General features: G+C 44.5%; 5 protein-coding genes across 6 annotated transcripts; 2 read left to right on the top strand and 3 right to left on the bottom strand.

Annotated features, from left to right (window-relative positions):
• Window positions 1-102530: 102530 nt before the first annotated feature.
• Window positions 102531-110012, bottom strand: TEX36 (testis expressed 36). Its single transcript, XM_065894795.1, has 3 exons — window positions 109962-110012; window positions 103981-104112; window positions 102531-102722 (listed from the first exon to the last, which is right to left on the bottom strand). Exons 1-3 carry the CDS (start codon window positions 110010-110012, stop codon window positions 102531-102533), a joined length of 375 nt encoding a protein of 124 aa, XP_065750867.1.
• Window positions 110013-148648: 38636 nt separating this feature from the next.
• Window positions 148649-187858, top strand: EDRF1 (erythroid differentiation regulatory factor 1). The gene is made up of 25 exons (XM_065894793.1): window positions 148649-148756; window positions 149741-149949; window positions 151948-152014; window positions 152667-152792; window positions 153899-154023; window positions 154264-154420; window positions 157290-157391; window positions 157656-157777; window positions 158482-158593; window positions 160113-160260; window positions 160353-160461; window positions 160777-160888; window positions 162498-162755; window positions 164489-164560; window positions 164861-165011; window positions 167197-167385; window positions 167652-167852; window positions 169482-169700; window positions 171355-171578; window positions 172944-173102; window positions 173277-173426; window positions 174882-175035; window positions 176393-176508; window positions 177932-178080; window positions 187687-187858. Exons 1-25 carry the CDS (start codon window positions 148649-148651, stop codon window positions 187856-187858), a joined length of 3711 nt encoding a protein of 1236 aa, XP_065750865.1.
• Window positions 187859-200883: 13025 nt separating this feature from the next.
• UROS (uroporphyrinogen III synthase) lies at window positions 200884-219491 on the bottom strand. Of its 2 annotated transcripts, XM_065894335.1 has the most exons (9): window positions 219411-219491; window positions 219148-219231; window positions 217440-217536; window positions 214518-214592; window positions 212794-212868; window positions 208019-208099; window positions 207113-207198; window positions 206091-206189; window positions 200884-201018 (listed from the first exon to the last, which is right to left on the bottom strand). In XM_065894335.1, the coding sequence occupies exons 1-9, from the start codon at window positions 219471-219473 to the stop codon at window positions 200884-200886; spliced, it is 795 nt and encodes a 264-aa protein (XP_065750407.1). In that variant the 5' UTR covers window positions 219474-219491. The 2 variants fall into 2 exon arrangements, with proteins under 2 accessions (XP_065750407.1, XP_065750408.1); XM_065894336.1 differs by lacking the exon at window positions 208019-208099 and having other exon boundaries at window positions 219411-219473.
• A 15224-nt stretch (window positions 219492-234715) lies between these two features.
• Window positions 234716-247306, top strand: BCCIP (BRCA2 and CDKN1A interacting protein). The gene is made up of 7 exons (XM_065893767.1): window positions 234716-234877; window positions 238015-238089; window positions 239218-239298; window positions 243034-243123; window positions 243886-244073; window positions 245523-245697; window positions 246868-247306. Exons 1-7 carry the CDS (start codon window positions 234731-234733, stop codon window positions 247036-247038), a joined length of 927 nt encoding a protein of 308 aa, XP_065749839.1. The 5' UTR covers window positions 234716-234730; the 3' UTR covers window positions 247039-247306.
• On the bottom strand, window positions 247107-287606 carry DHX32 (DEAH-box helicase 32 (putative)). The gene is made up of 11 exons (XM_065893766.1): window positions 287095-287606; window positions 277783-277976; window positions 271726-272098; window positions 266235-266480; window positions 264679-264778; window positions 264428-264586; window positions 252401-252592; window positions 251595-251744; window positions 249726-249913; window positions 248652-248833; window positions 247107-247632 (listed from the first exon to the last, which is right to left on the bottom strand). Exons 1-11 carry the CDS (start codon window positions 287377-287379, stop codon window positions 247461-247463), a joined length of 2241 nt encoding a protein of 746 aa, XP_065749838.1. The 5' UTR covers window positions 287380-287606; the 3' UTR covers window positions 247107-247460.
• Window positions 287607-288358: the final 752 nt, after the last annotated feature.

The raw sequence follows: 288358 nt of genomic DNA, 5'->3' as shown, positions 1-288358 counted from the left end.
TAATTTTCTTAGCTATTCTAGGGGCACTTATTCTTTCATTTAAGCTTTTTTTTTTTTTTTTTTTTTTTGTGGTACGTGGGCCTCTTACTGTTGTGGCCTCTCCCATTGCGGAGTATAGGCTCTGGACGCGCAGGCTCAGCGGCCATGGCTCAGGGGCCCGGCTACTCCACAGTATGTGGGATCTTCCCGGACCGGGGCACGAACCCATGTCCCCTGCATCGGCAGGCGGACTCTCAACCACTGTGCCACCCTAGAATTGACGTTTTATGGTATAAGTCTTCCAATCCAAAAAGAATATTTGTTCAGATCTTGTTTTATATCATCCAATACGAGTCTTTGGTTTTCTCCTTTTAGAGACTGCATTTTTTTCATTAAATTCATTTCTAAGTATTTGTGGCTTTTGTTACCATTGTGAATGAAATATATTTTCTAGTTTCTATTTCTAGGTGCTTGCGGCAGTTCCTGGACAGAAACACATGGTATACTGAAGTGAGGTAGTGAAATTTAAAAAGAAAGTGTTTATAAAGGTGTGGGCATAAGTAAGAGAAGTCAATGAGTGAGTGGAGAAGCATGCCAGGGTGAGGCAAAACAGAGTTGGAAGGGAGTTGGAAGGGAGTTATGTACAGAACTTGGAAGGAAAGCTACAGTTTCAGGGGAGGACAGCTGGAGAGGAGCCTTTGGTAGAGGAGCAGCCATTGCCCATCCACAGACCAGCAGAAAGGAAGATACCCTGTCTCCCCCTCCTGCCACCCTGCCACCTCTGGCCAGTGGCTCCCATTGGCTGAACCCTGCTGGAAGCCAGAGGGCAAGGAAGTCCATGCAGATGAGCAGAGCCAGGCAAGAAAGGAGGACAGAGGATCAGGAAGGCAAATGGAGAGTATCCAGCACAATGCTCAAATTTAGAAGAAAGGAAAGCTGTTGAATTTTGTGACTTCATCTTGTATGGGGCCACCTTACACATTACCTTATTAATTATAGTAACTTAAAGAAAAAAATCAGCTCTCTTGTACTGTTGGTGGGAATGTAAATTGTTAGAGCCACTATGGAAAACAGTATGGAGGTTCCTTAAAAAACTAAAAATAGAACTATTATACGACCCAGCAATCCCACTACTGGGCATATACCCTGAGAAAACCATAATTCAGAAAGAGTCATGTACCACAATGTTACTTGCAGCTCTATTTACAATAGCCAGGACATGGAAACAACCTAAGTGTCCATCCACAGATGAATGGATAAAGAAGATTGGCACGTATATGCAATGGAATATTACTCAGTCATAAAAAGAAATGAAATTGAGTTATTTGTAGGGAAGTGGATGGACATAGAGTCTGTCATACAGAGTGAAGTAAGTCAGAAACAGAAAGACAAATACCGTACGCTACCACATATATATATATTCTAAGAGTTATTTCTTTTCATTTAAGTCTAGAATAATCAGAAATTTTGTAGGCTGTCTTGATGTCTCCTGAAATGATCACTAGATATTTTCCTGATCTTTCTTTTTTCTTTTTCTTTCTGATCTTTCAATGTAATGATTTACATTAATAGATTTCTTAATAGTGAATTGTCTTTGCATCCTTAATTTATTTTACACCCTGTGGTAATTGATTTGCTAAAATTTTCCTTTGGATTTTTGCATTTTTGTTTAAAAGTGAATGACTTATAGTTTTTCTATCTTGAGCTGCCCTTGTCTGATTTTGATATCAGGGACACATTAGCCATTTAAAATGTGTCTGAAAGGCATTCCAAATGTGTTTTTGCAAAAAATATGAACTATATTCTAATTCTATTGAAAAGTGTCAGTCATGCTAATAAATTCTTGAAAAGAAAGGATTCCATGGTCCAGCAGTTCTGGGAAGTGTATCCCTCTGTTGGAGATTCACAATACACCATGTATGAAGGCTCTGAAAATTCCTGCTGGGAAGAAGCTTATTTTTTCAACCCAGCCTTTACCAAACTGATTTGAGCACAGAATACTTGTTTTAAAGTTTATCTATTAAAACATCCTACAGGACATCTCTAAAGACATACCAGTTTTAGAAATGCCATTTTAAGCACAAAGACGTTTCTTATAAATTATTTACAATAAAAAGATTAGGAAACAACCTAAACAATAGGGGAATGTGTAGGTAAGTTATAGTGGAACAGAACATTATGCAGTCATAAGCTGCTGCGTGCAAAACTTTTATAAAGGCATGAAAATGCATTTGTTTTAATGTTAAGTGAAAAATCAGGATAAAAATATACTATGTGATCACATATATATTAAAAACAAACAAAGAAATGAAAACAGAGAAAATGATTAGGAATAAGTTCACCAAGATTCAAGTAGTCACCTTGGATGGTGGTTGTTTTGTTTTAATTTTCTTCTTTCTGTTTCTATAAGCATGTATTGTTTCCATATTTGGGGGGAAACGGTAATACCAAGATAATAGAAGCCTCCAAGTTTTACCCGAAGGGAGCATGGAGGTGGGAGTTTGTTGGCAGAGGGAGGAATGTCAGCAGAAGATGTTGGGTGCCAGGGCCTCTGCCTAGGGTTCTTTCTTGCCTCCTGCCAGTGGAAGGGCTTCCTAGGGCTGGCCATGTCCCTGGTATGGATGTAAGTGTGAGCAGCCTCTCCTACACTGCAATGCCAGGTTCTAACTTAGCAAGACAGGCTGCTGAGCACATATTCCACCCCTCTCCCACTCCCTTTCCATCTCACTTTTGTACTAACTGTATAAGACTCTCTTTCCCTTTTGACCACAGCTTCTCCAAGTTTAAGGACAGTGTCTGATGGACCTCTGAGTCTTTCTGGCAATTAACACAGGGTTTTATGAAGGACAGAGGTGGGCACTTATTTGTTCATATTCTAAAGTAATGTAAGTGGCGTCATCCTCTTTAGACGCCCCGCCCCCCGCCGCCAAGCCCTGCTCAGCAGAGTCTAGAAGGAAGCGAAAGGATTCTACAACTCCAGGAAGAACAAGTGTTAGAGGCACGAGGAGCTCTATGGGGTCACTGAGGCCATTGCAGACTCTCTCCCTTCTAATCCAGTTTCTCCATTCCTGCACACTGGATCCCCCACCCTCGAAGCAGAGATTTTCTACGTTATGGAATTTTAATTGATTACACGTGACTATTACCCAATTTCAGATTAACAGTGAAATGCTGTATATTGGATAATCACCCAGCAATGGACTTTTTTCATTACAGAGAGAATGGGGATATCTAGTAACAGCTCCAACTCCTGCTATAATTATTAATGGGATTCTGATTCTGACTAATTACACAAAGGTTTACGTAATTCTTGACCTTTTCTAACACAGAGAGCATTCCACTAGGCAATTTTTGAAGGCTAAATATACAGAATCTCCTATAAGGGCTGAGGCCACACACACACAAAAAGATCAAGAGCTAATTTTTCAAAGAGTGATCTCCTTCCTGCTTTCAAAATTCAGACGTGCAATCCAGAATCTATTCGACCACTACCTCACTCTGTACTATTTTTATTGTCTCTGTCAGATTAAGACAGAGCCTGGTTTTCCTAAGATTTTAACATAGTTTTCACAGACGACGACTTAATCCCGAGAACAGGATGATCTTAGTGGTTTCCACAGACTGAGTTCTTCCTTGGGGCCACGCACCAAGCGAGTGATCCCTCGTTTCATCCTCAGAACCCCTGGGTGGTGGGTTCTGCTATTACAGGTGAGCAAACCAAGGCTCAGGGGGGTTAAGTCGCTACACAAGATGGCACAGCTAGTGAGTATGCACTAGATCAGGGGTTCAGGCACAGGTCTGACGTTCTTCAAAGCCAGACCATTTGTTTGTAACTGCTACATGGGAAAATTGGAATTAGCATATGAATTAAACAATACTCGTGCAGTGTGGCAATAATAGGAGGAAAACTCCAACTGTTTATCCCCTGAGCAGCACCAGGCACTGGTCTAAGCACTTGTCGGAGATGAATTCATTACCTTCTCAAAATAAACCTAGGAGGAGGGGACCATTACTGTCTCTGGTTTACAGGGGAAACAGTGGTAAGTCAGACAACTCACCCAAGGCCATGCCTCTGGTGGCAGCCGGGCAGGGCTTGGATCCCCAGGATTCTGGCTCTAGATCTGGGGAAGCAGCAGCTACTCTCCGCTGCATGAGAGCAACAGAAGCCCTGGGACTCTCTTCCTGGCTGTTGGTCATCTCCATTAAAACTGGTTAATCTAACTCTTGCTCTGCCATCCTCAGCTTGAAGAGATTTTTGGATTATCTTCGGAAATTGGCAAGACATGTTTGTTCTGGGCTAGTCAAGCTACCCCAGACTCCTTTCAACTGAACGTGTATCTTCAAGCACCCTTAGGGGTAAAAAGCGGTGGGAAAAATCTGGCTCTTGACTCAGTATTTGTAAAATCTGCATGTCACCAATTTATACCAATTTATATTTGGTTTAATCAAGCATCTATACCCGTGTGTGTGTGTGTGTGTGTGTGTGTGTGTGTGTGTGTGCGTGTGTGTGTTAAAGGACTTTCCTTCAGATTTTTTTGAATCCAGCAAATAATATGGTTAAGGAGGAAAAGGAAGGTTCTGTGCTTCAGAACTTCACATTTGGGGCACCAGCTGCCTTACAACCATATTCGTGATGCTTGTGAAGTGCTGCTTTTCTAAGAGATTACTATCATCAGAAGAGCACCTCAAGTTAACATTTTCCAAGAGTTTCCCATCCCCTTAGCATTTATTATTTGGCTTTAAATTACCTCAGTCAGTAAAACTACGATTGTTGGTTCGCACCTTTCAGAAATTTTGTGCGTATTAAACACTTTGGCAATATTTATTTATTCTGCCATCTGTCTCACTATCTACACATGCTCAACAGTCTGGCCTAGAAAGCACCCAAAATCACCTGAGCATCATAAAATTTGTCCATGGCTGTCAGAGTAACGCATGGAGAACACAGCTGCTGTCCTGCTGCCTGATTTAATGAGGTTCCCAAAGTATGTGGACAAGGATCCTGTCCCTTGGTTACCATGGAAACAGGACAGGCACTCAGAGCAGGTGTCGGCAGCATGGAAATCAAGATGAATCAGCTGATGGCTCAGTCATCTGGGGGGAGGCGATGACCAAGCCGAGGGGGTTCCAGTGTGCGCATAATCTCACCCTCCTGTTCCTTCCTTCAGACAAACTCCAGGACAGAGACCCAGACTCCACCCGGCCTTTTTTCTGGGCATACCGTGTTGCCACACTCTGAGTCTAAAAGGACTTACACTTCGAGAATTTCAAAATTAGAAATGCCTGGAGTACTTCTGTTCTTTCAGATCCTAATTAATTGGTGATCTGTTGTTTTATCTGAAAAGGCATAAACAATTATACAATCCACCCCAGCACTTCCCTTCCTCCAACGTGGGTTTATTTGATTTCATTCAGAGTCAAACTCACCTCAGGAGGAAACTTTGTTTTAATGAATAGAATAGGATATCCAGTGCTTCTGGCTAAATTCACCATTTCTAGGGTCAAACGCTTTTTACACAAAGCTGGTCTTCATCCTAAATTATGTTGTCACCAGTGAAGCAGCATAATTTATAAATTTTAGTGTTAGCTCCGTGAGTCACTAAAGTTTATAAAGTATTCTCTATATCACTTGTAAAGAACAGAAAATTGAATGTAAAATAATCCTCTACAATTCATTCTATATTTATGGAAGCTTTCAGGTGAGAAGGTATGAATGGAGAATGCAGCTAACTGAGCTGAAATATTACGGGAGAACTAAGAAAAGGCTTGAAGACCATTCTTCAGAAAGTTCCAATTTGGCACCAGAAACTTGAAGCAGAATAACCTTTCGTAAATATAGATCTCTTCCAACTTTTGCAGAGAAGGAATCTTTAACTTCTTGGCTTCATCTTCTTAAGATTTTTCTCCCTCTTTGTACAGGGTCAAATAGAATTCATCAGCCAATTAGCTCAGAGAAAATAAGGCAGCATATATGCTATTTCATGTAGAAAAAGAGCAAAGTGTTCAATTTTTCTGCTTTTCGGCTGAACTGACAGATATTCTTTGTTCTCTAGGAATGTGATGATTTAGGCTAAAATTCTGCTTCCTGAATAATTCAGATAATTGCCTCAACCCCACAGTTTGCTGGAGCTGGAGAGACTTGAGTTCAAAAGGCAGGTGATCAAATTAAAATCACGTTTTGATGGACCTCATCTGAGCTTATTTTGAAAGAAAAAAGATAGATATTCACTGCTTAATTAAACATTTCTGTGTGTTTTGAAAACATAGATGAACCATATTGAATGTTATTAGTCTAAGGTTAAGTGGTGAGCAGTGAAGTCTCTTTTGAAATGGAGTGGAGGGTGTGTTTGACATACTAGACTTTGTTCCATAAGAATCATCCAATCAGACGTTTTTTGTCGAGCAGATGTTACAGTTTAGATGTTGGAGGAGACAAAGCTTTCATCCTGGCCCTTAGGAGTTGTGTGCACAAAGTCATGCTTGTTACGCAGCTCTGTAGCTGCCAGTCTGTGTCACGCCACTTAGTGCCATTTCCTGAAGAGTCTGAGGGCTAGAGTTATACCAAGCATTTCTTGGGTGTTATTGACATAGGAGCATCTAATTGCACATGAAAAGAAATTTAAAAGATTTAATTTAAGGAAATGGTATCACTGTCAAACTTGCCTCCTGTGATAGAATAAGAGCTTCATTTTGGTATCATGATGTGATTGTTTACTCACTTTGTGGACATATTCTCAAGCCCTTGGATAATGCACCTAACTCAGAACTGTGGTTTGAGCACAGGCGTCGTTTGCCCGGAGGATACATGATTCAACCTGCGCCATCTGCACACCTTGTTGCGAGTGACCCAAGTGCGGGTTTGCTGCCTGGGGAGAGTGCACACTTGTAGCTGCAGAGCAGAACGAAGCCAGAGATGGTGGAAGCAAAGGGACTCATCTGTCCGTGGTGCCTGCTGCACAGGCCCCACCTTGGACGGACCCAACTCTTTGCCAGCTCCCTGCCAGGCCCTGGGCTGCTCCTTGGTGATGTCATACCTGGGGCAGGTTGGAGCTTGGACTTGGCGCACCTAACCTCAGCTGGGCTTCAACACTGCCCCTGAAGCCCACAGCCTTTGAGGGGATGACTCCCTCTCCAGCGCTCAGTGAAGATCACTTTGAATCTTGGCCCCCTCCTCAAATGTCTGCCCAACTCTGCCAGGGTGGCCCCTCCTCTCAGCAGGTGACCTTGCCCCCCAGTTGACAAAGAAAACAGAAGCCCTCAGGCAGGAACATGACCAGCCCTACAGACCAACCTGACTTCATCCACCCTCTCCTCTTGTTCCCCTGTTTTAATGATAACAGCAACAACAGATAATGCTAGTGAAGTCTCTACATGTGTTACCTGACCCTCATGATAACCTGATGATGTAGGTGCTCGAGTCATCCCCACATCACAGGCAAAGACCTGAGGGGCACAGAGGTTGAGACCCTTGCCCAGGGCCACACTCACAGTGTGTGGCAGAACCGAAGTGTGAGCACTGCTTAGCCACTATGCTAAGACGCAGATCCGCTTTTACTCTCAGGCCAGTTCCTCCCCCAGGCCCTGGATCCTAACCCATCCCCCCTTCTGAGGGACTCTCTCCGAGGACTATTTCTACCTGGATCATCAGCCTCTCCTTTCCTATTGGTCCCTTCCCATCAACAGTTAAATACACTCAAGTCCTCCATCCTTCAACCCATGTTTGAAAAATTCTGGATCCCTCTTCTGTCTATTGTCTTCCCATCCTTCCCTTCCCTTCCTTTCCCTTCCTTCTCCTCCCCTCCCCTCCCTTCCCCTCCCCTTTTCTCTCTCTCTCTCTCTCTCTCTCTCTCTCTCTCTCTCATTTTCTCCTACCCTCCTCTCCACAACCAACCTTCATACAAAAGTCCCCAGCACTCATGGGGCCCATTTCCTCACCTCCTCTTATTCAGCAAACTGGCCTGTGCTCCCATTGCCCTATAGAATGTCCCTCAGGTTGCCAGTGACCTCCATTAGGTTGTTTCAGTCTTTTTCTTGGCATGTAATTGGTTTTAAATGTTTATGTAAACTAAATGAAGAAATGGATAAACAAATAAGTGAATATACAAAATCTTGTAAGAAAACCTCAGCTGACTTCTCCCCACTCTGTTCCCCATCCCTCTAACCAGCTCAGTTCTGGAGACCCCCCAAATCGGCACACCCCCACATCACAGTTTCTTAACCTGAGGACCTGGGACCACCTGCATGGGAATTTCATGCTCGCCCCTGCCCCCCAAGACCTGCTAAGTAAGGTTCTGTGGGTGGGGTGTATATGTGCACTGTGAACAGACCCTGCAGGTGGGACTCAGGCACATGACGGTTGGAGGGCCAGTGCTCCCATGTCTGCCCTTCTGTTAATCTTTATGATTCAGTGTTCTCCTTATAAACAAAAGAGTTAAGACTATAAGAAGGGATTATGCCTTTGGAAATATTCACAGATACAAAGGAAAAATAAGTGTTATCTCTGGCATGCAATAATGCTCGTGGAACTTCATCAGTCCCTGCCGTTTGCTTATGACACTTACCCTTTTCATCAAGGCTGTTATTAAAGGCCGCCACAACAGAACAATAGCAGGGGTAATCAAGACTTCAGACGTGCGCTCTATTCAGCTTCTGCCTGGGAGCTGACATCTTGGAGACTGATGATCTATTTTCTCTGCTCCCACTTTTTGGAAAAAGAAAGTCTTATTTAGAAGGCAGAATTGCTTCCCAGACAAATGCAGATCAGGGAATACTTTCCCCTTATGTGAAATGCTCAGTGTTTTGCGCTCTGTGTAATTAATAACTCTGCTCTTCCCGCTTGTATGTTTGCCATTTACACCACACACTGTGTACTTTATCATATTTGACTCTGATGACAATACAGAGAAGTGGGCAGGGCCTTTGAGGCACCGTTCCTTCCACAGAGAGATGCCTGACAGGTGCCTGCTATGTGCCCAGCCCCAGCCTTGGTACCATGGCAACAGGGAGGAGGGTCTGACTTGGATGCTTCTGCTGTCAGACACCTTGCAGGCTAACGGATGAGAGAAGCCATGGGTGCAGCATCTGGTACAATCTAGAAGGTGCTGGGGCCTTGAGACTAGATTGTAAAAGTCCTGAAGGTAAGAGCCGGCTCCACAATTTGGACCTCAGTGCCGAGCACAGCGTCTGGCAGGCGACAACGCTCACTAAACAGGGTTAAATGAATAAGACGGATCAAGTGCTTTGGAAATTCAGAATCAGGTTGGGATTGGGGAGTGGATCATGTCCTACTTGGGGTGGGCCAGTGGATTGGGGCTTCCTGAAGAAGGGGATGTATGCACCCGGCAGCTCTTGCTATCCCATAGGACTTCACTGGATCTCTTTGCTCAAACCTTTACAGATTAAGTGTAAATTCATGGTATCCTTGGAAAGACAGTGTCTTTCTTCAAATGTCAACCTGCATATCTTACAGCTTGTATTCGGGTGAAAGTCTTTCTCCACCCCAGTGCACACCCAACATTCAGGAGTCTCTTGGTATTAATTTCAAAGGCTTTTCTCCTCCTTTTTTTGTTTTTGTTTGTTTTTACTTTATTTTCTCATAAGAAAAAAGTAAAGCAGTCTCACTATAAACAATCTGGGAAGTAGAGAAACGTTGGAAAAATTAGGGGGGGAAATTAACCATAATCCCATTACCTAGAGGCAACTATGATTATTATTTTTGGCATATTTCTTTACAGCATTCATGTATGTACGTATTTTTAACATTGTCAAGCACTATTAAAAACAATTTAGAGTCCTTTCCACTGTCATTAAAAACGCTTTTTAAAACACCACAGAATGTGACATTGTTTGATTATGCAATAACTTAAATTTCCATCACGTTTGATATTTGGATTGTTCAATTTTATGTTAATATAAATAAAGCTGAAATGAAATCTTTATAAAGTATTGCCCACACTTTGAATTATTTGCTCAGAACAGATTCCTCAATCTATTGGAATGGTGGAATCTAATGGAATCAGTGGAAACAAATACCTTAAAATCCTAATTAGGTACACATTACCAAATTGCTTTCTAAAATGTTTTCCTCAGTGTTTCCTGCTCCCACAGGGTTTGAGAGTGCTTTCAACACTCCAGTTCACCAGCTTTTCCAGTTATATACCACTCCAGAACAAACCATCCCCAAAGTAAGCAATTAAAGTTATAGGCATTTTATTCTCTGACAATGGTCAGGAATTCAGTCAGGGCTCAGCCAGCCAGTTCTTCTGCCCTGCATGGGCTCCTCTAAGGACTGCCATTTCTGAGAGGCCCTTGGAAATCTTTATGTCTAAGTGATTGTACAAGATCAGCAATAATGAATATATAATCTCAAAAGATAAATAAAACATTCTTAAAAGGGGAGAAACTCCAGTATTTTGGACTGGGGTTTCTTGGAGGTGTTAAGCTGGCAGCTGGTCTTGTCTGGAAGTTTAGGGTTAGGGTTAGGCTTCCCCACGTGTCCCACACGCTTACAGGCGTGGCTGGAAGGCTGGGCTCTGTCAGATCCTTCCCCATCTCTGTGTGGTCCCAGGGCAGTCAGACCTCTTACAGGGTAGCTCAGGGTGCCACAGGGGAGCCAGGGTTCCCAGAGACAGGAAGTGGAAGCTGCCAGTGTTTTAAGACACAGCAACACTTCTGTCATATTCTGTAGTCAAAACAGAGCCCACCCAGGTTCAAGGAGAGGGTTCCAAGACATCATTTCTCAGTGGGAGGAATGTCAAAGAATCTGTGGCTACCTCTAATTCACTACATCAGCATTGAGTATTATTATAAGAAATATTTATTTGCTTGCTAATTTGACAGATAAGATATGGTAAACCAGTGTTGCTTTCATTTTAACTTATTCCAATCTTCAACTTTTTCATATATTTATTGCCACTTGAATTTTCCTACCTGTGAATTGTTTGGTCCTGCCCTTGGGTCTCTGCTAGCTCTGTCACTTACAACTTGGAGATGTTGGACAGGTTATTTAAACTCTATGAGCCTCCACTTCTTCATCTGTAGAATGGGGGTAATAACATTATCTATCTGAAAACCTGAGAAAGTTGCTGTGAAGCTTAAGTGAGAGAAAGAATCTCAAGTGTTTAACCCATGCCTGACACATAATAAATACTCAGTACACACTGGTGACTATTGCTTGTTCAGAATCTTGTTGTAATACTCAGGTGCCAGCCTGGGAAAGTGCACATGGAGAGGATGCAGGGGTCCTGGGTTGCTGGGGGCACCAAGTAACTTCAGGAAAAGGAAAAGCCAAGCATCCTCTGTGTTCTGCTCGATGCCAGTTTACAGCCCCAATTCCCTGGCACCTCTGCCCAAGGGCAGGGAGCTGATGGCTTGTGAGTGGGCACAGTGCCATTCTACGAGATGGGAATGAGAACAAGCAGCCAGGGGAACGTGTAAGTGTCCTGCCGTGTTTGTTAAACAAACCATTCTCAGCTGGGGAGCACTCAAACAGCTGTCAATCCTCGTCTTACAAACCCTGGTAACAGGAGGCATGCAATCATTAATCCAGTTCTGGGAAGAATTACCTTTCAAACAGTTTTTTTTTTAAAGAAACAGTATAGTACACCCAGCAAATACAGAGAAGTTGATTTATACCTCATCCATCAAACTGAAGTAAATGTTATTCCACGGAAACGAGACCAACACTTTGAGACTGGAGGTAGGAAATTCATTTGCTGAGCCCTACTGAGGGGTATTCACATTTGTTACCTTTCCCTCTTGTCTGAAGGGGACACTCTGCACCCTGCCACCAGCAGTACAAGTTCTTTTAGTGGCTTTTCCTTCCTATGAGTGATAACGTAACGGGCCAGGCACACACTCCTTTTCTGTTTTGAGTCCGGTGGTGCCCGGCCACAGCTGGTAGCCCCTTTGGGTGACATTTTGGACCACAAGTAGACCAAACGTCAGCCTTGAAAGCCTTTGTCAACTCAGGATGTTTTAGGCAGGTGATGGGCCTGGACAGAGCAGACAGGTGCTGGATGCAACAGGGAGGGAGAATCAGGCCATGAGGACTCAGAAGACAAGGGCTCCTCTATCATCTATCAATCGTGGAACTTCCTGAGCCTCAGTTTCTACACCTGCTAAATGGGGACACAAATGCCTGCCCCGCCTACTTCACAGGAATGTGAAACTACACAAAGCAAACACCTTATTACCGTGAGACGTAACTGTAACCAAAGCAAACATTCTGTATTCTTCCTGTACTGTCCTTTTATGTAGACTTTCACGTCTAGTATATATTTTATTCTTTAATACTGTATGAGACGTAATCATAACCGAAGCAAACATTCCGTATTCTTCCTGTATTGTTCTTTTATGTAGACTTTCACGTCTAGTATATATTTTATTCTTTAACAGCTTTGGAAGGGTTTAATAAATATTATTTTTCCATTTTACAAAGTAGAAAGCTGAGGTTCATTGAGTTTGACTCCCCAGGGTCATAAAGTGGAGCCCAGTTCTCCTGGTTCTCAGCAATTCCCACTGGACCACACTGTCTCCAAATGGCACAAGGATGCTGGGGCCTGTACATCCTTCCAAGGCCTTGCTTTTATGCTCTTATAGGTCAGGTCCAGCCAGGCCTCAGGGAGCTGGGACTCAACTTGTAGGACTGCAGGTTTCTCACCTGGAGGAACTCCTAGGACCTCATCTTTCTCAGTCCACAGAACTCTGCAGCACATGGACGACTGGCTTGTTCAGAGAGGCTCAGACTGGCAGGATGGCACGAGGCTTGGACAGGCCAGTGCCCTGCTGTAAAGAGGTCAGATTTGTCAAGCAAGTAGAACTGGGTTTTAATCTCTCCACTTACTGGTTGAGTAAGTTACTCAACCTCTCTGAGTCTCAGTTTCCTCAAAAACTAGGGGTAGTTGGGCTTCCCTGGTGGCGCAGTGGTTGAGAGTCCGCCTGCCGATGCCGGGGACACGGGTTCGTGCCCCGGTCTGGGAAGATCCCACATGCCGCAGAGCGGCTGGGCCCGTGAGCCATGGCCGCTGAGTCTGCGCTTCCAGAGCCTGTGCTCCGCAACGGGAGAGGCCACAACAGTGAGAGGCCCGCGTACCGCAAAAAAAAAAAACCAAAAAAAAAAACCAAAACTAGGGGTAGTAAATCATGAGTGTGTCGTTATTGGAGGATTAAAGAGCATTCAGTGTGCGAAGTATCAGACCTAGTGCCTGGCTCAGGGCAGGTGGACAATGTTGTCTTCCTTCTTTTCTTCTTATCTTGCCTTCTTTCTTTCCTTTCTTTCACTTTTTCTTCCTTCTCTAGGGGTCTTGAAAATATCTCAGATATGTACCAGACATAACGTGAACTTGGGGATTTCTTGAGCAGGTATGTTCACATTCATGTTCCACAGATACACAAAGGCAGCACCAATGGTCAAGTAGATAAAATGGAGAGAGTCTGTTCCACAGCCTCCGGAGGAACCAGACTGGCCTCCGAGGACAGAGACAAAGCAAGAGGGAGCTGGTTGTTCATACAATTCAACTCACATTCAAGTATTTCTTCATTGGTCCACAGCTCCTCACATGCAGGGTAGCAAAACAACCTCAGTAGCCCTGGAAGCTGCTCCAACTGTTGCAAGACAACCGTGGATAACCTGAGTAAATCCTGCGGCCTCACACCGTCTACTCTCAGATACTGTCATGTTAGAAACTGTCAAGCAGCAACAAACGATCACAAATAACTCCGATCTCCTCTGCAGGAATATCGGAGGAAATCCAAATTACAGTATCTAGAAACACTTCTGAAAACCCCCTTTTTCTTCCTCCCCTTTTTCTCCAGTTTTTACACAGTCCCTGCAGGGGCTCTCAGACTATAAACACTTCGCTCTCAAAATTCTGCTTCCAAGTGTCCCAGATCCTTAACCCACGTGGCTTTTGAGTCTACTCCTGCTTCCGAGTCCCTCTTCCCTCTCACCACTGCAGCCTGGGTCTCTCTATCCAGCACGTGGGGAAAGGCAGAACTCTCCCTGGAGGACAGAGGAAGAAGAGAAGAGGAGCAAGGGATGTAAGGGGGAGGCGGAGGGTGTGGATTGTGGCAGGTGACAGGGTGGAAGCATCGCACATGGATATCTTGTTTCCATTGCACATGCCTGTGGACCAGTAGAGCTCCCCAGCAGGAGTGGACACAAGACATGGTGAGCCGGTGCCCCTGGACTCTCTCCTCTGTGGCCGGTGTGGAAATGGCACACAAGGGTCCTGTGTGCATAAAGGGGCTGCAGTGAGATCCCCAGGACTGTACAGACAGATCAGAATTCTTCTAATCTCTTCTTTTTGAATAGAGGTACTGGATAATTTTTAAACTACCTGTGTAACCAGGAATTCGTTTCGTAAATTTCACCAAGACTTAAGATATCTGGTTTCTAACCCAACCAAAGACATTTTCATAACTCCCTGAATGTAATAAAGTTAAATCAAAGCTTATCCTATTCTGGCTGTAAAAGTCTTTCCTCTGCTGGGTGACTTAGTCATTGCACCCGTTTCAGGCCTTGAGCTCGCTGCTCGCTGCCGCTCCCGACTTCTGCCTCCAGCTCGATTTTGCTGCCTTGAAATGTTGCGCTTCTCGCTGCTGAGCTTAGGTTCGAGAACACAGGCTCATGAACTCCCTGCCCTTCCACTGACCTCAATGGTCAGAGAGGCTAGGTAGGGGCAACCCTATCTGAAAGGATGGAGGGTATTATGGGGACCACTGGATATTTTTAGAATGGGGATTTTTTTTGGGGGCTGGGGAGAATGTAGCCTTTTTGATACTAAATATGCCACATAAGTAACGTAGTGTATTGAGTGTTCGTGTGGTGTGAATGTTTGTGTGTGTGTGGTGGGGGGGAGGGTTCAGTAGGCTAGGAGAACAAGCCGGGGGGTCGGGCCCGTTAAGCTCACAAACGGCTCTGTTATTACCATTGCAGTCACTACTACTGTTATCTTCCATTGCTAGGGCACTTTATTTTAGAAGTATTTGACCTGCATTATCTCATTTGGTTTCCTCAAAAGCCCTCAGGTCTTTCCGCTGATATTCTCTTTTGCAGAAAGTTAAGCCGTTTAAAGTGGTCAGCCTTGGGAAGAGGAAGGCTGTACCTCATGTTCTAGGCAGATGTGTCCCCCCAGACGTGGCCCCAAACCATCACGTGGTCCCTTGGTTTCCTCCCTGAGAAATGAGGGGTTCAAACTGGATCCTGTAATGTTAGCGCCAGAAGTGAATTTAAAGCTTACTTAATCTAAAGACTGAGAGGCCACATGAATTGCCCAAGGTCACACTGAGGGCCGGTGACAGGGCTGGGACCAGAGCCCTGCTCTCCTGTTTCCCACTGCCCTGCGCGTCTTCACGGCCTAAACACACAGTAGGCACCTTTTCAAAGGAACTCATAATTACACCTCCGGAGATGTAGACACTCACCCCAATTCTAACCACTTCTGCATCTGGGACATCATGCTTTCTAAAAATGCAGCGCTTTCGTTTTTAGCTCTGACCCTGTAGTGTTTTTTTATCCTCTCCTGCTCCCAACCTGCTGAACGGTTTCTATGTTCCCACTTCTCCCCACCCTAATCTGCAACCCAGAGGCTCCACGTGCTTGGTCGGGTGTGTGCTGCTTTCTCTTCTGCCCCCGGGGCTCGGAATCGCCCCACTGCTCTAATTTCTTAGGACAGACTGGGCCTGCATCTCACAGCCTGCTGCTTCCTCTGGGTACAACTCTGTCCCTCATCCATCTTCACCCAGCTGTGGCCAACTCGGAGTCAGCTCCCCAGGAAGACTCTGCGACCACCCTCATCCCACCCAACCCCGCATGGTCCAGGAGGGGCGCCCCTCCTTTGTCGGCTCCTCCCGATGTGAGGGCCCTGGGCCTGGCAGGCAGATGCAAAGATGAGCAAGACACAGCTTCCGCCTTCAGCAAGCAGTGAGGTGGGTAAGACGGGCCGTGCCGTGCTCGCAGCGCTTCCTCCCCCTTCAAGTCACGCTGGCTACTTGTCTGTCTCCCCACACTGTGCACCCCTGGAGCCCTGGGAGTGGGTCTGAACCTGTCTGTGTCCCTACACCAAGGACAGGTCCAGGCGTATACGGTCCTGTGCCCTCAGCACATGCACGAACCACTGAATGAGTGAGCAAACAGAGTCAGCCATGAAGGTACGTGCAGGTGTGTAAGGTGCCGTACAACCCTTGGTGCTACCTGCAGATGGACTGTCATGTTAGAGGCTGATAGCCTGTAGGGCATATGTGCTGATGGAGAAATTCATGCTTTGGAGTTCCCTGAGCAAACACTCTGCTCAAAAATAAAGGGGTCTCCCTTCCCAAGAGATTCCTGCCGAAATACTCACTTCCTGCAAACATGCACTTTTCTTACAAACCGGAGTTATAGGTTAGGTTCGTCCAGGATAAGAATTCGTGTGAGTGATATACGAAAGGAGTGCTCCTGGGGACCCAGGTGGCAGTGGGACAATTTCAGGGACAATCCCAGCCCCAGCCCAGTCCTGCAGGGAGTTCTGGAACGCGCATACATCTGTGATAGCTTATTTTGTGTGTGCGCATTTGGCTGGGCTAAGGGGGCCCAGATAGCTGGTAAAACACGATTTCTGGGTGAGTCTGCGAGGGTGTCTCCAGAAGAGATTAATGTTTGAATTGGCAGACAGAATAAAGAAAAGCACCCCTCCCAATGCAGATGGGCATCATCCCATCTGTTTAGGGCCCAAATAAAACAAAAAGACAGAGGAGGGGCAAATTCTCTCTCTGCATGAGCTGGGACATCCATCTTCTCCTGCCCTTGGACACTGGCTCTCCTATTTCTTGAGCCTTCAGACTTGGACCAGAGCTCACACCATCAGCCCCCCGGGTTCTCAGATCTTTGGACTCAGACAGAATTATACCACCAGCTTTCCTGGTTCTTCAGCTTGTAGACAGCAAATCTTGGGCCTCAGCCTCCATAATCATGTGAACAATTTCTGTAATAAATCTCCTCATACCTATATCTGTATCTTTATCTGTATCTATACCTATACCTATCTATCTATCTTATTGGTTCTGTTTCTCTGGAGAACCTGACTAATGCACCTCAAAGCTGACTCCAGGGGAACACGACCTCAAAAGCCCTTTGGACCCCAGTAGCTGGCAGACAGGCTTCTATAGGAGGCTGGGGCAGGAGAGGCAAAGGCCAGGAAGCTGGGGGTCTGTGAGGAACATCTACACTTTGTGGGGACAAGATTGCTCGAGAGCTCTGGGGTGGGGGACCCCTTGCTTCTATTTTTACTTCAGAGCCTGTTTGACAAACGCCGACAGCCACACTCGGTCTCCTACATGCTGAACACCCTGTACACGTCCTGCAATCACACCATCTGGTTGGACAGCGAAGGTTGACGCCACAGGCATGGGCTGAACCCAAACTTGTGCTCCCTTGTCTGGTTCTAAGAGGAATGTCAACTGTGCCCTCAAGTCCTCTGCTAAGGACTTTACCACACTGGGTCAGAGTAGGCGGGGTGGCTTGGGTAATCCGAGAAGGCAGAGAAAGGTCTTCCTGAAGATCAAAGCAAGTCTCTGAGATACCTGGTAAACTGCCAGAGATGATGAGCCGGGAAGGTCGCCACAGAAGCCCTGAGGGCTAAGCGCAGAGAGCTCCGAGCTCTTTCCTTCCTTGTGAGCTTATTTCTAGAAAACATTACTGTTTAAAAAATCATGAAAAGCTATATCCATGGAATGCCGTGGCCAAAACATTTTAGTAGGTTATACCGTTCACCTCACTCCCTGCTGTCTCCGGGTCCCAGGAATGAAAGCGTTTTTCTCCAGAAAAATGAAGGCTAATGTAAGAAAGAAGTGCTTGGGGAATTACACCACTTAACTAATTTCCTAAGTGTTTACAGCAAACACAGCCTCAGTGGAAACTTGGAGAGGAAGAGGAAGCCTTTCAAAGCCTTCATAAAAGGTAGCAGCACCCCCTCTGACACTGGGTAGAAGGCAGGCATCACGAATAAAAGTGCATCTCAAAATTCAAAAGAAGGAAAGGATAGCTGGAGGGGGTGAGGGGAGGCAGAGAACACATGGAAAAGACATCATTCCCACTTTGCTGATTACAGAGCTCAACCAAATCCTCCCACGCTGGAAAGAACAAAGTACCCTTTTCTAGCAACCCCAGAGCAGAAGAAGGGGATATTGGCAGAATCCCTTCTTATTAAGGAGCAATTAAGTTATTAGGAGATTTCAGAGAAGTTCCAAGGGAACAGAGCCATTTTGTACATGACAAACTACTTCTGAGCCCTTCACAAAATCACAAGATACAACACTGTTGTGTTACTTCTTATTTTTTGGCTGTTATGTTCATGCGTTCACTCAACAAACGCTTATCAAGTGACTTCTAGGTACAGGCCATGGACAATGATTTTAAGGACCCACCAAAATGCTGTAGAAGAGAGAATCCGATCTGGAGTTAGAAACCTAGATTCAAGTCCCCACTTTGCTGGGTGCATGCTTTTTCACAGGCATTTAAAACTCTAGGGTTTCAGATTTCTCACCTGTAAAGTAGTAACTCTGATAATGCTTCTCAGAGCAGGTGAAATGGCTCTGTAAACCATAAAGTCCTTTACAAAGGTTAGTTATCATTATTTTTGTAAAGCTCCCTGACCGGGTGGGGTGGGGCAACCACATACACTGGTTTGCCCAGAAAAGTCCCAGTTTACAGCTGTTTTCCCAGCCCCTTTTCACTCTTACAGGTGTCCCAGTTTGGCAGATAAATTATACGATCCCCTACTGGTAGGATCATCTGTGCAAGAGAAAAGCGTGAGAGAAGGGCCAGGGTTCCAATGTGATGTTCTGTCGCAGGAAATTTCCACATCTCACTAGCTATTGACAGAGGCTCCTCTCTGCCTGCCAATACCGGCTCTTTCTGAAGTTGCAACCAGCTCAGGTGTGACAACTCAACGCGCACAGAAATGAGTAATCTGCTGGACACCTGCATGAAGCTTTCCAAAAAGAAAAGAGGGAAAAAGTGATTTGTGGAACACCCATCATGAATGCAGAATCTGGGCATAGGGAAACGTTCTCATGCACAAAGGCATTCTTGAGTTCATAAACCGAAATCTTGTATTTCAAGGCAACAGTGCTGCTGGTCTGGACAATAAGCACAGAGCACTAGCTGAGTCTGGCTGCAGCTGAAACCCAGGAGATCTGGGGCTTACCAAGTGGAATTAGGCTGCTGAGTTGTGGTCGGGTGGGAGACACTGCGGAGGTTGGGTCTTGGATTTCAGTTCGCGGCTCTCCTGCCCTTGGCTGTGTTTCTCAATCCCACTTGCTTCTGTTTCCTGACTTGGGGAGCGGGTATGGCTAGTACCTACCTCTTAGTGCTGTTTTGAGGGTTAGGAGGGCTGGTGCATGTAGAGTGTTTACACAGCCCTTGACACAAGGCAGATTGTCTGTCAGTTGTAGAAAGGCTTGTCATTCTCGGTTCTGCTACTCCCAACAGAGTGGTCTGCAGGGGTCAACGAGCATTTTCACGGGTAACAAATACATGGCAGAAGTAAGGGGCCAGCCCCTGCTATACTTCCTCTCCTTTGGCCTTGATTCCAAACACCTGTGAGTGTTGTCCGGAACAAAGCCTTTCAAACGTGGTCAGTGGATTTGGATCCTGTATGCATCAGTTAGCCATTATCCCAATAATGCTGTGTAACAAAGTACCCCAAACCTCAGTGGCTTAAGACAACAATGATTTATCCTCACCAACGTGTAGGTGAACTGGTGTCGACTAATCTAGGCTGAGCTCTGCTTCCGACCGCTCTGGTTGCGGGAGATTTCAAGGTAGCTCTGCAAGGACCTGTCTCTCCTCCTCCTCCTGCAATCTGGGGCTGATCTAGAGGATACTCCTCCGATGACAATCGCAGGGGCTAGAGGGCCTGTGGAAACACCCCAGGTCTCCCAAGGTCTAGGCTCAAAACCAGTCACTGTCACTTCTGCCCACATGTCACTGAGGAGAGCAAGTCACAAGGCCAAGCCCAAAGTCAGCACTCCCCCAAAAGGGCCATGACAAGAATGTGGTGGGAGAGGGGAGTAAAGAACTGGGGCCAATTCACAACATCTCATCGTTTGCAGAAAAGGATGGAGCAAGCAAATTCTGATCACCACTCATGGGCTAGGACTCGGTTCAGCTTCAAGAAACCCTATGAAGTAAGTAATTTCTCTCTGCTTTACAGACGAAGAGACTGAGGGCTAGGACCGAATCAATTAGCTTTTGCTACATAACAAAGCCTCTCAAACTTAGTGTCTAAATGGCACCGTGTATTCAGCTCACAATGCTGCCTGTCAGCAATCTGGGCTGGGCTAGATGGACTCTTGTGAGCTGATCTCAGCTGAGACCGCTAGGCACCCATGGTCAGCTCGCAGGTCAGCTGGAGGCTGGCCAGTCTGAAATAGGCTCGCCCACCTGTGTGGTGGTTGGCTGGCCATCGCTGGGCAATAGAGATGCCTGAGCCATGTGTCTCCTCACCCAGCAGACAAGCTGGGGTTTGTTTACATATGGATATCCTGGTTCCAAAGGCAGAAAAAGAGCAGTCCCCAATGTGCAGGCGCTCTTTCCGCCTTCACTGACTTGTTTTCTGATGTCCCAGTAGCCAAAGGAAGACATGAGGCCAGCCTAGAGCCAGCGTGGGAGGGGACGATCCACGGTGGTAGATGGAGGAAGTCAAGTAACTGTTGGCCGTTTTGGTAATCTACATAAGTACCTTGCTTGGGGCACAAAATAAACGCATGGCAGGCTTCCTTCTTCGGTGCTTTGGGCTAACAGGCATGTGGTAAGCACAGTCTGCAAGTCGTCTGTGTCCCTGATGTGTTCCAGACATGCATCACCTCCCACAGGGCCACATAAACTGCCCGGTCCTCACTGGACTCATACACGGCCCAAGAGGCTCACGTCGCAGGAGTTAAATAAAAATTAGACAATAAATGTATTTTCATGACCCTTAAAAAAGCAGTGTGAATGTCTTAGGGGCAAAATTTACTTTCAGAAAAAGAAATCTTGCATATGTGATTCCAGATTAATTCTCAAAAGGCATTTTTATAAACAGAAGTAGGGGATTCTGTAGGTCTCTGCCCTCACGCCCCAACAGGGCACCAACTTGTCAAGCTATTGCTGGGCCTGGTTTCTAGAGGAGTGCCTAGGATTGGCTAAAGGTGCCCAGGTCTTAGCATCTGAGCTTTTACTATGTAAATATGTTCAAATGCACTCACCCGTTTTGCATCATATATCTGGAAAAGGGCAACATCAGTTTCCAAATTGGAGGGAACATGGAGTGTGGGAAATGTGTTCAGTGTTATTGCAATTAGTCATGCTTTGGAATATCCTGGGGAAAGTCTACTCTTGAGTTATTATTGACATGGTGAAGTGGAGGAGGTTAAAAAGAAGTCTGCAGGCACCATTAATTAACCTCTCCATTATTTTTATTTCCCCATGCATTTTTCTGACGGATGGGAGATCACGGGGTCAAACCCTGTTAGAGCTGCAGGCATCCCAGCATTCTCCTGCTTTCCAGAGACGGAAGGAATTGAGGGCAATCTTCACAATCACAGCGGGCTACAAGGTGGGCACAGATTCTGGCCCCATATTGTTTGTAACGTGGTTCCTCCTCCAAATCCTACAAGTCCTCCAAAGGCTGCTTATATGCTACTTCTCCAGGAAGCCTTCCTGGAATGGAGTTCTCCTTCTGTAACTCTTTGTGCCTCCTTGCAGTGGATACTGGGGTATTCTGCCCAGTTCCACTCTTTAGGACGAAAGCATTCATCCCCCAGCTGCTCACAGCAGCAGCCTTCACTGGCAATTGTCTTTGGCCACAGAGAACAGACTTGCTCAAGGTCACATGCCTCAAGCGAGCCTGCTGCCAGTGACAGGCTGAGGCTGGGAGACCAAGTTCAGCCTATTTCCCTTGATTTGGGCAGATTCTGGCTTCAGAGCTCCTGTAGGATCGTCTGGGGCCTGTGCTACACCTGCATGGTGGGCCCACTTCTGCCCCATCCCTACTTTCTGAGATCCAGCTCCCAATGACACTCTCCAGGACATGTCTGCATGCAACCCTCCCTCTCAGAGTCTGTTTCCAGGGAGTTTGACCTGGGACACTCCTTCATGGCACCTGATGTTTATGTTTGCTAACTGGGTGCTCTGGGGCTGAACTCACACTGTTGTTTATTTTTCTGAAAACTTGATGGCTAAAAATGAGGAAAACTGCAATTTTAAAGTGGCCCCCAGTTTCCTCCTTAGCTACAAGTGGAGGCTGACCTTGTCCCTGGGAAGAGATTGTGTGTCTGTTTGGGAGCGGGAAGGACATGTCCGTGTCCTTGTGGTCTTGCAACGTGGAGCCCCAAGGCTGCTCGGGGCTGGAGAGGCTGAGGCCATAACACAATTAAACACCGTGTGCTGATGTTCCAGAATGTCTCTGCCAGGCTCGGAGCTGCATCTTGTCAGTGAAACCAGTCAGGGGTCTGGGTTTTTTTCCTCCTCTGGGCTGAGAGGAAGCGCACAGCCTTGAATCAATTCTTATTAAAGGAAGATGATCAAAATCATCCCCTCACTCCTGGGAGGAGCCAGCTGGCTCTGCTAAGTGTGGCCGTCTGTGATGGACACCTAAGGAGAGAGAGAGCCAAAAGGGGGCCCCTGCCAAGGGCATGACCAATGGACTCTAGGAGATGTTAGTTCTGGGATCTATTTAAACGTTTTCTTCCTTCACACTGTGGCCCTGATGTTTCCCCCAAGCCTCCACGGCCATGTAGACATAAGGGAGGAGCCTGTGTCCACAGCTGGGTGTAGAAGGAGTGCTCCAGCAGGCTGGACAACAAGAGTGACATAGGGAGTGACTGCACCCAGCCGAGGTGGTAAACTGTAATTCAGTCAGATTCGTGGGAGCAGAGGCTGGATGAAAACAGGACTTGTTGGCTGAGTGTTGTTGGAGAACTCGGTCTGTGGACTCTGGCTGGTGACCTGTATCCCTACTCAAGGTCATAAGCTCCTTGAGAGCAGGCGGCATGCCTCATTCCTTCCTTGGGTCACCTTCACTGCCTCGTAGGGTGTTTGTACACGGTAGGACCTTAAAAGACATTCATATTTGGATTCGAAGGCAGTTATCCACCACAGAGAGCACAGTGGTGCCACCTGCCTAGGGTCCCAGAGTGAGTGAGTGGCAGAGCCTGGGTTAGAACCTGGATCTCCAGATCCCTGGGTCTGTGCTCTTTCCATTTGGCCATCCTTTACTGCTTGGGAACTATGAGTGGCCTGAGTAGAACTAGGTTCAGCTTCAGCCTTCTGGGAGAAAACAGTTAACGGGTTCTCTCGAACCAAGCGTGCACCGCTAAGCACCCAAGGGCCAGCAGTCCCAGCCCATGGTCTGTGGTGGGCAGAATTCTAAGCTGACCCTCATTCACATGTAATCCCTGCCTGTGTATATGACGAGCTATCACTACTGTGATCATGGTGTGTGATGTGGCAGAGGGATTTTGCAGCTCTAATTAAGGTTACTAATCAGTTGACCTTATGATAGGGGGAGTATCCAGGCGGGCCTAACATAATCTAAGACTTTCCTCTGGCTGGTGACAGATAGAGAAATCAGAAAGGTTCAAAGCACAAAAAGGCTTCAGTGCATTGTTGTTGACTGAAGGTAGAGAAGGCCACATGCGAGGACTGGAGAGTAGCTTGGAGGAGCCAAAAGCAACACTGGCCAACAGTCAGCAAGGGCATGGGGACCTCAGTCCTACAACCACAAGAAACTGAATTCTGCCAACAACCTGAATGAGCAGATTCTTCCTTAGATAAGAGCCCAGCCAGCTGACACCTTGGTTTCAGTCTTGTGAGACCCTAAGCCGAGACCAGCTGAGCCCAGTGGACTTCTACTTATGGAACTGTGAGATAATGGGTGTTTTTCTAAGTCACTAGATTTGTGAAGGCTTGTTATAGAGCAAAAGAAGACTGATACAGTCTTCTTTGAAAGCTCTTTGCGGTAGGTTTTGGAGCATGATAAACTATGGATGAATTCCTGTTATTCTCATCAGCTGTACAACCTCTGAGCCTCAGGTTCCTCACCTAAAAGTGACAGATATAACTCCTACCTTTCAAGGTGGCCCCATTTACTAGAGTCTGAGGTAGGTGGCTGCTCTTGGGAGAGTCCTTAACCATTCCACACCTCAGCTGTCTCCTAGTAAAATAGGGCACAATTAATACTCACCTTACCATTGTTCTAAAGATCATATCACATGAGACAATGGAGGGCGCAACACCTATGTTTTTTATTTACACCACCAGCCTCAGCACAAACCACGGACATCACACACCCAGAAACAGGCCATAAAGGACCATTTCTTGCAAGCATATCATCAAGCACCAACATTTTTGTATAGTTTAGGCCCCTCTAATTAAGAAATTTATTGAATGTTCAAGAAAAAAATTCCTAAATATCACATAATCCTCTTGAGTAGCCAAATATCTCAATGCAATATTTCATTTGCATCAAAAAAATAAGACATCATGAAAGTTCAGAGGAGGTCCTAGGCTTTGAGACTCTCTCAGCAGGGAGCACGACTGGCTTCGTTATTTTATCAGGAAAGAATCTTCGCCAAAGAAGCCCCATCACCAAAGAGTTTTTGCCGTAAGAAGTCATCAACTCAGAAACTATGTTGGCATCCATCTTTTCATTCAGATCCCATCCGCCACTGTCCCACAGGGAAGCCTCCTAACTAATACACAGGTGGGCAATAAATTAGGAGAAGCCGCTGACACGTCAGCGTGAAGAAACCACACGGCTGGCGGAATGAGCTGCTCCGGATGTAACTGTTTGCTACTCGCCGTGCCGTATCTGAGTGCCCGTGATTCATGGGTGCCCCCATCACAGGCCCCATGTTATCTGATAGATTTCTGAAGTTTTCCACCAAGCATTTTACTTTAAATGACAGTTATTTCTATTAATGGGTGGGCCCTGTCAGTTTCCTGACCCTGGTAGGGAAGGGCGTCTTTCTGTTCAAACGGCAGTCATCATTGCTGTGAAGTGATACATGCCAAGGAGACAGCCAGTGCAAGGCACCTCGCGCGGGGCTGTCACTCACGTTGACATCTCCATGTCGGCGCATTTTCTTGAAGTTTTCTCCATGTGACCTGAAAGTTAAAGATCAGGGGGCCCCCTTCATCTAAGCCATCCATGTGCCAATCATCCTTACCTAAAAGTGAAAGTTACAAATAAGCCAGAGCGACTATTTATCCTCTTCTGTCTGGCCCATCTTCTTCCTGTCAATCTTACTCCTTCATTATGGATACATGGGGCCTCTTCTCCCATGCTAGATCACAGCCCAGCTGCTCCCGTTCTTCTGCTATTTGTCTTCCCTCACCTTCTGTGATGATTTATAAAATAATCATGTCCTACCGGCCTTAATAGGAGAGGAGGAAATTTTCCTCTCCTTCTCTTCCTTCCTTTCTTCTCTCTTCCCTCCCTCCCATGTTTGCTCCCTCTCTCCTCCTTTCTTCTTCTTTCCTTCCCTTCTCCCATGTCCTCTTCTTTCTCTTTCCTCTCCATTCCTTCTTATTTCTCTTTCTTCTTCTTGTCCCTCCTTCTTTATTCCCTCCCTGTCCTGATGCCTTCATACACAGGAAGTTAAGGTTTGGCCCTGCTCTGCCCAGCTCCTTTTTCTTCTCTTTTCTTTTTTTTAAAGATTTATTTATTTATGTATTTTTTTGGCTGCGTTGGGTCTTTGTTGCTGTGCACGGGCTTCCTCTAGCTGCGGCGAGCGGGGGCTACTCTTCATCGTGGTGCGCGGGCTTCTCATTGCGGTGGCTTCTCTTGTTGTGGAGCCCGGGCTCTAGGTGTGCGGGCTTCAGTAGCTGTGGCGTGTGGGCTCAGTAGTTGTGGCACAGGCTTAGTTGCTCCGCAGTATGTGGGACCTTCCCAGGCCAGGTCTGGAACCCATGTCCCCTGCATTGGCAGGCAGATTCTTAACCACTGTGCCACCAGGGAAGCCCCCCCCCCGCCCCCGCCAGTTCCTTTCTTTACAAACCTGCCCACTGCCACCCTGCATGCGCCTGCCCCGGGGCCTCTTCCGCCTGGTAGTCTGAACCCCTGGCCCACCTGATGTCTTCCTCTTGTCCTGCCTGAGCCACCCACTTGTGACTGACTCCCTTCCAGGATAAGGATTTGCCTTTTCCCTTGGACCAGCCTCACCTCTCGACCCCGGGCCTCTGCTTCCCTTCACAGCCACCACAGAGGGTCTTTCTTAGCTCCCCCAGTAAAAATGGTCTTCTGCTCATTCATTCAACAGACACCAAGCCCACATCTGCCAACATGTGCTCATCACATGGTGACATGTGTCACAAAGGAAGAGTCTGCCATCCATCCCACACGCGTGCCCGCTCCGTCAGGGTCACCAAAGGTGCTGCTCCTTGAAAACCACATTCTGCTTTTAAGAACCTCCCATCCCTGAGGATGGAAGGAGGGGCCATCCTCACGGGTGGACGATGGTCTTCCACTGTTCTTGGACTTCTACAGGATGCTGAGCTGAATGCCAGAGGCTGGAATGGGGAAAATAACTGCTCTGTGGTCCTTCCCTCGGGAGGGAGCTCATCCTGTCGCCACCCCCAAGTGCTCTGTGGGACTCAAGTGTGTTCTCAAGTGCTTTGTGAACACGGCCCATCTTCCCAGCCCTCTTTCCCACTCCAACCGCTGCCTCCCAGCCTTTGCCATTTGCCTTCACTGGGGCAAAGCTTGACCATGAATTTGAGGACACAAGTGTGAACACAGCAGCTATGACAGTCCCAATTTCCTTGCTATCATAGAACGAAGAAAAAAAGTGAGAGTCTTTAAAAGCCTAAAAATAGTGAAGAACGGGAAGAAAATCACTAGCACCGTCAGCCCGTTTCCCGCGTGTGACATGGGATGGTGACAGCACAAGAGACATTTCCAAAGCACTACGCACATTGTTTGCCCCCTAAAATGTCGACCCCCTTTCCCTGATACGTGCGATTTCAAGGTCCCAATTGAGAACCTTATGCTAACTTGAGGGGGACGGGCTCTGGAGGCGCCACCAGCTGGGAAACGCGCACAGATCTCAGCACCTGAACAACGCTGGGAGGGAGAAGACGGTGTGCACATGCGTGGTACCCTTTTTCTAGTCATCCTCCCTTGTGGGTGATCACTTGGAAGGAGGTAAACTGAGGGACGTGGACCTGGCAGACTGTGGGAAATGAGGTGTGTGCTTCTGCACACTAGGCTTGATGTCTTCTACACAGATACTGGCAACGTGAGATTCGCGACAATTTCATGAACTTTCCATGACGCGAGTCTCCTTGCAATTCAGAAATTCATGTATGTGCAAAACTGCAAGGAGGCCAACGTTGCTGACCTCATTGACCAGGTGTCATTGGGAAACCGAATGCTTTACCTGGATGACCGGCTTGAGGACGCCAGGAGTTAAAACAACAAAACAGCACTACTCTTAACTTTTAAACTAAAATAGCAACCCGAAGTCAGACAGTTAAACAGGGAAACCTTGCGCAAATGTCATACACAGAGGAGGAGATCAAAGCAAACGGCGATCTCTGATAAAGATCAAGAGGGACAACTCAGATTTTTATGGCATCTGCTGACAAATGGCTGAAGTGGAAAGAAATACCCAGTAACTTGACTTCTCAGTATGCTGCAGAGATCAAAGGCTGACCTCAGGAGCGAAATACCACACAAAATTGCATACCCTTTGTTTTTATTATTATTTTGGGGAGGCAATTTGTATTTCAGACCCATAACTCAAGGGCTGGAAATTCATGAGCCAGTGTCAAGAGAGCTCAGTCAGCTGGCTGAACGGCGAGGAATATTGCACTTAGAAATGCTTTTCATGCCTCTCATCCTACCCCCTCCCCAGTAAAGAAGGCGATACAAGACCACTGTAAACTATATGGGATCCCAAATAAACCCTCCGTGTCCGAGAATGCTGCCTTTTCTAAGTTCGACACTACGTGCCTGTATGTGTATATGTCAAATATCCCATCATTATTACTTTCTGGAATATCATCCTCTCATAATATATCCGTATCCCCTGGACTTGTCTCCCTGTAACTTTCTCTTCAGCATCATCTTTATCATCTTCTAAGTGTGGTCTTCTTTGAATCGCCTATGGTTACATCTGTGTCCGCAGCACTGAAAATGATCCATCTCTCTGTGATCTGTCCAAATGTATAGACATTTGGACAGCAGGTAAGTAAAACAGCCAGATGTGCACTCGGCTTCCATTTGCATCCGGAAATTTGGCATAATGTAGAGATACTTTGGATGAGAGCTAGCCTATCCTTTCAATCTTCCACGTTTGGTTAACATTATAGCGTTATTTATTGTTCTTTTTATATAATTTACCAGCTCACCAAGGTAGCCATCAACGGGCATAATAATGTGGTTAATATCTTACACAAATAATCATCCTTCAAATGTAAGTTACTAAATGGATTACGAATGAATCCAAGAACATTTTGGCAAATATCCCCGGGAAGCTGCACTGGGACTAAAGCCATGGTAACAAAGCAACGTATTCAGGCTGGGGATCAATGGTGTGTTTGGAAAGCTTAATAAAACATCAAGACTGTTGATATTGCTGATTCCAGGAAGGTAGGCAGAAACTTTTAATCAGGTAAATAAAATAAATCAGAAATACATGTCCTATAATCAGTTTATTTGCGTCTCTCCAATAGAGAATTACAGAGTTAGGATAATGCGCAGATTACTGTCGGGTATTAGAGGAACCTGAGAAGTAAAAATGGGCTGCCTACTGTTGCTGACTAGGTTCCTAGCAGGTGTGGTCCAAGGTCTGATGGGCAGCACCGAACTCTCTCCGTGGCCGAAGGTGACCCACGTGCAAACCAGTGTTGCAGCCCAGGCTCACACATTCTCAACCCCTTTGGACGTTTCAGAAATCCAGATCCTCAGTGGATCCTCAGAAATCCAGATTTCTCAGTTACTTTTTTTACAGAAAATTCAAGCACTCTAAAATTGAGACAGCAGCCTCATGAACCTCCGTGAGCCTCCTCCCATCACTAAGCTTCAACAATTAGCAATCTTGTACAATCTTACAGCTGATTTCCTTTTGTTTTTTTTTTTTTTTAAAGAAGATGTTGGCGGTAGGAATTTATTAATTAATTTATTTATTTTTGCTGTGTTGGGTTTTCGTTTCTGTGCAAGGGCTTTCTCTAGTTGTGGCAAGCGGGGGCCACTCTTCATTGCGGTGTGCGGGCCTCTCACTATCGCGGCCTCTCTTGTTGACAGAGCACAGGCTCCAGACGCGCAGGCTCAGTAGTTGTGGCTCACGGGCCTAGTTGCTCTGTGGCATGTGGGATCCTCCCAGACCAGGGCTCGAACCCGTGTCCCCCGCATTAGCAGGCACTGAGCCACCAGGGAAGCCCCTGATTTCCTTTTTTTATTCGGTAAAAAATTCATAACATAAAATTTACCTTCTTAACCATTTTTAAGTGTACAGCTCAGTAGTCTTAATTATATTCACATTGTCGTAAAAGAGATCTCCAGAACTTTTTCACCTTGTGAATCTCTATATTCATTAAACAACATCCCTCTTCTCCTGTCCCAGTCCCTGGAAACCATCATTCTGCTTTCTGTTTCTATGAATTCTGCTACTTTAGGAACCTCATGTAAATGGAATCATACGGTATTTGTCTTTTTGTGACCAGCTTATTTCACTTAGCAGATTGTCCTCAAGGTTTATCTCACGTTGTAGCATGTTACAGGTTTTCCCTCCTCTTTAAGGCTGAATAATATTCCATTGTATGAGTATACCACATTTTGTTTATCCATCTGTAGGTGGACACTTGGGTTGCTTCCACCTTTTGGCTATTGTGAATAGTGCTGCTATGAACATGGTACTCAAATATCTCTTCAAGACCCTGCTTTCAATTATTTTGGGTATATACCCAGAAGTGGGATTGCTAGATCATTTAGTAGTTCATTTTTTTTTTTTTTTTTTTTTTTTGAGGAGCCTCCATACTGTTTTCCATAGGGGTTGCACCATTTTACAATCACACCAGCAGGGCACAAGAGTTCCAATATCTTTACATCCTTGCCAATACTTGTTATTTTCTGGCTTTTTGATAGTAGCCATTGTGATGGATGAGAGGTGATACCTCACTGTGGTTTTGATTTGCATTTTCCTGATGATTAGTGACGTTGAGCATCTTTTTATATGCTTGTTAATCATTTGTATATTGTCTTTGAAGAAATGTCTAGTCAAGCACTTTGCCCGTTTTTTAATTGGGTTACTTGAATGTTTTATTGTTGAGTTGTGATTTCTTCTTTTTTAAAAATTTATCTTATTTATTTTATTTTTGGCTGTGTTGGGTTCTCTGCACGTGGGCTTTCTCTAGTTGTGGTGAGCTGGGGCTACGCTTCGTTGTGGCGTGCGGGCTTCTTATTCCAGTGGCTTCTCTTGTTGTGGAGCACGGGCTCTAGGCGTATGGGCTTCAGTAGTTGTGGTATTCAAGCTCAGTAGTTGTGGCTCACAGGCTCTAGAGCGCGGGCTTGGCAATTATGGCGCACGGGTTTAGTTGCTCCGCGACATGTGGGATCTTCCCAGACCAGGGCTCGAACCCGTGTCCCCTGTGTTGGCCGGAGGATTCTTAACCACTGTGCCACCAGGGAAGCCCGTGATTTCTTCTTAAGTAGAGACGTAAAATGGTTTCTGTTTTGTTTTTAACCATAAAAAATTGTAAGAGAAAGAAAATGACTAGAATCCTGTCATGGAGATCCAGATAATTATACAGAGGTGGTTTCCAACATAAGCCAGAGGGAATTAGTAGGTGAATTTGAACTATCCATATGGCTAATGTGAATCAGCATTCAGTCCTCAAACATTTACTGGCACCCTGCCGAGCCAGCCCTCCTAAAGGCGCTGGGATACTAGTGTGTTCAAAGAGCTTACAACAATTGAGAAGAAAGGGTTTTTTCTCTGATTTTTTTAACAGCTTTACTGAGATACACCTCTCATAACGATATAATTTACCCATTTAAAATATATAATTAAATGGGTTTTTGTATATTAAATTTTGAGGTTATGATAAAACATATATATAACATAAAAGTTGCCATTTAAACCAGTTTTGAGTGCACGTCAGGGCACAAGATTTGGGGGTATATACTCCATAGGCTGGCCAGCAACCTTCTGTGTGACTGGGGGTTCTTCCTGCTACCTCAGGCTCGATGGTCAAATTTTCCTCTTGAGTTGCTTGGGAGAGAAGGCAAATGCATTAGCCCTTATTTCTGCCTTAACTGTTCCCTTCAGCCAAGGAACAAATACTAGACAGAAGCTGGTGGGGTATCTAAAGATGCCCCTCCTTTGTTTAGTCACTAATCACCAATGACTTGGTATGGAGGTTTTTAAATTAAATAATTGTTTGTTTTTTGCGGGTTTTTTTGCTAAATTATTCATTCATATGGTTCAAATGTTAAGAAATCCCAAGGATGCCAATTCCTCATCTCTCCCAACAGGGGACAGGCATTCTTAGATTTGTTTTTTGTTTCTTTCTCCGTCCAGAGATTTTTAAGGCATTTACAATCCAATGCAGATATATATTCTTCTCCACCTACTTACGTCATAAATGGCAGCGTATCATGTACCTTGTTCTGCAGCTTGTATCTTTCACTTAACAATAAACTTGGAGTGCTTTCATGATGAGTTTTGATTTTTTAACATCTTTATTGGGGTATAATAGCTTTACAATGGTGTGTTAGTTTCTGCTTTGTAACAAAGTGAATCAGTTATACGTATACATATGTTCCCATATCTCTTCCCTCTTGCATCTTCCTCCCTCCCACCCTCCCTATCCCACCCCTCCAGGCGGTCACAAAGCACCGAGCTGATCTCCCTGTGCTACGCGGCTGCTTCCGCTAGCTATCTATTTTACGTTTGGTAGTGTATATATGTCCACGCCACTCTCTCACTTTGTCCCAACTTACCCTTCCCCCTCCCCGTACATGATGAGTTTTTGATCATCATAAATAGTAAGAAATCAAGACGTCTGATGGGAGCAATTTTTTTCAAAGTATTTAGTTATTACTGGATGACTAATGTGTGAGTCATTTATAATCAGTGTCTACCAGAGCACACCAAAGTTCATAGCCTAAATTACCTGGATCATTTAGGTGGAAAGAGACTGCATTTCTACCTGAATTAACCAGGCAATTGTGGTTGATTAGAGTGGATCTAAAAATACACGGCCCTTTTTCCCTTTCCCATCAGGGACATACTGCTTCGTATTTTGATCCCAACTTATTTTCAAAATCAGCATCGCTGTGGCTTGAATTGCTTCACAGACGCTACAGAAGTGAGGCAATGGGTCAGAAAGATGAGAAATGGCTGAATGGGGAGAACTGTGTATTCTAGAACACTAACAGAACTCTCTGAAGAGTAAATGAAGAGCACCCTAAAGGTGAAAAACATTCACTTGGAACGTGAGCTCCTGAATTCCTGATCCTGAATCAGTAGATCAGTTCCCCCAAGCAAAACGGCATCATTAATCAAAAGGGAAAGAAATCCCCTTGCAAGAGTGATATGCACTGTGGGAAACTGAACTCAACTTGAAAATTCACTTCCCCACTGCAGGTGGGCTATTCCTGAGGAGAGCTTCTGAGGATTATCAGCTGGAGAGCTCAGGACACACCAAGAAGGTGAATGGAATTAACTGCATCAAAGGAAACAGTGGGGTACAGAGAGAGGTTACTGAGTATGAAAAGGGACTAAATGTGTTAGATCTCAACTGATGGAACTTTCCTCTTGACCTTATGTGGGGAAATGAAATAAGAAACTTGGAAAGTATCATTTTTGGCTAAAATATTCCATCTATGAGCCTCGGTGATAACACTCCCCATCACCCATTAAGTTATCCTCTCCTTGTTAAATTATCATATGAGCCAGACCACCAGCTATCTCATCCCGCCCCCCTTCATTCATTCATTGCATCTCAGCCCCCAATCCTTTTGAGACAGATACATCCAGAATGATCCATCTCCCTTTAGCTCTAATGAACTGGACAGGCTTCCTACAGGTGTGCATGTCCTAACCCAGCATGGACCCCAATCCCGAGGTTCTGTTTCCATCTCAGATTAATGGAGCCAGCTGCCTTGTTCGTCGGTCCTACACGCCTCTCATTCCAGTCTTCCTCTGGCATGCTCAAGAATTCGCAGAATTTTAATAGCTTCCTCCATATGTCCCACAACTGTGCCAATTCAATGTTTTAAAAATAATCTATATTTTATTTCCTTAATTCCATTAACAGATTTATGATTTAACATTTCATCAATAGCACGAACTTGTGGGTTTTTTAACCAGAGAAAGCGCGTTTAATAACTAGAAATTGTTGCAACATATTCTTAAATCTCTAGCGGGAGGAGCTGGTTGGAGGTGCGGTGCCTGCCTGGGGATGAATCCGTTTGTGCACCTGCCCCAGAGCTACAGCACAGCTTGAGTGAGGAGAACACTGGGGTTTGTGAGCACATTGTTTTGGAGAAAGATAACGTGGCAGGAGGTTGTTATTTAATAACCAGTTGCCTTCTGAGCTGGAGAGTTAATCACTACCATTAAGTAGTGATCGCTCCAGGTGAGATGATGAGAGCTGCTTCACGTCTGAGAAAGTTTGGAAGACGAACAGCTAATGGGCTGATGCCGTGGAAGCTTGACAAGAATGCTGTTTTCAGTTCCAATTGTGCTGGAGCTCCAGCGCCTTCACAATTGAGTTCTTTTATTTAAATGGAAATTAAAATAAAACAACTTGATACTGGGGACTGCCCCTTTCTGGGTTTTACCTGTCCATCACGTTTGAAAGTTTTTACCATCAGCCTGTATAATTTTTGTAATTAGAAAAAGCAACTGACATTCTTTAACACAAAGGAACCCAATTTGTTTTTTCATTCTTGCTTTTTGTCTAGCTCAGTCTTCTGTGGAGAGCAGTAGCAGCTCAGGGTTCAAGGATGTTTACCCAACTGTGGTAAACAACAGCAGATTTTTGCTTTTGCTTTCTGACTCTGTGAGACAAGCAAAATCACAAACAACAAGGAAGATGGAGATAAAATGGTCATGATTTCTATCCTATTGGCGTCTGTCTTCAGCTTGTCTTTCAGTTCCCCAAAGCCATTCCATGCAAGCTGCCGGGCATCAGCTCTGACGTTAGAAGCCAGAGAACTTAATGTACAGGGATGGGAGTGGTGTGGTCATGGAAGGGTAATCCGCTGATTCTGGCGCAGAGACGCGGCCACTCAACCTCACCTGCGGTTTTAACCACCTCGGGAGCTTTACAAGACACTGATATCCAGGCCCGCCCCCAACGATTCGGATGCGATTGCTCTGGATGCAGGCCAAGTGACTCCACTGTGCACCTGAAGCCAAGAACCTTTACTCTTCTCCTCCCATCTGCACCTCCTGCTGTGGTGAAAGCCCTCCCGTTTAGTGCGGTCCATGGACCGCCAGCATCAGCAACAGCTGGGAGCATGACAGAAATGCCGAATCTCAGGCCCCATCCCAGTCCTTCTGAATCAGAACCTGCATTTTTACAAGATCCCCAGATGTGCCACGTACAAGTTAAACTTTAAGAAGCACTGATCTAAGTCTCAGAATCTCTTGCCCGAACTCATCCACAGTGTCCTAGGGGGTCTTCTAGATTTCTCTGTTCTCTCCCATTTTAAGGCAATCTCCACAGTGTTGAAGGGGTTCAGAAAAAGCCACTGTAAAATTATTTTGAGCTGAGACATCTGAGTTCCTAAAATCTCCCATCTGACTAAAAGCAAAGCCTCCCACAAGAACTCAGGGGTCATCAATCCCCTCTCCCAGAGCAACTCTAATCTTCCCTTCTCCGACCCAAACAGACATTGCCACAAGACTATAATATCTCCCATCTATTCTCCTAAGGGCCCATTTATCTTTCCAAAAAGTCATTTGCTTTTCCATAAGTGCCCTTTTCCCCCCTCTTCTAAGGAGTCATTTGTTCTCCCAGAAGTATCCCTCTGCCCCATCCCATTCCCCCAGTAAGATGGTATATAAGCCACAAATTCTAACCATCTCCTTGAATCATATTTCTTTGTGACCTCTCCTGTATGTATCTAATTAAATCTGTTTTCTCTTTTGCTAATCTGGCTTTTGTGAGTTTAATTTGCGTGATCCCCATCACTGAACCTAAGAGGGTAGAGGAAAAGATTTTCCTCCCCAACACTATGATCATGTCATGCTGGTGCCTGTAAGGGTAAAGTACAAACTCCTTCACCTGGCAACAAGGCCATTCAAAAATAGGCTCCAGCATACCTCTCTAGATGTATTGTGTTCCTGGCTCCCTGGGATACTGCCCTCCAGCCTTGTTCAAACCTAGACATCAAAGTCCTTCCATGAATCTGTACATTTGCACAAACGGTTCACTCTAGTCTTTCTCCCTCTTCTCTCCCTGGGTATCTTTCACTCCCAAAAACATCTCTGATGTTGCCCCACCCATACAGCCTTCCCTATTTTCTCCCAAAAAAGGGTTCTCAATGCCCCAACCTCCAGCACCTAGCAGAGTACCTGGTACACAGGAGGTACTCAAAAAGTAGGGTTTTTTTGAGTAAATGATTGGAAGAAAAGATGGATGGATTGATGGATGGAGAGACTAAGTTTCTCCATCCATAAAAGTATTTAAAGTTCAGTACCACCCTTAGCTTCAGGCAAGAGGGGCCTCTGTCCTGGATTCTGAACTTCTGAGGGCTCTGCATATCACAAACACACACACACACACACACACACACACACACACACACACACACACACACAATGTTTTAAAGAACACATGGGTGCCTCTGTCACTGGAGATCTGACAGGTGATGCTGGTATTGTGCCACCAGCAACTCTAAACATCCGCTCAGGTGAATAACGTGGCTCAGGCCCTAGGGAAACACTTCTTTACACCTCTTGCTCTACGTCCTTGAAACAAAAAGTACCAGAGCTCAAATGCCATGAAGGTCTGGGGTTGTACCTGTAGATGTCAGAAATAGACACAGCTTCAGAACAGGGGAGGCTTTGGGCAGCAGAAATGCTTAGGTAAGATAAACAACTAATTAATTACCTTGTCAAATGCATTCTCCTAGATAGGACAAACGAGAGAGGTTCCTGCATAATGAAGCATTCTTTGTGATGCTGAGGGTCCATTTCCCTGTTTCTCTTCATATTCCAATTTGTGACCCAGACGTACTGAAAAACATTTTGCAATAGTTAAATAATTCATATTACTCTTAAATTTGCATATATATATGGATCTAGATATAACATGCGTGAAGTGTGGCATCAACTCCTGTGCTTGCAGCTAACCGGACACTGAACACTAGAACGGAAAGTAATCCTGTATTTGTAAACTAGTTAATATGAGTAGCTAAATTTTCAAAGTTAAATAAAAATTCAACTTTAAAAAATACTTTCACTTTTTACACTCGTTTATGATAGTTTCCATTTTCCCTTTTAATTGTAATAGATATTTTTACTATTTTAAAAGAAAGTAACTTAAAAACATATGAAAAATGTTGATTTTTTGCCACATTTGCTTTCGTTTCCTTTTTGATATAAATATATTTAAATTATATTTACTTTAAGTACAACTACACTCTATTTTTAATCTTTAAATCACTGAGAATATATATAAGGCAAGATCATGACAGGAATAAAAAATAGAAAGGGGAGCTCAGAAAAATACTGAAAAGAAAAAATAAACAGAATACCTTCAAATAAGTGGTCTAAATTTTTTAGAGCTAAGAACAATAAAAGTGAGAATTCTGTCAGGCAGGACCCATCTAAAATTTGCTAGTAAGATATTTTAAATTCTATATTTAATAAAGTTTTAACTACTGATCAAAACAATGAAAATGAACAAGAAAATTAGTCAAATAAAATTCACAGCTTCAACAGCTTAGATGAAATCCCTGGAACCTCATATTCTTTATTACATGAAGATTTAATTACTGATCAAAGCAATGAGAATGAAAAAGAGGATTGTTCATAACGAATCCACAACTCAGAAGCAGCCAGTGCAGTTCTGGCCCATCCATTGGAAGATGTAGAAAAATCCATTCATGACATTAGCAAATTGGATGAGACAGATGAACTCTCTGGAGTGTCACTCATTTATTGTAGGACAGTCCTAATACTGGTGTCAAACCCTCTTTGACAGCATGGAAATGTTTCTAGCAAAACACAATCCAATTCAAATCAGCTAATATGATTTTTCATTGGATGAGTATGGCAGAAAACTCAAGAGTTTTAATTTTATGGCAAAATTCTTTCAAATGGAAAAATAACCTCTAAAAGCAGGTTTTCATATTCCAAGGAGAAAGACAAAGTGTATTGTTACATAATGTGTTACATAATTCACAACCAATTTTCAAGATCAACTTTGGCCAAAGAAGTTACCTGTGACCAGAAACATTTGGATATTTTATTAAAATAATAAAAAATGTCACTTGCACACATTGGAAAAAGTACACATGCAAGCACCAGAAATTTAAAAATAGGCTGAATAAATAGCAAACCACCAATCATGGTCAACAATGACAAGTAAATGCCAGTTTAGAACTCTGATGTGATGTTCTGAAAAAATATTGTTTTGGGTCCAATATTTATCCAAGAGTTATGGTACTTTTTACTGTAGTAACAGAACAATATTTATAGAAGGCAATACAATTTTTCTAGGTTTAATAGAAATAATTCCAATTTTTATGTTAGCATGGGCAAAATTTTTTATTTATGTTAGGATGGGTAAAAGTAATAAAACAAGCAATCACTATCTAGGATGAATAATTTTAAATGAAATTACCAATGTAGCAGGAAACAAAGTGAAAAAATCAATCATATGTAACATAAAAACATAAGTAAACATTACTCAATGCAACTAGCTGTCAGTGCAACCACTGACAAAAGTCATACTGAACAACAAACATTTGCTATATGTGTTGTTGAAGAAGAAAACAAGAACATATTGCATTGTTTTCACACCTAGAAGTACAGTTTTTGATTTAAGTAAAGAACTGGAAAAAGAACTTTCAATTTTAGGCATTGATTTGAAAGATTGTTAAGAGTAAGTCTATGAAAATGGCACATAGTTGGTAAGGAAAAAGGTGTATGAGCCAGAATTTTGTCAACAATTCAGAAACATCCCACATGCAACTCACAGTTTGGATTTGTTACTGACACATGATCTCAAGTTGGTCCCTAGTGATGTGTCCTTCAGAATAATTAAGCAAGTATAGAAAGTATTTTCTGGATCTTCCCCAAACGGGAAGAGCTTGATCAAACATACGTCAAATTTGACCTTACAACCTCTCTCAGGCATACAACGGGAATGCCAACTAATTGCTGTTCAGTTTAAACAAAATATGAGAAAAGTTAAGCAAAACAACAAAAGCTCCACCTAAAAAACAAACGGGTAGAAAATGAAATAATCTTGAATTTGCATTATCCGCTGTAGCTTGGTATATATTATTTCTTGCTCTCAATAATATTATCAAAAGCTTCAAAAAGAAAAGAATAGTTTGTGTAGCTACTTCATTTTTTAATTATTAAAAAAATAAAAAGAAAATACATGTGAAATATGTGGCATTCCATTAAAATATAAAGAAATTAACACAAGGAAAAAATAATTGGGTAACTATGAAGATCTACATAAAAGTAATTCCCAAATTAGTTTCTATAGAGAGTATTTTCTGGTTATCATCGAATAAGGAATAGTCTCAGTTGAGTAGAGATGTGAAAAAGTTGAGCCATTTACTGATATTTTCAGTTTTCTTTATAATAGCCCAGCACTGAAAGACTTGAAAGAAGGAATTAAGAAATATTGAATAAATCTAGACACTGCTTTAAGAGATGGCTAGAATTGCTAAATAGATGATAGTAATTTATATGACAAAATTATATTTTCTGCAATCATTTATCATATTTGATGCCATTATAATATGTGAACGTGACATGTACAGTTCATGATCATTTTGGACTCTGTTGCTTGAGGTGTATTGATGACTCTGGTAGTTACCACTTCACAAAGTTTCTCCAATTTGAAATTAATAAAAATCTAAGAACTATGGTTAATTTGAGAAATGTCTAATATGGCATTATTCCATACAATATGTAAGTTATATGAAAATCTCTATAATGACAATAGAATTAATAATTTTGCTGAAATAAAAAATATAAACTTTATGTTGTAAGTAATCTATGAATTATGCATCTCTATTTTATTACTTACCATCCATTACTGACCCATCAGCAAAATGTGTACACATACACAATAATTAAATTTGGTCATCTTTGATATTTTGCTAACTTTCTGTCATGTAAAAACTATAGTCAAACATATTTTTAACATATTATATCATATTTATTTTAATGGGTTAATATTTAACATATATCTAAAATTTTAACATATTTAAAATTTTTTCTTATGACGGTGCAGCTCTCAAGTGAGGAGGTTAATAGCTTGTTAGATTGATGGTATTCTGAATGATGATCATGGACATGTGGTATGAGGGCTTCCACTTGTGCTCTTGTCCCAGGAAGAGAACTTCTCTGATCCAACGACAGAGACATTTATCCCCAGTTCATTCAGTGACATTCCTGGAACTCCAACAATCCTTTCTTTTCTCCTCACCTTGACTGGTTTTATTTAACTCAGTGTCTGTGAGGTGGAAATGGGGGCTGGAGGAGCACCCAGCATTGGCCTGTCCCCAGACCCCTGGGACTCAAGCTGCCCGGAAGGAGTACTCAGCATGAGCCCCCGGACCCTTCAGCTGACCTCCTGTCTGCTGATGGCTCCCATACAGCAGAGCTCCTTCGCCCCAGGTGCCCTATTCCTGCAGGACATGGTTGAGAAGATGGCCCACTTGTGTCACCCCAGAGCGACTGGCTCTCTCTAGCTTCAGTTCATTAATCCCAGGGCCCACTGTGTATCCCTAGAACTAAAACTGTGTGCTTGGAGCACCATCGCTGACAGGTCCCCCTGAATATGGTAGCTGCAATGGGGAAGCCGGGGCTCCCCCAAATCCCCCCCAAGGTGGGGTCTGCAGCCAGCTTGCTGCTCTGCCTTTGCATCCTGACAAAGCCCAGGCTCCCCACACTTAGAGGTGGGCTCTCTCCTTCTGTATGAGTTTCCTGCTGCTGCTGCAACAAATGACCACACACTTAATGGCTTAAAACCATACAATTTGGAAGTCAGGAGTCTAAAATGGGTCTCACTGGGCTAAAGTCGAGGTATTGGCAGAGCTGCTTCCTTCTGGAGGCTTGAGGGTGAGTCCATTTTCTTGCCTTTTCAGGCTTCTGGAAGCTGCCTGCCTTTCTTGTTCTGCAGCCCCTTCCATCTTCAAAGCCAGCAACGGCATACTGAGTCTTTCTTACACTGCATCACTCCGACCCTCTTTCCGGTCTTCCTCTTTGACTCACTGTGACCAGAGGACGTACTGTGTGTGACCTGGCTTGATTCCTATGCCCGTGCCTGAACTGGGCTCAGGGAACCGGGTGGCATTACTAGGCTCAATGTGAGTCATGTACGTGTCCGTCCTTCCAGCCAGATAGGTAGGATGCAGTAATGGGCGGCCCTCAGCAGGAGCACAGGGTTGAAGCAAGGGAAGAATTTTCTGAAAGGTCTCAAATGCTCTTTCTGAATGAACAAAACAATATATATCTACTACAAATATTCATTATTTAAATCATGGGAAAATATTAAAAATTCAGAGTAAAAATAATCCTTTCATTCCAAAACAACTGTGGTTAACACTATGGAATGTTTCCTGCAAGTCTTTTTTTTTTTTTCCTAGGCACACGTGCATGTTGAGTAGAGTCTTACCAGACTGTATTGGCAATTTCGCATCCTGCTCTTTTTACTTGAAATTATAACAGAAGGATTTTCTCATGTTTCCTTTGACTCTGTGCCCTGCACAATCACCTCCTTTCCCACTCAGCTCTTTGGCAGCAGAATTTGTAGACTGCACAAATAACGGGAAGGAGTAGGGGCTTTTTTTGATCTGGGGGAATTTGAGCATAGACAGAGAATGAGGGAATAAAAGGACAAAGCCTCTCTGACCTCACAGAGCTGCTAAGATGAACAAATGACATATTATGTGTGAGAGTGCCTTGGAAATGGCTTATATATCAGAGGTATAGTCATTAATCACCAAATGCTTTTTTCCCAATTTTAAAAGTAATTGTGCCCACCGGAGAGTCCTGAATGCCAACGGGAAGCTGCGCTCCCCCAGCACAGAGTCCTGCAGGGAAAGGAGTGATTTCCCAGAGAATCCATGGATGGCTGTGCGTGGTGGAGGGAGGGGGAAGCGGGGAGGTGGTAATAGGGTTTTCCAAAAGCACTTTCAGCTTCAGGTGAGGAGAGGATGCAACTCTGAGAGCTGCTGATAGTACATGCATCCAAACCCACAGGCTTTGAAGCTGTTTAATTGAAACTCACATCAAAACCTAATTCTGGCGTAACTCAACTTGACTACTATGAAAGATGAAAATAAATCCCTGGGTCACTCAAGGATAGTGCTTGAGTAAAACTTGTTTGCTGGCACAGAGACAACATTTCAACTGGAATTAAACCGTCTTCATTTAACAGCACTAAATTTTCTGTCATTCTCTGACTTGGATTTTCTTTTTTCTCAAGATAACGTGGACAGGACCCAGCTATTGTCAGTGCCTCAGAGAAGATAGTTCATAATGCAGCCAAATGTGGCTACAGGCTTACCCGGTACCCAGTGGTCTGTGCTTTCTTTGAAGCAGAGCCAAGGGAAGCCATCCTCCTCCCATTCCTCACCCTGTCCATCCCACCCATTAACAAGTGCTGCCACTTCTATCTCTGGATTCTCCTCTGCTACCACCCACAGCAGACCAGACCAGTAGCTGGGCCACGCTCATCCCAGCTGCACTCCTGCAGGTTAGCCTCACAAGAGCAAGAATGACCTTTCACAACCAAGACCACATGTGCCATTCCCCTGCTCACAGCCCTCCAATAGCTTCCTGTTGCACTGAGATCAAAATCCCCACTCCACCACGGCCCTGATCCTGTGATGGAATGCCTTTCTGACCACCCCCATCGCCCTTTTCCCACATACCACACCGCAGACACTAGTGCTTCCTCTTCAGTTCCTGAGCAGCCCATACTGCTCCCCGCCTCAGGGCCCTGGCACTTGGCTTGTGCCTTGCCTGAGCTGCTTCTCCCCAACTCATCACACCAAAGACTCAGATGTGACTCAAAGTCCAGATCATCCTTAGTGAGACTTCCTTGAACACTTCCTGTTTTATTGCATTTCTTGTTTTTTCGTTCATGCATGCTTACCTTCTGTCTCCCCAACTCAACGTAAGCTCCTTGAAAGCAGGAATGTTATTGATCTGTCAACACAATTTATTAAGAACCTGCTGGATACTTACTAAATATTAGTTGAAGGAAAGAATGAAAGAACGTCCAATTCTGAGAAGACACATTGTTTATTAGACATGGAAAATGATATTCTGGAGAACCAGTTTCACTCCAGTCAATGTCCCCTTGGTTTTTACCACTAGTTTTCTGCATATTGTCCTTGTCTCTGAGCTATGAAAGGATCCCCTTAACATTCACTAGGTCAGTCAAGTGAAAGTCTTATTTCCAGTAAGGGAAGAGAAAGCATGAATCTAACTAACTAAAATGTCAATTGCCCTAAAGGTGTGAAAAATATTTTTAAATTCTCCATTCATTCTTTTGTGGTAGTATCCTTTGTCAAAATCTTTTCTCCGAATTTTGTTCATGCCTGATAAATGCAAGAAGAGCGTTTCCCCAGAACACCATGACACCTACCCAACGAGATGGACTTTATGAGTTTTAAGCACCTTCTTAGCTTGCAGTCCTTGGTCAGTTGGAAGTAAAAGTGGAGACGGGGGAGAAAGGGTTAATTTAAATTTCGTGTCCAGAGGCCTTCTGAGAGGGAAGGGATCAAGGCCCCAAACTCTCCTTACCAAAGTTCAAAATGTCTGAAGCCTGCCAGGTGGGCTGTGTGGTCCTGGCCAACATGTAATGGGGAAGGAAAGTGCCCAAAAGCTCCTTCTGGCCTCACATTCCCACTTCTGGGAACATTCCCCATCCCTCTGGCCAGGCGTGGGGAAGTGACCTAACCTGGGCCAATTATAATCCTCCATCACCTGGACTGCCCAGGGATGGTCACACGATCCTACCAGGCCAATCAGAGTCCTTCCCTGGGACTTTGATGGCTGGAGCCAAAAAAGTCCTCTGTGATGGACATCAGCCCAGAGGGGCTCGAGATCAAATTCCCTGAAGAAAGCCCTCTTGCTGTCAGAAGGAGCAACACAACCAGAGGCAGACAGACAGACAGACAAGAGACAGAGAGTCCCTAGGGCACCTGGGCCCAGAGCATGAGCCTGTACCCACTCCAAAACCTCTGGCCCACCTGGGTTCTCCAGCAGCAGCAGCATTTCCCACCTCGAGTCCTGGCCACTCTCTTCTTCTCTGTCTGGGCTTTCCCCAACAGACAACCCCAAGGTACAGGGAAGCTTAGGTTCCCAGGGGCAGCCCTCAATCAGAGGGAAAGACAGTTTGTGGATAACTGCCCCAGCCTCCCCAGCCTGCACTGGAAGAGTTTGGCTTCTCCAGGGTCCCTGCCAGAGAGCCCAGTTGTCCGAGGCGGTAACTCAACACTCACGTGCGTCCTCATGGCTATTCTTGCTTCCCTGTTTTACTTTCCCCTACATCCTCACTTGGGCTTTCTGGAAACACCTTCTAAATAAATGACCTGCAGCCAAGTCCTTGTCTCAGGCTCATCTTTTGGGGAACTCTAACCAGAAGTGGCCTGGCTATGGTCATCCCCGAAGCCAGTCTGTCTATGCCCTTCTGGGGGCTGTACTGCCTGAACCTAAAAATTCCCTTTTGGACTAAACTTGTGGAATTGAATTTGGCTTCTATCACTCTCAGGGAACCCTGAAAAAAACAAAAACAAAAACAGATGGGCAAGTCACTGCAGAGAATGGGCTTTGAGGGAAGTGGTCATTTGCTAGAGGAGGGGACTGGCGAACTTCTGACCCTATCCAGTCTCACGCATCCCCTTCTGTGGAAGTTAAGTGGGTCTGAAAAGCAGCAGCCCTGGGAGCATGACCAGCTGGACACAGCCTTGTGTGGGGAGGGGACTGTCCGTCCTCCCACCAGGAGGAGCCTGTGGCCACAGTGCAGCAGGGAGAATAGGAGCCTGAGCACCACTTGCGAGGCTTCAGTGGCACGTTCCACAGGGCCGGCAGGGCTCTCCCCAGACTGTGGCTCCAGACATTGGGGTCAGAGATGGAGTGGCACGCCTCCCGAGTCAGCCAGCTGGAGCTGGTGGGTCTGAGTGCCCTCCAATGGCAGAGGCAACTGAGTCAGGAAGCAAAGGGACACGTGGCCCCTCGGGCCTGACAGCTCATGTCCAGGGAGGTGGGCAGGCAGGGGTGGGGTGGTACCTGCCGGGTCACTGCTGGGCCTGTAGCTTACATCCTAAGTGCTATGTCAGCCATAGGAAGAGCCATGGCTTTCAGCTCTGGGATGTCTAGCAATAAGGCATTTTCATACCCATTATCCAACTCTGTGTTCTCAACCTAGAACCTAGAACACAGACTTCAGGCACATTTCACAGTGGAGGAAGCTAAGGCTCTGGGAGGCGAGGTGGCTGCCAGCACCCCATGGCTAAGGTGCATCCCTAAAAAGAGAAAAGAGAAAGAAGCTTCCCCAGACTCCAGAGCTTGGGCAAGTCTTTCAAGTACAGATGAGTAATTTCACGGTCAGTTCTCCCATTCAACCGAGTGCATACTTAGAGATTGGAATTGGTGACCAAATGTACTACATTTTACTGTTTATTTGTGTGAACTTGGCTATTTAATTAGCTGCTTAAAAGTTTAGAGAGTGACTCAGCTGCTAATATACCTCTAGGCACAAATCTACCATTTGTTCATTCAGATAATCCACAAATAAGCCCCAGGAATTTACTTGGATTAAGAGCCCAAAGTCTTCTTGAGATGTCATTTTTCGGTGCTTATTTCACTTTGGGTTGCTAGGAGATAAACTGGTTTTTTAAAAAAGCAATTTGCATAAAGACCAGGAAAGCATTTTAATAATGTCAATATATAGCCAAATGGACTAAAGTGCTAAAGTAACTATTTTTCACTGGATAATTAAGCCTCCAAATTTAAATGTTATAAAAAGAGATATACTTGTATTCCATGGAGGTCTACCCACTTAGGTAGCTAATTATTTCTCAAGAACAACACTGAGTCATGTTAGACATCTTCTTGCTAATCTAATAACATTAAGTTATGGGGAGATGGCTCCTATCCTATCACGTAATCAGGAATGGAAAGTGGGTAGGGTTTTCACTGCAGATTTGTGAGAAATTCATTTTTCTAATCACTAGCACAAATCTGACAATCTGTCTGGCAGCCAGGAACTAAATTAAAGAAGTTTTCTTTCCCTGATACATATGCTGTAAATCTCACTAATTCAAACTGATGGAGAGGAACAGCCAATCTATTCTGGTGAAAAATATTCACCGTAGGACTTGCTTAATACTTTAAAAAAACTTTTTTCTTTCAAGTCCAAACACAATCTTGAGTCTGGTACAAAATAATCAATACAAAAGTGTTAACCATTATTATTGTCTCAATGTAGGTACACAGACTAGAAGAAACTTTTAGAAGAAGAATCCCTTAAAATGGTATGGTAGATTGCTTGCACATGTTTACCAAGAGAACCTGATCATTCTTTCCATCCCTGGACACTAGCCTCTTCACACCATGACTTTACCACTTCTCTCAGCCAGAGGAGGAGGCTGTTTCCCCACCCCTGAATCTGGGCAGGCCTTGTGACTTGCTTTGCCCAATAGATTGGGGCGGAAGGGACATTGGGTGACCTCAGAGCCTAGGCCTTAAGAGGCCTTGCAGCTTCTAGCTCTACCCTCTTGGAATGCTGCTGCTGCCCTTTAATCAAGCCCCAGCCGGCACTTTGGAGATGAAAGAGCACTTGGAGAGAGAGGCCTAGCAAACGGTCGATACCCACCACCACACATGTTAGGCTACCTTGGACCAGACAGCCCCAGGAAAGCGCTAGACCGCTGGAGCCACATGAATGACTCAGGCAGACCAACAGAACCACCCAGCTGAGCCCAGCCCAAACTGCACACCTACAGAATCACGAACACTAAGTTTTGGGGTAGTTTGTAATACAGCAATAGATGATTGGTACAAATTGGTTTTGTTTTTTTTTCTATTTTTTTTAGCCACATCATGCAGCACGTGGGATCTTAGTTTCCTGACCAGGGATCAAACTCATGCCCCCTGCAGTGGAAGTGTGGTGTCTTAACCCCTGGACTGCCAGCGAAGTCCCAAATGGTTTGTGTTTTTTTTTTAAATAAATGTAAAAAATTCCGAAATAAAAAAAGCACAAAAAAGAAAAATACCCTCCCCACAATCTTAGCTCCAATGTTAATTACCATTAATATGTCAGTATTTTTCTTCCAAATTTTTTCTTTTGTGTTTATTTTTTACATGAATGGAAACGTATTAATGTTGCTTTATAAATGTGATTCGTGGATAAAATGTAAATGTTTTTCTGGGTCATAAAAGTCTTTGTTCGGAGTTCTTTTATGTGATGGTCAGTTGGGTACAGTCCCAAGAGAAGCTGCAGGAGAGACCCAGGAAAACAAAGTTATTACACTCACAGGTCTTAGACGCAGGAGGCATCCCACACCACACCGGGCCACATGGGGAAGCACCAGGGTGGTCAGGAGGTAGAGGGGCAGGAGCCAAGGGAGAGCAGAGGCCACAGGAAGAGGAAGGCAGGGCAGGTAAGCAGCCTAGGTAGGGTTGGCAAATCTGAAAAATTTTGGCAGGCTTTGGGCTATGCGGGTGGTCTCCAGTTGTCTGGTACCTGGCCCTGGGAGGAGTAGGGCCGAAGAATACTGCTTCCTGGGGTCTGCAGGCTAAGTCTGTATGTCAAACGTATACTCCCAGCTGAGCCCTTTGCTATCTCTAACAACTGGCTAGTCTCAGGAGGGGCAGCCTCTCCCCAGCCGGAAACACGTTCTTAAGATGTCAAAACATCACAATATATAGAAGATAAGAAACATTCATAAACAATACAGTCTTAACATCACTTCAAATAATGGCTTATTGTAATGTCTTCACGTGGGTCCTCTAGAAAACACAGCCTTAGGCAAGGATTAAAATGATGATGGTTTATTTGTGAGGTACAGGCCCAGGGCCCAGACGATGAAAAGAAAAAAAGAAAAGAAAAGAAAAAAACACAAGGTAATGCCCTATAATGAGTCACCATACGCTCCACGATCTCAGGACAAGCTGCAGACCGATGCAATAGGTCCCTCAACAGACACATTCCCTGGGCATTCAAGCTTCCCAGAAGGGCTGCAAGGAGAAAGCTCACCATGGGGTAGTTCCTGAAGGGGAGAAAGAGGATGGGATGTATCTACCCTATTCCCTCCTGTTTCTCATCTCCAATAAGTCTAAGGTCACCTCCACAGGGAGCCAGTTCTCCCACACTACCTAGTGGTGTTTGCTCAGGAAGTTCTAGTTTCTAGTTCTTCATTAGTAGTGAAATGATATTGATTGACAGTTTCAGGAAGACACTCTTTACCATTTTAAAGGAGTGTCCTATTTCCTAGTTACTGAGAAACTATTAGTAATGTTTTTTAAATGTAATCAATATTGGACATTAAATTTTATTAACTATCTTTTCAGAATATATTCAGATAATCTTTTTTTTGTCTTATGACAAATTATATTAATAGATTTCCTAAACCTGAACTATCTTTGCATTCCTGGAATGGTGCTTTTAATAGCTTTTAATATAGTATAAGACCCAATTGCCTAATATTTTATTTAGGATTTCTGCATCTCATATATATCCATATGAGAAGTTACTGTACGGTTTTCCTTTTGGTAGTACCTGTAAAGTCTGGGTATCACAATCTCTTAGATTGTTCTTGAGCAATCTTCAACTTTGAGCCTATTTTGCTTTTTCAAATATGCATAATTTAGTCTCAGGTCTCTTTTTTCACAATCCCCATCACCTGTCTGCAGAGTGTCAGCAGACATTATTAGCATTGTAATGACTTCAGGCAAGTTCCTAATCTCTCTCAGCCTCATTCTCCTCTTTTATTTAAAAAAAAGGGAATGGGGTTAATAATAAATACTACCTCATGGTGACAGGACTTTGTGAGGATTAAAGGAAATAATGTTTCTGAAAGCCTTTAGCACCATGTCACAGAGTAAGTGCTCAAAATGTAGCATATATTATTATCATTAGGCTAAAGGTTTTTCTTGATAACCACTCCCATCTGATGGAAGTTCATGTCAGTAATGTGCTAAGTGGCTGCTGAATGCTCAAATAAGATGTTCGTGAAAATACACTGGAAACGAAAGCACTGTACTGACGTCAGCTACCATCAATGATACTGTCTGGTGGAGGTTCACATTACGCTGATCTTCTGAACAATGTGGTTTATAGGAACACACCGCGACACCACACAGAGATTCATTACATGTAACTGTTAAGCCATCGCGGGCACAAAAGTGCCAAAAGTTCTCCTATTGCACGGTTTCAACGTGTCTCTGCAGTTTCGTCCCATTAGTTTTTTAAAAATTAATTAATTATTTGGCTGAGTTGGGTCTTCCTTGCTGCACGCGGGCTTTCTCTAGTTGTGAAGAGCAGGGGCTACTCTTCATTGCGATGCGTGGGCTTCTCATTGCAGTGGCTTCTCTTGTTGTGGAGCATGGGCTCTAGGTGCGTGGGCTTCAGTAGTTGCGGTACGTGGGCTCAGTAGTTGTGGCGCACGGGCTTAGTTGCTCCACGGCATGTGGAATCTTCCCAGACCATGGCTCAAAGCCATGTCCCCTGCATTGGCAGGCGGATTCTTAACCACTGCGCCACCAGGGAAGCCCCTCCCATTAGTAATTTTAATGGAATATGTTTTTCCCGAACATATGGCCCAGAGCTAAGTAGTCTCAACAACAGAATTGGCCTGGACCTCACTACACTTAAGGGACAGTACAGCTCAGCAATTAGGAGCATGAATTCTGGGACTGGGGTTCAGTTGCAGGGGGGTGTCTTGTTTCCTTACCTGTAAACTGTGAATGATGACGATAGAAACCACATCACTTGCAGTTGTGAGAACTGAACATTTTACTGAAGGTAAAGTGTTTAAAATAGTGCCTGGCCGATGGGACATGCTCGATGAGTGTCTGATGTCATTCATTTTCTTCCTGTTACTGCACTGCACTCTTGATTATTAACAGGAAGAAAGATGCAGGGGGTGGGGTGGGTGGTGGAAGTTTGGGAAATTGTATATAACCGGCTTTCATCTGGGATCCCAGTCCCCAAATCCCCAAAAGGCTGGCCACTTAGTTCTACCTGTAGTAACTGGGAGGCAACAGGGTCCAGACCCAGAGGTGAGGGGCTCCAGGCTACATGGATTCGGCGGTAAGATCTCTCCCACAAGGGGCAGTCGATGGCTGCCTGGATGCCTTCACTCTGTGTGCAGAAACACGCTGGGAAACCCCCGACAGAAGCCCTGTGTCCCCACAGTTCTCCCTACACTCTGATTTACTTAAGTCCATAGAAAATTAGTATCCCTGTCTCAAAGCAGATCTCAGTTTTAACACTGAAAGTGTATGTACCTGGAGCTGCCACATGAAAGAGGAAAACCCCTCAAACTCAGAGGATCAAAGAATCAGCAGGTGCATTCACTGTGGTCTGGCTTCCTCTGCTGTTGTCAAGACTGTTCTTTGTTTAAATCAACCTCCCCCCACCTTCATGACAGTCTTTAGTGCCCAACGAGGGAAGGTGGACCTTCACATTTCACAAGTCAGCGAGCTTTCATTTCCCAGCAGGGTTTTCACGTAGTGACAGCTATAATCAATTTCTAACAAATGACCAACCTACACAAAAGAACTGCAAATAAAACTCTAGATGTTGAAAACGCTTATTGTCCTTTCTTGTTTGCAAACATGTATCCAGTGAGGTCTTGATTATTTCAGAGTCTGGAAAAACAAAATTGTCTTCCAGCCTGTTTGTGCACTAGTTGATTTTTCTGGCTCCTGGAGAAATGCCTTTTCGGAAGAGCTTGTACGTCCTAAACCCACCCCCTGGTAAAGACGGTGGGCCTGAAGAGCGTGAAGCTGCAGGCGGCAGGTGGAGACCGTCGACATGAAGACAAGATACTCACGTGGCACCTCTGGCCCATGTCTGGCCCTCCACCAGTGGGTTCTGACCCTACGTAACAAGTCTGCCCTAACCACATGCTCATAAATTCAGCATGACTCTTCCTATGCTTGCGCAAAATGTAATTACTTGAACTTTATGTTTAGATTCCAAAGCAAAGGAATCATTCCCAACTTCTGAGAAGTTGCCAGACTCTAGAGAAGATGATAGAATCTGAAGACCTGGGCTTCTTATCCTGGTTTGGTCACTTGTTGTGTGACTTTACACAACATAGCTAGCTTCTCTAGACTTCGGTCTCACTAAGGTAATAAGGTCTGCTGTGCTCGCCTTGAAGTGCCGTTACGATACTCAAACAGGCTAATACGTTAGAAAATTCTTAGAAGGTACAAAGTATCACACAAACGTAAGATATTTTATAATGACCTCGTGTGAGGTTAGCTCCTATGAAATGCTTTGATGATGAAACATAAAATAAAATTTAGAAAATAAGCAGATGCACGGAGGACTATTATATTATTCCAACCATATGAGGTACCTAGAATAGGCAAATGCATAGAGACAGAAGCAGAATAGGGGTTACTGGGGGTGGGGGAGGGGGAATGGAGAGATAGTGTTTAATGGGGACAGAGTTTCTGTTGGGATGATGAAAAAGTTCTGGAGATGGATGCTGGTGGTGGTGGTTATATAACATTGTGAATGTTCTTAATGCCACTGAATTGTACACTTAAAATGCCGAATTTTATGTTATATACATTTCACCACAATGCAAATAAATAAACAAACAGATGGCTCTGGAGACACAGGATTATTTACAAACAAGGAATTTAACTTACATGTAATCAGAAATGGTTGTGTCCATGTTGGGCATGTTCTCTTTCTGTGGTCAAAGCATGTAAGAAGCCAAATCATCATCAGAAGACATTTATTCTTTTGCCTTTCGACTGGTAATATTCATGTTCATTGATGACCATCCCTGCCCTTACTTCCTCACCAAGAATGGCCTGGCTGTTGGCCTGGTCCATTAGCCAGGACAACCTCTCCTTCCTTAGATGGACATGAACAAACACCACCACCGTTTGCTCACTCTCTCCTTTATTTCGTGTCCAGGCCTGACCACGTCTCCGGCACAGAAGAGTCTCTTTCCTTAGACTGGTTGTAATTGAATCAGGGAATGCACAAACTCCCTAGTTATAGATGACCTTATAATTTATCCTCCAAAACAGGGTGTTTTCAAGAAAGGGGGAACACAGCCATAAGCCGGAACTGTCTCAGGAAAACCATGATGTACGATCATTCTGTATCTCTCCCAACCCATCGATGCTGCTCTTACAGATAAAATCCTGGCCATTTCTTTCCCTCTTACCTCGCTATGTCCTCTCTCCAAGGAGGGGATCCAGGGAGAGAACTGACTTATTCAGACGAATTTTGATAAACACCTGGGAATGGAAGCTGAAACCCAGGAAGATGCCTTGATGTGAGTGGGAATGTGGCCGGTGAGGTGAAGAGTATGTTTGTTCTCCAGGGAAATGGAGAAAGAAGAGGGGTATGTGGGGTGAAGCCCACAGAAAGGCAGAAGGCCGCCTGCCCGGTGGTTAGAACACCCCAAGCCCAAGCACACACACCAAACGCTGAGTGAAGCTCCCAGAGGCAGGAAGTGCCATGCGTCTATCTGGGTGTTTGGGGAAATCAGTGAAGATGGGGGTCTTTACGAGCTACAACACAGGTGAACCTCAAAAATATGATGATGCTAAGTGCATCCTATGACATTATTCCATTTATATGAAACACTCCGAACAGGTGAATCCATAGAGTCAGAGTGTAGATCAGTGTCTGCCAAGGGATAGGAGGGGAAAGGGTGAGTGACTAGTTAATGACATGGGTTTTATTTCAGGGTGATGAAAACATTTTGGAGCTAGATAGAGGAGGTGGCTGCACAACACTGTGAATGTAATTAAATGCCACGGAATTGTTTGCTTTAAAATGGTTAATTTTCGGTTATGTGAATTTCACCTGAATTGAAAAAAAAAAAAAAAAAAGACGTGGTCTCCCTAGCGGAGGCGGTACAGGAGTGTGTTGACAGAGGAGCACAGAGCACAGGCCAGCAGGGCTGGACTGGGAGCCGAGGGTCCCACACGACCAGACTTCCAAGAAGCGGGAGGCCCAGCTGCCATCTGGGTTAGGCTGCAGGGAGAGGGGCTCATCTCACTTTAGCCCACAAGAACTTAAATGTTAAACTTCTGGTTTCCCGCACATAGTAGCTTGCTGTCTTCTCAAATACATAGAGCAATAGACTATTTGCTGGGTACACATTTAAACAAGAAAAGGTTGAATGTAAAGGTATGAAAAAAAGATGTCCCAGCTAAGCGAGCACAAAAAGAAAGCAGATGCAGTAAAATTAATACCAGACAAGATTGAAAATCATTAAAGGAGGCAACAGAGATGTTTTACGCTGATGAGGAGTTTAAGCCCGAGCTTTTATATACTTGACAACATAGCTTCAAAACTGTGAAGCACTTAGAAAGATCAGAAGGGATTGATAAGCCTGCATTATAGTTTAATACGCCTCCCTCAGAAATTGATCAAGTAGACCAAAAGTTCTTCCCCCCAAAAGAACACCCAAACCCACATTTTTAGAAATTTTAAAACACAATTCAACACAAAATATCAAAATCTCTGTGTTTTGCTAATGTTTCACCTAGAGGGAAAGTCACAGTTTTAAGTACATATATATTAGAAAAAAGAAAGATTAAAAATGGATAAACTGGCTTAACAAGTGAGAAAAAGAACAGCAGCATAATCACAAAAAAAGCAGAAGGAAATTATAAAGCTGGCAAGAAATACACAGAATAACAGAGAGAATCCACAAAACCAATATCTGTTTTTCAAGAGCTCAATTTAAATAGATAAACTTATGGCAAGTTTGGGTGAAGAAGAGATAGAAGGAGATAAAGAAAAGGCACAATACAAACTGTCAGGCATGAAAGGGGGAATATAATTATAATCGTAATTAAGATTTTAAACATCAGAAGAATACGTTGATGTAAAAAAGTATTCTTTACAGCACAGTTTGAAAGCTTAAGTGAAAATGACTAATTTGCTAGAAATACGTATTACAAATAGTAAATTTAGAAAAAAACAGAAATCGGAACGGATCTATTAAATAAATTGAATCACAGTCAAAACTCTTCTCACACAAAAGGCCTCTGATCCAGCATGTTGACAGGTTAAGTTTTACCAAACCTTCGAATAATAAGTAGACTAACTCTCACTGCTGTAAACTATTCCCCCTCCAAAATACATAAATAAGTAAATAGAGGAAAAGTTGCCCCAAATCATTTTACAAAGCTAGCATCATGTTAACATCAAAAGCAGGCAAGAACATTTAGAAAAGGAAAAGTATTGGCCGATTTTATGCAGCAGCTTCCCGGCTAAAACTCCTGCTATTCTTGTCCCCTGAGTTTACTCTACTTGAAGGCCAGCATGATGCATTTAAAGCATATCAGATTATGGCACCACCTATATACTCTGGCCCCCGGCCACCTCTCTGTCCTGTCCTCTACCTAGCTCTCTTGCTGCTCGTCATGCTCAGCAAGAGTACTCCTGCTCCAGGGCCTTTGCACTGGCTGTCCCTCTGCCAGGAACACTCTTCTCCCCACATTCACATGGCTCTCTCCTCACCTTCATTCAGCCTCTGTTCAAATGTCCTCTGCTCAGAGGCCTCCCTGACCACTTTGTCTAAGATGGCAGTCATCCCCCACCTCTCTCACCCTTTGTAGAAAGTATGGACTTTCTACATCGTCCATAGCATTGTCTATTGTTATGGTCTGAATTGTGTCTCCTCCCCCTCCCTCCACAAATTCATATTGAAGTCCTAACCCCCAGTGTGATGATATTTGGAGATGGGGCCTTTGGGAGGTCATTAGGTTTAGGTGAAGTCATGGGGGTGGGGCCCTCACAATGGGAGTATAACTGCATCTTGACCAGGTAGTATTTATCTCAGGAATGCAAGAATAATTTAACATGAGAAAATTTGCTGATGTAACTGCTATGTGCTGACTAATGCCCACCACCTCTACTAAAGATATCCATGTCCTAATCTCTGGAACCTATGAATATGCTACCTTCTGTGGCAAAAGAAATGCTGCAGGTGTGATTAAGTTAAAATGTGGAGCTTGGAAACCTATCCTGGATAATCCAGGTGGGCCCAAGGTAGTCACAAGGATCCTTATGAGAAAAGACAGGAGGGTCAGAGAAGGAGACGTGAGGACAGAAATAAAGATGCGAGAGAGAAAGAAAGGGGTGGGGAGAGGTGTTGAGATTTGAAGATGCTAAACTGTGGGCTTTGAAGACGGAGGAAGGGGCCATGAGCCAAGGAATGCGGGCAGCCTGTAGAAGATGAGAAGAAAACAGATTCTCCCCTAGAGCCTCCAGAAGGAAGGGAGCCGGGCTGACACCTTAATTTTAAGGCTTTTGACCTTCAGAATTATAAGGTAATAAATGTGCTGTTTTAAGCCACTAAACTTGTGGTGATTAGTTAGAGCAGCACTAGGAAACTAACACAGTAACTTACATTAACAGATTAAAGGGAAAAAATCATCTCCACAGATGCGGAGAGAGCATTCAGCACCTGTCTATGACGTGGGTAGGGCAGGCCCTTGGTGCTACGGGCAAGGCCAAGGCTAGCCATTCGTTACGGAGCACTGTTCCCAGTGCAACTGACCTGAGACTCTTGATTCTGACATTTCTGGATAGGAATCTTGGCTCACAATGCAGAGTGTAAATTTGGACAAGTGACATTAATTTCTTGCATTACTTTTCTCATGTGTAAAGAATCAACCTACATCGAAAGCCATCATGGGGTTACATGAGGTGGACCACGCAACACTCCTGGAATGCAGCCCATACTCAGTAAGTGCTCAAAACCGGTTAGCTCCTGTAGGCTGCCTGCCCTGGGATGGTGCCCTGCGGGTTTAGGGGAGTGACCCCATCACACTGTTGGCTTCACCGTCCATCACCCAGATCTGCCAAGTGCCGCACCGCCCAGCTTCCGATTCCATCCAGTGCAGGTGGGCTCTGGACCTCAGGCTTGGACTGACCTTGCTTCCCTCTGCAGGTAAAGTCAGTGCACTGTCCCACTGGATGAGGTCCCTCCAGAGCCCAAGCACCTCCTCAGGCTTCAGGCCACCTGCAAATTTGATTCCAGCCTCTTGTCCAGCATTCGCAGGACACATGGATTTCCTACCCCTCCCCCATATGGCTGTTTGCCATATTCTCCAGACTGCCTTTGAAGATCCCAGTGCCAATAACAATCTAACAATGACAATAATAACGTGCGTTAGTTGGGTCACAGCCCAGGGCAGGCCCTGCCCATCTGTTATTTGTTAGCTCACAGCAACCCTGCAGTAGAGCAACAGTGGAGGAAACCAGGTCACCTGGGTGACACCCAGGCCAGTGCTCTTTCTGCCTTCATTCCCCACCCCTTGGTCGGGGTTTGCACAGCTCAGCAGCCAGTTCACTTTGACCGGTAAAAAGCGGGACCTTAAGAAAGTCTGTGCTTGGGACCCATGACAAGGCCAACTCTCTCCAAACCCACAGAGCCCAGATGATAAACATCTATCGCTCAATGGGCCTAATTTTTGTGCTCAGAAAAATAAACCCAGAAAGTGCATTCCTGCCATTCTCAACATTTAACTCCATACTTCACTAATCAGTAGATTTCACTGATTTTTCACTTGGAGGTTTTTAGAAACCCAGTGGATTGATTACAGGAAATCAAATCCACTCAGAGAGAACAGCCGAGCCCGGTTTCATCACTGGCCAGGCTCAGAACTGTTTCAACAATAACTGACTTTACCTCAGTTAAACTGCGCGTTTTCTGTAGGAAAAAAAATGACTAACACTAAATAGTCTTGAAATTTCCATACCATTGTTGGAACTCCGAATCCACAATTATTTCTTTGGTCCCACTGACCAGCCCATTAACAATAACTTGGAGCTAAAGGTGAAGCTGACACTATCAACCATGTGCTTCTGAAAGCGGAAACTCTCTCTGGAGTCTTACCTCTCTAAACCGTCACCTTGCTACCCTTCTCGCGTACTCTCTGTCACCTGAAAAATCACTCACTTAATGGCTGAAAGGTGTACTCATCTGGGATTTTTCTTCTTAAAAAAATAAAACCAGGAAAAAAACACTCTTTCATTATGAAGTGTAACCACATTAAAGAAAATTTGGAAACTGGAAAAAAAGAAAATAAACACCCATAATCCCAGCAAAATGAGCCAGCTAATGGTTTATGGTGAATGTCCACATGGTGGTCCTTGCAGATGTCCACCTGAGGCCCACCGCGTGGTGACAGGCCCCGCTGCTTCCCGGCAGGGGATGCTTCCTATCTGGGGTGTGCACACGTACACACGTGCATTCTTGTTGTTGATGCTCTCCTACTCATGTTTCATTTTGGGTCTTGTTCTTCTGCCTCTCTTTCCAGGCAAAGTTCTCTAAGAGGTGACTCTCTCATTAACGTGCTCTCAAATTCCACACATGCAGGAGGAAATGAACAAAGAGCAGACGGAACCTGCCCCTCTGCCTGCAGGAAGAGGGCCCATGTGTGCACAGGGTTCACCACCGCCAGGGGCCACACGACTCCCTGGAATTAGTAACATCTCACTGCTTCCAACAACTTGATGAGAAATCCTGCAGTGAAACCTCTCCTGAGTTTGTGCAAATACAGCAGGGTAGCCCAGTATTTCAGGGTGAGCACTGGTCAGAAGCCCCCAAAATGTGAATCAGAGACCTGACTGTGACCTTTCACAAGTGGCTCACTGCTCAGAGCCACCTGTAAATGTGAGCATCAGTTTCCCCATCTGTAAATGTGAGGAGTCGCTAAGGACCCCTGGGGGGTCTTTCCCAGGCTCCCTGGCCGCCGCAGCTCTCTTGTGGGAGCTGTGACTGAGACACCCACCATATGCTGGGCCCTGCCCTAGACTCCAGGACCCATGCTGGCCTGAAGACGAATGAAGCTTCAGCTCCTCGTTCCAGGATGTGCCATGTGTCCAGCCCTGACATCCCTACCCCAGGTCAGGAAACTGGGCTCAGGTCTGATTTATTTAGGCAGCAAACACAATTGAGCTTCTGCTCAGAGCTGGGCACTGTGCCAGGATGCACAGAGAAGTGGTCCTCATCCTACTCAGAGCAGCTGGGGTCGGGGGGAGGGGGCGGTGGGCAGACAGGACAGCACAACACTGTCCTAAGGCCTGCCTCTCTCTACCTGTGTCCCTGGGCCCAGCCCACGAGGGGATCTGCCTGGTGCCCTGGCCTGTACCCATGACCCACTTAGCAGCCACCCCCCACTCCCACTCCCACTCCCACCTTTGACTGTGACCTTCCTCCTGGGAGACTCAGACTTCGGCCCTGAGGCCAGGATTTCTAAGAACTCACTCCTCCCAGCTTCCCTGACTCTGAGCTGCCCTCTCTCGATGAGACCCCAGCACTGAGGGTTAGGCATCCTGAGCTCCTCGCAGCCTGGGAATGAACAGCCCCACACTGTGGGGCATCTGCTTGGACCCTCTTCTCTCTGAACTGTCCCTCCCACCCCAGGGGCAGTGCTCCCAGCAGCCACCGCACCCTGGCCCTCTGGCCATCTGACCAGCCTAAGAGGGAACATGTGGCCTAGGTTAGGATTGCCAGAGAAACACTGGATGCCCAGTTAAGTTTAAATTTCATACAAACAATGGGTCATTTTTAGTATAACTATGCCACTATGTAGTATTTAGGCATCCTTTATTTTTATTGGCTAAATCTGATCACTCCACCCAAGCTAGACCAATCAAATTCTCTCAGGCAGGATTTTGAATCTAGAGTTCAGCAAGACTATAAGGTAATATCTTGCAGTGAGAGTGGGGCAGGTAGATTCCACCAGGCAGGAAGAGAAGAGAGCAGTTAGATCTGCAGAGAGAGAGAATGAAGCTGAAGGAGGCAAGAGGCAGCCACTTTCTTCTGTGTCATGATGGGGACATTTCCTAAGAACTGGCCCATTCCTGGCTTCAGTGCCCTAGGATGCCCTGGTGTCCTTATAATTAATACTCTCTTCAGGTGAGGGGTCTCGCCCAGCAGTTTTAGGTATAACCCGTCCCTTGGAATCTGGACAGACTAGCTGGTGTGAATGGTGCTTTGTTTGCTGCTTTCCACCCCAAACACCAAGATGGTCCCCTCCAAGTCCAGGCATCACTCTAGACTCCTTTCTCCCCTCACCACACCCTGCATCCAAGTCCTGTCTACCCCATCTCCCAAGTCTAGGTCAGCTCTGTCTTCTCTCCACCTCAATGCCTACCACCACCCCGCTTCTGGCCACCAGCATTTCTTGCCTGGATTAATACAATGGCTTCTCATTTTTCTCACCTCCAGTACTCCCTACCCTCCAGCCAAAGCAATCGTCCAAAGACGTAAATCTGACTTGCTCCCCAAACCCTCCACTTGAAACCCTTCAGTGGTTTGCCCTCCAGAGGCACAGAGGCTCCTCCGTGACCTAGCTTCTGGTGAGCCGTCCAGGGTCACCTCTTACCTTGTTGTCCCCACACCCCATTCCAGGCTCTGGCCACACAGATCAGCTTTCACATCCTCCTCCAGACTCTCCCTCACCTCAGGGCCTTTACACCTGCTGCCCTTCCCACCCCTCTTCGCTTGGCTCTCCCCCACTTTGGGGGACCCAGTCTGGGGTCATCACCTGCCTTGACTCTGTTCGCCCTCTTCCTAACGAGTGCTTCCCCTGCATCGTGCTTAGTGTGTCCCCTGTGGTGCCCGGATTAGCAGCAGCCGCAAAAGCAGCAGCACCTGGGAACGTGTCAGAAATGCAAATTCTCAAGAGCCCCCCAACCCAGACTTCCTGAATCAGAAACTCTGGGGTGGGGTCCAGCAAGCAGTGTTTCAACTAGCCCTCCAGGTGGGTCTGACGCTCACCAATGTTTGAGAACCACTACTATACTGTAATTGTATAATTATTTGTTTGAAATAAATAGTTTGGAAGCCTTGAGAGGATTAGAAAGGCCATAGCATCTTCACGAGCAAATACTGTAACTGGCACGTGATAGATTCTTTGTAAATGTTTGTGGATGGAAGGAAACGGAAGAAAGAGGGAAACTAGAAGGAAGGACAGGAGGAAGACAGGCAGGCAGCCACAATCCTGCCAACAGCACACTTGGTCTTTCTGACCCTCCAAGTGTTTCTAGACACAGCCAACCCCATTCTGACATTTCCCTGGATCTCCCCTCTGCTTGCCGTAAGGCTGGGCATAGAGACAGTGCAGGCTTTGGGCTCTGGGCACCTGCCATCTCTAGTTCAGAAGGGGCAGCAGGGCTTGCCCAGCTACCAGTGGGCCCCACAGTTCTTGCATGGAGTTGGGTGCTTGAGGAGGCCCAATGAGCTCTGCATTTGCACGAATGGCTGGAGATGGTGTTGGAGCTTGTCAGCAGAAGAGTCTAGGGCCCTGTTGCCCCTTCCCCCCAAGGCTACTTCAGACCGTGTGCTCTGGCACGTCTTCCATCTCTCCCACCTGAGGCAGGAAGAGGGCCTCTGAGATGAGCATCCACTCTTTTTGTTCTTGGTGGCACGCACTGACCATGGTCCCTGACTGGGCAGTCCACGGAATCCCTGATGTCCTGTTTCCAGTCTCCACTCCCCAGGCCTGCTTCTGAGTCAACAAATCTCTAGTTGCCAGGCCTGAGCTGTTACCAGCATAGCTAAAGGGAGTGGGCAGAGGTCAGCAGGAAAACTCAAGAAGTGAGTCATCCACAGGGGAGGGAGAGGGCTGGCCTCTGGTGCAGAAGCTTCTGGAAGGGATTTCCCGACTGGCTGCCACGAGCACCCCTCCGTCACACAATGAGAAGGTCCTATCAGGACAGGCTCAGGCCCACTTTCCCAAAGAGAGGAGCTGGGAGGACATGGGGGAAATCATTTGCTATTGAGTGGCAGCAAATGGACTCTTCTTCAGAGGAAACAGCAGCCGTCTTCAAACTGGCAGTAGACGATCTGGTCCAGTTACAACCACAGCCCCCGCCCCTGTGGCAAAATCAGACCCCCCACTGCAGAACTCCAACCCCGGGTGGGGCTCCTCCAAAAGGAAGAGGTTCCCTTCCACTTTCCCCTGAGTGTTAATGATAAACTCACACTTGAAAAGCTCTTCACCAATTTCAAAGCCTGTATCTCACCTAATCCTCGCCAAAATCCTGAGAAGATGCAAGATTTCAATACATCCTGTAATAGACGAGAAAACTGAGGCTCAGAGAGAGTAGGGCCCTGGGCGAGGAAGGAAAGGAGCAGAGAAGGGAACTTCTCTTCGGATGCACAGGCCAATTCTCATTCCCCTGCCCAGGCCCCTCACTCAGACAAGGGCAAAACTAACAACACAAAGAAACAATCAAAAAAGCCTGTATACAGAAAGCACTGATGGAGCTGGTCCAAGTAGAGAGAAGGCTACAGAGGTTTTCTTAAGTGTCAACACCCTCTCAGCATGTGGGAAGGAGGTGGGAATTGGAGGATATAAAGGCAGGACTGGTCTTTGGGTATTTTCTGGGTGGGTTTCACGCTGCTCGCCCACCCAAAAGCTTGTGGAGGGAAGTGCATCCTCCTCTCTCCACCCCAGGCCACAGCTGACCACTCCCCCCTCTCCCCCCAACCCCGGGCAGGCAACTGATCCAAGGGGAGCCCTCTACAGGCTGGTTTGTAACTTAGGACCTATGTCCTTCGTTTGATAAGACAAGCTGGGCCAATCTGACTCCTTTCTCAAAAAGTCAGCATGAGAAAACTAAGAGATTGGGACAGTTGACTGCAGGGATTTATCATGAGTTTGCGTAGGGGGGCCGGGGAGATTGTGATGGGTCCCGTGTGGCTGGTGACGGAGTGGAGACTGGGAACCCACGGAAGAGCGAGATCTGGGCAGATGCAAAGTGAGATGGAGGGGGGTCTCAGGAAAGACCACATGGCTGTCCCACCGCTGTCCCTACTCCTGTGAGAACCATTCTACGTGGAAACCCGAATTCCTGAGCCTTCCTGGCTGAACTTACAACAGCCCTTCCTCTGCTGAAGCTACTGTGGGTGAATTTTTTAAAATCAGAGAAAAGGAAGCGCTCAGTTCCAACCTACTTTCAACATCTGTGGAAACCAAGGACCACAACTAATCAAGGAGCTTGAACCCAGGCTGCCCAGTGATACCCTAGGGTCCCAATCACAGCCCTCACGGTGATGGCCTTAGAATTACACAGCTCAAGAGGGCAAGATACACGCTTCCATTTTGAAACTAAACACAAATCAGTCTGTTTCTAAATACAACCCCATGGGAAGACTTGAAAATCTCTTGGCATCTCATTAGTATTTCAAGGAAGCATGACATGAAGCATTGTCTATGAAAAAGTAAGAAGACTTGATTTTGTAAATGGGAGATGCTGAATACCACCTGGCCATTTCTATTTGGGTCTTACCTGAAACGCATGAATAACAAAGGCCCAGCTGGTGACCTTAGCCTACAGGAGTGACTGCTGAAGAATACAATGTATTTGCCAAGTCTGAAAGCGGTTTTGTTTTAGCTTTCTTGCTTGGACACAGGAGCTGGCATGTGTTAAGTGTTGATTCAATTTGGCTCTCTTGTTAAAACACAGGACTTGGGAAAATTAAACATATTTGTGAAATCTAAGCATGCTTCTATCTATTAATGTTCACATCCTAATATTTCTGGATTAATTTTCAGTTAATAATAATAGCTGACATTTATTATGTGCTTAGTATGTGCAAGGAGCTTTTAACTAATAATCATATTCAATCCTCACAGTAACCCTATGGAACAAGTATACTATTGCAGATATGAAAATAATTATTACAGGGGTACCCTCCCAGGAACCTGCCCAAGATGCACGACCAGGAAGCGGCAATGCCAGGCCTCCACCTCGGAGGCCCAGTCCCTTTCAACCTTTCAGCCATCTCACCCCAGGGGAGGTTAGCTAAGGAAACAGATGATTGCTTGTTTGTTTGAGGTACAGACAGGGAAGATAATTCAGGAATTTGTAATTGCTCATCCCTGCTGGGGGATATTAGCCAGACATTAGCCGTGACACGTGAATCATGACACTTGTTTCCGGCTGAGTTATTACCTATGCACAATGCTGCTCACCAGCTTGCCCGCTTGCTTTAGAAAATGCTGGAAAAAGATGGTCCTTGATGCTTCCAGCTGCTCCCCAATGCCGACGGCTCAAGCAGGAATCCAGGAACGCCCCCCGCCCCCGCCCCAACCACCACCCTACATTGTTAATGGGCAATCCCTGGCTTCACTTCTACATCTGCAGGGTGAGTTGCGGCCCTGGTGCATCTTTTAGGGATGTTGTGAGATACCTTCTGGGAACACTGACTGCAGATCTTTGGGAGCAACAGCAGATGCTCAGCAACCCCTGATGGAATGCATCCTCAGGGTCCTCAGAGTCCCCTCGCCTTTGCTCTGGACAGGGTCCAGCGGCAGGAACGGACCTCTGCGAGCCTCCTTTGTCCCTACTCTTGATGCTCTGTGGGAGACCTGGGCCACACATCCAGGGGCCGCCCTGGCTGCCCCCGAGAGGGAACTGGACAGATTCTTAGTGAGATCCAGTGGGGAAAGGCCTGCCCAGGTGCTGCCCCTCCTGCTGGGCAAGTCACTACCCCTCTTCTGTGCTTCAGCTTCCTTATCTGTCCAAAAGAAGGGGTGGCAGTGGCCTGGGGGAGGGGGAAGGGTTCAGCTGTGACTCAGCGAGGCAGAGACACTGTCCTGCTTACTCCTGGGATGCAGGGCAAGCCCAGGGCCCATCTCCTAGCAGATCCTCCACCAATATTTCCACCCCATTTCTGGGGATACACTAGGCCTTCCCTTTCATCATAAAATCTGGAGTGAAAATTGTCATTCGTGTGCTTTAAGATATAGGAGGGGAAGCACTTTTCATCTATTAAAAAAAAACTCAGCTCCCAATACATCCCGCCTGGTGCTTCCCTGCCCCTTCTCATTCTGCCCCTCCTCCCTACGCGTTAGAAGTCAGCCTGAAGCCCCCTGTGAAGCTCCCACCTCTGGAAGCCTCTCTACCTGGAATTCAGGCATCCCCCTGTGTGCCCCCCGCAGGGCACTGTATTACTCTGGCTTGTATTTGAACCATTCAGTCATTCATCAAACACACCCTGAGTGCTTCTTCTCTGCCCAAGAGATGCTCAACAGAGGCCAGAGAAGCCACGTGGCATCCAAGGCAGGTACAGGGCACAGGTGGAAACATAACTGAATAAGCCTACATATCCCCAAACTCTCTCCATCCAGTTTATATTCTTGTATTTCTAAGCTATATAGAATTTCACTCCTTTTTTAAAAAAAATTAACACTGTTGTTCTTTCCATGGAATAGGTTTCAAAGTATACCACCCGAATGCAGCACAAATGAGGCCTTCCAGTGGAGTGTGATTATTAAAGGGCACCTGGAGATTTCCTTCTCCCTGTATCTGCAGTTCCTGGGCCCAGGCCTTCCTGGTGCCCCACCGTACAGGAAAGGTATGAACGGCTCCCCTGGGCAGAAAAGGGGCAGAGAGAGATTAGGACAACTTCTCAAATGTGAGTACTGCCTGGGGTAAGGCCGAGTGGTCTTCCTGTCACTAAAATGATTTAAATACAAGTACCACCACTCCTCACCTCTCCCCTCTAGAAACTACAGGAACAGATGGTTTCCACTTAGATTTCTCCGACATCCAAGGACCAGATCCTCCCATCCCCACACCAGAAACCTGGGGCTGCGGTTCATAGGAAAGCCCTTGTCCCCCATTACTCCCCCTCTGTCTCCCGCATCTTCCGCCCCTTCATGCACCATCCCCCAGCCATCCAGCATTTTCCTCCTTTAACACGACCCCCAACCATACTGATTAACACTGAAACTTCACAGCCTACCGGAATAAGGCTGTGGGATGATTTTTACTTCTAAGAGGTTGGCGGGGGGTGATGGCAGTCGGGGACCCGCTAAGCCGTGGCCTGGCCGGAACTCAGCAGCGGCGGAGGGGGTCCCAGGTTGGGGGTGCACGGCCAGTGCGGGGACCTCGTGTCTGGGGGGGCAGCGGGGCAGGCCCCCGTCTCCTCTTTCCCCTGAAGGACAGAGCGCCCACGGTTCCCCACCGCAATCCTAGTACTGAAGATGACTGCCCGCCCTCCGGCTGCCAAGCCTAAGCTGCTCCTGCCCCAGCTGAGAGCACATGAGAGTGGGGCCTCGGGGGTGCCCTGTGCCTGCGAGCAAAGGGGGCGCTGATGGGGCACAGAGGGCGGGGCGTCGGGGGGAAGAGGCTGCTCCTGGCCCATCTCTGGTTCAGCCCAGGCCTCTCCCAGGACCCACTAGGGACGTGAAAAGCACCTGCGTAAGGAAAAGAGGCACGATTTCCCCAGGGAGAGGGGAGGAGGGTGCTGTGCGGCAGCCAGGCGCTAGCCCCAGGCCAAGGCACCACGCTCCCTTGCTGTCCTCTTTCCCCTCCCATGACCTCCTCTCACTTTACTTTTCTTCCCAGACAGACTGTACATTGTGAGGTCAGGACCATGCCCTCCCAGTTCATCTCAGTATCCAGCATAGTGCAGTGATGTGTAAGTTCTTACTAAAAATTTTTTTTGAATGAAAAAAAAAAGGGTACAAAGGAATGAATGAAGGAAACTCCTTGAATCCAAGATTAGCTTATGTTTAGATTCTAGTTACAGAGAATATTCTCCTTATTTATCAAAACCAACTTTGTGGGTTAAAAAAAAACAACGATGCATTTAATTCATTCATCTACCAATGAATCACCTACTATATGATTTTTGTATTTGGGAGTTTATTGGCCCTGAGGGATCTTTGTATCTGAGAACATTCTTAGACTCTCCTGTTGCCCTAAAACTCAACTCCTGGAATCCCAACAGTCATATATCTACGAGTAGGAAAGAGACAGTCCTTTTAACTGAGCATCCTTGCAGGATTTTTTTCCCCCTATAATGAAATATATTCAAGAATGACAAGATGTCAGTAGATTCCTGTTTGCAAACATCTCTCCGAAAATCCAAACCCTGGGCCACATCTCCCTGTCTGTCTAAACAGGTAATTATAGTTTGTGTATTGAAGTCTTATATCTCTGACTTATCCAGTGCACGAAAAACAGTTTAACCTTTAAACCAAGTCATGTACACCATTTTACTGCTGGAAAGATGAATTTATGTTACCTCGTCAAATCAGTATCAACCTGACCTTTAAACACATCAGTGTTTCTTGGAAAAATATTATGGCTGGGATGCCTACCGAGGTAAATAACATTAGCTGCTCCTACCCAGCGCTGAGCCACGCTGCGCAGAGGCCTATCAGAATAAGGGGCGGAAGGCAGCAGGGCTCAGAGCTCTTCTGACAAACTCCGCAGGATACGAAGAACAATGTAAATGCACCAGACTTGGCAGATATATTTCTACATTATTGTTCCAGAGATAACAGCTAAGGTGAATCATTGCCCACCACCTACCATTCCAAATTATTTCAAATTCTGAAGGGACCCTATTTATTTCATTGGTAGCTAGCAATTTACTTAGCTGAAGATCATTATGTTTATGTGTCTGTGAAATCCTCACAATAATTACACGTTTGAGCTGTCTCGGATGTGCTATACGTAGTCTCATTAGTCATATACTTGGAAGGATATTATCACATTTTGTAGCAACCTTAGCAACGTACGTCTAAAGCATCCAACTGGATGTGAACTTTGATTCTCGTGCTTTTCTTACATATCTGATTTATCAAACAGCAGGACAGCCTGCATCCACAAGCAAATGCTTACACAACGCTGGGAAATTGTCTTAATTTCTCTTTTCTCTAGATCCCTTCTATGCAGCAGCCCGGAAAGATATTGTATTGGGCAGCAGGGAGAACAAAACTAGCTGAGATCTAAAATTACTTGAGGAGCTCACCAGAAAGTTCCATAATGGGAAATATTTATAAGACACTATGCTTCTCCCCTGACCGTAAAGTCACTGAAGTGTAGGGGGGAGGCAGTTGAAATTTCCAGTGTTCTCAGGCAAGTGTCCCCAGGTTGAATTCTCAGGACAACTCCTATGAGGCTGCTGGGTTTATCTGAAAGGTCTATTTTGTCATTTTAAAGCCAGAGACTATTAGACGGAGGCAACCGCCTGCTGGTTTTGCCCATTTTCTGCCTTCCACACATTGATTTCAGAAGAATCCACTATTATTATAAACAGGGTGATTCTCAGAACATCTCTAACCTTGATAGCAAATAACCATGAGAGAAGACAATTCCCCTCCTGGGCAACGATTCTAACATGGCAATTCATGCTCCAGAGAACATTACAGAACCATTTAGTTCAGGACTCGGGGGCTTCTATGGCACGTACCATCGTTTACCAGGGCACGTGATCTGTGATCATTGCATTAACGTGTGATCCCCCAAGTAGATGGTGAACTCCATGAGCACATGGACTACATCTGCTTATGTTCCCCTTCACATCCTCAACACCTAGTACACACTAGGTGCTCGATAAATATTTATTAGAAATTGAGATACAGGGCTTCCCTGGTGGCGCTGTGGTTGAGAGTCCGCCTGCCAATGCAGGGGACACGGGTTCGTGCCCCGCTCCGGGAGGATCCCACATGCCGGCAAGCAGCTGGGTCCGTGAGTCATGGCCGCTGAGCCTGCGCATCCGGAGCCTGTGCTCCGCAACGGGAGAGGCCACAACAGTGAGAGGCCCGCGTACCGCAAAAAAAAAAAAAGAAAAAAAAGACATTGAGATATAACTGAGGGAGTTATCTGGACCGGCTCTGTGCCTTTCGCCTTTAGCTGGGTAGTATGACTATCTGATATTCAAATGGCATGAGGCTGAGACGTCACGTCACTTTCTCACGCATGACTGAAGCCGGAGTCTCCAGACCATCAAGCTCCTTCACATTCCATTTACTAAACAAAGATTTAATGAGCACCTGCTATGTGCCAGGAACTATGTTAGGAACAACTATGCAGCCCACACAGAGCTTCTTCTGGTCTAATGGGAAAACAGACCTTTAGCAAGAGCTCCCAAGAGAGGAGATTCCCAGAGCAGGAAAAGCAGTCATCAACTGAGGACATAACAGAGCCAAGAGAATGTGCTCCCTGTTACTACTGCTGTGTGACAAAGTATCCAAAGCTTAGTGGCTTAGGAGGGGACTTTGAGGGATGATGGAAATGTTCTATATATCGGTTGTGATGATGGTTTCATGACTACACATTTTTCAAAACTCACCAAACCATACACCTAAAATTTAAGGCTGAATTTTACTTAATGTATGTTATACCTTAATAAACTGACTTTAAAAATGAAAACAAAAACAACTTCAGAGGCTGTAAACAACAGCCACTGATTATACTCGTGGATACTCTGGATTGGAATCTGGGCTGACATAGCAGGGAGGCTTATCCTGCGGCTTCAGCTGGGAAGAGCTACAGGCTGGATGTGTCTAAAATGGCTGAGGGCTGAGTCACTAGGAGGCCCCCCACTCTCACATGTTAGGTGCCTGGGTTCCAGGCTGGGGTGACTGGAAGAATGTCACCTGGCGCACCTCCACTCAGCATATCCTTGCTGAGCGCCTGCTGTATGCCAGACATTGCTGTGGACACTGAGACTATAGCAATCACCGTAATAGACAAATAACCTTGCCCTGCTGGAGTTGACAGTCAGATGGAAGACAGACAATAAATAAAAAACATTATAAGTAAGTAAACTGATGGCATGTTGGGGGTAATACGTGCATAGAATAAAAACTTAAACCAGGTGAGGGGGATGGAGAGGCGGAGGAGAGACTATTCTATGTGCATGGTGCCTCCTCCAGTCCTGATACTTTGCTCTGCCAGTGCCGTGGTGTAAAATGATGTCTTGTGGTTTTAACTGCATTTTCCTGATTACTGGAGAGCTGAGCATCTCTTCAGATGTGTGGCAGACTGCTAGCTGGTCACCAAACGAGGTTCCTCTTTTTCCCGGGTCCAGCTGGATTACGCTTCCCAGCCTCCCGTGCCGTTGGCTGTGGCCTCAGAGTTCCAACCGGTAAAAGGCGAGCAGTAGCGTCCTCACCATTTCCGGGTCCGGCCCATAAAAACCTCTTTTCTTCTTCCAGCTGTCCAATTCCTGGGGCAGCTTTGCAAGTCCCACAGTGAAGATGGCAGGGCTTCCAGCAGCCTGGGCTCCTGGGGGCTGTGAGGGGAGAGCCCCGCCGCTGCCCCTCACCTGCCTAGAATATGTGCCCCGTTTACATGAGCAAGAAATAAACTTCTATAGCGGGGCCTCGATGTGACAGCAGAAGCCCATCCCAACTAAGACGCTTTAATTGCTCATTGGGTTTGTCTTGTGAGTTCTGCCTGCTCAGACCCTCTGCCAGACGTAGGATGGGCTTATTTCTTCTTTCTTAGTCACCTGTAGGCGTCCTTTATATCCTTGCTACTCAAAAGGTGGTCTGTGGACCGGCAGCATAAACTTCACCTGGGACCTGTTAAAGATGCAGACTCTCAGGCCCCACCCACACCCGCTCAACCAGCCCTGCATTTTCAAAAGATCTCCTGGTGATTCCCGTGCACAGTAAAGTTTTGTCACCTGCAAAGCCCGTTAACGATTCCTGGGAAATAAAAATAGAATCTGGGTAATAAAATAAAGTCTCACCTTTTTTCTTTCGTTTGTGCTTAGTCTGGTGTCACTTGCTCACAGGGGGCCGCGTGAAGATGCTGCGAACTCGGCTCTTCAGAACAGAGTTCCTGGTGCAAAACGGCCGTGCAGAGGCCTCACCCCGCGGGTCCTGAGCAGAAGCGCTGTGCACGCCACCACAATTCAAGATGGCGGCGGCGGGCCGTGTGCAGAGAGGCTGCGCCCGCCCAGCGCACTGGATCTGGAGCGTGAGCGGCGCACCTGCCCCGCCTCGCGAGAACCCCGCCCTGCAAAAACCCCGCCCCCTCCCCTCCCGGCTGACAACACCCTTGTAGGGCAGCCCCGCCCAGGGCCTGCTTGCAGACCGCGTGCTCCAGAGCGCAGCTGGCGCACCTCTCCGTTCCATGATCAAAGAATAAAGGTCTCCTTTGCTTCTGAACCAAACTCGATCTCATTCTATTGACTTAGCTGACACAGAGCAGAAGGACCTATGCTGGGGATTGACTCAGGACAGTCGGTACCAGTTTGAGCAGCACTGCTTCACACATTCTGCAGTAATTCATCTTTTACGTGCATTGAATATATTGTCTTCCAGTCTGTCGCTATCTTTCCGTTTTTTGGCTCTATTGTCTCATGTACAGATTTTTTTTTTAATGTTTAACATTGTAGTATTTACCAAAATTTTATTTTATGGTTTGTATGTCCTCTGTTTTTTAAGAAATTCTTCTCTTCCTGAGATCATACAGACATCATGCTATATTATCTTCTAAAATTTTAAAGTTTCTTTTCACAGATTGTCCTTCCACCTGGAATTTGTTTGTCTGTGGTGTGCCATAACGCTCTCATTTTATTTTTTCACATGGATATTACCCCAGAGCCGCTCATTGAGTTATCCATCTATTCCCTACGGGTTTGTAATGCCACCCGGCCATAGGTCATATATCAAGTTTCCATACACGTGTGGTTCATGTCTCTGGTCTCCCTACTCAAATTCTTCTGTTGTGTAACCTGCTTTTTTCTCAGGTAACCAAATATTGCAACACATTTTGTCCCCATAATGAGGTTCTTTTACAATGTAAATTTCAGTGGCTGCCTAGTAGTCTGCCATCCTTCATTTTGTTAGACTGTTAACGTTTTTTCAGTTTTGCTCTGTTGTAAATAACATTGGGGGTGAATATCCTTCACACAATCTTTGCTCAAACGCATATTGATTTAAGGTAAATTCTCTGAGTGAAATTAGCAAGTAGGCATATTTTTAAAGCATTGGATAGATTTTGCCAAATTGCCCTCCAGAAAAATTGTACCAATTTATATTCCCACCTGTTCCCTGCCACCTTCCTAACATTTTAATTCCTCAGCATTTAAATCCCTGCCAATATCATGGGCAAAAACAAATAAAGACATACTGTTGTAATTCATGTGCCTTTTATGACAACTGACGATGAACATTTTTTATGTTTATTGCCCTTTTTATTTACTTATTTTAACATATATGTGTGAGACTGTCCTGTTTGAAGCCTATTTATGTGTAGGTGCATGTGTCTTTTTCTTGTTTATGGATAAACCTCTTTATATATGAAAAAATGACAATTCTTGCTTATGTAGATTGCAAATTGTTTTTGCAATTTGCACTTTACTTTTTACTTTTGTGGTAGTTTCTCAACATGAAGAAGCTTTAAGTGTTAATATGGTCAAGTCTAGCAATGTTTTCCTTTAATATTATACTAAGAGAAAAAAGAAAGTCCTACCCAAAATCATTCCTTGATGTTTTCTTTCAGTTCTTTTAGATTTTGTTTTTCATTGTTTAATTCACTTGTTAGTTACACTCACTCTGCAGGTGGCAACTGTGTCTTTCCTGACTTCTCCGCGTGGTGAAATCCCCTTACCATATGCTTGCAGAACCCTGGGTACCTCTCTTACCACTTTCTCCATGGTTATGTTTCATGGTGTGTGATTCTTTGACTAATGTCTATGTCCTTCCATGGCATGCAAGTCCCATGAAGGCAGGATCTCTGTCTCACTTCCACTTTTGTGTCCCCAGCACCCATCAAAGTGCCAGGCACCTGCATCCACTCACGTTACCATTCTAGCTTTGTTTAGGACACCTGATAATTTCCACTTATTCCTACCGGCCCTTACCTATATCTATTTAGCTTAACTAATATGCATGTATACACACACACACACACACATATATATATATATACATATCTATGTTTATAGTTTTATAGTTATACAGTTGTATCCTACCCATCCTTCTTATGAGTCTGCAGCCAGACAAGGGGCTGCCTAGGCTCATTTGACAGTGTCATTCTCTTCTCTGCAATAGTTCTCTAGGTAGTGCCCCTGGGCTTTATAAGCAAGCAAACACAATATCTAAAAATAATTTAGTTTGTCTTATTTCTACCAGTCATAATTCACATTTTTCGTTTGTTTATTGCATTGGCTAAAACTTCCAGAACTTGTGGTTCTTTTAAAAACAAGAAAAAAAAAAACTATATAAAACCAAAATAGAAGATGGCTATATTGTATTTAGGTTGCAATCTCTTTCAATTTTAAATTTCAAAAGATATCTAGATGGTCTCCTGATGTGCACACAAAGATAATTTTCATCATTCTCATACCAGTACTAAAAGCAGCCACCGCCTACCCCCACGTTCCCAGCAGCCTGCCCTGGTCTCCTTTTGCACCACTGCAGTGAGTCCAGTGTTCCAGTGGAAAAGGAGGGTCATGCCCCTCCAGCAGCACCAGGGTGCACACCACCTGGGTGTCAGGAAAACTAGGACCGAGTCCCAGCTCTGACCCTGAGCTGGCATCCTGTCTGGGACAAGTCACTGTCCCACTATGGGTGTTTCCCCACTTTCCAATCAAGGCACCTGCCTCCCAGCTCTGCAGCCTGGGACTCCAGGCTTGTGTTGGAATGGCCCTTCAGGCAATGTGGGACCTGCCACCTCCTAGACCCCGCTCTCTGAGCAAAGTGATCCTTGCCAGGGTGGATGCAAGCCAAGTGATGCCTTAAATAAGCACTGACTTGAAAGCCTGCTGCAGCCATGGTATTAAGGAGATAAACCTTGGAGAATATCCTGTGTTGGCTGAGTTGAGTCTACGTAGATCACAGAGGGAATAAACCCTAAAGCACTGTCAACCCACCGTAAGAACAGAGTGCCCAAGACGAGCGATATCAGGGAAGGAGAGGCAGCGGGAAGCACTACCAAGCCCAGTGGAAGCAGAGACAAAGGTTCAAATCTTTCACGGCTGCCCAAGCACCGCCCCTCTGCAGAGACTTCCCTCGCCCTGTCCAATCACCCACACACCAACGCTCCTAGCATCATGGTGGAGGTCTCCCCACCCTGCTGTCTGCTGCTTGAGGACAGGGAACGTGCCTCGTCATTTTTGCCTTCCCTGAGCCCTTTTAGATGCTTAGATGGTGACATAATTTGTGTGGTTTTCAAATCATATTTCTTAGTTAGAAAATATCAAATGCTTATTTTAGAATATTTAGGTGATATAGAAAGGTACAGGAAAATCAATACTAGTCACCTCATCTAGAAATCAAGCATTACATTTTGATGTATTATATTTCCTCTCTGTTTTCGATGTGTTTTTGTTTTTTTTTTACAAAACCGGTCTTATTACATGCATAATCTATATGTATATATCACTGTAACAATTTCTTACATCATTCAATATTTTCCTAAGATATGATTTTTAGTAACTACAAAATTTTTCATCTCGTACCCAGGAGTTTTCCATTTGCCAGATATTTAGCTCTGGTCTTTGAGCTATTATAAATGACTCTGTAATAAGCATCTTTGCCCCTAAATCTTTGTCTAAGTATCTTATCAATTCCTTAGGATATGTTTTTAGATAGGGGATTATTGGGTCAAATGATACGAATTTTTATAAGAGCTGTTCATATGTACCACTACATTTCTTATAGAAATGTACCAATTCTGTCCGAAGTTATCCATCTCAGCAAATCCTTGCTAGCATTAAGTATTTAAATTATAATAATAAAAATCTTTGCTCATTTCATGGTGAGAAATGGAAACTCGTTGCTTTAATGGGCTTTTCTTTGATTACTAGTGAAGCTGAAACTTTTCTCATTTGGTTACTGTCCATTTGTAATTTATCTTTTGTGGATTTTCTATTCATCCCTTTTTCCCTTCCTCCCTCCCTCTCTCCCTCTTTTCCTCAGACATTCAGTGAAAGAGTGCTGATCACCTATTTGCCAGACCCTGTCCAGGGACCATGGTGGGCATGGGTCAGGAAGATACAGTCAAGGACTCAACACACCTGGGTGACACACACTTGAGCAGGACACTCCTGGATGGTCAATGACAGTTACAGTGGGGTGGCAACCACATGTAATTTTTTAAAAATTAAGGTAAAATACACATAACATGAAACATACCGTCTTAACTGTTTCTAAGTATTCAGTTGAGTTTTGTTAAGTGTATTCACGTTGTCGTGCAACCCATCTACGCAACTTTTCATCTTGCAAAACTGAAACTCTGTCCCCATTTAACAACAACTCCCCATTTTCCCAGCCCTGGCAACCATGCTTCTCCTTTCTGTCTCTAGGATTTTGGCTGCTCTAGGGGTCTCATATAAGTGGAATCATCCAGTATTTGTTCTTTTGTGACTGGCTTATATCACTTATTGTAATGTCCTCAAGGTTCATGCATGGTGCAGCATGTGATAGGATTTCCTTCCTTCTTAAGGCTGAACAATATTCCATTGTGTATATAATATAGATATAGATATATTTCACATTTTCTTTGTTCATTCATCCACTGATGGGCACTTCGGTTGCTTCCCCTTTTGACTATTGTGAATAGTGCTGCTATGAACTTGGGTGTACAAATGTCTCTTCAAGACTCTGTTTTCAATTCTTCAGGATATATACCCAGAAGTGGGATTGCTGGATCATAAGGTAATTCTATTTTTAATTGTTTGAGGACCCACCATACTGTTTTCCACAGCAGCTGCACCATTTTGCGTTCCCATTAACAGTGCACATGGATTCCCATTTCTCCACATCCTCACCAACACTTGCTATCTTCTATTTTTTTGATAGTAGTAATCTTGATGGGTGTGAGGTGAGATCTCATGGTGGTTTTGATTTGCATTTCCCTGATGATTAGCGATGTTGAACATCTTTTCCGGTGCTTGTTGGTCATTTTTATTTCTTTACAATAGGTGATTTTTTTTTTTTTTTTTTGCGCTACGCGAGCCTCTCACTGCTGTGGCCTCTCCCATTGCGGAGCGCAGGCTCCGGACGCGCAGGCTCAGCGGCCATGGCTCACGGGCCCAGCCGCTCCGCGGCATGTGGGATCTTCCTGGACCGGGGCACGAACCCGCGTCCCCTGCATCGGCAGGCGGACTCTCAACCACTGCGCCACCAGGGAAGCCCAATAGGTGATTTTTGACATCGCATTTGCCGTCATTGTATGTAGCATTAACAATGTTGGGAGGAATTGTCTTTCTGCATTAGCTCATTCTTTTTTTGTAACATCTTTAATATGAAGCTGACTTGAAATCACCCCTATGATTGGCCAATTTCAAAATGAGAGAGGAAGCTAGCGTCAGTCCCCGATCAACCAAATCCTCCACAGGCCCTGAAACATCAAGGTGTGAGGCTCTATAGAGAGCTGATAGGTAGGTTTGAAGTGACCCTGTAGGTGTGTGAAAAGTACTTTAGGTTCATTCCAGCTCTTTGCAGCCTCGCTATGACTGTTAAATCGGCAAATATGTACCCAGGGATTTAAAAACACATTAAAGAAAAGATTTGAGGTCAATTACTTTCAATGGCAGTCTACGCAGTTTGAATTTACAAATAGTCAGTCGCCTCCTTGCTCCGGCTCTGGAGACGGGGCTCTGGAGGGGACAGAGAATCAGCTGGGTTGACGTGTGTGGACAGGCTGGAAGGCTTTGTATGGCAATGATTATTTTCCCTCTTGGTATCATCAATTCTTAAGTCTCAGCCTTTCAGAATTATCTGCAGTGACTTTTTTTATTCTAAGCTGGACAAATGTTGTAGTCCTGGATCTCTTTTCCCAGCTGTGAATTGCGGCAGGCTCAAGAAAAGCAAATGAATTCCAGGGTTTGTGGAAACAAAACACACTCTGGCTGCTGAGTTTCCTAATCTCCCAAGACTCCCTGCTGCCCAGTATTACTCTGAGAACTTCCCAAACGATAGTGAAAGGATACGGGGACAACGCCTGATGCTCCAAAGATCGTTGGCGGGACGCTCCTTCCCCTGGAGCTGGGAGCAACGCTGTGGGAGTGTTGGGAGAGGGCAGACAACAAAGTGAAAAGCCCAAAAATGTCACCAGCGTGTGTCCTGTGGTTTTGAGGCTGTTTGGGGTCTGAACGGAAACAAAAGATCTGGTTCTTTACACTTTGCAGAGAAAAGGGATCAGTGGGGCTGAAGGAAGAGGTGGGTGGGTCCTTTGCTGGTCAGGCTCAGTCTGAAGGTGTCACTCAGGCCCTCAGGTCCCCCAGGCTCCCATGCCCACCTTGGTATTGTGGGCTAATCTTAAATGGAAGTTTAAGAGGACTGAGATGAGGAAGGAACCTTCCACAAGGTGAGATGTACAGTTCTGCCGTTTAAAAAAAGAGACCAGAGAACAGTAGCTGACGTTGTATGAGTTTAATGGAGCACCGAGCAGGGAACTTGGAGACACTGCAGTGAGGGTTTTGTGAGAGGAGGCTCGGGTGCAGAGGATTCCAGGGGAAGCCACTGGCCCTCCAACAGCAAGTCCGGGGATCTGAGAGCAAGCGCCTTTTTGCACAGGAAGATAAGGAAGGGCGTACAAAGGCAAGAGTACAAACGCACAGGGGCATCATAGGAGCCATCACCGTGGAGTGGCCAGGGTGATCTGGAGTTTGGAGAACAAACACAAGCAAAATGGGGTTTCCAGGAGACAAGCCAGACCATTTAGATCACAATTTCTCCAAACTGGCAAGGGAGAACTCATTCCAGAAAATCCCTGCTGATCCTTGTCTCCCCTCAACACATGCACCCAGCTCAGCCACCACATAGCTGGCACGTGTGCATGGAAGCTCCCATGTGCCCCTTGTGGGCAGGGACTGGGCCTCATTCACCCTTGTTTCCAAGCCCAGAGCCAGAGCAGTGGCTGGCAGAGTAGAGGCACAGTGAAAGTTTGGTGAAAAAAACTAAAAATAGTTGCAATCCCAACTCCCCACAAAAAAAGTTTTAATTTTTTCTTTTGAGTGAGATGGGAGGCTGTTAAAGGTTTGAGTAGGGAATGGAGAGGTGTCCAAATGTAAAGTGAAATTCAGCTTTTGTTCCAAAGATTATTTTGATGTTCTGGCTCAGTTCATAGTTTAGTTTTAAAGTGTTTGTTTCCATCTTGGGGTTGGCAGAATTGTGCGTCACAAAACCTCCATGATGTTTTCTCTTTTAAAAGGAGAAACAGGAGGCAGACTGGAAGATTGAACATGACACATTTCTTGCAAACTTTTAAAATAATTTGAAGAGCACTACTGAGATGTAGTTTACATAACGTATATAGGAAAGTCAGTGTCATAAGTGCACCACTTGATGTAACCCCACACTCAGAGCAAGAGACAGAACGTTCCAGCACCCCAGACGCCTAGCCTTGGACTTTTGAGGGTCCCAGCACCTGGCCTAGTACAGAGCCACTTTAGCAGCAAAGACCTGCCCCCCCCCATGTATACACCAGGGTGTGTTTTTCAAGCTCAAGGTGGCCTCCACTGTGGGTGAAGGATTCACCAAGCCCAGCTTCCTCAGCTCCAAGTATGCTCCCTCGGGTCATGGATTCCATAAGAGCGGGTGTAGTAGACTCTGTAGTGCTGCCAGACATACCCCCCGCCGGACACACCTTTGGGGATCGAAGGGCTGCCTGGCCCAAGGTCATGCCCCTTCCTGGGCGACCCACATCCACTGTCTGATCAGTGCAGGGGATAAAGGTCAGGCCATCTTGACCCAAGTCAGAACAATTCTGAAGGGCCATCCTAGCTCAGGTCTCCCCATGGGGACAGCCAAGGCTGTCATCGGGCCATTAGCATCACAGCCCAACTTCTCCCTCTGCCAGTCCCACTTCCCTCTCCTCCCTCCCAGAGGTCTGGTCCCAAAAGCTCTCCCGAGCGAACATCTGCACACTGGACGGCACCTGAGTTTCTGCTTCCTGGGGCCCAGCCTGCCGCCATGGGCTCCCTTCAGCCTTCCAGACTTCATTTCCAAAGGTGGTGCTGAGCTCCTGCTCCGTCCCGGGCAAGGCCCTGGCAGTGGCGGATGTAAAGAGAATAGTCACCGACGTTCATGTGCTTCGCCTAGTGCTTTGCTGTTTACAAAGCACTTCCGTGCACACTCTCTCCTTTGGTTTTTGCTCATTCATTCACTTTTCCAGCCAGCGAAGGGCCTGCTCTGCACCAAGATTAAAGATATGAAGAAGAAAGTGAACTTTCCCTCCCTCCGAGAGCTCACAGGCTAGAGCAGAAGGCTGATGCCAAAATGGAGAATTCTCCCTGGCTCTGAAGGCCACACTAGGAGAGGCCATGAAGTGGGGCAAAGGACGGTGACCAGAGAGCGGAGATTTCCCAGGGGATGAGCTACCCAGCTGAGCCAGGAGCTGCAAGGCAGCATCAGTGAGATCACTAAACCCAGTACCAACACTTGCAGTCAGGCCCTGACACTGATATATCTACGTACAGACTGAGCCGCCCCGAGGTCTCCACGGGCTTACCCCAGGATGGCAGAGTCTGCGGAGCCCAGGGACCTCCCCCTTCCCCCTGTGTGACCTCCCAGGGGTCTTCTTTCCCGCTTGGCACAGGTGGTTGGGACCCCAGGCAGCTAGATGGGAAGAAAGAAGAGAGGAGAGTAAGAAGGGAAGGAGGGAGCTTCCTGGCAGTGGGTGGTGGATGGTAGGATTCCAAACAAAAGAATAACATGATCTTGGCAAGCTGCCCCGGGTCCCACTTCAAGCACTGGATTAACTTAAATCCATCTTTGTTACTTTCCAGAGTCAACAGGATTTGTTTAATTTTGTGTCTCCAGTAGGGGAAGAATCTTGAGAGAACAAGGTTAAAAAAATACACGTAAGTGAGATGTTTTCACTAATCTGAATTTGGGGCATATTGACACTTGGAAAAAATTTCGATTGCTTAATTGGGGGGTCAGACCCTTCTTTAGAACGTCTCTGCATAGAAGAACAATGAACATCAGATTATGCTTTTAGATGTTACAAAGATGAAAATATATCTTGGAGATTTATCAAATTAATCACCCTATAATCTAAAGACAAATGGGATTCCTAGGGCAGTACTCAGCCAGTAATTTAATACCTAAGTTTTCTGATCAATAAACCATTGGCCTGTTAGAATATTTAAGTCATGCTTAGAGTCATTCAGAAAGAAAAAAATCTATTAACTTAAGTTCTTTGAAAGCATGACTTTAATTTAAAATGTCCTTTTCTATTTAAGCATTGCATTTTACATTATTATGAAACAACACCAAACTTAACTGGAATAAAAGTATTTTAAAAAGTTTTGAATCAGAAATACGTTATAATTTATTAAATGTCTTATTCAACAAGTATTTGAGTGCTAATAAGATGGGCCACCATATGGTACAACTCCAGGGGGCACCATTCATGTTGTGATCTTGGGAGATGGTCCAGGTCTGTGTGAGGCTCTTGGGATACTGTTGTGGACTGCATGTTTGTGTCCCCGCCAGATTTCATGTGCTGAAATCTTAACCACCAGTGTGATGGTATTCGAAGGTGAGGCCCTTGGGAGGTCATGCAGGTGGAGCCCCCATGATGTGGTTGGCACCATTATAAGAAGAGTAAGAGACCAGAGCACTCGCTCTCTCTTTCTCTCTCTCTGTCTTTCTGACATGTGAGGTTACAAGAAGAAGACAGCTGTCTGCAAACCAGGAAGAGAGCTTTCACTAGAACCCAACCGGGCTGGCTTCCCAGCCTCCAGAACAATGAGTAATAAATGTTTGCTGGGCTTCCCTCATGGTGCAGTGGTTAAGAATCTGCCCGCCAATGCAGGGGACATGGGTTCAGTCCGTGGTCCGGGAAGATCCCACACGCCGCGGAGCAACTAAGCCCGTGCGCCACAACTACTGAGCCTGCGCTCTAGAGCCGGTGAGCCACTGAGCCCACGTGCCACAGCTACTGAAGCCCACGCACCTAGAGCCCATGCTCTGCAACAAGGGAAGCCACTGCAATGAGAAGCCTGCGCACTGCAACAAAGAGTAGCCCCCACTCGCTGCTACTAGAGAAAGCCCGCGCGCAGCAACGAAGACCCAATGCAGCCAAAATAAATAAATAAAATAAAATCAATACAATCTATCTTTAAAAAAAAAAAGAGTCCCAATTTTAAAATAAATAAATAAACGTTTGCTGTTTCAGACATACCAGTCTATGATATCTTGTTACAGCTGCCTGAACTATGGCAGATGCTACAGTGGTAAGACACAGTCCCTGTGCTCGAGGAACACACTGTGGAATGGGAGACTAACCAGTGAGGAGAGCCTCAGGGTCAGAGGAGCAGCGCCCAACAGAAGTGAGCCCAGGGCACCCTGGAGCCCAGAGGAGGGCATCAACCCCGCCCAGCGTGGGATTTGGGAAGTGCCCAGTGTGACTCTGGGAATGTTAAAGCCACAAAAGTCTCTTAAAAGATTCTCCAGCTGAGAGGTTAAGAGATTTGTCCAGGCTAACCCAAGTGGATTTAAGACTAGAGTCACAGTTTACTGCCTGTCCAAATTTAGCAGGTTTACACTCACAGGTTAAAGGTTATGCAAGTTACTGGTGCTTTAAAAAAAAAAAAAAAACTCATAGTAAAATATATTTGGGACCATGAAATGATAAGAAGCATTTGGCATGTTGAAGGGGAAAAAATGCAGCTGTTGTAGACTTCTCCTGTATAAAAACATCTGACTTTGTGTGCTGGCCTGGAAGGGAGCATAGCCTTAAAGAACTCCATTTGGAGTCACTGCATAAGCCAGGTCTGCTTAATGCAAGCAGTGCATGTTCTGTCGTAAATGATTCCCACCTCAGCACCTCGGACATGGAAACACAGCTAATGTCCCTCTACAGCTAATTTGTTATTGTGGCCTCTGATGTGGGTTTGTGGCAGTTGTGTGAAATCTTCCTAGAATCTCTTTGCAGCAAACCTTCAGAGGGGAAACGAGTAGATGGGCTGCTTTGGAAGTCGCTGCCTTTTGTAATAGATCAGTGTGTCCGTCTCCACCATCACCGACCAGGAAAATGGGACTCAAGCCTTCATTGATCTGGGAGTTTTTCCAGTGGTAATAGTTGTATCTTCAGATGCAGCATGGAAGCATGGAAAGGAACACCGGTTCTGGAGGAATCTTCTAGAAGACTGTAGAGAGGGCATGCATTTGTACACAGCTAGTAATGGAGATGCAACACTTGTTAGCATCTTCACTTTCGAAATCATTTTTAAAGATGTTTATAGAACAAAAAGCAGGGCAGTAATCATAGCTAACTGTCTGCCAAGTGCTGCTATGTCCCAGGTAATGTAGTAGATGCCCCACAGGTGGTGTGTGGTCACAGGAGAGGCATAGCTGGGGTGGGGGGAGGTAGAACAGCCCGCCATATGCCAGGCACAAGGTCAAGTGCTTTACATCCGTATCTCATGCCATCCTCACAATATCCTCTTGAGAAAAACAGAAGTAGAGCTCCATTTTACAGATGAGACAGCTGAGGTTCAGAGCAGCTACTGAGTTGTCCAAGGTCACAGGACTCCTAACACCAACACTCTACCACTAAGCTCCAGGGCCTGCACTCGGCAGCTCTGGGTTGGTGAGTGACCCATTAAAGCCTTCAGCGTTTCAGCGCTGTTGGTACCATAAGTGCAATTAAACTGTGCACTGACCAGCCACAAAAAAATACTGAATGGGGCTTCCCCGGTGGTGCAGTGGTTGAGAGTCCGCCTGCCGATGCAGGGGACATGGGTTCGTGCCCCGGTCCAGGAGGATCCCACATGCCGCGGAGCGGCTGGGCCCGTGAGCCATGGCCGCTGAACCTGTGCGTCCGGAGCCTGTGCTCCGCAACGGGAGAGGCCACAACAGTGAGAGGCCCGCGTACCGCAAAAAAAAAACCAAAAAACAAAAACGTACTGAATGCGTAGTGTGTAAGAAGCACTCCATGAGCGAGGCTGTCTGGAGTTTACAAGAAACATTTTGAGTAAAACATTTGTAATCAGTGAAACCCCAGGGTCTGAGAAGCCTATTTCTTCATCTTTCTGGAGAAATTGAGGTGACTTTAAATTACCCAGCAAATTAGTTCATTTTAATGCCAGAATGCATTGAGGGAGGGGGGTTCTGAGGTGAAAGAAAAATAAGTGTAATTGCTTCTTTTTTCAAAATCACATATTACTTTGCTCATTATGAAATAATGAAGCATTATTTAATCCCATTATGAAATAAATGAGATTGAGTAAATAGCACATCTGCATTCATGCAGTGATATAAAGTCAGGAAATGTTTATCCCACTGACATTTAAAAATAGCAGCTCAGTTTTTCTTAGTAATGAAATTGTAGGTGTTTTCATTACAAAAATATGTTTTATAAGAAATACAAATATGGCTTTGTTAAATAAACTGTTAGGGGACCTTTCCTACTGAAGTCTTTCCTAGATGGTTGCGTTTTGAAATGTAGATTCACTTCTTCAAAATGAAGCCCATCTGTAGGCAGTGATCAATATCTAACAAAATCATCAGTGAAATGCAAAAAAAAAAAAAAAGTCAACATGAGAGACTAGGGTTAAGTCCATGAAAGCCCTATTTCCATATGTACACCTGCCCTCTTGTGGTATTCATCTGTATGGTCGCCTACCATGCATTTTTAAGACCTTGAACATGGGTATCTTAACCAGTATCCTACGTAGCTGTCTGTCTATACATCTAACTACAGAGCCTCGTCCGTGAATAGTTATTCTTTCCAACAGGCATTTATCAGACATCTCTGCTCGACCTTAGAGCCTGTGAGGCATGCTCACACTTGGTGATCACAATACTGGGGAAAACTTCTAATTACTGGCTTTTCACTATCTTGGTCCAGCTGCTGAGGCTGCATAAAAAACTACCTCAAACATAATGGTGCAGAACAACCACTCGCTGAGTCAGGAATTCAGGAAGGGGATGGTTCCTCTGGGGTCTTGTGTGGAGACTTAAAAACCGAGGGCTGGAAACATCTGAAGGCTTCCCTACTCGGATCTGGTGGTGGAGGCTGGCTGTAGGCTGGGGGCCTCAGTTTCGTCAGCACAGGGCTCTTCATGAGGGCCGGTTTGGGCTTCTTCAGAGCCTAGCGAGTGTCCTAAGAGACCGAGAGAGAGAATGCCAGGCAGAAGCTCTATCCATTTTTATGACCTAGCCTCAGAAGTCAGTATGATCACCTCCACCATTTCTGTTGGTCACAAGAAACCAGCCCCGATTCAATCTGGGAGGGGACTACACAGGGCATGAATACGGCGAGGCATGCATCTTTGGGGACAGTCTTGAAGACTGACTGCAAACATTTCAATAATGAACCTACGTAGTATTTTATTTTTATGTGAGGCATGACTGTCATCATCTTCTGCCCATAGTCCTAACATGCTCTCCAGCCAACTGTGGGTCAGCATTTAGGATTGAAGGCCCCTATCCTTCCTGATCAAGTGTCTCTAGAAGAAGGACCAAGGGAGAAGTCCCAATGAGAGTAAATCGTCCCAAGGAAGAAGGGAAATTGTATAGGATTTTGTTCTTGAAGGAAAAAAGGGAGTGCAGGGGAGGGGCTCTAGCACAGATGGGTGGGAGGTGGTCAGGCTCCAGGAAGGGAGGGAATGGGAACTTCTCTCTACTCTCCTCTTCTGAGAAGTCTCCCCCCATGCGGCCCCTGCCCCCACTCCCTACTCCCACCTCCACCTGCATTTTAAGAGGATTTCATCAAGGACTCTGGGAGAAATACGAATTACTAATACACATTAAAACACACACACCTCAATTTCATTAGTAACCCTGGAAACAGACATTGGAGCAACAATCAGATACCCTGAAAGTTATTTTTTAGGAGGGAAAGGTGTGGTCAGAATGCTTTCTCAATGAGTGCAACCTCATTTAATCTGCAAATTTACGGCTGCCTATGATTATCTGAGTATATCTTGAGTCTTAATTCAGATTTTTTTTTATTTTAAAAAATATGAGTATTTTTTAATCTTAAAAAATTTCCTAGTACTCAGAAATACCAAGGCCTGGTATTGTGATGCCTACCCACAAGCTTTGCCGGGGACGATTATGTAGCTGGAAGCTCCCTTGGTGTAGCTAGAAGATCTCTTGGAGATCTCACTCCTGATGGTGAATACTTTCTGTGTTTTTATCGGAAAGGAGACACCCTAGGGGCAGGACTGGGAAGTGAGAGGATCCTGAGAAGATGGCACTGTACTTGGGACCCGAACAACAGACGAACAGGATTTTCCCCAGGATTGCTCCTTCCGGTAGGATGTGGGGGACGCGGTCTAGGTAGACAGAACAGCGTGCACCAAGGCTCAGTGGCGTCAGTGAGCACCACGTGCTTGGGAAGCGACAGGCACTCAAGGCCCAGAGGTGGCGTAGGAAGTGCGTGTTTAGAGGCTGCACGTGGAGGTTGACAGTAGTGGCTGAGGACCACGGCAGGGAAGTGAACTTGATTCACTGCCTGGAGCCTTGAATGTTTTTCAGTCAAGGGCACCATGCAGTTAGGTGTGTTTTAGAGTAATTACTCTGAGCCTGGCGGCCATGGAGGGGCAAGAGCATATGACGAAAGGTGACGACAGGTGAGGGATGGCTGTGCCCCAGTTGCGGTGGGAACGGAAAGAAGGAAATTATTAAAGAGACGTTCCTAGGGCAGAAAGACAGGATGCTGGGGGTGAGAGAAGGGAGGGACGCATCTAGGTCTGGGCTTTGGGGACTAGATAGATGGTGGTGTCTTTAACCAAAATGTGGGACACATTTTGTGGGGAGGGGAGCTTGAGCTAACATTTGGACTTGCTGAGGTACGTGCTTCTGGGACATGTAAGGAGCCAGCCCAAGCCAGGCCCTGCTTTGGGGCATGTATCTGGTTAAAGTTAAATCATTTCTGCTGGTCTGCATGTTTCCTCCCCACGGGAATGTGCCCCCCCAGAGGGAAGCCACTCTCCTTTTTCTTGAAGCTCCTGTGCCCCTGGAGAGGGTGCAGCCAGTTTTGCTGAATAAATGGTTGTCTACCTAAGTAATTGACCAACAGAATGCATGCAAGTGAGAGGAAGGAGGGGAAGGGAGAGGGCAAAGGGCGGAACTCTAAGGACCACCATTTGAGAAATGGTTGGAAAAAAGGGAAGCCAGTGAAGGTGATGGGGAAAAGCAGAAAGGAGGAGGCAAGAGAGCCAGCCCAGCAGATGTCTCGTCTCCAGCTCTTCCATGTCAGCTGACACAGCAGCAGCCCAGCAGTGAGTCCCTTGGACACAGTCCCTGGATGGAAAGCTGGCACTGACCTGCTCAGCCTGACAGTGTGGGCTGCAATAAGTCAGTGCATGTTCTGTCCACTTTCATGCAGTGTCTGCTCCCTGTAAACAGTCCATGTGACCAATCCAGCTAGTCTCCCCCGAGCCGTTTTCTAAACAGTGGGAAATGATGAGAGATAGGAATTATACACCCGGTTCATTGCCTCATCTTTCCATATCAAAGTGAGGGAGAAAAAGTTTCCTAAATATTATTAATGACCTGATAGAATTCAATAAGTGGAGAGACGTGATGAAGGATTATTTTCTATTAATGGAGTTACTATGGACATCTGTAAAAATCAACTGTCCTCCAGATGAAAGCTAAGACGCTCAGTCCTCCAATACTTAATTGAATTTCTTGGTTTTTAGTTGATTCGCTTAACGTTGGAAGCCTCATGTGATGCTCTTTGTTCTGAGGAGTAAGATCTGCTAAACAATTAACTAAACGTTTTACCGATCGATGTCTAATTTTTTGTTGCTGTTGTGAAACGAAAATAGCAGCAGAAAATTTAGGAAACAGGGAAAACAGTCTCCCCAAATCCTGCCCCCATCACGTCTCATAGCAATTGTACATTTCCAGTCTTTTGCCCTAAGCATATAGTTTTGTAGTTGTAAACACAGGGGACGTGGTACCCTGCTGTTTTTTCACTTAACATAATCTGATTCTCTTTTATGAGCAATGAAATTTGATACGAGGTGCTGCTCACACGGTTTTTTAAAAGACTCATTGCAAGGATTGGTGAGTATTTTCTAAGCCCCATCGACTTCAGGGAATCAGGAAATTAAACTTTTTATTTATTGGTCTTTGACTTTCCCATAAATGGACACAGTTCTACCTTGTTTGACTGCATTGTAAAAGCAGGCACTGGCTGAACAAAGGCCATACCGATGAGTAATTAGGCATCAGGCAGAGGCAGGGCAGTGCTTTATGGGGCCATCAGTACTTGCCCAGCTGCTTTCAAGTTTCCAGTTTGCTCCTTGGGCATTAGGTACCTTTAGTTTCTTTGGTTTAAAAAAAATTACCTACGTGGGTTTTTTGTTGTTGTTGTTTTTGTCCGAATGTTTAAGAACAATGAACTGATCTTTGTAGTCATTTAAGGGAAAGGGTAAAGGGAGTTTGTTGCATATGTGATTTTTTAAAAGCCACGTTCTGAATCTGATTAATCTTGTGTACACTTGAGTGCTTGGGGACTTAAAATATAGATGGAGTGATTCATTCTGCAGAGCCCAGGAAGGCAGTTTCCAGCTTTCTGGTGTGTCTCTTTCATGCGGAATGGAGGAGGTGGTCTGACCTCAGCACGTTTTTGTGACATCCCTGAGAGACTACGTTGTTTTGACATGTTCCTCTGAGAGCCCACTGGGGCTGTTCATCTTAACCAGAGTTCCGGGGGGAAAGCGGTTTTTGCTTTGGACACTTTTTCTCGTGAAATGTATCTCTTCATATATATTTACTCTAGAGCAAAAATTGTTATCTTCTCTACCTGTGATCACAGCTATTAAATAAATAACTAAAGGGAATCTATTTTCAGAGGAGAAAAATTGGAGAGTTCTTTTCCACCAATATGACCTCAGTAAAACGTTGTCATCTTTGTAGACCCATCTTTACTTTGCAAAGCAGCTGCGGCAGCTTTGTAAAGCAAAATGATCATTGCCACTTCTAGAATGGAAAATGTCCATTTTGTTAAAATTAAGAAGGTTAAAAAATGCCCAGATCTGCATATACTTGTTTTAGTGGTTGATGTTTTGAAACACTCCCTCGTTCATTAGTGCAATAAATCGGTGGTGAAGATCAGACAGAGAACTAAGTGCTGTGACAAGGTAAAGGTGAAAGGGATGGATGTGAGCCTGTCCCTAAGGCCCTGCAGCCTAGGAGGAAAATGAAGCAGATACTTAACAAAGCAGTGAGCTCAGGGCTGTGAGGGAGCTCAGAGGAGAAAAGAGAAACGTTACCTCCAGCTGGGGGTCGGGGTGGAATGGCCAGGTCTTCCTTTAGCAAGGCAGGATGAGGGGTCAAGATCACATAAGACCCAACACCTACCGCGTTCCTCAGTTCTCTAGGAACTAATGCAATCTACTCTTGGTGCAAGAGAATTTAACTAGGGACCCGATTTTGTGAAGATTTAATGGCAAAGAGTCTTGATAACAAGTGGGCACCGCCCCACAGCTCCATGCATCCAGAAGGGACCCAGAAGGGTCACCCTGCCAGCCTCACCGACTGGCCATTGGAACCTCCCAGGTAGCCAGAGTGCCTACCCGCAGAACCCTCACCCTGCACCTGACACTGTGAAAAACACTTTGCATGCATCCTCTCATGTAATCCTTAATCCTAGGAGGTGAGTTTTATAAGTAGCCCCAATATAAGAATGTGAAAACCATACTTAGGAGTAACTTGCCAGATTCCACAAAGATAATAAATAACCGAACTGTGTACCGAAGCTGCGCTAACCCAGTAAGCAAAGACCAGCCTTCATAACTGTCCACTGCAAAGACATTCTGGACGCGCTTTTGGTAGTCCCTTTCCATAATGCCTGTATGCTGGGCGGGTGTGGTGTCTTGGGGTCTGGGGGTACAGCAGAGAGGGGGAAGTGCATGGTCTTCTTCTGTCCCCAAATGTTGCCATCATCCAGGCCTGAGAACCTCATCATGTCCTGGTGTCATCTCATGCCCCAGCACCCCGCCTACTTTCTCACATTTCCTCCTGTTTTCCTTGCACACCAGCCAACGCTCCTTCTCTGAGTCATGAATGAGTTTCGGAGCTGGGAGTTCCTTTGCAGCACAGACTGGACCCCAGTTTCCAGGACTCTTTAAATCTCTCTCCTTAGTGATGGGCAGCCTGAACTTCTAGGACACTCAAATATTTACTCCTCATGTTTGCTCAAATATTTTATAAAGGTGATTTGTTAAATGAATAGTCAAATGAGATTCAGTTTTGATATCTTTCTAAAAGATCCAAATACACTCACAAATACACTTTTCTCAATCCTGCGCTCCAGTTCTATAAATCTCCTCAACGTGCTGAGCCCCCATCATACCACTGCTTGTGTGCACACACGCGTGTGTACACATGCCCACCACTCACTCCTGTGCGTGCTCAGGTGAGCTCCTCTCATTTCCTCCCATCTTCCATGACACCCTCAGTCCCCTTCTAGCTTCTCCAAAAGTTCTGGTGTGTTGACTGTGCATTTCCTCGTGTCCCACCAGCAGTTCTCAGCTCTGACTGGCCCTGGAATCACCTGGGGAGCTTTTAAAATATACCAAAGCTGGCTCCCACCCCAGACACCTGACTTAACTGATCTGGGTGGGACCACAGCCCTGGCACTGCCGAAGCCTCCCCAGGCGACTAACTGGGCGGCCAGCCTCAGGAAGCTTGCCCCCGGCCTTCTCGTGGTTCCATCTCCTCACTTTTGCCTTCAGGAGTGATTTTCAGTCCCCTCCCATCATTTTCTCCCGTCTCACTCCAGATCTGCTGAACCCTGTTAGGAAACCCCAAAGCAGGATCACGGACCCTCTCTAAATCCAGACCACCTCCCAACTCCGGGGCCTCCTCCAGCTGGTGGCCCCGCCCACCTTCTCCAAGGTCCCACCTGAGGCACCTTCTTCTCAGATGAAGACCCACCCTCCACCTCGGTATGAGGAAGCAGTCACTCCGGAGACACTCAAGTCCTCCCTCTTCCCCTGAAGGTTTCTCTCATCTCCTCCCCCCCCCACTCACGCCATGTGCCCCTCACCGAGAAGTGGGTCCCCCTTCCAGGAGCACACCCCACCCAATATGCACCAGCCTCAGCTACTCCACCTTCATCCTTAGGCAGCCTAGTGTGGCCACTTCCATTCTCTCCTTTGCCTTGGTCTGTAAGCGCCACTCTTCACTATGTTTAAAAAAAATCCTAAAAAAGAAAAATAGGGGGGTTGGAGGGGGAATCTGAATACAGAACCAGGGAGATGGTCGTGTGGGAAAGACTCAGACCAACACTGCTGGCCTTGAGGTAGGAGGAAGAGGCCACAAACCAAGGTTCCAGAAGCTGGAAAGGGAAAGGAAACAGGTTTTCCCCTAGGGCCTCCAGGAAGGAGTACAGCCCTGCCTCCACCTTGAGTTTTTCCCCTTGAGACCCATTTTGGACTCTGACCTCCAAAACTGTAAGATAATAAATTTGTGTTGTTCTAAGCCAAAAAAATTCCTTCCGCTGAACCTTCCTCCATCAAGCTATCATCCCATCTCCTCCCTCATATCCGGTCCCCATCCTGAGCTGACCCTCCCTGCCCAGCTGTCTGCTGGAGGGCTCTCCCTGGCTCCCCCAGGCACCTTAAATGGAGCCCAGCTGCAACCACACTCATCACCTTCTCCCCCAGCTGGAGCCTTTTTCCATTCCTGAATAGCTCGATTTATTTGAACAGGGGCTAAAGCTGCATGACTTTACCCAAGAGCAACCACTGTGACTTCACATTCCCAACTACAAGGTGGGAAAACAGCAGACCTCATTCCATCTGCCAAATAAACCCTCACTAGTACACTATTAACTCTTAATTTCACCTATCATTATGCTTTCAGTAAGCAAAGGAATGAAACGCAAATAACTGCTTATATCCATAAGTAATCAAAATGTATTTAGTGCCTTAGTAGTTTGTTTTTCTAACTCTCCTTTTTAAAAATTTTTATGATTATTATTATTTTATTTATTTCATCATTTATTTGGTTGCACCGGGTCTTAGTTGTGACTTGCAGGCTCTTTAGTTGCAGCACTTGGTCTCCTTAGTTGCAGCCATGGGCTCCTTAGTTGTGGCATGCGAGCTGTTAGTTGCAGCATGCATGTGGGATCTAGTTCCCTGACCAGGGATCGAACCCAGAACCCCTGCATTGAGAGCACAGAGTCTTAACCACTGCATCACCAAGGGAGTCCCTCTAATTCTCCTTTAATTAGCAGAGAAAGAATTAAAATCAATTCCTCACCCAGTAGATTAAAAAAAAAAATAGACTCGGCTTTTGCCCTTAAACATATCCAAATTTGAATGTACACAAGATACACAAATTCATAATTTTTCTATAACGTAACCAATATAAAACACATTTCTATGACATTTATCTCCCTGATCACAGCTTAATAAAATTATAATTATGACCTTTCAAAGCATTATTATCACCTGATCGACATTTAATTGGCATTCTTAGCTTGAAATCTTGGCTGTTGCAAGGGGTTGCAGCATTTTGTCCTCTGACAGATAGTCTAGGTTGCATACATTTTGAGCAAGGATGAGTCTGTTGCTGCTCACCCTCGTAGTCCAACACCCAAAGCAGGGGCTTGAAAAATAGTCATTGAACGATAAGTAAATACATGGGGTGTTCGGGCATGTCTTAACATGTATTCACAATGGTACCCATGAGAACGTGGCCCAAAAGGAGTGGGGCAATTGAGAGAGTGTTTGGGGCAGGGGTGGGGGCAGGGCCATATTAGGAATGAGCTGGAAATCAGCCCTGATTCTGTTGGCCAACATTTGTGCTTTAACCAGAACTATTCTGATTGACTGAAGATGCTGGAGTCTCAGGCGGCTGTGCACCAGCAGAGCCAAATCCTTTCTTTAAAGCTCTAGAATGTCACAGATATTAGGCATTGGTTTCGATACAAAATATGCTTTGGAGGAACAATAAGATTTCTCCCGTGGGATTATGTTGAGAGTTTCCCATCCTCTTTTGGAACCGCAATGACATTTGTCGGAGAAGGATTGGGTATACCACTCACGGCTGGTAACAGTCACAGAAGCTTAGACGAAGGTTATAAACAGCGGGAGAATATTTAAGGCAGGTGCAGCGTTTCTCTTTCAGGCCTAAGGAATAGATAGCAATGTGTTCTCGGGCAGAGAAGGCTGTATTCCGCTATGGTCATTTATAACCCTGTGAACAACTGGATGGCACATGCGTAATGGGCGGAGTTGTTCTTCTGGGAACTAGGATGGTCCACTACAAACGATGCAGCCCGACCGGTGCTCAGGTGGCGTGGAAATAATGGTCCTTGCGTCTGAACATTCCGGTGCTAGCTCCTATTTGGGCAGGAGGAGGGGTAGAAGAGAAGAAAATGTGATTTGCGCTCCTGTGCCTGTATTACCCGATTTGGGAACTTGCAGATCTGTTTGATTTCAATTGGGAGAGAGAATAAAGCATTTGAAGTTATTTTGGTAACTGTGTGCAGAAATCACACGCTACACCTAACAGATTCAACAATTTCATAGAGCCGTAGTCAAACGCATGAGTTACAATTTTATTCATTCCATTTATTCAGTGAGTCAGGCTCTGACAGGGGGTTGATTTGTTGTTTAATATTTGGGAGGATTATTTTGGTGTAGCCGTAATGTGTTTACTTAAATACTGTGTGTTAAATGAGATGTTTTCATTTGTTTTGATAGGTACTTATAAAGGCAATGTACAGCATTTCACACTTACACAGCCCTTCCGAGTCCGCGCGGCACCAGGATTCCCACAAAAAGTACCCTGTGTGTTTGGGAAGTGCCAGCCTCGTTTCACCCAGAGAAAAGCAAGGATTGAGCAGTGCTGTCAAATCCCAAAGCCCAGAGCCGAACTGAAGGGGGTCTTCCCCTATCGCTGGCTCAAGACACCACACTAGGACCAAGGATTGTGGGTGGCAGCAAAGAGCTCAGATGAGGAAATTTATTCTTCTTGCTTGTTTTATGGTTCTTAGGGTGTTACCATAACAGCATGGATTCTTCCCTGAACTCAACAGAACATATGGGAAACCTATACTTAGCTTATCATTTCAAACTCTTCCTCCCCCACACCTATCTCCCCCCTCAGAGGCCTCAATATGGTACCAATTCTGTAGGTAAAAAAAAAAAAAAAATGTTGAATTGAGTGAAATGTCTGTTCCCCTTGACCCATGGGCCAGCAGTGATGTGTCCTGAGCTTTGACCGGAGTTACAATTGACCACTAACCTGAAGAGAGGAAATTGTTCACACGATGGTTGTCGTATCAGCCGTGGAAGGGGAAACACAGCCACCACATCTGACTCAAGTGTGGAGCCATCAGAACAGAGATGGCCGTGGCCAAAGACAGCCACAAAACATGCAAAACAAAGAGAGGGCACAGAGCAATCTTTAAAATTAGTCATAAAAGTCAAAACAGGCCAAATGAGAGTGTGCTTCTCTGCCTAAAACAGAGTTTAAGAGTTGGTCTCATACAGGAAATCATCACTCTGCTCTTTAAACTATCGTGCCTCAGGGTCTTTAGATCTGATTTTTGCAAGTATAGACTAGAAAGAAAAATAGCTATGCACATGCCTAAAACACGCACAGTAATTAACTGAAGCTTCCTGGTTTGGGTCTAGAATGGATACAAGGCAGCATCACTCCAAAATGTTATTGCTAAGCCATCAGCCATTCTTTTAGTGTCTAAGTCATTTCTAGGATGGCACAAGGCCAAGTCTAATTCATTAAAACAGAAGAAATCTATAAACACCTGCATGTAACTGATTAGTAAGTTGGGGTTTCTTTAACTGGCTGTTTATTCCTCTGTTTAAAAAACACACTAAAACAAAGAACCAACGAGGCAAGTCATTGACATTTTGCCAAGTTTCTTCCTTTTTTTTTTTGAACATCTTTATTGGAGTATAATTGCTTTACAATGGTGTGTTACTTTCTGCTGTATAACAAAGTGAATCCCCTATACATATACATATGTTCCCATATCCCCTCCCTCTTGCGTCTCCCTCCCACCCTCCCTATCCCACCCCTCTAGGTGGTCACAAAGCACGGAGCTGATCTCCCTGTGCTATGCAGCTGCTTCCCACTAGCTATCTATTTTACATTTGGTAGTGTATATATGTCCATGCCTCTCTCTCACTTCACCCCAGCTTCCCCTTCCCCTTCCCTGTGTCCTCAAGTCCATTCTCTGACATTTTGCCAAGCTATCAAAGACTTATTTTTGCAAAGTGGGTTATTGTATTTGGGGCATCAACCCCGGAGCCCCTCAGACCAACCTCTTCCTTAAAGTGCTGTATCCTTTTGTTCTTGGTTCACTGGACCGAGGCCTGTGAGGTCATTGGAAGGTGTCATTTATTTTTTTACGTAGAAAACAATTAAGTGGAAAAAGACTAGTTCTAAGGGCAAATTATCTAACTTGTGTTTCTAGAGACAGTAAATCTACTCTTTGATCCCAAAGAGTAGAGACTGATCTACCCCATCCTCACTTCCCTGCTTCACATAATCGCAGACTTGGTTCTATATACCTTTTTGGTAATTTCTTAAATTTCATCTCCAGTACGTTGAATTTGGAGTCACTCTTGTTGGAGATTGTTGGTATTTGAGCAGAGAAAGGTGAGCCAAGACAGGGGTTCAGTCAGTGAAGGTTTGTGAGGAGACCCTGGGAAAAGAAAAGGAAATAGAAATGTACCTGGTGAAGAACAGCAGTCCTGAATGTCAGGGAGTCAGACTGTGACCAGCAGAGAACTTAGACAAAGCTAACGTCATATAACCCTGTGTGTGGGGATGTGGACTTGAGAGTCAGGTACAGTGCAACTCCTCCCAAATTTTCAAGCATTCAATTATTTCGACCATCTGGATCAGGGATCCAAGAAGCAGCGCTGGACATCAGAAGCGGCTCAGGTATCATAAAATCTGCCTGTGAATAGAATCTGGCATTCTATTAAACCAAACCAAAACAAAAGCAAAGCATCTCTCTGAAACTGGGGACAACAGGGATCACCCACACTTTTCCTCAAAAAAGGAACAGTAAATGGAAACGCCCGTGATTTAAGATGTATAATGCGTCGCTGGGTAGTCTCTTTATTTTAGTGTGTCATTAAAAATTTTTTATTTAGTGAATATAAAAACACTTTGTAAAGGCTGTGACAGGGTTGACTATGGTTCCACTGTCTCATTTCTATTTTTCTCCTAAGATTGGAAGTTCTTCCACAGTGAATTCTACCAGAGGTGATGCCGAGGTGAGCCCAGCCCTCCTTCTTAGATGGGAAGTCACCACTGTAACTTCAAAGTCAACACAGTCTAAAATATTTGGTTTGCTAAACATTATGTAGTTTTCAGGGTAAAAAACTGTTATCCACTCGATTGTCCAGACGTGAAATCATATATTACAGAAAAGAAACCAACGTTTAAGGGTTTAAAAATTACTCCCTGCAAATTGTGATTAACATCCACTGAGCCTGCCTTGCATGTGTCACCTGTATGCCACAAGGATGCGGGTGCCCTGAAATGTAACTGAGAGCAGTGAGCACCCTCAAGGGGAGGGACATGACCGGTATGGACAGAGACCTGGTCTTTCAGTGTCAGAAGGCAACTTTGAGGATATCCACTCCCAACCCTTCCCTGAAGTGTAGGAGACACTTTTAGCTGGCTGACTGATGCAGCATACAATAATATTGGCTTACATATTAAGAAATTTTTTTCTTTTTCTATTCCATTCTAAACCTTCTGTTTGAGCTGGGGAGAAAGCCCTGGGTTTGCTGATGGCGTGTCTAAACCTCTTAACACTTACTAACATCTCTTTTCAAAAATCCATGGGCAGGCCTCAGACAAGAAGTTTTGAGGAAGCAATGATGTTTGGGTGGAATTCAATCACTTTGGATTAGGTTTTTTTTTTCCCTCACTGCATTTACTTTTAGGTTACTTTCTATTTATGAGGAGTGATCTTGATTTTCTATGAGATGGAAGGGAGGAGTGAAGTGTGCACGTCAGGGATGCTCCAGACTTGGTAACTGCTCCAAGGGTACTAGTGTGGTGGTAGTGGATTTGGGAAGAGGCAGCATCCAGGGCACTTGGTGTGGTTACTTATAGAGATTATCTGTCAGAGCTGGTCCTCATCACATTCTCTGTACCAAGCAAGCTGTGAGTTGGATCTGAGTCTGTGCCAAAGCAAAAGGATTGAGAGTGCATGGTTACCTGGGCTGGGGGTCAGGGCAGTGCGCTAGGAAGAGGGCAATAGATGAACTGGTAACCCTCTCCCAGAAGCAGAGCTGGTGGCCACACCCCAGGCAGTGTGTCCTATCTCTCACCCATCCTCAAGCCAACAGTGTGGGAAGAACATACACACTGTTCACATAAAACCAAAAATCACTAAATGTTTGCACCACACTAGAAAGGCAAACAGACATAGCAATACCCGAGGCAACAAAATGGAGAAAAATAAGATATTAGAATAAGTAAAATTATTATCAGACAGAAGTAAACATTGCATCCATAAGTAAGAGCCAAATAGAGACCTTGAAGATTAAACTGTTGTTTGGTTATAGGACAATCTTAGTACACTGGCTAAACAGCAGAATGGGTCACTGAAGAGCCAATTAGTAAACTGGAAGACAAAGTTTAGAGGCTCTTCCAGAATTCAGTGCAAACAGACAAGCAGATAGAAAATAAAAAGGAATACTGGAGAGTCAAGGAAGAGAGATCCAGATATTTCAATATCCGTCTAAGGAGCATTCTAGAATAAAAAGGAGAAAACGGAAGTAAGAAAATAAAGAAATAATTGAAGAAAAATTTCTATAACAAAAAAACCGCCCTCAAAATCATAAAATTAAAAATAAAAACCTGAGGATCCTAAAAGTGAAATATCCCACCCATGTAAATGTTAGACTTGATTAGCCAATCAACAAGCTAAGTATAATCTATATATAATTTTGTAGCCAGAAAAGGAGGCTACACACATACAAATATAAACACACACACACACACACACACACACACACACACACGCACACGCATGTAAAGCTGGTAAAATTTGAATAAGGTCTATGGATTGTACCAACATCAATCTCCTGGTTGTGATATGTGTGGTAGGTAGGATTCTAAGATGACCCTGTTGACCCTCATTTTTGTGTAATCCCCTGGCTGTGAGTGTGGGCAGAACCTGTGAGTATAATGCAATATAATTCCCATACTTAAGTTATATAGAAAAAGGGATTTTCCATATATAATTAAGGCCCCAAGTCCATTGACCTTAAGGCATGGAGTTTGCATTTCTGCCACATGAGGTTACAGAGAGCACAAACAGTCATCAAACACTGAACCTGCCCCGCCGTGATCTTGGACTTCCCAACCTCCAGAACTGTGAGAAATAAATGTTTATTGTTAATAAGCAAACAAACAAAAAAACATACGGAGACTATCCTGGGTGGGTCAGATCTAGTCATGTGATCCCTTAAAAACAGACTGGACGCTTCCTGGTGAGAGAGGTCACAAAATGTGAGAGGCATTTGAACTCCATCACTGGCTTTGGAGCTGGAGGAGGCCACGTAGCAAGGAAAGCAGCAACTTCTAGGAGCTAAGAATGACCACTGGCTGATAGCTAGCAAGTGAGCAGGGATCTCAGTCTTACAACCACAAGGAACTGAATTCTGCCACAACCACGTAGGTTGAATTAGGACCCTGGAGCACAGGTGAAAGTGCAGTACAGTCAACCCTTGGTTTTAGCTTGTGAGACTGAGCAGAGAACCCAGCCACAAGTGCCCAGACTTCTGATCTACAGAACGGGGAACTAGTAAATGGGTGTTGTTTTAAGCCACTAAGTTTATGGTAATTGGCTGCACAGCAATAGAAAATTAATACAGCCATTTACTATACTTATGCCAGATGTTATCATCAGGGAAAAGTGGGTGAAAGAGACACAGAATGTCTCTATACTATTTTTTTTTATAATTTTCTATGAATCTATAATTATTTCAAATAAAAAAGGTTTTAAAATGGAAGATTGCACATTCTTTTCAAATACATGTAGAACGGTTACAAAAATTGACCATGTGTTAAGCCACAAGAACATTTAAAATTTTTCAGTAAGCAGAAATCATACAGGTCTTAATCAGTGACCACAATGCAAAAATTAATCAATTAATAAAATATGGGCAATGAAAAGTAACAAGAAAAAATAAATTAGAAAACACACTGCTTAATAATTCCTGGATTAAAAAAGAAAACAATTACAAGCTACTTAAACAATCATGAGAGGCCCATGCTATAGCTACACAGTGGCATTTGAAAGAAATAGCCTTACCTGCATTTACAAGAAAACAGGAAAGTCTGCAAAGAACTGAGTTATGCTTTCACCTTGAGAAGCTAGAAAAAAATCAAAGTAAGCCCAAGAACAGAATTAGTAAACATGAAAGCATAAATTATCAAGATCAAAAGCGAACAGCAGCAACAAAAATGTAGTTTTGGTGAAAAGAGCAAAGATATGTGAGCAACATTCAGCATGTCAAAGGACAGGATGTAACTTTAAAGCATTAAGATGACTTTCTCAAAAACTAAAAATGTCCAAAATTAGGGAAAAATGAAATAGAAACACCATACAGACCAGTCTTCATGAAGTATTTTGAAAATATTTTCAAAGATCCACACCTGGGGCTTCCCTGGTGGCGCAGTGGTTAAGAATCCACCTGCCAAGGCAGGGGATGTGGGTTCGAGCCCTGGTCCAGGAAGATGCCACATGCCGCGGAGCAACTAAGCCTGTGCACCACAACTACTGAGCCTGCGCTCTAGAGACCGTGTGCCACAACTATGGAGCCCGCGTGCCACAACTACTGAAGCCCATGCGCCTAGAGCCCGCGCTCCACAACAAGAGAAGCCAGTGCAATGAGAAGCCCGTGCACCGCAACAAAGAGTAGCCCCTGTTTGCTACAACTAGAGAAAGCCCACATGCAGCAAGGAAGACCCGACACAGCCAAAAATAAAATAAATAAAATAAAATACATTAAAAAAAAAAGATCCGCACCTGTAAACAACAACAGGTCCAAGACACTTCATGGCAATGGCAAATTCTACGGACATTTGCAATTTATATAAGCAGTGTCAGAGCATAGTAAAAATACATTTTAAAATCCTAAATAAAATATTTGCATATGAAGTCCTGAATTTATCAAAAGAACATTACGTCGTAAGCAACTAGAGTTTGTCTTAAGAATGCTAAAAAGGCTCAACCTTAGAAAATCCATTAATATATGTTATTACATTAACAGATTAATATAGAAAATTTATGTGATCATCTCAATAAATGCCAAAATACCATTTGCTATAATGTCACCTGTTACATGAACAATAAGAACTACAATAAAACTCTTCAAATTATTTAATAATCTCAAAAAAAGGGAGTCCTAAGTAAGACATGACATCCAGAAGCCATTAAGTAGGAGACTCATACATTTTACTACATTACAATATATGCTGGGCTAAAATATGGCGTACACCACACCACTGCAAGATGTTAATAACAGGAGAAACTGTGGGCAGTGAGAATGTGAGGAGAGTGGGTATATGAGAACCGTCTGCTTTCTGTTCAATTTTTTATAAACCTAAAAGTGTTCTAAGAAGTAACGTCTATTAACATAAAATAGATATGTATATGTATGTATAGGTACATATATCAACAAAGAGGAACAAACAACAACAAACTACAGAAAACACTTGTAACGCATCTATCTCATATTTTGTTAGTGAAATTGTAAGCTGAAGCACGGCCTCTTTTAGAAACTTTGAATTAAAATTAAAAATCCACATGCTCTTTAGTTGAACACGTTTATTTTTATGAGTTTAACATATAGAAATACTCATAGATGAATACAAATGTTTACCTATAAGTGTGTTTATTCCAGATTGTTTATAGTAGGAAGAGACTGAAAACTGCCTAAATGGCCATCAGAAGATTCTAGGGACTATGACATATCCATGAAATGAAATACCAGGCAGTCATGTTTTTGAAAAAGAAGTAGATTTATAAGCACTGATATGGAATGACATACTCAAAAGTGTAGTTGGTAGTGCTGTGACAGAAAGCAACAGTGGCACGGAACAACTGGTGTTTGTTAAGGGTGTGTGTGTGAGAGAGAGACAGAGACAGAGAGAATCCATGCAGAGCCTACCTAGAGAAGGATGCACATAAAAAAATGTCAACAGGCAGATGAATGGATAAAGAAGATGTGGTTCATATATACAATGGAATATTACTCAACATAAAAAAGAATGAAATAATGTCATTTGCAGCAACACAGATGGACCTAGAGATTATCATACTAAATTAAGTAAGTCAGGCAAAGACAAATACCATATAATATCACTAATATGTGGAATCTAAAAAAAATGATACAAATGGACTTATTTACAAAACAGAAACATAGACATGGAAAACAAACTTATGGTTATCAAAGTGGGGGAGGGATAAATTAGGAGTTTAAGATTAGCAGGTACAAACTACCATATATAAAAAGCTAAATGACGGGGGCTTCCCTGGTGGCGCAGTGGTTGAGAGTGTGCTTGCCGATGCAGGGAACACGGGTTCGTGCCCCGGTCCGGGAAGATCCCACATGCCGCGGAGCGGCTGGGCCCGTGAGCCATGGCCGCTGAGCCTGCGCATCCGGAGCCTGTGCTCCGCAGCGGGAGAGGCCACAGCGGTGAGAGGCCCGCGTACCGCAAAAAAAAAATAAAAATAAAAAATAAAAAGCTAAATGACAAGGTCCTACTGTATAGCACAGGGAAATATATTCAATATCTTGTAATAAACTATAATAGAACAGAATATGAAAAAGAATATACATATAAATTTACATATGACTGAATCACTTTGCTGTACACCAGAAACTAACACAACACTGTAAATCAACTATACTTCAATTTAAAAAAATAATAACTTAAAAAAAAAGGTGACAGAACTGGTGCTAGGAGAGAAAATGGGGACTGAAAGTCAGGGATGTGAGGGAAATTATTTTTCACTGTTTATTTTTATTTTCTTTGAAGTTTTCCCATGTACATATGCTTAAAAATATATATCTTAGGGGGGAAAAAACCAGGAAACTATGAATATAAGAGAATATTCTTAATTAGATAAAGGTTATCTGTCTCAAACCCACAACAACAGTCAGACATCAGAGTGACACATTAGAATCAGTCCCATTAAATTCAGACATAAAATAAGGATATGTACTATTTGTGCTAATATTCAAATTGTACCTGGTGCAATAAGATGAGGGGGAGGTAGAAATGTATCACTTTCACAAATGGTATAATTATCCACATAGAAAATCCAAAAGAATCAATTGAAAAATTATTCGAACTTTTTAATTTTATTAGAATATTTTTTATGTATTGTAAGAAGTTATCCAGGTAGTCAAATAAATATAAGATTCACATACAGAAATCAGTAGCTTTTTTATGCATCAGACAAAACCAACCTAAAAGTGTAACTTAAAGACACATACACACACACACACACACACACACGCATTCAAGATAGACACATTTCAAAATATACAGGAATAAACACAGAAAAGAAACATACCATACTTATGTAAAAAGAGTTATAAAGCTTTACCAAAGAATAAGATTTGAATAAATGGGGAGATACACCACGGTATAAAGATGTCGATTCTCCTATAAATTAATATCTAAATTCAGGAAAGTTCCTATCAAATTGCCAGTGGATTTACTTGACAAACTTATTCTAAAATTCATCTATAAGAAAAATATTTAAATAGAAACAAGAAAATTTTGATATAGAATGATGGTGACATTGCTCATTTAAAGGGCAATATAAATGGCCCCTGAGTGGGAAAAGATGGCCAACTTCACTAATAATCAGAGAAATGCAAAATAAGAAAATAACAAGATACCATTTTTTTGTCCTTAAATATCCTGAAATATCTAAAAGATAATTTGAGGGGGGAGAGAAACAGAAGCTCACAGATACTGTAGATGGAAGTTTAATTGTTCCAGTCTGTTCTGAAGGTGGTTTGGCGGTGTTTATTAATACTCTGTGCCTATGGGCCAACTTGGCACTAAGAAGGTAACTTTCAGAGATGACTCCAGAGCACATTTAAACATGCACCCAAAGAGCCCGATAAAGCATGTTCATGTAGCACCACGTCTGACAGTCAAAAATTAGACACAATTCAAAGGCTCATTAGTAAGATAGTTTTTTAAAACATGGTACATCCATATTAGGGGATACAGTGCAGTAGTTTATTCATACTGACACTGCAAGAACTTCAAGATCAGTTATGTACTTCAAGAACATATGTACTGTGTAACACAGTTTATGTTCAAAATTTCAATGTATTAATAGTTATGCACATGCATGTGATTGTAAAAGCACAGAATAAAAACAAATGGTTAGGGACTTCCCTGGTGGCACGGTGGTTAAGAATCTGCCTGCCAATGCAGGGGACACGGGTTCGAGCCCTGGTCCGGGAAGATCCCACATGCCACGGAGCAGCTAAGCCTGTGCGCCACAACTACTGAGCCTGCGTGCCACAACTATTGAAACCTGCATGTCTAGAGCCCGTGCTCCGCAACAAGAGAAGCCACCACAGTGAGAAGCCCGTGCACTGGAAGGAAGAGTAGCCCCCACTCGCCACAACTAGGAGAAAGTCTGTGTGCAGCAACGAAGACCCAACACAGCCAAAAATAAATAAACTTTTAAAAAAATGATTAGCTTACTTCTGGGGACAGGACAAGGATTAGAGATGTGGTGAAATCAAAGGGGACTCCTGCTTTCTCTGTTTGTTTGAAATTTCAAGATAAAAATGTAAGCCTATATTAATTATGTAATTTAAAACCTCTCCCAAAAGTTAATGTGGCAATTTCAAAATTTAAGCACATTTTTGTTTAAAACACATTCATTTAAAATGTGTATGTCATCACATATCTTTATTTTATAAGGACCTGAATATTTTTCAACCTTATTAAAACCATAAAAATACTTTAAAGGTGGGGGAGTGGCAACATTACCTGTTGCCTTTCTGGTTTCCCTATATAAGGACTTTATGTTTCTTTATGTTATCACTGCAAGAAAACTTCACCTCAGCATTGAGGCACATACAGTCTATATTCTCTAATCCTAAACAAATCTTATGTCAAACCTCAGTGCTGGATCAGAAAATACATACTTTTAGAATGTGTGATGAAATAACAATATTGCAAAACTCATCAGGAATCTTCTGGAAGGGTTAGGGCTCCAGTGGAGAACCGGCCTTTTTGTTAATCACGAACCTTACTTTTGGATTCTTTTTCAAATACTCTGTATAGCTTTGCTGGGGAATAAATTTAAAAGCGTTCCATAACTCATTATAATGTCTTGGAAAGCGTCTGAAAATTGGGACCACCACAGCTTCCTGACAGACGTATGATATTTGGTTATTTGAAAAGCCATCGAGACAAGATGGAACATAGTCACATGCCCAAAGATTGAAATTTCTTGAAATGTGTTGCCTTTTTTCTGAGGAGATCTTCTTACGTCCCAGGCCCTGGAGAAGAATCACAAGAAGGTTAGGAGAAAAATATTCAGGGTCACACAGTTCGGATGTCTTTAGTAAAACCACCTTCATGACATCCTATCTCTAAATGCACAGTATGACCACCCTTACAAGAAACATCCTTTATCAACCTGTTGAAGGCTATAAATTGACACTCACAACATCCTGGTTCTCAGAGCCTTCCACTCCCACCAAGAGGACTGGACTTCTAGAGACATGGAGGGCAGAACCGGAGAGACCACAGCCTGGACTCCCTGGGACCCCAAGTAGGTTCTCTGCACCCAGGTGGCTCCTCAGCATATCCACCCCAGGCTGCATCTCCAGCACTCAGTGGGATGGTTCTTACACCGAGAGATCCAAAGATTCTTTCCTATCCCAGAGGATTCCCAATATCCCAGCACCTTTGGGTCTCTGATCACAGGCTTCCTCATCAACTCTTACTAGTGTGGCCATTAGAAAATTTTAAATTACATATGCGCTCGCAATCTCTTTTCGTTGCCCAGTGCTTTGTTAACCACCACTAACCAGTGCTATCAGACTTTATTTTCTTCAGTGATGGGGAAACACCACCTCCAGAGAAAAGACAACTGCAGTTACTAGGAAGTCCTTCTTTATATCATGTAAGCTCCCCATCCATTCCTTTGACTCCTCATGGATCCTGGCTCTGCCATCCAGAGACACACACAGGCAATCCGTCCTTCCCATGACAGATCTTCACAAGAAATCTCACAAATGAGACAGTTGATGGGAAAGCACCTTGATGAGCATGAAATTCACAGAAACCTAGGCGGAAGGAAGGCTGGTGCAGATTTTGAAAGCTACGTGGGACTCTGAGAATTTTATGCTTTCCCCCCCCCCCCCCCCCCGGTAACCTGTTATGAGGCTTTAATCTTGTTCCAATTTTGAGGTCAGTCCTCTATCTTCAACACGTCTCAGAAAATCAAAAGCCCTAATGTCGCTTCTCATTTTATTAGCAACTTGGAGAGAAATACTCACAGAGTCGAGGTAGAATCCAGAGTTCTGACAGCTGTGACGATTGTCGTGTACAGAGAAGGGGAAGTTGTTATTCACTGCTTGCTGGAAAAGAGCAAGGGAAGAGATAAAAAGGCATACATCAGAACCCCAGTATGCTTCCAGAACACACCTACAGGGGCATGGAAGGAAGATGGAGGAGGCAAAGTGACCTCTAAGTAAGAATTAAACCCATCAGGGCTTCCCTGATGGCGCAGTGCTTAAGAATCCACCTGCCAATGCAGGGGACACGGGTTCAAGCCCTGGTCCGGGAAGATCCCACACGCCTCAGAGCAACTAAGCCCATGCCCCACAACTACTGAGCCCACGCACCACAGCTATTGAAGCCCGTGTGCCTAGAGCCCGTGCTCCGCAGCAAGAGAAGCCACTGCAATGAGAAACCCGTGCACCACATCGAAGAGCAGCCCCGCTTGCCACAGCTAGAGAAAGCCCTCGCGCAGCAACGAAGATACAAAGCAGCCAAAAATAAACAAAATAAATACATTTATTTAAAAAAAGAAGAAGTAAATTCATCGACAGCGATGGCGCACACGGCACAGGGTGAGGTCTTGGGTGTGTGCATCAGATCAAGGCTTTGAAACTCAACCTTATTGCCAGATTGCTGAAAATCATAAAAAATCCTCTTTAAAACATTTTATTGAGATACAAGGAAGGGAAAGTCTGTAGGCATGGAATTGAAAGCTGGAAAAGAATTTTGAGGCCATCTTCTTCTTCTGCCCAATATGGATTCTAGTAGACCAGAGCTCTCTGGTCCAGGGCGGCTAAATGTGAAGTTAACCCTGTTTCTCCCTCCAGCCACTTCATGCCCCTAAAGTTGCTCATGAACTGGCCAGCAAGGAAGAACGTGCATGTTGAGAACTCTGTCCATAGGGACGTCCCTGGCGGTCCAGTGGTTAAGACTTCGCCTTCCAATGCAGGGGGTACAAGTTCAGTCCCTGGTCAGAGAGCTAAGATCCCACATGGCTCACGGCCAAAAAACCCCGAAAACATAAAACAGAAGCAATATTGTAACAAATTCAATAAAGACTTTAAAAATGGTCTACATCCAAAAAAAATCTTCACAAAGAAAAGAAAAGAACTCTGTCCATAGAGGAGCCTAAGTTTATTGTCTGGACCAGAGGTATTTCCTTTTAAAGGCTATCTGAGGTATCGTACTGACCAGTGTATGAGGTAGGATGCTACCAGAATTTAGGGGTCCAGGGAGGGCAAGTGAGCAGTTCCTTCTGAGAAAGAGCTGTCTGGTGCCAGTGGTGCCACCCCCTTGAAGAGCCAGGGGGGCACACGGCCAGCTCTCAGGACTCACCTTCTCCCGCACTTTGTAGATCGCCGGTAGCTTCTCCTCCACTTGCCGAGATAAACGTGGACTACTGGACTCTTTTAACATGGTACGTGTGATGGATTCTGGTGTCTTTTGCATTAGTCCAATGTGAGGGAACTGGAAAAACAGCACACGCCTTGATTAAAACCAGACACATCTGAATCTCTAAGCCAAGTATCAGGGCTTCCTCTGTAAAGGGATTAAAATGCAATTTGGGTGCTTCTGGCATGCGATGGAAATGGCATAATTTTTGTAATTTTCAAGTATTCTTTCCAAGACAAAAAATATTGTCATGGCCCGAGGCCACCACTGCCGGTTGTTTCAAGTTACAGGGGCCACCCTGCCGCTCGGGGCCTGGAAATGTTTCCGAGGCCTGGTGAGGAGGGTGTGGCCCCATGAGAGGGAGTTGATGTGCTCTGAGGAGACAGAATGCATTATTTGAGATCTTCCTTGTGGTAAGGGAGCTCTCTGCACTTGGGGCCAAGGATTCAGCCCATGTTCACAGGGGTGAGCTTACCTCCTGCAGGTATGAAGTGGACCTCAGGACACGGGGAAGGGGAGGAGAGAAGGGTCATGTTGAGTCTCCATGGAGAATGGAGAATGGTAGAGGGTGGGAAGATTATTTGGATGGCTGGGGGTGGGCTTTAGCATCTCTCTATGAACAGAAGGAAAGGAAGCAGGACTGGGCCTAGGGAGGCAGAGTCCCAACAAAGGCCTGGACCAACCCCACAGGGAGCTCTAGACATGGATGCCTTCTCAGAGTCAGCCTGATGGAGTGAGGGGACTGGGCCCTTGTGAGCCTTTGTCAATCAGTCACTGGGTAGAAGAGGATGGTGGGGACCCAGGAGGTGACCTTGGGGCAGCAGCTCTTTTCAGCCAAGGAATATCTAGGGGTGGACCTCCCAGGCCACACTTTCAGCAGCTGCGCAAGTAGTCCATTCCCGAATTCCCCCTGAAGAGGGATGCGAGTGGTACTTGACAGCCACTGTAGCTCACCCCAATTTTATATAAACAGTGCCTCTTAAAAGCCACCCCAACAAAGTGGACTTTGAAGCAGGGATCTCAAGGAGAGGAATATGAATGGAAACTACAATACAAACAGAAGGCAAGACCCTGACTCTTAGTGAAAATTCCTGAAAAGGGAGGAAGCATAACGTGGTGGGTCACAAACAGTAGATTCAAACGCCCTGAGACCAATCCCAGCTCTCTCTCCCGTGAGGTCAGCCTTCCGCAAGAGACTTAATTTTTCCAGGCCCCAGTTTCTTTATCTGTAAAATGGAAATAACAATACTTATTTGATAAGGTAGATGTGATTAAGGGAGAAAATGCACGCACCCAGCACCCAGCGAGTGTTCAATAGCTGTTGGCAGGTTCTATTTTTGCTCACAGCTGTCCCCTCCCTTGTCACCAAACCCATTGTCACACCCAAAGCCAGTCCTTCCTTCTCTTTGGGATTATAATGATATTAGCTAACACTGCCACTCTCTCCCACTCCTTCTCAAGTCATGATATAACTGCACATCTAAGTATGGCTTTTGTTTAATTTCTGCACAGGAGTGTGTTTAGTATACTACTATTTATGTCAAAAGGTAGAGAGATTATGTCATCTATGTGGTATACTTGGTGGGGCATTGTTGGCAGAGCAAAGGAGAACCAATTGTCCAGATGACACATAGCCTCAGAGAGATCTTGTAAACTCAGTGCTGAGTGGAAAGAAGAAACAAAATGAGATCTATAACCCAACACCATTTATGTAAATAAATAATCCATGCTCACAAAACAACAATACATAATTTACAAGAACCCATCTCAGTAAAAGAACTCCCATTATACACGTGTGAATAGCTCCCTGTGGGGTGAGCAGAGTAGGAACAGGGATCAAGGGCAAGGAGACAACCACACAAATCAACACACCATCATGTGGACGGGCTCTTCCATGGCCAAGCGACAGGGTTACCTTGGAGGAGGGCACCAGGGAAGGAAGAAGACTTTTTTGCCATCGTTTATATGTTTCTTAATGAAGTGCATCTATTAATTGCCTCGTTTTCCCAACGAAAATAATTGTATTTGTTTCTGATTAGAGTTATAATACATGCTTATGGTTTTTAAAAGTTCAAACAATAAAGAAAAACATAAGGAAGGAAGTAGAATTCCCCGGAAATCCCATCACTCTTTTCCCTTAACTCTTTTTTTTCTTTTTTTTAGCTGTGTTGGATCTTCCTTGCAGTGCGCGGGCTTCTCATTATGGTGGCTTCCCTTGCTGCAGAGCACGGGCTCCAGGCACGCAGGCTTCAGCAGTTGTAGCACACGGGCTCAGTAGCTGTGGCACATGGGCTCTAGAGTGCAGGCTCAGTAGTTGTGGTGCATGGGCTTAGTTGCTCCACGGCATGTGGGCTCTTCCTGGACCAGGGCTCAAACCCGTGTCCCCTGCATTGGCAGGCGGATTCTTAACCACTGCGCCACCAGGGAAGTCCTCCCCTTAACTCTTTGGTGACCAACTTCGTCATGCATCCTTGTGCAACTGTACACCCATATATATGCATAATTTGCACATATAGGATTGTATTATCAATGTGGCTTCAAAAATTATAAATTTATAAAATTATAAATGTGACCTTTTTATTTATTTTTCTGATCTCTGTTTTACTTTTTTATTTGAATTTTATCTATTTTTTATACAGCAGGTTCTTATTAGTTACCTATTTTATACGTATTAGTGTGTATATGTCAATCCCAATTCATCCCCCCACCCCCACCCACCCTGGTTTCCTTCCTTGGTGTCCATACGTTTGTTCTCTACATCTGTGTCTCAACTTCTGCCCTGCCAACCGGTCCATCTGTACCATTTTTCTAGATTCCACATATATGCGTTAATATATATTTGTTTCTCTCTTTCTGACTTACTTCACTCTGTATGACAGTCTCTAGGTCCATCCACGTCTCTACAAATGACCCAATTTCGTTTCTTTTTACGGCTGAGTAATATTCCATTGTATGTATGTGCCACATCTTCTTTATCCATTCATCTTTCGATGGACGTTTAGGTTGCTTCCATGTCCTGGCTATTGTAAATGGTGCAGCAATGAACATTGGGGTGCATATGCCTTTTTGAATCATGGTTTTCTCAGGGTATATGCCCAGTAGTGGGATTGCTGGGTCATATGGTAGTTCTATTTTTAGATTTTTAAGGAACCTCCATAGTGGCTGCACTAATTTACATTCCCACCAACAGTGCAGGAGGGTTCCCTTTTCTCCACACCCTCTCCAGCATTTGTTGTTTGTAGATTTTCTGATGATGCCCATTCTGACTGGTGGGAGGTGATCCCTCATTGTGGTTTTGATTTACAATAAATGCTTTTTTATAATTTAATGGTAACTTTTGGTTTCTGTTTCCTTCCCCTTCTTGTCACCCCCACCAACACCCCAGATAACAGTGAGAACAATAGTAATGACGATAGCTCTCGTATGATCCTTTACAAACACCCGTACCTACAAAATGGACTTACACTGCTTTATAAAAATTGGACCATATGATACACACTATTTTATACCTTGCTTTTCTCACTTAACAATATACCCCAGAAAATTTTCAAAAGCAACCTACACATTTCTAATTCATATATATTTTTCTAATTCATTATATATTTTTTAATGCTTTTAAACAATTTTTAAGTAAATATAAATAATACGGAGGGCCTCCAGACTCAGAACCTTTCCCTTTTCCCCTCCTCCAATCTGATTTTCCAAGTTATGGAAAATCAGGCCAAGGTGGGGAGTTTTTCTACATCACGAAGGATCCCTGTCACCAGCTAAATGACAACTGACTTGAGTTCATTTGTATTCTGCAAGTCCGTGGACTAAATCACTGTAAAAAAAAAAATGGCTCTAGCATTTTAATTTCACTCTTTTAAAATATATACTTAATGGCTATAACATGATAGCTGTGAAATAAACCCTTCTGTTAGATATTGTAACCGTGAAATACAGCTTTTTAACTAGTTGGCAGTGAAATTTTTGCTGCATTCAATCACTCAATGACTGAAATATTAAATAGGAAAGTGAAAGTGTGTGCAGAGAGCCTTTTCTACCTAGTAACAGCCAGATTACCACCAGCAAGGTCAACTGCGAAATGACTGTCACCTCCAGTGTGGCAATTCGTCTCCCAAATGGGCTGCTGCTGATGCAAAGCCAACAATTTCTTTAATTTTCCCAACAATTTACTTTGGGAAACTTCACGTCAGCACTATCCTTTTTATGCTCTTAGGAGCCGGCAGCAGAAAGGACCCACACCAAAGGCTCCCCACTTAAACTGGGCCCAGGTACATTCCTGGGACACCAATAGGAGATGCAACGTTCTTTCTCTATTTCTGCCTTATAACAGAACCCTGACTTTGTTTGGGGTGGCAACGTGGTTGGTTAAAAAATACCCCCCCAAACTCCCTTGCAGCTAAATTGGCCATGTGACCAGTTGAAACGAAAGCAGAAGTCTGTGGGTGGGGCTCGTGGGAAAGAGATTGTTTCCCCTAGAAAATGGGGCAAACTTAGCTGACAGCTGCCTTCCATCTATTTATCCGTTGACTTTCCTCTTTCCGGTAAATCCGTTGATTTACCTGCCTGAGTTGACACACTGCACTAAGGATAACAGGACAGGAGGCTGAAAAGAACCTGGGCCTTTGACAACGCCCTAGGGCATCTGTACCAGCCCTGAACTGCCTCCCTCTGCACTGATTGTTACTAGAGAAACACAGACCCCTGTCTGGATAAGGCACCGTAGTCAGCTTTTTATAATATTCAGTCAAACACAGCCCTAACTGATACTGTAGGTGATAAAAAGAGGCCAAGCTATTTAGTCTGAGAAGCTTACGTTGTCTCTTCCTAACCAATTAGTGTATGTAGTTCACGTTATTTCCCATTTTACTTTGGCTGCCATGAAACTCAGAGTCAAATGTTATATCCAAATAGCTACTGTTTAGGCCATATGGCCTGCATGTCTATGTGACATATTTTCCCAGTCTCAGCCTCTTAAATTATATTTAAACTGGTTCTGAATTCTTATTTTTATATACTTTACTACTTTATTGTGAATATTTTCCATTCATTACTTTAAATCTGTGAAATGGAGCAGGGTATACAAGAAAGAATATCAGTATAAATATATATCCCTTGGGATCTGTGGGGGATTGGTTCCCCCCATCCCACCTTGTGGGTATCAAAATCCAAGGATGCTCAGGTCCCTTAGTTGCCCTTCAGTACCCGTGGGTTCTGCATGGTGGACATATATACATATATATATTACATATCTACATATGTTATATATTATCTATATAATAGCAAGTATTGAGTGGTTACTATGTTTCCATTGCATTATACTAAGCACCTTTGTATGAATTATCTCATTAATCCCCACCATGGCCTCTAACCTTAGTCTATTATGCTCCCATTTAACAGACAAAGACTGAGATTTAGAAAGACTAAGTTGCTTAGGGTTTTTAAAGCCTTCAGGCCCAAATTTTCCAAGATGTTTTCCATTTTTCTTTTTCCTTTTAAACAAACAAATTAAAAAAAAATTTTCTATGTATTACTGCCCTGGAAGAGGCTAGTACCGCTATTTTCTGTGATACAACCAGTGGGGAAAAGAAAAGACAAAGATAACCAGCCTCATGGAGTTTATATAATAAATTATATAGTGTGTCAGAAGATAGATATTATAGAAAAGAGAAAACGCAGAGCGCACACCAGTTACTGCTTAGTGAACAGTCACAAGTTGCCAGCCTGCTGAGCGCTTTACACTCAGATTAATTTCATTTGATCCTCCCAAGGATACTATGAGATTCCCATTTCACAGATGAAGGAACTGAGGCTGGGTGAAGTGATTTGTCAGACGTCATACTATGGTAAGTAGCAGAAGTGTCCTGACCACACCCACGTGGCCTGAGAAAGATGAGAGAGGGCATCATCCTTCTTACCCATCTTCCATCCTTGTCTAAAGGTGGGTTGAAGCGTCTCCCTTTGGGCATTTTCTGCAGGAAGCTGAAGGGGGCTGAGGTTGGCTCTCTTATCCCTCCATCGCCTCATGAGTTCTATACCTGGGAAGCCACTCCTCCTTGCTCCTGACCTTTAATTCTCAGCCTCTACCAGGAGGGGAAGTCCGGGAGTGGTCCCTGTTGTCATAGCATCAGAGCCCACCCATCACAATGGGGGAGGAGAGCGGGTGTTCCAAGCCTCCCAAGGGCTCCTGCCTCGGGTCACTTGCAGCTGCCGCTCCCCAGTGTGTAAGCCTCCAGGTCCCAGGTGAGAAAGCCATACACACAGGTCGCACAGGTGTGGACCAGACAGTCTTGAGATAATGGCGAACTCTGTACCCTCCAAATCCTCTGATGACTTCTGAGTTGAATATCCTCACGGTAACCATCTATTCCAACCTCTTAGTTTTCAGAGAAGTGAGTTGACTCTGCCTTGTCTACACCCAGCCAGGACTCAGGCCTCCCCACGTGCTCCTTTCCCGGCTGCCTGCACGTCCCATCTCACCCACTGTGACTCCCCTACTGCTCACTGCTGAGGCCATGAGGCCATGAGGAAGCAGCAGTCATGAGTAGTTAGTAAAGAGAGCTGACCTTCCTCTTGGGGCCCGGACACTCAAGTCCTACCTCACTTCTACTCAGTTACGTGATTTCTGCTTTTCTTTCCCCTCCCTCCCTCCCTTCCTTCATTTCTTTCCTTCTTTCCTTTTTTTTTTTGCGGTACGCGGGCCTCTCACTGTTGTGGCCTCTCCCGTTGCGGAGCACAGGCTCCGGATGCGCAGGCTCAGCGGCCATGGCTCACGGGCCCAGCCGCTCCGCGCGGCATGTGGGATCTTCCCAGACCGGGGCACGAACCCGTGTCCCCTGCATCGGCAGGCGGACTCTCAACCACTGCGCCACCAGGGAAGCCCCTTCCTTCCTTTTTTAAATTCTGTGTCTTGACAATTCTCTTGGCTACTCCATGTGAAAATAAGAGTAAACATCAATGGGAGAATTTGTCCAACTCTCTGTTTTTTGCTAAGAAATTGTGTCCTCAAGACCCTCTTCCCCTAATCATCGACGAGGGTGTCCTAACAAGAGTTGCCGTGTTAGTGATATGGGACCTCTCCTCTGGCCAGCACCGACGGCCCAGAGAGCTGTGTTCCTGGCTGAGATGCCTGAGGTGGAACACAGACTGAAACTGAGCAGGTGTTAGTAACCATCTCCGCTTACAGATGAGGAAAGGGAGTCTCAGAGAGGTGCAGGGACGCACCCATAGTCACACAGCTCATTTGTAGCAAAGTCCAAACTAGAACCCAGATGTACTGAGGCCGATTTCAATGCCAGCATCAAACAGGATTCGTTTCACTGCACTTCCCTGACCACATTAAATTACTGGGCAGTGAATTTTCTAGGATTGCTTTTAACTCCCTTTCTTTAATCTGCATGAAACTGGGCCTCTTAGCCATGATCCCTCCTCACTGTGAGCTCTGGCAGGCCAGGGGTCAAATGACTGCCATCATGTGCTCCTCCGGTGGGATGGCCCTCCCTCCCCAGTGGATGTCATGCCAGGGAGCTCTGCACAAATGGAGGGGAAGGATGAGTGCCGAATGCTGCTTCTCCCACATCAAGAGACTGGGAGTAAAGCAATAAGGAGGGAGGGAGCTGAGGACTGACACTAAAGACCTAGCAACGGTGCCACTTCCAAACCCTAGTATTTCACAGACATTCCCTTTGTCTCCACCGATGGAGCAGAAAATCCTTTAGATCTAAAATCCCGTTTCTAAATATATTCATCTCCTCTGTATTTAGTCTTATGTTCTATTAAACAAGGTATACAATCACTGGTTAAGGTGTATTCCAATTTTCCCCTGTTGAACGATTGTTTAAAATTCTAAAAGATTTGTCCAAGAAAATCAAAAGCAAATAAAGAAAACCTGGCCAGGAAAAATGAAATTCCAGTTTTTTCCAGCTAGGGTTTCCTAGCTGCAGATCGGGGTGGGGTTGTTCATTGTTGATGTTATTCTTTTCGGAGGTTTGAATTACTGAGCTGAACTTGGAGACCCACTCTGAAAACAAGTCCTGTAGCACTCAGGGCACTAAGATCACTGGGGCCGGGAACACCGGAGGGTGGAGCTCCATCCTGCTTCGGGTCTTTGCACGAGCTGGGCCCTGCTCAGAATGCAGTGACGCAACACCGCCTGTTAAAGGTAGCTGTGAAGGCAGTGCTGAGACATGGGCACGTTCATTCAACAAATACTGACGGGAAGACCCACTGTGTGCCAGCACTGTGTTCAAACAGTGGTAAGACAATCACCAAAATCAACTTTTCATAAGTAGTAAATCATGGATTTGCCAATACATCAGATGACTAGGACCCCCAATTATTGATTAACCAAAAATTATTTTCAGTGCGTTATCTACAACATTTGTATCTAATTGTTCCACCCAATGTATTTTTTGAAATGACAGCTGTTGTGTACTTTGACTTTCAGATCTTTTACATCCAAAGTGTCAGGGACCTTATGAAAAGCAGCTGTGCCTATCTCTTCCACGTGTTTTCAGGGCACAGTGCCATTCCTCGTTTTAATTAGCAAGTTGCTGTCTTTGGTGGGAAAGTGGTGGAACCACGGGTGTGTTTTCACACACGCATCGGCCACGTGCCCAGGTGTGCTGCCCACACAACTCTCACACCTGCACACACGGGCACGCTGCAGTTCATCATGCCACCAAAAGTTTTACCTCCACCTTCACGTCCACAAATCCCAGACGACTTAACTTGCATATGGGAAAAGCCGAGCCATCTGCATGTAAAATGTTGAGCATCTGAGAAATTCTCAGGCATCTGAATGATAAAACACATTTTCTTTTCACCCTGCGAGGTAAACTATCTGGATACTTTCTGCAAATAGCAACAGAATTGAGGTGACTCAATTGTACGTTTTTCTTATGGTTCATGATTCGTACAGAACTCATGGAAATTACAATGGATGCACAACCCATTTGCACATCATCTTGAAAAGTACTCAGGCACCTGTCACGTGAAGCACATTTTTTGTTTGCTTGTTTTACCCTATGTTGCAAACTATCTGGAAAATCAACTGCATCTCTCTCCCTTCCACTCAAGAAAACAATTCCTGGATCAAGACAAGTAAGACGAATTGAAAGACAAGAAGGAGAACTTGACCAACCTGGAAGTTTGTGCAGTTGAAAGGTAGAAACAGTAACATTTATAAAAACGCTTGACTCTGCTGACACGCGTGAGTCGGTAAGGATGTGAGACATTGCCCAGGTAATGACAATTTTTGATAACCTTGCTGAGACGTGAATCGCTCTAAACTTTTCAAATCGCGTCTAGAGAAGCTTTTGGTTCATTGGTAACTTGGAGAATTGGTCACTCAAAACATTGCTGCCATCTAGCAAATTGTACTGGACACAGTTAAGGTCACAGTAAGTACTGTCGCTGTCCTCACGACGCTGGCTCTCTTGTGGGGAGACAGACATTACCACACAGATAATTGGTTATAGTTATGAGAGGTACTGGGTGCTCAAGACCATGTGACAGTGGGACCTGCACGAATCTGAAGGGGGACCAGGAAGGTGATGAAGAAATGAAGAATGACTTCAATGAACTGAGGGGAGCACGGCCAGGTGGAGGGAGAGCCCGTCAGAGGCCCTGATATTGGGTGGAGCTTGACTCACCCAGGAACCAAAAGGAGGTCAGAGGACCACGCAGGGTGGAGACGATTGAGGAAAAAGCAGAAGGCGGGCCACTCAGGGCCTCCAGGCCATCCAAGAGCTGTGGACCGGCACCTTGCCCTTTGTGACCCTGACCAGCTGGCCAATGTCGGTAACAGACAGAGACGTGAGGAACAGGTAACAACACGCCAGTTGAGAACTTTTGCTTTTTTAGAAAAATCACCTTAGAAATAAGACTCACCCTCAGGATGCAGCAGGCGTGCCGAGTTTCTTCTTTCTCCAAATTCTGAAAAAGACAGGTGGAAATATTTAGTTTGATTTCCATTTCTCCACTGGATGCGTTTGTTATTCCTATTTTCACTTCTGTGTTTCCGTGTTTGTTGAGGTTTACGTGAAGACTCGATGCTATCGTTTCCACCCCCTGGAAAGACAGCAGCTTTTGCCCTCTCGCACTTTGAACGGGACAGTCCTCCGAAGACACAGAATAAAAGACAGCAGTAATTACAAGTGTGGTTCAGAACAGAGAGCACTGGAATGGAAAATGCCGGCCTCCACGATCATAAAGCAAAACAGTCAAATAAATATATATTTTTCAGCTGAAGAGGAAATGAAGAGTGTCTCGGAACGTGACGGTCAGTTCATCTCCATCCCACGCGGGGAGGAGAGAGAGGAGGTGAGGTCCCTCAACGAAGAAGAGATCTGTAGGTCTTTTAAGATCCCCTCTCTCCTCTTACCGTGTACCATAAAACATAACGGCGATTTCATCACCTTGGCAGCAAACTGTGAGCTAATAAAAGAGCCTTGTTACAAAGATAATAAGACAAAGTCATAAATGACAGACGTGGGCTGAGTCCTGACGTTACACCCCAACTTCTCCAGCTCGACCGGGACCCGAGGCTCGTCCATTCAGTAAATTGCGTGGATGGCCACCAATCTGTCCTTGCCTCCTTGCTCTTTCTTCACATTCCAGGCTATTTCTGTCACCGGGGGTGCCTTGAAAAGGCAGATAGGAAACGTACACAGCATCAAGCCTTGCGACGTTGCCTTCGCGAGGTCTTTTTTCCCCTACTTCCTTCTAAGTTGGCTGTGAGGTAAGGAACCTTCCCACCACCAAGGCCTCACTGCTCCAGGTGTGGTCCTTGGACCAGCAACCCAAGCACCACTTGGGAGTTTATTAGAAATGCAGAGTCTCAGGTCCATGCCCAGACCTACTGCATTTTAACAAGACGCCCGGGTGATCTGTGTGCACATGGAGTTTGAGAAGCACCACCCTGGAGAATCTCAAGGCCCTGGTCAGTGCTTGAGACTTTCTCGGTCTTTCTGTGAAAAGACAGAGGATTCAGGGCACCCGTGGGCCCATTTGACCTTGTACCTACAGAGAAGAATTGCAGCCTAATTCCTGGGCAAGGATCACTGTCCTTTTAGACTTGTAAAGATTTGGAAACTCAAGTAGGAGGCTAAAAGAGTTTATATCCTATTTTCCTAGGAGGTCTTCCCTTCGGCGCTTAAAACCGTTCTAGAAGGCATAACACCGACCTCAGCGTGCCTGATACGGAAGTAGGGAAGTAGAGGTTTTCCCCCAGAGGACCCTGAGACACATGCTGTTTCTTTGCACAGTTATATAAACAGGCTGCCGTGTGGTTGTCTTAACGTTTCATTTAGATTCCTACCCCATTGGTTCAACGGTGGCAAATGATAGTAAACCAAATTCATGGTTCCGCCATGCCATGGTCCAGTCGTTTTGACGGTGGCAGAACGACCCCATCGGGGCTGTGCGCCTAATTAAGTACCTAGTCAATAACCCGCTCCCTCGGGACCAAGCCATTTGCTTTCTCCATCGTGGGAACAGGATCAAACTGGGCAGTGAATGTGGGCAGTTCCTGCAGGAAGAACTCATATGAGGTGAGGACGGATTGATTGGAATTAGTTATTTCAGAACCAGCACTGGAGACGGCAGAGAGAAAGCGCTTTCCTTCCTCAGGTGATTCCAATAATCCTTCACAAAGGCGAGACAAGGACCACGTCCAGCTCGCCAGGGGCACACGCACGTGGACCATTTAGAGCAAGCATCCCAATGTGCGGGCGTGTGTGTCTCCAGGGAGGGCTCAGAAATTGGGGAACAGACCATCGTTGGTATGTTGGCATGCACACAGCTCACGGCTGCACGAGGTCTCTAATTGTTTTGCAGTGAGATAAGAGCTCTCCGTTTTATCCGGAGTCTCAGGACAGCTTACTGACTGCACTGTCTGGCTGTACAGCACATAATAGCATTGTTAGGGGAAATGTCAGCACAGGCACTGAAGGGTGGAAAAACATGAAATCAGATTTCTCACATGACGAGGGCTTGGACAGTAGCTGGGCTTTTTTGCTCCCACTGAATGGGGCCGAGGATTCTTTTCAGGCTGATTCGATCAGACACCGCATAGTGTTTGTCCAGCCAACCCAGCGTGCAGTGAACACATTTTAACAAGTCACCTCCTCTTCCTCCTCCCAGAAAGAGGTCTGGGGCGGGCAGACACTTTACCAGTCGCTTCACAGAGAAATCGTTTTCATAACATCCCGAGCCTCTTAAGACTTCACGTTGTATTCTTACATCAGCCATCTGCTAGGGTAGATGCATCCATACGACATCTTCCGCTGGCACAATTAAAAGAGATTCTCTCCGTTCGAACCTTGTGTTACATTTACATTCAAAGTTACGTTGCTCTCTCTTTGCCCTTGCCCTCAAGGAATTGTGGGAATTCAAGTTAATAGGCTTTTAATGGTTCTGTGATAACTGTGATTATAAACTGTGAATCAGATTGCGGGAGCATCGAAGTTCAGCTGCATCTCATGCAAAGACATCACCGTTGCTTTTGATCCTCGGTTGAAATTTGGTTTCCAGTGTTCAGACACCACCACTGTAAAAAAATAAAAAATAAAAGCCACCTCATTTGCTTTACAATTGCTTTGATAACAATTTTAAAGCCTTTAAACACACATTTTCCTTTTGATATATTAGCAGTATTTAGAAACACATCCTGTTGCTAAAAATTAAATTTCAAAGTCTACAATTGTATTTCCTGCTTCCTTTTAGACGCTGGGTTTATTTAAAACACATGCAACATGTTAGACACGTGTGCACACACACACACACTCATACGTACTCATGCGCTGCCTTCAACATTTCACTGCCAAATATTTAGAAATAAATTTTTACTGAGTTCTCTGAACATGTAATTACTGCTTTGAGGCTAGTTAATGAAAATATACTTTTCTTTGAAACATGTTGGCTCTACTAAATAAGCCTTTCCTTGTGAGTCCATAGATGAATCGATGGTGAGCCTCCTTGAAAAAAAGAGGCATTCTGATCATTGTTGCCAGATGTCTCAAGCAAGCCTGCCAAGCTGGGGCCAGAAACACAGCCTTAAAATAGTAGGCACGGAACTGCACCATCAGCCAATTAGGGCCCTTAGAGCAAATTAGCTCTCATTTCCCATTGGCCACAGCAACTGTGACTTGTGCACGGACAGCCCGGGAACATTCCAGTGAGCATCTCCTACTGTGGCCAACTGTTGCTGGCATCCGAAAAGGCCGCAGAGAACAGTCAGACCCCAGTTTTAAAAAACTGCCGTGCTGAAACACCTCAACTCACTTCCCAGGAAGATCCCCACGGCCAATCCTGGAGAGCAGGGCATTGTCTAAGGCAAAATAATCCCTGTGGGTAGAATGGTTCCACATGGCAAAGCCCTCACAAAGTTGGCCTCTAGAGAGAAGGTTGTACTCTCAGGTAAGAGAGCCCTTACCTACAGGCCATCCTTAAGGAGAAATCAATGAGGTTGGTTCAGTGGGAAATCCACAAGAATGGAAGCTGAGTGATTGAGCAACAGACAGTACATGATCTCCAGTTGGAGGTTGCATTCAACATCAATTTTAAAAGAGACATTTGAACAAAAAGCCACGGGAAGCATCGAACCCTTAAAGACCAGTTCATCTGTAAGGAACAAAGGACCACTGAAGCAGAAAGTCGCATCTACAAAGGTCACCTCTTGGTAACACATACCCCACTGGGCAGTCGGGAGCACTTTAGACCCTGTCCAGTGGTGCTGCCAGCACTGACAGCAAAGAGTGATTTTGTTGCAACAGCTCTCCAAAAGCCTTAAAAACATCCATGCTTATGATCCAGTCATTTTACTTCTGAAAATGTACCACAAGAAAATACCCACATGTTTGCACGAAGATGTAGCCCGAAGTACACTCATTATACTATTTGTTAGAGAAAAAAAAAATTGAAACATAGAGTCGAACCCAATGCAGTCATGAAAAACATAGAAGAATGACAACAGAAAAGTGTTTACATTGCATTGTACAGTCAAAAAGAAAGGTAAATACTTCTACAGGATGATCCTCTTTTGTAAAAATGTACATACATATTCATGGAAAGTGGAAAGTTACACTAAAATTTTAGAATTAATTGAATTTCTTTTTTTCCTTCATTGAGCTTTTCCAAATTTCCATGATGAGCATGTATTGTTATTGTGGTAGGAAATAAAGCTAAAAGAATTTAAAAAGAAGGTATAGCAAAGCAAGTAATGCATGATCAATGTCTTGCAGTTCAGGCCTGGACAAGGAGAAGGGCATGTAAATTAAGCTATAAAGTATACAGAATCCGTGATGTCTGCTTAGAGCAGAGAGGGCTAGACTGACTATGGTCAAATCATGAATTTACACGTGTTCCAGGAAAGTGTTTTACAGGCAATCCTCCACATTGCGTTAGGTGCTGAAGGTACCATGGTCAATTATCAGTGGTTCATACTCTAGAGGGCCCACGGCCTGAATGAGGAATGCGTCCACACTTCCAAAGAAGCATTTCATTCCACCCTGGTGGCAGGCAAAGTTCCCCCGTCAGCTCTAGTGGAATCCACCTTAATAAGCTTTGCATTATGGAAAGTAAAATCATATAAAGCTTAAAGTCAGCAGCAGCCTGACCCTTGTCCTTAACCCAGACTTTTAAGAGTAAGGCCTTGAAGTCAAACAGTGAGGAATAATGCAGTTCCAAGTTCCAGCAGTAGCTCTGGAAGCTCTCTAGCTGCTGAGGTCTTTAAGCAGGAATGCTAAGACATGCTCAAACGTCTTCACGGGCTCTTCTGAATACAATCTGGAACTGTCAGTGCTTCATCTCCTCAGGAATCAGACCCCAAAACGGTAGATCAGGCCAATTTGGGATACCCCTCCTCTCCACTACTGAAAAGCTTTTGCCATGATTTCTCTGATACAAGTGTTAATTTTTATGGTTAATAGATCACCTGACAGACTTCCACCTGACAGGGGGTTAAGGCAGGCCCCAAGGGCACTGGCCAAGTGATCAAGGCCAAGGCTCAGTCCTAAGGACCAGAGTTGATAACTTCCATATTTAATTCATTCCATTATTAATCAATATCATTTAAAGTAACATACTTCTCTGTTAAACAAAATAGGCATTTTCATCCTGCATCTTTGTTGACCATGTTTTCTGGATTTTAGTGCAGTTGGACTCTTCGGTCTGAAAAAATTGCCAACCTCTGTTCTAACCCAATCCAGTGGAGGAAACCAGAGTTTTTAAAAGTGTATCTTGAATTATCTGTTGTGTGTTCTCTAAGTTGTACAGTGAAGTAAAAGCCACCTGAATGCTAGTACCTCAATATTTCTCAATATTCTCAATATTTCTCTGCAGGACAAAACTTCCAACATTTAGAAATGTATAAGCAGTGGCAAAAACCCTGGGGAATCCCACGCAGGGATGGCGTCTGGAGGCAGTGCTGGCCGGTGGGTGAGAACGCAGCATGGGACGCTTGCAGCCCAGCACCGCCACTTGGTGTGCGACCTTGAGCGAGTTACTTAATCTCTTTGTGCATCAGTTTTACCACCTGTAACATAGTACCTACCGCTTTGGGTTATTGTAAGGATTGAAGCTGTTGATACGGGTCACATGCACACAAAAAAGTGCCTGACACACAGTTAGGTGGAAATAAATGTTAGCTCTTTTGACTATATGTTACTGGTCCCCCAAAGTGCATGAATTTTGTCAAGAGGCCCATGGGAACTCAGTGGTGGTGAGGGCAGAAGGAGGAGGGGGCCTAGGAAATCAGAGATGGGCAGGACCAGAGCTAAGGACCCGTTCTGAGGCTCTGGAGGCCTCTCCATAGAGTCGGGGCTTTGGGATGTAAAGGAGGCTGTGGCAGAGGTAGATGCTCTCCGGGCCAACCAGAAAAGTCCACCAAGAAGACATCCTAATTCTCAAAGATGGCTTCTCCAGGATTCTCCCAGGCCCTGACCTTGGATTCTGCCTCTCATTCTCTTCCTGGTTCAGACATGAGACCCCCTGCAGCTGGCATCTGTTCTTCTTATGACTTGGAGGTAGTGGGGTGCAGCCAGGTGGCATGTGAGTGGGTTGAGGGCGAGGAGCAGTGCTGTGCAGAAGGGGCCCCCCAAGCACCACACGGGGAGCCTGTAAGTCTCAAAGGCAAATATGGATTCTGTACAGCTTTGCTAATGGAAAGGCTTGCTTCAGTCTGAATTGAGGTCTTCCAAGCAAAATCACCAGCAGTGACAGGCTCTTCAATATGGGATCTAGCCACAGGCCAAAGATCAAGCTTCACTGAACCAGAGAGAGGGAAAAAATGACAGTCAGACATCTTCTTTTTCCGCACACAGACTGTAATCTGCTCTCCACAAGGTCATCCTGGAACTCCAAGGACAGTCCAGACCCTCCTGGCTCTCCTCAGTAATGGACGGAGGCAATGGTGCAGATAATCCAGCCAAATGGTGGGTAGTCCAAAAGCCATTTCCATTTGGCCTTGGGAGAAGTTTCCGTGCTCATTCTGAGTGTGGGTGTATGCGAGCCTCCCTGCCAGATCTGGGGCGCACGTTGAGGTCTGGGCAGGTCCCAAGCTGAGGTTACCCTCAGAGGGAGGCATCTCCCAGCAGCAGCTGTGTGGACTGTGGCCACTGCAGAGCACGGGCGGCTTTGCTGGCAGTTCAGGATGGGATGTGGGTAGGGGTTCTCCACCTGCCCCCTTCCCTGGTCCATTCTCCATCCTTGTCTGACTTGTCCAGAGGGCTGACCCTGCCAACAGCATCACCTGGGCTCCTTTGCCTTCTGGCTTTCTGGCAGGTTTGAGTGATAGGACGCGGGAGAAGAGAAAGGTGGGAAAACCTGGGATATCTCTTCCCTACTTCCTTCCTGTTCTGGCATAATTTCCCTGGTAACCTCTATTTTCCTTCCACCTCTGCCCTGGTTCCAGTCTTCACTGAGCTCCAGAACACCACTCCCTCCTTTATGCCTTTGGTCCCCTGGTGGTAGGGATGAAGGCTTGTAGTCCCACGTGGGTTCATGAGTGATGCCTTCATTAATACATTTTCACTAAACCGTCTGGAGCGAGCTCTGTTTCCCACTGAACCCTGGCGGACAGAAGGTGGTACAGGATGGGGCTGAAGTTGGAGCTGGAGCTGAGAGCCTGGGAGGGCTGAAGCAGAGAGGCATCTCAATACCTGCTCAGAGCACAGCCCCTCCCTGCATCTGACTGAAGCCCACTGCCCCTCTTTGTGTAGAGGCCGCTTGGCTCTGCCTAGCCTGCCCCCCCCCCATTCCAGACAAGTGGCATCAGGTACAACCCACCTGAATAATTCAGTGTTGGAGGCCAAGCCATCTCTTCCTTGTGGCCATCCGGGATGACCAACTTCCCTCGGAAATGGAGACATCACATTTTAAAAGGAGAGACTTACATGTGGAATCTAGAAAAATGGTACAGATGAACCTATTTTCAGAGCAGGAATAGAGACGCAGATGTAGAGAACGGATGTGTGGACACAGGGCAGAGGAGAAAGGAGGGTGGGATGAATTGGGAAATTGGGATTGACATATATACACTGCCGTGTGTAAAACAAATAGCTAGCGGGAACCTGCTGTATAGCACAGGGAGCTCAGCTGGGTGCTCTGTGATAACCTAGATGAGTGAGATGGGGGGAGGGGGGGAGGCAGGTCCAAGGGGGAGGGGATATATGTATACATATAGCTGATTCACTTCATTGTACAGCAGAAACTAACACAACATTGTAAAGCGACTCTACCCCAATCAAAAAAAATAAAAAGATAAAAGGAGCGACTTACCCAACATCCTTGAATTTTCCTTCTGAGCCCCCTTCTCTAATCCTGTCCTCTAAAAACTGGGATTGGGATTGGTTGAGAGGCTCTTTCATTGATCACCAGTTCTTTGACATTGACCCTGACCCTATCTTCTATAATCACCACCCGCGTTCTTTCTCCTTAGTCTGCTCAACTTTCTGGCTTCCCGTTGGTTGAAGCCATAGCTGCTCCAACTCTGCCTCTGTGACAATCCATTTGCTTGTTCTATTGCTGGACAATTCAGTTGTTTCTGATAGATCTAACACCTAGTTGTATTGCAGAGCTTCTGGCCTCTGTGAATGGCACCACCATCCATCCAGTTCCACACACCAAAGGCTTGGGTGTCATCCTCGTACCGTCCTTTCTTCCACTCCCCAAATCCAAGCCATCCCCGAGTCTCGGCATATGTCTCTAATCCACCCACCTCTCTTGAACTCTGCTTCCAACACCCTGGTTTAAGTCACACTACTTCTCAACTGGGTGGCTGCCTCCCTCCAGGAATCCCCACATCCACACCGCCCTCCTCACCAAGCCATCCTGCACCCCGTGGGCTTTGAAAATGTAAATCAAACCATGTCAACTCTTAAAGCCCCTTCAGAGGTCTCCACTACACTGAGCACAAAGACAGTCTTTCCTGGATCCAGAGACCCCTGGCCGCTCTGGCCCCTGCCCTTGCCTCTGGCTGCATCTCACACCATCTTCCCCTCCCTTTCTGCATTCCCTCCACAGACCTCCACCTGCTCCCATTGACCTTAGTACACTGCTCTGCCCCATGCCCACCTTTACCCCTTCATCTCCCTGACTCCTATTCATCCTTCAGATCTTAAACATCACGTCCTCTAGACCAAGTCGGTTTGCCCAGGTAAGTGTAGAAACCTGAACCTTCCTTCAAAGCTCCCATCACAGTTTGTAATATGTCATGTGTTCTACTAGCTTCATAAACCCAGGAATTACCTTTGGTTTTGCTCTCACCCCCACATCCTGGTACACGGCAGGTGCTTAATACTCCTGAATAAATGACAGGTTTTTTCTACTAAAAATATGCTACAGACAAATTTCTGGGTCAACATGGCCAATTTACCACATGCTTCTATTTCCTCTCCTTCTGGAATCCCTCCAATAAAGGAATTTTTCAAAGGTGTAGACCCACAAGAGCGAAGAGCACTAAAGAAGAGACAATAAGGAAAGAAGGATTCAGCAGATTTTTTTTGGAATATACAAAGCAGGTGGAGAAACAGTAGCGGATGCAGCAAAGAGCAGCAGCTACATCTCAGGTGCCACTAGGAAGTTAGCCAGGTGACACACACAGAACTGGGAGACACAAATAGTGTGGAAAGTGGGGGCAGGGCAAGTCAGGGGCTGAAAACAGAGGATTGGTTGAAAATTTGTAGACAGAAGGGTTAAACCCTCACTCCTTTCCCACCCTCTGTAGCCAAGCAACTATTCCTCCCATCTCCACTCTGACATCACCAGCAGGCGAGCAGAGGCTTATCCTCCAGATAAAATGAACCTGAGAGCCTTCACAGGTGAGACATGAGACACGGAGGTGAAGGAGCACAGGACTAAAAATGGGCAATTCAGTGAAAGGCTAATAATCACAGTTAATCTGGAGAAAAGCCCTTAGGCACAGGGACGCAGCTTCTGGCAGCCACAAGTTGGCCGGAGCACACTGAATGGTCTCCAGACAGGGGCGGGGCACAGATAGAGTCCATTACAATGAACACGTGTGATGTGACAGCCGCAATTTTATCCTGGATCAGCAAAAGAAGAAAGGCAGCTATAAAGGATGACATGAGACCATTGGGGAATTCAAATACAGACTCTATATTGGATTTTATTTTATGATAATAATATTATGCAAACATAGGTGAATGTCCTTGTTCTGAGAAGAGCTATGCTGAAGTATTTAGGATGGAGGCATCACAATACCTGTACCTTCCAAATATTCAACAAAGGAAATTATACTCACATAGATATATATGTGAATATATGCATAGAGAGAGAGAAATATAAGTGGATGGATGGATGATAGACCAACTGACCAGGAGAGAAAAAGACAAAATCAGAGGAAGCTGATGTGGCAAAATGTTAATAATAATGAGGCTAGGTGTGGAGTATTCAGGTGTTTGTTGTTCTGTTCTTTAGGTTTTTTTAATAGTAGGCTTGAAATTTTTCAAAATAAAACAGAAAAAAAAAAAAAAAGGAATCCAAGTAGCATAACCACTTCTCAGCAGCAGCACTGAAAGCTAAAACCAATAACAAGGGTGCCTTATTCTGAATGACTTTTCAATTCAGGTTTCTATTCCCAGCCAAACTATCTTCCCAAATAGTAAGGGTAAAACAAATATATTTTTACCACATGCAAGAACTCAACACTTTTATATCCCATGTAAATTTTCTCAGGAAACTATTGAAATATGTGCTTCGAACTACACAGATGGGATGCGGGAAATAGCAGGAGAAAGAAGGGAAGACACAAGATGCAGTGGTGCAAAGAAACATCCACTCCAGACTGGAGCAGGAGGATATTGGGCTTCTGCAAAAAGAAGAAAAACAAAACAAAACCAAAAAGAACCTTATGCCTGCCCCAGTGGAGCTTGTTATCAGTAAACACGTAGCAGGGCATTAAGGAAAATGTAGTGATGATAGTACATAGAAAACTGAGCAAATGTAAAGTTGATGTCACTGTTAACTCCGAAAAAAAAAAAAAAGTATTCCGGAAAATAGACAAGGGACTAGAACACGTCTGGCTCAGCAGCTGACAACATTTGTAAAGTTACAACAGACAAACACTGGCTGTTTATTTAACCAAAACTATGCGAGGGTGGGGGTGGGGAGTGTGTAGAAAAGTAGGGAGTTGTTGTAATTAAGTCCTCACATGTCTGATTTAACATGTCTGGAAATTAAAAGATGTTAAAAAATGATTAATCAAGAAAGAGCCATCCAGGGCTTCCCTGGTGGTGCAGTGGTTGGGAGTCTGCCTGCCGATGCAGGGGACACGGGTTCATGCCCCGGTCCGGGAAGATCCCACATGCCGCAGAGCGGCTGGGCCCGTGAGCCATGGCCGCTGAGCCTGCGCTGGAGCCTGTGCTCCGCAATGGGAGAGGCCACAGCAATGAGAGGCCCGCGTACCGCAAAAAAAAAAAAAAAGAAAGAAAAGAAAAAGCCATCCCAAACAACGGAGCAGAGGCTCAGACAGATATTTGGATATCCATGTTCATAGCAGCATTTGCAGCAGCCCAAAGGTGGAAACAACCTAAATTCACAGGCAGATGAATGCATAAACAAAATGTGGCATATACGTACAATGGAATATTACTCAACCTTAAGAAGGAAGGAAGCTCTGACACCTGCTGCAACATGGATGAGTTCTGAAGACTTTATGCTCGGTGAGATAAGCCGGTCACAAAAGGACAAATATTGTGGTTCCACTTCTATGAGATACCTAGAATAGGCAAATTCATAGAGACAGAAAATAGAGGTTATGAGGGGCTGAGGGGATGGGGGAGTGGAGAGCTATTGTTTAATGGGCACAGAGTTTCTGTTTGGGAAGGTAAAAAAGCTGTGGAGTTGGATGGTGGTGATGGTCCCACAACATTGTGGATGTGCTTAACGCCGCGGAACTGCACACTTAAAAATGGATTAAATGGATTAAAAGAAATATTTGTGTAAGAATAATATTTGGAGTTACAGTGGTAACCAACACAAGCAACAGCTGGGAGTTGTGAGCACTTACCTGGAAGCGATATGGGGAGACGGGAGGAACGTGGCCAGAGACTGCTCCTTTTTATTACAGCCCTTTTTGCACTGTTTGACTTTAAAAGGTACAGTGTTCACATTCCTACAGGCCTGCTTTAAATACTTTCTGTACATGCTCATTTAATTCTCATACCACCACAAGGTAGGTGACTGTTCCACATTTTGAAAGGAAGAAAACAGATCGAGGGAGGTGGAGAGGGCTCCAGCCCAGGCAGGCTGACTCCAGAATCCCTGCTCTTAATCATTCTACTTTGCTGCCTTTAATGCATGTGTATTACCGTGACACAAGTAAAAAATTACTTTTAAAAATATGCTTGTATACATATTTTATGTGCTAGTGTGAGAATATCAGATTCCTGGGAGTGGAACACCCCCAATTTCTACAAAAGATGAAATATGGCATTCAGTTCATCATGTGGGCATAAAAGCTACTGCAATAACACTGATACTGACATTATGCTCATTTTATTATGGAACTGAAGCACAGAAGCAAATGACTTGTCTTTGTATTATAATTTTTTAAAACATCTTTATTGGAGTATAATTGCTTTACAATGGTGTGTTAGTTTCTGCTTTATAACAAAGTGAATCAGCTATACATATACATATATCCCCATATCTCCTCACTCTTGCGTCTCCCTGCCACCCTCCCTATCCCATCCCTCTAGGTGGTCACAAGGCACCAAGCTGATCTCCCTGCGCTATGTGGCTGCTTCCCACTAGCTATCTACTTTATATTTGGTAGTATATATATGTCCATGCCACTTTCTCACTTTGTCCCAGCTTACCCTTCCCCATCCCTGTGTCCTCAAGTCCACTCTCTATGTCTGCATCTTTATTCCTGTCCTGCACCTAGGTTCTTCAGAACCATTATTTTTTTAGATTCCATATATATGTGGTAGCATACGGTATTTGTTTTTCTCTTTCTGACTTACTTCACTCTGTATGACAGACTCTAGCTCCATTCACCTCACTACAAATAACTCAATTTCGTTTCTTTTTATGGCTGGGTAATATTCCATTGTATATATGTGCCACATCTTCTTTATCCATTCATCTGTCGATTGACACTTAGGTTGCTTCCATGTCCTGGCTATTGTAATTAGAGCTGCAAGGAACAATGTGGTACACAACTCGTTTTGAATAATGGTTTTCTCAGGGTATATGCTCAGTAGTGGGATTGCTGGGTCGTATGGTAGTTCTATTTTTAGTTTTTTAAGGAACCTCCATACTGTTGTTCTCCATAGGGGCTGTATCAATATACATTCCCACCAACAGTGCAAGAGGGTTCCCCTTTCTCAACACCCTCTCCAGCATTTATTCTTTGTAGATTTTTTGATGATGGCCATTCTGACTGGTGTGAAGTGATACCTCATTGTACTTTTCATTTGCATTTCTCTAATGATTAGTGATGTTGAGCATCCTCTCACGTGTTTGTTGACAATCTGTATATCTTCTTTGGAGAAATGTCTATTTAGGTCTTCTGCCCATTTTTGGATTGGGTTGTTTGTTTTTTTGATATTGAGCTGCATGAGCTGCTTGTAAATTTTGGAGATTAATCCTTTGTCAGTTGCTTCATTTGCAAATATTTTCTCCCATACTGAGGGTTGTCTTTTCGTCTTGTTTATGGTTTCCTTTGCTATGCAATACCTTTTAAGTTTCATTAGGTCCCATTTGTTTATTTTTGTTTTTATTTCCATTTCTCTAGGAGGTAGGTCAAAAAGGATCTTGCTGCAATTTATGTGATAGAGTGTTCTGCCTATGTTTTCCTCTAAGAGTTTTATAGTGTCTGGTCTTACATTTAGGTCTTTAATCCATTTTGAGTTTATTTTTGTTTATGGTGTTAGGGAGTGTTCTAATTTCATTCTTTTATATGTAGCTGTCCAGTTTTCCCAGCACCACTTATTGAAGAGGCTGTCTTTTCTCCATTGTATATTCTTGCCTCCTTTATCAAAGATAAGGTGACCATATGTGCGTGGGTTTATCTCTGGGCTTTCTATCCTGTTCCACTGATCGATATTTCTGTTTTTGTGCCAGTACCATACTGTCTTGATTACTGTAGCTCTGTAGTATAGTCTGAAGTCGGGAAGCCTGATTCCTCCAGCTCCGTTTTTCTTTCTCAAGACTGCTTTGGCTATTTGGGGTCTTCTGTGTTTCCATATGAATTGTAAATTTTTTTGTTCTAATTCTGTGAAAACTGCCATTGGTAGTTTGATAGGGATTGCATTGAACCTGCAGATTGCTTTGGGTAGTATAGTCACTTTCACAATGTTAATTCTTCCAATCCAAGAATGTGGTATATCTCTCCATCTGTTTGTATCATCTTTAATTTCTTTCATCAGTGTTTTATAGTTTTCTAGGTCTTTTGTCTCCTTAGGTAGGTTTATTCCTAGGTATTTTATTCTTTCTGTTGCCGTGGTAAACAGGAGTGTTTCCCAAATTTCTCTTGTATTATAATTTTTAACAGGTCTCCCTGGTTTTTGCAGCTCCCCCCACAATTTTCCCTCTCAGCTCCCCTGTCACAGTGATCATCACCATAATGGTACCTGTGGAATAAAACACAAGAAAAATGAGCACGGAGACAGTAACTCAAGCTTCCTTTAGAAATAGAGGAAAACAATTTTTCAGTTAGAAAACATGTTGAAATATTATTTTTACAGTGAAAATAGTTACATCACAATTTTAAATTACATTTCCATTTGAAATGGAGTCGATTTGCACCACCTACTGGATAATACAGATCTATATATTCAGAGGTTTCAAAATTATAATACCACTTTTAAATTTTAGAGTTACATGTCTAGTTATCTTCAAGAGACCAGCCCCTTTGACACGCTGGAAATACCAAATGCTAATTTACTTCAGGGACCATTTTCTAAAACAAACTTTCTTTAAAAGCCAAATTTAATCATCTAGCTAAATTAACAAATTGTACAGCTGCTTATAAAAATGAAATGATTAAGCCAAATACATCAACCAAAGAGATAAAAATGTAAATTAGAAGCAAAACTGAAATCAGTACACATTATCAGTTGCTAACTCACTATTAAAAAAGAGGATTCAAACAGACAAATGGAAAATGGCAGGAAACATAAGCAAACAGGATAATAAACAGAACATAACTCAACATTAATTTAAAAAGAACTCACCCAATGAAAATTTGATAGTGTTTATATCCAAAGTAATAATCATTGTCATGGCTTAAATACAGCCAAACATCAACACACAAAGTATTTGTATTTAGGTTTTTTGACATTTTAAAGGAAATATCGACAGAAAATTTCATGTTTCATTACAAAGTACTCCAAGCCATAAATTTCTCAGACAGAATTTCAAGATGGCAGAGGAGATGTAGAGATCACCTTCCTCCCCACAAATACATCAGAAATACATCTACATGTGGAACAACTCCTAAAGAACACCTACTGAATGCTGGCAGAAGACCTCAGACTTCCCAAAAGACAAGAAACTCCCCATGTACCTGGATAGGGCAAAAGAAAAAAGAAAGAGACAAAAGAATAGGGACGGGACCTGCACCTCTGGGAGGGAACCATGAAGGAGGAAAAGTTTCCACACGCTAGGAATCCCCTTCACTGGCAGAGATGGGGGGTGGCAGCGGGGAAGCATTGGAGCCAGAGGACAGCGCAGCAACAGGGGTGCAGAGGGCAAAGTGGAGAGATTCCCGCACAGAGTATTCGTGCCAACCAGCACTCAACAGCCTGAGAGGCTTGTCTGTTCCCCCGTCGGGGCAGGCAGGGGCTGGGAGCTGAGGCTCAGGCTTCGGAGGTCGGATCCCAGGGAGAGGACTGGGGTTGGCGGCGTGAACACAGCCTGAAGGAGGCTAGTGCACCACAGCTGGCTGGGAGGGAGTCCAGGAAAAAGTCTGGACCTGCCTAAGAGGCAAGAGACCATTGTTTCAGGGTACGCGAGGAGAGGGTAGCAGAGCACCACCTAAACAGGCTCCAGAGAGGGGTGCAAACTGTGGCTATCAGCGCGGACCCCAGAGACGGACACAAAATGCTAAGGCTGCTGCTGCTGCAGCCACCAAGAAGCTTGTGTGCAAGCACAGGGCACTATCCACACCTCCCCTCCGGGGAGCCTGTGCAGCCCGCCACTGCCAGGGTCCCATTACCCAGGGGCAACTTCCCCAGGAGAACATACAGCACGTCTCAGGCTGGTGCAACATCATGCCAGCCTCTGCTGCTGCAGGCTCTCCCTACATTCCATACCCCTCCCTCCCCGCGGCCTGAGTAAGCCAGAGCCCCTGAATCAGGTGCTACTCTAACCCCGTCCTGTCTGAGCGAAGAACAGATGCCCTCAGGCGACCTACACACAGAGGCAGGTCCAAATCCAAAGCTGAACCCCAGGAGCTGTGCGAACAAAGAAAAGAAAGGGAAATCTCTCCTAGCAGCCTCAGGAGGAGTGGATTAAATCTCCACAATCAACTTGATGTACGCTGTATCTGTGGAATACCTGAATAGACAACAAATCATCCCAAACTCGAGGCGGTGGACTTTGGGAGCAACTGTAGACTTGGGGTTTGCTTTCTGCATCTAATTTGTTTCTGGTTTTATGTCTATCTTAGTTTAGTATTTAGAGTTTATTATCATTGGTAGATTTGTTTACTGATTTGGTTGCTCTCTTCCTTTTTTTATATATATAGATATATTTTTTTTTCCTTTTTCTCTTTTTGTGAGTGTGTATGTGTATGCTTCTTTGTGTTATTCTGTCTGTATAGGTTTGCTTATACCATTTGTCCTAGGGTTTTGTCTGTCCGTTTTTTTGTTTGTTTGTTTTTGGTTTTTTTACTATAGTTTTTAGCGCGTGTTATCATTAGTGGATCTGTTTTTTGGTTTGGTTGCTCTCTTCTTTCTTTCTTTTTCTCTTTTAAATTACTTTTAATTTTTTTTATTTTCAATAATTAAAAAAATTTTTTATTTTAGTAACTTAATTTTATTCTTTCTTTCTCTTTCTTTCTTCCTTCCTTCCTTTCTCTCTCTCTCTCTCTCTCTCTCTCTCTCTCTCTCTTTCTGCTTTCTTTCTTCTTTTTTCTTATCTCCCTTTTCTTCTGAGCCATGTGGCTGAAAGGGTCTTGCTGCTCCGGCTAGGAGTCAGGCCTGTGTCTCTCAGGTGGGAGACCTGAGTTCAGGACATTGGTCCACTAGAGACCTCCTGGCTCCACATAATATCAAACAGCAAAAGCTCTTCCAGAGATCTCCATCTCAATGCTAAGACCCAGCTCCACTCAACGACCAGCAATCTATAATGCTGGACACCCTATGACAAACAACTAGAAAGACAGGAATACAACCCCACCCATTAGCAGAGAGGCTGCCTAAAATCATAAGGTCACAGACACCCCAAAACACACCACCAGATGCAGTCCTTCCCACCACAAAGACAAGATCCAGCCTCATCCACCAGAACACAGGCACCAGTCCCCTCCACCAGGAAGCCCTACACAACCCACTGAACCAACCTTAGCCACAGGGGGCAGACACCAAAAACAACAGGAGCTACAAACTTGCAGCCTGGGAAAAGGAGACGCCAAACACAGTAAGTTAAGCAAAATGAGAAAACAGAGAAACACACAGCAGATGAAGGAGCAAGGCAAAAACTCACCAGACCAAACAAATGAAGAGGAAATAGGCAGTCTACCTGAAAAAGAATTCACAGTAATGATAGTAAACATGATCCAAAATCTTGGAAGTAGAATGGAGAAAATACAAGAAACGTTTAACAAGTACCTAGAAGAACTAAAGAGCAAATAAACAATGATGAACAACACAATAAATGAAAATAAAAATTATCTAGAAGGAATCAACAGCAGAATAACTGAGGCAGAAGAACAGATAAGTGATCTGGAAGATAAAATAGTGGAAACAACTACCACAGAACAGAATAAAGAGAAAAGAATGAAAAGAATTGAGGACAGTCTCAGAGACCTCTGGGACAACATTAAATGCACCAGCATTTGAATTATAGGGGTTCCAGAAGAGGAGAAAAAGAAAGGGTCTGAGAAAATATCTGAAGAGATTATAGTTGAAAACTTCCCTAATATGGGAAAGGAAATAGTCAGTCAAGTCCAGGAAGCATAGACAGTCCCATACAGGATAAATACAAGGAGAAACACACCAAGATACATATTAATCAAATTATCAAAAATTAAATACAAAGAAAAAATATTAAAAGCAGCAAGGGAAAAACAACAAATAACATACAAGGGAATCCCCATAAGGTTAACAGCTGACCTTTCAGCAGAAACTCTGCAAGCCAGAAGGGAGTGGCAGGACATATTTAAAGTGATGAAAGGGAAAAACCTACAACCAAGATTACTCTACCCATTAAGGATCTCATTCAGATTTGACAGAGGAATGAAAACCTTTACAGATAAGCAAAAGCTAAGAGAATTCAGCACCACCAAACCAGCTCTACAACAAATGCTAAAGGAACCTCTCTAGACAGGAAACACAAGAGAAGGAAAAGACCTACAATAACCAACCCAAAACAATTAAGAAAATGGGAATAGGAACATACATATCGATAACTACCTTAAATGTAAATGGATTAAATGCTCCAACCAAAAGACATAGACTGGCTGAATGGAAACAAAAACAAGACCCGTATATATGCTGTCTACAAGAGACCCACTTCACACCTAGGGACACATACAGACTGAAAGTGAGGGGATGTAAAAAGATAGTCCATGCAAACGGAAATCAAAAGAAAGCTGGAGTAGCAATTCTCATATAAGACAAAATAGACTTTAAAATAAAAACTCTTACAAGAGACAAAGAAGGAAACTACCTAATGATCAAGGGATCAATCCAAGAAGAAGATATAACAATTGTAAGTAATTATGCACCCAACACAGGAGCACCTCAATACATAAGGCAAATGCTAACAGCCATAAAAGGGGAAATTGACAGTAACACAATCATAGTAGGGGACTTTAACATCCCACTTTCACCAATGGACAGATCATTCAAAATGAAAATAAATAAGGAAACACAAGCTTTAAATGATGCATTAAATAAGACGGACTTAATTAATATTTATAGGACGTTTCATCCAAAAACAACAGAATACACTTTTTTCTCAAGTGCTCATGGAACATTCTCCAGGATAGATTATATCTTGGGTCACAAATCAAGCCTTGGTAAATTTAAGAAAATTGAAATTGTATCAAGTATCTTTTCTGACCACAATGCTATGAGACTAGATATCAATTACAGGAAAAAATCTGTATAAAATACAAACACATGCAGGCTAAACAATACACTACTAAATAACCAAGAGATCAGTGAAGAAATCAAAGAGGAAATCAAAAAACGCCAAGAAACAAATGACAATGAAAACATGATGATGCAAGACCTATGGGATGTAGCAAAAGCATTTGTAAGAGGGAAGTTTATAGCAATACAATCCTACCTCAAGAAACAAGAAACATCCTAAATAAACAACCTAACCTTACACCTAAAGCAATTAGAGAAAGAAGAACAAAGAAACCCCAAAGTTAGCAGAAGGAAAGAAATCATAAAGATCAGATCAGAAATAAATGAAAAAGAAATGAGGGAAACAAAAGCAAAGATCAATAAAACTAAAAGCGTTTTTTTGAGAAGATAAACAAAATTGATAAACTGTTAGCCAGATTCATCAAGAAAAAAAGGGAGAAGACTCAAATCAATAGAATTAGAGATGAAAAAGGAGAAGTAACAACTGACACTGCAGAAATACAAAGGATCATGAGAGATTGCTACAAGCAACTATATGCCAATAAAATGGACAACTGGAAGAAATGGACAAATTCTTAGAAAAGCACAACCTCTGAGACTGAACCAGGAAGAAATAGAAAATATAAACAGACCAATCACAAGTAATGAAATTGAGACTATGATTAAAAATCTTCCAACAAACAAAAGCCCAGAACCAGATGGCTTCACAGGCGAATTCTATCAAACATTTAGAGAAGAGCTAACACCTATCCTTCTCAAACTCTTCCTAAATATAGCAGAGGGAGGAACACTCCCAAACACTTTCTACGAGGCCACCATCACCCTGACACCAAAACCAGACAAAGATGTCACAAAGAAATAAAACTACAGGCCGATATCACTGATGAAAATAGATGCAAAAGTCCTCAACAAAATACTAGCAAACAGATTCCAACAGCACATTAAAAGGATCATACACCATGATCAAGCGGGGTTTATCCCAGGAATGCAAGGATTCTTCAATATATGCAAATCAATCAATGTGATACACCATATTAACAAACTGAAGGAGAGAAACCACATGATAATCTCAATAGATGCAGAAAAAGCTTTCAACATAATTCAACACCCACTTACGATAAAAACCCTCCAGAAAGTAGGCATAGAGGGAACTTACCTCAACATAATAAAGGCCATATGTGAGAAACCCACAGCCAATGTCATTCTCAATGGTGAAAAACTGAAACCATTTCCCCTAAGATGAGGAACAAGACAAGGTTGTCCACTCTCACCACTATTATTCAACATAGTTTTGGAAATTTTAGCCATAGCAATCAGAGAAGAAAAAGAAATAAAAAGAATCCAAATCGGAAAAGAAGATGTAAAGCTGTTGCTGTTTGCAGATGACATAATATTATACATAGAGAATCCTAAAGATGCCATCAGAAAACTACTAGAGCTAATAAATGAATTTGGTAAAGTAGCAAGATACAAAATTAATGCACAGAAATCTCTTGCATTCCTATACACTAATGATGAAAAATCTGGAAGAGAAATTAAGGAAACACTCCCATTTACCACTGCAACAAAAGAATAAAATACCTAGGAATAAACCTACCTAAGGAGACAAAAGACCTGTATGCACAAAACTATAAGACACTGATGAAAGAAATTAAAGATGATACCAACAGATGGAGAGATATACCATGTTCTTGGAATGGAAGAATCAACATTGTGAAAATGACTATACTACCCAAGGCGATCTACAGATTCAATGCAATCCCTATCAAACTACCAATGGCATTTTTCACAGAACTGGAACAAAATATTTCACAATTTGTATGGAAACACAAAAGACCCCGAATAGCCAAAGCAATCTTGAGAAAGAAAAACATAGCTGGAGGAATCAGACTCCCTGACTTCATACTATACTACAAAGCTACAGTAATCAAGCCAGTACGGTACTGGCAAAAAAACAGAAACATCGATCAATGGAACAGGATAGAAAGCCCAGAGATAAACCCATGCACATATGGTCACCTTATTTTTGATAAAGGAGGCAAGAATATACAATGGAGAAAAGACAGCCTCTTCAATAAGTGGTGCTGGGAAAACTGGACAGCTACATATAAAAGAATGAAATTAGAACACTCCCTAGCACCATACACAGAAATAAACTCAAAATGGATTAAAGACCTAAATGTAAGGCCAGACACTATAAAACTCTTAGAGGAAAACATAGGCAGAACACTCTATCACATAAATCACAGCAAGATCCTTTTTGACCCACCTCCTAGAGAAATGGAAATAAAAACAAAAATAAACAAATGGGACCTAATGAAACTTAAAAGGTATTGCACAGCAAAGGAAACCATAAACAAGATGAAAAGACAACCCTCAGAATGGTAGAAAATATTTGCAAATGAAGCAACTGACAAAGGATTAATCTCCAAAATTTACAAGCAGCTCATGCAGCTCAATATCAAAAAAAGACACAACCCAATCCAAAAATGGGCAGAAGACCAAAACAGAAATTTCTCCAAAGAAGAGATACAGATTACCAACAAACACATGAAAGGATGCTCAACATCACTAATCATTAGAGAAATGCAAATCAAAACTACAATGAGATATCACTTCACACCAGTCAGAATGGCCATCATCAAAAAATCTACAAACAGGGCTTCCCTGGTGGCGCTCTGGTTGGGAGTCCGCCTGCCAATGCAGGGGACACGGGTTCGTGCCCCGGTCCGGGAAGATCCCACATGCTGCGGAGCGGCTGGGCCCATGAGCCATAGCTGCTGGCCTGCACGTCCGGAGCCTGTGCTCTGCAGCGGGAGAGGCCACAACAGTGAGAGGCCCACATACTGCAAAAAAAAAAAAAAAATACTCTACAAACAATAAATGCTGGAGAGGGTGTGGAGAAAAGGGAACCCTCTTGCACTGTTGGTGGGAATGTATATTGATACAGCCACTATGGAGAACAGTATGCATGTTCCTCAAAAATGTAAAAATAGAGCTACCGTATGAACCAGCAATCCCACTACTGGTCATATACCCTGAGAAAACCACAATTCAAAAAGAGTCAAGTACCACAGTGTTCATCACAGCTTTATTTACAATAGCCGGGACATGGAAGCAACCTAAGTGTCGATCGACAGATGAATGGATGAAGAAGACATGGCACATATATACAGTGGAAAATTACTCAGCCATAAAAAGAAATGAAGTTGAGTTATTTGTAGTGAGGTGGATGGAGCTAGAGTCTGTCATACAGAGTGAAGTAAGTCAGAAAGAGAAATACAAATACCATATGCTACCACATATATATGGAATCTAAAAAAAAAAAAAGTGGTTCTGAAGAACCTCAGGGCAGGACAGGAATAAAGACGCAGATGCAGAGAATGGACTTGAGGACACCGGGATGGGGAAGGTTAAGCTGGGACGAAGTGAGAGAGTGGCATGGACTTAACATACACTACCAAATGTAAAATAGATAGCTAGTGGGAAGCAGCTGTATAGCACAGGGAGATCAGCTCAGTGTTTTGTGACCACCTAGAAGGGAGGGATAGGGAAGGTGGGAGGGAGACCCAAGAGGGAGGAGATATGGGGATATATGTATACATATAGCTGATTCACTTTGTTATACAGCAGAAACTACCACAACATTGTAAAGCAATTATACTCCAATAAAGATGTTAAAAAAATAAATTTCTGGGTATATAGTAGCCACATTTATTATTGTATAATTGACAGAGGTTCAGGAAAAAATTACATCTACAATATCTATCATTCTAGATGAAATTGCTTTAGAACAGAAGCCTAAATATATTACATTTAAATTTCTTGAAACCTATTATAGCATTCCACTTATTTTATGGGTATTTTGTCTGAAAATTGATTTTATTTTTATATGTCAACTAAATTAGATGTCAACTAAATTAACTGAAGCATAAAATATGCCAGCAAGATATATTTACAAATACACATGGCAAAATGATGTGCAAGTAACAGGAATCTGATTTAAACTCACAAGCACAAAAAGTCCCCATGCAACAGTGACCAACTCATCCCTAATCCTCTTTGTTGTTGCAGGTGATTTGTGCATGACAAGCCTGTTTACAGTGACCAATGTCATGAGCAAGGCTGCTAGAAGGTTTTTGTCATTTTAGTTCACAGTTGGTGTGACTGCACTCTTAAGGTTCTCATCTGCATCAGAAAGCTCGGGTTGTTTAATTTCTATCAGGTGAGTGGACAGTCTCTCCCCAGACATCACATCCGTGGACCCTAATCCTAACCCTAAGGTTAAGGTTGGCTCACCACCTCTGTGGAGATGACTCGCACACCTAAGTCTGCAGCCTTGACCTCCTTTTACTGCTCAAGCGGTATATCCTCCTGCCTGCTGAGGACCGTCCTAGGTGCCCCAAAGCTACCTCAAACCTGTATGTCCCAAAGCCAACTCATGACCTACCCCTCCAACCTCACCTCCTTTCAGTGTTCCCAGATCGTCCACCCCATTTATTTGACCAATTTCCCCTGATATGTATTTCCCACTTGCCCCTAATCCAATCCCCCCGAAGTCCTGGCCATTATACTTTCCAAATCTCCCTGGAGCCTGTCTGCCATTCTCCATCTCCATCACTATCCCACTAGTCCAAAGAACCATTATGTCTAGCCAGGATCAATTCAAGATGGTGTAGCCTTGTTTACCCTGATCCTGTGACCCTTTGCTCAAAGCCTTTCACTGAGGATCCTGAGAAATTCCTTAACAAGGTCACGGAGACCTCCCCTGGTCAGTGCGCACCTGCCTCTCCAGCCCCGCCTCCCATCTCAAGCTCCTGTGGCTCCCATCCCAGCCTTACCACCGTGTTCCCCTGCCTCACAATGGCTGTGCCTCTCTCCGCTGATACCTGGACTTCACCTATGTTTTCCCTCGGCCTGGAATTCTCTTCTCTGCCCTTCTTGCCTAGTTACCTCCTCCCTGACTTTACTGCCTGGGTCAAGTCATAGTTGCAAGTTCACATTTGAGAGGGGGAACTTCCTTGACAGCTTCTGCATATGCCCCCACTAAACTGTTTGCACTCACCTTTGTGTTCCCAGCACCCAGCATACCACCTGTACATGGAAACATGGAATAATTCACTCAAATCAGAGTCAGAGGGGCACCTGCTCTGGCTTTCCTCTGGCCACCCCTGCCCTAACCCCCCTGCAACACACAGGGACACAGGCCCACCTGGAGCTGCTGAGAGCCTGCCCTAATGGCTCCAAGCCTGCTTCGGGGCCCACACAGTGTGCTTCCTAGGCCTGACGCCCAGAGGACCTGGTGTTTGTACCCCTATGCCCAAAGGGTGGCCAGGGGCCACCTGTTAGAAGGGTCAGAGGACAGAACATTTTAATAGTCTCCAAGGGGTGGCTGTGATGAAGGTGTACTAGCCAAGGAAGGAGGATAGGACATGTTTTATTTAATAATTTGTTGGCTTAATATATAACTTATTTAGCCATATGCTCTGCAGACTCCATTTACAGTCTTTCCCAGGCCCTGCAAAAAAAAACCAAACCAAACAAACGAAAAACAAAACAAAAATCAAAAAACAAGCACAGGGCTGGTTTCATGCATATCTGAGAATAAACTTTCTCTCTCATTCAATATCGAGATGATCCCCTGTATTCCATCTGCAATCTGAGCTCAAAGGAGGATTGACTCTTAAAGTCAACAGAGATAGAAATATTAATGCCAACACTCGATAAGCACAATGAATGGGGTGGGGAGGGGGGCGGGGTGAATTACCGAAGTCATTCAGTATCAAAAACATGTTCCCAAATCGGCAGATGACACAAAAACATTAAAAATTATGTTCTTTGGATAGTGGGACGATACATTTTCTTGCCTTTTTGCATTTTGCTACATTTGAATTTTCCAACATAAACGGGCCCACATTTGTAATGAAAACCTTATTCTTTTGAAAAATCAAGTTACTGTTCTGTTTCATTTACAAAACACGAACGTTTTGCCAAAGCTCACCATCTTCTTTGCCCTCCCTTACATGGAAGCAATGCTAGGAATTTTCTGTCCATGTATTTATTTCACTGGCAGAGACAAAAAACCCCATATTTTCTCAGAACTCAGCAGCAAAAAAAAGACTAGTTATACTTACATTTTATGTAGTGGGGAATCACAATAAGCCTCATTTATATGTTTAAAAAATGCATCGCCTGGCTAGTGGAAGCTGGGTCCACTTTATTTCAGGCAGCTACCTGAGTTTTCTTATACCACCCCTGCTGCCTAACTTCCATTAAGCTCACCTTGATTTCTTCCGGTTTCCTAAGTGTGGTCTGCAGTATGTTTTTCATAGCCATGCCCTAAAAATCCAGTTTTGGTTTTCCTTACTTAGAAATAAGTATTATCTAGTTCTTAACCTAGGAAGAACCAATTGCCCTCCTCCCCCCACCACCCCTCCTTCCCCCATTCCTCCCACCAAGCCCCTTGCACCTTGTGTTCCAGCCAACTGGGGCACTCCCACAGCTCCCTCAGCTATTCCCACCTCCACGTTTTGGCAAGTGTTTTTCCTTCACTGTCCCACCCCACACTCAACCCTCCAAGTCCCTCCTCAACACCTCAGGCTCCATGGCCCTTGCTGACCTCCCTGAACCCTCACCCCTCCCAGCCCAGTGTGTCTATCTCAAGCTGGAAGGTCCCCCACACCTGGTCTTTTCCCTTCCTCAGTGGTGACATCCGCCTCCTATTGCTGACTACTTGCTACAGCCCTTGTCCTCTTCCCAGAACTAGATCATATGCCCTTGAGGTTAGGAACCCTGTTCTGCCGACATCCTTAACCCAGCACTGTGCCTAGGACTAGACGCGTGTCTGTCGGGTGGAACTGAATTAAGCCTACGTCGTTTGGCCAGTCTCAACATTTCTCCCTTGAGAAATGTGTCTGCTTAGGGCTCCCTTGAGAAAGGTGTCTTTTCATAGCCAATCCAGGAGACTGACTTAAGACAGTGATTGACAGAAGAAAATGGCCAGAAAAATGCAACAGGGGGCATTAAATTAAAAATAATTAAGGAGGGCTTCCCTGGTGGCCCAGTGGTTAAGACTCTGCCTGCCAATGCAGGGGACACGGGTTCCAGCCCTGGTCGGGGAAGATCCCACATGCCATGGAGCAACTAGGCCTGTGCGCCACGACTACTGAGCCTGTGCTCTAGAGACCACGAGCCACAACTAATGAGCCCACGTGCCACAACTACTGAAGCCTGTGCACCTAGCGCCCATGCTCTGCAACGAGAAGCCACTGCAATGAGAAGTCTGCACACCGCAACGAAGAACAGCTCCGGCTCACCGCAACTAGAGAAATCCCGTGCACGGTAACGAAGACCCAACGTAGCCAAAAATAAACAAATAAATTTATTTTTTAAAAAAAAGTATGAGCTAATTTCAATAATCATCTGAGGAAGGGGAGGGTGTGTGGAAGGAGACTGGATGGTGCTGGTCATTTTTCAAGGTGGATAATGGTGATGGGTACATGGGGGTTCATTTTACTGTTCTCTCTGCTTAGGTATATATTTGAAATTTTTGTGATGAAAAGATTTGAAGAAGGCAAAGGAGGAGGAGAAGCAGCAGCTGATTTGCAGATTCAGAAGGGACCCTGGGCAGAGGAAAAAGAGAAGGGCTTGGCATATGGGTCTCTCCCTTTGGGAACCATCTCTCCTGGTAGCAGCACTCCTACTCTCCAAGCACCTCTCCCGCATCTACACACACCAACCCACCACTCATTTATATGGCCCCCCACGCTCAGACCTTTGACCTGAGTAACATCATCCCAGGCTCTGTCTCTTGGGTAATGCCCCATGTTCTAGAACATTCCCAGAGGGGCATGGGAGCCCCTCCAAGCCAGGCTCTACTTTAACTAATACAGTTGGCAAACCCTCATCCATGTGTGTGATGTCACACACTGAGATCTTCTGGGGCAGAAAGTCCTTGATGCTTCTTAAATCATACCAAGCAGGGACCCTACAAGAAAGGATCTGCCACGGGTCAAAGGAGCCATCATGGTGGAAACTTCTCCACTCCGGAAGCTAGTAGAGAACTGACCACGGTCTGTCCAGAATGGCTCCATTCTAAATGACCCCTCAGAAGCTCTTCCCTATGGCTGTGATTCTCCCATGAGTCACTGAAGTCAGGTAATACACATTCATTGCAGCCAAGATGCACAAAGCACCGTACTGAGTTCATACTCAGGTCTTTCCAAAATAATTCATGACATCCACAGCGACCATGTCCAACCAGTTTTAGGGATAAACAAGTGGGAGACCCTCCAACATGAGAGCTCACTCTTATGCAGTCCCTTTCCTACTTCCAAACCATTAAAGGAGAGATATTTGTAATGTAGATGAGGCCAGTCCTTTTGCACAATGTTGACAGACACGAGGAAGATTCCAGAGAGAAATGCCACAGCAGCAAATGAATATAAATGATGCTTTTTCACTCTGTGCTTATAAAATGCCTTTGTACCTGAATCTCAAAGCGCTCCAGGAAGCATGTCTTTGGCACTTCCACTCAGGGTAACTGTGAATGGTCAGATCTTCTCAAGTCATTTGTGATAAGAAAGAACAAAAGTCCGGACACTTTTAAAATGCAATATTCTTGCCTTCTGGGTAGTAAACAAAAGCGTGCAGATGGATAATGACATCTGTGGATTCTGGCTTCATTTCCTGGAGAGAACAAAATGTAAATAAATATGTAAAAAATTGTCATATGTGGATAACACTCATGGTCCATCCAGTAGTTACCATTCTGTCCAACATGCTCCTGCAGTGGATTCCATTCCTGGGTGCAGCCTTGTGACTGCATTACACTGACAAGGTAAAATAGATCTCTTCAATGCCCACAGGAAGACAAATATAGAAATGTTTAGTAAAAAGGTCCAGTTCTGACACCGGACGCTTTTGCACTAAGTGATGCCTTCATTTTGTTCTCTCCACTGGAAACTTCCTTGGAAATGTTTAATGGCTAAATGATTCATTAGGTTCTGCAAAGGCCAAGCCCTTAACTGGAAAGGCAGAGGCCTGCCTGAGGGATTGATTTGAAGGTTCATTTGAGAATTCTTTCCTTCTCACCCTCAGCCTAAGGTGTGTGCCCAGCATGAATCACCACTAGTGCTCCAGCCACCACTGAGGTGCCTGGACAGCAGTCGTTAGTGAGCTTGGAACTTTTGCTAGGATTCGTTTAGGGTAATAATCAGCTTAGGAGGATAAAACTCACAAAGACTCTAAGGACGTTTCTGCTGGGAAAGTAACACCCAGCAGAGACAACCTGCCCCTACGATCATCTGTGTTGGATTCTGAAAGTCAAGGCTAATAGCTTGCAAAAGAATTTGAGTTCATCGTGTATCTAGAAAAGTATCTGCATTGAGTTCAAATGCAGTCGAAATGATTTCCAAACAGTTTCAAGTATTTTGCTTAAATGTTATTAGTCTACAGAACAACAATTAAATAATTATCAAGAATAATTATGTAAGGTATCCTGTAATTGTAACCAAGTGTTCCTTGCTATTACACTGGTAAATGGCACATCAAGGTTTGCATTATCTTATACTCTAAAATTCTTCTACTCTGGTCAAATTAAAGTGTAAAGGGAAATATAGATTATTAATTTACTAACTGTTCTTGACCTAAAGAGTAGCTAGCATGTGGTTTTTGGTTCTAAAAGCAGTGGTCTATAAACTCTTATCATATACTATTATTAGTTGAAAAAAATTCTGAACATGTAGCCCCAATATATGCATCTTAATTTATTTGTAAATAATATACTAGCAGCAATACATTAGCATAAAAATACAAAAGTAGAAAATGTTTAAAGTCTAAAACAATATTTAAAAAATTTTATTGATTGCAAACTAGTTCTGCTCTCGCTAGCATTTTTTTAAAGAGAGTAAAGTGGTCAAATAGGTTTATTTTTGTGACTCTTCGCTGAAAACGCTGTGATATAACAATTTGAAGTGTGCTTCTAAGTTCCGATTATTTTAAAACTTGGTTTTAATGGCTGTCATTGCTTAAAGTATCTCAAAAGATAAGTAAACTAACTAGGAAGAATCACACCGCTTACCAAGTCAAACTGCTCATTTCAATTGTTTCCACAAATCATGCAAAGGTTTTAAATGAAATTTGGCTAAATCTCCATCGTCTCTGAAGTCCACCAATCCTCCTTTTACAAACCAATTAAATGGTGTCAAGGAATAATTCAGAGACGCTTAGCTAGTTGTTTTACATGCAATTCATTTACTTGTACATGAGGAAGAAAGGTCAATTGACTGTTGTCATGGAACACAATTAAAAACAGGATGTATAAAATACAGGAGAGAGGAAAAACCCTGCTGGCAGCTGGGAATAGTGAATCTTACATGCACATTTTGGGGGTAAACAAATCAGTTGGAGGCTGACAAAGAGATCAGTCTGGGCGTTCTGAGTCGGCCAACTAGCAGTATCAAAGAAAACAATTACGATGTGGATCCCAAAACTCTCCATCTGGGAGATCTTTTTAAAGAGGTGAGAAATTTCAGTTTCTAAGTTTTGTGTGGACATTTGCCTTTTTTTTTTTTTAATAAGCGATACATGTCACTTTCAGCAACAAAATCATGTAACACTGGAAAGATATGCAAACCTCTATTTTCAGAAATGCTCTCTCCATAGGATTCAGTTCTTTTGAAAACCAATGAGTTTCTAACTCATTGTTAAAAACATCACCGTTATCGTGAAGGAACAGATTAAGTCTGTTTATTTTTGTGAAACTCTCTCCTACACCATCCTAATGACAGCTACTTGTCATCACAGAAAAGATGAGTAAATGTGGAATACTTTCTGTAAAACAAAATATAGTAACTCATTTTTTAAGCTTGACAGTTCTTTCAAGTGCTTTGTCACAAGATGATCTGTGATCTGTGTGGTATATGAGATTTTCAAGGTCACCCCTCATCTTATTACAAAACTCTGAAAAGATTCTTCTAAAGGTCTTTTTTTTTTAAGTCTTCATTGGATTTGTTACAATATTGCTTCTGTTTTACGTTTTGTTTTTTTTGGCTGTGAGACCCGTGGGATCTTAGCTCCCCAACCACGTATCAAACCCGCACCCCCTGCATTGGAAGGCAAAGTCTTAATCACTGGACCGACAGTGAAGTCCCTAAAGGTCTTGTTTTGTCATATTTTACCCTGTGGATGGCATCCAGCGGCCCATCCAAGCCACCATATGCCGTGGTAGACTGCAAAATGGTCCACAGACACCCAATGTCCTTCCTTAGGGGACCATTAGTCTTCACCACCACCTGGATGCTAAGCTTGGCCACGTGTATCATTTTCGCCAAAAAAAGTGAGAGGCAGTGTGTTTGTCACTTCTGAGCCGGAGCTTTAGGAGCTAGTTTATGGTTCACCAATCTGTTTGTTGCCCCACCACCCCTACTAGTTCCAGATGCAGGTTGCTTCATCAACCTGGGTTCTGGAGTAAAAATTACCTGGACCAGTGAAAGTCTGTCCCAAATGTCACATGTGACATACGACTACTAAATATTTGGAAATTCTTACCCCCAATTTTTTCTGTTTATCTTAAATTTATTTATCTTATTTGGCATCCCTAGTTTAAGTCACTGACATCTGGGAATCATTTGTTTTGGCTGCAAAACAAATTGATTGGCTACCCAATCATACTGGACTGATACACCAGCTGACCATGGCCCAAGGAAGGGCACCTGTGTCAACCTGTATGTTAAGCATTAGTAAGGCTTAATTTTGCCTTTACTTTCCAGATTAAAAAAACAAAACAAAACAGAAGCCACAGTTCTTCCTGCACCCCAGGGGATAATCCTTGGAGATCACTGTTCTAAGTTGTGGTCTGCAGGCCAAGGTGGTCAGACACTAGTAACTCACCAAAAACGTAGATTCCCCAGCACTGGCCTAGCAATACTGACTTAGCATCTGGAGGTGGTTAGAGGATGTGCTCGCTTAACAAGTTCCTCAGGTGATTCGGAAGCAAATTAAAGTTCCACTGGCCAGTGTTTGCAATTTGACTGTTTTAAAGACTAAGTGTATTTACTAGTACTCCGGGGCCTGGGTACCAGTCCTGCCTTTGCTATTTAAACTACCTTTGCACGATATTCAACAGGTCAATTCTATCTTCCTTTCTGGACTGCATTGCTCTCATCTAGAGAGGGACAGGATTGGCTCAGATAATCTCAAATCTCTCTTCCAGCTCAAAGTCCAGGACCAGGAATCAGAAAACCAGGGACTTTCAGTGACCAGCAGGCAAAGTACACAAGCGAGGCTGAGTAGGTATAAGACACTAGGTCATGGAGGGGACGGTGGCAAAGAGACCGAAGGGCCCAAGCCTCAGTCTAAGCACTCCCTGAAGTTTCCTTCTCTGCAGGCGGGGCTGTTCGCGAATTCCAAGGGCCCTAAGCATATCTGCCTTACATGCAACTGTAAAAGTTTTAGAAAAGATTTCTCATTTTGCTTTGGAAAGTACTGTGTGCTACGAGTAACTAAATGAATTTTTGATTGGCGTTTCTCTGAAATCATCTTGGGCTCTGGGAGGATTTTTGTAAGCAGAGAAAATCTAACACACAAATAGCTTTAGCATGGAACAAACTGTGTGAATACTAACTAATAATTAATGACATTGACACTGCAAATTTTGTAGCTACTTCATTAAACATTTTAGCTTTCATCTTGCAAGATTAAAAATATGTATATCTTGGAGCCAACAACATTGTTTTTATGTCTCAAACATTTTGATAAGCATTTTAAAAGCCTGTTGGCACCAGTCATTTTAGCTGCATTAGCCCGAGGGCTAAAACAGTTCTGTGGGCTGGTGCTGCGTTGGCATTGGTGAAACAGATGATTAGACAGATGATTAGCTCTTGAGGAGCTCACAGTCAGCAAGGGAGGTAGATACAAGTACGTAATTTTTCTATAAGGGGGCAAGTGCAGGAAAAAGCTACATACAAGTTTTGGGAACAAAGAAAGGGACCCTATGGGGTAAGGAGAGGGAAGTGTCAGGAGAGACTTTTTAGGGATGATACCTGTGACGGATGAGTCTTTAGGAATGAGCCAGGTGAGGAAGGGAAAGGTATTCTAGGCAAAGGAAAAACACCAGCAGACACAGGTTATGGGACAACTTGTTGAAGCATCAAACTATAAGCAGTTCATTCATTCAGCAAACAGCTCTTTAGTGGTGATGGCATCAGGCACTGGGAAGACAGGTAAACATGTGAGAGCACTGATTGGTTACAAGATCCAGGATAACTGCCCCTGCAGGGCAGAGCAAGCCACAGATGATGAAGTACACCTTGACGGGGGCTGGGGGCTGGGAGCTGGGGGGCAGGGAAGGAGGGGAAGGCAGACACTGGGAAAATATAAAAATGAACATAAATAAGTGCCTTAAAATGTGAAGTTCTGGAAGTAATGACCCATGTTTTCCCACATTATATTTCAATCACAGACATTAAAAACAATTATATTAACTTAAACCCACAGCACATAAACGTTTCTGAAGAGGGAAAAGAAAAAAATTAATAAGCACTTAGAGCTAGAAGAATGTGTAAACTTTATGTAATTCAGATGTGCTCAGTTTCTCCTGCCATCAGGGATCATCCTCCTTCACTACCTAAATCTCTCTAGTCCTGCCCTATGAGAGGCCCCAGAATATCTGGTCCCTCCTCAGGTTTCCTTTCACAAACTGGGCGTCCCTGGTTCCCCCAGCCCAACGGCCGCTCCCATAGTCCCCTCTGCCGCTGACCTCTCTTTTTCTGTGCTGCGTTCCTGGTTCTTTGTGTTTCACTCTTCTTGCTGCCTTTTCACAGTCTGTTTCCAGCACATTTTCTCCCGAAGCATTATCAACAAGGGTTCAGGCACTTACTTCTCAAGAGGCCTGCAGTATATGTGAGTCCTGAAGAAAGAATCACCGCTACATCAGGAAATCCCTTCTTGCAAACACAGAATTATACAATAAAACAACAGAATTCAAAGATGATTAGAAGCTAAATTATATATGTATAAAAGCTTAATAAAATGACATTTTACTATAAAATAATGCATAATCAGAAAGAAAAATAGGAAAATGAAGCTTTAAAGAATAAATTTTAAATCATTTCATTTTACCCCGTAGAGATATGTTTTTATGGACATTGACACAGAAATAAACATGTTTGTGAAATTAAGATCTTATCACAGGTTTGCTTTACTTTTTTTTATCACAACATCGCACACGATCTTACAGTACAGGTACACTTATATTAACATACAAAGTGCAATTTAAACGTTCTTGAATATTCTTTAAAAACAATTTATTGATAATAGTTGCACAAGTTAATGGTATTATGTACCAAAAGTAGACTTAACCATCCTCCTAATGTCCTTAGACCTTTAAGTTGTGTTCAACTTTTTACTATAATGTAAAATAACAATGTGTTACTTGTGAAAAATGAAAAAAGAATTGACTGCAAAATACAAACAGAAAATTATAGATATCAAAACTAATACATGTTGATTTAAGTTCTACAAAATATACTGATATTAAATTCACTGTTAAATATAAATCATAAAAATGTTGTTACAATTGAAAACAATTTGTAAATTGAGTTTGTTAACAGTTACAAGGACTTCTAAATCTGCAGATAATTAGTGTATTATCAGCACCTGATGTAAATTACAAATTGAGATAGCCAAGTAATTGCAAAGGCAAAACTAATTTTTCAAGAAACTTTCAATATTTTACTGCAAAACAAAACAGTTTTATGAAGGCTGTGGCTGCATGTAACGATACGATACTGGGTTTCGGCTCAGAGGATACGAGAGCCGAGCACCTTCGAAGCTTTAAACGGACCTTGGCTATTTCTCTACCTCTTTGCTACTCAAAGCACTGGCATCATCTCCTGGGGATCTGGTTGAGATGTAGAATCTCAGGCCCCTCTCAGACCAACTGAATCAAAATCTGCATGTCAACTAGATCCCCAGGTGTTTCCTGAGCCCTTTAATGCTCGAGAAGTCCCTAGACCACCGGAATGCCCTTTGCTAGTTCCCTGGGGCCCGACAAATACGGGGCTCTCCGTAGATGCTCCAGGCGTCACTAAACAGCAAACTCTGCACCTCTGGCGGTGCCGTCTCCTCTGAAATCCATCCCTTCAGCAAAGGCGGAGGGCCTCCTCTCCCCGCGGAGCCCCGCCGCTCCTACACTCGGGACCGCGAGGCCCATACACGCACTGCGATGAGCGGACAGTACACCGAGGCCGGGCTGGCTTGAGTCTGGACGGCCCCTCACCTGGGCATGTCTTTCCCTTCCTGGGCCTGTGAGCCCGACTGCAAACCGAGGGGGCACTGAAAGCTGTGGCGGGAAGAGCGCTGACACTTCACCACTTTACGTAACGGGAGCCGCCGGTTACAACTACGGTCGCTCTTCCCCGCCCACGCAGAGAGGACCTCTGCGACTTTGTCTCCGCTCAAAGCCCAAGTCCCGAGGACTGTTGGCCAACAAAGACCGGCGTGCAAGGGGTGGAGCCTGGGAGTCAGATAACGCGAGAAGTAGTTTCCCGCAGAAACTCTGGCAGACATCAGCGCACGACAGTTCCCGCCCCCGCCGCGAAGCTGGTATCTACCGTGGGAGGCGGGGCCGGGCCTCTGGAGCAAAAGTCGCGAGATTTGAACGCGTTCGCTCCAGTTCTTCCTGTCAGAGGCCGGAAGTGCGGGGCGTATCTGGCGCCTGCTCTGCTGGCCAGCGGCGCCTCTGGGCCCGGCAACTTGTTACGGCGTCTCGGGTCGAGACTCGCGTCGCCTCGCGTCGCCTCACCTGGACCGAGGTGATGGGGGACTCTAAGGAGGCCGGGACCGAGGCTCCGCCGGCCGGGACCGCTGCTCGGGGAGGGCTCAGCCTCTTGTCCCAAGGAGAGTCCGAGGAACCTTCTGCACAGGTGAGTCCGCGGTGGGGCGGGACCTGCAGGGCTCCGTGGGCTGCGGGCCCGCTCGGCCCGGGAGGGATGTCACGGTTCCCGGCGGCTTCTGGCGCCTTCTCCACGCCTCCCCGACGGCCCCCCAAACGGAGTGGAAGTCCGTGTGCCTGTCGGTGTACTCAGGCATTTACTTGCAGATCATTCGTATCAAAAGCAGTCCTGGCTTCCCAGTCGAAGATAACCGCCAGGTGAGTTAGACACGACCTCCGCTCTCAAGAAGCGTACGTGTAAATATGTGGTTCCCAAGTCGGCACAGCCTTGCAGAGCTGAAGGGAGAAGAGAGCAAGCTCACCGAGATGGCACTGAGCTAATTAATGTTAGAAGGGCGCAAAGTGTTTGCCAGGCCGAAGCGGGGCTACGTGAAGGAAGGTTGGAAGAGTTAACTTAGACCCTGAGCCTTCTTGGGGATGTGCAAGTGAAATGTGTGCGCACCCCCCAGGGACTCGCTATGAAGTTAGACATTCAGAGTATTTGTGTCGTAAACTGACTAATCAGTTGCTAAACGCTTACTTAAAAACAAAGAAGGCCCAGATATCTCACCACAAACTACTTTCTAAATGATGTATGTTATTGACATTGAAATACATCTTTAATATTGAACAGAGGTTTTATTAAATTTTGCATTTAGTTGACGTGCTACTCTTGACTCCTTGGTTTCTGCTTTTACACTTTTTTATGAATGTTTTAAAAGATAGTTCGGTTGGCCTGTTTCCTAGCTAATAACCGTACCCATCACACTCCTTGACTCATCTTTTTTTCCTTGAAATTATGTGAAAAAGAGCTAAGTAAGTGATGCACATGTACGCTCACATTTATTAACTGCTGTTAGTAACATGTAGTATATGTTCTCGTAAGCCTGATGTGGTAGGGTTTTTATTATTATTAAGGTGGGGTATTTTTATTCCTAGTAGTGTATATTAAAATTTCATTTAATGTTTTAATCAGGGATCAGCTTTATTTCTTGGAGGCAATGAAGTGAAGAGCCGAGCTGTGGTGAAATACTCTTCTGCCCCTCCTCGGACAGCATTTGCACGCCTCCAAGAGAAAACAGACTTGAAACTCCCACCTGCCAACTGGTTACGAGAGAGTGCCAAACTAGGACCAGCAGGAACTACCATTCTTGGCAACAGTAGGAAAAGCAAGCCATTTTCAAGGTAAATATTAACTGATGGCATTTTTACCAGCCCCTCAACCCTCCACCTTAAAACTCTTAATACTCGCTGTTCAGTTTAATTTGTAATGCTCATCAACGTGCCAAGATTTCGCTTTGGTAAAAGATTATATTTGACTTTCAATGCCCTTTATCCCCCTGATAATAGGACTCTGTTAAAATATGAAGATACCAATCACATATGCTTCTTTCAAGTCTGCATCACGTTATTAACAAAGATGAGTTTTGACCACTAAAATTCCATCAGCTATTTTAATTTTAGCCAATTTACATACCTTTTGAATATGTGAATGCAGAGAATCAGGGTGGCACAGGATGAGGAAACCCCTTAACGCTGCCTAACCTGTCTTGTGGAATTTTTCATTAAATGGTGGTGGATTGTCTGTGCTGAAAAAGCAGTGATGTAGAAACACAGCATGTCGAGTGATGTACACCCTTGACTTTGACACTTGGTGGTGGTATTTGAAGTTGAGAGAGTGGCCTGGGTCTTACAGAGAAAAATGTAATGATGTCCATATTTTTGTAGACTGTTTTAAATGTATGGGGTTCTCTTTTTTCCTCTCAGCGATTGAACCTAAAATATTTCTGCATAACATATAGCAAGAGCCATAAATACATTAGTACCTTATGTGCCAGTAGTTTGGAAATTATCCTAATGTCTCAGAAAGTAGAAGTTATATTGGTAAAATGTTGCTTGTTTGTAGCACTATTTATACTAGCAAAAAAAAAATTGGAAATAGTCTGCATATCTTCTTTTAGAAGAATGGCTTAATAAATTGTAGGTCAACAGAATTAAATGTTATAAAGTGATTTAAATGATAATTATATTGACTGTGTACAGACACTGCTGAGTACTTTATATGTTTATCTCATTTCATTCTCACAACAACCCTTTGAGTTTGGTACCGTTAACTAACTTTCCTGCGGAAAACTGAAGCCTGGAAAGGTTAAGTAACTTGCCTAGACTACATGGTAAATCGTCAGCATGCTCTGAAGTGAGGCAGTCCTAAATAAGTATCTTGACTCTCTGCCTCCTACAAACTGAAAAATGGTGACATCGGCTGCCTTTCAGGCTTGCGGATTATAGATGTGCCTCATGTGGTACCTGGCACAAGTTGGGTGCTCAGTTAGCTGTTTTTTCTGTTCTGGTTGAATTGGTTTCATGTGCATTTTTTTCTCATATATTTTTTAAAAGGGTAGTAGTGTATATCACTGGGAACATAATCCCAGAGACTAAAATTCTGATAAATGTTTCTGTTGCTCTTTTTCTCATCTCCCCACCTAAAAATAATAACTCTGACTGTTTTCTATTGAATATTTTTTAGACTCCATGACTACAAAAATAAAAATAATTGTTAATTGTTTTTATTCTAAATATTTACTATTAATTGCTTCTATTACTATTCTGTTATTACTATCTTTTATCAAATCCAAGATGCCATTGATTTTTAAGTCACCCCATTATTTTAATTTTTTTAAATTTATTTTTTCTTGAACTATAGTTGATTTACAATGTTATGTTAGTTTCTGGTGTACAGCAGAGTGATTCAGTTATACACACACACACACACACACACACACACACGTACACACACATATGTACATATTCTTTTTCATTGTGGTTTATCACAGGATATTGATTTAGTTCCTGTGCTCTACAGTAGGATCTTGTTGTTTATCCATTCTATGTATAATAGGTTGCATCTGCTAATCTCTGAAACTCCCAATCTATTCCTCCCCCACTTCCCTCCGCCTTGGGAGCCACAAGTCTGTTTTCTATGTCTGTTAAGTGACCCCATTATTTTATGTACCATTAAGAAGGAAAAACTAGCCAACTGTAATGGTGATAGGCATACTGATTTCGGAGGTGTTAGAATGTGAAAAATGTGTATCCAAGAAGCGACGAAATATAGTATTCTATTATAAACAATACCTGCACCACCCTGAACGTGATTTTTGTGGCCTTTGTTTTCTCCTTCAGCTTTGGGATGGCATACGACTTTATCGATTCAGTGGGAAACGATGTGGATGTTGTCTCTGACTCTGAAGTAAGTGTTCTTATTGCAAATGTAGTTGGGATGTTTGTGCTGGGGATTTATAGCCTGCTTTGTCTGCAGTCTTGAAAAATTAGTGATGAAATAAGCTACAACTCTCTGATTATTGAATACCTTTTTTATTAAAGTAACACTGTTCGCTGCATCTTTCCTCAAAGAGGAGGGAGCAACCCCCCAAATAGTGGCAGTGGTAATTAATATTCGTATTGGTTGTGTTTTAATGATAGCAGTTTTGATGATAGCAATTATAATGTTGGGTTATGTAATGTTACTAGTTGAGAATTAGATGTGATACTTTTGGTAAAATCTGTCGATCCTTGGTTGGCCAAGTTTATCTGAGATGCTAAAAGCCTGGGTCAGTGCAATAGTGTGACCTGTACATACTTTATGAAATTCCATCGTGTACAAATAAATCTTTGTCATTTACATTAACACAGGGTGACTGGTAAAATGTAGGTGATTCTGGTTCTAAAGCTCTGTCTTCTATGTGTATATAGGTAGCTGTTTGTGTAAAATACAGTTTGTATGATCTTAAGGAAATAAGGTTCATTATGCTTTAAAGTTGAGTGAAGTTAAAATTTGAAAGATTCCAGATCACACTACAAAGGTCTTTCTAAATTGTTTTTTCCTCTTGATTTTTTTCAAGAACATAAAAAAGCTTCTGAAGATTCCCTACAGCAAATCGCACGTGAGCATGGCAGTGCACCGCATAGGAAGGACTCTCTTATTAGACGAGTTAGATATTCAAGAACTCTTTATGAGATCATCTCAGGTAATACTTGAAAAATAACAAGAAAAGCACTATTTTAACAACTTAAGGGAACTAGAAATGTGATTTTGTTTCAGAGAAAGGCCGAAGTGGAAATGTGGTTGAGTACTTCAACCAAGAAGTGAAAAGGTTCACTGAAGATAAAAAAGCTTTAATAAAGAAAAAATAGAAAAGAGAATGGTGAAGAAACTTACTTCATTGAAACCAACAGCCAGGATTCTTGCAAGGAAAAGGGTGAAGTGAATGAAGAAAGTTGTGAAAAATCTGAAATTTCAGGGACTGGTTAAATTTTTGAAAAATCCTTTGACGTCTCGTCTCCATTAAAGACATTTTCATGAAACATGGCTGCCAGGAAATGTGAAAAATGTTTAAAAAATTATTCCTATGAATATATAGTTATATTAGAATTAATTGGTTCTCTTAAATTAGAGCTTCTCAAACTGTATGTGGTAAATGACTATTCCCCCCATTATTTTGTGAAGTATAGTAATATAATAATATTGCAGTTTCTGAAAGCTTACTCTGTACTTCTGTATTTACCTTGTCATTATAAATAGTTCATGGTTGCAAATAGTTCATGGTCTTGCCACTCCCATAGTCTACTCTTTAAAGAATATTGCTGCAGTGCTTTGATATAGGAGAATGAGTTACAGTGATTTAAATTGACATTTAAAATAAATGTTTTTCCATTTGAAAAGACCACAGTTCAGTACAGTCTGTATATGTTAGCCACTGGGCAGGATCTTGAGAATCACAGTCCTTGCTTCCTAACAGCTTATAATTTGGGGGTTATAAACACACAGATAATTTTAATGCACTGTGCATAGTGGGACTGATTCCAGGCACTGAAGAACATGCTATAGAGAGAGTCACCTCTCCTTGTTTGGCTTAAAGAGTGGAGGAAGACAGGGAGATTTCCTAAAAGAGTTGATAGGGACTGAGTCTAGAAAGGTAAATGTTTTACGAGTGTAGGTTTATGAAGTGGAATTAGAAAATAAAAAGTATTTCCTATAAGAGGGCAATAGGTAAGGAATTGTTTTGACTGCAAGCTTGGTTAATTTATCAATTTCTTATGTTTGTTCTATTTATCAATTTCTTACGTTATTCAGACTGGTGATTGGACGTGGTTAAAAGAGTTTTATCAAAGACTTATTGATCAGAAGTGGCAGAGGAAGAAAAAAAGCAAAGAACACTGGTATCAGAAGGCTATTCTTTCGAAGTTTTTATATTACAGGTACTTGGCTACTTGTTTATTTTTATCTTAAGAGGAAAAATGAAATTCTGATCTAAAACCTAATTTGAAGCCAGCAAAAGTAATTTAAGTTTTGCCGCTATTATTGTTGACATTTGCCCTATATTGCTTTTTTAACGAGATTTGTGCTTGATTATAGAATCTGGTTTTTAAAAACCGGTGGCCTGTTACACAAAGTTAACTTAGTAACAGTGTGGTATTTTTTCTTTCTGATTTGGCCAGTATCAATGGTGATGGAGCTGCTCAGCCTGTCCCATCTACTGCAAAACAGCAGAAATCGTCCAGCGCAGATCAGACAAACGATTCGGATGGGGCTTCTTGGCCTGCCCCCTTTGAAATGCCTTCTTCAGTCTCTGAAGACCCCAGTGCTTCCAGTCAGGTTAGTTAGTACTTAGGTGCTAATTCAGCAAACTCATTTAAGGAGACAAAATCAATTATTCTGTTAATAAAAATAGACAAACCGGAGTGAAAAATATTCCATCAATTTATGTCTTCACAGTTACAATAAGTATTTTCTTTAGTTTTTCAATGTGGAATTTACAAGGGATATCGTGAATGGCTAGATCTGATGTTTTTTAAGAAATAATTCAAAAACATTTAAAAGTTTTTTACCACATTTAAGATAGCTTATCAATATGTTTATCGATACTGATTATCTCCTTAAAGTCATAAGGAGATACAGTATATTTAAACTGTAGAAATATTAAATACCTATCAGATATTGAGACTCACAGGCCTGTTTGTAATTTAAATACTGATCTTCTACCTTAACTTTTAGTCAGATTGTTAGGCCTGAAATAGCCCTGCAGCTTTTCTAGATGAAGTTGCTAAGACTTAACCTACATTAATGTTATAAAGCTTTTAGAAACGAAGAGAGAGTAGACTGTTACCTCTTTTGTCTCTTATATTCTTGGTTCTTATTGTTCATTTGTTTTTGTCCTTATTGTGTCTATCAAAGAATAAAATAACTCCATAGATGTAAATTGTGCATGTTTATTTTTAGGAAAATATATTGACAAGCTTCAGGAAGGTAAAAATAAGATCTTTAACTTGGTAAATTGTGTTTTTCCTCTTGCTGTGTATTCTCACACGTTGAACATTCAGCATTTGTCCAGATACTATCTGTCCTCACAACTTATAAGGTTATAGGGGACAAATAGCTTTAACTTGATTTTAGTTTTAGTAGGTTTTCAGATAGAGATGCCTCATTAAACTGTAGTGACCTTAAATTTTTTCCAGAGTTGGGAAAACTGTAAGGAAAAGGAAGGGAGTAATTACCATGCAAGTCCATATAGTGATAACTGTAGGAGGTGGGTATGTTACATAAATGAGAAGGGACATGGGTGCTGGGTGCTAGGAGGGTCCCATGTCATGACTTGGGTAGTGGTTACATAGGTAATTTGCTTTCTAACTAGTCACTATACTATATTCTGTATTATTTGTTTTAGGTACTTTCCTATATGTGATTATACTTCACTAAAGGAGTTTCTAAAAAATTACTTAGTATTCCTTGACTTCAAAACACATTATAAAAAGACCACATAATAGAAATACTAGTCTTCTACCACCCATTTCCTCCTTTATGAGTGTTATCATCTGTCCTTTAAGGGTTACTGTGAAAAACCTTGGAGGCTTTTGAGAATATGCAGACCTGCATGTGGAGGAAGTGAACTGGAATCTACTTAATGCCTCTTAGGCCATGTACTTTACTCCACATGTGGCGTATAAATTTGTTTCATCCTTGGAGCTGCATATGTATTGTGTTGATGGTATCATTTTACAAATAAGTAAATAAAGCTCATAAAAAGTAGATGTTTGTCTGTGGCCACAGAGCTGATGAAGTTCCAGCTAGGGTTTAAACCCTGATATTTCTGACTTCAGAGGCCTGTTCTCACAGCATTACTCCAGTGTGCCCATGTATCCCACACATTTAGAAGGGCCCTGTAAGCAGTCAGGTTGTCTTAGCAATGGCATATTCCTAAGTAGAGCTACCCTGCCTAAAAATAATCTTTTACAGAATACTTTTTATAACATATATAAATCTTTAAATTTCAACATTTAGAGATGTATTTTTGTTCGTAAGCTATCACCTCATGAATTCTTGCTCCCAACACTAAAACGGCTAGTTTGAGGCCTGTGTTAAGCATTAATAGAGTTTAAGTAGGTCTCTGTGGTATGGCCGTGAGCCAAACCTTTATTGAGGACATTATAAACTAGAGCCCAAACTCCCACTAAAGCAGCTACCTGGCAAATACAGTTTGGGGGGTTGATAACTTGTCTGTGTAAATAAACAATATAATAAATGTTTGAAATCCTTTAAGGACCCTTTGAAAAGAAGACAAGACATAGCAGAAGCACTGGAGATTCCCCCCCATGCTTGCAGTTGTACGTACTAGCAGGCAGGTGCTAGGCCTGTTAGCACACACATAGGAATAAGCAATGCACACACATGCTCACATGTGCATGCACATATGCATGCTCATCTTGGTTTAAAGTAATATTTCTTAAAGGTTTAAAGTAATGTTTTTTAATGGCAACTGCCCTTATGGTTGGAAAGTTGAGTGGTGGACTTTGTTTACCCATGTCAAAGATTCCTCTTCCTATGTGTTTTCAAAATATATTCCACAGAATCTAATAAAAATAAGAAAGTTTTATGAGATCAAATACATGTGAGAACATTGGATTATACAGAGGCGAAGTAGGTTTTTCCAGTGCAGGACCTCTTAGGGGCTTTTTAATGGTAATAAGAATTGTTACTCTCCAAAAGCAAATCGTTGGTAAGCAGTGTTTTTCAAACCTGACTCCAGAAATTTTTCACCCAGGGACTAGACTTCTGTGAAACACACACTAGGAAATGTGAAACTGGAGGCTGTTCTGATGACCAGTGTCTCAAAAATATGGCTGAGGTTTCTTAGGAATTTTTTAATCCAGTAGGGATGGGGTATGCTGAAAGAGCAGTGCTATTCTGATTTACCCAAAAAAAGAGGAAAAGAAGCTTGGAAAACTTAAAATAATCTTTCATTGTTATTTGAATAAGATCTAAATGTGATTAGCTTATTATAGTAACCGATAATTAGGAGCTCGAGTATGTCACCCAATGATGAGAGTTAATGATTTGTATTAGCCCTGATTTACAAGAGTAGATTTGATGTTTATTCTTTGAATGTTTAGGTGATACTCTTTAACAGTAGGCCATTTTAAAGTAATTACGGCAGCAGAATCACTCCTTATCCTTGCACTTTTCACAGGGAGGTGAGCCTCTTGAACCCTCATACATAGTGGGGCATGTGGCCTCAGCACCTAAAGAACAAAACCTGACTACTTTATTCAATGACGGGGAGAACAGTCAGGTATGCTTTTCGTGGTGTCCAAGGTGAGACACCTAATCCCCAGTCTACTTCGTCATTTAAAAACTAGTCTAAATTGGATTCATAGGGGAAGAAATCCACTTGATCCTGAATCTCTTTCTAAGCATCTCTGTGATCTTATAGCTCTGTGGCTTTAATTTACCTTGTCTCCCTTGTCTTTTCCTTTTTCTAGTCTTTCTGTGGATCATGGGGGGAGATTACTGATCTGTTTATTATATAATCTTTCTATTTGATTTTAAATCACAGGGTCTTAAAAATGATTTTGCTCGGAATATTTTATGGACATTTGAAGACATACATATGCTGGTTGGCTCCAACATGCCTATATTTGGAGGAGGCAGATACCCAGCAGTCAGCCTGCGCCTCAGGTAACCAGGCTCGTGTCCCTTTAGATCAGCCTTCCGTCTGCTTTCGCCTCTCCATTCCAGCATCGTTGCCTTTTCTAGTTGTTTTCACTTCCCTTCTTGCCTCACCAGTTGAAATGGCTGCAGTAATGAAGGAGTGTTTCAGCAAATGCTGAAAGCCCTCTGGCTGGCTTTTCATTCTAGTCCTCAGTGAGTGGAGTCAGAGATCTGCTGTGCTGACCTAGTCTTAAGTCTGAATCTACAACTTGTGAGAATATAATGTAGTTTATTTAACTAGTCAAGGAGATGGTCTACCAGCTTTCTGTTAACTAATTGTGAGCATTTTTTTAATGTTCCAGGTGTATGTGTTCATGCTAGTCCATGTGAATTCTGACTTGGGCACTATGATGCATGCTGGTCAGTCTTTCACTTCAGGTTGTGTGAAGAGCGTGCAGTAGGCTCCCTGTCATCCGCTGTCATAGTTCCTCCTATTCTTACTGAAAACTCTGATGGACACCCATTAGAAGTCCAAGAAAAGCTTGTGGAAGGATGTTAAGTACAACACACCACATAAGCTACATGTGCGTGTCTCATCAGAAGAGAAAGCATAAATGGCATTCTCCAACTAGGGAGAATAGATTAAAATATTTTAATGGGGGAAATAATAAGGTGATTGATTATGGAACAGCTTAATTAAATCAAATAACACTAGAAATGTGTATTTTTAGGGATAACAACAAACCAATTAATGTGCTAACTGGAATCGACTATTGGTTGGACAACTTGATATGCAATGTACCAGAGCTTGTCATGTGTTTTCATGTAAATGGAATTGTACAGGTAAGATAGATACAGTGTGACTTTTAAAATAATCTCTCAAATACAGATTGGAGCAGAAAGTACCTCACTAAAGTTTTTAAGACTGTTAAATACTAAGGTGTATTTTGGCAAGGAAGATAGCTATGGATAAACTCAAATTTGAGTATTTTCACATTTGAGTTGGTGATATCAGAATTCTAGATGTTATAGGAGTCTTAATTTTACAGGTAATTTGTGGGCAGGTCATAATACAGTACTAAAATCTATATTTGTAGCCAAAGAACTGTAATTTTAATGCCAGGAACCCACAGTAATTACCTGAAAGTGTCCTAACAGTAGAGGTGTTCATTCAGTATACAAATACCTACTCAGTTTATGCAAAGTTTTAAGGAAAGGCCCCAGCATTGCATAAAAGTAAATAGTTTATATAGCAAATTGTTATTGAGCATATTCTATTTATGAGGGACTTTGTCCCCATCAGAAATGTTGGAGGAAAAACAATAAGGTTTGGTCACTACTCAGAACGGTTTAACCTAATGGGAAATAAGAATGTGCAAAGAGAAAAATTGGAGACAGTGGGTGAAGGATTCACAGTGTAGTGCACACAGGAGTCTGGATGATCAGAGAAGGGTGAGATCACTTCTGTTTTGATCTGGTCTATTTTCCAACTGATATGTAGTTTCTAGTCTTAGAGTACTTCAGAAAATACGGGAAGTGGCCTTTAGGGAAGTGTAAGCAGAAGACAAGTTAAAGCTACGGAGGCGCTTTAAAAATCTTGATAGTGGTCTTCCCTGGTGGCGCAGTGGTTGAGAGTCCGCCTGCCGATGCAGGGGACAACGGGTTCGTGCCCCGGTCTGGGAAGATCCCACGTGCCGCGGAGCGGCTGGGCCCGTGAGCCATGGCCGCTGAGCCTGCGCGTCCGGAGCCTGTGCTCCGCAATGGGAGAGGCCACAGCAGTGAGAGGCCCGCATACCGAAAAAAAAAAAAAAATCGTGATAGTAATAGCCTTGCAGCCTTTACTCTTACTGTTGCCTCCACACGCCATGCTCCATTTCTGTAAAGGAATAGACTCCATAGCTCAAGGGGAAAAGAGGATATACTGGAGACACTGCCCAGATGACTGTAGTGTCAGGGGAAAGAAAAAGCCAGAAATACATATTTTGAGAAAGTTTACTGGGCGAAGTCTGCCTTCATTTACCACCTTCCCAGTGGAAAACCATTAGGGTAGAATAGAAGAAAGTGTACAGTGTGACTTGTTCCATGGTTAGGACAGAAATGAGATCCTGCCTAAGTGTGTGGTTCAAAATCTGGTGATGACTCCCCCTTGAGAATTATTCCTGTGGTAAACCACCACATTGCTGGCAGGGATGGGTCAGATTTCTTTGGAGTATCAGGGCAGAAAAAAGACCAAAAACCAGTGCCTTAAACTCTCATGCTGCGTAGGTCTCTAGTTGCCGGATTCGTATGTTTGGTTGCTTTTTCATAAGAGAAGTGTTGCTGTGTAGGTTTTCTCTTAAACTATCTTCTATCTGTTTTACAGAAGTATGAAATGATAAAGACAGAAGAGATTCCCAATTTGGAAAACTCTAATTTTTCTACTAAAGTCATAAAAGATATTGCACAGAATATTTTATCATTTTTGAAATCTAATTGTACCAAAGAAGGACATACCTATTGGCTATTTAAAGGTAAGCTAATTCTTGAATGAATAGTAATTGATTTGAGTGGCAACTGTAAAGTGAGGTTTATTTGGTTTTTTGGTTTTTTGTTTTTTTCCCAGCAAGTGGCAGTGATATAGTGAAGCTCTATGATCTCACTACTCTTTGTGAAGAAACTGAAGACAAATACCAAAATCCATTCACAATGCCAGTGGCTATTCTCTTATATAAGTGAGTGCTTTAAGAAGTTAAGATGAAGAATTAGCCTTACTTACAATTTTTAAGTGTATAGGCACATTATCTACGCCAAGGTTTTAAATACCTTTTAGATTTTCATAGTTTAAAAAAGGTGTATGTATGTATGTATATATACACCTATATACTGTTCCAAAATAAATGGGGAAGGGGGAGGGCAGGTATATAAAACACAACATTTAGTTGTTTCTTATGGCCCTTATTCCACTGGAAGGAAAGAAGAGCATGCCTAGACTTGAGTCTTGTAGAGAACGATGAATGGGGAGTAAATTTGATATGAACTTCTTTTAGGGTTGCTTGCAACATGATGATGAAGAAGAATCAAAATAAGAAACACTATGGGACTGTTAGAACCCTGCTTCTGAATTGTGTTAAATTGCTGGACAAAAGCAGGCATCCTCAAGTAAGATTAACATACGCTCTCTAAAAGAATTCTGGCATTCCGATAGAGAATTGTTACCTAGACATTAGAGCCGCCTAATTCATAGTCTGCAGCTGCCCAATGGATCCAGTTTGGTAGCCAGGTACCACGTCTGGCTCTTGAGCACTAAAATGTGCTTCATCTGAATCGAGATGTGCTTTCAATGTAGAATACACACTGAATCTTGAAGAGTGTGTGTGCGCATGTGTGTACACATTACATGATGAAATATTTTGTTTATTGAATCAAGTGTAATATTAAAAATTGATTTCGCGCTTCCCTGGTGGCGCAGTGGTTGAGAGTCCACCTGCCGATGCGGGTTCGTGCCCTGGTCCGGGAAGATCCCACATGCCGTAGAGCGGCTGGGCCTGCACGTCCAGAGCCTGTGCTCCGCAACGGGAGAGGCCACAACAGTGAGGCCCACGTACCGCAAAAAAAAAAAAAGAAAAGAAAAAATTGATTTCAACCAGATTTTACTTTTCTTTAGTGTAGCCACTAGAAAATTTAAAATTTTGTGTCTGGCTCACATTTCTCTTGGATAGCACTGTTCTATAAATTTACAATTCACACAATTTTAATAAAGTAGTGCTGTTTTTCCTTTGTATTATCACTGTTAAAAGGTGGAAAACTATAGTCTCTTGAAAGATCCATTTACATGAATGTCAGTATGAATAAGGTCCACATCCTGTACCTCAGTATATAAAAGCATCTCTTAAAGCAACCTCAGTTCTGTGCCCATGGTTTACACCACCCTTATTACCCTCAGGTGTCTGAATTTGACAACTGTATGTTTCAGTGTAAGGATAGTTGTGTCCTGTTTAAATCAGAAGAGATATGTAGTATCTGTGATTTTTTTCTTTTTTAAAGATCCAAGTTCCTTTTAATTGTGGCCACCTGCAGTTTGGAGATAAAGATATCCTAGAGACCAAACCAAGATAAACTGTTTTTGAAGAAAAATGGCAAAGCAATTTCTGGCTTAAATGTCTAATTGCTGATTAAGGTGATGGTGGTTAATAAGTTAAAAATAGTGTTAAGACTATTGCATGTCTGAGACTAAGAATTACTTAAACAGTAGAGTAGAATAAATGCTAATACATAAATGCTAATTTTAAGAGAAACCAGATCTTCTGGACTTTTCCCTCATTAAGCTAGTGGAGGTTTTCCCCCTGGAACCATAGGTCATATAGTAAATATTAGTTGCCTATTAAAGATAAACTAATAAGTTCATAGCTTGTAAAGAGAAATTCTGGTTTCTTGGTTGATACGGAGTGATGTGTTGCTAACATTTTAGTTATGACACTTTATACGTGAAAACTTGTCTCCAGTGAAATACATTTGCCACTTTTTCTTTAGAGAGGGCTGGGAATAGAATAGTTTTAGGAAATAAACATATCAACCCATGAGGATTTTACAGAGTACATTCAGAGTATTGGTACTTTGAAACAGGAACATTTCAGTGTGTATTAACAGTCTGTGGTGGAAACAGTCTGTCTGCAGGTCTTTTAAAATTTGTTAGTACAGTAGTAAAATTCCTTCCACTTTAGAATGCTCAATTTTGATGAGTTACTTATATTTTTTTTCTTTTTATAAGATTATTGCTTCAGCCAATTACATGCTTTCAGAACTCTTCCAATTGGATGAACCTAAAAAAAAAAGTTCAGAATCTCCATTAAATGAGAATTCTGATGAAAGTTATAGTGAAGAGGAAGAGGAGATGCCAGACAGCGATGAAAACGGATCCTACAGCACCTGTTCTGATCCATCAGATGATAACAAAGCAGTAGCTATAATTAAGTCTGTTGGAGAATTGTCAGTTCCAGAAAAATACAAATCCATTCATCAAATCAGAGTAAGCATATTGAAATTTGTATTAAAATTTCATCAATGGAAAAACAAACAATTGTTAATTGAATACAGTTAGCATCTCAAAAGATGGCATTACTTCAGTAAATCTTTTATGGTCTAGGGTCTAATAGTCATTAGCTCTATGAATTCTGAAACTTGGTTTTATAGTTGTCCCAGGGTAACTGATCCACATGCAGACCTATGGTGGGCTGATGTGTAAACCACATCAATATGTTAATTTTTATGTGGGAGATTTTCCTTTCCAGTGACCAGTGTGCAGCCCTGGCTGCTCACCATGGTACTTCTTCCCGGTTGCTGTGTTGCTGGGAGACTGAATGTATAGGTTGCTTGGTGCACGTAGAATCAGAGCACGTGGGTGGCTCGTTATTGATCCATATGTGGAGAGATCTGGCACATTGTCCCTGTGCTACAGGATGGTGCTTTTCAGTGACTGTGGCCATGTCAGCTGGATTGGACATGTCTCTTCTCTGGTCACAGCCCGAAAGACCCTAAGAGCTTCCTGCCCTTTTGGTTTCTGTTGGTGTCAGTTGTGTTGACTGTCATACCATCCATCTTTTTCTAGACAGTGTAATTAAATTATAATTAATTTCCTGTCATATTTATAGATAATCTCTTAATTTAAGCTCTGAGTTTAACTTTCAGGTGGAAATTTTATATCCAAATAGGTTTTTAGAGGACACCTCTGTGTCACCCCAAAACATTGCCTGCCCTTCTGACCTTCTCTTCCTTCATTTCTCCTCTCATTTACCTTAGCCCCACTGCCTATTTTTCTGTCTCTCATAAACCGTCTTTCTGAATTTTAGTGCACTTGCAGCTTGAACCCTGCAGTACAGTAAAAAAATGTTTCTGATTATAAACAAAAACATTGATTGTAAAAGGTACCTGTATTTGGGAAACTGCATTGTAACAGAATGTGATGACATTTGGAGAATGGTATGCTTACAGATTTTTTTTTTTCTTTTAACAGAGACAGCACTTTCTGTCAATATTGAAAGCACTCAGAAATACAGTCATAGTATTCATATAAACATGTCTTTCGTGGTAGCTTTGCCTTATCTCAGTACTTTTTGAAGTACAGACAGCATGGCTCCAGAGCCCCGGCCTCAGCACTCGCTCACTGAGTGCTTGAACACATTACTTAACATCTGTGTTTACTTCTCTGTATAAGGAGGATGGTAATTCCAGCCTCATAAAATTCCAAATGGAATGCCTCGCAGAAGCTCTTACACATGATGTCACTTAGTAGATGGAGGCTGTTAACTGGTTCTCCTTCTAATTAAGTATATAAATTATACAGTGAGACCATTGGCAATACTTGTTAACTTATTGCTAAATTGATGATATTGTTAACTGTGTGTTACCAAGAACTAGTGCTGATTAGGAGTCAAGCTCACCCATCGGATTAGCTATACATTTATTTAAAACATTACTACTCTCATTCTTGCTTTTTTTGTTGTAATAGAATTTATTTTTGAATTTTAAGTACTTAAAGCAACATGTATGCTGGAAGATCTTTTTAAGCAAGATTTTTGTTGATGCTTATATCAGTTTACTCTGCAATTACACAGTGCATTAGCCTTAAAATGTCAGATACCTCACTAAGCTGAATATACAGAAAACGTCAAAATTATTGACTTGTAGAGTTTTAGTAATTCCCAGGAGATGGAATTTGTCATATCAGTGCATATTAATAATTTTAAATGTCTGTTTCTGAAGCCCAGTTGTGCATTTCCAGTTTGCCATGACACAGAAGAGCGCTGTAGACTTGTGCTCAGCTACGTTCTGGAGGTAAGTTTCAGTGTAGACTGCACCGTTTCAGTAAAACTTGTACTTGATATGCAAATAGTGTTTGTTTATTGGTGCCTACATGTTATTCTGAATGATATTCTACTGTGATTTTCCCCCCCTTTAAGCATAAGTTGAAAAATAATGTCTCCTAATTTTCAGGTCAAATGTAGTAGTTTTTTAAAGTCTGTTTTCAAAATTTAAATTCTCCTAAATGTATCTAGTAGTCCAGATATTGCCTTATATTTAGTTTCCAGTTGGTGTTCAGTGACACGTATAGTAAATGTTTCTCTTCTTTTAAAGGGTTTAAAATCTGTGGACAGCAGCATCAAAAAAGAAAGTGACCTCCCTGCCGCTGACCCCAGCACCCCAATCCCACTAAAATATGAAGATGAATCCACAAGGGGGGGTCCTGAGGGTCTGGAGAAGCAGATGGCCTTGTTTTTGGACAAAAGTAAGTTGAATTGAAGTGCAAATAAGGCCTTTTCAGCGGAATAATATAGTAGGCCTTTTCAACAGCAGACTTAGGTCAATTAAGGCATTCATTGAAAGGAATTCAGAAAAAGGATATCATGTGAATGGAAAGTAGGGGAAGATATCCTTTCATTTGAAATATAAAATAAAACAGGATAATTTCGATCCTTTATAGATAGTTCTAAGAAGAACATAAGGAACCTGCTTCCTCCTGTTACCTGCTGTGAGGAACTAATGCCTTCAGCGCGGTGGGGTTCTCCTGAGAAAGCCCCACTTCAGTAGATGCAGTCAAGGGTTTAAGCACAAGGACTTAGGAACCAAACCGCACAGCTTCAGATCTCGGCTTCACTAGGCCAGGTTGTTTGACTTTTTTGAGCCTTGTTTTCTCTCAAAGTAGAGACAATAATAGTCCCTACTTTAAAGGGCTCTTACCCGGATTCAGTGAGTTAATGGATGTAACGTGCTTAGAACAGTGCACATAATGAGCACCTGAGGAGTGGTAGCCGTTGTCTCCGCACGGCACTTGGAGAAGCTGCAGGAGTCACTTATAAAGGGTCTGATTTGTTCCTCAAGAACATCGCTTCATGAGGAACATGTGGACTTTGAAGTCAAAGTCCTGAATTTCTCATTTATTTTAATCTAAGTTGTATTTCTTTTTCCAACCATATCCCGCTCCTTTTGTTTTTTAAATGAGTTTCAGTTATTTTAAAAAGTGTTTTGAAAGCCTGTATGTTTAAAATAGTATCAAGTGTTTTCTAAAAGGTCTTTTCTTCCCTTCATGAACATAAGGGGGCGGGGGGCAGCGTGCGTGGCAGGATTCATTTCCCCAGCATTTATGTAGTGCTTCCTATGTGCCAGCCTGAGTCTACCCACAATGAGGAGGACCACACCAGCACTCGAGACCCCTGTCTCTGTGCTTCCTTCATGGTGTTCTCTTCTCTGAAATGCCTTTTCTGTCTCCTCCTTCCTCCCCATCTCAGCTGTTGAAAATCCTGCTCTTGTTTAAGGTCTCCGTCCTCACCTCTATCCCCAGAATTACTTGGTTCCCTCACTACTCTGTCCTGTGAGCACTTAACTGAAGCCTGCCTCAGTCATCATCAGCTGTGTCTAATGGTTTTACACACACACACACACACACACGAACATACTTGTGAGCAAAACTTCATCTTCTTCATTTTTGGTTTTCTCACAATGCCTCGCACATAGAAAATACATAACAGTAGCAGAGGAAAAAGAAATACATGCACAAATAAAACCATAAGAGACTAAGTACTTTTCATTGCTTTGAAAGACTCAAGTGTTGGAGCTGATCAAAAAATGAGACATCTTTAAAAAAAATAAAATAAAATGAGACATCTTGAAGCTGGGAGATGATGGGGGTGGGTTCCCACAGCATTTTGCTCTTCTCTCTGTCATTGCACTTAATATACTTTGTTGTGGTTTATGTTATTGGCCCATCTCCACCCTTGGTCTGTGGGGTCTTCAAGGACAGAGGCCATATAACTTCATGTCACTGTTTCTGGTGCCTAGCACGGTGCTTGGCACAGAAGCGGTCATTTGTTGGCTGAAGAGGGTAGTAATGGGCTGGACTTTAGAAAGTATTCCTGGTGGAGGAAGCAGTAAACCCAGATGGGATACAGGGAAAACAGGGTCTATGTAGGCAACAAGCTGCACCTTGATTTTGGTTGGTGGAGAGTAGGCGTGGAGTACAAGGAGGTAAGGCTAAACAAAATGGAGCTTAGGAAGTGGGCTAAGATGCTGAGACATGATTGAATAAGTGGTGAGAAGCCATTTTAATGTTTTAGAACAGGAGTTCCACTGTGATTAAAGCTGTGCTTTAGGAAGGTGAACTTTTTGGCGGGTCGACGCATAGACTAGAGAAAGGACGTAGATGTCAGTCATGAGCTTAGTTATGTTAGTGACCCTGAAAGAGTGACAGAGTTGACAGCTCCGGAGAAGCAGGCCTTCGGAAATCCCAAGTGAGAATGTCAAAACACTGCTATTCTACTTCATTGCATTTAAGTAGTAAGATACAGTATTTACCAGTTTTGTTGTAGCTATTAATAGTACCTAGGCCTGGAGTGTTTTTATCAAGAAGCAAAATTTTTTTACAGTGAGACTTATATTCAAATAAAATGTGCTGCCTTTTTTCCCCCATGTCGTAGTGGGCTCCCTTCAGAAGGGTAATTATTCCAGCCAGTCTGGAATGATCCCTGGTTCTTGGCAACATAAAATGAAACTCCAGCTGATTCTCAAGTCATCAAAGGCCTATTATGTTTTGTCTGATGCTGCCATGAGTCTTCAGAAATATGGAAGAGCGTTACGATACATTAAATTAGCTTTGCAGAGCCATGGTAAGTTACTATAAATGAAAATATTTAATAGGCATTGGGAGGAGAGAGCGGAGAAGGCAGCTGAATCAGTGAAATTTTAATCCTATTTCTGTTTTAAATTCAACTAAAATTTTTTTTTCTAATCTTGTATATGTTTCCTAGTATTTTCCACTTTGGTTTAACATCGCTTCATTTTGAAATACATGAAGTCATATGTGATATGTGACATTGTATTCCTTCATGGTTAACATGCTGTGTTTTTTCTCCTTCCTACCCTTTCCACATAGATACTTATTGCTGCCTTTGCACCAATATGCTTTCTGAAGTGCTACTATTTCTTTCTCAATATTTAACACTCTGTGGTGATATCCAACTAATGCTCGCCCAGAATGCAAATAATAGAGCGGCACACCTTGAAGAGTTTAATTACCAAACAAAAGAAGACCAGGAAATATTACACAGCCTCCACAGGGAGTCCAGTTGTCAAGGTATGCCAGTGATACTCATCGTTTGATTCAGAAAAGTGCCCGAAATGTTAGTGTTTTGGTATTGCTGTTTTGTTTCATTTCTTAATGTTAAATTGAACATGACCCTGTGTATTTGTGTATAAAGTGGTTTTGAAGTATTTTATAATTAGTAATTATACAACTAGAACTAATTAAAAAATAGTCTCTGGAGACAATCGTATTGACTTTTTACACTTCTCTCTTTGTAAGGTTTTTCTGGGAAACCCTTTAGTCAGCTAACCAAGCCATGATTTTCTTTTGAAAAGGAGTAACAGTTGGTAAAAGTGGATGAATTACTTTTTGAATGGTTCACCTTTTGAATGGTTCCTGAGGGCTAAGATACAGTGATCATTATTTTTTTATTTTATTTTTTTTTGCGGTACGTGGGCCTCTCACTGTTGTGGCCTCTCCTGTTGCGGAGCACAGGCTCCGGACGCGCAGGATCAGTGGCCATGGCTCACGGGCCCAGCCGCTCCGCGGCATGTGGGATCTTCCCGGACCGGGGCACGAACCCATGTCCCCTACATCGGCAGGCGGACTCTCAACCACTGCGCCACCAGGGAAGCCCCAGTGATCATTAGTTTTTAAATGTAGTTCACAGCTGTCTGTTTTTGGAGTTGTCAGATTTTAAACCTGGAAGATAGGAGAATTTAGTCTGCAGAGCAGTATCCCTCCCTCTTAGCTCAGTCAGTACAGTTATATATAAGCACCTTGCAATTAGGGCAGCAAGTGAGACATTAGGTGCTTTTGTAATGTATGGAGTTGTTTTATTATGCTCTTAAATCGTTTATATCACTTTATATCCACATCCCAAAAAACTTTGGACTGTTAACATCTAGAGAGGTATACTGGGGGAGGAAATGTATTATTGTGGGTGTTTTTTGCCCTCTTTCTCCCCTTCTCCCCTTCTGAGTTTCTCAGATAATCATTTTATTTTAATAAACATGGTGATAAAATCCTTAAGTTTGTTTTTGCCATTCCCATCATGTTAATTTCATATAATTTACTTCTTTGTAAGAGTGATGTGCTCCTTGAAAGTTATCAGCAGGAGTACTACCCTTTTTCTCCCTTGGATTTTTGGGCCCTGCACCTGAGTTTACTCCAGTCTCCACTAGAGGGCACGTTTAAGTCTTTGAGAGCTTATCTGTCAGCTTCTTCAGTGACATAAACTTACACTGGCAAACTCTAATGTACATAACTAGCCTCTGTAGCAATCCGAACTTTATTTCAAGAACTGTTTCCAGTAATTAAAAAGGAAAAACTGGTTTACCTTGTATCAGTGGACAACTTTAGGTCTGTACCAATAAGCAGTGGACCTGGTAAAATCTGGGTCTTGGGAGTTGTTTTTAGGCAGGAAAATATTTCTTTTAATCCAACATTAATGTCCCAAGAAAATGTAGTTTTTAAAATAAGTTCAGAGATCTTTTCTTTTGAAATTTAAAATTTTAGTTGTATTAATTGAATCTTACTATGTTTGTACTATATTGCATATTATGGTATAAGCATAATTTTACTCGATGTTATTTTGTCTTAAAAGTATCAGATTACTTAGATACTAAGGAAGAAGGGTTCATATGACTCATGGTGATGTTTCCTTTTTTTCCTTTTAAGGATTTGCATGGGCAACTGATTTGTCTACGGACTTAGAAAGTCAACTTTCAGTTAGTTGTAAATGTTATGAGGCTGCTAATGAAATCTTGCAGTTTAGTGACTTAAAAAGTCAAAATCCAGAACAGTATATACAAGTATTGAAGAGAATGGGTAACATTAGAAATGAAATCGGTGTCTTTTACATGAATCAGGCTGCCGCATTACAGAGTGAGAGAGTAGGTGAGTACGTCTCTGGGGTCCTGTCTTTATTGCCCGTTCTCTTAGAAAATCATGCTGATTTTACATGGTTCAAGCCAAGAACTGTGGCGTTTGATTTTATGTCATGAAGGGGTGCACTATTAAAGAATCTTTTATTATTAAATTCTCAAGGAATAAAAGTAGGAAAAGACATTATTTCCCCTTGGGAGTCATCATTTCACTGTCCTCCGTCCTCCATCTGATCACTTCAGAAGTGAGTTGGACAGTCAGCCATGTGCTAGGCTCTATACTGGATATGTAATTGGCTAAGACATAGTTCTCCGAGCTGGGAAGCCAGATATGAATACAAATCTCTGAAAAATGCTATAAGTACAAATGCCGTACAGTAGAGGAGTGGGGAAAGGAAGACGTTCCTTGAAGTTGTGGCTTTCTTGGAAGGCTTGTGGGAAGAAGGTGTAGTTTGGGCAGATTGCAACATGATATGATTGCAGGCAGATGTGGAAAAGGTGGGATGTCTCGACTGGAGTAGGCAGCGTTAGGAAGGAGCCAAAGATATAGTGTCCAGTGGGTGTTTAGAGGAGCAGCGAGTGGTCTTCAGTGATTCAGGCAGACGGGGATGGATTCATCTGCGCCCATGTTGAGTTTGAGAAGCCGGTGGACATGTACGTGAATGGTAAGATTTAGTAGTCAGTTAGAAATGTGTGCTTAGAGCTCTTTGGGTTAGCAAGGCATAGGTTGGGAACCATTCACATAGGGGTGATAGTTGAAGCCATGAAATGGGTGAAACTGTAGAGGCTGTACGCACAGCATGGGAAACCAAAAGGGCCGAGATAAGACTGAGGACAGCAGGTAGGTTGAATAAGTTATTGTGTGCCTGTTGATCTGTGAGCTGTACTTGCCACAGGGGTACAGAGGTCATTGCCGGTGGGAGAACCTGTGCTTTTTTGTTGTTCTTTATACGTATATAATACATTTTTAAAATTGAGATATAAGAACCTATGCTTTTAAGGTGCCTCTGGAGGAGGAAGTTGGTGAAGGTGTATGAAAAGTGGTTGTCAGAAACCTAGGAGAATTAGAGAAGACACAGACTGTGCCTCTTGAAATTCATGGGACCATGTCTTTTGAATCTTTATACAATAGTGCTTTGCTCGATGTTTTTATATGCCTGCTTTAATATCATCTGGTTAATAGAGAAGAGGACTCCAAGTGTTGTGTCAGTCTGCCCGGCTGCCATAGACTAGGTGGCTTCAACAACAGAAATTTATTTCTCACGATGTGGAGCTGGAAGTCCAAGGTTGGATTTCTCTGAGACTTCTCTTCTTGGCTTGCAGGTGGCCACTTTCTTGCTGTGTCCTCACCTGGTCTTTTCTGTGTGTGTGTTCCTGACGTCTCTGTCTCTTACGAGAACACCAGTCATTTTGGATCAGGGTCCCACCTTATGACCTCGTAAATGAGACCTTAGTCACATTTGTGGTTAGGGCCTCAACATGAATTTGGGGCGGGGGGCGGGGGGGACACAGGTGTGATGAGAATAGTGCGCTGCAGTGGGTCCAGGTGGCTGGTGGTCCACTAGACATCCTGTCACTGCCACGCTCTCATCATCTCATCGAGAGACACTGGTGGGTTTACGCTGATATCTGCTTACACAATTGTTTTCTTTCTTTTTTTTGTGAAGTGAGCAAAACTGTGTCTACTGCAGAGCAGCAGTTGTGGAAAAAAAGCTTTTCTTGTTTTGAAAAGGGAATTCACAACTTTGAGTCAATTGACGATGCCACAAATGCTGCCCTTTTGTTATGTAACACGGGACGACTCATGCGGATTTGTGCACAGGCACACTGTGGTGCAGGTGATGAATTTAAACGTGAATTTTCTCCGGAAGAAGGCTTGTATTACAACAAGGTAACTTGCTTACATGTTGGACCTCATCTATTCACACCTGATTGTCCTTTACACTTTGCCACAGCTCCACTAAAAGGTTATAAAACTAAAATAATTAACAGCTGTGGTGATGGCCCAGGACTAGACAGATCATTAAAACACTTAGAAACTGGAAGAATACTGAGAATTTAGTAGTGAAGATGACAGGTAGGGAAAGATAATTGTTCAGTAAATTACATCGGTGTAGTGAGAGCACGTCAGATGGATTCAAGATCGACACAGAGAAGTGAAACTCTGGAAGTCCCAGAGGAAAATACAGGTAGACGGTTCTCTGATAGGATGGGAAAGGACTTTTGCAGCGTAACACAAAGAGCAAAAATTGCGACATAAAAGATGGATAAATTCAAATGCATAAAAATTGTTTTTTAAATGCACAACAGAAAGCAAAATTGAAAAGCAGTCCACAATCCAGGGGGAATACTTAGAGCATACATGACAGATCAGAGGTTAATAAATCCTTAATATATAAAGAACAATTAAGAATCATTGGAAATAAACTGCCCCAATAGAAGAACAAATAACCTTGAACAAAAAAGTCATATGTGTAAAAAAAAAAAAAAAAGTAAATGGTTAGTATGTAAGAAAAATTTCAAAATTTAAACTTTTATGAAATTTAAAAATCAAGTTTTTTTAATCAGATTGTGAACATTTTTTGGCAAATGGTAATATCCAGCGTTGGGGGAGGTACAAGAACACTCATTTAGTCGAGAACTTTGAAGCTGTTTAAATTACATTAGTGAGCAATGTTCATTGCATAGAGAACTTAAAAAAAAAAAAGTGACCTTGTTTTTCTTTAAGCCTACATATACACAGAAAAAGTGGATAAGTACACACCAGAAATGTAAAAATTATTGCTGGGTGATGGAATTCAGTGTGATTTTATATGATTACATACAATGACCATGTATTTCAGCATGGTGGTGACAGAGGTGGGAAGGGTTGCTTCTTTATACAATCAAACCCAGCAAATTTTTTATCCATAGACTTGTCAGATTATTTTTTCTAGTTTGCTAGTTACATAAGCTGTAATTCTCATTTAGAAAGAAAGGAAAACAAATGAAAAAAATGCATCCTTATGCTTCACATGAGTCATAAGACACTCAGATGGGCTGATGATAGACTCGAGAGGAAATGTGGGCAACATGTAGTCCACTTTAAATCACTTTCTTCATTGAAATTGTGTCACTGATTTACTTTTTTCCCTTCCTCATGATATTGGTCTCCTGTAAATTCTCTCAAATTAATGTTGGGGTGATTGTGAGACATGTTTTACTTTATGGTGTATATTTAAACTGAGTCACAGTGGTCCTCTTTCCTCCCTTGCAGGCTGTTGATTACTACTTGAAAGCTCTAAGATCCTTGGGAACACGAGACACACACTCAGCTGTTTGGGACTCAGTGAATTGGGAATTGTCCACTACTTATTTTACTATGGCAACTCTACAGCAAGATTATGCTCCGTTATCTAGAAAAGCTCAAGAGCAGGTAATATTTGCTGGATTATAAAGAAGGCTTAACCTTACTTATTCCTTTGTTTGACACATATTGAGCATCTGTTGTAGCCTTTTTCTTGACAAGCAGTATTTAAATGTTTTTAAAATTCTTACATAAGATTATGGGATTGTCATTTTTTTCCTCCCCCTTAAAAAAAATACACAGATTGAAAAAGAAGTCAGTGAAGCTATGATGAAGTCCCTGAAATACTGTGACGTGGACTTGGTGTCTGCTCGACAGCCTCTTTGTCAGTACCGAGCTGCAACCATCCATCACAGGCTGGCGTCCATGTACCACAGTTGTCTGAGGAATCAGGTATTGCCATTTCGATTCAAGTTAAGTGCCAAGTCCATTTAAAAGTGTTCTGGTGCTTTTCTTACATTTCTGTAGACATTTAAAATGCCATCTATTCTTTTAGCCATTTGAGAAAAACTTGGACTGTGGGTATTTTTCCCCTCTCTCCTATGCTATGTATTTTTTTATTACAATTGGGTCTTAGTTTGCAAAATTATGTGTTTGCCTGGGTGTATTATTTAAATTTTTTAAAAATGTAGTTAGGCTTTATAGTAACGGTTCTATGTCAATTTTAAAGTACGCATTGCTCATTTAAAAAATTTATTGTGAAATAGAGCATGCATATAAAAGCACATAGAAAATGTATGTGAAGCATTTATACAGTTTAAAGAAAAACAAAGGAAACCCCTGTGTACCTCACCTTGAGGTTAAGAAATGGAAGACTCCTTCAGGGATCCCCTGTGTACCCCTCCCTGTTGAGTCTCTCTCAGTACCCACCCACATTAACTACTGTCCCTGATTTTCTGTTATGTCTGTACCTTTTCTGTGTTTTACCACTTAAACAGCACGTTTACATTTTACCTGGTTGTGAACTTTATAGAACAAGTCATACTGTACATATTCTTCTGTGGCTTATTGCTTTTTAGTTAACATCATGTTTTGAAGATTCTTCCAGGTTGATACACGTAGCTGTTCATTTTCTCAGCTCAATAGTATTCATTAAATGAATATATCACAGTTTATTTATCCATTCTATGATTAGTGAACTTTGGGGTTGTTCTAGTTTGAGGCTATTAGCAATAATATGATGAACAGTCTAGTACCTGAATCCTGGTGCTCAAATGCATGTATTTCTAAGGATAATTTGAGGCCTGAGCTGAAGGTGCCCTCCTTCAGAGAGGTTGCCTTGCTTCTGCCAGGAGTCTTGTGCTTATAGTTTCTCAGGGATATTTTTTTATTGTTTTGTTGTTCTCCCTTTCTTAGCTCAGCACCAAGACAAATTATCTTGCAGTTCCTTGGGTGTGGGTTTACTTCTGGGATGCCTTTATCCTGGAAATACTGTCCTTTGAGGTCCAGCTGAATCTGGAGAGGGTTTTTTCCACTCTGAGCTGGCCCTAGACTCTTTTCCCCTTGCCACAGAGGGCCACCAACCTAAATTCACATTTGTCCAGATGGCCTAATATCCTCACGGCAAAAGCAAGCTTGAGAGAATTCGAAGACAATTCACTGGGGGAAGAATTGTCTGTTCAGCAAATCATGCTGGGACAACTGGACATCTGCGTGCAGAAGGATAGGGTTGGACTCCTCCCTCACATAACATATAAAAATAAACAAAATGGATTAAAGACCTAAATGTAAGAGGTAAAACTCTAAGACTTATAACAAAACACTAAAAAGTATTTAGTGGTCCAGAGACTTGGTTAAGTAGTTATTGTGAAATCACAGCCTTAGGATTTATTTTATTTCTGGTTCTAGGTCGGTGATGAATGTCTTAGGAAGCAGCACCGGGTGCTAGCAGATCTTCATTACAGCAAAGCTGTAAAGCTTTTTCAGCTTCTGAAAGATGCTCCATGTGAACTACTTAGAGTACAGTTAGAAAGAGTAGCATTTGCAGAATTTCAGATGACCAGTAAGTCTCACTTTTTTATTTCCCAGATTTGTATGCATTGGCTTAGTGTTGGATTGTCTTAGAGTGAGGCAGACTATGGATCTCTCTTGGATGTAAGCAATATTGCTTTCTTTTGAATTTGCCCATAGTTAATGTCTTTGGGTAGGGACATCTTTTGAAATGCTTTTTAAAACTTAGAGAAATGCATTAGCTTATGTTTAATGAGTAGATATACTGAAATATAGCCCAGGATTTCTTACTTGAAAAAAAATTATGACAAGTTAGTTTAGACAAAGATTTTAAGCATCATGAACAAGATGGGAGTGGAGAAGCAGTGATGGAGAAGTGGTGGGCCTCACTGAGTCCCCTTGAACGAAGAACCAAGACTGGCAGCTTTGGATTGTGGTTCTAGAACAGACTTTAACTGCAGATCCTGAGCAAGGTGGCGATGAAGTGGGAGGGCGGGGAGGGCGAAAGCGAGGCGCTTCATTTATCATTTCCCATGGCGGAGTAAGCTGGCCCTCCACCACTGAGCGATTTTTTCTAAATTCCCTCCTTGGTCTTGTTCACCTGCTCCCCTTCTGCACAGGGATCTTTTGAGAAATATCTCTTGTGTGGTAAAGAAACAAGAGACATTTATTTGAAGTACAGCAATTCCATTGGTTTCTTTTCAGTTGTTTTCTTCTATAAAATTAAAATAAATTTAGTATTTAACACATGCATGACTCTTTATATAGTATCTCTGGAAGGATGGACGAGAAACTGACGGCACTGTCACTTCCGTGGCTTTCAGTGTATGCCCATTTGTACCTTATACATTTTGACAGTGTATTACCTATTCAGAACAGTTTTTAGAAATACTTTTTACTAAAAGCATCTTTTTAAACTTTTTGCCAGTATATAGTGCCTAGCTGAATGTCTTGGGTGATCACCCAGGATTAATAGTAGCTCTTTCTGGGGGCAGTCTGGGGTGACCTTCTTTTCCAATATGCATCTTTGAATTTTCTGCCATGTTTGAATTCCTTAGAATGAGCAGGCATCGTTTTTATTAAAAAAAAAAAAAAAAAAGTAGATACTGGGAACAAATTTGCTAAGATGGTAAGTATGCTTAATTTCCTTTTTAAAAAATGTTTAATACTGTGACTGTAAAACCAGATAGTGAGGCAGGGAAACAATGACTGTTTATTGCCTTGTCAAGTCTTACTATTTTTCTTCAGGGATAATTACTAGACAAAAGTTGGATTTAGAAGATTTCTTGAGATTCTCATGAGCTACCTTTACAGCATTTGAAAATCGGAATTTTCATTAATACATTGACACTGGATGGGTTTCTAGATTTATATTTAAAGGAATGATCATTTTGTGTTTGACACTCTAGGTCAGAATAGCAATATTGGAAAATTAAAAACACTTTCTGGGGCTCTTGATATAATGGTGAGAACTAAGCATGCATTCCAGCTCATCAGAAAGGAGCTTGTAGAGGAATTTGACCAGGTAAATGGAAAAAAGATTTATCATTGTTTTTTATGTGTCTTAAACTAAATGCTACATGATGTGTATAGTGGGCATATGGGATGCATGTATGTGTATATATGTGTCTATATGCATTGTGTGTGTACAGATACATAAATACATATGCTCTGCATAAAAACCTGTTAACAGTGATTATTACATTTTCTTGGTGGAATTATTAAACTCAAATTTACAAGTTCATCTTTTATATTTTAAAATTATTTCTTGTGGGCTTCCCTGGTGGCACAGTGGTTAAGAATCTGCCTGCCAAATGCAAGGGACATGCTTTCGAGCCCTGGTCTGGGAAGATCCCACATGTCGCGGAGCAACTAAGCCTGTGCGCCACAACTACTGAGCCTGAGCTCTAGAGCCCGCAAGCCACAACTACTGAGTCCACGTGCCACAACTGCTGAGACCTGTGCGCCTAGAGCCTGTGTTCCACAACAAGAGAAGCCACCACAATGAGAAGCCCGCGCACCGCAACGAAGATTAGCCCCCGCTCACCGCAACTAGAGAAAGCCCGCACGCAGCAATGAAGACCCAACACAGCCAAAAATAAAATAAACAAATTTATTTAAAAAAAATTATTCCTTTAAATAACCACATAGACCTTGGTTAATAATAAGGCCCTGGGAGTATAAAGTCTATTAAGTTTTGCTTTTTTTTTTTTTTTTTTTTTTGCGGTACACGGGCCTCTCACTGTTGTGGCCTCTCCCGTTGCGGAGCACAGGCTCCGGATGCGCAGGCCCAGCGGCCACGGCTCACGGGCCTAGCCGCTCCACAGCCTGTGGGATCTTCCTGGACCGGGGCACGAACCCGTGTCCCCTGCATCGGCAGGCGGACTCTCAACCACTGCGCCACCAGGGAAGCCCTGTTTGTTTTTTTAAGAGAAAGGTCTGTGCTTTCTTTTATAATTTCCACTAAACTGTCTGCAGTTGAACGGTGATTGGGCTTAAGCAGGCTCCTTGGGAAGGCCTTTCCAGTTTGCTAGGCGTTCCCACATTCATGCTGCCTTCTGCTGAAAGCTTCCTTGAGTCCCAGTGGCCTCCAGCCTATTTCCAAACTCTGGTTCTCAAACTATACAGTACCCATTTCCATCTTGCTCCTTGAGCGTCTGACGTTGGAAAGTCAGGAGGTTTTTGTTCAGGATTAGTTTCTACTATGTAAGTGCCTTTTAGGTCTGAGACGTTTTTTTAATGTGGTTTAGTCTATCAAAATGTTCTCAGGGGAGGGAGGAGGAGGCCGTGATGAGGCTGCCAGCAGGCTGTCCCCGAGGGAGAAATCATCTCAGGTTTGCTGTTTTTTGCTTTTGGTTTAAAAGTTTACTGGATTATTGAAATGGTTCCATCACTTTAGTATGAAACTGTGAGGTAGCTTAGGTGCAATAACGTTTTGTTGTTTCTAGCCTAAGAGTGAAGAGACCCTTCCAGCTGCTGATTCTTCTAGTCTCAATCGAGAAGAAGTGATAAAACTCCTGGGTATATTTGAATCTCGCTTGTCATTCCTTCTTCTTCAGTCCATCAAACTGCTGTCTTCAACTAAAAAGAAAACAAGGTAAATTTTTTGGAAATTTCTTTCCAAGCACCTTACGTATATACTTTTTATTACTGATACTGTAAAAGGATGGGCCCCATTCTTTGTTGTGTTTTTTAAGTGGTGCTCTTTCGTGATTTGTTAAATTGAGTGAGAATCATCTCCATGTGGCCTACTACATGTTGAGATTATAGAAACAAAGAAATCTTACTGCCTAAGGATAAATACCCTATAGGTTGTAATATTTTCCCTGAGAGAGATGAATGACCTGGAATGAAGACCTTGACTGTTTCTTGTAACTCTTCTGAGCATTGTGTTTAATGGGAAGTCAGAACTATAGTTTAGATACTCAGGGCCAAGCGCATCATTAAAAGTAGGTGACAGAACATCAAAGTCTCTCTACCCAAGAAACTAGAGAAGAGAAGAGTGAGGATCTCAGCAAATCCACCTATAACATCTTATACACTTACGTTGTTTTCCAGAGTTATTATGTTGGGATTATTAATTTAATTTGAAATTCTGGTAGTAAATACTAGATCAGGAAAATAATATAAACAATATGCCTTCCATTTTTTTTAGTATAAGTATAATCCAGCCATACTACAAAATTTGAAAAGTAGAAAAAGGAAACTCATTTATCCTAATATATTCATTCTTAGCAGTTATCCTGTGCGTATTTTACCAGTTTATAAAATTGGGACACAGACAACTTTTTGTCTCTTTCTATGTTTTATCTATATACAGTGAAATGCATCCTTTGTGGTGTACAGTTCTTCAAGCTTTGACAAATGCAGATATGTGTGTCTGCTGACAAAATCATGGTCCAGAGCACTTCCATCAATCCAAAAATTCCCTCTTGCTGCCGCTTTATAGTTAATTCCTCTCCCGATTTCAGTTCCTTGGTATCCCAGGGAGAAGGCATTCTGTCTCCTGCTATGAGGTGTGATACCAGCTACAGGTTTTTGTAGATCAAGTTGAGGATGCTCCCTTCTATTCCTAGTTTGCTGAGAGTTTCTGTCATGAATGAATGTTAAATTCTTGTCAGCTGCTTGTGCTATATACATTGAAATGACTGGATCATTTTCCATCTTTAATCTGGTTAATATAGTGGGTTACATTGATTTTTTTTTTTAATGTTAAACCAGCTTTGAATCCCTGGGATAAACTAGTACTTTGTTGTGCTGTATTGTTTTTTTTATGTATTGTTGGATTCCATTTGCTAATATTGTGTTGAGAATTTTTGTGTCTGTTCATAAGGGGTATTAGTCTATACTTCTCTTGTGATGGTTTTATCTGGTTTTGGTATTTGAGCAATGCTGGCCTCATAAAATCAATTGGCAAGTGTTCCCTCTCCTGTTTTTTGAAAGAGATTGGAATTTATTGGTGAAACCATTTTAACTTAGAGTTGGCTTTATGAAAGGTTTTAATAATTAGTTCAATTTCATTTCATAGATATAATGTTATTCAAGTTGTCTCTTTTTCTTCTTGAGTTTCATCTGTTGTCAAATATATAGGTTCACAGTATTCCCTTATTAGCCTTTTAATATCTAAAGGAGTTTTTAGTGATAGCCCCTCTCTCATTCCTGATACTAGTTTTATCTTCTCTTTTTTTTCTGGTCTGGTTAGAAGTTTACCAATTTTATTGATCTTTTCAAAGAACTAGCTTTTGGTTTGGTTTCTCTTCCCCCATTGTTTTTTTATTTTCAGTGTCATCGATTTCTACACTTATATTTCCTTGCTTTTGTTTATTTTGGGTTTAATCTGCTTTATTTATTTATTTATTTATTTATTGCTGTGTTGGGTCTTTGTTGCTGTGGGCAGGCTTTCTCTAGTTGGGGCGAGCGGGGGCTACTCTTCGTTGCGGTGCATGGGCTTCTCATGAGGTGGCTTCTCTTGTTGCAGAGCACAGGCTTTAGGTGCATGGGCTCAGTAGTTGTGGCGCACAGGCTTAGTTGCTCCACGGCATGTGGGATTTTCCTGGACCAGGGCTTGAACCCGTGTCCCCTGCATTGGCAGGCAGATTCTTAACCACTGTGCCACCAGGGAAGTCCCTTTTTCTGGTTTCTTAAAGTGGAAGCCTAAATTACTGATTTGAGACCCTTTTTCTTTTTCAATATAAGTATTTGCCACTATAAATTTTCTTCTAAGCACTGCTTTTGCTATGTCTCACAAATTTTGATATATTTTCCTTGTCATTCAGTTCAAAGTTATTTTTTTATATCCCCTGAGATGTCCTCTTTGATCCATGTATTATTTAGAGGCATGCTGCTTAATGTCTGAATATTGGAACTTTCCAGATATCTTTCCATTATTGATTGCTTTATTTTAATTGCACTATGGGCTGAGATCATAACTGCATATGATTTCTCTTCTTCCACAGTTGTTTAGATTTGTTTTATGGCCAAGAATATGGTTTGCCTTGGCAGGTGTTCCATGTGCACTTGAAAATTATGAGTAGCTTACTGTTTGGTGGAGTGTTGTGTAGATGTTGGTTAGGTTTAGTTGGTTCAGCGTGTTGCTCAGGTCTTCTGTATTCACACTTTCTGTCCACTTGTTCGGTCAGTTACTGAGAGAAGCATGTTGAAGTTTCCAGTGACAATTGTGTGGATTCATCTGTCTCTCCTTTTGATTCTTTCAGTTTTGTTTCACGTATTTTGAGGCTCTATTAGTCACATACACATTTAGGACTGTTATATCTTGGAGAACTGAACCCCTTATATAACATGTGATGTCCATCTTTGATATTAATATAGCTGCTCAGGTGTTTTTGGTTAATGTCTTTTTCCATCTTTTGCTTTTGACCTATCTGTGTCTTTTAACTTAAATGTGAGTTTCTTATAGATCACATATAGTTGAGTCTTGCTTTTTCAATCCAAACTTATAGGTGGTATTTTTTTTTTTTTTTTTTTTTTTTTTTGTGATACATGGGCCTCTCACTGTTGTGGCCTCTCCCGTTGCGGGGCACAGGCTCCGGACGCGCAGACCCAGCAGCCATGGCTCACGGGCCCAGCCGCTCCACGGCATGTGGGATCTTCCCAGACCGGGGCACGAACCCGTGTTCCCTGCATCAGCAGGTGGACTCTCAACCACTCTGCCACCAGGGAAGCCCTATAGGTGGTATTTTTAGACCAGTGACATTTAATGTGATTATTGATGTAGTTAGATTTAAATCTATCATCTTGCTAGCTGTTTTCTGTTTGTCTTTTTCTTCCTTGAGTTAATTGAACATTTTCTATGATTCCTTTTTATTTCACTATTGATTTATTATTTATACCACTTTTAAAGTGTTGGTGGTTGACCCAGCATTTACATTCTTTTTTTTTTTTTTTTTTTTTTGCGGTACGCGGGCCTCTCACTGTTGTGGCCTCTCCCGTTGCGGAGCACAGGCTCCAGACGCGCAGGCTTAGCGGCCATGGCTCACGGGCCTAGCAGCTCCGCGGCATGTGTGATCTTCCCGGACCAGGGCACGAACCCGTGTCCCCTGCATTGGCAGGCAGACTCTCAACCACGGCGCCACCAGGGAAGCCCAGCATTTACATTCTTAATTGGAGGCCACCTTCAAATAATATACTGCTTCACATGTGTGAAGACTTTAAAACAATATGCTCCCAGTTGTTCCCTTCCATCATTCGTACTGTTATCATTCATTTTACTTTTACATGTAATAAACAAACAATACACTCTACTGTTTTTGCTTAGATAGTATGCCTTTTGTTTATATAAAGTTTTAAGAGAACAAGGAATTTTTTTGCCTTTATTTATTCCATTTCTAGTGCTCTTAACTTCTGTGTAGATAGACCATTTTTTTGTGTGGTATCATATTCTTTCTACATGAAAAACTTCATCGTTTTTTATAGTATAGGTGTGCTAGCAAGGAATTCCTCCTTTCTTGTGAAAGTCTTTATTACTTCTTCAGGTTTTAGAAGATCTTTTGGCTGGGTATAGAGTTCTTTCCACACTTCAGAGATGTCACTGCATTGCCTTCTGGTTTGCCCATTTTCTGACGAAGTCTGCTGTTCTGATCTTTGTTCTTCTGTATGTCATGTACCTTTTTCGCTCTAGCTGCCCTCAAGATTTCTTCCTTCTCTTCCCCCAGCAGTGTGGGCATTATATGCCTAGGTGGTATGATTTTTTTTCCCTCCTCGGTGTTTTTATATCTTCTCCAATTTCTCTTTTTCTTTGGTTCCACTTATACCTATATTAAACTGTTTGATAGTGTTCCACAGCTTTTAGGTGTTCTGTTTTTTACAGGTTTTTTTCTCTTTGTGTTTCACCTTAGGCGATTTCTCTTGACCTGTCTGCAAGTTCACTGTTTGTTGACTCAGTTTTGTGTCATATACGGTTGGACTTGTTGAAGGCATTCTTTGTCTCTGTCACTGTGTTCCTCATTTCTAGTATTTCCCTTGGTTCTTTCTTATAGTTTCCCTCTCTCTGCTGAAGTTACCAGTCTGATGCTGCATGTCCACATTTTCCATTTGAGCCTTTTAATCATTGTCGTTTTAAATCCCCTGTCAGATGGTTCCAACACCTGTGTCGTGTCTGAGTCTGGTTCTGTTGCTTCTTTGACTCCTGGCAGTGTGTGGTTTCCTTGCCTTTCTACATCTTGTAATTGTGGGAAACTGGGCATCTCCTGTAGGATAGTAGACTGAGGGAGATGATTATTAAGCCTGGCAAGTTTGTACACCTGTTTCATGCTAGGCCTTCAGTGTGGGAAGTTTGAGTTCATTTTTCAGGTCTGGTGTTGAGCTGTGGTTGAGATTTTCTTGTTGCCTTGGTTACCTCCTGTGCCCCTCTGGCAGTGCCTGGGTCGGTGTGGAGTAGCTCTGTGGAGGCCTCTTGTACCGCCTTCTCCATCTTCACGTTTGGTCTTTTTCTTCCTGTAGCATCTCAAAGAGGGCCTGTCTTCATGCTCTTAACAGCTCCCAGCTGTATTCCATTCGCTGGTCCCTCCGTGCCTTGTAGCTGTTAGGGAGGGGAGGGGGAGTTGGCCAGGCTTCGCACTTGTTTCCGGTAAGCTTCAGTCTGGGGCAGACCCTGTGTCCCTGAGTGTCAGGGGTGTGGCCTTCCCCCTGCTCCCGCCCCTCCCCCAGGGCTAGTGTTTCTTCCCTTCCCTTCCCCTGTCTGCACTAACCTTCACCACCAGCGCTGCTCCCTCCCCAGCCCTGCCCCACATATTCAGGCTTCTGGTTCCTGCTGGAGAAGGGTCCGGTGGGTTTGGGTTGCCTGCACCGCCCCCTCCCACCGCTGCTGCAGCAGCTGTTCCCCTCGCCCAGGCCTGCACCACGGGAGCGTGGCCTGGGACTCTCATCAGGCTCTCACGTCAGCTCCTGCTGGGGCTCTTGCAAGCCCCTCCTGCTGGGGCTCTTGCAAGCCCCTCCGTCACCAGCCCTCTCTCAACCTCTACCAGCTCATTAAGGATTTTAGCTGAATTCTTCTTGCCGTGTCCAGCTGTGTCCGCCCCAGGTGAGAAAGAACTTTCCTGTCTCGCCCAGCGTTAGCCTCTCTGTCCTTAGTTTTCAGACTGGTTGGTGGCCCTGCAACCCCAGCTCTCTGATGGGTTCAAGCAAAGTCGTGATCTTGTAGGTTGTCCTGCGTTTATTGCTGTTTTTTTCGTAAGGGTGGGAATGATACTTTTTCCAGCTCTCTACATCCTAAGCAGAAACTCCCTCTCCTAATTGTTTTTGAGTAATTCTCTCTGGTCTAAGAAGAGCGTTCGTTTTGAGAGGAGCCCTGGGTATTAGGTGCGCTGCCGTCTCAGCCCCATTGTTAACCCTGGGCGGCTACTCCGTGTCCTGTTACTGGTGCACAGCAAGGGTAGCCGACACACCCATCTTCTGAAGAACCAAAAGGCAAAGGAGCTGTGCGTGTAGTGACGTGCAGTTGGGAAAACTCATGGTTTTTCCTTTTTAACAGCAGTGGGTAAATTTGGAGAAATTTTTTACTGGTTTCCACAAAGTGGCAGTATAAATATATATGAGATGTGAGAAACACAGTGACTCATTGGTTTTCACAAATCCATGGTTTAAGCAGTTGGCTAACACGTAACAGTTCAGTCTTATAGTATCCTTTATACTCGTTAACAGTCATATGTATATGACCTAAGTCATTTTTATTTTAGTGGAGGGTCCTCTAACGTTCTGTTTATTCAAGTTATTACTATTCTAGTTTAAAAGTTTTAACCTAAACTTTTTACACGTGATGCATAAAGCCCTATTTAGCTAATCTCTTAGTTTCTTAAGGTTTATTAAATAAAAGACTTAAGTGTGCTGCATGTGTTAATACGGTTAGTATGTTGACAGGTTGCACAACATAGAGGCGTATTGACTAGTAAGTCAATGACTGTTTCTCTCATGTTTCACTGATACACACGTGAACGTCTATAATTTTTTTGTGGAGAGGAGAACATCCTGTGCTGCAAGCCCAGTTATTTCACCAGGAATTAATGAACTTTCCTTTTTGGAGTAAAGGGAAATCAAAATTAGCCTTTAAAAGAAAGGAAATAGTCATATGTTTTTATTTTGACTGTTTCTTCCCTTCCCTCCCACCAAAAAAAAAAAAAAAAGAATAGAATAAACTGAGCTTGGTAATTTAATTCTTAGAATTCTAAAGAATTGGAAAGAAATCTAAGAAAATTAAGATGCATTTAATTTAAAACAATTTTTGTTTTCCTTTTGAGATTGTGTAGGTACTTAAGACGGCTGTGTCAGCACTGTCCTGCCAGAAACACTGGTTTTGTCTGTTGGGTTGTGGTTTTTCTTTTTGGATCAAGAATTTATTTGCTCTTGTACTGCATTTTAATATTCACTGCTTTAGCCTCTTGACCTTTTGCTGGCTTTGGGGTTTAATATAATGAAAAAGTATAAAAAATAGAAGTAGTCTCTGAGGGTTTGGATGCCCTCTTCCATAGTCAGAGAACAGACCCTTTAGATTTATGGGTTTTCCTGGCCAGGTATGTCCGTCTAATATTTGGTTAAGAATAGTGAAAAGGAAAATAAAAGAATGTAGGTTACCTTCTTTTGGGAAAAAGACGCCTATTTGGGAACAGGACGCCTCAGAATAGAGTTCATGGTTTCATTAACTTTGTGTGTGTGTGTGTGTGTGTGTGTGTGTGTGTGTGTGTGTGTGTGTAGATACCATAATGTTTATTTCTGCAGGAAAAATAAACATGAACAAAAACAAATCAATTATAAAATTGAAAAGGACAATACCATTGTAAATCCTAAATAACACAGCTAGAACTATACTTCATGTCAATTTTTATTAAGCATGGTCAATTTTAAAACGGTCAAATACTGGCAATTACATACGGTTCAATAAATGTGAAGTAGATTATAGAGAACTTAATGGCATAAGATAAATTCCTTTCTTTTACTTCAGGTTGCCTTTTTCAGTTTCCCAGTTTCTAGATTGAATGATATGGCTGTTGACAATACTTAAGTTTTTGCAGTATAGAGAGAGAAAGAGAGAAAAAAAGATACAGAGAAATGGAAGCACAGTGAGACTAAATGATAGAGAGACTGAATTTGTACTGGGCCTGAACCTGGTTCCTAGAGAAGCGGCTTTGAGCAGCGCCTGCTCTTGGACCAACCAGCATAGTCAGTGCCGGGGTGAGGGCAGAGCCCCTGCGGAACGGGGTCCAGGGGTTCACCCCTGCAGGCCAGAACAGAGTGGCGACCAGCACAGTGATCACTGACAGGTGGACAGACAGCCCAATAATCGTCCTCCAAGGATGTGAGTCTTGGAGCTGCTATTCCACTGCTCTGTCAGGGCTCTGTATGAGCCCTGAGATAAAGAAGTAATATTGAAAATATTTAACATCAGGTAGCAATCAGTCAGAAATCAGACCCAGGTTGTGAACAGGTGGCTGAGCCATCCCAGTGCATTCCCCTGAAGAGTGTATGAGGTTCTCTCATAAATATGAATATCACTATTCCCGGAGTTATTTATTTTGTGGACCTGGGCAGGTTTCATTAACTGTTGATGAGAGTTGCTTAAGGAAGGGAATGATTTGTAGAAATTGGAAGATAAAGATTTAACATTCAGAATTATGATCAGAACAAATCAAAGGGTTTTATATTTACGATCTCAGAAGCCCATCAGTTATCCTTAGGCATCCGCTGAAATGACAGTGTGACGTCATTGCCCACAGAGACCAATTCATATTTCAGACAGTGTTTCTAATTGTTAAGGCTATTGCCTTGATTACTGTCAGACAGGAGTTTAAATGTCTTATAAGGTTATCAGAGGTTTGTGAATGTTAACCTGCCCCCCACAAAAAAACCAAAAAACCCTAAAACGTATCCATCTTAGGCCCGAAGTGCAGAGTGAGTACGTTTTGAACGGTCGTGTTTACTGTGCTGTGGGTGGTGCTGGGTGGGCGTGGGGCGGAGAGAGATGTGCCTGGTGAAAGTCAGAACAAGCAGGAAGGAGAAAGGGGTCTGTAAGGGGGGTGTGGGCGGCCTCCCGTTGGCTGCCAGCCTGGGCCCGTGGTCAGGCCGGCCGCAGCATGGAAGAGGTGGGTCCTGTCGAAGAGCAGTAGTGGGGCTGTGAGAGAAGTGGGGCTCCCTACAGCCTGAGCCTTGATCTGCGGCAGAAGGGAGGGTCCAGGCTGCTGGTTTGCTCTCCGGCAGGCCTGACCAACAGGCACTCGGGCAAAGGTGGAAGATTTGCATATTGGAGAGTGGAAAGAACATAGCATTTGAAGTCAGAAAACATTTTGACCTTGAACCAAATTATTTAACCCTTCTGGGCTTAGTTTTCACATCATTTAGTTTTTCATTACAAAATAAGGATACCAGTCCTTGCTCTCCCGAGGGGACAGGGTCCCGGGCAGATCTCGCGTGCATGTGTGCACTCTCAGCTGTTCTCTGTGTGTGTGGCCAGGGCTCTGCATTTATTATGTCCGGACTCAAAAAATAAAAAGGATGCTAGAAGTGAACTGCCGGGATTACTAGTCTTTTTCAGTAACATAAATATAATCCATCGATCTACCCTACCGGGGAGATATTTTCAAAATAAACTGCAAACTTAAGAAATTTTTGTTAAGACAGTTTTGAAATGGAAATTCCCTCTAGAACTCTCCAGCTGAGAGGCACTCTTCACACAGAAGCTGCACACCATTTCAGCTAGACGAGGGGCAGTGTGTTCGTCTCCGGCAGTGCTCGCTCCAGGGGAGCAGTCCCGCAGTCGCTCTAGGTGTGTGCCCAGAAGTTGTACCGCATGGCTTCTCGCCCTCGCCTGGCCCCACTGTGTTTTCTTCACAGCACGTCATCTCACAGTCTGTTCTCTTCACCGTCTCGACATGTCTTCCCCCAGCTCTTCCCTCAGTAGAATGTGGATTCCATGAAGGCAGGGGCTCTGGGTCTGTTTTGTGCATGACCACGAGTAGTTCCTGGTACATAGTAGGTAGTCGAATATTTATAAAAAGAATAATCATTGGCTTTAATTGATGTTTGAAATAAATGTTTAAAAACAGGCCCATAAGCAGTCAATGGAGTCGGCATTAATAGAACACCTGCTTCCACCTGAAAAGTGATGACAGGGCTGCCTGTGTTCAGTTTTTGGATTTCTTTTACAGCTGTTGGTGGGCATCACTCCTTGCTTCATCTCCCTCTCTTTTTAACCCAGTAGTAACCTTGAAGAAGATGTAGTCCTCAAAACCAACAAGCAGATTTACTCCCAGCTTCTAAGAGCTACTGCGAACAAAAACGCATCTCTCCTGGAAAGAATCGACGTTCTCGTCCATTTGCTGGACCAGCTGGCTCGTGGCAGCGGCGGAGACGGTGGTGCTCTTCAGTGACTCCCGCCTGGGGCTGCATCCGCAGAGATGCTGTCAGTGCCTTCTGCACTCGGGGGCTAGTGTGTCCATTTGGTGCTTCGTTTCATTAAATATGAGGGACATATCCACATAAAACAGGCACGGCATGGAAACAGAGTTCTCATTTCCCGTGGCAGACAGTCATGGTTGAGTTCTTTGGCTTCCTCGTTGGAGGTGCCAACCTCAGAATCAGACCTAGAGCCCCGCCTTCGTTTCCCTGAGAAGCACGTGGCACCTCAGTGTTAATAGGCCTGCTGTGAGGCGCTTAACACTTCTAAACATCTTTCTTCAAGTGTGTTAAGCCACATGGGTTTAAGGGATAATTATCTTGGATAAATGTTACTTTGGTCAAGGGAACTTTTATCCAAATGATTTTAGTGGTTCAGGCCAGTTAAAGAAACTTCCTGTACATCCATGTTCCCTTCTCAACTGCATAGAAAAGGCCTGCCCTTGTTAAGCTTCAGTACAGGATTTTTCGAAGACTAGCCATCACACAGTTCTCTCTTCAGTGCATGTTCTGAACAGATCTGCTTTTCTCTGACTTTGTATGACAGTTGATCAAGAATTGGTACTCTCCCCCCCCTTTTATTTCATTTTAAACTTGAAACTGTGAATAAGGTAAGAAAACTATTTTGAATAAATAAATTATTTATTTAAAATGTCTTTGTAGTTTTCCATTTCACATTCTTCACATTGAGTTTTGATGTGAACTGGTTTAATTAATTAATAAATTTTACAAAGTGAAGATTAAAACATCATTAAAAATAAAATTCTGCCATCCACTAAATTCTCACTAGAATATTATATTTACTACTTGCTGCTATATGGCTCTTGTCCAGTTGCTTAAAACATACTCTTTTTCCAGTGCCTACAGCATGCAAGGCTGTCTGTACTTGTCACAGTTAATTGATCTCAGTTTCAAAAGATACCGTAACCTACAGATCCAGCATACTGTGTGCTGTCGGGTTGATGGTTTGGATTTACACGCATGATGCCTCTGTAGACAAGAGCTTGCCCTGCCACCAAGTCCACTGGCCTGGCCTGAGTGTGGGAAGACATGCTGCTGCCGACCCCCTCGGTGCTACGTGCAGACGATTTTCACTGTGCGGCCCCCTCCACTCACTAGCCGCACCCTTCTGAAGAGATATGAACTAGACTAGAAAACTGTCTGGAATAAACTTGTTCTAAGCTGAATTTTTACAGACTCCTTTTTCGTACACTGAGATTTTCAGATGTTTACACTGGTGAGTTGGCAGCTCTCACAGCCCGGCAGAATGATCACTTGCCATTTGTCCACTTCCTTGTAATTATGCAGTTTGCATTGTCCTCGGGACGGATCTGCATCAACTAATCACTGAAGCATTGAAAGTTTTGCCTAAATTGTAAAGCAGTTGTACAAAATCAACGATGTCTCGTATCAGGACAGCTGTCATTCTGTTTCCCCTTGTGGCAAGCACACACACAGAATAAAACTCTTGTTAGTTAAACCCGGACATGTCCATTGATTATATCTAATTTGGGGGTTAATGAGTTCCAAAGGATATTCTACTTAGGCAGAAAGAAGCTGGAGTTCACGGTATTAGAGTCGCTCATCTCACCTCTCTCCTTAGCAAACAGCCTTTCAGTCAAGAGGAAGATGTGCTTTTAAGCAAGAAGATATCAATTCCAGCTGTCTTCATTTGTCCGAGCAATAACGTGAAAGTTCCTACAGGGGAAGAAAAGATCCTTTTAAAATGTTTTTGTCATTTGCTGATTTTAATTTAAATTAAAGTTTTTTAAAGTGCCTGTGTTTTAGCTGCGTCTTTAGAAGTATGGGGTATTTGTGGCCTGATCGTTGAGAGTTCTTTTTCAGTTTAACTTCAGTGCCCACATTTTGTCCTTATTACATATGACTTTGGGGGGGGGGGTTTATTTACGTTAAGGACAGGTAATGGTGGCCATATTATGTATTATGTAAAAGTTAAAGGAGCATGATGGCTAAGATAACTGATACAGGAAAAATAAAGTTATCCAATTAGCTTCAAGAATCTTATTTTGGTAGTCTAACCCTCGGAACATAAGTAAGCTGCCATATAAAGGGTTTCCTGCCTTGAAGAGGGAGGAGCACATTATAGGAATTACAGCGAGCTGGAAAGCTGTTCTGTTCAGGGCCATTTGGGACGCAGGTGTGTATATTCAAACAGAAGAGCACCACGTGAAAGGAGAGAGTGCAAGGGCACTAGGCTGGGATGAGGAGAAGCAGGGTCAGGAGCGACTGGCGGTCGACCTTTGGCCAAGACACAACTGGGGAACTTCAGTTTCTTTATCTAGAAATGTGCACAGCAGTATCTGTCCTGCCACTGACAAGAGTTGTGAAGAGCAAGAGAGAAATACACATGAAAACCTTTTGTACACTGTCAAGTATTAGAAAAAGATAAATTGTTAGGACAGGGATTTTGGAGTGTCGTTAATTCAAATTCTGTGCTCTTTCCCATTGAATCCCTGAGTTTTCAGTGCAGTAAAATCATTTCCATGCCCTTGGGGTTGAGGGGGTGAGTGGCCTCTCCCGTGATTGGACCCATGGCTATGGCTGCCTTCCTGTCTCTTGGTGAAATTGGGGCCGAGGTGGGTGGAGGGACAGACGGTGGGTGTTGGGAACGTGGCTACAGAGCCCTAGACAGTGGAAGGCAGACAGGTATTCCTCAGGATGCTTTTTCTAACCTTTCCTAAAATTTTTGTAAAATTATTTGTTGAGAAATTTGATTTTCCAATCAAGTAATTTAAAAGCTCAAGTAATGCTTTTCCCATTGGGTTTTAAGTTAAGGAGGCATATTTGCTTCAGTTACTAAAAATCTGGTTTGTTTTCTTTATAAAAGAAATCGGACTTTTTCTCTTAGAAATCCTCTGGCTCTCCATTTGCCTATTTTTCTCATTACGAGTTCAGGGTGCAGGAATCAACGTCACAGATGTCAAGCCACTGCTCTGAGCTAGACTGCTTGGGAAATAAGCCACTTGAAGGCAGCCAGGAATCTGTTGTTTGTCCCTGCTATTGACAACTTTCCAGCACGTGCTGCCTTTGCAGAAGGCAAGCAGTGAGTGCAGGAGTAGTCAGCTGAGTTTACATTGACAGAATGGCTTTGTGGCTCTATTTCCGGAAAAAACCTTAATAATCTTCATCGGATAAGGGTCAAGGACTTGATTTCTATTCACATCGATGCAAACACTTGCAAAGCAAAGTTAAGACTGGCTTTTCTGGAAGTCATTGATTTTTAGGTTAATTTATAGCAATGAGGTAAGCAAATCTGTGGCTTTGCACCAAATATTTTGGGCTTGAAGTTCTTAATAATTTTCTGTATGATGGGATGATCTGCCATGGCCGTATATATAGGTCTGCAGTAATTGAAAACAGCTTTTAACTAAGAACTTGGTCATCTGACAAATTTCAGTCAAGGATGACAGAAGCAATACCAGGCTGGAAAGCCTTCTATTACGAGGGACCCTTTGAAGAAGTAAATGAACTGCTTTCTTCGGTCATAAAAGGCATCGTCCAGGGACTTGGGATGCCAGGAAATCCTTCTGAAATCAATCCGGGGCAGCTTCTTCCCTGTTCATCTTCTGTCTAGGCCTGGTCCTTGTCACTGTCATATCTCTGGTATTGATTTTCTGAGAGCCAAACAAGTTTTAATGTGTTCTATTACCATTAAGTCACAGGAAACGAGAGAGACAGCTTTCAGTGTGGGCCCCAGCCATCCGTGCTGTTCTGCCATGATTCCAGGAGAAAGCAGGACTTGCAGCATCCATCCGAGTGGCCTCTGCTCAAAGCAACGACTCCCCAGGCCTTGAATCGCCTCCAGATTTAACCCCAGGAGTCGATTTCTCTCTCACATCTTCGCTGCAGCTCCCAGCCCACTGGTGCTCATCAAAAGCAAAAACAGAACAACAAAAACCATGCAGTCTCCTTCACATCAACATCTCATTTTTCTTCTCCTTCCTTTATAGTCTCAAGATTTTCCTTTTACACGTTAGGGGCCCGTGGATTGTCCCGAATCATTTTCCTATCCTAATTAACATATCCTCTCCTTTTAAAGAGCAACGTCGTGATGCTTGTTATTGGATTCTTCTTTATTCCAGAGCTTTAGAATCATCTAGTTCCACCACCAGCCCCGTTTTTGCAAATGAGGAAACTGGAATAGAGTTGAAGCAATTCACCCCGATTCATACAGCCTAGGTTGAAGCAGGGATACAGCCCGGGACTCCCAAATTTTACCCAGGTGACTTTACCCACCGTCCTATGAATATTTTGTAATTTTGCTTCGTTTCATTTTAAGATCCAAATGCTAATTTCATGCTCTGAAGCAGCGTAGGATTATTTTAAGCGGTCCTTATTTGTTCCTTGCCCTGAATATTTGGTATACTGTCGGTGTGCTATAGAATAAGTCCACTGAGTTGGATACTTTTGAGGTCACAACGCACAAAGCATCACAAGCAGTTACATTCCTTAGCAACCAAATATTCAATATATTGGAGAGGTTTACCACTGAGAAGAGTGTGACATGTCTGGCTAAAGGTATGATTCACTCCAACTGGAATGATTTTCGAATTTAGAGTATTCACAGCAAGTTAAATTTAAGATGTTTTTTAAGGCTCCAAGAATGAAATACAGCTGTAATTATAGAAACCCCCGTGATGACCTAATTCTGTAATTGAGATTCTTTGAGTGTTCCCAATATAAATTCTGGACTTCTTAAGGCACAGAAAGATGTGCTTACAACTCCGAAAGATCCGAACCATCAAAGCCCGCTCTGAGGCCATTTCTTTATGTCACTGAACTAATTCCTCCTCTGTGTGATGTGAAGGAAAAGGACAACCGGATTCATGCACAGGTCTCTTATGGCAACAGTTGTGTGCAAAGTTCTTTCAGCTTGGCTCCGGCCTCAACGCTTTTCGAGCAATTTAAAGAAATGTGGTCCTACTACTAGGATTCAGGCCGAGGGAGGGCCCACGACTTATTTCTGGGTGGCCAGAGGAAGGAAAAGCAACAACCACAAAACTGTGTGTGTGATTAGACTGTGTGCATCTGGTCTGCACAGGTGGCCAGCCTCCGCCCCGGGCATGGAGGCCAGGGAAGGCCCCCGGCCGCCTTCTCTGTGTCACCGCAGGCCCCACCTCAGCTTCTGTCTCCCGGCCAAACACTGCCCCTTCCTGCTCAGAAACTGCCACTGATCCTGGTCAGTGAAGTTCCCCCGACCCTGGTGTTCCATGCACCCAGGCTGGCGGGTCTCTCCAGCCCGGCCTCAGCTGGGGTGAGGGCCCTGCCGCCCCTCCCAGGGCGCAGCTGTCTCGCAGCCGCACCTCATTCCTGCTCAGCTCTGAGGCCCTCCTTCTGCTTCCTGAGTCTGTACCCTTTAATCTTGTCACATTTACCCAGGCAGCAGTCACACTTTCAACTGTGTTCTCATTCTTTATTAAATTTGAAATTAGCTTTTGATCAGAAGCTAAAAACTTTCTGTAAAACAAAAACTACGAAGATGAAGGGCAGAATAAAATTACGTAAGGCGTCGCGCCGGCATCTTGTATTTCCCATGTGACTCTGATATGCGACATTTACACAGAGCCAGAGAGAGACCCACGCCTGTGCCCGTGAGGTCCACTTTGCTCCCCTCCTGCCCCTGGGCTTCCGTAAGGAGCCCTCGTGTAGCTAAATGAACCCCCTCGTCTAGTGGAACTGGCTTGGCAGGCTCTCCATACCTTGTGATCAGAGAAACGTGACCAGAACCAAACTCTAGCTTCTTCTCACCGCACGGTACGTTATCGATGTCAGTATACAGTTCTCAACTATACTGTCAGTTGTATGCTCTCTGTATAACATAGATAACCATACATAGAACTCTGACATGTATGTCAATTGTATGTTTTATATATATAGTCATTTATAAAACTATGTATATAGTTATAGGGACTTCCCTGGTGGTCCAGTGGTTAAGACTCTGTGCTTCCAGTGCAGGGAGCATGGGTTCAATCCCTGGTCAGGGAACTAAGATCCCGCATGCCATGTGGCACAGCCAAAACAAACAAACAAACCAAAAAACCAAACAAAAATTATGTATCAATATATAGTTATATATATCAACTATATGTCAGTTATATTTATCAATTTACTTAATCAGATCAATATATGTCAGTGAACACAGATCTGAGTTGTGATAAGTGGCTACATAGTGTCCACCATGTGGCCATAACTCCTGGGTCTAAGGACACTGACTCCCCACCACGTGGCAGGGTTTTTCTTCCATCTTTTTAGCAAAATCTCAAACTATGTTTTGATTAGAAGACAAACCCTAAATATTTTCTCTGAGGGAAACCAGAACCCGCAAAGCGGCAAGACTTAGAACAAGATGACGCACAAATTTCATCCGGACATTCTGCACTTCCTGGGAGGCGGAAATCAACCTAAATGCAGGACAGAACTGAGAAGTCTGTGATTGGGAGCTGGTGTTCTGAAGGCTGATGTCACACAGCCTGCGTCCCGACGGGGCTCAAAGCCCCAGAACCTGCCTGTCCCTCCCTTGAGCTCTGGCGGAAGACGGCACATCTGGAAGTCAGGTCTCCCTCTAGATCACAATGAGATCCTTCCTAGGATCATAGGAGCAGAGGATTTATTACTGAAGGGTCTTGTTCCCTACAATTCATTTTATTTTAAATTGATTTTTATTTGGTTTCAGGCAGCTCAGGACGCCTGGACTCAGGGAGGTGTTGCTTACCATTCGAATTGTTGGCTTTTCTCAGGGAGTTACTTCTCTCCTCTCCAGTGATTACCGAGCCTTTGAAGGGACTGGCTTCTCAAGGTTCAGGGTGTTTGATTAACCAAATTGCTTATTCCAGGTAAATTGGATTTTGAGGAAATCAGTTGGATTTCAGAAGAAAAATAGCTGAGGGAGGCGTGTGACCTGCGATAAAGAGAGAATCAGGGAGAGGGGCTCCTGGCGAAGGTGGCTCCTGGTCTGTCTGTGCAGGACACTCTCCACCTCAGAGCCGGGGGAAGGGTTTGGCGGGGAGCTTCTAGAATTTCCTTAAATACTAAGCTGGCATGACCTACTTGTCATTGGGAGAACTGACATTTTTTTCCCCCTAAAACACACATCATTTACAAAGTGGGTTTGCACATTCTCAGCATTGCACACACAACATTTTTGAAAAAAAAAAGACATTCCCTTAATTATTCCCACAGGAGATTTTTAAGCCTGACTCTGAAAGTGAACGTATCTCAGGAGGCCCAGGGTCTGGGAGCGAAGCCACTGGCTCAAAGGTAGGTCTGTCTGATTTGCAACTGCATGTTACTGCCTGTGAGAGGGGGAGAAAGAGTCCTCCCACCATGTGTCCTTCTGACTTCCTTCTCTTAGACTTCGCATTTCAGTCCCTTTTCATCCACAAATAAACCCTTCACCCACCCTGGAGCAGCTTAGGAAGATTTATCCACGTTTTACACGCAGAAGGCTCTGTGGTTTGGGCTCACGCTGCCTCCACTGAAGGAGGCATGTTGAGGTTGCTAAGTGGCTGGGGCACGGGGAGGGCACATTCACTGCCCCCGGCGCTTCTCTGCCCGGGTGTGTGCTTAACGTCAGGATGATAACTGAGAGGCTTGACTTCAAGATTATGGTCACCATGGCCGGAGGCTTACTGATCGTTGCAAGCCTGCTGATGTGCTGTGTCATCTGTCTTAGCGGCAGAGTGACTAGGGCACTGAAGTGAGCAACGAGGGTAAGAGTGGCTAACAGCCCCCCTAAAGGGGATCCTGGGGCTCTGTGCTGAGCGGGGTCATCCCTTGCCCCGTGGCCGCACCCCGGGTGAGGTCAGGAACAGCGGGAGGGTTTGAGACGACAGAGGCAGTGCGTGTAGAATCCCGGTTTCTTCCCCTTCCGGTTTGGGGCTCTGAGCTCGTAAGTAGAATGTTCTCAGCCGGGTGGCTCGGTGCTGCTTTGCTGTCACTTGGCCTCATTGAGTTTACCCTCAGCTGGCTAATTCCACACACTGCAGACTGAAGACTGTGTGAATGAGTCTCTGCCTCTGTTCACCCAGAGGACGGGCCGAGCTGACCTCCTCTTGCCTGAGTTGGGGAGCTCTCGGGGTGTCCTCTCACTCGTGGCCTTGGGGACGGGGAGGGGGGCCTACAGGACTGGGGAAGCTGAGCGGTGTGGAGCTCCTGGCTGACCTGGCCGTGGGGTGCAGGTCAACATCGTTAACTTGCAGCTCTTTCCAAAATGTTTTTCACTTTATCTGGCGCCGAGAAGCAATTTTCCAGGAGGTAAAGTGAACGTTTCCAGTTTGGGGAAGTTAAACCTGTGAGGGAGATGGGACCCCAGGAGCCCAGTCTGGCGGCCTGCGTGCTGCCTGCCCTTCACCTCCTGTCTGGAGCTGGCGCACACCAGGCACTGATGGTCAGACCGGTCAGCCCTGGTGCCACGTCCCTTCTCATTTATAAAATGTTTGGGGAGGAAAGGATTGGGTCAGGATTCGGGAGAGGGGCAGAGAGGTATGATCGAGGGCTGAAGTCACATGACACCATTGCCCAGCCAAGAACCTCTGACAATTGTAAGAAATGGATTTAAGGAAAAAAAAAGAAATCTAATTTTTAAAATAAAATCTCTGAAGGAAAATATGACAATCAAAGACACTGACACAAAAGGCAGGCGACTCGGTTTCGAAGACGGCCATCCTGGGACTCCAGTGTCAGGCTCCTGGCGACAGAGCCTCGGAGAGTGAAGCTGTGGACCGCACCCCCCTCCCGGCCACAGTCCTGCCGAGTGAAGTACAGACCAGCTCTGCTGAGCTCAGCTGCCTCCCGACTTTGTCCCTTCACAGTGTTTGCAGCCCCTTGAGGGCAGGAGCCGTGCTGTCTCTGACTCCCAGGTTCCCAGCACGTGGCCCAGACTCATTAGGTGTCAGAGGTCGTGACCCGACGTCACCTTTGCACCAGATAAACCTCTCAGACACAGCAGTAAATCCTGAATGGCATTATTTGGCTTATTGTTAAGAATATGTTACACATTAGAATTTTTAGTAAAATGATTTCCTGCTATTTATTTTCTAAAAAAACCATATACATCGCAATGTTTTTATTTTACCTTCCATTCACAATTAACATAATTGCATCAACATTTAACCTAATAGTTGGCACGGAGCCATTATTTTAACTCGTTAGGTGAGTTATTACATGTAACTAATGAGTTAAAGCATCTAAAACTTGGAACAGCGCCCGAGAACGCATCCCATAATTATGAGCTCAGCTCTAAGGCCCAAAGGGAACACCTTCAACTCACTGCTGACCACCCCAGGCCCGAGGCCCAGCACTGGTTCGGCGCTCAGATTCCCACACGATGCTTTACTCTCTTCCCCAAGGTCTTCCTCACCAACACTCGGCGGCACCGGCTGGGGTGGGCGCACAAGAGCCCACGTAAAGAGCGAACGCAGGATATGGCGAGCCCTCTACAGCACCTCTGTTCAATGTCTGCTCCCTGATCTGTCCTCTCCCACCTCATGTTCTGTGCCTTCTGATCTTCAGGAAGGACACAGGAAACTTGGGGCTGGGGGCTCTATCAGGGTCGTGTGGGACTCGTGCCTCATGCCGGCTCCACAACCTCAAAGCTAACCCTTCCCAGGCTGGACCTGTGCCTGTAGAGCTCCTGTCCTGAGGTTGCCATTCACTCTCTCCTACCAGCCCACAGACAACGAACCAGCAGAACTCTGGGCCTTAGGAGGAACTGTCAGCCTCTGGGAAGGGGTGAGCAGAACCACGTGTGGCCTCTCTGGGTTTAACTTTCCGGAGCTGAAAGTTACTGAGACGCTGCCTTCTGCCGTCCCCAGTATCTGCAGAACCAGGGGTCCTTCCCGAGTCACTTTAAAGCTCACGTTTGCCTACCCAGCCCTCACGTTCTAAACTGCTAACAGGAGGCCCCAGCCCAGCTGCCAAAGTCCAGGTTCCCCACTCACAGCGACGGTCAGGAAACCTGCACCCTCGATGCGCCTGGCTCACCTCCCTCTGATGGACTGAGTCGGCAGCAACCCTTCCAAATCCCAAACTGACCTCCATCTTTCCAAATCTGCCCCGCCTGTCCTTAAACCCTGGTCACCTCCTCTCCAAAAGGTCACTTCAGGCTGCCACGCGGATGAAAGACATTTAGCAAATCCTCGTCGCCTGTGCCCAGCCCCGCTCTCACCCTCCCTGGGCCGCCTCCCGCCCCTGCCCCCGTGGGGTGATGCGGCCCCTCTTCTGCAGCCCACGCACCCCTTCTCACCTTTGTCTCCCCGCCCGCCTCCAGCCGGGTTTCTCGTCTCCTCCTCCACTGCCCGGCGCCTGTTTCGTGCTTCTCCAGCTTCTAGACTCGACCGGGGACTGCACCCTGCCCAGGTGCGATGGTTTTCAAACGTGGTTGCAGATGGGAACCACCTGGAGGGCTTCTGAAACGCCTGCTGCTTGGGCTTTGCCCTAGGAAACAATTAAGTAGAATGGGGGTGGGCGAAGCAACTCCCTTTGCAGAAGCACGTCACGTGGTTCTCATGTGCAGCCAGAGTTCCTGATTCGTGGCCTAACCTATTTCACTTTGATAATACAGAGAAAAACGTGTGTATAACGCAGCGCTCTCCGAATTATTTTGCGCCGTCCTCCAGGACAAATGGCCTCCCTGTGCGACCAACGCCACGATCGGTTGTAGGACACACCCGTGGCCCCACAAGTTCCCTCTGGCCCGCACCCTGCATCCCCCTGGTCTGTGTCGGGCCGGCACTGCACAGCACACCCCTCCCAGTCGGCGTCGGCTAACCCAGTCAGTCCTTCTGTGGAGCTCTCATCCCCACGAGGTCCCCGTTCCATTTCTGATTGGTCTGTGGCTCATCCCAACTGGGACCACAAGCTCAGACTAGCAACGCGGCAGGTTTTCCTATTCCCTTCCTACAGGGTTCACCACCTTGCACTGAAAAAACCCTGATTTTCTCCTCCTGCCCGAATCTAGGGGCCCAGCAGTGGGTGCACAGGGATGAGGGGCATCTCTAGGCCACGAGGCCACTCCCGCTGGTCTGGCCCAAAGGGCGGGTTTTCAAGAATAAACGCTTCTCGATTTGTCGTCTGACTCAGGTCAAATCCCAGAGCCCTGAAATGGTTGTTTGTAACCATTTTGTCCAATTCTACCTTTGTTTTCAACTGGAGAGGATGAGCCTCCCCCTCCCGGCCCTCGGTCCTGCACATATTCAGTGATACGGTGAGGCACGCACGGGGCTCCGCCCCAGGTCAGGACAGATTCCCTCTGCTTCCTGCGCCAGCCACACCTCTGGTCTCAGAAGGGTTCTGAGGCCACGGCACTGGCTTCAATCCTTGAGAATAATGGAAAGAAAAGGAAACAATTACAAAGGAAAGGAAAACTCTGTTCACTGCACTTAGTGAGGTAACAAAGCAGACTCCCGTGGCTCAGCGTTGTTAAAAGGGTGTTTATACACAGCTTTATAATTTTCAGTTCTGCTCCTAATGCTAAAGGTTCGTGCTTGCAACTCTGCCTTGGCCAAAAGTACAGAAACCACCGTTTCTATAGCAACTTGACCTTGCCCTGACCCCCAAGCACGTGATCAGGGGACCGGCTCACCCAGCCTGGGCATCATCGACCCCAAAGGACAGTCTTTTATGGGACCCAGCAGGCTGGGCTCTGGGCCCTGGGACCCTTTGCTGCAGTGCTTGCACCTGGACAAACGTCTCCTTGAGCCACAAAATACAAAGAAACTGTAAGGGACTAAAAATAACTGCGTGCATGTGCCGTTGGGGCAAATTCTGGGCAACGAGATACAAAACGACCCCCAAAACCCAACTGCCACTTCTGAAGAGCCGGGAGCAAAACCAGGGTACTGCGCATGCCCCCTGCACTCAGCACCACCAAAGTGGTGGGCAGACCACCTAAGGTAGCCCTGCAGCCCGACCCCTGACACACCCCTCCCCTGCCCCCACATCAGGAACAGACGGCCGCCCCCCGCCCCGCCCCGAGCTAATGTCCATCTGACGTGAGGTGGTGTATGAACGTCACCGGTCCTGGTCCACGTGCTGAGTCCACAAACCCCTTCTAAATTCATCCTGGTTCTGTCACTCACTAGCTGTCACTTAACTTCTTGAGTCTCCTTTTCTTCACCAGAGAAATGGGAATACTAGCGACATCTACTCCCGAGGGCTGTTAACGGGAATGGAGATCAGAGAGGCAAAGCCCCTGCACGGGGCTGGAGTCGCTCAATAGAAAACGCCTTCCAGCGGGACCTGCCATGTGTGGGGAGCACAGGGATCTTTCCTACCACAAGCTCACGTGACTGACAGACAGACACGGGTTTCATTCAACCCAGCTCAGAAGCCAGGCCAAGCTTATAAAAAATGGGAATAAAGCTCGGGGACGGATTCCCGAAACCTCCCTGCAGGCCCTGCATCTGCACGGGAGCCCCTCGAAGTAAATCAGCCTCCCCAGCCTCTGGGAAGCCCGGCGGACTGATGCGGTTTTTCTGTCTCTGAAGGAAAGAAAGCCTCTCTGTATTCGAATTACGTTGTCCACAAAGCAGGAATTTCGAGGTCCTTCTGTAAGATGAATCAAACTCCTTCACACACAGCAAACTTTATTATTCATACCAGGTTTGTCAGTTCTCAGAACGTGGGCGCCGAACACAGCTTTGCACGGAAACCACAGACAGCAAGTAACGAGGCACAGTCAGCAGGAGTGGCCAGTGCACTTTATTTGATTTCCTTCTGCTGCCACAGGAGCCGCGTGCGCCGGGCGGGGGTCCGAGCTGGACTCCACGAAGGGACGTCAGGCGCACGTGGGCCTGACGTGGCCCCGGGTCCCGGCCCAGCCTCGGTGTTGGCGGGGGCTCCCCCGGGCGCGAGGCAGAAGTGTGAGGGGGCGGTTTCCCAGGAGCCCCTGCCCGATGCCCGGCTCCACCGGGACGTGGTAGCACCTGGCCCTGGGCCCACAGGGGCAGCTCCGCCCAGGGAGGGCGCCGGGGCCTCTGACTCAGCATCCATGGGACTGGAGCGCCGTCCTGATGCCCGCGGCCAGGGCTTGCGGCGTGGGGCTCTCTGCGCTGCAGCTCACGGGCAGGCCCTGCGCGGCCAGGGCGTGGGCTGTGGTGGGCCCAATGGCCACGAACTGCAGGGAGAAGACAGAGGGGCCTCAGTGCACCCGCAGGGGGCGATGGGAGCGGGGCCTGTTGCCTCCTGTTAGGACATCGCTCCTCACGTGAGAGCTTATAAACGAGATGACACCTCCTGATGTGATTCCAGCTCTACCACCTGCAAAAAGCCTCAGTCTCTTGACAGCCTCACCATCGGCCTGAGCGAGCTCTCGCTAGCCCTGCGGCCCGGGCTTGGTGGGGCGGGCAGGAGAGGCCTGGAATCAATCAGCGCCTGCCACGGGCGGGGCCGGGTGGCCCACAGAACAAAGTCTGAAAGGGGCTCTGCGTGCAGCATGGGGCGGTGGCGGGGCCCTGGGAAAGCGGAGCGTCGGGACCAGGGCCCGGAGCCAGAGGGTCGGGTTCACATCGCAGCTCCACAGGACGGTGGCCTCAGCAAGTGACCTGCTCTCTCTGGGCCTCCGTCCCCTCCTCCGTGAAGCAGAAAGGTTAAGAGGTTTCCTCCTCAGGCTGCTCTGAGGATTAGGTGAGCAATGCGTGTAACCACCCGCATGGCCCCGTGCCTGGCACAGACAAACGCCCAGTGACCGTCAGCGGCTGCTACCTGTAGGACCATCGTTATCCCAGATTAGAAGCTCCAACGGCCTGGGCCTCGTCAGCAGGACGCCCCTCTCCAGACAAGCTTGTGTCTGAAGGTCCCATCCAGAGCCTCACTTTGGGCTGAACAGGATTTTTCGTTGTGACTCTGGCCCTCGCTAGCTGTCATTACAAATCACTTAGCCTTTTTGATCCTCAGTTTCCTCCTCTGTGAAAGGGGCACAATTGCCCTGCCTCTCAGTGGCCAGTGCAGGGGTGAACTGAGAAGATCGACAGCTTCTGGCAGAGAACGCGCTCATCCCCACGCCCCTCTGGACTAACACTGTGGACATGGACCCGCCTGGGAGTGGTCTGTGAAGGTGAGCCCCCGACAATGGCAGCCCCTGCCCAGCACCCCCTTCACCGCCCTCCCCAGGCGGGCTGGCGGTGGTGTGAACAAGATACCGCCCTTGCACAACCTCAGAATGCCGTGGCCTGACACTCCTCCCCAGCGCGTGTGGGAATGAGGGGAAGGAGGCTGCCGTCTCACAGAAGCTCGGGCTCCTGTAGCTCCCACGCTCCCCCCATGAAGCAGCCGCCCCTCAAGAAACTCCCTGAGGAAAAAAAATGAAGCTGGACCCCTACCTCACATCATAAACAAAAATTAACTCCAAATGGATCAAAGACCTAAATGTAAGAGCTAAAACCATAAAACTAGAAGAAAACATAGGAGTGGATCTTCAATGACCTTGCATTAGGCAATGTTTTCTTAGATACATGATGAAAAGCACAAATAATAAAATAAAAACTAGATAAAGAAAACTTTTGTGCTTCAAAGAACACTGTTAAAAAAGTGAAAAGACAACTCACAGAATGGGAGAACGTTTCTGCAAATCACATATCTGATAAGGGACTTGTACCCAGAAAAAAAGAACTCTTACAACTGAACAAAAAGGCAACCTAGTTAAAAAGTGGCAAGGATGTGAGCAGACATTTCTCTAAAGAAGATATAAAAATGGCCAACAGCACATGAAAAGATGCTCAACACCACTACCCATTAGGGGAATCCAAACCAAAACCACAAGAAACTCCTTCTGGTATATTCATAGAATGGACTGTTACCTGGCAATACAGAGGAAGGAAGTACTGACACATGACGGTATGGGTAAATCCTGAAACCATTATGCCAACTGAAAAAAGCCAGTCTCAAAAGGCTATATATGGCATGATTCCATTTATATGAAAAGTCCAGAATAGGTAGATCTGCAGAGACAGAGACCGGATTAGTGGTTGCTAGGGGGTTGGGGAGTGACTCTAATGGATATGCGGTTTCTTTCGTGGCTCTGAAATGTTCTGCACCGAGAGGGTGATGGTGGCACGCCTCTGTGAATTTACTAAAAACCACTGAATTGTACACTTGAAAAGGGTACATATGTAATTCATAAAAAGTGAGTTTTATAGTATGTGAATTATATCTCAATAAAGCTATTTTTTAGGGAATTCCCTGGTGGTCCAGTGGTTAGGACTCTGTGCTCCCACTGCTGAGGGCCCAGGTTCACCCCCTGGTTGGGGAACTAAAATCCCACAAAGCCCTGCAGCATGGCCAAAAAAAAAAAGGCTGTGTTTTTAAAAAAGAAACATTAAAAAAGAAAGAAAGGTAGTCTTTTCTCCATTGTATATTCTTGCCTCCTTTATCAAAGATAAGGTGACCATATGTTTGTGGGTTTATCTCTGGGCTTTCTATCCTGTTCCATTGATCGATAGTTCTGTTTTTGTGCCAGTACCATACTGTCTTGATTACTGTAGCTTGGGGGAAAACTGGACAGCTACATGTAAAAGAATGAAATTAGAACACTCCCTAACACCATACACAAATATAAACTCAAAATGGATTAAAGACCTAAATGTAAGGCCAGACACTATAAAACTCTTAGAGGAAAACATAGGCAGAACACTGTTATCACATAAATCACAGCAAGATCCTTTTTGACCCACCTCCTAGAGAAATGGAAATAAAAACAAAAATAAACAAATGGGACCTAATGAAACTTCAAAGCTTTTGCACAGCAAAGGAAACCATAACCAAGACCAAAAGACAACCCTCAGAATGGGAGAAAATATTTGCAAATGAAGCAACTGACAAAGGATTAATCTCCAAAATTTACAAGCAGCTCATGCAGCTCAATATCAAAAAAACAAACCACCCAATCCAAAAATGGGCAGAAGACCTAAATAGACATTTCTCCAAAGAAGACATACAGATTGCCAACAAACACACGAAAGAGTGCTCAACACCATTAATCATTAGAGAAATGCAAGTCAAAACTATGATGAGATATCACCTCACACTGGTCAGAATGGCCATCATGAAAAATTCTACAAACAATAAATGCTGGAGAGGTTGTGGAGAAACGGGAACCCTCTTTCACTGTTGGTGGGAATGTAAACTGATACAGCCACTATGGAGAACAGTATGGAGGTTCCTTAAAAAACTAAAAATAGAACTACCATACGACCCAGCAATCCCACTACTGGGCATATACCCTGAAAAAACCATAATTCAAAAAGAGTCATGTACCACAGTGTTCATTGCAGCACTATTTACAATAGCCAGGACATGGAAGCAACCTAAGTGTTCATCGACAGATGAATGGATAAAGAAGATGTGGCACATATATACAATGGAATATTACTCAGCCATAAAAAGAAACGAAATTGAGTTATTTGTAGTGAGGTGGATGGACCTAGAGTCTGTCATACAGAGTGAAGTAAGTCAGAAAGAGAAAAACAAATACCGTATGCTACCACATATATATGGAATCTAAAAAAAAAAAAAGGTTCTGAAGAACCTAGGGGCAGGACAGGAATAAAGATGCAGATGTAGAGAATGGACTTGAGGACACAGGGAGGGGGAAGGGTAAGCTGGGATAAGGTGAGAGAGTGGCATGGACATATATACACTACCAAATGTAAAACAGATAGCTAGTGGGAAGCAGCTGCATAGCACAGGGAGATCAGCTTGGTGCTCTGTGACCACCTAGAGGGGTGGGATAGGGAGGGTGGGAGGGAGATGCAAGAGGGAGAAGATATAGGGACATATGTACATATAGCTGATTCACTTTGTTATACAGCAGAAACTAACACAACAATGTAAAGCAATTATACTCCAATAAAGATGTTTAAAAAAAAAAAAAGGAAAGAAAGAAAGAAGGGAAGGGAAGGGAAGGGAAGGGAGGGGAGGGAGGGGAGAGGAGGCGAGGGGAGGGGAGGGGAGGGGAGGGGAGTGGAGGGGAGGGGAGGGAAGGGAAGGGAAGGAAGGAAGGAGGAAGGAAGGAAGGAAGGAGGAAAGAAACTCCCTGAGATTGGGAACCAGCAAACAGCAGACATAATTTCAGGAGAAGCAGCTTGGTCACAAGATGACTTTTCCCCGTGAGCCTTTTATTCCCTCTGAAATCGTCTGGTCACAGGAGAGAGGGTGTCTGGAGAGCTCCGCTCTCGGACTCACCACCACGGGCCTGGCCGGGCCCATGGAGCCTGCCTGCAGGGCTGGACCCGGGCTGCAGACAGTGTCCCTGAGCAGTGCCCCCGACAGCTCAGTGCTGATGCCCGTGCTCCATCCTTGGGCACCGACAGGAGTGGGCGTGCCAGCCGGGGTGGAGGGAGGGGCCGGCAGCGTGTGTCCTACTGAGACAGTCCTGACCCCCCAGGGGTGCTGTGAGCTGTACCTGTCATGAAAGGTAAGGGCCTTCACTCCTGGCTGTGTGAGTGCCTGTAATGGTAGCGGCCTGTCCTGGGCGCTCCCAGTCATACCCACGACCCCTCCTCAGTCCCCCTTGAGCCCTTTAAGAACATCCCCATCACAGGCACCACAGGGCTGTGACTACTTGTAGACTCCTAACAAACAGTCCCTAAAGGTGCGAACGGAAATCCTTTGAATTAAAAGACGTGAAAAGGGGAATCACTTTTAGAACAATTTCAAGACAGTTAGATGGAGAAAAAGGGAAAGGATGCTAATACCTGTGCCAGGCCCTGAGCTAAGGACTTTGCCTGAATTCTTCCATCTAATCCTGAGAATAACCTGTCAGGGAAGACCATACACATGTCTATAAAAGCCACAAAGGGATAATTATCCTCATGCTACAAATGAGGAGACAGGCTCAGAGAGGTTAAGTAACTAGTTCAAGAGCACCAGCCAGGAAGTGGCACTGCTGAGCTGCAAGCGGGGGCCTGGGACTCCTAAAGCCCGGCCTTTTTTTTTGGCCATTCCGTGCAGCATGTGGAACTTCCCGGACCAGGGATGGAATCCGAGCCCTCTGCAATGGAAGTGCAGAGTCTTAACCACTGGACCACCAGGGTAGTCCAGCCCTGCCTTTTCTACAGAGCTTCCATCAGGGCGTCTGTGAGGTCAGGAGTGCTTTGACTTCACATGGAAACTCTAGGCTAGTTAGTAAAAGTTAAAAAAAAAAAAAAAAAGAGCATCTGAAAAAGATCAAAAGCCCACTGAATACCTCACCTTAATCTGGTCAATGTTGTCACCAGATAACTCTTGAATATGCTTGAGACTGTGTGTCAGGCCAGAGGGACTGAAAAACGTGATGCTGGCGGGAATGCCCTGCAGGCAGAGAGAACAAGGTCAAAGAGATGCTCCTCCACCCGTCACCATCAGCCCCCAGAGCCCCAGGAAGCAGCCCCAGGCAGCCCAGGTACATCCACAGCAGGAGGGTCCCCACTGATGCTGGCATTCTGGGCTCCACGGAGGCGGAGTTCAGGTCGGGAACTGTTTAGAGAGGGGTGCGATGGGAGAGGCTGGGTGCTATTCCTTGGTCGCTCTGCAGGCCCCCAGATCAGAGGACACAGGCACCGTGGACCCAGCGCCCAGGAGAGTGGACAATGCCTCTAGCTTGTGTGGCCAAAGCACGCTGATCAAGTAGGGCAGCAGCCCGGCTCCCCATCAATGCCCCATCCCTTCCGGAAATGGAGCAGACAGCAGACAGACTGGCCCACTTGGCCTTTCTGAAAGCTTTGGTTTGTGCTAACAGGGTCTCCGAGTACCAGCCAGGCATTCAGAAGCCTGCCCTGGGAGAGGAAGGGGAGGCGTCTTACTGGATACAGATGTGGAAAACCTCAATCAGCCCAAACAAGAACCGTGCACCCTTCTGACTGAAGCCTCCAAAGGTTCCTGCAGCCTCCCAAATTCAATCCAGACTCCCCCGTGGGCCCTGAAGGCCTTCCCAGTGTGGGCCCAGCCCCTCTCCAGCCTCTGCCCTGCAGCTCCACCAGTGCCCCACACCATGAAGAATGACATCAAGGCCACTGGCCACTGTTGACCCTAGGCTGTGCAAAGGGCTTTGTGTAAATTATCTCCTTTAATCCTTGTAAAAACCTTAGAGAGAGGTCTATTCCGACTTCCCAGATACAGAGATGGAGCCAAAAGATGGCCTCCTCAAAGTGGCACAGCTGGGGATGGCAGAACCTGCGTCAGGAGGCCTGCGCCCCTCTGCCCTGCCCACCCAGCTCCCTGGAAACCCCACACACCTGCTGGGAATAGTAGCTGTTGAGGTTCCCCTGGATCCCTGGGTGTGGGATCGTCTGGTAGACGGTTAAGCTCTCCACGGGAATCCCTGGACACAATCGGGACACAAGCCAGAAGACAGACTTCACTGCTCAGGGAACACACTGTGGGGCACAGGTAGTGGAGACCGCCCGGTGCCGCAGGACCCTCCCGGAACAAGCCGCCGGGAGCTGAGAGGTGTGGGCTCAGTGCCAGCAGACTCGGCCGGCCCTCTGCACCCTGCTTAACACTGCGGAGTGGCTCATGCGGTAAAGGAGGCTGAGGTGGCAGAGGAAGGATGAGGATCCCGAAAACTCAGCCTTCCTTCATACCACGGATGCCTTCTGTTCCCGTGTTTGTGTGGGTTGCCCGCGGGATTGGCCCGGGACGCTCCCCCACGGATGCTGTCCGTGTGGAATCCCACACTGAGGGCCAGGGCTGCAGGCAGAGCTTGGAGGGAGTTTTACCAGCCTGCGGGCTGAAGCCATGAGCCTACTAGGGCCTGGACACCTTGGTCCCTGGCACCTTGGGATGGAGCCCGGGGGGATGGAGTTGGAGCGATCCTAGGTTGGCTGGGCTGGTGGACGCTGCTTTGAGTGCGTGATGAGATCAGCTCCACGCTTGGACTGGTTTCCACACGTGCCCACCCCAGGGTCGCCACCATGCCACTGCCCACCCGACCTCCCGGGGAAGGCCCCATGCCCCTCTGCATGCTCCCAGCTGAGCTGAGCGGGTGGATGGGAGCAGATCTGAAGCAGGAGGGAGGACGGCACCCTGCACCTTCCGGCCTGGCCGGTCCATCCCAGGCCTGCTCTCCCTGTAGGTCCCCAGGGCTGACACTCCGCCACCGTGAAGGCTCTCGGTGGACCCCAGAGAGGAGGGGGAGTCACCTTTGTCCTTGAGCATTTTCGGCAGGATTTCTCTTTTGAGGGTTCCACAGGGAAACAGAAGAGGCAGTGCTGACGACTCCCCTGCGAATAAACAGGCAGACTCTGTAGATGGAGGCGCAGCCCCGGGCCCTGCCCTGCATCTTTGGTTCCAGGACCGTGAGCGGGAGGAAGCTCACGGGGGTCACGTGGGCAACAGCGCTAGACTACTAACGTCCACAAGAGCCCGGGGCTGCTGTCACCCCTGCTCACTGAGCCCCTCCCGTCGTGGTGGCTCCGGGCAGCAGTCACCACTTAGAGTGCAGTGACCAGCGTCAGGTTAGAGGTCAGGCCTGGTGGTGGCCTTGGAGCAACCGTTTCTGCCTCTGGAGGAGCCCGGATGGGCCGGGAGGCGTTTGGAGCCTGGGCTCCCGCCGCAAGGAGGCAGGAAACGGCAGCCGCCGCAGGGAAGACAAGCTGTAAGGACGCTTCTCGGCCGCCAGGCCAGGAGCCCGAGGGCTGAGGGCCGGCCGCGCAGGGCCCCAGCCTCTTGTCCCCGCGCGCATCTCCGCCCTGGGAGACTCAGCCGCAGGCCTCGCTCTGCAGAGCCGTGGAGACAGCGTGTGAGACACCACCTCCCAGCAAAACTGATGGGAATCCTCCGCGCTGTGAGAACAAAGCACTTTAGTGGAGGCGACCGCTTTCCCCTTCCGTCTGTCCGTCAGATGTAAGGAGCGGGAGCGAGTGCTGGTCAGGCACCAAGACGCATCTCCTCACATCTGGAAGATCTCTCTGAACACATCCCCTTTCAGTGCCTGCAATCAGAGGGGGAAACAAGCCAAGCTCTCCCCCTCCGGCACCATCTCCACGGAGGCCCAGCTAAATAACAGGAATGACTGTAGGCGTCCTTATTTCAAGTTGTCCAATCATTACAAACCGGCGAGTGTTTTATTTAAACGGCTCTGTAAGTATCAGTACTGACATAAAAGAACACAAGCAATTGGAAAACTTTTAAATATACTGTAGATAATAGATGCTCACCGCTTTCTCTTTTCCAGTGTGAGGAAATGTTTTCACGCAGTATAGATGCCATCCCTCGTGACACACTTTCAAAGCCATGACCAGGTGCTATTCTGAACCAGAGCCCAGGTGTCCCTCCAGTGTCTGTGTGTCCGTGTGTGTGTTTGGTGGTGGGGTGTCCAGGAGCCTAGGGGCCAAAGTGGCTCCCACACACCCTTCCCAGCACCTGCTGTGGGGCAGCTGTAGGACAGCAGCCAAACCAGGGGCCTACCTTTCCTGCAGCCTCAACCCCAGGGGTGTGCAAGGGGCTTCCGGAAGATTCCAGAATCGGCCCTTCACAGCCTTTTTTCTGCGGGTCCAGCAGAGCACTGAGCTGCTCATCTGTGTTCTCTGATTGCTGGTCACTACTAGGGAGATGGGGAGTTGGATGTACATCCTGGTGCAGGGCAGGCATCTTTTTCCCACTGCACCCCCAGTTCCCGGTGGAGAGGCAGGCCGAGCAGGACCAACCAGCTCAGCTGGCTTCATGGCAAAGCACCACCATAGCAGCACAAGGGAGGAAAACCTGAAAATGTCCTGGTTGAGACCTGCCGCAGGAGAGGAGAGACATCCCGTGACTGTACTTCCTGGGTGCTAACCTCCTCCAAGAAGCCAAAGGCAAATAATCAGCACTCCCGAATGGATTATGTCCTGAGCAAAACTCCTCGCGGGACTCTTCCATGACTGAACAATGGAGCAGATTACTGGGTACATTTACAGGAAACAAACTCTGGTGGATAAGGACCTCTCTGGCCCATCTCATCACCATGTGAACTGACAGCATCTCCAAAAGCGGCACAGCTCAACCACCCAACCCTTCCTCTTTGTCATAAGATCGTTTATGGAAAATAAATGATTCATTATTTTTAAAAAATATCCTTTTGGGGATGACCTCACTGCCTACTGATTTTTAACCCAAACAGGCCAAAGCTAAATAGGCCAATGTAAAAGTCGGTTGATTACACATGGGTGAGAGGTGAGGTGTCCCCAGGACGACAGGGAGCGGCAGGGGCCCAGCAGGGGTCTAACCCGACGCGGGACGGTGAACCACGGGGCTCAGACGCTCTGCTCCGCGTTCCTTTAACGGGAAGGGGGCCTGGCCCGCTGGGCTGTTGGGCTGAGGACAGCAGCTGTGTTGAAAGTCCTAAGAGGACGTTATGCAGCTGGAGCGGGGGCTCTGTACACAGTCACTGCTGGTGATTAAGAACTAGACTGAGTGTGTAAATGTCATTTCGCTGGAGGAGATGTGAGTGTCTGTAGAACTCTCACACCCTCCAGGACTGAGACGACCATGCCCTCTCAGGCCTGCTGTGAGGGAGGGTCCAGTTGTGTAGGTGGTGGGCACTTAACGTAGGTAATTAGGACCACGAGACTGACTGGGCAACAGAAGGAGAGCCCAGCAAGTGGGCGAGGCTGCAGGGATGAGCCCTTGGTCAGCTCAGCGCAAGTCCAGGGGGACAGTTCAAATAACCCGCACAATCTGTCTGCCTCTGACACCCTCCCCCTCCTTCGCTCTCTCTCAAAATGTTGAAATTGTCTTCTACCTTGGACCACTTAACTTGTATTGATACTTCCTTTTCCCTTAGCGGAGATATCCCAGGAGGGAAGAACTGTCTGTCAGAACGACGAGCTTTCAGATTAAATGAGCTAATAGCTTTAAGCGCTTATAACAGTGTCTGTGACAGAATAAATAAGTGTTTAAGTAAAATAAATAAGCAATAACTATGAAGTGGCCTGTTTACTCCAAGCACTGGAAGTAGATTCTTGGCTTTTAAAAATCAAGCTTCAGAGCTGACTGGGGGAGAAAATCATTAACGCCTGGGTAGAACCGAGGAGAACGTCCTGCCAGCAGTCAAGACGGACTCTCATGTGGATGCTATTCCAAGTGCGAACTGAAGACTCATTAGGACCCAGGGGGTGAACACTGGCCGTGCCGTGTGGAGTCTGCCCTCCCGCCTGTCCCCTCCCAGCTCTGGGACCTTGGATGGTCACTCGGTCCCCGTAGCCTGGACAACAGCACCATCGAAAAGAGCGCTGGGTGATGCTGGGTGCCCCTAGGCTGCCCCTGTGGTGCCTGAGCCGCCAGTGACGGCTGAGCTGTGGCCTGTGCCTGGTGCGACGGGGGAGCCACATTTTTATTTCGATTAATTTAAATTAATTTAAATTTAAGTAGGCCCATGTGGCTCCTGGCTGCCATACTGGACTGTGCAGCCTGCAGTGGACGGTAGTGAGGACCAAATGAGGCGAGGCAGGGGGCGCGCCAGGAACACGCCGACCACCCAGGAACGTCTTGTCCTCGATGTTAACACAGCGCATACAGTGACCCAGGAAAGAGGAAATAAAATTATTCTTAAAAGAAAAGTGGAGAAAGGAGAGCCAACTGGGAACCTGGGAAGTCCCTCTGCCATCCCCTGCCTGAGCTCCAGGGGGCCTGCTCCACAGGGAAGTGGAGGATGTGCGACTTTTTCAGGTCCAGCTCCTAGGGGTCAACAGAAACACACGAGCTCGAGAACCTTCACCAACAGCACTGGCTCGTGACAGGAAGGCCTCCTAAGACTTTAGAGATCGTTACCTGGAGAAGAAATGTTCTTACACACCACGCCCAGACACAAAACCATGCACCACGGTCCCAGAAGCCGTAAAAATTCCTGGTTAAGGTGTCCTTGCCCCCTGCCCACCCTGAAACCACCACCCCAGGGGCAGAGAAGACACCCCTCTCCTGCGACCACCTTAGAGCAAAACCTCAGGTGTCAGCAGCCAGCCTGGCCCTGTCTCCTAGCTCAGCAAGCTCTAGAAAGGGTCTGCAAACCGCAAACCCAGGTCAGAACCCAGCCCATGGTCTACGACTGCTCTCGTGCTACGACGGGCAGAGGATGTGGCCGCAGAGACGGCGTATCTGGCCCTCGCAGACAGTTCCACACCCCCGACCCCGAGGAGCGAAGCTCTGATTCCCTCTCAGTGACAGAAGGCAAGCTGGTTCTGTGTCATCTTTCACGTGGGGGTCTGACGTCACACGTCTCTCAGGGAGGGATCCAAGTGACAAGGACACAAGAGCATGCGTGTGCAGTTGGATCAGACGTGTAGGGGAGAGGCTGGGACACACAACTTGGAGGTGGGGCTCCCCTGCAAGTATACATCGAGCCTCTCCATCCTCTCTCTCGGAGAGTTCTGCTCCAAAAATCTTGGCCCATGTTTCGTCAGAAGCTGAAACTTTCATAATTAAAGCTTAATCCTTATTTAAATACAGGTATCCCCAGAACCCTTGCCATTTTAAGTCTCAGCCCATATGCTGCCCAGTGATGAGCTTATGGGGGGCTGAGTGGGCTCTTTAGGGGGAGCGGGCTTTGTGGGGGGGGAATTTGGACAGGGAAGAGACTCCTACCAGGAAGGCGGGGAGCCGGCAGACAGAGGGACGGTGCCAGCAGCTTCTGCTGCTTCCAGTCCCCTTACGATCCCTGCAGAGGGCCTTGCTTCTGGTTTTGTCTCCAGCCCTTTTATTCTGTGTCACGTTCAAGTTGTTTCAAGTCCTTGGGTGGCGGGGGTGGAGGGCAGTAGGCTGGATCTCAGGCCAGCACAGACAGATGCAGATACAAGGCAGACACGGTCTTGGAGCGGCACACACTCCTCAGCCACATCATCACCATCATCACCGAGGAGGCGGCCCTTTCCCGAGGCGCTGGTTGTGAGAGCGACCAACAAAAATAAATGGGCTTCATTTGGGGCGACCTTGTTCTACTTACTCGAACAAATGTACTCTGCAAGCTTTTCTGCATTTCCACAGTTTTCTCCTTCTGTATGCAGGCCAATTTTATTCACTGGAAAACAACAACAACAAAATATATTTCTTTACATGGTTATTAAAGTCCTGTTCCTGTGTTGTTTTTAAAATGTGCAAATACAAAGGCACATGCCTTACAAATGACATGGAGAAAGTCTCCCCTTGGAGGCTGGTGTAGGGAGACGAGAGGGAGCTGGGTCCCAGCCCTGCCCTCCCTAGACCTGTGGCTTTGGATGGTGAGGCGTCATTATCAGCAGCTTTGTCTCAAAAGGTTCAGGAGAAACTGTCCTTTGCCTCGTATTTATAACTTCTCTGTAAGTTTTCTTCGAAACAGCTTGGACAGATTTTACCAGCAAAGGGATTAGTGGGCCAAAGGGTACAACTATTTTGGCAAAGCTTTTGAAGACATGCCAACCAAGTACTTCTCAAAAGATGTGAACCAAATTTCAGTGTCATTTAGCAATATTTGAATACATTTGTTTCACCGCACCCTTAGCAGCATTATATAGGTAACTAATTAATTACTTTTTGTAAATTTAAAAAGGAAAAAAATCATGTTTTAAACTGAACTATAGTGTTCAACGAACAAAGCTAAGTCAGTGTGGAAGGAAACCTCTTCTTTTCCTTCTCTGCTCTCATCACCACACGACTGCACTTTGGTTACCCAATGTGTGGGTTTTCCACACCAAGCAATTCTCCAGTTCTCAGCTAGGTGTCCTACAAGTGAACTCAAGTCTGACACTCTCTACTGGGAGGTAGCGTCAAATCCCGAGGATGGAAGGCTCAGTCCCACAAACTGCTCCCACTTCAGACCCAGGTCTCTGCTTGTGCTTCTGACTGACCAGCTCTAAATCGGAGGTTCTCACAACCCACTCCTTGGGTTGCATCATTTGCTAGAACAGCTCACAGAACTCAGGAAGATGGTTTACTAACTACTGCAGATTTATTACAAAGGATATTTCAAAGGGTGTAAATGAACAGCCAGATGGAAGAGGTGCAGCAGGCAGGTATGCGGCGAGGGCCTGAGCTTCCGTGCCCTCTCCTGGCTCCAGCCTCCCAGCACCCTCCGCATTACTGTCCTTCTGGATTTTTATGGCGGCTTCATACACAGCCATGATTGATTGATTAATTCAACCTCTGGCTGATGTCTTCTCCCTGGACGTAGGAGGCAGGGAGGGCATGAGGCTGAAAGTTCCTACTCTAATCGGAGGATTGGTTCCCATGGCAACTAGCCTCCAACTTAAGGGGCTTTCCAAAAGTCACCCCATTAAAGTCAACTCAGGTGGAGTTGAAAGAGGTTTGTTATGAATAACAAAATACACCTTATCTTTTTTTTTCTTCTTTGCAGTACACGGGCCTCTCACTGCTGTGGCCTCTCCCACTGTGGAGCCCAGGCTCTGGACGCGCAGGCTCTCAGTGGCCATGGCTCACGGGCCCAGCCGCTCCGCGGCATGTGGGATCTTCCCAGACCGGGGCACGAACCCGCGTCCCCTGCATCGTCAGGCGGACTCTCAACCACTGCGCCACCAGGGAAGCCCCACCTTATCTTTTTTATCACTCAGGAAATTCCAAGGGTTTTAGGAGCTCTGTGCCAGGAACAGGGACAAAGACCAAATACATATTTCTTATTATAATCACAATATCACAGTCATTCTTTGGTGTTTTATTTGTACCTTGACTGCTTACCTAGAGAAGCAGTAGCATTTCCCACCACATACACTGACTTAGCATTCCATTTTTCTTGCAGAGACTTTCTCCAGACTGTAAAACATGAAATTTGATGTGAGTTGCAAATACCAAAGTGGCCATTTGGACTGCTGCCCAAGGCTGTTTGTTCATCCTAAAAAACTTGTGAGCAAGGAAAATTATTAATAACCAAATATAAAGAACAGCATCTCAAACTAAAATCCATTTTTATATTCTGTCCATATTCTGAAGGCAAATTTTTTAAAATCACTTTGGCAAATGTTTCAATATGCCTTCCTTATTGAAGGCATTAAGTATTAAATCATTTCCACAGTTGGCACTAGAAGGATTTTTAGTGCATACTAGTAAACATAACTTGAAGAATTAATTTGCATGGTAATATTAAAATTTAAAATCTAGACTTTTTTCTTTTTTTTTTTTGGCCGTGCCATGCAGCTTGCGGGATCTTAGCAAGGGACTGAACCCGGGGCCATGTCAGTGAAAGTGCTGAGTCCTAACCACTGGACAGCCAGGGATGTCCCCCCATAATCTAGACTTTTAAAGAAAAAATTACTGGTCGTGAAAAAGAGGCAACTTAAATGTCTAATAAAGCAATATGACTGGTTTTATTCGGGATATAAATCTGAAAGCAGTCAAGAAACTGTCATCTCAGATGGGAAGGCTCATTTATCTATTAGGTCAAAGAAGAGAATAAATATCAGGTTCATAAACAAACACAATTTAATAGAGAACACTATCATTTGATGACAAAAAATAAACATCTTTAAATATGGATTAAAGAAAAACCAAGAGAAAGTGGATAGTATAAATGTATCACAAGGCCACTTGGCATTCAACATTCTTTTAGAAGATAAGGAAACACTAGTTCTTCCTTCCTAAGATCTGACTATGAGTGTAATTTTCCCTTAAATTCAATAGTGTTACTCTATCCTTTACACTCCTGTGAGAAATTCCCTTTTAAAAAGCGATAAAAGACTGAGTTTCACCTTCTTTCCTTTCCTACCCCACAAACGTAAATAATATTTATTTAAACATTATCTACAGCATGTGAACAAACCATTCTCCAAGCATCATAGCAGATATGAGTTGGAGCAAGCCCTGGGTGAAATCAGAATGCCCGGCTTCAGAGCTGGCTCTGCCCCTTAACTTGGGCTCGTTCCTGGCAAGTCAGCTGACCCACCTCCTCTGTTTCCCTGTCGAGATAACGGGGATTAACTACACCTCTCCTGCCTGTATTCATAGAGTTGTTGTAACAATCAAAATAAGAAAATGTATGGACTATATTGTACACCTGTAACTTATATAATATTGTACACCAACTATACTTCAATCAAAAAAAAAGAAAATGTATGGGAAAATGCTTTTTAAACTATAAAGCATTATAAAAAGTTATGGTGTCCATGCTGGGGATTTTTTCTTTTTCATCATCTTCATCCTCAAAACACATACAAAAGGGAAAGCACAACTGTCAGACCAAGACTCCTGAAGCACCACCGGGAGAGAATACACATGCTTCTCCATCTCGAGTCTCCTTTCTCCATTTTGGAAATAACAGTACTTCCGGTTCTGAGTTGCCTTGAGGATTGGACAGCACAAGTCCTCATCCCTAAGAAAAGCGTTAGACTTTCTCCTCAATAGGAGGTAACTGTGGATATGAAATCACCGAGTTGGTGATTTTTGGGGCTATAATGAAAGCCTAATTAACTGTAAAGATAATGACCACTCTGCACTGTCACTTACTCAGTGCTCACCACGCACCAGGAGATGTCCTGAATGCTTCAGTTTGGGACTCAGACTCTGTAGCTAGAATCGTAAAACTGTGACTTACAGACCGTGTGGTCTTGGAGAGTTTCATGCCCTCTGCTCTACAGGCTCCTCATTTGTCAGGTGGGGATACTAATCATACCCACCTCAGGGATAAAGCAGCTAGGACCTGGTCTGGCACACAGTAGGCCCTAGAGAAGCTCTAACTAGTGGACCAAGAAGTGACGATCCTGGGATGCAAGTATTATTGTGCCCACTTTACAAACAAGGAAACTGAGGCTCAGCGAGGTCAAGGAAGCCGCCAAGGTCAGAATGGCCATCTGAGGCCAGGCCTAACCGGCTGCAAAGCCCTTTGATAACCACCCGTCCCGCTGCCTCCCCCTGTTAGTATAACTGGAGCTGGTCCGGCCTGACAGACTGGCTCCAGGGCCTTGGACGGGTGCTGCCTCTCCCCAAGCCTCAGCATTCTTATCTGTAAAATGAGGACCATGCTAGGTGAGCCTCTGGCCGGTCCAGGATTGAATGAGATTGTGAATGTCAAGCTAACATAGAGCCTGGTACACAGCAGGCACTCCACACATGTTAGCTCAGAGCTGTCTGATGGGACAGACTAAGGTGGTGCTCAGCCTGAGAGCCGGGCTCTGACAGAGAGGGAAGAAGCGAGAAGGCAGCCTGAGCGGGGTCACATCATCAAGTCCTGGCTCAGCACACACTGTTCTCATGTGCTGTTGGACCTTCCCATCGTCCCTGTGAGGAAAGAGACTGGCGCCCATATACTGTGACCACCTGGTGGGTGCACGTGGAGACCCCCCACAGCGGTGCCCGTCTGGGCATTTAGGAGGTAGCACCGTCTCCTGCTTCCTGGTGACACAGTGCCACGAAGCGCTCACCCCGGTCAGAAGGCTACCATGTAACATGTCATTCTGTGTGGGACACTAAGAAACAGCTTAGAAGAAGGAATTTCATCTTCTGCTCCCTCCAAAGGTTCCAAAAACATGAAGTAACTTGGTACCTAAATAGTTTTTGACTAAAAGTCATTGCAGTTTCTCAAACCTGAAGTCCAGCTATTTCTGGAATCTAGTATCACCAACAGGACAAAGCAAAGTCCAGTGGCATTCACAGCAGACCCACCCTTACCTTCGGTTTTATTGTCTTTCTCCAAACACAGCTCCACTGCTTCCACTGCTCTGGGGCTGGTAAAAATGAGGCCCCCGTAACCTTCAGGGTGAGACAGCTGTACACCAAACAACAGCAAAGGCATTTTATATGATAGTCAAGTTCAACATTTTCCAGAATTCTAAACGCTTCACAATAGTAGCAGGCAAACTAATTCCATCCATCCATCCATCCACTCAAGACAGAGCTTACTATGCGCCTGGAACTACTCTAGGCCTTTAAGGACATACAGGTAAATTCACAGCATTTCCCTCAAGTAGCTCAGAGTCTTGGGGAGGGAGAGGCCAGTGTGATGCAGGGTGGCAGGTGTAACGGAGCCAAGGGACAGTGTGACTCAGCCTGGGTGTGGCTGGGGTGCAGGCAGGACGGTAGACTTGACCTGCATCCATAAGAAAGCTGGAATATTCAAGGAGTGATATCCACGCTGAAGCCCTGGTTTTTGAGCATAAAAATGGTGATAAAATCTACTGAACACGTATTCTGAGCTGGGCACTGGGCTGTTAGACACATAATCCTGCACTGAACCTGTGAAAGTGCCCTGTGAGACAGGCGGCACTGTTTGCGTCGCACGGGTTAAGACACAGAGGCTTGGTGAGGATAAAGAACTAGTCCGAGGTGAGGGCCAGAGCCGGCACTTGAGCACATGCCCCTATGATTCCCAAGCCCGTGCGCTCGCTCACCGCCCAACAGGAGCTTCAGAGAGGGAGTCCAGGAAGCCCCTCATGAAACAAACTGGCTGGGGGTGATGGAGAAGCTCCCACAGAGACTCTAGTATTTTTCTGAGCACAGGGTCCTAGCAAAGATTTCAAATGATGAGCTCTGGTTCCCTGTTAAAGCTGCTTACGGAAGAGCATGCGATGTGGGTCCCTTATACATTCCTCACAGCACACAGACCCGGGGCAGATGCCAAATCAATGTTTGCTGAGTAAACTGATGAACGAAGGGAGATCGCGGAGAGGTCCTCCGCAGTGACAGGTGGGCTCTGACATGCAGAGCACGGGGGTGAACCTGATGCCCACAGCGGCCCGGGAGCCTGGTGGGCAGGGCTGGGCACACCAGTCCCATGAAGCCGCCCTGGCTCTGGGCCCACGTGTCCAGAACGGTGCCCCCGGGGAGATGTCCGGTAACAGGGTGCACACTGATGGGGCCCGGGGTGCTGGGCCCTGAATCCTTAATCGGAAGCATTTGGAGGGCTTTCCTGGGACTTTCCCTGGCCATAACTATGGCTCCAATACATGGAAGCAGGCCCAACTCTCCCTCTTATCTGCTGGAGAACTCCGCCAAGCTGCCCAACCTGGGGAGAAACAACAGCTCTTCTGCGCTTCGCTGAGGTCAGGGGCGTGGACTGAATGACAGGAAGAAGGTGAAGGGTCTGCGTGGCCAAGAGCAGCACAGGCTTGGTGCCTCAGCACGACTGGCTCTCCCGGGCCTCCTTACGGGCCCACCTCCAGGTTGGGTGGCTTTCTGGGGCCGCTGGTAGAGGCTCGGGCCGAGGATCCAGTAGCAGCCAAGCCCTGGAGCAGGTGAGCTCATGCCGTCCTTGTTTTACAGTTGGGTAGTGAGAAGAGGGCTAGCAAACGGGTCCTTCCCCTAGAATTCTGTAGGAGTCTACAGAAACCAAACGTGTCTCATTCAGAAACGATGGTGCTCAGACACTGATGAATCTTACCTTCTCCAAAAAACTGGGAAGAGACCAAAACTCAAATGATAAAACAGGGATCAAAGTGGCTTCGAGTCCATATAATCCTAATTCCTGCAGGTAAAAGAATATGGTTTTGAATTGGCCAGGGTTGTTTGGAAAATAAGGAAAAGGTCCTATTTCACAACTTATTCTGTGCCAGTTCCTCTGAGTTTTAGCAGATGGACCCTCCCCTTGACTTCAATCACAAGGCAGTGTTGGGCTTTCGGGGACCAGGTGTGTCAGGTACTTACCCTGATGTAGGGATCCTGGCCACAGTCGTCCTCCTTAGGGTCTTTCAGTAAAAGAACCTTCATTATTGCCTGGCAGTCTTTACGGGGTGCTGTGACAGAGCAGGGAAACGGATCTTAATTAGATCTCAAAGCCTCTTCCTAAGCGGTGTCAGCCAGGCTGGGCGCCAGGAGCAGGTAATCAGCTGCTGGCTGAAGCGGCCCATCCCTCGCACACAATGACTTGGCGTTTATGGGCTCGTTCCTTCTGGAGACCCTGTCACCGATAAGGCCCAGGGACGGCATGCTGGCACCTGATAGCACTTGGAAAGGCAGATGAAAGCCATTAGGGAAAGGCAGTGTCCTAGCTAAATATTTAAGGCTCACAGAAGAGAACTGATGCAAATTCTGGGTTGTATCTATAACAACTATAGAAATAAGCATCTTATATTTTAAGGAAATAATTACTTCCATTTCAAGATAAATATACTCAGTTGCTCATAAGCTCTTTAGGAAATGACTATACTGACTCTTCTATTTCTCAAATCATATTTTATAAATGTGGTCGAGTATCATGAGAGGATTTTTCAAAAATTTTCTAACCCAGAAACCAGCTGGTTGATATTTATCAAAAGGCTTATATACTTCATACCCCTTCTTCCTATAATTTCACTTCCAAGAATAAATTCTAAGGTGACACTCATATATGTGTGTAAAGATTAACATAAAGATATTCATCCTGGTCTTCTTTTTTTTTTAATTGACATATAACATTGTGTAAGTTTAAGGTGTACAATGTGATTTAATACATTTGTATGTTGCAATGTGATTACCCCTGTAGCATTAGCTAACACCTCTATCACCTCACATAATTATTTCTTTTTTGTGGTGTGAACAATTAATATCTAGTCTCTTAGCACCTTTGAAGTTTATAATACAGTATTGTTGACTATAATCACTATGCTGTGCATTAGATTCCCCCCGCCCCCTACCCAGAACTTATTTAACTACTAGTTGCAAGTCTGTATCTTGGTATTCTTTACAATTGCAAATAACTGGAAACAATGTAAACATCTAACAATGAGAGAATGGTTAAATAAATCATGGTACAGTTATAAGAAATCATTAAAATATTCATAAACAACTTAATTATATGGATTATTTAATCACAAAATAATGTTAAGTTTAAAAGAACAGGATTCAGAATTGCATTAAGGTACCATTTACAGATTTTATATATACACATATATGAAAGAATATTCTTTGGTGGTAGGTTAGGGTGATTATTTTCTTCTCTACCTCTTTCTGTTTTACCCCCCAATTTTTTACAATAAATATTAAATTCCTTCTGTGTCAAGAGGGTAAAAGCACATTATAACCATCCCAAAAGCCTCAAATCAAATACTGTCGAAGACCTGCAAGATAAACTCTGCTGGAAATGCACAAGTAGCATTAGACTAGCAGTTAGTGACTTAATAAATATTATACAGTGGTTGACAGTAGTCAAAGAAAGTATATTGCTTGGAGCAGAAATGTGTTAACTCTGGGAGCCATTACTTATAAATTATTACTGAACATACTTCTGGAACATTATGATATCTGTGGGACACCTTAGGAAAATTGTCTCCAAATGAATTGCTTTGTATCTCAGCAACCAAACCGGGGTGAACTAACAATAATTATGAAATCAAGTTCAATTAACGCTGCTGTTGAGCTGTTAGCTAGAGAGACGGGGCATTTGGGGAAATGGGCAGTAGCATCGTTTCTATCGTTTCCTGAAGTTATTCAGAATGTGTCTCCCACAGAAATCAGGAATCTCCCTTTCAGTGATGGTCACTGTTAGGTGTCAGCCTGGCGAGGATATTTTCCCCATTTATTCACAAACGCTAACCTAGGTGCTGCTGGGCAGGTACTTTAGAGATGTGATCAAGTTGGCTTACTGAAAGGATCACACAGAACAAACCAAGCGTTTAGGTGGGACTCAAAGAAGGAAGACATTTATTTTCGTTCTGGTCCCAACCATTTCAAACAAGGCTGTGGACAGATGGTCTCACGTGGAATTACGTCGGTACATCCTGTTAACTCTGCCTTCAACATGAATCCACGGTCCAGCCACTTCTTTACTTTTTCGCTCCTGAGACCCCGTGCACGCTGGCTTTTAGTAAAAGGGATGATCCTTGGTAATCAGGGAGGGCCTGGTTCAGTCAAAAGAAAGGCCTAAAGAGCAGAACTGAGGTTTCCTTGAGGAAGAAGAAATTTCGCCTGTGGCCACAGCTGCAGCTCGTGTCCTAGCCCGGCCTGCCCTTCCCATCAGCTTGCACAGTGGATTTCAGCCCTGCCTCGCCAGCCCTCACGGCTGCACAAGGCGATTCCTTGCACTAAGTCTCCTGACATATATCCCCTACTGCTCTGTTTCTCTGTGGAACCCTGACTGATACACCTTCCAATCTCGGGGCTCCAGGAGTCTGGCATGTCACTAAGTGGCAGGTAGAACTTGGCATTTTCTGCATAAATCTTTCTGTGGCGTGCAAAGCAAGCAACTATTGTGGGGATTAAAAAGTGGGAGCGTAATGCTGTGAAGCAGGCATCCTGCGACCACAGATCCCTACTCAGCCTTATCCTATTCCCCCCGCCTTGGTTCTAGGCTCCAGGATACACATCCCCAAGTTTCCAAAGCATCTGTTAGTACTACTTTCAGATACCAGGAGCCAATCTCTCACACAAGTGTTCCTATAGTGGTCTCAGGCAGTGACGCCTGGGACCTCCCTCAGGGAGGTGCGGTCTGCATTATTTGTTGGAGGCGTGGACAAGTGCAAGCACTCCAGGCTGTGAGGTGACTGGGGTGTGGGTTTACCTCTCCAGGGCGACCTCTCTGAGCAGGAGAATCTGAGTTGAGATCTGAATGGTAACAGCAGGGGCAGAAATGTTCAAATGTCAGAAAGGGGCTCGGGGTGTCCCCAGGGGAGAAGGGTAGGCGTGGCTCAAGAGCAAAGGATAAGGGAGGCTCTGGTTCCATGAGAAATGTGAATCCACTGGAAGGTTGAAGCAGGAGTGACAGTGCTGGGATTTACACTTCAGAGAGACCTCAGGCTTTGGGGCAAGGCTAGCCACCACAGACTAGGCGTGCAGGTGGTCTCAGGAGCAGGGAAGTTAAGCGGCTGGACCGTGGATTCACACTGAAGGCAGAGCTAACAGGAGGTACCGACGTCATTCCATGTGAGACCATCTGTCCACAGCCTGGTTTGAAATGGTTGGGACCAGGATGAAAATAAATGTCTTCCTTCTTTGAGTCCCACCTAAACGCTTGGTTTGTGCTGTGTAGTCCTATCAGGAAGTCAACTAATATTCGTCGACAGTTACTGTCAACCAGGCACTGGGTATATAATATGATTCCTGCTCTCGTATTAATGGGAGGGTAAAACAGATACACTACAAATAAGTAAAAATAGTGACAGAGTCATAGTGCAATGAGCATTATGAAAGAAAAGTCAGGATGCTGTGGTAACATAACTGGCAAGTCTTATTTGGACTAGGAGGGGTGGCAGGGATTGCCACTTGCCCCCGAAAAATCAACTCTTCCCTTCTCCCTCATATGAATGGAGCCCCTCATAATAACGGTGCACATGGCTGCCCAAGATAAAAACATGTAGCGGGATGTGGCCAGGTGACTAGGTTCTGGCCGACAGGATGGACGTCGAAGGGACGTGCACACTTCCAGGTCCTGCCTTAGCAGGAAGTGCTGCGCCCCTGCCCTCCCCTTCCTGCCTCCCGGCTGGCGGGAATGCGGGCCAGGTGGTCAGCCCCTTCTACTGCAGGGGAGGGTAACGCCCTGGGGGTGATGGAAGGAGCAGGACCCCTTTGTATGGCAGAGGCACCAGTCAGCCAGGGCTTTTACATCAGAGAAAAGGAGAGTTCTATCCTGTTTCAGCCATTGCTATTTGGATTTCTGTTAGAGCAGTGGAACCCATATCCTAACTAATACAGAGGCCAGAATAGCTTTCTCAGGACCTAATGCTTAGACTTAGACGTGGTGCCTGAGTAGGATTAAGCTCCAAGGTTGGTATGCCTGAGGGGTGGGAGAGGTCTGCGGCAGCTGGAATGTACAGGGGAGAGTGGGGAGACAGGCCTCATCTGGTCCTGTCAGGGAGTTTGGGTTTATCTTAGTTCCAGTGGGAGGCGTCTTGCTGATGGATTTACTTCTCCTCTCCTTCCCTGGTTTCTGCTTGCCCTTTTCTCTTCCCCTTTCTCTCTGGGGCAACACAAGGAGGGAAGTGTGGGGTCACAGAACAAGCACAGGATGAAGGGCCAAGAGACCAGCTTTACTGTCCATGATGGGATCTTTTCTCCCCTGTCAAATGGGAATAAACTCTGCCCCACCAAGGCCGCTGAGTGACTCAAAGGAGATAACAACAACAGCTACCCAGTTATTGAGCGCTTACTACATGCCAGAGATTGTTCTAGAAGCTTTACATGCATTAAAGCTATGAGGTTTATCCCACTTTATAGATGAGGAGACTGTGGCATATGGGGGACAAAACTCACCCGAAGTCCCCGGACCAATGAGTGGCAGAGCTGCCACACTCAGGCAGCCCAGCCCCAAAGCCCGTGCTCTCACCCCTGCGCTGTGCTACACACCCAAGTGCTTGGGAAGACAGACAGGTAAAAAGACATAAAGGACTTCCCTGGTGGCACAGTGGTTAAGGATCCGCCTGCCGATGCAGGGGACACGGGTTCGAGCCCTGGTCCGGGAAGATCCCACATGCTGCGGAACAACTAAGCCCGTGCGCCACAACTACTGAGCCTGCGAGCCACAACTACTGCAGCCCACGTGCCTAGAGCCCAAGCTCCACAACAAGAGAAGCCACCGCGATGAGAAGCCCACACACCGCAATGACCTGGTCACCGCAACTAGAGAAAGCCTGCACAGCAATGAAGACCCAACGCAGCCAAAAATAAATAAATTAATTAATGATATTTTTTTAAAAAGACATAAAGTATCACTCTAGTGCAAAGTGCTTAGTTTGGTAATGAAAACATGTGAGAGCAAAACCAATCTACCCACTGCAAACAGAAAATATTTCTTCTGGGTTCTACTCTGTGGTTCTCTCAGGTAATAAAACTGATGCCTTAGGGATAACTGTTAAGAAATTCCATGAGATGGGCTGCAGGACTTGACAAATAAATATCAAATACCACCCCTGTCCCTTTTCTGCCGCTGCTCAAAGCATCTCTAACGTAAAATTAAGAGGAACCGCTGCTGACGCTTCTCGGCCACGCAAAGGCCATGTCAACAGCTTCACTGAGAAAGGGATCAGCTGATACGTGCACACAGATAGCCGTGCTAACACCCTGGTACTTTTCTCAGTAACTGAGAGTTTAAAGCTGAGAGTGTTCCCTCACCCTCACACCCCATAATGGACAGGTACCAGTCCCTGAACTACTGGGCACATCCAGCCCAGGGCAGAATCTAAAGGCTCAGAAAAAGGTCTACAGACACTTTCTCAAAAAGGGAAGGGCATTCCCCAAACGTCCTGCAGTGCCCAAGGGTCTGCAGCAAAGGCCCAGGGAGCAGGTGACAGAAATAGCTCGTAGCAAAGGAAACACTCGCCAGGGGAGGCCTGGCTCACAGGGCAGCTGGGCCCCTGTGAAGGCACGCGTGATCACCAGCTGCTCTGTGAACCAGGAACGACCTCCCTGCCTGGAATCCCCAGGTTCTGTCCAATGGCTTGCTTTCTACAATCATGGGGGCTTAGATGGTGGCATTACTGCAATTTCTCACAGGCCAAGGGAAGGACCGGGATATTTCTAGAGCTCAGTGCAGACTGTCATTCCTAGCTCAAGAAACCCACATTCCTGTCATCTCCAAAATGTAGCCAACAAGAGTGAGAAAGACAAACATTGCTACTTCTCACCCACACGGTTTCCCATCCTTAGGACCACAGAGGAAATACAGCCAGCCCAAAAGGTGTAGGTGCCCTAGCTCTCATGGAAGACACAACTGATTGAACTGTGCTCCCTCCAAAGAAGTCCTAATCCTTGGTACCTACAAATGTGAATTTACTTGGAAATAGGGTCTTTGCTGATGTAACTAGGTTAAGCTGAGGTCATGGTGGATTAGAGTGTCCCACATAACTATGACTAATCCAACACGACTGGCATCCTTAGAGAAGAAAATCTAGACACAGATAGAGGCAGACAGACGGCCATGTGAAGGAGGCAGAGACTGCAGAGACGCTGCCAAAGGCAAGAAACACCTGGGCCCCCCAGCAGCTGGAAGAGGAAGGAAGGATCCTCCCCTAGAAGCTTCAGAGGAGGCAGGCATGCCCCACAGACACCTGGACTTCAGACTGCTGGCCTCCAGAACTGGGAGACAATAAACTTCTTTTGCTTAAGCCATGTGCTCTGTGGTATATGTTACAGAAGCCCTAGGCAACTAGACAGAGGGGAACTGATTTTTGGTGCTGTCTACAGGACTGTCTCCTAAGAAAAAGCACCTGTGTGCGTGCTCCCAGCATGGCCAATCCTTCCTTTTCAGCTGAGGAATTTGAGGTTGGGGTGTGGCAGGGGGACCTGCCCGAGCTCACATGCGAAGTCCGAGGCAGAGCCAGTACTGAGCCCAGGCCTTGGGGTCTGAGTTCAGTTCTCCCCACCAGCTCACGCCCATCACACCATCTAAAGACTGGAAGAAGCAACACAGCCTTTCCTGGTGGGTGATAAGCCTCCATGTGAACTAGTACTTAGCATGACATTTTCACTCAACTATGAAGCTTTTCATTTGGGGTTTAACCTTAATTATGTTTTATTTATTTCCCTCTACCCCGAGTCCCTGAGACTTAACACAGGAAGGGATTTCACCACAGTCCTCTTCTATTCTGGGCAGGAAGGGTGGGGGACATGTCAGAATTTTTGTCCTTATAGCTGGGGCGAAGTTCAGCTGCGTCCTGAAGGCTTGCAAGCCCTGTGCCCGCCCAGCCTCAAGACCAACGAGAGAGCCCGGAGTCAGCGACAGAGACATGAGGAGTTGAATGGACGGGGGATCTTACGTGTCTGAAGCGGGGTCCTGGAGTGACACCCCACCGTGTGTGGCAGACAGCGGGAAGGACATGGCAGCAGTCCTTGCTACCTGGGGAAGAGGGCGGTTACCAGTTATGGGGAGAACTGACATCGGGTTGGCTCATCAGTTGCATGGGAAACCAGCAGAGGGGCCGCCTCTCGCCGCCCCTTTGATAAATTATCATAGTGGAGATAGTTTGGATTCAAAGATTTCAAAAATCACTAGCTGGCGCCAGGAGCAGGTACATAGGCATTTACTGATTATATCACAGGCGCTACAACTGAGAGGAAAGGTCAGTCAGGTGAGTAGGGTGTAGGTGAGGCAGGGACTGGTCGAGCAGGGGATGTGCAGAGAGTAAGAGAACAGTCATCTTGGGTGGCCTGATCATACAGGTGACCATGTATACCAGTCTGTCCAAGACAGTCCCAGTTTACAGCTGTTGTTCTGGTGTAATTACTGACAGCACCCAACTGCACTCTCAAAAGTCTCCCATTTTGGACAGTAAATTATGGAGTCACTTTCCTTATAATGGCTATGGACGTTCACAAATGTTTTACACAGCATGATGAAATGGAAAAAATGCAGGACTAGAAATGAGGAGACTCTTATTCCTGTCCAAGAAATATGAGAGGTTTCAGTAACACAGTGTCTGGCAAGTATGAGAATGGTGGCCAGGCAGTAGGGCCAGAGCCCAGGGAGCTCCAAGGGGGAGCAGACGGGCCCCGGGCTCAGAGCCGCAGTGCAGGGCCATTCAGGCTGTGGTGAGGACTTTGCCTATTATCTGAATGAGATGTGATACCACTGGAGGATTCTGAGCACAGGACTGACCTGCTCTGACTTAGAGTTTCACAGGACCACTTGCAGGTGTGTGGAGAAAAGCCTGGAGGTAGAAAGGAGTAAAATAGGGAGGATACTGGAACAGTTTCGGTGAGAGATGTTATGGGCTTGGACCAGATTGGCATTTGAAGTGGGGAAAAGTGATTGCACTTGGATATATTATGAAGGTGTAGCCAACAGCATTGACTTGGACTGGACGCAGGGTAGAGAGAAAAAGGAATCAAGGTGACTCCAACTGGACAACTGCAAGAACAGTAGCACCATGTCAGGACGTGAAGAACGACACAGACTATCCTTGAGAATGCCTCTTCTCCGCCAGTGTACCCCAGCCCGTCAGAGTCCTGGGAATAGGTTCACAGGTGTGCCTGGGGTCTGGGTCCTCTCAGCCCTTGGGGCAGCTGGGTAGAGTCCAGGGCAGCCAGAACTCACTCCCATCGCCTCCACGCCCACCCCAGCCAGGGCTGACTGCCTTTAGCTGTAAACTGTAAATCCTCGTCTATTTATGGAAATATGCTGAATGAATGTTACCATTTACTAGCTGTGCCACAGTGCTAAAAGTTGAAGAGTACTGGTATTAGACGTCCAAATGGAGAGATCAGGCAGGCGCTTTGGGCTTGGGGAAGGAGTCAGGTCAAAGGACAAAGACTTGGGAGTCATCAGTGTACAGATGGTATTTAAAGTCCTGGGACTGTGTGAGATTATGGATAGGAAAGAAGGCGGTCCAGGACAGAGCCCTAAAGCACTCAAACAATGTCAGTCAGGGATGCAGGGTAGAAGGGTCCTGGCAAAGGAGAAGGAAAACGGATTGGAGTGTGTCTTAGCTTGGGCTGCCATTAACAGACCACCACTGACTAGTGGGCTTAAACAACAGACAGTTATTTTCTCACAGTTCTGGAGGCTAGAAGTCCAAGATCAAGGTGCCATGGGGGTTTGTTCCTGGTGAGGCCTCTCTTCCTGGCCTGTAGACTGCTGCCTTCTTGCTGTGTGCTCACATGGCCTTTCCTCTGTGCTTGTGCAGAGAGAGACCCCTGGTGTCTCCTCCTCTTAAGGACACCACCGGTCCTGTAGCACTTGGGCTCTACCCTTAGGACCTCATTTAATCTTAATTACCTCTTTAAAGGCCCTATATCCAAATACAGTCACACTGGGGGTTAGGGCTTCAACATAGGAGTTTGAGGGGGGAAATTCAGTTCATAACAGAATAAGTTACAGAATAAAGTGGACACAGAGATGTAATTGTAGATAAGAAGAGTACTGCTATTAAGAAGAGTAGGAGAAATAAGGCCATAACTGGCAAGGGAGGCAGTGAGGTCAAGAGAGGTTCCAAAAGCATTCCCCTTGCCCCACATACACACGTGAGAGACACCAGAGCGAGGGTAGGCGTGGAGAAGGGCATTCCGGATTATAGGCAAGTCAGGGAAGAATGCCATGCAATGCACTTGGGGAGCAAATGAGCAAGGCCCTTTGGTATGACTTTCTCCTTGAGGTTCCAGGTGTACCTTGTTCTGCCTTGTCCACTTGTAGAAGCTCCTGAATTTTAGCCACAAGGAGAACTAAGAAATGACAAGCTGGCCTTCCAGGCCAGAAAGTTGACTCTCAATTAGGCAGGAGAGGGGCTCTGCCATATTGCTTTCATTTACCCAAGAAACACTGAGTCTCTTCTTTGTGATGCTGGGTACTGGATGCCGGGAAAGGGACAAGTCAGACTTAGTGCCCACCCTCAAGGAACTCCAAGGCTGGTGGGGGAGGATGGACAACCACAGAACTGTGAGCGAAGTATTGAGAAAGAGACAGTCAAGGTACTTCCTACTGCAAACTGCCAGGATTTGGAAGCAAGGCTTCAAAAGTACGCCTCTGGGTCTGGGGCTCCTCTGATTCAGATTTTGTATTCTGCTGGGGTAGATAGATGATTTAGGGTGAAGTATCTTTATTCTAACCACTTTGTACAGAAGGTCTGTTGGGATTAACAAATAAAGGAGTTCAGCATCAAACTCATGCGGAATACGTTTAAGATGGGTAAAGCCAGCTAAGATGCTTTTCATTTACTAGAGCCTGGAGTATTCTAGGGATTGGGGCAGGCAAGGGGGTTCACAAAAAGTGAACAAACCAACCCCTTCTCAGCAATATGTCACTGTGGCCAATGTACACCTTCACACAGGACTCCTTTAGCTGTTCCCATCAAGAAGTTCAAACACCAGTCACTTGCTATGAAGAGCAAGCAGTGAAATGGCAAGTCCCTGTTCTTGGCCTCTGTGGTGGACCGAATCCAAAATTTATATTTTGAATTCTTTTAACCCCCAGGACCTCAGAACGTGACCTTACTTGGAAATAGGCTATTTGCAGATGCAGTCAAGTTAAAACAAGGTCATTAGGGTGAGCCCTAATCATTTATGACTAGCATCCTTATAAATAAGGGAAATTTGCACACACAGGGACATACAGGGAAAACGTTAAGTGAAGATGAAGGCAGAGATCGGGGTGACGCATCTACAAGCTGAGGAAAGTCAGAGATGTGCCAGCAAACCACCAGCAGCAGGGAGAGGGGCCTGGAACAGACTCCCCCTCACGGCCTCACAAGGAACCCACCCTTCTGACATCTTGATCTTAGAATTTTAGCCCCTGGAACTGTGAGACAGTACATTTCCTTTTTTAAAAAATATTTAGTGCTTCCCTGGTGGCGCAGTGGTTGAGAGTCCGCCTGCCGATGCAGGGGACACGGGTTCGTGCCCCGGTCCGGGAAGATCCCACGTGCTGTGGAGCGGCTGGGCCCGTGAGCCATGGCCGCTGAGCCTGCGCGTCCGGAGCCTGTGCTCCGCAACGGGAGAGGCCACAGCAGTGAGAGGCCCGCGTACCACAAAAAAAAAAAAAAAAATTTATTTATTTTTGGTTGCGTTGGGTCTTCGTTGCTGTGCACGGGCTTTCTCTAGTTGCGGCGAGCGGGGGGCTACTCTTTGCTGCGGTGTGCGGGCTTCTCATCGCAGTGGCTTCTCTTGTTGCAGAGCACGGGCTCTAGGCACATGGGCTTCAGTAGTTGCGGCACACAGGCTCAGTAGCTGTGGCTCGTGGGCTCCAGAGCGCAGGCTCAGTAGTTGTGGCGCACGGGCTTAGTTGCACCCTGGCATGTGGGATCTTCCCGGACCAGGGCTGGAACCCGTGTCCCCTGCATTGGCAGGCGGATTCTTCACCACTGCCCCACCGGGGAAGCCCGAGACAGTACATTTCTGCTGTTTATGCCATCTAGGTTGTGGTACTCTGATAGGGCAGCTCTGGGAAAAGAATAGTCTCATCCAGATTGAAGCTGCAAGTGTGGTGGAAATACAGCACGGGAATTCCTTTCTCCCTGCACTTCTGTGACCAAGTTGAAAGCTCCCTGCTGTGAGAAACTCCTGTGCTAACTGAAGAATGTCGTTCGCCCTCTGCCTCTACAAGAATGAAGTTACCAGCCACTGCAGTCGCTGACCTTTGACACACCCTGAAAGGAGTTCAGGGCAGAGATCAGGAATGAGGCCCTCTGAGCTCTGGAAAATCTGGCAGAACAGGCCTTCAAATAGTTAGATATTTTCAGGAGAAAATTTTATGAACCCAATTTCTTGCATCTTCTCATACCTATAAAAGCACTAAAATCACTAACGGAGATGTCAGCTCCTTGTGACTAGCAGCAGCCTTCTACCGATATGTGTGCTTGATTGTATGGACCCCCGTTACCAGAATCATATATTTGCTGACCTCCCCCCTACCTCTTCCGAGCAGCTCCTTCAAGCTATCTGAAAGCTGTCTCCTGGGCTATAGTCCTCAGTAAGCCCCAAATGAAACTGAACTCACAGCTCTCATGTTGCACGGTTTTTTTTAAAAATAAATTTATTTTCTTTTATTTATTTTTGGCTGAGTTGGGTCTTTGTTACTGTGTGCGGGCTTTCTCTAGTTGCGGCGAGCGGGGGCTACTCTTCGTTGTGGTGCGCCGGCTTCTCATTGCGGTGGCTTCTCTTGTTGCGGAGCACGGGCTCTACGCGTGCAGGCTTCATTAGTTGTGGTTCACAGCCTCTAGAGCGCAGGCTCAGTAGTTGTGGCGTACGGGCTTAGCTGCTCTGTGGCACGTGGGATCTTCCCAGACCAGGGCTCGAACTCATGTCCCCTGCATTGGCAGGTGGATTCTTAACCACTGCGCCACCAGGGAAGCCCTGTTGCACGGTTTTTGTTTTTCAGTCGACACCTGTTACCTGTATTGCAGCAATACGAGGAAGGCAGGAACAGAAGGAGAGGCAGGGGTATTCTCAAGTTTTTGACAAGGAGGATTGTATGTGAGCCACTTTGAACTTTGACGAGAGGCCTGGTGGAGTGGAAAAAGCTTGTGCTAGAGGGGCTGAAGCCTGGGTTCTGGTCTATGCTGTTCTCTTCTTGGTCTCAATTCCTGCATCTGTAAAATGGGCTGGGTCCTCTGAACCACTGGCTTTTCTGAGGGACTTTCTTCCCCATAGTAGATGCTCAATAATATCTGTTCGCACTTTAGATTTCCCCAGCGACTTTTGAGCAGGGGGGATGGTCACTTTTCCTTAAAGAGACAGGGAACTGACTTGATTAAGGCCTCTTTGCTGGTAAGAAAGAGCCACACCTCAAACCCACACTTTTTAACCATGTCCTGCTGCTCTGAGATCAGCAATAACAGCAGCCACCCTTTTACCCAGCGCATACTCTGTGTGATTTACCAGGCTAAGCATTCTACATGCAAGATCTTAATCTTCATTTAAACCAGCAAGGAAGGTATAATTATTCCTTTTTTACAGAAGAGGAAACCAAAACTCTGAGGGTTGGGTAACAGGCTCAAGGTCACACAACGCAGTACGTGGCAGAGGTGAAGTTTCACCTCTTTCCAGGTGAAGTCTGGAGCCCATCCCCATTCTCTCAAGCACCTGCTGCCACCTCTCTGCTCCTTTAAGATAAAATCTGAGCTGAAAGTGAAGATTGGGCCAGCAGGTCAGCAATCTGGTCTCTGACTGAGCGAAGTTCCGTGGGGTCAGTACCATATTTTCTTGAATGACAAAACCACGGTAGTCCACTTATTTGCATTTGCTACTCATTCACACTCTGACCATGAGCTCAACGCTGGGTACTAATCCGAGGGCACAAAGTAAGGCTTTCCCCCGCTTCTCATATCAAAGCAATACATGCTTATTGTGGAAAATTTGCAAAATACAAAAAAGTATAGTTCCTCAAAAAATTAAAAATAGAATTCCTATATGATCCAACAATTCCACTTCTGAATATATGCCCCCCAAAATTAAAAGCAGGGACTTGAACAGGTATTTGTACACTCACATTCATAGCAGCATTATTTACAATTACTAAAAGGTGGAAGCAACCCGTGTCTATCCATAGATAAATGGATAACAACAACAAAAATACATACAATGGAATATTATTCAGCCTTAAAAAGGAAGGAAATTCTGACACATGCCATGGCAAAGATGACGCTTGAAGACATTATGCTAAATGAAACAAGCCAGCCACAAGAGGATAAATACTATATGAGCCACTTATACGAAGTCCTAGAATAGACAAATTCATAGAGAAGGAAAACCACTTTCCAGGGACTGGGGTAGGGGAGATTGCAGAGTTAGTGTTCAATGGGTACAGAATTTTGTTTTGCAAGATGAAAATTCTCTAGAGAGGGATGGTGGTGACGGTTGCACAAAAATGTGAACATACTTAATGCCACTGAACTGGACACTTGCTTAAAATGGTAAATTTTATGTTCTGTGTATTTTTACCACAAAAAAGTATAGAAAAACAGGGGAAAAAAATCACCTATGACATTTCAGTGCAGGTCTATTGGTAGGCTGGCACAGTGTCTTCTGAGTCTTTTTCTAATTTTAGCCTTTTATAGGTCTTTCTTTACAGCTACCTCTCTCATGCATTATTGGAAGATGTTTTTACATTGTTATAGGACCCAAAGGGGCCATTTTAAGCTATGCCATCATATGTGAAGCCCTGATGTTTACACATATTATATTCCATGTTGTGGCCTGGTAGGCAAGACTGCTAGGAAAGACAGAACTCACAGAACACAATCATGGGGACTCTGGCTCTGAGGACCCTTAAGGTATCCTACTTCCATTTCCTGCTGCTGAAGGATCATTGAGAGGTTATCACACTTCTGCTTAAAATTCTGCAACATCCAGTCTCACAACTTGGGGACAGCTCATTCCATTTTTGCAGTCACACTCATCCAACCTACTCTCCTCATTTTACAGACAGAAAAAAAGCAAAGCCATAGACCTCACTCTCAGAAAGCAGATGTCTTCTCTAATTTGTGACTTTCTCTCCAAATAGTATTCTTTACAACAGGCTGCAAACTGGCAGTGTGTGGGGTAAACCTGACCGGTAGATGAATTTTATTTGGCACAAGTTTTACAAATCAAGATTTTTTGGGGTAAAAGTCCAGAACTCCAGGTTCTGTTGAAATGTGAGAACTGACCACACTGGGCAGCATTTCCACTCGGCCACAGCTGGCAGCAGCTGCCCGGTACACGCTCTCCACCTTGCCAAAGGCCCCTGCACTCTGTTCTCTCCAAAGACTCTCAGGTCTAATTTAGAAATCCCCACTGGCCCTGAAGCATACAAGGTTGATCCCTGACTTTAAACTTTCAGATTGAGAAATGCGCTCAGGATCGGTTTCATTCACCACTGACAAGGCTGTGCCACCGACTGTGCTGGGGCACGCCCGCAGGGTCGGGCCTTAACCAGGCGTGAGGGCATCTGCACAGATCCGGCGACCTTCCATTCAGGGCCGACCACTGCCCGCGGACTACGGCCCAGCACCCAGGCCAGCACTGGCCTCCGGGTTCCGCTCCCGACTCGTCATACACCGGCAGGGCAGCAGGCTGGCCCCTGCGGAACGCCGCGTAGTCGTCGGTACCGCGCGCGGGCGACACCTACCTCGTCTGGCTGGTGAGGCACTCGGCAGGCGCCCAGTCGGGGGCGGAATCGCACGGTTCCCACCAGCAGGCAGCGAGGCTGCGGGAGCTACCAGCCGGGAGGGCGGCCCCCTCACCGCGTGGCCGGCGCTGCCATGGCGACGGCCCTCCCCGGGCCCCAAGCACCAGCACTTGCGCCGGGGGTCGTGGAGCCCCGGCCTCGCTCAGCTGGAGCTCACGCATGCGCACCGACACCCAGGACCCCCTGATACCTGGCGGAGATGGGTCGAACCACTGCGCGAAGGGGAGAGAGAACCTTGGAAAGGCTTGAGAATGGATGGAAGGAGGAAGAAAAGGCCAAGATAGGACCCCAGATTGGACTTGACTCTTAGGTATCAAGGCTGTGGAATCCACCAGGGGCAGTGGGTTGACGCCGACTCCGCTCCGAGGTTCTTCGTGACCTTCTACCCCCTCCGCTTGTAATGGGTGGGCCCGGAAGGGCGGGCTCATGGAAGTTGCGCAGGCGCAGTGGGGCCGGCAGCATGGCGTCCAGGCCCAAGCGGCGTGCCTTGGACGGCGGGTTTTCGGTTCCGCGCGATGAGGACGAGGATGATGAACTCGAGGATGAGGACGAAGACAACGAAGACAGTGACGAAGAGGAGGATGAAGACGACGAGGTCGTCAATGAGGTGAGAAACACGCGCGACCCCGGTTTGGCTTATGTCTGGGAAAAAACTTTCCAACAACCAAAACCATGTGAGTGTGTGAGCTGCTTGGAGTAGCGACTTCCCCGTACCTGAGGGTCCTTAAGCAGAAACTGGAGGTGAGAAAAGGTTCTCACTGAGGTTCCACTTCGGTCTTTTACATATTGCAGCCACAGAAAGTTATTTTCAAAAGTCCTGTCCCGGCCGGGTGCGTGGGCCCTCCCACCGCCGCAACGGCACCGTCCTCGGTGGCCTTTTTTAGTTCTCAGGCTAAAGCCCCAAATCCTTCTGGGCTGCCGGGGGCCCCGAGTTCATCCTCTGCCCTCCCCGCGCAGCCCCCCCACGCTGGGTTCGCGGTGCCTGCCTCCCTCATGGCGGCCGCCTTCCCGTTTCTCGAAGGCCAGCCTCCTTCTCTTCTCTGCGCGCTGCGTTTTTCCTGCAGTGTTTTCCCGTCCTTGGTCAGATCTCAACTAAGCTGTCTTTTCTGCCCCTCAGACCAAGTCCTGGTGATATGTTCTTCTAGAACTGGCTCCTACCGTAGAGCCTGGCATTAGAGGTAGTTAACACTCGTTGAATGAATAATTAGGACGGAAAGGTCCTGAAGACCCCGGAATGGCTAATAGGTAGCCCTGAACGTAACACCCGCCGGGCAGAGTTGGTAATTTATGCCCCTGATCCTAATCTTTGCCATTTCTCTAAATGTTACCTGAAAACTGGGTTCACCTCTTGGTGGGTGATCGAGCCAGTAAGCACAACCACGCTGAAGATTAGAAGGAGGAAGGATTTCTTACTTGTAGCAAGAGTAAGGAGAACACCGGGGGTCTTTCCCCAAGCAGTGTCTCCCCCAAACAGCAGCGCTGATGTTTTAAGCTAAGGGTACGTGCATATTCACGAGGGGGCTTGAGCAGAGGCGAATTCAGCATAAAATTGGGGCAAAGGTCAACGGAGTCCAAGTTTTAGCTGATTGAAGTCCGGAGGGTCAGCATCATCATTCGGTCCTCCACCTGGGTGGGGGCCTTAATTCCTGCAGAACTCAGATATTACGGATATCATTTGAGGAGGAGCTAGGACTCTCTCATGTCAAGAAAGCCATTTCTGGTTCTTTTTCTCAGGGACCCTCTAACGTATCTGCTTACGTAAATGGTTGCCAAATTCACCAGCTGCTCAAATCCAAAATCCGAAAGTTAACTGTAATTCCTCCCTTTTCCTCATCCCACATCAGTAAATTCTGTTGGCTTTACCTTCAGTATCCAGACGTTTCTCATCAGTGATTCTGCAACGGTCAAAGTCCACCCTTCCACCGTCTCTTGCCTGGACTTCTGTAGTAACTTTTAACTGGCATGCCTTTTCCCGTTCTTGTTCCCCTACAATCTCTCCTCCACCCACAGCAGAAAGATCTTTTAAAAATGTACGTATACGGACTTCCCTGGCTGTGCAGTGGTTAAGATTCCTCGCGCTTCCATTGCAGGGGGCATGGGTTTGATCTCTGGTCTGGGAACTAAGATACTGCGTGCCGCACTGCGCGGCCAAAAAGAAAAAATGTAGATCTGTTCTCACTTCCCTGCTCTGACCGCTCCAATGGCTTCCCATTTCATTTGTATGAAAATCCAAAGTCCTCATGGTTATTGGACAGAGAGACAGCTAATATGGCGGGATCAGAATAAGGAAGAGGCTGATGGGGGAATAAAGTCAGAGATAAACATGAGCAGGGCAAGCATGGGTGCAGGATTAGTGCTGTGACTGTGGTGTGGGTATATAATATATTTTCCGTGGAACAGAGCTTTCCCTTACAAAGCAGCTCTTTACTTTGGCCCCTTGCCTTAAATGCGGTCTCACCGTTTTATATTTAGATCTTTAACTGGCTTTTGCTAACTTCGGGTTATAGAACTCAGCGCTTCTTGCGTTAACATGGATAATCTGCCAGTTTGCCAGTGGTTGGAAATTTGTGTAGTAACCATCACTGATGATAGTGTAAGAAAATAGGCACTTACATATACTGCTGGTGGGACTATAAATTGATGCACCCTTTTTGGAGGGCCATTTGACAACATCAGAACTTTAAAATGTGTATAAATGCTCTGATTCAGTAATTCTGCTTGTGGGAATTTACCCTCCAGCAATAATAGTAATACTAATAATACACGATTTAGGATCCTCAAGGACTGATCTTATTTAGCACTTAAAAACCTTTAAGTTTTTTTTTTTTGGAGTGAAGTAATCCTTACATTTATTTATGGAATATTTCAGTGGCATTGCTTCTTAGAGTCTGTTATTGTTGTTTTACAGAGATAGATCAGGGAGCCTCGCTACACACACCTTTTAGTTACTTGTACTCACCATATTTCCTCCTGCCTCAGGGCCTTCGTCTGTGCTGTGCCAGGAGCTCTCTTTACTGGTCCTAGGTTCCCAGCTCAAGTGTCACTTCTCTAAGGGAAGCCTTTCCTGAATTTCCAGCCTCCTATTTCTTAAGCTGTTATAGCACCATTCACCTGTGTTTTATAGCATGCATAGTTGTAAGCCTATATTTATTTCCATGACTGTTTCCTTAATGTCGGTATTCCCACCTACACCATAAGCTCCAGGAGGGCATGATCATTCATGTCTACTTTGCTCACCTTTTCATCTTGAGTGCCTGGCACAGTGCTTGGTACAGAGGGGTACTCAGTAAATTCTTGCCCAGTGAATGAAGCGTGGCCTCAAATCCATGGGCTGAATCAAGCTCTAGGCAATGCCAAGGACTTTTGAAGTGATTTTGTTCTTTGCTCACTCTTACTGCAGTCAGGTAAATAATAATTTCTCATTTGCTTTATCCAGAACAGACTTTCTCAACATCAAAACTAGGTCACTCTGAATGCTTTGTTCTTCTCAGGCTTTTGTTTCTAATGAGGAGATGGTGTGAAGGTGCTTTGTCATCTGTGCAGATGGCAGTCTTGGCAATGTTTGCTTATTTTGAAGCCTAGGCAGTTATAGTTCTTTTGGTAACATTTTCTTCTTCTTGTCCTTTTTCTGGCATGTTCCATAGATGGAGATAGAGCCAAAAAGAATGAGGTGGGGAGGGAAAATAATGCCTGAATTATCTTAGTGAGTTATGTATGATGACCTATTTTATGTGTCATTTACAGGAAGTGAATATTGAATTCGAAGCTTATTCTATCTCAGATAACGATTACGACGGAATTAAGAAATTACTGCAGCAGGTATTGTCTTTTATTCACTACACACGCATTTGCTCTTCTAAGAAATTCCAGGCCATTCGATATAAGTTCTGTCAGATTTCATTTTTTCTACTTTAGAATTCCCATTCCTACCCTCTCCACTTTGCCTGGAAGGAAGAATTGTTTTCTTTTCCAGGGCTAACTCCCCTATTTGTGCCTCAACTCCCAGACCCCTTCCTTTGATTAAAATATTTAAGTATTCTGTGTTCTAAAATACTCTCCCTTTCATATTTTAATTATTAGAGCTATTCTCTTTTTCTCTAATTCATTTCTAAGCTTTGTGGGGTTAAAGGAATTCTCACATAATGGCCTGTCACTGATTCCACCATCTGGTGCCACAAGCAGCAGGCTTGCTGCTTCTCTGTATTCCTTTACTCCACGTAAGATGGCTTTGGTTCGCCACCCTTCAGAGCCTCCGGTGTCCCGTCCATCCTCCTCCCCTCTCGTCTCCTCCCTGTCCGCTCCCCTCCCCAAGACCCCCTGTATTACCACCGGCTCTGCCTCGTCTCAAATTTCTGTGCCTTGACCGCTTTGATTTGCTCTGGCTTTTCTTTCCTCTTGGGATTGTTTTCTGGGTCATCTTCCTGGTCAAATCATTGAAATTTCATTATTTTTATTTGAATATGGAAATTAGAAGTTTTATTAGAAATCATACTTTGGTTTTTTTTTTTTAATAGATTTATTTTTATTTATTTATTTACTTTTGGCTGCGTTGGGTCTTCGTTGCTGCGCGCAGTCTTTCTCTAGTTGCGGCTACTCTTCATTGCAGTGCGCGGGCTTCTCATTGCGGTGGCTTCTCGTTGCGGAGAGCGGGCTCTAGGCGCGCAGGCTTCAGTAGTTGTGGATCTCGAGCTCAGTAGTTGTTGCACACGGGCTCAGTAGTTGTGGCTCGCAGGCGCAGTAGTTGTGGCGCACAGGCTTAGCTGCTCCGTGGCATGTGGGATGTTCCCGGACCAGGGCTCGAACCCATGTCCCCTGCATTGGCAGGTGGATTCATAACCACTCTGCCACCAGGGAAGTCCCATACTTTGGTTTTATATAACCACTCTGCCACCAGGGAAGTCCCATACTTTGGTTTTAATTTAAAATATATTTTTTTTCTCCTCTTAGCTTTTCCTAAAAGCTCCTGTGAACACTGCAGAACTAACAGATCTCTTAATTCAACAGAACCATATCGGGAGTGTGATTAAGGTAAGCAGGACAGTTGCGTTTATTCTGATTAAATTAGTTCTTTATCCTAAGTTCCTCCTGTTTTATAGCAAGTAGGCCAGAAACTCAAATTGGAAAGTATTACTGGTTAGAAGGCCATCCCAGCAATTCAGGGTTATTAAATGCAGTGATCTAGGTTGTGGCAGCGGATAGGGAGAGAAGTGGGCTGATTCAGAAGATACTGGGGAGGTGAAATACGACGGGGCTTAATGAATGGTTGGGTCTGAGAGTGAGTGGAAAAGGAGTTGAGGATGATACCCTCGTGTCTGGCTGGAGAACCAAGGTAGCAAGCATGGAGGAGAATCAGGTTAAGAGGGGAACACGAGCTTGGATTTGTACATTTTGCGTTTGATTTGCCTGTGATACATACAAGTGAGATGTTGTGCAGCAGCCGGAGACTGGGGCATTTTCAGCACATAAATGGTCACTGAAGTCGTGGGAGTAGTTGAAGTTGTCCACGGAGGGCAGGGACAGTCTGGTCATGACAGCGTTAGTTGGGGGGATGAGCTAAGTGGCAGAACCTGCCAGGGAGACTCAGGAGTGACAGGAGAGGGAAAAGGGGGAAAGCCTCAAGTGGTGTCATGCAAAGCAGGGGGTGGCACTTGGAGGAGGAGGGAGCAGGCCTGGGATGAATCCCGCCTCTGCGTGTACTCTCCGCTGGCTCTACGTTTCTTCTGCCGCCTGACAGACTGCCCTGCGCCTTCGAGTCAGGACCGCAAAAGTACTCTGGCCCGTGACTCTGCACTTTGGACAGAGCTCAGTGAGGACAGCTCGTATTTGCTCCGGGCACATTAGCTGCAGAGGCTCAGCGCGGGGCTGGCGGATTTCCTTGCAAGATGGTTCACTCCTGTGTCTCTGTTGGGAGCCCAGCTGGAACCATGGGCCTCAGTCTCTGTAGTGTGGGCCTCCCTACCCAAGAGAGCCAGGCAGAAGTGCAGAGCATCTTATGTTACCGGGTGATTTCCACCATTCATTTGATCAGCAGACGTGATGGCCTGTGCAGGTCCAAGGGGAGGGCACGTGGATCGCCCCCCTCAGTGGGAGGAGTGTCTAGGTCACTTTGTCAGAAGAGAATGTGGGATAGGAAAAAATCGCTTCAGCCTTCTGTGGAAAATGCAGTCTGCACGGTGACCTTCATCTTTCTCCGCGGGCATCTCTGACGATGAGGATGGTGCCTGCTTCGTAGGCGTGGGGGGGGGGTGGTGAACAAGAGAAGATGCTCAGAACGGCATCTGGCGCATGGCTTGTACTCTATGCGTAACTGTCCCTGTTGAAGTCTTTTTTTCTATTCCCAGCACCTATCGTCTAGCTTATTGTAAAAAAGCAAAATAAACAACTCCACCTCGGTCTAAGGTTCCATCCACTCAAACGACCTCACCTTCAGCCATCTCACTTGGTTTTCAAAGCCAAAATTCTTGAAAGATATTTTGCATTTGATTTCCACCTCCTCTCCTAAACACCTTAATCTGGCTTTTACCCCCAACACTCTCCCAATGTCCTGAAACTGATGGGATCACCAACATCTTCATTACTAAATACAACAGACGCTTTTCAGACCTGCTGCCAACATTCAGAACCTGTAGCACACAGCGTCAGGAAGATGAGAGGGTGACACCTCGGTAGCATCCCTTTATTAGCGCGGTGGGGAGAAGCAGCTGCCTGCTCTGTCAGCAGACACTCGTGAGCTCTAGCTGGTTAGTGTCCCGAGACCTGATGCATACCGATGAGAAGCAGTTGCTTTTAGTTTTGAAAAAGCTTATTCTCTAGTCGGGGGATTCAGCCTTTCATTGGATAATTACACAAATAAGTCTAAATTACAATTATGGCTTCCTTGGCTTCCACAGAGACACCTGAGGTGTCCCAGGGACCCAGGCTTCTTGTTCCTAGGACAGGGACTGCCAGAGCTTTCTCTGGAGGCTTTGGAACTGGGGGGATTTGGACTCTTCTAGAGAAGGCGATTCCGGGGGAAGGGGAGGTGGGCTGGGGACTGCGTGTGCGTGGCTGGAGTCTCAGGGCCCGGGTGTCGTGCAGCGGGTTGCTCAGAACTCGGCTGCCACGAAGAATTGTGTTGAGTGAAGAGGCCCGGGAGAGGGAAGGAGTGGGCTGGGAGGGGCAGGCCTCGGGCCAGGCCGGGGAGGGGCGGTGGGTGGTGGTGGGGGAGACGGGGGCGGGGCCCGCGCCACGGAGCAGCGGCAGCCGGCGGGGCGCGCCTGGCGGCCTGTCCAGGGGGAGGAAGGCCGAGTGGGTTCCGGGGTGCTCGTTGCTTTTCACCGACGGGGGGTTTGGGGGTCTCAGGGCTTCACACCGGGGGGCCTTCTTCCTGCCCCGGCTTTCCGTCCGTCGGCACCACGCAAGTTTTGCCACCGTGGCCGGGGGTCCTCTGACGTGCGCGGGAGCTGCCGTGCTGCTCTCGGAGGACCAGGGCGGGGTCACGCAGTACGTTCTTCTGCGCTCCTCTCCCCTCTCCTCCAAGAGCCGACGTGCCCTTGGTCCTCTCGCCGGGACTGCGTCAGTCTCTCCTGAGCTGCCTCGGCGCCCTGCTGCGTTGCTGAGCCCGAGGCCTCTCTCCCGCGTCTGGCAGCCGCTCTGGCGGTGACCCAGGCCTTCGGGGCCTCGCCGTAGCCGCCCCCCCTTCGTGTTCCCGCACCGCCAGCTTCAGTGGAAGTGTTCTGCTGTGAAGCCTGGTTGCCCCTTCGCCTGAGGCCCTCTCCGTGGCACCGTCAGCTTGGATCCGGGAGCCGCGTTCTCCCTCGCCGGCCTCCGGGGAGCCCAGGCCCCTCCCGCAGCTCTGTCTGCTTCGATTTCCGCCCCACGGGCAGGCTCCGCTCCGCTCTCTGTTCCTGCCCTGAGGCCCCGGCCACCGGGGGGCGCTCTGGCGCTGCCGACCGCACCTGGCTGAGCCCGTGGTGCTGGTGCCGCTTCGCACAGAACAAGTTCAGGGACAGACGGGCCGTCCCGGGTCCCTGCTGTCCTTCGGTGGAAGAGCAGCAGCCTCATTTTATTTTATTCATTCAGCGCTTGTTCCCCAAGGACTTAGTCTGGCCTGGCTCTCTGCCGGGGGCCGGGGATGCTGCCAGAGGAGTTTACAGCTGGGACGAGCAAACAAGCAACAGGTAGAAGAAAATGTGGACTGTGTGTCGAGTCGAGTACAGCCGAGCCAGGAAGTTCAAGGTGGAATCGAGCATCTCACTCTTAGTTCTGTTTTCTCGATTCCTCATTTCCTCTCTTGCCCTCGTTTTCTTCTCTCCTACCCATGCACACGGAGGCATTGCTCCCCTTCCCCAGTGGTGGGGACCACCCCAGTGGTGGTCAGGAAGCATGCGTTTTAGGTGAGACAGTGTGGTGGACCCACAGAGAAACAAGGCTGGGCTGGCTCCAGCCAGACCACTTAGAAAACAGACTAAAATGGTTTCCTTCAAGAGGTCTTATCTGTTCTGGATTTATAAGACATTGAGGAAAATGTCTTAAGAGTCTAGTAAAAAGAAATTTAGAGCAGAAGATCATCCAGAATGTAAGAAGAGGACAGAATCAAGGGAGGTAAAGTGATGTGAACAAGACCACACAGTTTTAGCCCACGGTGCTTTTCTGAGGTGATGACAGTAAAACAAAGTTATCGTTTGAAAAGTGGAAAGATAAACGAGGCCTGGATTCTAAGACTTGGTATTGCACTTCTTTTCAACCAAATATAAAGTTAATTTTTTTTTCTTTTTAAAATAGCAAACGGATGTTTCAGAAGACAGCGATGATGATATGGATGAAGATGGGATTTTTGGCTTCATAAGCCTTTTAAATTTAACTGAAAGGAAGGTGGGTTTCCCTGACTGGCATCAGAATGGTTATTCCTTAGGCCAAACCCTCAGGAGTTAATTTTATTTAATGCATGATAAAAGTATCTTTTATATCTTTTAAGACCATGATATTAACTATAAATATGTGTGCTCTTGTGAGATCTTATTGTAGTCCTTTTTTCAGTATGAAGGTGTTTTTGTTTTCCTTTGAATACTCTGTACCCAGTTAAAGTCTTTACTGCCTGTGGTATAGAGAATCGTCACCTGGCTTTTCAGGAATGGGTGTCCTGATGTTGGTGTTGACACAGGAGCTGTTTTGCTGTCTCTGCAGCTGTTTTGATTTCTGAAGTTGAGGACACTTACTGACATTTATCTGTATTTTCATTCATTACTTTTTATTGACTCATTGATGAGTTCTAATAAACAACCAGCAGCTTCCCCTCCTTAGAATAAGATGCAGGCTATACTTTATCATAATTTTTAATTGAACTTTTCCAGTTACTTCCATCTGTCTTTATGAGATGGATTAGAATTTCCATCCCAGCATGTCTGAGTGTTAGTATAACCTTCTCTGACCCTTGATTATGGGATGGTAAATAACCAGGTGTAGTTACTTTAGAGAAATACTTAAGCAATCAACACTGATGACATATAAGGTTTTAAAGGTTTTGGCAGAAAACTGCCCTTACCTGTAAGATAAAAAGTGATAGCTCTCACTTTGGAGTTTTCTCCTGTAAGTGATGGCCTGTAATAAAAAGTGAGCCTTCTCTTTGATTTCTAGGGTACCCCGTTTGCTGAACAAATTAAAGAGTTTATTTTACGCCTGTGCGAGAAGAACTGTGAAAAGAGTATGGTTGAACAGCTGGACAAGCTTTTCAATGACGCCACCAGGCCTGTGGGCTTTCTGCTGAGTGAAAGATTCATTAACGTTCCTGCACAGATAGCGCTGCCCATGCACCAACAGCTTCAGTAAGACACTTTGGAAGATGCCTTTGAATGGTAGTTTTTTCCCCAAGTGGATTCAGAAATGTGATTCAAATGGAATATGTTGGTATAGAAAGAGTTCTGCCCTTGGTTTAAGCATGAGTGGTGAGAGTGCCTGTGAGATGCATGCATTATTAATAATTGGCTTTTTAAAAGAGTTTTAATTACTTAGGGATATTGTGATAGCAGGCTTCATAATCTTAGAGATTTAAATGGTATAAAAATTGAGTTTCATGTAGACTTTTTACCTCCATTTGACTAAAGCTTTTAACCCTCTTCACGGATAGATTTCTGTAACACAAACGAAATGTTGAATAATTACAACAGTAACAAACAGTACAACTCCTAAATTCCACTGGGATATTTTATGACTCATGCAACCATGGTCCTGATACTGCATCTCTGGCTCCTCAGGGTTTGTTATTTTGTGTTTTAATTCAGGAGTTTTAAGTTTACGAGAATATTTTAAATGTAAGAAGGGCTAAGAATTGGCATTGCCCGTGCTTTGAAATAGAGGAGGATAAAATTACAGGCAGGCCCCCAGGCTTTACGGAATATTATTTCTCAGAGGTCATGGCACTTCTTTGTGATCTCCCTGGAAATAGTTGGTGCGAATGTAACTACAGTCTGAAGGCCTTTCGGTTTCCCATTTTTCCTTCAGAGACGCATCGCTTTTTAGTTTTACTCTCATACCCTCAGCTAATACTCACATCGCACTTCTGGGGCCTAAGCGTGTTTTGTTTTGCGTTGTCTTTTTCCTGATCAGCTGGAGCTCATGTCTGGTTTCAGGAGAGCGTGACCTGCTTTCTCCTGGTCCTCTTGAAGAAAGCTGCAGAGGGTTGTTCTGAGCTTCTTTACATTCTTGTTTAGTCAGACGCACGGGGTTATTGTATGATCTAAAGAAAGGAGGGAAAGAATTAAAGGCTTCATTGCTATCTCATTGACTGTGGTAGTTTGGGGCATCTGTCTGGCCATTCCTGCAGGAGGTCAGAAATGAGTCCCAGACGTGGTGATTGGAGATTGTAGTGGTCACATGCTGTAATGGCATTGGTCATGGCCGTGTGCCTTTGTGTGCGTCAGTTAAATGTTTGTTGTTTTAGAAAATCCAGATTCTTAGGTATTTTTAACAGAGCAGTGACGTGTGAACTTGAGATTCCTCTGTTAGTTGCTGTGTATCCACAGCTCAGAGCATAATCTGAGTGAGAGTCGTCGTACCATTTATTATAAAAGGCGCTGCCACAATCAGTTGATTGTGCACCTGGATGCATAAAGAAAACTCACTGCTTTAGAAGCATCCAGATCTAATGTCTGTCCATTAAGCCTGCGTCACAGCAGAACCCAGAGAAGAGGCCTCACCGGTTTTCTCTGTGCTCTGGTTTGTTGATGGATCTCGCCTCACCCATCAGCCAAACCTTGTGTGTGTGTGCCTCGTAGGAAAGAACTAGCAGAGGCGCACAAAACTAACAAGCCATGTGGGAAGTGTTACTTCTACCTTCTGATTAGCAAGACGTTTGTGGAAGCAGGAAAAAGCAATTCCAAAAAGAAACTGAGCAACCAAAAGAAAGATGAGTTAATGTTTGCAAATGCAGAAGAAGAATTTTTCTATGAGGTAAGCCCATCCTGTTCCATCTCTTTGTTTAGATGTAAATAAGGATTTTCTTGATAATAATCAGGATTTATTGCTCTCCCATTTTATGTCAAAGTCCTTCTGTTTTTAAACTTCCGTATCGACAGCAGCTAGGAGCTAGTAACACAGTGAGAGTGGGGAGGAGGTGATTACCATGCTGACGACATGCTTACCGTGAGATCTTTATTCTCAAACCGGTCTGGGAGGTGAACATCAGCCTGTGTGCACAGATGGGGGACGCTGAGTCCGAGGGAGCTTGGAGCCACTGTCTGGTCGGTGTGGAGGACGGGGTGGACCCTGCTCTCCCGGTGCTGGCTCATGTGCCGCCTTGTGCCCTTAGTCCTGGAGGCCACCCCATTGGTGGGATTTCTAGCACTTTCTCCCTGTAAAAGCTTGTGCTGTGACAGACAACCAGATACCAGAGCATGTTACTTTCTTATGCTGCCTTCCTCTCAAAAATGTTAAATACATCTCTGAGGAGGACATATTTTCCTGGATTGGACGATATCACTTATTTTAAGGTGTCCACTAAGGACTAAAGCACTGTACATTCAGCTCTGCCCTTGTTTTTCAGGAAGTAAATAAGTGAAAATTAAATTTTTAAAAATGTGTGCCTCGGCACTTGAGGCAGACCATGTCAGGGACGTATGTGACGGGTGTTTTAAGATGGGCTGGTTACGCGGACCTGCCTGTCTTCACACAACAGCTTTATGCTGAGGAAGCAGCTGGGACAGTGGGTAAGACCAGCATTTAAAGATGATTCTTCTCATTAACTGTCAAATTTCATGAGTCTTAATTTCACTTGTGTATCATGAGATTATTTTGAGAATCAAATGAGATCAAGAAGATGAGCGACTTCAGAATTGTAAACAGTATAGAGGTGGGTAGTACTGTTAATATTACTTAGCTGCTTGTTCCCCTCTTAGAAATGGAACACTTCTATCCATACTCTTCATGTAAGTTAGAAATCTATTTGGTGAGTGTTTTATAACGTCTGCCTGACTGTCCCATTTGAGCTTCCTTGATTCTGTGTTTTGCTTCATTTAGCTGTCAGTCTTATTACACATGCCAAACATAGTATTTTTTGTTATCAATTAAGTGAGTTTTGCCTTTAGCTTGTCTGAATTTTAAATTTATGGTTCTTTGGTTTAGAAGGCAATCCTGAAGTTCAACTACTCAGTGCAGGAGGAGGGCGACACGTGTCTGGGAGGCCGATGGTCCTTTGATGATGTACCAATGAAGCCCCTGCGAACTGTGATGTTAATTCCAAGCGACAAAATGAATGAAATCATGGATAAACTGAAGGAACATCTATCTGTCTAACCCATTTCCCATGGACAGTGGTGGGCTTGTTTTTGTAAAAATTTCCAGAAGACTTAGTGGAGATTTACTGAAAAACTCATGACTTTATTCAGATTAAGGTCCTCTACAAAAAGTAGGATTCTGTCACCCGTGTCTGTGACACATTTACAAAATATCTTTGCTTTTTAAGATTTTGGTCAAATTAAGAATGGTTGATTAAAAACTTTTCCAATAAGAAGAAAAACATGGAGTAGTAATTCAATAAAAACTTCTATTTTTAGTTGTTAAATAATATGCAAAAAGTTGTATTCTTTTCAAGACTATGCTTGGCAGGGTGTGACATCCATCTTCACGTCATGTCTGCACGTCACTCCGGTGGACCTGCTGGGCTGCCTTTGGGATATTTATTGCACGTCAGGTTTTGTGTAGAAGGCTCTTGAGAGTCACTGTATAGTGCATCTCTGTTCAGTAGTTTCAGGGCACTTCTCACACATTTTCTGTTCCTTTTTCATTGTTGAAATGGGTGATAGGTGATCCATCACTTGCTGTAGAATATCCTTACTTTCACTAGGAGGCAGATTACTGAAATAGTATTGTGGTGCCAATTGCATAAATCTGTTTAAAACAAAAAATTATTATTTTTGGTGAGAGGTACCAAACATGAGTGGACGCTTTCCAGGCCTGGAGGATCTGCTTGTAGAATTTTGATTAGTGTGAACGTCTCAGTGGCTTGGTCTGCCTTTGTAGAATGAATACTTTCTGTGGTTTACATGGAAACAATCCAATTGCATTTCTAGGATAAGTTGGGTCCTCTAGGGTCATGCCACACAGCGGAAGTGACACCCCCCACTCTCATCACCAGGGGGGAACGGGCACTTCCCCCAAGGCCCATCACAATTTTGCGACAGGTCAGATCAGATGCTTGGGAGAACTCTGGGTGCATAAGAGGGAGTATCTGCATCTAATACTAATACCATACCATATCCATTTGCTGAAGCTGGACACACCTGTAGTGACTCCTGGTTCCTGCCTAGAACATCACACTGCCCAAGTGGTAGTGGTACCTTCACAGTGGGTCCGGCATCTGCAGCAGCCTCTGAGGCTAGTCTCCATTCTCACTGCTGTCCCTATAGCCCATTCACTTAGCAGCCAGAGGGGTCTTTAAGATACATGGAGAAGAGGTTACCCTTGCTTAAAACGGAGTCTCCAATTGCTTTGTACTGCACTTAGGATCAACTCCAAACTCTTTATGTGGCCCATACCCTACACCTCTGCTACCTGCCTGTCTTCAACCTGGCCTCCACCCCTTCCCTTCCCCACTTGCTCCAGTCTCAGTGGCCTGTCTGTTTTGAGAGGTCGCTACGCTCAAGGTCTGCACCTGCTGGCCCTGTTCCTCCTGAGGTGCATCGTGCTTTGCTGTACATTTCTATACTGTGTTCTCTCTTTATGCTGTAATCTCAGAGGTGTGAGTATTTCTTAGTCATCTACAGAGACCTGCCTTTAGTAGGTACTCTCAACATAATTTAGATTGGTAGCAGTATAACTTATATTGAAAATGTTAAGAAAAACCAAATTTGTCTTTTGCTCTTCATGTATGAATTCAAAGAAACCCCCTTTTTCTCCGTCAGACTTACAGTTCAGGAGAGATTTCTGAGGCGATCCTGATGTAGTTGTTGTCAGATATGCTGAATTTATGGAAGAGAACCCACTCTGGCATCTTCTTGGTGACAGAGTAACAAGAAAGGGGATGCAGCTGTGCAACTTGCTTGTGCGTCAGCATTAAGTAATTACCTGACCCATCAACGTCCCGAGCAATCTGAAAGGCAGCGTTTTACAGAAAAAAGGATTTTGTATTAATATGGAGATCGATACACAAAAATATCTTGTTTTAAAAATTCCAAAATACTTCACACAGAATAGTTAAAACTACAGATTTGCCGCCCATGTTTTCTAGTTTCAGATATAGAAAGTAAGACGTAAACATGTTTTGCTCAAAACTTGGAGCCAGTGATGATAATAAGGATGTTAACTACTTTTATCAGTTTCAGGGCAGCATGCCAAAATAGTGCAGCTACAAAGGTGAATGTTTTGGTCCAGAAATAAAGCTAGCACGTTCCCTGTCGCGTTATGGACCACGCTCGCAAGTGTCCAGTGCTTTACACTTGACGTTTTAGCTCCTTTAACCCTCAGGATTACCCTGAGATGCAGGTAACCGTACTTCTTCCATACAGATGAGGAAATCCATGCGAAAATGTCCTTTTTCTCCATTAAGAGTGCTTTAGAGTTTAGGTGGTGCACATACTAATTCTGTAACTTGCTTTGGTTTAGAGGCGCTAGGTTAGTCAACCTCCACGCCGGGAAAGGAACAAATGGGCTGTCGCCTTTCCTTCTTGTTGGGCGTTACGTCACCAGGTACATGGGAGCAAACAGGTGAGATGAGGGACTATATGTTCAGCCAAAGAACGCTGTAACAGCTCCTCCGCGATGGGAAAGGTCTTCCTGACAGAACACTCTAGTTGAGTCCTCCGTTCCCCTGAGGGGAAGTATATTTAAGTACTAAATCTTTAGTAACATATAAAGGTTTTTAGTTTTATTTTAAAGTTGACATCAATACAGTAATCACCCCAAGTGGGAGGTTTCTGACAGGATGTCCTCAATCTGTGAAATGTTGTAGAGAGCACACTACAGGTGGCCTCATCCATTCTTACCTGCATAAAATAACCAGACAGAAGAGCTTTCCTTATGTTCAGAGTGTTTTCCTTTGAGCCAAAAGCAGGTTCTGTGTAAGGAAGCTCGATTCGCTTGATGATTTCTAAGAGTTCAGCTCGGATAACATCTGCCATCCTGAGTGCAGAGCAGTTGAGGAAGTAATCGTGACACCACTTTTCAACACAGTCTAGGAAGGAACAAACAAAAAGCTATTTAGAAATGACTTGTCATAACTGAGAGAGCCCAGTTGGGAAGGCGCTCTGCCTCCGCGTACCTCTGTGTCCTCTCCTAACAAGGTTGTCACGAGTGAGTGCGAGGGAGGCAGCAAGGACGGGGACCTCGGTGGCCGCGGGAGTGGCTGTCCCTGGCACCGCTGGGAAGGGAGAGGGTGCCGGCTGGCAGGACCTGCAGTGGCTGTGGGGGACTCCACGAGCCCACCAACTGTAAAGTGCAGGTCCCCACCGCTGACCAATACTATATATCACCCTCACCTGGCTCATAAGGGGCAGAAGAGACTGTCTCAAGATCAACATTTTGTCCAGCGTGCGTATGGCGAGGATGTACGTGCCCACGACATTCAATCAAACCGGGAGGGAAAAAGCTTACTGTACAGATACCTCTGATCCATGAAAATCTCTCACATACTTTACTTAATTATAAGAAAAGGATTACTACTAGGCTGATTTGGGAATTAATGATGTCACAGTTAAGCTCGCCTACCCTAGCTGCAAATTTTGTATCGAAATTCAGTCCCCTGGATCAGGGTGCAGTTATTCTTTCTTGCCACCTGTGATTAGCTGGATCCAGAGTTTTGCCTTGGCCGGGGAGCACACGTGGCCTCGGCAGAGCGGGCTGCAGACCTCCGTTGGTCTTTCCCGTCCACTCAGGCCCGTCTGGAGCCACAGGAGTGCTTGCACTTGGTCCAGCGACGACCACCACCGGCTCGCCCTCCAAAGATGCCAAGGCCCTCATGTACTTTCTGGCTCCACTGACAACTTTTTCTGCTCAGCTTTGAAAAACTAACTCCCTGCTCTGCCACTCTGACTGCTGTCATACTTTTCACTTTAAACATTTTCCACACCATCTGCTGGAGCAAAGGAGGTAAAAGCAGCATCGTGGAGAACAAAGGTGAGAATAATCCTGGTAGGAAGGGAGCTCCCCTCTGGCTGTGTCCGCCTCACTGCTTTGCCCCGTCTGCCCCTAGAGACCCCCTTCCCGTCTTTAAGGCCCAGCACAGGAGTTTCACGTGGAGGAGTCTTCCCGTTCCCTCACCACTGGGAACCGTGGTTTAGACGTACCCAGGACTTCTGCCGCAGCTTTGCACCAGGCCATTCTTCTCCCCTGGACGCCCTCCCCGCCCCTCTCCCCTCCTCCGCCAGGGTCCAGCCTCCCTCAGCTCATCAGCCTATTCATTACTATTACCTGGAGCTGGGGTTTGGTTTTGTTTTGAACGCTCCATATTCTCTCTCCAGCCAGTAGTGAGCATGCCATGTTGTGAAAGGCACAAAGCACAGCTCTGGCCGGTGGGCACCTAGAGATGGCAGTTCCTTTCCTTCCTCCCTGGACCCGAGAGGACAGGGGCCGTGCTGTGCAAGTCTGTGTCCCCTGTCCCGGCGTCCCCAGTGAGCTCGCTCTGAAGGCTGCCGGGCTGGGGGCCGGTCCGTGGATGCAGGCCCGCCCTCTGTGGGCGCAGGAGGCGTGTCTCTGCTGCTCACCTGCGGGTGCCTGAGGGCCTCAAGCGCCATCCCACTCAAAGGACCAAGGGGGCTGGAGACAAAGGGTGTTGGACGAATAACAACCCAGCTTCGTCTGGGGAAGGAAAGGTGGAATTGGGAGGTAATTTGTGAGAAGGCCAAGCGTTCACTTACGTTCGCTGGTGGAATTCAGAGCCATGTCCTGGTAGGCCTTGTAAATGTTGATGAGGGTGAAGTGATCTCCTTGAGGATGTAAGAACGTCTTCCAACAAGACAAGGCGGCCTCCTCTGCTCCCCGGGGCAGATGCGAAAAGCAATTAGGAGCTTTAAGATGCAAAAGGGCAGAAGGTCAGCAATAATGAGATGTGCCCTTTAGCCCTTTAGCACAACAGGCTGTGGGGGGTGTGTGTGGGGGGAACGGATGGATGGGGACTCGCTGCCGTTTGTAGCCCTGCTCCTGTCTTACTCTGTGAATAACATGCTATCCTGTTTACACAGAAATCAGAGAACTGTAGGGTGAGCCGTCATCTTGTGCTTCTCCTTACTCCTGTGTTAGCTTTTCTCAGGTCTGCTCAGCACAGCGGACACCCTGCTTGTAAATATTACAGCCCCCGGTCCAGGGACAGGATTAGAACTCAGGTCCTAATGCAGCATAGCCTTTGGTTTGTCCTGCCAGTAAAAGAATCAATTAAAACCTATAAACCAAGATGAATGAGGTGGTAGGAAATAAAACACACGCACACGTGACACGCTTTTCTTGATCTGTGCCGATCACTTCAGCAAAAGCGAACTCGGTATGCTTTCACCGGTCTGCTTTAAGAAATTCACTGGGTTTTTATTTAGATTTTTTCATATTAAGGCAATTTATAACTTTCTACATTTTCAAACTACTAAAATATTTCATTATCATTTCAAATGGATCTCATTTAAATCTATACCTGCTGCAGATACACGGTACAAAAGAGCCGTGGAAGGAATACCTGTTACCATGGCAGCGACTGTTAGCATTTCATCTACACAGTCAAATTCACAGGATGCTAAGATAGACTTGGCGAGCTGTGGGTCAAGAGGAAACTCTGACATGATGATTCCAAATTCAGAGAGGTTTCCATCATTGTCCAGTGCTGCCAGATAATCTAAGTCTTCCAAAGCCTGCATCAAGCTTTCCGGTGCTATAGGGAAGACAAAATTAATAATTACAAAGTCTCGTACAACCAAGATGGAGTAACAGGTACTGGATTTTCCCTCCCACACAAAACAACCAAACAATGAACAAAATATATGAAACAAGAGTTCGCAAGACAGAGATCATCAGGCAACGAAGAACAGTGATTCCTGAGAGGGGGGCACCTCAAGAGGTAAGCCTGAGGGCTGCCCAGCGTACTGCCTTGAGAGCGTTTCCAGGCTGCGGTGCTGGGAGGGGACCCAAGGGGATCTGCCAGACTCCCCGAATTATGCAGAGGGTGCTGAGGGTCCGGGGAGACCAAGGTGGCCAAAGCCTGCAGGTCGGACCTCCTGAGAGGAGAGAGCTCTAGAGCGAGGACTCAGAGGATGTACGAGAGCCCCTCAGTCAGTCAGCAGGGCCCATTCACTCCACTCCAGGCCAGAGAAGGAACCATCCAGAAGAGCAGAGGGTCAGCGCCCGGTGCTCACACGGGATCCAGATACGGCCGTTCCCACCAGCCAGGCTGCAAAGTCTCATGATTCGTGGGACTCTGGGGGGGGGGGGGGGGGGGCGGAAACACAGAATAACTACACCCCACATGTACACTGTTCCAGTGCCACCTAACTAATCCTAAAGTCAAGACCTGAAAGGATCACTCTGCCACCCAGGACAAAGCTCCAGAATATTTACAGGAATACAAAATACCCAGAATCCAACCCAGTAAAATGGACAATGTCTAGCATCCAACAAATATTATGAGGCATGAGAAGCAGGAAAATATAATCCCATAATAAAGAGAAAAATGAACCAATTGAAACGGACCCAGATGACAGAAATGGTAGACAAGGATGCTGGAAGAGCTATCTGCCAGTACAAGTAAGGACCAAAGGCTAATTTTCTCCATCCCTTTATTTCCCTTATAAGTTTATATGACATCAATAAGGGTGTAGTTTTATTATATATGCTTAATAGCCACCTACAAAGATAAATCCATTTATTCAAAGTGAGGTATTCTCCTTGTCCTTGCAAAATAAAGTCACATTAAAATGAATACATGTGTTTTTCACCAGGCCTCACAAAGAAGCAAATCACACAGCATGAAGCTGCTGGATTGTTCTACCCCAGAAACGGAAGGATTTATGAGCTACTCAACGGCTTTCACTTGTCTCACTTCCAACATGTTCCTGGCAGGCGGGAGACAGAGACTGTGGGGACCTGGGAAGCAGTTTAACCTCCTTGTAGCTGGGAGTTCAAGGTAATGAACAGTACAGATTTACTTATTTGCTGCCCAAACTTTGACCACTAAGCTATTTCTCAAAATTTCAAGTAAACTGTGTAACTCAAAAGCCAGTCCCAAATCCAGATTTGATAAAGTCCCCCCATTCCCATCAAGAGACCTGGGAACACTGGGAGAGACCCCGCTGCGGGCTGGGGAAGGACCCCTGGTGCTGCACGCAGCTCCTCGCATCCCCAGGCCTCTTGCTGGAGGAGAGAGCGTGGAACGGGCCTGGCCTCCACCTCTGACACGTGATTGCCGGTGAAATATCAGTTACTGTGAAAGCAAGTAGTGCTGGGCTGAGGGGGGCTGTGAGCAAGTCTGCAGAGAACCCAGGCATCTGCTAGAGGACTCGGGTGTGGCCTTCACCCCACCAAGGAGAAAAGCTGAACGTCCCTGTTTTTGGTTTCTTTCATCAAGATTTAAAACTGAGAAGAGCACAGCCTCGGGATTCCGTTCTTGGATTCTGACCCCTTGGCCTCTCCAGGGCACTAGCCAGGAGCACTGGTGGACTCCTTGTTCATTTGGAGACCCTCGGGCAAGGATGAGACCTTGAGAAATCACAGTCCCGGGAAGTAAACAGATGGGCTATTTAGAAAAAGAGTCCGAGCCATCAGTGAGCCATGAAATCAAAAGTAACAGAGATGGCCTCATCCACCAGAGGGCAGACAGCAGAAGCAAGAACTACAATCCTGCAGCCTGTGGAACAAAAACCACATTCACAGAAAGATAGACAAGATGAAAAGGCAGAGGGCTACGTACCAGATGAAGGAACGAGATAAAAACCCAGAAAAAAAACTAAATGAAGTGGAGATAGGCAACCTTACAGAAAAAGAATTCAGAATAATGACAGTGAAGATGATCTAGGACCTCAGAAAAAGAATGGAGGCAAAGATTAAGAAGATGTAAGAAATGTTTAACAAAGACCTAGAAGAATTAAAGAACAAACAAACAGAGAGGAACAATACAATAACTGAAATGAAAACTACATTAGAAGGAAGCAATAGCAGAATAACTGAGGCAGAAGAACAGATAAGTGACCTGGAAGACAGAATGGTAGAATTCACTGCTGTGGAACAGAATAAAGAAAAAGGAATGAAAAGAAATGAAGGCAGCCTAAGAGACCTCTGGGCCAACATTAAACACAACAACATTCGCATTATAGGGGTCCCAGAAGGAGAAGAGAGAGAGAAAGGACCCAAGAAAATATCGGAAGAGATTATAGTCAAAAACTTCCCTAACACGGGAAAGGAAATAGCCACCCAAGTCCAGGAAGCGCAGCGAGTCCCATACAGGATAAACCTAAGGAGAAACACGCTGAGACACATAGTAATCAAATTGGCAAAAATTAAAGACAAAGAAAAATTATTGAAAGCAGCAGGGAAAAACAACGAATAACATACAAGGTAACTCCCATAAGGTTAACAGCTGATTTCTCAGCAGAAACTCTAAAAGCCAGAAGGGAGTGGCATGATATACTTAAAGTGATGAAAGGGAAGAACCTACAACCAAGATTACTCTACCCGGCAAGGATCTCATTCAGATTCAACAGAGAAATCAAAAGCTTTACAGACAAGCTAAAGCTAAGAGAATTCAGCACCAGCAAACCAGCTCTATAACAAATGGTACAGGAATTTGTTTGAGAGGGAAACACAAGAGAAGAAAAGGAACTACAAAAACAAACCTGAAACAATTAAGAAAATGGTCATAGGGACATACATATTGATAATTACCTTAAATGTGAATGGATTAAATGCTCCAACCAAAAGACAGAGTCTGGCTGAATGGATACAGAAACAAGACCCATATGTATGCTGTCTACAAGAGACTCACTTCAGACCTAGGGACAGATACAGACCGAAAGTGAGGGGATGGTAAAAGATATTCCATGCAAATAGAAATCAGAAGAAAGCTGGAATAGCAATACTCATATCAGATAAAATAGACTTTAAAATAAAGAATATTACAAGAGACAAGGAAGGACACTACATAATGATCAAGGGATCAATCCAAGAAGAACATATAACAATTATAAATATATATGCACCCAACATAGGAGCACCTCCATACATAAGGCGAATGCTAACAGCTATAAAAGAGGAAAGTGACAGTAACACAGTACTAGTGGGGGACTTAAATACCACGCTTACACCAATGGGCAGATCATCCAGACAGAAAATTAATAAGGAAACAGAAGCTTTAAATGACACAATAGACCAGTTAGATTTAATTGATATTTATAGGACATTCCATCCGAAAACAGCAGATTACACTTTCTTCTCAAGTGCGTATGGACATTCTCCAGGATAGATCACATCTTGGGTCACAAATCAAGCCTCAGTAAATTTAAGAAAATTGAAATCATATCAAGCATCTCTTCTGACCACAACGCTATGAGATAAGAAATCAATTACAGGGAAAAAAACCCATAAAAACCACAAACACATGGAGGCTAAACAATACGTTACTAAATAACCAAGAGATCACAGAAGAAATCAAAGAGGAAATCAAAATATACCTAGAGACAAATGACAATGAAAACACGACTATCCAAAACCTATGGGATGTGGCAAAAGCAGTTCTAAGAGGGAAGTTTATAGCTATACCAGCCTACCTCAAGAAACAAGAAAAATCTCAAATAAACAATCTAACCTTACACCTAAAGGAACTAGAGAAAGAAGAACAAACAAAACCCAAAGTTAGCAGAAGGAAAGAAATCAAAAAGATCACAGCAGAAATAAATGAAATAGAAACAAAGAAAACAGTAGCAAAGATCAATAAAACGAAAAGCTGGTTCTTTGAGAAGATAAACAAAATTGATAAACCATTACCAAGACTCATCAAGAAAAAGAGGGAGAGGACTCAAATCAATAAAATTAGAAATGAAAAAGGAGACGTTACAACAGACACCACAGAAATACAAAGCATCCTAAGAGACTACTACAAGCAACTCTATGCCAATAAAATGGACAACCTGGAAGAAATGGACAAATTCTTAGAAAGGTATAACCTTCCAAGACTGAACCAGGAAGAAATGGAAAATATGAACAGACCAATCACAAGTAATGAAATTGAAACTGTGATTAAAATTCTTCCAACCAACAGAAGTCCAGGACCAGATGGCTTCACAGTGAATTCTATCAAACATTTAAAGAAGAGCTAACACCCATCCTTCTCAAACTCTTCCAAAAAATTGCAGAGGAAGGAACACTCCCAAACTCATTCTATGAGGCCACCATCACCCTGATACCAAAACCAGACAAAGATCCTACAAAAAAAGAAAATTACAGACCGATATCACTCATGAATATTGATGCAAAAATCCTCAAAAAAATACTAGCAAACAGAATCCAAAAACACGTTAGAAGGATCATACACCATGATCAAGTGGGATTTATCCCAGGGATGCAAGGATTCTTCAATATATGCAAATCAATCAATGTGATACACCATATTAACAAATTGAAGAATAAAAACCATATGATCATCTCAAGAGATGCAGAAAAAGCTTTTGACAGAATTCAACACCCATTTATGATAAAAACTCTCCAGAAGTGGGCATAGAGGGAACCTACCTCAACATAATAAAGGCCATATACGACAAACCCACAGCAAACATCATTCTCAATGGTGAAAAACTGAAAGCATTTCCTCTAAGATCAGGAACAAGACAAGGATGTCCACTCTCACCACTATTATTCAACATAGTTTTGGAAGTCCTAGCCAGGGCAATCAGACAAGAAAAATAACAGGAATACAAATTGGAAAAGAAGAAGTAAGACTGTCCCTGTTTGCAGATGACATGATACTACACATAGAGAATCCTAAAAATGCCACCAGAAAACTATTAGAGCTAATCAATGAATTTGGTAAAGTTGCAGGATACAAAATTAATGCACAGAAATCTCTTGCATTCCTATACACTAATGATGAAAAATCTGAAAGAGAAATTAAGGAAACACTACCATTTACCATTGCAACAAAAAGAATGAAATACCTAGGAATAAATCTACCTAGGGAGACAAAAGACCTGTATGCAGAAAACTATAAGACACTGATGAAAGAAATTAAAGATGATACCAACAGACGGAGAGATATACCATGTTCTTGGATTGGAAGAATCAATATTGTGAAAATGACTCTACTACCCAAAGCAATCTACAGATTCAATGCAATCCCTATCAAATTACCAATGGCACTTTTTACAGAACTAGAACAAAAAAATCTTAAAATTTGTATGGAGACACAAAAGACCCCGAATAGCCAAAGCAGTCTTGAGGGAAAAAAACAGAGCAGGAGGAATCAGACTCCCTGACTTCAGACTATACTACAAAGCTACAGTAATCAAGAAATATGGTACTGGCACAAAAACAGAAACAGATCAATGGAACAAGATAGAAAGCCCAGAGATAAACTCACACACCTATGGTCAACTAATCTATGACAAAGGAGGCAAGGATATACAATGGAGAAAAGACAGTCTCTTCAATAAGTGGTGCTGGGAAAACTGGACAGCTACATGTAAAAGAATGAAATTAGAACACTCCCTAACACCATACACAAAAGTAAACTCAAAATGGATTCAAGACCTAAATTTAAGACCAGACACTATAAAACTCTTAGAGGAAAACATAGGAAGGACACTCTTTGACATAAATCACAGCAAGATCTTTTTTGATCCACCTCCTGGAGTAATGGAAATAAAAACAAAAATAAACAAATGGGACCTAATGAAACTTAAAAGCTTTTGCACAGCAAAGGAAACCATAAACAAGATGAAAAGACAGCTCCCAGAATGGGAGAAAATATTTGCAAACAAATCAGCGGACTAAGGATTAATCTCCAAAATATATAAACAGCTCATGCAGCTCAATATTAAAGAAACAAACAACCCAATCCAAAAATGGGCAGAAGACCTATATAGACATTTCTCCAAAGAAGACATACAGATGGCCAGGAAGCACATGAAAAGCTGCTCAACATCACTAATTATTAGAGAAATGCAAATCAAAAGTACAATGAGGTATCACCTCACACCAGTTAGAATGGGCATCATCAGAAAATCTACAAACGACAAATGCTGGAGAGGGTGTGGAGAAAAGGGAACCCTCTTGCACTGTTGGTGGGAATGTAAACTGATACAGCCACTATGGAGAACAGTATGGAGGTTCCTTAAAAAGCTAAAAACAGAATTACCATATGACCCAGCAATCCTACTACTGGGCATATATATACCCAGAGAAAAGCATAACTCAAAAAGACACATGCACCCCAATGTTCACTGCAGCACTATTTACAATAGCCAAGTCATGGAAGCAACCTAAATGCCCATCAACAGATGAATGGATAAAGAAGATGTGGTACATATATACAATGGAATATCACTCAGCCATAAAAAGGAACTAACTGGGCCGCTTGTTGAGACGTGAATGGATATAGAGACTGTCATACAGAGTGAAGTAAGTCAGAAAGAGAAAAATAAATATCGTATATTAACGCATGTATGTGGAACCTAGGAAAATGGTACAGATGAACCGGTTTGCAGGGCAGAAGTTGAGACACAGATGTAAAGAACAAACGTATGGACACCAAGGGGGGAAAGCCACGGGGGGGTGGGGGGGTGGTGTGCTGAATTGGGCAATTGGGATTGACATGTATACACTGATGTGTATAAAATGGATGACTAATAAGAACCTGCAGTATAAAAAGATAAAATTAAAAAAAAAATTAAGGATTTCTGTTCAACAAACAGCACAATAGAAAAACTTAACTGAGCATAAGATTGGGGGGAAAAAAAAAAGTAACAGCTGACATGCCAGAGAAGGTGCAAGAAGCAGCAGCAGAAATAAGCATCTCAGATTAAACAGAGCAGGAGGGCACTGGGAGCACAAAGTTAATTCCTGAAAGTTGTGTGGAAACCAGTTTCCATAAATCAGCAAAGCTGCTGCATTGTAAGTTACAGGATCTCTGGCAACTGTCCCTGTAAGCCCATCTGGCTTAACAGCCAGCCTCTGTCCCCAAAGGGCACCTACTTCTCATTTTTATGTCCTGGAGTTGAGCTGGCTGCACGCAGAGTTACTAACGGACATAACTTCATGATTCGGCTCTCGGTCCGAACACCAAATAAAGAGAGGAAGTTCTTGGGGTTTTATTATATTAGAAAGAAGAAGTTAATGAATGCAGATTATACAGGTGAAGGAATAATAATAAATAACTGAATAGGATTTGCTAATATTACTTTCTACATTTTAAGACATCTCCCCAGTATGGCCCATGAAATTGTCTTAGATAAAAGCAGAAGGGTTTAGATGAGGGTTCTTTATGGCAGTGCTATTTAAGTGTAATCCATGGGAAATAATGCTAACAAATGGGATATAAATGTTTTAGTGTGAGGCCTCTTCTTTACAGCAGTGCAAAATCACACTGCTTTATTCCAAAGGCAATTTCAATATGAACAAATCATCATTTTCATTAAGTTCTATTGCCAATGGCAGCTGTACTCCCTGTAGGATAGCTCACTACAAGGTCACACACCTCCCCCAGTGCCATCACTCATAGTAACTTGCAGGGCTATTATCACAATTTCGTTATGGTGCCCTTTTCCCATGGAACCCCAAATGCCAGGCTCCAATACTGAATCTGCGTTTTCCTGCCACAGTACCTGCAGAAAGGCTGCTCACAAACAAAGAGGGCATTAATCTGGAACAAGGGTTAAGTCCACCATTCGGAGGGAGGGACTGACCCAGTGCTGATTCTAAGCAAGAGTGCAGGTCAGATGAGGAGTCCAAGGCTCTGCTGTGTCATTTCCAGAATCAACGGCCCCACACGGCATCTTTCCTATGGCCTTGAAAAGTCTACCAAAATTTTAGAGGTCACATAGCAGGAATCACAGGTTGTTCCCCTCCCCGTCACGGGGACGTTTACTCACTCAGGCACTCAGCAGGAGAGAGAAGAACCAAGAGACAGAGACGAGAAGCTGAGTACCAGTGCCGTTCGAGCCTCTGTCCTTAGATGTCCCTGAGGCACTGCTACATTCTCGTCTTGGATTTCATAGGACACCCCCAGCTCCTCATCACAACGCACTTTGGCTTATGCCAGTTTGAGTGGCACTACTGGCACTGGCACCCAGAATTCTTCTATACGTCAGAAATTCCGTCACAAAGGGAGAGTGTATCAAAGTGACACTGGGACTTAGAAAAGGCAGGGACGAAGCTGGCCCGGGGAAGGAGGATAGCTGTGCTCACACAAGGCTTGCCGTGTGCCTCGTTCACGTGTGAATTACACACACGTCACATATGCAGATGGACATGGAGAAAGAGAGTGACAGCTGGACAGGGCGGGATCAGATGAAGTTTCTGGCCCGGTGGGTTTTAGGACTGGAGCTTGGGCACTGTGTGCACTGAAGTAAAGAGCCCACGGAGGGGAGAAACGGAAGAATCGAGATGGTGCTGGTTGGACGGTGTAGATTCTCAGTAGTCTTGGGACTTTTAGGGAATAGGATTAAGAGTCTGGCTCTGAAGAGGAGAGAAAGGAAAGGACTCTGTTTCACTTAATTTCACAAGGACCTGCTCACAAAAGCTGGCACGTGCCCACCTCCTACCCTACACGGTACACAGAGCACTTCTGCATAAATAATCTCATTTGAACCTCTTGATAACCCCCATAATACAAGAGGGCAGACCCTCTATCCTCCTGTTACGCGAGTCCTGAGAAGGGCGGCAGGTCTGCTTCATCTGCCTGTTTCATTTACAAGAGGAGTTATATGCAAGAGCTGCAAGCATCATCTTTTTTTTTTTTCTTTCAAAACGATGAGTCAGAGTTAATCCCCAGTTACATTTCCCCAAGCACAGCAGAAAATAGTTATGTGCATACTGTCAGGGGACAGAAATAAACTGTCACCCTCACCCTTTTGTCCCCCGTTATCAGCTCTAAGCCCCGTGGAGTGAGCAGTGGAGGGTGACCACTGAGAGACACGGGAACTCCTCTGCACGGCTGTGGTCTGCTGTTTGCTTTTGAAAATCTTCGACATTACAGGGCCTGCTCTTCTCTCTTCACGCTAGTCCACCAAACAGCAACTATCATGACAAGAAGGTGCCCAGGCAATCAACACGTGGTGATCCTTGGGCTTAAGAGGCGAGCAGTTTTCAAAACTGAAACCTGTTTCTTCAGGGGGTGGCCTCGAGTGGTGACTGGCCGCCGAGGACAGAAGCCCTGGGGTCAGCGGTGAAAGACGGGAGAAATGGATGCAAGTGACACACCCTCACCTTCTAGACTCCTTTTTTCTCAGGGGCCAGAGTGAAAGCCAGGAGCAGAGTGGCTTCACTACTTGAGAGTTAAGGGATCACAGCTAAAGGAATCCTGTAGCCCGTGTTTCCCAGGCTTTCTGGGCCGCATCACCATCCCCCGCACCCCGGGGCCCCGGCCCTCCCCGCCCCCTCCGGCCCCCACCCCCAGGCCCCTGCCCACACCCTTTCTAACTTGCCACAGTCCTGTCACTCTGGCCATTGCTATCAAAGAAAAATGCACTCAGCCTGAGTTTGCTACAGATACTTTACCGCCTTACATCACATCCTATGACTGTTTCTTTCCTCCAAGCCACTCCCTCAAGGTATAATTATCACTAGCATTCTCATCCTTGCAGCTAGTTAGGAAGGGGCCGGGCCTTTTCTGGGACCTTCTCTCGGGGGGAGAAGCTCTATTGAAGCCGAGCTGGCTAGCATCCTCAGAGGCGGGCGTGTGGCTGGGACTACTTGGCCGTTCTCCAGGTGATGTGCTAATCTCCCCAGGAACCTCAATGCCAAGGCCTTCTTGACATGCATTCGATTTAGGCCTCTCTTTCCCGCATGCCTCTGAGCTGCTGCTGGAGAACAGCAACCCTTTTCCTGCAAGAACACACAGCTCCAAGGGAGGCGGTGGCTCCAGAGGAAGGAGATCAGTCTTAGATGAGATAGGAGCTCACCCGGACCCTTTCCTCCTAGAGATTCCACTGCTCCTTGAGGGAAGAGTCTGTTGAAAACGTTCGATTCCAAAGAGTTTCCCAAAGTAATTGATTTTCCAAAGTGTTTACTGGGAGAGTTTCAATAGAAAACTCCCTGCGGTTCTAGGGAAGGACTGGGCGCTGCTGAGGAGCATGGGCCCCTGTCGTGACCTCTAGGTGAGGCCCTGACACCGCCCCTCAGGACCATCCAGGCTTGGAGTCTTGGACCGTCCACCTGGCTGCTCTCCTTGTAATGAGAACCTGTGTCCACACTCTATCTTCTCTTCTACCTTTTCATGTCAAAGGTTAGCTTTCTTAGGGGACCCTCCTCTTCCTTCACCTACTCCAAAGTCTATGTGCTATTTTAAGAAATATTTGAGGAAGCGTAACTCTGATATAACCTGTATTTCTCAAGGACTTGTAATCCTAACGGCACCACTGGACAAAATGACTGAAAAACATAGGAACTGAGACAAAGCATGGCAAAACGGTAGAAATTCTAGTTTCCATTTTAAGTACACTCTGCTTACAAGGTCTTTTGCCTGGCTGCTCTCTCGTGAAAATTTGATAAATGCCATGAATACCATAACACTAAATGCCATGAATACCATAACACTAATACATTGCCAATCACCCCCTTTGATAAACACAGTGAAAATTTTAACCATGGGCCTAACGTGTGGAAAAAATTAAGGATGTTCTCTTTTATTAATGCACAAGTGAAAACTGAACATCTACTGAAGGGCAATCAGTACTTAAACCAGAAAACTTTATACAGGGACTCGAATACCCACTCAGTTGCAGTGAAGCTAAGCTGTGGGTCGGGAACGAAGCAGCAGTTCCAGAGTAAACAGGGCTGGGACTGGGCGGCGGGGAGCGGGCTGCGGCTCTGGGAGCCTCGTCACACGGTAGGAGCGCCTGCCCTTAAGCTTCCCTAGCCTTCTGTTCGGCATCCCGGTGGTTTCCGCGGGAGCAGCCCAGGTCCCGGCCAGGTCTGATACTAGCGGGGAGGAAGCCAGCACCCTCCCATGGTAGAGGGCCTTCCTCAGTGAACTTGAGGGCAGCGGGGAGCTCCCCAGGAGACAGACGCTCAGACTGTAATTCTAAGGCCTCAGTCTTCATATCTCCATTTACCCTTAATTACAAAGGCGTGAACTTTGAGTGGGTTTTCCCCAGGTGACGGTGTGATTCATGAGGAAGGGCCGTTTGCCTACAAGTTTTCCCACCGAGAAACACTAACGCTGCCAAAAATCCTCCTGTGTTCAGTTCGGCCTCACACCCCTGTACTCCACTATCCCCCGCCCCCCCGGGTTTCTACTGGCCTGGCCCCATCTCCTATGTTAAAGTGGCCAAGGGCAGACACTTCTCCAATGTCAGAAAAGATATTTCCTAGAGGGTAGCTTTTTTTTTTAATTTTTAAAATTACTTTAGAGAATGTTTACCTCTAGTGGGGAAAATGCTTCAGGACAAACCAAAGCCCCGGGCTTGCTTGCACCACCAAGGGCCACTGCTCTTAGGACTGGGGACGGGCAAGAGGTATGAGGGTAAGGCTCAGCCAGGCGCCTGCTGACCCGCGGGCACACGGCTACCTGGTCTATTCATGAAGTCACAGTGGCCTAAGCCCGCGATGTCGATTCTCTTCATAAAAAGCACCATGCTGGTTAGGTTGGCTTCCTGCATTTCCGCTGGCTTAAGTGGCCGCATGTCTTCGGAGGCAAATTCTTCAGAGTACAGACAGAAAAGTTTTCCTAGAAGAAACCAAGGAAGATGCTTTTAATGCTTCTGTGTTGCCTCCGGACAGGAACTTAGCGTGAGCTGGGTTTGGGGTCCGCAGCGCTACCTGGAGAAGATGAACCGAGAATCTGCTTGCGTATCTCTGCTTGGCTCCGGCTGATGGGCTGCGTGACGAGTGAGTTTGCTCTTATTCTAGGGTTATACACCTTTAAACGAAAGACAGCATCTTTAGCGTCAGCTCACTCAAGATTTAGCAGGCTCGCTGGCCCTGAAGTGACTGCTGTTTGCACACTTTACTTCACGAAAGGCTCTGCTACTCATTTCTTCTGTACGATATTTATTATTGTGTCACTTGCCTTGAGATGGAAACTGCAAGAGCTTTGATAAGTGGATTTAAGGGTTGTCTGCTTTCATTGTAGCTTCAATAAATATGGGAGCTCTGCATCATCTGCTGAAATACAAATGCCACTTCTCAAAGTGCTACACCGCTGACTCGTGTACCGCGTGGAGAAAAGGATGATCAACCGACAGTGCTGCGTTTCCTCAAGGTTCCGTTCAAATTGACTGTGATCCCAGGGGTCTCATCTTTATCACATATGCTGGGCTTTTCCAGTCCTATCAGCTAACACAAAGACTGCAGATGGCACTAACAGTGATTTTTCTTAGGCGTAGTTTAAAGGTAAGTAATAACCCTGGGTTCTCTGAATGGTGGACTGATTCAATAAGATCAATCCAAACTGGTTCCAAGGGAACCTTCCTAATGGCTGGAATTGCTCTGTCACAGTAAACAAGGATATTTAAGAGACCCATAGTTTCCTGGAGGGGTAAAAGCTATATAACATCTAATAATGGTAAATGGATCAATACTTGGGTAGATTGTTTTCAGTTTAAATGCTATGATTTCTGAAGTCCCACTGTCTTTGAGATACCCTATTTCCATTTTTCCTAATTTTTTTTTTTTTTTTTTTTTTTGCGGTACGCGGGCCTCTCACTGCTGTGGCCTCTCCCCTTGCGGAGCACAGGCTCCGGACGCGCAGGCTCAGAGGCCATGGCTCACGGGCCTAGCCGCTCCGCGGCATGTGGGATCTTCCCGGACCGGGGCACGAACCCGTGTCCCCTGTATCGGCAGGCGGACTCTCAACCACTGCGCCACCAGGGAAGCCCCTAATTTTTAATTTAAGGATAGTGATTAAAAATAAACAGACTTTTAAAAAAATTTAGGATGGAATTTTATGTCAACTATAAAGCCAAAATTTGCAAAAATTAAACTCAGTGCACTTGAAACTAATTTCTAGTAAATTACCTGGGGGGAGATGCTAATTACTTTGATAAAGGGGCTACCAAAAGTACCCAAGGGATGTATAGAAAAAAAGATCCGTTTAGGAGTCAAGTAATTTGCTTTAGTAGTTGTCTTTCCTTAAAACTTTTTCCTCTGGCCCCTCAACCAATTTAATTTGTTTCCAGACTATCAACCTGCTAATGACAGGCAGTTACATGTGCTCAAGACTTTTGTTACTGGATGCAATAGTTCTTCTTTGCACACATGGCCAAATACAGAGAAATTCCCAGATCATATAGTTCATCCTCACTTTCTGGTCAGTAAAATGGTAGGAGCCCAAGACAATTAGCAGCAGTCTACTTAACCGCCTCAACAATAATTACCTTTCTTCTCTCCACCCCGACATCAATAACAAATTTGACTGTGTTGCTCCAGATCAAAGATTCTCCAGAGCTAGCCGTTAACACCACTCGTCTCTGATAAACTTGGCATCTTTTTTCTGTTTCATCATTTGGCTTGAACAATGCACATTTCTCTTTTGGATACAAAGGAACAACTACCAGCTCTCCAAGATCTGGGTTTAAGTTAGATCCTTCTTGACAGATAATTTCATAGGCTTTTTCAATATCCTAAAGTAAAAGAATAACATCATCCATGAGAATAAAGTACATTACAAACAACTTTCTCCAAATTATATAAAACTACAGGCAAAAGCTGCATAATGTATACAGGGAAAGAAATACTTGTGTTTTCTATAGGTATCGTTAAATATGAAAAGGAGGTATAACTGCGTAAGAACGTGTCTTTGGGGAAGTTAAATATAATTTATAAATAATTTCAGTGCTTTTAGTCCAAAATGTCTCTCCTCTTGTGAAATGTACTGTCTTTGCCTTTATGCATTCATCCTGCTATTTTTCTAGCTTGGTGCAACTTCTCATATCCATTAACAACGACAGGTGAATAAAAGTTACTCTCACATCAGTGATGATGCATCACTGTGCTTTAATGGTGGCAGAACTAAGAATTCTAAAACAATTTCTAGATTTCCAATAGAAGCATATATACATACACATTCCACAGTCAGGGTCTCTAATCTGGGTCATCTTGAAAACTATTATTACCCATTAGCACTTAAAGCAGAAATGCAATGAAATAGGTAGGAAATATTCACTGCTATTTATATATTTGCAAGATTCAGGAATTTAGAAATACTCTTTAAAAATGCTTCATTGTCAAATATACTGAATAAAAGAGTAAATTATGTGCCCTAAAACCACAAACAAGTAAGTATATTGGTGTAAAATGCTCAAAAAGCAAGACATTTTACACAGTACTTTTTAATTAATTCTTGGCTGCGTTGGGTCTCCGTTGCTGCGCGCGGGCTTTCTCTAGTTGTGGCGAGCGGGGGTTACTCTCCATTGCGATGTGTGGGTTTCTCACTGCGGTGGCCTCTCTTGTTGGTGTGGAACATGGGCTCTAGGCACGCGGGCTTCAGTAGTTGTGGCACGTGGGCTCAGTAGTTGTGGCTCGCGGGCTCTAGAGCACAAGCTCAGCAGTTGTGGCGCACGGGCTTAGTTGCTCCGCGGCATGTGGGATCTTCCCGGGCCAGGGCTCGAACCTGTGTCCCTTGCATTGGCAGGCGGATTCTTAACCACTGTGCCACCAGGGAAGCCCTGCCGTACTTTTCTATTTCTCAAATCACAACCAGATTTTTAGGACCTCATATAAAAAAGATGTCACTTAATGTAATTCTTACTCCTTTTAAATTTGTTTCCAAAATTTCTATTTTTTTAAGGGCCTAACTAACTACCAGATGGAAGAAGCCCCATTTCATTTCATTACATACATTAGATTTCACTAAAAATCTGAGTAAAAAAGATGCCTTCCCATGACTGTTAAGTCTGAGTCCACTGTCCAGCGCTCCAGCTCACCTCTCCTTCCTTCCCCGCCACCTGTATAGTGGGATTGAACTAACTCAAGGGCTTTGTAGGTGGACAGATCTGCCTAGAAAAATAGTGAGACCTCGGGTGAGCTATTTGAAGGTTATTCCTGAGCTGCTGAGAGGCCCCCAGGAAGCAGGGCAGAGGCTGCCCCCTGGGGTCCACACAGCAGTTATCCCGGTACCTTCTCCTGTTCACACCCCCCTTTTCTGCAGGGTTGGTTTACTTGGGGCAGATTTTTTTTTCAACCAAGCGAAGAGCAGGATTATTGACCGTAATGAATGAAAAATTGTCAGCTGGAATAATCAGAACAAAGCTATTTCTTTTTTTTTTTTTTGCAGTACGCGGGCCTCTCACTGCCGTGGCCTCTCCCGTTGCGGAGCACAGGCTCCGGGACGCGCAGGCTCAGCTGCCATGGCTCACGGGCCCAGCTGCTCCGTGGCATGTGGGATCTTCCCGGACCGGGGCACGAACCCGTGTCCCCTGCATCGGTAGGCAGACTCTCAACCCCTGTACCACCAGGGAAGCCCAGAACAAAGCTATTTCTTCCAATTTTTATAATTCTAATCATGTCATCATTTTAAGTGAGGAAAGCTTAGAAATTTCTACGGAGGAGAACAAGTCCTCGAGCTGCGTCTCCCTGCACAGGACATTCACACATTCCTCCTGGGTGGCAGGTGGTAACCTCTGCACGTTGGTACTTCACCCTCCACAGCTACCCTGGAGCTGAAAGAGGAGATTCGATTCCAGCCACCCACTCACAAATTTCCAATCCAAATAACCTTCAAACTGCACTGAAATATTGTACCTAGTTTAGATTCTTCAAGCTGACAGAAAACTTTTAGGCCATAATCTTCAGAATTAAAAAAAAGTACTGAAAATATTCATTCGGTGCTTCAAATTGTTTACTCATTTCCTTCCTATTCAATGTGTTCAGAGCATTTACGTATGTGGGGCTTTCCTACAATACCTGCAAAACTCAGGAAAACACAGCAACCTGCACTGAAGGAAGATATCTGCCCCCAAATGAAAGGCCCGCAACTAGATGGAACATTTCACAGGAAAACCTTCAACCTAAGAGCATCTTCCTTGCGACAGCTTCAAGCTACTTGATAATCTGGCTAGATAGTGTCATTAACCTTAATTTGTTTTCTATTTAATCTATTTCACTTTTTTTTTTCAGGTTACAAGATGGTGAAGTGATAAGGAACAACACACTGTAAACATGCAGGGCTCCAAGCCTCAATCAAGCACAAGAGCCAGGGGAGCGCGCAGTTGCGGGTATTAATTCACAGCAGGTGAGGGGCTAAGTGAGCAGTGCGAGAAAATGTGAGGCACCTAATGTTCACCAAGCCAAACATGAGAGTGTTTCTGCAACTTTAAACGGATTTCCTAAGAGAAAAAGCGACCGTTAGTACACTTCGGTCAGACTGCTTGGGTTTGTTTTCCTATGACATTCAGTTGCTATGGCAGATTTTAAAGTTTTATATAGAAATCAAGAAAGCTTCAAACAGCATGGGGAAAAATGATCAACAGCTGTTAACATGGATTTCGGAGCAAGACAAAACTTTCCAAAAGACAAATTCCAAGACCATAGGAGAGTGTTAACCCTGACATAAGTAGTAAAAAAGAAAAAAGTCCATCAGCATATACTGAACTACATTCTGCTTTTTAGGTGGCAGATGGGGAAAAGAAACCCAGATAACACCTGTGGGATTTGGGGCTGAACTGTGAGGAAAAACACTGGTTCCCAGAGAAGGTATGCTCCAGCCCGCAGAACTGCTGCCCCACCCGCTGGGCAGCCTGCTGGGAGCCTCTGGACAAGGAGAACCACCCCCCCACAGAGATTCCAGTGCTGGACCCGGGCCACAGCAGCAGCCCCTGCCAAAATGACGAATCCTCATTCTCAGAGGCTCAGAATTGCAAAATCCGCCCAGAGCTTTCACTACACCATCACGTTCATGACTTTCAGGACTGATGGTTTCTTAATAGGAAATGTCTTTCTGGTCTGACTTCAAGGAAGATTATATAATTTTCTAAGCCCTGTGGATTTTACAGTTTCTACCACTATCCTAGGTAAAAATGCATCTTCTAAAGTCTGACAATTCAGAAGTCACTATGCCATTAATTATAGCTTATATGAAACTTGTAAGAATCAAATATTACCCCCAATTCTGTTATGAGCTTTATTTTTCAAAAATCCATTTTGGCATTTTTGGTTACTCTGACTAAAGATGACCACTCAATCTATCAGTCTTCATTATACTGTCCCCCACCCGATCCACCCCGAAATGTATGCCTTCTTTTCACCTGGCAATTCTAACTTTCAAATGTTTCAGACTCTTCTAATTCTGCCATTCCTCCCTCCCTTAGGCTTCAGCCAGTTATACTGAGAACCTCTAATTGTTTTCATAAATCCTTCTTCTGTCTCCTTAATCATTTTGTTACTTCCCTCAGGACTTTCTTGAGTATCTTGAATCATGCGGGATCAGGGAATGATCATAGAATAAATCATTGTAATCAGTAGAAGATTTACTATTCAAGAAACTGTGTATAATCTACACAGGAAAAATGGAAAATATGCTGTAGTTATCATATATTTGAGATTCTAAATTACTTTCTTTATGGAAACAGATAAAATCTAAGTTGTGAGAAAACTGTCTAAAGTTCCCCAAACTAAAGGATCAGTCATCCTTTATGCTTTGAGTATAAAGCAGAATAAATACTCCTGAAGGTACTTGTGAAGGCGTGTGAATACTTAAGACAAGGCTCTGGTAGAGAGCTGAGGTCCTTGTCTTTGTTCAGCCGGTGGATCAGCCAATATCGTACAGTTTCCTTTTGGTTTCTGTTTAATCACTGGAATTACTACATATCTGGGTCATGGTCTAAAAGCCAGTGCTTTTTTTACTCTCTGAGTGAGATGACGGGTAGGGGAAAAAGGCCAGGAAATCAGTCTCTAAGAAGAAAGGTCTAACTCTTGAGATTCTGGAGGCTTTTAGATTTGGCCCGCAGAGCAGTGGAGAGAGAAGCAGGGCCACAGTAACTGCATTAAAAAAAAAAAAAAAATGCAACCCCAAATGACACCTTGACTCTATAAAAGCAAAAAGAGACGCTCAGCTGTACATTTCCCATTGTTCTTTTGAAAGACATTGTCAGATATCGAAGTGAACATTTTTCTCATTCATCTTTTTAAGAAAAGTGTAGGGAGATAGCCTTCTGACTGTGCTATAAATTATATTTTCCTGCCTAACACTCCACTGACTGCTGTAGGAACACTGTGGGTACTTTTTTGTTCCCTGACTCTATGCGGAGGACTTAGCTTATGTCCCGCATCTCCAGCACATGCGCCTGCCATGAGGGAGGTGGCCGTGAGTGTGAGATGAGTGTGTCTTCTCTACTGAGACAGTTCACAGCAAGCCTTTGGGGCAGCCCAGGATCTCGCCTGATCCCATGGAAGGAGGTCAGCTCTGGAGATCACCCCCAGAAATTCCTCAGAGTCCCCACCTCCCCACCCCCATTCTGTGTTTCAGAACAGCTCCTGGGTTGGTTGGTTGGTTGGTTGGTTATGTATGTATGTATGTATGTATTTATGCTGTGGCTTGTGGGATGTCAGTTCCCCAACCAGGGATCGAACCCATGCCCCGTGCTATGGAAGCACAGAGCCCTCACCACTGGAACTCCAGGGAAGTCCCCAGTTCCTGCCTTTAGAAGCACTTCCTTGTTTGCCTTTCAGTGTAGGTTTTATTTACTCTATATCAAGGATTCTTCTAAAGTATGAAAAAAGAGGTGTGATGGAACCAAATAGCAGTTCCATCAGTTAATTAGTAAACTGAAACCTGTATGTTAGTTATTAAAAGGTTCCCAACAAGGTTAAAAGGTTCCCAATAAGTAAACTTATTACTCTCTTAGGTTAGAATGAATATTACTTACTTACTTGTTCACAGGCCAGAAAGACTACAATGTCACCCTTCTCACCGGAGTGGTGAATTTCAAAGATAAGGCGTAAAATAGACTCAAAAGACTCCTTCTGAGCCCCACTAAGGTACACAACCTCCACTGGGTACTTATTTTTCACTTCTATGAGAGGCACGTTTCCATAATAAGAACTGAGTTTGCTGATCAGGTGAGGTGAGGAGTTAATTATGAGCTTCAGTTCCGGTCTTGCCAGTAAAACATCTTTAAGAAGTCCAAGTAACACATCAGTTGCAATGCTTCTTTCATGAATATCATCTAAGATGATGACCCCATAGCTACCCAGAAAAGGACTGGACATCATTTCTCTCTGTAACATGTCATCAGTACAATACCTACAAAGAAGAAACATGAAAGTTAGAATACTCTCATGAAGAAAATCATATAAAAAAACTCCTAACATAAGCAACAAAAAATGCCTTTCCTATATCCTTTTGTCTAAATCAGGAGTTTAAATCTTTATCGGGGGGCCAAGATTTCTTCAAGTTGATAAAATCTACAGGCCTTCAAAATAGAAAAGTACACATGAACAAATTTTAAGCACAGTTTCCATGTCTTCACAGACCCTCTAAAGACCATCCCTGAGCCCTAGGTTCCAGACCTCTGCCTTACAGGTTCATTACAGATATTAACAAGAGCTACATTTAACATTTGCCCTGAGCTTTTTAAAAAAAGTAATTCAGCAAAATAGCCTTGTCCGGTAAGAGCAGCCCCCGTTCCATCAATGTTAGAATTTTGAGTCAGAGCACACACTTCAAAGGAAGGATACACAGAGGACTGTCCTCTCTCAGGCTCACGGCCCAGTGAGTCCACTAGTAGGACTCTGTCAGTGGCACATCGTGGGAGATGACGTCCCCAGGGTGTTAGCATCAACGAGTTGGAAATGTCGTCCAAATAATAACCACACGAAAGCATCTAAAAAGCAACCACCTATTTGAGGGCAGCGTTCCTGGAGGAGGAACGGGTCATTAGTGGTTTCCATGGATTTCCAGTAGTTCTTGGGGTGTATTTAAAAGTAATAGTAAAAATAAATACCTATTAGTCATCCAGCACCATACAAACATCATCTTTCTGACACTATTTACATCTCTGCCTATATTATTCCTTGAGGAGACCAATTTCATAACTTCTCTACCCATTAAGGTATTTATTTTATGTGTCCCTGTCTACGGCAGGTCTGAAACTGCTGTTCTTAGAAAGGCCTGCTTGCAAGGTTGGCCCTTGGCCGGCATTTGGGAACCTAGATTTGGGAGGGTTCTCACCATTCCCAGAACTGATGCTTACTGTTTGTAATATGGTCTAACCTGCTTTCCTTCTGGGAGTATGGAACTTTAGAATACAGTAGGAGGCAGAGGGTGCCTATGTGACCAGTCCCCAGTAAATACCTGGGCACAGTCTCTAATGAGTTTCCTTAAACTCGTTGCTACAACTCACAGCTGGAGGAACGAAGCATATCTCAGGTGAGTCCACTGGGAGGTGCTCTCGGAAGCCTGCGCCTGGTTTCCTCTGGACTTCACGCCTTGCACCATTTCCCTTTGCTGACTTGGTTTGTATCCTTTCACTTCAGTAAAGCTGAGCTGTGGATTAACTATATACTGAATCCTACGAGTCTTCCTAGCAAATCATCAAACCTAGGGGTGGTCTTGGAGACGCTGAAACAGTCCTCAATTAACCCTTTTCAAGGAAGAAAGAAAAAGGAGAAAACATTTATAAGTTCCTAGTGTGCGCCAGGCATTGTGCTGATAGAATAGTTCTCATTTAACCTTTAGAATAAATCTTCAAGGTAGACATTACTATCCCATTATTTATAAATGAGGAAACAGGTTCAGAAAGGTTAAGTACCCTGCATAAAGTCATAAAGCCAGGGAGAGAGTCAAGATTTAAGCCTGAATGTCTATTACATCTCATGCCACTGTCAAATTATAAAGACGGGTCCCTTGGCTGCCATGGATTGGTAACAAAGCCCCATGTTCTCCCTCTCTGCACCTTGACGAGATCAGAACATTTGCTCTCTGCCTTTACTCCTACACTTGTTCTTATTCTGTGTCTGTCTTACCAAAAGAGCAATGATAAGTTGCTGATTATTCCTTTTCTCAAACTTAAGAAAGAAAATATATTGAATACTACAATATTATACTTTGTGCAAGATGCAAACAAACAGAGATGCATCCAAAATCTAGGTTTCAGGTCATCTTCTGCGGAGGGTAATTAGTATGATATAATAAGTACTATTGACTCTTGTCTGAAAACAAGTTGTTTTAATCTATGCTACTTCCTTAATGTTATTCCCTTCTGAGCAAAGCTCATCTAAGCACTTATCTGATAGGAAGAAATGCTTTCTCTCTGCCAGGCAGAGGAGGTGTGTGTGTTATGTAAATACATCCAGGCTTAATTAAAAAGGGAGAAGATGTGACTCACCTAAAACTCTACGAGACTCGGCAAGCTAGACCTGGCCTTCCAAATGATTATCTAAAACTAAGGGAATACTAAGGATCCACCCTAAAACTTACCATACAAACCTCCAGTTTTCTATGTAAGACAGAGATCTATTTCTTACCTTTATATTAATAAGATCATGTGTACAGTGCTTAAGAAAATACTGTTCCTGGTAACTATGTAAAAAGATGGATACATTTTGGAAATGTAATTTATTTTTTAAATTTATTTTTATTTATTTATTTTTGGCTGCATTGGGTCTGTTGCTGCGTGCGGGCTTTCTCTAGTTGTGGCGAGCAAGGGCTACTCTTCACTGCGGTGCACGAGCTTCTCATCGTGGTGGCCTCTTGCGTTACGGAGCACGGGCTCTAGGGCGCACGGGCTTCAGTAGTTGTGGCGCGTGGGCTCAGTAGTTGTGGCTCGTAGGCTCTAGAGCGCGGGCTCAGTAGTTGAAGTGCACGGGCTTAGTTGCTCCACAGCATGTGGGATCCTCCCAGACCAGGGCTCGAACCCATGTCCCCTGCATTGGCAGGCAGATTCCTAACCACTGTGCCACCAGGGAAGTCCCTGGAAATGTAATTTATATTCTAAATTCTTAAGACTGAAATTTTGAAAGCTAAGAATATAGGAAAGTTTTATTAATATTTTCTGAGATTATATGTATTGGATTTGACCTCAAAAATTTGAGTAATTTCTAAAAAATTCAGTGTTCTAGAGGGTTCATATTTGAAATGTATGTCACTTCCACAAGATATTGTGATATCTAGTTCAGAAAGACTATTTTAGGTATATAATATTCGGGTATCCACTGTTTTGAAAAAGGCCAGAAAAAAGCTTAAAGAAGAACTAAGCTGTTCTATACAGAATCCAGAAAAATGGTAGTGGCATAAAGATTATATTTACTAAGTACCTATTATGTACCCAACAGACTAGATGCTAAGGAGTTACAAAGAAAATGAAAAAGACAATATCAAATACAGAACATTACCTTCTATAATCAACAGTCACCCTTAGATCCTCTAATTTAAATAGCTATTCAATCTGAGCTTATCAAAAATTATGGCTAGCATGTGTCTCCAAGGAAATGAATGCGGCCGGAATTTACCTTTTCACCCAAATCACCCAAATCGCTAACAGATGCATCGCGCTCCCATCCACCAGTCGCGGGCAGCAGCTCCCTGAGTCCTCACAACAACCCTGCGAGCTGGTGTGTCAACCACCGCGTTTCATGGACGAGGAAGCGTAAGCAGAGAGGCTGGGGGACTTGTGCAAGGTGACAGGTGGGTGGGTGGCTGAGACACTCATTTTACAGCCACGCCGCCTGCTCTTCAGAGCACAGAGCACTAGGAGGAAAATAAGGGACGACTTTCTCTTCTCTTATCATATAGAGCTTTTCACTACCTTTGGCCCCTTTGCCGAAACTCAAACCCTGGTAGCAATAAATCAGAGTATCTGCTGACTCTTGCACTGCTTGGGGGATGTCAGGGTGGAAAGTGCAGCATCCCAGCAACAAGAGTGACTGTAAAGTAAAGATGAGACGACCGGGCAGCCCGGCAGAGGCAGAAGGAACCAGAACCCGCAGTGGCCAAAGGAGGCTGCTAGTTTCCCTCCACCTTCTAAGGTACTGCGGTTCAGCTCCTCCACACCTGAGGGCTATTTTCTACATTAAGAAAGGAACGCTACATGCAGATAAGAGCTAAAAAAAATTTTCAACAGAAACTGTAGTCCTTTCTTTGGCTGTTAGGATTGAATGCTTGCAGGGTTTTCACCATAAAGCAATGAAAGCCAAGTCCCAACACATAAGAGATGCTTAAAAAGGTGAGATGTGTCTTTGACCTACTCTGACATTATTGGTTTACTCCACAATTATTTACCTCTATGACTTTCTTAAAAAAAATGTATATATATATATGCACACGATCCATATCAAAAAGATAAAAACATCATAAGATTTCATTTTAAAAGTGACTACATCCAAGAGTCCTTTTCAAAAGGTTTCCAAAGTCTAGTCCATCCTTTAATTAAAACCATGACCACTTGAGAGGTCACTTCAAAATGTAAAGGATGAAGAATGAATCTGCTAGGCGTGGGGATCCTTCACCCTTTCAGGGTTGCATGTCCTGTCCTGTCCAACTCTCCAACTAGTCTGTGAATTCCCAAAAGCAGGGAGGTTTTTACGTTTATCTGTATCACTATTGGACCATCTGCATAATAAATAATTTATAAACGTATACAGTGACTCGGGGACGTCACGGCTAGAATAACAGAAGGTTACATACATTCAAGAAGTTCAAGTCATAGTGCTACGGATCGAAAGCTTCCCTATGGTTTAACGCCAGCCTGAAGACCGAGGTCCTCTATTTTTGAAGATAACATCTGAAAAATGTTAAAAGCGGCTTAGTACAAACCGAATGAGTTACACGGGCTTTCTGAATGGGAGAAGAACTGCACCAGAGTCTGCAGCAGCCAGCTGGGACCAGGCACTCGTCTTTCCTTCTGTTATCAAGCGTGTTAAACGTCCTCCATGGGACAAGCATGTCAGATGCCGGGGATACGAGTATGCAAAAACCATCCCTGCTATACTGTACTGTGCTATGCTATGTCATAGCATCCCTGTTACACTAGCGTAGGACGTCCCCAGTGATGTGCCAGGGCACTCTGGTGTGCCCCGCAAGTGGGTTAGAGACACGCAGATACACTGAGGCTGAGATACTTGTCTCCTCAGACCTTGGGGCAGTCAGGCAGTGCCTGGGACAGCTGAAGCCCTTAAGATGGTCATCTCTGGCTGCAAGCAGCTTTGACCATTTCATTAAGGTGCCATAAGATACTCTCATTTTCAATGACGGCTATGATAGAAAACTGCTTGAGAAACTGGCCCAGAGCAGTGATTTTTTCCACTTCTCTTTTTCCTTCCGTTAAGCTCTTGGAAACCACTGTGGAAAGGAAATCTCAGAACTGTGGTAGCTACTGAGAAGGGTCCTTGGAACCTGTAAGAATCTCAAAACTAGAGTTTGAAAAACACTGACCTACACTGCCATGATGAAGGCCGAGACCAAGTTTTACAGAAGCCCAGCAGAGAGTTTTCTAATTTACACTACGGAGGGTCAGGGAAGCTTTCCTGGAGCAGGTGACCTCTGCATGGGATCTTGTATGACGGGGAGGAATTAGCCAAGCCCAGAAGAGGCACAGACATTCCATGTGGAGGGAAGACCATGTGTCAAGGCACATGGCACACAGAGAACCACGTGTGTCGACACAGCTGGCACACAGACAACGCATATGGACCCACTATGAGGCGGAGCTCCAGAAGCACAGATTGAAGGTCTTTGGGGCCAACCTAACAAGTCATGACTTTTTCCTGAGGATTATGGGGAGATACGGAAGAAGTTTAGACAAGGAATCCCCGACGGTGCCAAGATGGGAAAATGACTGGTGCATGTCAGGCTGGTGACAGAGAGACGAGTTACTATTATCACACGTTACAGGTGTGTAAAGCAGAGAACGCAAGAATACGCTCTTCTAGGATCGCAGAGGACAAGCCAGGAGTCATCAGGTACAGCAGATGAAAGCCCCCCAAACCAACCTCAAGATCGTTTCACTGGTGCAGCAGTTCTCAAAAGGAATCATGTAGCCGACTTCATGACCGATGTTAACATCCATTTCGTCTGCCACCCGGAGGGCGAGCTGGACCACAGTCTGCTTGTGGACCTGTGTGCACACCACGCCCCCGTGCTGGTAGTGGATGGAAAGGCAATATTCAGCACACCACTGAGGAACCTTTAACGGGGACAAATGAGACAGGATCAGCCCCGCTAGGAAAACACCACCACCACCACCAAAAAACCTCCAAGGGTTCATCTTGTAAATGAGTTTTTCTCTCCCACCAGTGAATCACTGGTGGGCTGCGTTACAGCTTAGCTGGTGAAACTGAAGAATCTGTGTTTATGCACCGAGTTAGTACTAGTAAATAAAGTTAGGAATAAACAGGAGTTAGCAGGGACTGTAAAAGTTAGACTCCCAGATGAAAAAAAAGGAAGATAAAAATAAAAGGCAAAGTAAAAAAAAATTTTTTTAACCTCAGCTGTTCTGAAAAGACTAATGTATTTAAGATTATTATTTTCTTTCTGGTTAAAAGAAAGCACCATCAAAGATATGGCTTCTGGTATCAACTTTTTTTTTTTTTTTTTTTTTGCGGTACGCGGGCCTCTCACTGTTGTGGCCTCTCCCATTGAGGAGCACAGGCTCTGGACGCACAGGCTCAGCGGCCATGGCTCATGCGCCCAGCTGCTCTGCGGCATGTGGGATCTTCCCGGACCGGGGCACGAACCCGCGTTCCCTGTATCGGCAGGCAGACTCTCAACCACTGCGCCACCAGGGTAGCCCTGGTATCAACTTTTATGCTTAAAGCAATATAAATATTAAATAGCATTTAGATGAAAAATAGTAGCTCAAAATTAAAACATTTACATTTAAATCTAAATGACCATAACAAAATAACCAGATAAGCCTACTTTACATTTCCCTGGCAATAAAAGCTAAAATACACTGGCATTTATCATCTAAATACAATGAAAAGTAAGCTCAGTGAGATAATTAACCAATCCATCCAGATTTGGAAAGAGCCAATTCCAAGACTGCTCTTGAGTTATTTATTTTTAAAGCCTTTTACTGAAAATGTATTATGGTTCAATTGATTTTAAATAGTTCATTTGCATAAGAATTATTATAGTAGAAAGTACTGAATTCATTTGTATGCTGGAATCTTAGGGCACTGTCAGTAAGTTATGCTTTGTTACATGTATTTTTAAAACAAATCATTCTGAGTGTTTTTTAACAGATCCAAGGTATTTAAAAGTTTCAGCATTTTTAATTATCTTCAGATTTGCTATTTACTAGACCCATCGTGGAATTCTTAGATTTTTAAAAAATTTTTATTTATTTATTTATTTTTGGCTGCATTGGGTCTTCCTTGCTGCACATGGGCTTTCTCTAGTTGTGGCGAGCGGGGTTCTCATTGCAGTGTGCGGGCTTCTCGTTGCGGTGGCTTCTCTTGTTGCGGAGCATGGGCTCTAGGTGCACGGGCTTCAGTAGTTGTGGCACGCGAGCTCAGTAGTTGTGGTACATGGGCTTAGTTGCTCCGCGGCATGTGGGATCTTCCTGCACCAGGCCTCAAACCCGTGTCCCCTGCATTGGCAGGCAGATTCCCAACCACTGTGCCACCAGGGAAGCCCGAATTCTTAGATTTTAATACTATAACTTGAAAAATGAACATGACTTACTAGAAATCAAGTAACTCCAAAATGAACACCTGCTGCAGGCTGCAGATTCCCGATGATTAAAAGTGTAAATGTAGTTCCTCTGTTTCAAGATGAGCGTCAGCCTTGTCAACAGGTTGAAAACTAATCAGCAATTATTTCCTCAATAACTTTGTTGTACGAAAGATGAACATTTAACACACTACACTCAGGAAATCTGGAATCAAGGTATATCACAAGTGACCAAAGTCAGGAGTTCTAGACCTGGTGTGCCATTAGTTTGTTATTTGTAAATCACCATTTCTCTAAGCTTCAGTTTCCTTTCCTGTAAAATGGGTTGAACGGATGAGACCTACCCTTCAAGTCTGAGCTCCTGTGCCATTTTCTCCCCAAGGCTTGCTGCGATACCTCCCCTCCACCCCCCACCAGGAAGGAGACCCCACAGTGTACTTCCTGACAACCATGGCATGGACTATGGACCACACTTCCTGCGGTTGCTGGTCTGTTCCAGTGCAGGTCTGTTCACCCCACTAGACTATGAACTCTGGGAGAACAGAGATCTGTCTTGGTCACCAAATAATCTTAAATAAGTTTATTCAATAAATATTTGTTAAATGAACAAATTAATTTCTTACATTTTCCAGAAATATTTTTAAATTCTATGATTCGATATATTCTACCTTGAATTGCTTCACAATCACACCTAACTGGGAATTCACATAAAAGTTTCTATCTCCCTCATTCCCTAGGAAGTTATTTTTTATCCTTGTCAAATCCTAACTTTTTAACCCAATTCCCTATTCCCTTCATATCTAGGTCCTTAGCTAAGACCTCAAATAACACTTTTGTGAGAAATTATATTAAAACTGTTTGAATCTTTGTCTCCCCGCTGGAGTGGAAGATCCTTAAGGTAGACATGCGTGGTTCATATTTCCCCCAATACTTAATAGAGGACCTGACACACAAGAGGAATAATAAATATCTGGATGGAAGGATGTATGAAGACATTAGAATAATTGAAAAGAAGGGAGAGAAAGGCTTAGACTCAGGACCTGACATGGGAGAGAAGTAATAAAACCAAGGGACATTTATTTCTAAGGAAGAATGAACGGTACTCACTAGCAGACTAATTATGCATAAGAAGAAACAAATATTTTAAGATCTCTGACTTAAAATACTAGGGTAATGGCGTCGTTAACAACCAGAAATTTAAAAGTAAAATAAAATAGAATGAACAAATGAAGCTAAACAGTAGCATAAAGTGCTTCTGGGGGGAGCGAAGTGTTCAAGGGGAGGGAGAGAACCTTCAGGAGAGCCGGGAAAGTGGTCAGGGTTAAGGTCATCTTGATGGGAGGACATCCCGGTGTAGCCAGCCTGAGATCAACTGCAAAACAGGCCAGGAGCCTAAGTGAGGGGCCAAAGCTAGAGACACACACAGAAGTCCTAGAATTTCAGAGCTGAAAGCAATGGCAGGCATGTAGGCCACGGCCTCATTTTACACACAAGGAAAGTCTTAGAAGGGTTACTTGCCCCAGTCATCCTGCCAGTAAACAGCCCAGCCAGAACCTATCCAAATCTTTCAGTTTCTCATCTGGCATAATTTCCACCAGGCCATGGTTGCTTCCGAGCATCTTTATACAAAGGTAGTAATAGAAGCCATCAGGTTCTCAACCATCAACACTTTTTACTACTCTTTCTAGCCTAATAGTAATGTCAGGGGACAGTACTACGATGACAGCGGGTGCTATTTTACACAGCTAGAATTGCTGCTGAAATGACACCATTCAGTTTCACTAAAACACCTGGATATACTCAGTCTGGTTATTATTCTAAGATCCAGGATAGCTGCTTTCAAACTCTAGAATTCTACACGATTCAGGTGATTATGGGCCACGTTCCCAAGGTTCCGACTTTGTTTTCTGAGTGCATTTCATTTATTTCTATTTACTCACATAAACAAATTCTGCAAGGTTAGACTAATACAGTATGTTTATAATGTTATAAACATCATATAGGCCTGGCAGTGCAATAAATATAAACAATCCAACAGTCCTCACTGTTCTTTTTGCCCTCCTCCACAATAGAGCAAATGATTTCACCTATGAGGCAAAGAAAATAAATCAGAAATGGGACAGCTCTTCTAGACATCAGTTCAAATCACCAGCGAAAGACAGAACACATGCATATTGGGCTTAATGTAGGGATGTCTGCTGACACAGCCAAGCTGAAAGTTGAGTACAAGTCACAACTAATTGCAGAGCACCCACCCCACGCAGCTCTGACTGCGTACGACGTACTGCCCCTTTCAGTAAGTCACACATGGATGACGACAGTAAGTGATGCAAATGCAAACTGAAAGGGTCGTCTCTGAACAAAAAGGAGAGACACATGAAATCATCTCTCCTAATTATAACAACTTCTGTGCTTTAGCATACCTTCCGAATCACCCTAAGCAAGCCAAGGCACGCTGTGAAGTTTGATGCCTTCGCAAAGTATCGGCTGAAAAGAATTATGATTCAGCAAATGCCAGAAATGTGAACATTTCATAATTTCAAGCGGCACTAAGATTCCAGCTTCATAGGGAACTCTTGCATTCTCTGCGCTTATAGCAAATACCGTACCATTCCACGCCCTGATTCTGATTCTCCTCTGGGAGTGGCTTTTTCTTTGTCCCAACAGTACCTTACCCTTCTCACCAATGCATTATATGCCTTGAGATTTCATGTCTCTTTCTATAGTTTCTCTTTGGAAGGTATGTCCCCCCCTCCTCCCTGGCATCTAGAACATACTTTAGTACTTAGCACAAGGTGTGCAATTTGGTGAACAAAACAGAAAACTGTTCTTTTATAACTGAAAAAAACAAACCTGTTTACAAATTCACCTGGGCCTTTCAGCAATAGATAACACCCACATTTATATATCTGGTCTAGAAAATTTCCCTACTAGGGATCACAACTTCAAATATTTTCATTCTGAACTCATCCGACACCTTTTTCACATTCTCTCAATCTCTCAACTTTTTCACATTCTCTCAATCCAGTTTTCTGGACTGTGTGACGTGCCACACGTGCGAAAGCCTGAGCGGTGAAGCCGGCTCCGGGTCGCACGATCAGCGTGCCCGGCTCCTGGCTCGTATCTCCTCCCTGCAAGCAAATCACCGGGACTCTGGCCCATCTGCCGCTACGAGAGTAGGTAAGAGGGGTCCTCCAAGTAACCAAAACCTAATCTACATCAAGGCTTCGCCAGCCTGACTTCGTAACCGGAGCTCTACAAATTGTACAGATCCCGGAACGCGAAGCCAAGACGCTCCATCCCCACCCCGGGCAACAGGCAGGAGGCTGGGCTGCTGGACTCTGGGAGGCTGGGGCCCAGGATCCTCGGCTGGTCCAGATCAGAACCAGGAGGGCAGCGGAGCAGTCTCATTGCTGCCACCGCAGCAGCAGGACAGCCACGTGAGTCACACTGGTGTGGAACCTCCTGCCCCTCCGTCCACGGCTAGAGATTGCGTCCCCTCCTCTAGCGGATATACAAGTAAAGGACGCGAGACAAAAGTCATCTGTGAGACACAACGCTACTACAGTTAAACAAATTCTAGTCCCAAAGGCCTTCAAGCCCTCGTTTTATGTCCCCAGCCTGCCCATGGTGACTGATTCCTCTTCTGGGCCACCCAGAGCGCGGCTGTGCCAAGGTCCCAATCACTCACTTTTATTTAAGTACCAGAATCACGAAATCCAAAGCTGAAAGGAACCATAAGGTCCAGCAATTCACCCAAAGGCATGAATCTCCACAGCAACATTCCTGCAAGGCGCACTAAGCTGCCTGATGTGAGCCAGAACGCCAGAACTCATTCCTGAGGAGTGGGTCCCCTTCTGCATTAAATGTCACGTGTCCCTGGATACCATAATTCGTATACCTCTTGAGCGAACACAGAAAATGCGGAGTAAGTTACTCAGCTAACAAGGTGCAGTTGTTCTATACCAGCCAGCTTCTTACTTTAGGCTAAAGCTCAGGTACGCCATGCTTATTCAGCTCACTGACCCAACCATTTCAGGGGAGATTTCAGGACAAGTAAGTAAATAGATGGTTCTAAAAATATTTCATTGTCTTTTAGGCTTTTTCATAAATCTGCCCCCCAAAAAGGTAACAAGAAAAGGTTCTATAAATGTATGAAAAGTTGTCCTCTTTTCCAGAGGGCAGTCGCAAAATAGCCTCCATACCATCTGCACTGAAGAGAGGTGGAATTTTTAGGATCCAGCAAAACACCTGTGGTCCTCTTTGGAAGGCTTGGGTCTAAAGACAGACTTTTCTTTGAAAGGTTTAAAATGCTGAGGAAAAAGAAAATAGTCTTAGAAGCTCTTTAAAAAATAACCAAGTTGTTTCCAGAATTAAGAAAACAACTGATGCTCTCATTATTTAAGTTGGTTTAGAATTTGATTTCTCCTACCCTGAAGATACATACTGCCTTCACACTTAACAGAAACAAGCATGATTTATTAAAATGATCAAGAAGTTAGAGCTGACAAGAGAAACCATTGCTAGGTATTAACATAACATATTACATGATAACAATTCTTGCCCTTTAAGATCACAAATTCTAAAAGAAAACTCAAGGAGTATATATTAAAAAAAATTTTTTTTAAACAATAGTGTGGGTTAGCAATTCTGAAACTAAATTTTGAGCATTCTAAGATTGAACAAGTAAAGATATTATGAATAATGAGTGCTAAGTTTCTCATAGTTAGAGAAAGGAGTTACAAATATGGAAGTGGGGAAGGCTAGAATGAATGCTGTACGGCTGAACTGGAATCAGAGGCATCAGTAGGAACCCATGATTTTTAAGAATAGAGAGACAGAAGTACAGATAAAACAGAAATATACATAGAGAAAGAAATACAGAGAAATAGAAACAGAGAAAGACAGAAATCGAAAGAGCTAGAGAGAGAGAAGGAGAAGCAGGAGGGCCTAGAAGCAACGACAAGTCAATGGCCAACGGGCACTTAGCACCCATCTCCTGGTTTTCAAATACAATTCCCCACTAAAAGGAACCACCAGGGCTCCTTGAGAAAAATGGCTGTTTCCAAGACTGGAGCAGGGAACATACTAGATGAGCCTATAATATCTTACTGGGCCAGAAAGCAAAGAAATGCTCAGAGAATGATGTCAAAAGAACACAGAAGGCATCCTGAAGGGGTTCCCATAGGCCACATTGGGGACGATTTGAGCAACAAAATAAACGGGCTTAGTAATGAATTATCACCTACAGAATAAAATAAGAATTCATGAGTCCACACTGACATAAATAAATGAATAAATAAATAAGGAAGAAGAAAAAGCTCAGTTTTACAGAAGAATTCCAAATATTAAATGTATTAATAGAAGGAATTTCAGAAACAGAAAAATCACCATTTGGTTACTACCATGTAATAACGTCAAAGGTAAGAATCGTCCAAGGATGCTAAAATTAGTAGCTGGAGGCACAACAAGAAGCAGACTCTACATAGTCTCCAAGTATCTCCCCATATCTCTTAAATGACAGGGAGGGAATTGTAACTTGACGATAGAGATCAAGACAGTCACTACCTTACCAAGTTATCAAATTTAACATCACCAGTCATGGGAAAAATCTTCTGTCTCCTGCTACGATGTCCTGAGGAGGACATATAGCACTTCTGTGCTCTTCCTGCCACAAACGCAAAATTGGAATCTAATCCAAAGGAAACACCAGACAGATTCAAACTGAGGGATGTTGTACGAAATAACCAACTTCAAAATACTCTTCAAAAATATTGTGGTCGTGAAGGACAAGGAAAGACTGAGAAGCCACTTCAGATCAAAGGTGATTAAGGAGAAATGACAAGGAAATGCAATGTAACTTTGGATTGGATTCTGGACTAGAATTTTTTTTTTAATGACAAAGGTCCTTAGTGGGCAAACTGATGAAATTTGAATAAGTTAGATTTTGGTAATTATGTTGTGGCTAGCTCTGTTTTAGTAGATATTGCTGAAGTATTTGGAGGTAAAGGATATCATATCATCAACTGACTCTTAAAATGTTCAGAATAAAAATCTGTGTGTGTGTATGGAGAGAGAACGATAAAGCACGTGTGGTAAAATGTTAACTTTAGTGGAATCTGGGTGAACTGTATGTGGAAAATCTTTGTACTATTTTTGCAACATTTTGTAAGTCTGAAATTATTGCAAAATAAAAACTTTAATTTTTTTTTTTTTGGCTGCGTTGGGTCTTTGTTGCTGTGCGCGGGCTTTCTCTAGTTGTGGCTAGCGGCGGCTACTCTTCATTGCGGGACATGGGCTCTAGGCCCGCAGGCTTCAGGAGTTGTGGTACACAGCTTTCAGTAGTTGTGGCACACAGGCTTCAGTAGTTGTGGCTCGCGGGCTCTAGAGCGCAGGCTCAGTAGTTGTGGCACACGGGCTTAGTTGCTCTGCGGCATGTGGGATCTTCCCAGACCAGGGCTCAAACCTGTGTCTCCTGCATTGGCAGGCAGATCCTTAACCACCAGGGAAGCCCCTAAATAATTTTTAACTTTCCACTTGTCCACAGAAACCAGGAAAATTATACTCCTTCAGTTTTCATCCTTAGCTTCTTATGACAAACTAAATCGTTCGTTGTAGCAACAACTCATCACAACAAATAGAAAATCATAATAAACCCTTGATATTGGCAGCTATAAACAAGATTAAAGAAAAAAAAACCTGTTGTCCATTTCACCCCTCTTCAAGTTCCATTTAGAACAAGTAAGCCCCAGAGGTAATAAAAACCTTAAAGCAGCAAAGTATAGTAGAAAGAGTTCTTAGAATTCCAGCTCAGAAAGTTATGTGACATTCGTTAGACAAATTATCAAACCCCTCTGGGCCAGGGTTTCATCATCTGAAAAATGAAGGGGTTCTATCAGATTATCTCTGTGGTCTACTCTATAATTCTCACATCATGAGAACCTACAAATGAATTTCATAATAAAAATACTTACTGCTTGCTTTACAATTTAAGTGTAAAATAGAGATCTCACTCAAATCAAACTTCAAGTTCAAATATGACAACAATAAACTGGCCAGTAAATAGTCATTAGCTGTCTATCCTAATTCTTTCCTCCTTTTTAGATCCTGAAGTGTGTGGCTCTAGGCCTGGATCATATTTGGCCACTCGGTTATTTCTTACAGTCTGGAAAATAAGAACTTCCTTGTGCTTCTGACTTCCTGTAACTTAGCCAACTTCACCAATAAGCATATCCACACATCCTGATTATCAGACTGCTGGACGTGTAAACATGGCAGTTAATCCCCAAACCTGTGGCAGGCAAATAACATCTATCACATCTTTTAAAATATAACATGCACAACAAAATAATTTGAACAGGTTTTTCTGCTATTCTAAAGAACATTCAGTGGTACAATAAACACAATTAATGTCCACCTGCGTATTCACTTTTATTCAGCTGGCTTTCATAAAGAGATTTAGGGAAGTAACTTAACTGCTGTGCCTGAATTGCTAATGCTCTTTTTTGTTTTGTTTTTTGGTTTAGATAATATCATTATTAAAACAGAACACTATGCTGTGACACGTGATTATTTAAGTACAAAAGTACAACACACAAAGTAAATGCTTTTTTGTAGTGGCTACTCACCTGAGAGCTCTTGCCACATTTAGCATCTCCTGAAACGATCACAATTTGACTTTGAAGCAGATTCTCCATAAAGGAGTATTTTTCCTTCCATATTGGAAGATCTTCTCTTTCTTTCAGAAGTTTATAATAACGTGATGAATATGGCAATCCATCAAAAGGGTTAAGTTCCAGATCCTCACAGGCCAAAATCCCCTCCTCATTCCCCTCACTGGAATCGAGGGATTCAGGAAAATAGCGTTTTTCAGAGGAAGAGTTTGGACATTCCAGTTCTTCTTCTTCTTCCATCTCGTCCAAGTGAGCTTAAGCAGCTGGCATTCTCCTACAATAACCCACTGCAAATAGGGTTGAAAGTGCACATATACAAACTCAGATGTCCCAATGTCTAGGACTTCAGTTCAAGGTTTTAGCAAGCTGAATTCCTCAAATCTGCATCTGTTCTTCTTTGCTGCATTAGCTACTATGCTGGCTCACCAGCACTCTTCAGCACGTTAAATGATTGTCAATAAACCACGCTAAACACAAACAAAAAAAAAGAAAGAAAATCAGGTACATATACATACAAGATGTTCAAAAGAAAACGCATACGCATTCAAAAATAAAAGCATGATTCTTCCTGTTAACTGGTTACTGTCTTTTATTTCTGCTGTCTGTTTAAAAGGCCAGGAATAATATAGGTTAATTCTTAAAGTCTGGTTGGCTGCAGTTTTTTCCTGGCCAGTTTGGAAAACAATTCCACACTGGACCTGGTGCTCTCTGCCTGATCTGCCTCTAACACAGGTCCCTGCATCTTGATTGACAGTGAATAGAAAGCAACAGGGGGACATTGTGAGTGCGAGCCTCAATCACGTGGTCACTAATCCCACTACAAAAGAGATGCCAGACCCTATAAAAGGGAAAATTGTGAGGGCTTGGGGAGTGTTCTCCAACACTGGCTACAGGAGTCTACTATTTATTTATTTATTTAGTATTAAGAACTCCTCTAGTTTAAAGGAGAATATTAAAAAAAAATACTTCACTTTACATTTGCTTGTGCCAGTTTACAAAGTCAAGTGAGCGAGTTGCTTATTGTTTTCCATCTGAGGCTATGGCTAGCTTTTGTTAATGAGGTCTTTGTTTGCTTAATTAAACCAGAAACCTCAAGCATATTTCTCGAGATTCCTGGGTCCTGAGCCCAGTATGTCATATTCAAGAGGCAATAAAATACATTTAATTTAAATGAAGAAGTGAAAAATTGACTAAGAAAAGGTAAAATTTATGCTAGTAA

This window comes from Phocoena phocoena, chromosome 16 (assembly GCF_963924675.1).
Source record: "Phocoena phocoena chromosome 16, mPhoPho1.1, whole genome shotgun sequence".
NCBI lineage: Eukaryota > Metazoa > Chordata > Mammalia > Artiodactyla > Phocoenidae > Phocoena > Phocoena phocoena.
This window is presented reverse-complemented; position numbering and strand designations above follow the sequence as displayed.

Excerpts from the sequence above, each read along its gene's own strand:
- EDRF1 (XM_065894793.1), top strand. The coding sequence starts at position 148,649 with ATGGGGGACTCTAAGGAGGCCGGGACCGAGGCTCCGCCGGCCGGGACC. Across the intron at positions 162,756-164,488 it reads AATCCATTCATCAAATCAGA|CCCAGTTGTGCATTTCCAGT; the intron begins GTAAGCATATTG and ends CTGTTTCTGAAG. Across the intron at positions 164,561-164,860 it reads TGCTCAGCTACGTTCTGGAG|GGTTTAAAATCTGTGGACAG; the intron begins GTAAGTTTCAGT and ends CTTCTTTTAAAG.
- TEX36 (XM_065894795.1), bottom strand. The coding sequence starts at position 110,012 with ATGCCCAAAGGGAGACGCTTCAACCCACCTTTAGACAAGGATGGAAGA. Across the intron at positions 104,113-109,961 it reads TAGACAAGGATGGAAGATGG|TTCCCTCACATTGGACTAAT; the intron begins GTAAGAAGGATG and ends CTGTTTTTCCAG. Across the intron at positions 102,723-103,980 it reads TCTACAAAGTGCGGGAGAAG|CAAGCAGTGAATAACAACTT; the intron begins GTGAGTCCTGAG and ends GCTCTTTTCCAG.
- DHX32 (XM_065893766.1), bottom strand. The coding sequence starts at position 287,379 with ATGGAAGAAGAAGAAGAACTGGAATGTCCAAACTCTTCCTCTGAAAAA. Across the intron at positions 266,481-271,725 it reads TCTTTCTGGCCTGTGAACAA|GATATTGAAAAAGCCTATGA; the intron begins GTAAGTAAGTAA and ends CTTTTACTTTAG. Across the intron at positions 247,633-248,651 it reads TCAGAAATCTCTCCTGAACT|ATTTATGCAATTGGCACCAC; the intron begins GTAAGTCTGACG and ends TGTTTTAAACAG.
- BCCIP (XM_065893767.1), top strand. The coding sequence starts at position 234,731 with ATGGCGTCCAGGCCCAAGCGGCGTGCCTTGGACGGCGGGTTTTCGGTT. Across the intron at positions 239,299-243,033 it reads ATATCGGGAGTGTGATTAAG|CAAACGGATGTTTCAGAAGA; the intron begins GTAAGCAGGACA and ends TTTTTAAAATAG. Across the intron at positions 245,698-246,867 it reads AAGAAGAATTTTTCTATGAG|AAGGCAATCCTGAAGTTCAA; the intron begins GTAAGCCCATCC and ends TCTTTGGTTTAG.
- UROS (XM_065894335.1), bottom strand. The coding sequence starts at position 219,473 with ATGAAGGTTCTTTTACTGAAAGACCCTAAGGAGGACGACTGTGGCCAG. Across the intron at positions 217,537-219,147 it reads TTCCCAGTTTTTTGGAGAAG|CTGTCTCACCCTGAAGGTTA; the intron begins GTAAGATTCATC and ends TTTGGTGTACAG. Across the intron at positions 212,869-214,517 it reads AAATGCTACTGCTTCTCTAG|TGAATAAAATTGGCCTGCAT; the intron begins GTAAGCAGTCAA and ends GTTGTTTTCCAG.